Below are 276,615 nucleotides of genomic sequence, written 5' to 3'. Positions count from 1 at the left end.
GACTCCGCTGGAGGGTCCGAGGGGCCCGTGCAGCCTCTTGCCTCGCCGGCTGGGGGTCCAGGAGGACCCAGCCAGCACATTCCAGTGTCTGCTGACGGTTCTGGCGCGGCCATTCAACCACCACCGGCTCCACCTGCAACCTCTACATCCGCACCGCCCGCAGCGTCTACTTCCGCCTCGTCTGGTCCGGCCTCGGCCTCGGCAGCTCCGCCTGGTAACGCGTTACAAGTAACGCGTTACTGCCCATCTCTGATAATAAGGTTACCAAAATGTCAAAGTTCTTTGTGTATGGTTATTTAGTACATTTATGAGAAAACTAACTGATTCAAAAGTTTCTAATTTTTATTTTAACAAACACCTAGTTGATTTTCACAGAAGTGTTTAATGGAATAAATAAATGCAAATGGACCACTTCATGCATAATGGACCTTCCATGACCTTCCAAGCTATATAGTTTATGTCTTCCATATTTCCAACTATATCCATAATCACATACTGTGTATGCTACCATTGTATATAGTGCATTATCTTACCTTTTTCATTGATTGTACTTAGTTGTATTTTTGTATTTCCTTCATATATCTGTACCTGAGCTGAGGTGACGCAAAAATTTCCCCGTTGTGGGATCAATAGTCTTATCTTATCTTATCTCTTAAATGAACTGCCCTTTGGTGCAGCGGGAAGCATCAGACAGTCTTGCTGTAAATCAGACTCATGGTTTGACTTTACACTCCTCCTTAAACATATCTCAGTATTAACAAAATCAGAGTTTTTACTACTTTAACTCTTTATGTGTAGGAGCTTCTGATCGTGCCATGTACTCAGGGGCGGATCTAGAAGGGTGGCATGGGGTCATAAAATAAAATGATCCTTTGCCACCCCAAGTGCTTTGTTAAAATAAGATAGCATTAACACTTTGAGCATAGTTACAGACAACAGTGAATATAAATGCTAAAACTGAATATATTGCATAGCCATTGGCCATTTTTAACTACTTTTGATTGTCCCTCCACATTTTACCTTTAAAAACTATTTACTTTGCCTTGTTTTCATTTGTACATGTATTGTATTAACACAATAGATCTAAAATCAGAAAAAAACCATAAAATCAGAGTAGAAAAAAGTTATATTTTTTACTGTAACAACCACAAACATGTTTAATGAATCATATTTCATAACTTTAAATACAAGTATAAATTGTCAATTTTAAAATCCTATGCACAAGTTTTGCAAACAACAAAGTTATTTGTCACACACACACACACACACACACACACACACACACACACACAGTGCCTTGTCTTAGAACCAAGGGGGGGGGTTTTACGATGGGAGGTGCTTGTGTTGTGTTGTCATGTGTACTGTAAATGTCATGTCAATAAAAAGGCTACGAGGACAGCTGCTCTTTGAAGGATTTGGGCTAGAGAGTGATGAGCATTATGCTCCACCGCCTGATTCAGACCAAAGCTCTCCCTCGTTAGCGAGTTAATAACCGGTTGAAGATGTTCTGCTATGTCTTGTGTTCGTCATGAGGAATAAGTCTCTAAACTAGCGGGGCATGTGGAAACACAGACCCAACATTTAACAAATTTATTACTGCTGGAAATAAACTAAACTGGAGCACACGTTTCCAAACAGCAGAATCAAAGCTGTTAATCACGAATTAACCTCAGCAAGCAAATAATCAAAGATCAAAAGTGATAGGAGAAAACTTATTTTGGTGAAAGTGGATTGCAGCAGTGTTTAAGGGACTGGCTGCACTATACGGACTTCATTGGCATTATTACCTTTTAACAGCAACGTAATAATGAAGACGACAATGAAAATTAACTTTGTTTTTAAATCTCCTTAACAATACTTCTAAGTAAAAAAGAGAAAAACGCTAAAAAATTCAATTGTATTTGTGTTAAACGTCTACATTTCATTGTTGGATGTCCATCGCTGCTCCCTACAACTCTCAGGTAGACGGTGCTGATATGATCAACAGTGCTTTTCCTGCCATTTGTTCCTCTCTGGACCACGTAACACTGAAATGTTCCAGTGTCGTCACTTGTCACGTCCTTCAGAATCAAAGACACGTCTCCGTCCTTCATCTGTCTGTCCTGCAGATCCACCCGGTTCACAAACGATGGAAGCTGGTTCATTGAAATAAACTGCTCATCCCGGTACATGAGGACATGTCCTTCCTGCAGGTCAAGTCTAAACCACTCCACCACAGCTCTGATGGGAACGCTGAGATGTGGAGTTCGACATGGCAGAGTGACGTTCTGTCCAGGCTCAGCTTTGATGATTTTCCCATCTGAAAAAGGAGAAAAGTGTTTGTACACAGTGAGGAGCAAACAGGGAGATAGATGAGCTGAACTAAAGAAACCTAATTTCATCTTTTTGAATTGAAATGTAAATTATTTGGCATGCATTTCAGGATGGAAATCCAATTTATCAAAGCTATTAAAGCTAATGGAAGTAGCTCTAACAAAAGTTACAGTTTTCTTGCAATTGACCACAAAAATAATTACTTTAAGTTTGGACTGACTCAAACTCTATAGGATAACTGTGTGTTAGTAATAGCAAATATGGACACTTCACTGATCAATGGATGCGTATATTTGTCAAAAACTTTTTTTTTTATAATTCAAGTATTTATTAGATTTTCCATTTTATAACAGCAAATACAGAGATGCAACAACGAAAAGCAAGAAGCAAACAAACAAAAACAAACAAACAAAATAAATAACTAAAATAAATAAATAAAAAAAAAAAAAAAAAAACACAACGAAACAAAACAAAACAAGTGAGGTTTTAACATATGTTGTATTAAACTCAAATGTCCAAGTCAGGTAGACATGTAGGTGCAAAAATTGTCCCACTGTTCCAGCGCAGCTTCTGTCACATGATGTATTTTTCCCAGCATCTTTTCGCATGCAACATTCCCAATCATTCTGTCTTTCCACATTTTAAGCGTTGGAATATGAGAGTCCTTCCAGTGTTCCAAAATGACACGGGCACATGTTACCAATGCAGTACTTAACACTCTAAACTGGTGTTTACTTAATTGCGGCACCTCTCCTTTGTCTCCTAGTAAACATAATTTAGGTGATCTGGGTAGGTTACAAAGTGTCCACCCCTGCAAATAATTCAGTACAGTGTTCCAAACTGGAAAAACCAGCGGGCATTCCCAGAGGGCATGTATCAGACTACCTTTGACTTTTTGGCATTTCCAACACAAGTCATCTCTACCAATCCCCATTCTATACAGCCTTGAAGGAGTATAATAGTATCTGTTAAGAATTTTGTATTGAATAAATTTTCCCCTGGCTTCCCTAATGTATAATCCATTGTTCGACAATATAGAATCCCATGTATCTTCATCCATTGTACGCCCTAGATCCCTTTCCCATACTTTTTTTCAGGCTCCTATTTATATTGTTTTTAATCCATGGGCAAATATTATACCATTTCGCAGCTGTGCACAGAAATGGGGGTAGTAGCATGAAATTCTCTATCGAGTTACTTTCACATGTTATTGTAACTCCTCCTTTTAAACAGTTTCTTATTTGCAAATACTTCCAGAAATGACTGTTACCCTCTAAACAAAACTTTTTTTTAATATCCTCATACGACATGAAAACACCCCCTTCAAATAGGTCACTAACAGTTCTGATACCTCTTCTCAGCCATTGTGTCCAGTAAACAGTCTGCTTACCAATTTTAATTTTAGGATTATACCACAAGGGGGCATACTTCTGTACATATGGCACAAGTTTATATTTCTTATGCACCTCCAACCATACCATTTTCGAAAATTTCAAAATAGGGTTTTGCGTCTTACCGTGATTATTCACTTTTTGTGATAAAATATCAATTGGTGTGAATGGAGATGCAAGCTCTTGTTCTATTAAAATCCAGTCTATATTATTTTTCCCTGCCCAATGTTTGCCTAATCTAGCCATTTCAAAAGAGATACTATAATACTCTATATTGGGCAGGGCTAGTCCCCCTTCTTTCTTAGATTGGGACAGTCGATTTATGTTAATACGGGGTTTACCACCCTTCCAAATGTTGCACACTTGAATTAAAATGAATTGAAACCAGTGTGGCTTTGTGAGTTCGCCTTTACTGCATCTGCAAATATATACATGGACATAGCACAGCGTTACACACTTTTGCAGTCTCACATAACGCTTATAGGCGCACTGCCTTATGGGTAGTGGCTGGCTTCTTTACTTCCGCTAGAGCGGCTCATTTTAGGGGATACTCCCTCTTGTGGTGTAACGGAGGAATAACTACGCTTCCTGCACTATGTCATTTTTGGAGACTGGGGCACACATTATTTTACCACAATCAAAGAAAATACAGATGTGAACAATCAGACCATTTAACTAACTACAATATTGTCACTAAAGATTATGGGGGGTGTCTTGTTTTGTCCACAATGTCTTTCTTGTCCTTACAAAGAAAATCTTTTATCATATTATTGTAGCTTTGCAACATCCGTCGCGGGATACACATAGGCAGCATTCCTGTATAATAGTTGATGAGCGGTGCCACAACCATTTTAACTGTGTTTACTTTTCCCCACAATGTCAAATTTAGTTTACTCCATTTACCCAAGTTTTTATTGATCTTATTTAATAATTTTCCCATACTGTTAGCCATAATATCCTCAATATTGGGGTCCAATTCAATTCCAAGATATTTCATTCCCTTGTCCACCCACTTAAAGTTAAAGCCCGATATTAAGTTATGACTGCAAGCCTGGGAAACTGGCATCGCCTCTGATTTATGCCAATTAATTTTGTACCCCGAAAACATTGAGTATGTATCAATCACCTCTAATAGTTTTGTGATAGAATTAGTTGGGTCTTGGTTTAATATCAGCACATCATCTGCATACAGGAATAATTTGTGTTCTCTGCCTCCCCCAAATACACCTTTAATCTCTGCATTTTCTCTGATTTGAATAGCTAATGGCTCTAAAAATATTATAAATAGCAATGGGCTTAAATTGCATCCTTGACGTGTTGATCTGGAAATACTAAAAAAAGGAGAAAGTACCCCATTTGTAAATACAGCTGCTTCTGGACCAGAATACATGGTTCTAATCCATCTGCAAAAATTGTCACCTATTCCAAACTTTTCCAGGGCTGTGAACAGAAAGTTCCACTCCACCCTATCAAAAGCTTTCTGTGCATCTAAAGATATAGCCAATACAGGATTTGTGTTATTTCTATTCAGCCACAGCAGGTGTAGTAATCTCCTCATATTATCAGAAGCAGATCTATTCTTGATAAACCCTACTTGATCTTGATGAATAATTTGTGGTATTACAACCTCCAACCTTGTTGCTAAAACTTTGGATAGAATTTTGCAATCCACATTGATTAAACTTATTGGTCTGTAATTACCTGGATCAGTTAAATCCTTGTCGCCTTTTGGAATTAGTGATATTACTGCCTGATTAAAACTTGCAGGGAGTCGTCCAAATTCAAAGGCTTCATGTAATACTTCAGTTAGAAAAGGACAGCAAATCTATAAATTTATGGTAAAATTCTGCTGGGAATCCATCTATTCCTGGTGACTTCCCAGCTTTCATTGCACGGATAGCTTCTTTTACTTCTACCTCAGTTAGTGGAGTTTCCAATTTGTTCCTACCCTCTTGTGAGATTTTTGGTATTTTCATTTTATCAAAGTATGTACTCAGCAGATCCATACTTACTTTGTTATCGGACGTGTATAAATCTTGATAAAAGATTTTAAAAATTGTGTTAATCTCTGAAGAAGATGTAACTAATTTATCATCCTTTTTAACTGCCGTAATAACATTCTGATTGTCCATTTGCTTAAGTTGTCTGGCTAATAGCCTGCCTGTCTTTTCACCATTCTCATAGAAATTAGTTTTAAGACGAAAGAGGGCATACTCTGCTTTTTTGTTATAAATTTTATGAAGGTGTATTCTCTTTCCATAGGGTGAACAAGCCTCCAAATATCTACCACACTGAGATCTTCTTTTAAAGCATCTATCGCTGTCCCAGTTCTAGTACTTGAAGTTGCATTAATGGCACTTCTATCAATATATTCATCCATCACATTATTAAAGTCTCCACCTAACAAGATTTGGCCCTTCATGTTCCCTAGCATCTTGTTAACCTCATCCATAAAATTAGGTTCATCCCTATTTGGGGCGTAACTATTGCACAGAACAACCTGAACTCCATTAATGAGAGCCTGCAGAACCAACACTCGCCCGTCTTCATCCCGGCTTTCCTTCAATAATACAAAGTTTAGTCTTTTATTAATGAGTATCATGACACCACGACTCTTGCTTGATCTTGAGTTATGAAATACTTTCCCAACCCAATCCCTTTTTAATTTCAATGCTTCATTTTCATTCGCAAAATGCGTCTCCTGGATGTATGCAATATCAGCATTATGAGACTTGAGGTAGCTAAGCACTTTTTTTTTTCTTTTGACTGGTGTGCCACAGCCATTTATATTCCATGACACAATATTAACGTCCACATTCCCCATGACTATGCCATGTTAAGGTATCTATAAGCCTTACATCTTCCAACCCATAACCATTTAACCTGTGCTGATAACCCTGCTTGAACTAGAACATAAGTTTAAACAAGAACAGTACCTCACCTATAGAATCTCTACCAAAAAAATAAAAAATAAAAAAACAACGAACATAAAAAAAGAAATAGCGCCGTCCAAAAAAGGAACATGACAGCGCAAAAGCCCCGTGGGCAAAACTGTCTCTGGTCCGTGATGGTCCCGTGGACAGTGAACTGCTGTCCTCCTTCTGTCCTGTCGACACCCCAGGGAGCCCGCCCCCATCTTATGAAATTATTAACGATGCACTCCCATGCACGTAATTTAGCTTATTAACCCCTTACTCCACCACTTCCTGAAAGTTCTCACGCACGAATTTCTCTGCCTCCTCAACGCTGTCAATGCTCTTCTGCTGGCCTTTCCATGTTAATCGAAGTTTTGCTGGATGTGCCAGAGTGTGCTTTATCTGATGCTGCCATAGCTTCTTCATTACTGGGGAGAAAAGCTTCCTCTGCGCCGCTCGCTCCGCGGTCATATCTTCATAAAATGACAAACGACAGTTCTCCCACAGTATTCCTTTCTTCTGTTTAGCGGTCATGATAACTTTTTGTCGTGCAGTGTAACGGAGAAATCTCACCAGCACGATTCGAGGTGGCTGACCAGGTCCCAGGCGTGGTCTCGTACTTCTGTGGCATCTTTCCAGCTCATATTCCTCCCCTCGTAGACCTAGGCCATCCGCGAGTATTTGTCTAAAACTTGAAATACGTTTCATATTTTCATATTCTAAATAAGACAGATCTAGTGTGTGTTATTCCTTACTCAATCTTGGATCAATAGCTTTACCTGGATGTATGAGTTAATATTATTAACGTCTGAACCAAATGCATTGAGTACAAATGGTCTGGTAAATAGTCTGTATTTGTAGAGTGCTTTACTACTACTACTTTGCTGGCAAGCTACATTGTAGCCACAGCCACCCTGGGGCGCACTGACAGAGGCGAGGCTGCCAGACACTGGTGCCACCGGGCCCTCTGACCACCACCAGTAGGCAACGGGTGAAGTGCCCAAGGACACAACGACCAAGACTGTCCAAGCCGAGGCTCGAACCGGCAACCTTCCGATTACAAGGTGAACTCCCAACTCTTGAGCCACGATCGCCCCACAAGGACCAAGAAGACTTACAATAGCAGCACAGAGTGGAAAACATCCAGGGAGAGTAGAAATATAAATGTGTGTATGATGTGAACACGACGTTTATGGGCCTTAGTCAGGGAGGTCGTCACATTCCCTAGTTTTCTGACTTGCAGTCCATTTGTAAGTCTGAGTTATTCGTTTGTTCCTCTTGAGATCCGATGGAAATCTAAACACTTGTGGTTGCAGATTTTAAAGCCATCCTGATAAACTTATCCCACCAATAATGTGGAGCTCTAAGCTGTCAAACTGTCACATGGGCGCAAGAGTGCAAATTTGCTGATTTTAGTATCGCGGATACGTTTGTGGCTACAGGGCAAAAGCCTTTTGTAAGAGAGAGACAGTATGAAAATGGAACGAAGTGTGGTAAAATTAATGCTGGAATTGGAGATGTGAGTAAAGAAGCTTTGGTAAGCACTCAGAGAAATGGCAAGTCTTTGAGTTCCTGTTTTGCCGCCACTATCGCTTCTGGGCAAAGCGCAACCATTCCCCGTTTTTTACTGCAGGATGGCCTGCTCACGAGGTGGTGGTCCTCAGATTAGTGGAACATTGAACGTCATGCAGGCGGTGGTACCATCCCATCATCGTGATCAGGTGCTAAGCTTAGCACATGATATAGGCATGGCATCTCGGAATAAATAAAAAGTATTACTGAGTGCTGAGCAACTTCTTTTGGCCTGGTTTAAAAAAAAAAAAAAAAACCATGTTGTTGCTTACAGTCGGTCGTGCGCCACATGCACCATGCAACCATCACCTACCTTGGAAAGCAGGTGGGTCAAGGGTGAGTGTGCCCCATGTAGTGATGTGTCGGTCGTGAACGAAACTGCTCTTAGAGCCGTATCTTTGAAGTGACCAGTGTTGGGTAAGTTACTTTAAATTAGTAACTTAGTGGAACAGTGGCGCGGCTGCCCCTCTGTTGGTCTTCCATGGTTTCTTGTGTTCTGGGGGCCTCCGGATGTCTGGAGTTTTGATCTCCTCCATACCTGCTTCACACCCTGGAGGACGGGGCTGTGGCCCCCCCACACTCCCTAGCAGATCGTTACATGGAGAAACCTTTGGAATACAAGCGCGCTGATCCACACAGGTATGCACACGGGTGTTCACTGCTCGTAGACCCAAATTACACCTTTCTTGGCTGCTACTTCGAAGCACATCTGTCCTGCGTGCTGCACAACAACATTGGATATTTAGTATTTACTGCTGTTTACACTTAGCTAGATTAATGCGATGGTGTTGTGTTTAGTATGTTGCTTTGGTTTTTTTTTTGTCTTTTTTTTGCTTGTTTTCTATTCTTCTCTCAACAGGTGATCCAGGAGATTTTTATTTTTTTTCCTCCCCCCCTTTCTCACTGTCCCTCTCCCCTTCTGTTTTTCCTTTCTTTCCTCTTTCTTTCTCCCTTTCCTATCCCTCACTCATGTCTGTCCCATCTGTAACATCTGAAAATAAAATATAATAAATAATAAAAACAAAGATCGACCAAATGGACCAATACGGCAATGCCACGATGATCCATTTGGCAAAGTAAATCCATTGGGTATCCTTGTTGGTCTTCAGACAACAATTCTGATGGCTAAAGAACCAAATGGGACAGGCGGGAAAAAAAAAAAGAAAAATAAATAAATAAATTAGTAACTTAGTTACATTACTAGTTACTTCTATCAAAAGTAACTCAGTTACTTCAAGTTAGTCATTACTTTCAGAGTAACTAGTTACTCAGGAAGGTAACTTTGGTTTTACTCAGAATTCTCTTGTTAATGTGTTGCTTCCGTAACTGGATACCCAGCAAGAGTGCCAGTCTTCTAGCTTGCTTACTTGCCTCAAGTGCACTGTGCCACCTACGATTAGAAAGGAAAAAAATAAAGTCCATATTTCCACAAAACAAATAGTACTGACTTTTTCGTAGTTATGCTACAAAAAAGTCAGCATAACTAAAATAAACTATACCTGAACTGACCCAGATAGACTGCAGGTCATAACTTCTTACCTGGAATTCAGTTCACCTGACACTTGGACAGCGGCCGCCTCACCATTTCCCTCATCCACCTGCTGGCCTCCACCACTTGCTAATGTTACTGAGTCTGTGGAAGCTCCGCAATAGCCACCACACGAAGTAACGAATAACGAGCTGTGTTTCTTTTCCCCTTTCTCTCACCCGCTCTGTCTCACTATAGATTTTTTATGTTTTTATTGCTTGTATTCTCCCCTTAAGTATATTTAATATTTGCCTATAAAAACTGTAAATACAGCAGCATGATTTCTTCATGTGTCCCTTCACAATTGTAGTCTACAGTGAGATTGATAATAATTAATAGTAGTCGCAGTCGCCACCTTTACGTTGTACTTTATTTCTGCATTTCCAGATCAGCAGAGCTCAGCGGGCTGCAAAACTTGCTCCTCACTGTGAAGTCTTTAATTGTATGTTGGACTCTTTAACCTCTCTGCTCTGTGCCGTTTGCTCTTTTAGACCCGATAAGCATCACAGCTGAATCTGGTCAAACTGTCACTCTACTGTGTCGAGCTCAAAGCAGATCTGACATAACAGACGGAAATGTCTTGAAGTACCACGGTCAGCAACTTCTTCTATCATACCAGAATCCATCTTTTAAGAACCAGGTGGATCTCCAGGACAGACAGATGAAGGATGGAGACGTGTCATTGATTCTGAAGGACATGACGATTAATGACGCTGGAGCGTACGAGTGCCGTGTCATGCAGAGAGGAATAAACCAAGAGAAGCTCATCAGCAGCATCACACTGAGTGTTGTTGATCCTCCAGGTGAGTGAGTAGAGTTGAGTGTGTGTGTGATCAGAGGTGAAGCTGCTTCCTGGTTGTTGATGTTTGTTTCTAAAGATGTTGTTGATGAGACTTTGTAGAAAGCAGCTGGTCTGAGTGATGTGATCAGAGTGCAGTAGATAATGTCTGACAGCAGTTTGAAGAGGAAATGGATTCTGTTCTGTTCTTCACTCATCACCTACCTGACAGCTCACACCTCACACCTGTTTCTCACCTGCAGCTCAGCAAGATTTACCTGTTGGAGTGGTAATCGGTGCGTCAGCAGGAGCTGTAGCTCTCCTTGCTTTGAATGGGGGTGGTATTTGGATGCTTTCGCGAGCTAAAGAAAACACAAAGAGCAGTTTTATCAGAATTCAAACCATCTTGCTGTTAATCTGAAAATTAAAACAAATCATTCAATAACTGAACTGTGAGCTTTCTGTGCTTCTTGTCTGAGCAGTTATACGTAGCCATGGATATACAATCATCACACCATGCTCACTCTTATCAGACATGAGGTGTTGTTTCCACATTATCAATAAGGACTACTTTATTAATCAGACAAAATCATATCATCAGGTTTTTGCTGAGAGGAAATAAAATTGTGTTTCAACCATGAATTAATGTTCTGTATGTGACAGTATTAAAATTACTGAATTCAAATGTTTTAGCTTCTATTTGGAATCATGAGAGTGTTTCACAGTGTGAAGATTTAATCACCACAAAAATAACATGTGTTTAAATGAAGAAATTAAACCTTAACTCTGATGGAAACACCTGAAAGTCAACATATAAAGGATGCTAAGAGTCCAAACTAGTGGTTTGTGCCTTTGAGACATTGGCGGAGCGGGGGCGTGGCTTACTGGGCTTAAGCCCGGGTTGTTTTTTCAGAAGCCCGGGGTCTTTTGGAGTGTAATTTGTTTCATAGTTAGATGCCTGACAACTGTATAAACCAAAAACTACACACAATATTCAAAGCAAATAGCGCACACAGGGGGAATTTACCACTGTGCATAAATTCCCCCTAATTTTGGTATGATCCGAGCTCAGGCACTGGGAGACTGAGCACAGCACTTATGCATGTGAGCGAGGGGGGAGAAGCTGCTGCCTGCAAGAAGCGCAGACAGGTAGACAGAGGAAAGTTTAAGTTTGACCAGATACCAAAGCAAATCATTCGTACTGTACAAATAATGTAAATATGACGGTGTAGATTGATATCAAACTGATCACTTGACCCATATTACATTAATCACTCTTCGAGTGAATCAACAAATGGCGAAATGAAAAGCCGAACAACAACAATGCTGTTTCTTTAGAGAGTCTTAGCTTACATGTGTGCTTATTTCATATTTTCAGTTGTTACCCTCCACGGCTAAATAAAGCACGAAATCGGTTTCAGTTATGTACTGATGTACATTGACATTAAAGAGTATTTTAAAGAGAAAAACTCAGGTAAATGTTATTTTATATATTATGCTTTGTATGTTGTTCAGTATATTTCTATGCAAAATAAGATAATTTTCAATTCACAGCACTGTTGAAATCAGATAGTTACATAACTCCTTTAAAGAAATAAAGTGTAAGTTGAACATCGATTTAGATTAAACTTTTTTGTTTTAAATTAATATTGAAATAACTTTTGAATTAGTTAAATGTCAGAACAAAGACAGAGACAGAGCAGTCTATTTTTTTATCACTTTCATCAAATTCAGGAGTACATATACAATAAATGTATTATGTCTTTAATTAATAAGAAAACTGCGATTCCATTCTGAGCATAAAAAGCCTCTGGTTAGTAAAGTCAATTTGAGTAAATTGGTGGCTAGGGCTGCCACGATTCGTCGACTAGTCATGATATCTGCTCAATTTACAAAGACATTGCGTGTTACTCCCCTCGAGTCGTAATGAAGCTCAACTTGTTCTTTGCATTTTAACTGACATTTATTTCGGACAGGAGGATTCTTCGACATGCCTTAACATGTAATGATGTCCAACCACAGCCGATACAATGCCCTCAGAACTAAAAGGAAATACAAACTTAAATGCATATTCTTAATAAAGCCCTCAAGCATTATATATGCATTATATAAGCATTATATAAAATGATTTACGAATAAATTCTTTACAAATCCTACCATGTGAATTCATGGATTTTTTTTTCACATTCTGTCTCTCACAGTTGCAGTGTACCTCTGGTGCAAATTACTGACCTCTGTCATCATTTTAAGTGGGGGAACTTGCACAATCGGTGGCTGACTAAATACTTTTTTGCCCCACTGTAGCTAGCTTTCTTTGCAAGGACACTCAAAAGCCTGCCATCCATGGATTCTGTCAGTGTTTTGATCTGTTCACCATCAACATTGCGTGCAGCAGCAACCACAGCCTCCCAGACACTGTTCAGAGAGGTGTACTGTTTTCCCTCCTTGTAAATCTCCCATTTGATGATGGACCACAGGTTCTCAATGGGGTTCAGATCAGGTGAACAAGGAGGCCATGTCATTGGTTTTTCTTCTTTTATACCCTTTCTTGCCAGCCACGCTGTGGAGTACTTGGACGCGTGTGATGGAGCATTGTCCTGCATGAAAATCATGTTTTTCTTGAAGGATGCAGACTTCTTCCTGTACCACTACTTGAAGAAGGTGTCTTCCAGAAACTGGCAGTAGGACTGGGAGTTGAGCTTGACTCCATCCTCAACCCAAAAAGGCCCCACAAGTTCATCTTTGATGATACCAGCCCAAACCAGTACTCCACCTCCACCTTGCTGGCGTCTGAGTCGGACTGGAGCTCTCTGCCCTTTACCAATCCAGCCACGGGCCCATCCATCTGGCCCATCAAGACTCACTCTCATTTCATCAGTCCATAAAACCTTAGAAAAACCAGTCTTGAGATATTTCTTGGCCCAGTCTTGACGTTTCAGCTTGTGTGTCTTGTTCAGTGGTGGTCGTCTTTCAGCCTTTCTTACCTTGGCCATGTCTCTGAGTATTGCACACCTTGTGCTTTTGGGCACTCCAGTGATGTTGCAGCTCTGAAATATGGCCAAACTGGTGGCAAGTGGCATCTTGGCAGCTGCACGCTTGACTTTTCTCAGTTCATGGGCAGTTATTTTGCGCCTTGGTTTTTCCACACGCTTCTTGCGACCCTGTTGACTATTTTGAATGAAACGCTCGATTGTTCAATGATCACGCTTCAGAAGCTTTGCAATTTTGAGACTGCTGCATCCCTCTGCAAGATATCTCACAATTTTTGACTTTTCTGAGCCTGTCAAGTTCTTCTTTTGACCCATTTTGCCAAAGGAAAGGACATTGCCTAATAATTATGCACACCTGATATAGGGTGTTGATGTCATTAGACCACACCCCTTCTCATTACAGAGATGCACATCACCTAATATGCTTAATTGGTAGTAGGCTTTCGAGCCTATACAGCTTGGAGTAAGACAACATGCATGAAGAGGATGATGTGGACAAAATACTCATTTGCCTAATAATTCTGCACTTCCTGTAGATTAAGTGCTGGAGTTGTTAGGTGTGGATAATTAGATTATAATTTATTGCAATAGCAAGTTGTGCCTTGTTCTCACATAGCAAGTGGAGAGTGATATATGAAATGATGGGATGGAAGGAAGAAGAGAAGCAAAGAGTGATTCACAGGCAGAGCCTAAATTATTTCTCACAGTTTTTTGTTGCCTTATGGTTCCAAGCTCTGTCACCAATCTTTGCATTTTGTTATCATCTCATGACACTTGTTTAATCAGCTACCATCTCTCCTATGGACTTTTTAATATCTACATTCTCAGATCAACACAGCCCTGCCCTTCCTATATTAGATTCTTGATGAATGTGTGTTGTTGTTATTCAGCCTGGTTCAATGTGCCCCTTTTTAACTTTGAGTTCAGTTCGCTTTGTTTCAACTGTTTATCCATCCAAGCACAACAATTCTTTGGAAGGAGAAATGAAAACATTATTCTTTTCTTTTTATGCATAGTTTTGGAGTAATGGTTATTAGTAATTGGATCAATAGTTTATTTTTACTTTTTTTTACTTTTTTTTTTTTGCTATTCGTGCATGAATTAGGTAACATTATAATAAAAACACACACTACGTTTTCTTGGCTATGCAGAGATAATTGTATATTTATGTATGAAGAAAGGCCTATTTAACTGCAAGCGTGCCTTAAACCTATAATGTAATAAACCTGAATGTGCTTAAATTTTTTAAAATTTCCAAATTCAGACAAAATTGAGGTTGCAGTATTTGTCCCTAAAAATCCCAGAAATGTGGGCCGGGTCCTCAGAAGATCGGGTAGGCCGAAGTAAACGGCCGTGAAATTGGATGGTCTAGCCTTCTGATTAGCGTCACCGCTGTCTCGGTGGAGTTTAATAAACTCAGCCGTCTGCTCCTTGCTGTCTAAAATATAACAGGACACTGGAGTAAACTCTCGGCCATCTCACACTTCTGTTTAATCAGTTTTCTGTTTGACGTTTAGTCAGCTGTGTAAAAACCAAGGAGGAACCCACCCGGGGGATTAATAAAGTTTTATTTTATCTAATCTAATAACTTTAATCTCAGCCAAACCGATTTACTCACGAACAAACAAAACACTGAAAAAAGCCCAACAATAACATTTTTAGGTTGTCTAAGTGACTTATATATTACGTTTGTCACGGCCGGGCGGGTTACACACAGTAATTCGGCGTGCCCGTGTGGCGTGCTGGCTAGACCCAAGCGCGGCGAAGGCTAGCGGTGGGTTTGGAGCAGGCACGCAGTTATTCTAGTAACGATCAGTGCACGAAGCGTGGCTTCGGAACGGTCGTTACCGACAGAGAGCGAGCGGAGCCGGGAAGAGAAAAAGGATTGAAGGGATAATCACTCACGGTTGCTGAATCAGGCGGAGACTGACGTCGGCAGAGTTTCGGAGCTCCTGACACGAAGAGAATGATGTCTGAGTGGCGAACAGGTGGGTGGCGTCTCTCTTTTAACCCCGGCCCCGTGATCAGCTGATCACAGCTGATCACCGGCTGACAACGTTTAACCCGAGCAGCGAAAGTCCGCGGTGATCTGAAAATGATGTGCGGGAGTTGTGCCATTCTCGGCCGCATCAGTAACCCTCGAGCTCCCGGCTAGCTATCGAGCTGGTGGGTAGCAGACATCTCCGAAAACGTCGAAGCACTTTAGCAAAGATGCGATATCTTGATAAACCGAGCAGATATTTGATGTTTACACAGCTACTTTCTCGCCTGAAAATATGTTAAAAGTTTATTTTGTGACCCAGAAAGATTAATAAGAGTAATTTTAAAACTTAGTAGCGGCCGCCATTAGCCGGAAACTGGAGCTTGGCTGGGCCGCGCTATGAATTCTGGGATATGGTGGGCCACGAAGGACACACCCGACCCATCCTTCAAATTCGGAAAAAGGAGCACGCATTTGTCGGCTGCATTCGGAGGGGTCTACGAATTTGGACAGCCTTCGGCGCGTCGCTGTGACGTAATCGGTCTACAAATGCGGCCTCAGGAGAATGCAGCCCATGAATTTGGACACGACAATGGTGTCCAACCAGATATTTACAGAACTGAATGGGGTACACCATCCATCTTTTTCTCCCAGCAGTGTCCCCGAGATGTCCTGTGAGGCTCACAGGCCAGATGAGATGATGACATCCCTTCAATTTGTAACATTTTAACGGTTTTAATTTCTGAAACAAAGGCTCAGCATATGGTGAAAATGCCAAAACAATGCACTGTTAATCTGGTGGAATCACTTGTAAGCACCAAGTATTAGCAGTAGATGGCAGCAGTCTTTAAAAATGATTTCTGTCCATTTAAACAAATGAAATATGCTTTGTAACACTGCCACATTCTTATTGAACAGCAAACTGCACAGACAAGTTCAGCATGAACATTTACATTATTTGATCACTTCTGACTTCCAATTATAAAGTATTTCAGTCCAAACATTCACTTCTCTAATTCAGCTGTTTAAAATTTATTTACATTCAAAGCAGTTGTTTCAAGGTCAGAAAAAATCAAATACAACAACTTTCAAATTCAGAGTACACACATTAAATTCCACAAAGACCACATTAAAGACCACTTACTAGCTGATAAATGAAACTGTTATAACACTCTTTAGTGTCTGAGTTGATTCCCTTGGAGATCTTTGATCTCTGCCAGAAATCAAAGGGTCTTAAACTCAAGTATAATTGACACAACTTTGTGTACACTCAGACTTAGGCTGTAATATGCTGTGTTTATCTCGTCACTTGGTTTGGCCCATGTAATTATACTGCAACGTGAGGATCAGTTTGTGTGGTTTAAACAAGTTTGATCTTACAAAGAGTTGCTGAACCAGAAGATAAAACAAACACATTCTCTGTTTGTGATACTGTAATGTACAGGATACGTAATCGCAATACTCAGAATCTGTTAATGACTTCATCAGTATACACAAGTATCACAATACTGTCATCTTCACTGTGATGTTTCCACATTTGTTTTGTCCTTCAAGAAAGAAAAAAATAATTCTGGCTGAATTTTATAATAATGCCATTCAGATAATCTTGCAGTGCTGAATGACAAAACTGAGAAGTGAAAACAGCAGGAGACTCACATTTCAAACCTTCTGCAGTTCAACTGGAAGCTGGTATGAACCATCATTCTGTTGTTTACATTTTCTGTAGATCAAAAAACCACCAACAACAACAAGAAGCACAGCACAAACAGACAGACCAGATATCAGTCCAACAGACCCATCCTTCTTCCCTCCATCCTTCTTCCCTCCAGCCTCCTTCCCTCCAGCCTCCTTCCCTCCATCCTCCTTCCCTCCATCCTCTGTGTCTCCTCCTGTCTGACCTGCAGGTGAGAAACAGGTGTGAGGTGTCAGCTGTCAGGTCAACCCAGCATTCCTGCACGGCGTGTAACATACACACTGATCCACCATGTCCATCTCATGGATTTGCCTCTCCAAAGTGTGAAATGTACATGGATGCAGAACCAGCAGAGGGAGATATATTATTTCAAGCCAACATGAAAACAGAAACAGACATTATTAAAACATTTACCTGCATGTACAAATTAGTTGCCTACCTTCATCATTTGTGGCAAAGAAGGAGCCTGGAATGTATTTTATATCTTCCTCTGTCACTAGCGACTTATTGGCTTTAAATATATTATCTCCTCCTTCCAGTACTACAGCTCCTGCATCCGTGTCAGTTTTATGAAAAGTGTGAAATGGACCCAGTGAAGCGACGTGTCTATTAAATGCTTTGCTGTGATATTGGGTTTGTCAGGTAGGTGATGAGTGAAGAACAGAACAGAATCCATTTCCTCTTCAAACTGCTGTCAGACATTATCTACTGCACTCTGATCACATCACTCAGACCAGCTGCTTTCTACAAAGTCTCATCAACAACATCTTTAGAAACAAACATCAACAACCAGGAAGCAGCTTCACCTCTGATCACACACACACTCAACTCTACTCACTCACCTGGAGAATCAACAACACTCAGGTAAATAATGTTGAGCTCCCACGAGTGTATTTCTCCCCTTAAGACTCGACACTCGTATGTTCCACTATCAGCAGTTGTCACATTGTTCAGAATCAAAGACACGTCTCCGTCCTTCATCTGTCTGTCCTGCAGATCCACCCGGTTCTTAAAAGATGGATGCTGGTCGTCTGGAGCAAACTGACCATCCCGGTACACAACAACATGCTGTGTCCCCAGATCAGCTCTGCTCCACTCAAGAATTATAATGTTCTTGTTCGAAGCTCGACATGGCAGAGTGACGCTCTGTCCAGACTCGGCTGTGATGATTTTTGGGTCTGAAAGAGAAACTAAGAGAGCAGCGAGGTTAAAGGAATCAAATACACAATGCAGCTTTGCATTAGTAATGGTGTAACATAGCAGCCTATGCTGTTTTCTTTCTGCTAAGTACCGTATTTACCGCACTATAAGGCGCACTTAAAATCCTTAAATCTTCACAAAAATCAACAGTGCGCCTTATAATCTGGTGCGCCTTATGTATGAATTTTGGTTTGTGCTTACTGACCTGGAACCGGTTTTATGTGGCACACTATGCTCAAAAATCTGTCAAAAAAAGATTTTTAGTGCCACTTTTTGGAGCATTACGGTTACAGTTGCCAGGAGCCTCGCGGAGTAATACGTACTGTGCTTCAACACAACATTACCATGTTGTGAGTGTGTATAACGACTCCAAAATGGCACCCGCGAAGAGACACGCTTATGAAGCTGATTTTAAACTTCGAGCAATTAGTTATGCAGAAGAGAATGGAAATAGAGCAGCTGCCAGACAATTCGGCATTAATGAGTCCATGGTGCGCAAGTGGAGGAAGCAAAAAGATGACCTAAAACAAGTAAAGAAGACCAAAAGGAGTTTCCGAGGGAACAAGGCGCGATGGCCGCAGTTAGAGGACAAAATTGAACAGTGGGTTATTGAACAGAGAACAGCAGGTAGAAGTGTCTCTACAGTCTCTATTCGACTCAAGGCAACAGTAGTAGCACGTGACATGCAGATCAACGACTTTCGAGGGGGACATTCTTGGTGCTTCCGTTTTATGAAAAGGCATAATCTCTCAATCCGCACAAGAACTACTGTCTCACAGCAACTGCCAAACGATTACAAAGAAAAGTTGGCCATTTTCCGCACGTACTGCCAGAATAAGATCACTGAAAAGAAGATCCGGCCAGAACACATCACTAACATGGACGAGGTCCCCCTCACCTTTGACATCCCCGTGAACCGTACTGTCGACAAAACAGGGACCAGTACGGTATCTATACGCACCACAGGGAACGAGAAGTCATCCTTCACTGTAGTTCTGGGCTGCCAAGCTAATGGCCAGAAACTACCACCCATGGTCATTTTCAAGAGGAAGACTTTGCCAAAAGAAAAGTTTCCGGCCGGCGTCATCGTCAAAGCTAACTCAAAGGGCTGGATGGATGAAGAGAAAATGAGCGAGTGGCTGAGGGAAGTTTATGTCAAGAGACCGGATGGCTTTTTCCACAAATCTCCGTCTCTTTTGATCTACGACTCCATGCGCGCCCATCTCACAGAGGCTGTCAAAACCCAAGTGAAGCAAACTAATTCGGAGCTTGCCGTCATTCCGGGTGGATTAACCAAAGAACTCCAACCGCTAGATATTGGTATCAACAGGTCGTTCAAAGTTAAATTACGAGCTGCGTGGGAGCATTGGATGACAGAAGGCGAACACACATTCACCAAGACAGGGAGGCAACGCCGAGCGAGTTACGCCACTATCTGCCAATGGATCGTGGCTGCTTGGGCTAAGGTATCAGTCTCAAGTGTCGTCCGAGCTTTCACGAAGGCTGGAATAATCACTGAACAGCTAAGTAACAGCAACGAGACTGATTCGGATAATGACGAGAGGGATCCGGGCATGCTTGATGCCGAAATTGCCCAGCTGTTTAACTCAGACACTGAAGGTGAAGAGTTTGATGGATTTGTGGAAGTTGAATGAACTGGAAATGTAAGTGTATTGTTAAATATTTGATGTTTAACAGCTTAACAATGTTAATAGTTACTGTGAATGAGTTGGTTAAATTTTAACTCATCCGATTGTTTTATTCTGCTGAATGCACTTTAAACGCCTTTTAATCCGGTGTGAGAGGGATCCGGGCATGCTTGATGCCGAAATTGCCCAGCTGTTTACCGTAACTCAGACACGGAAGGTGAAGAGTTTGAGGGAATTGTGGAAGTTGAATGTACTGTACTGGAAAAAGTGTATTTTTCAATATTTAATGTGTTACAGCTTAACAGTGTTAAGAGTTACTGTGAATGAGCTTAATAAAGGTCGAGTTATCTTTTGTTTGTCTTAATGCGCCTTATAATATGATGCGCCTTATGTATGAAAACAGAGCCAGTCTTCAACGGTGCGCCTTATAATCTGGTGAGCCTTATAGTGCGGTAAATACGGTATTATTCTTACTTATAATGGTAAAGAATTCAATAATGGTAAAGAATTTGTCTGAACATTTCTTTCCTGCCCTGTTTTTTTTTTCTACTTTGATTATTGGCTGAGTCTTTACCATTCTGGCTATTGTTCGATCCATTTCGAAATCCATTCGAAAAGTGGTAGTCTTCCACTTTCTTCCATGTCTCTCTGGTTTGGCTTTCCATTTTAAAGCATTGGCGATCATTTTAGCTAAGCAGCCTATCATTTTCTGCACTTCTTTACATGTTTTCCCCTCTCCAATTAACGTTTTGATTAAAGCATGCTGTTCTTCTGAACAATGTCTGGCACAACCTGTCTTTCTCAGGTTTTCAGAGAGAATTGCATGTACAACATGTGCTTCATCCTAAAATACCACCTTAAATACCACCACATGGCCACCTGTTTCTTCACATAATGAATGACCTCACTGATTAGACTCTACACTGCTATATTTTGAACATGCCCCTTTCACTTAATTCTTCAATTACCAGTGTTGGGGAGTAACGGAATACATGTACCGCCGTTACGTATTTAGAATACAAAATATGAGTAACTGTATTCCGTTACAGTTACCGTTTAAAAAGGTGGTATTCAGAATACAGTTACTTTGTTGAAATAAATGGATTACACTGCGGTACTTTCCTGTTTCATATTGTCGCGGGTCAGGACTGTTTGGGTTTTGTTTGACAGCTACGTTCTTTCGTTCCAGGCGGCAGCGTTACGGTTGCCATGGTTACAGGGCGACGCTCTCTCTCTCTTTCTGCGCCTGGGTGAGAGAGCGCCTTTTCGTTGTTGTTGTTGTGCTAAGCTAACAGGCAGAATGCTACAAGCATAGCTCTAAAGAATGTAGCATCATGGGCAGTATAGTCCGTGTTGCAGGGAGAATGGACTGCCATACACGTTATGTGTCTGTGAGCGCGAGGAGGGAGAAAAAGGCGAGTGGAAAGGTACGAGTTGTCGTCGAGGAAAAACGGGAGCTGGAAGCATGTAAATATAATAATAACCACTGCAGCCAAGAAGAGTGCCTGACGAGCCCAGTTGTAAGTAAGCTACTGTACACCGTGTTCGTGTTTTCCTCCGAAAACAATAAGTTCCGTTGGAGCAGTCTTTCAACGCCTCTCTCTGTCTCTCGCAAGAAAAATTGACCCACACAACAAAGTAAAGCTATTTTTCGGCTATGAGCCGACAGGGACCCCGCCGTATTAGTCAGAGGTCCCTTTACTACAGTTCGGAGTCGCGGACCTTCAGTAATAGTAATAAATCACACAGCAATAGTACATTCACGTTGTTGTAAAAAGCATGATAATATATTAAGTAATCCAAAGTATTCAGAATACGTTACTGTCATTGAGTAACGTAACGGAATACGTTACAGAATACATTTTGGGGCATGTATTCTGTATTCTGTAATGGAATACATTTTAAAAGTAACCTTCCCAACACTGTCAATTACACACACTATTCATATCATGAATGTTGGGTCTGTTGGTTTCTCTTATTCTGCTACACCAGCAGTCCCCAGCAATTTGCACCAAGGACCGTTTTATGGCTGACAATATTTTCATGGATCGACCTTTAAGGTGTTGCAGATAAACACAACAAAATAAAAACAGTATAGCAGTACCAAAAAAGGAAGATTTATTCATAACACACGGGAAAAGACCCAGGGAAAATGAGTTAACGATAAAAATGATGAAAACCAATAAAAACCCTTAAAACCATAAATTTCACACCCGAGCCTCAACTCTCATGGTACCAAACGACTCCAGTCCGTGGCCTGGGGGTTCGGGACCTCTGCACTACACCTACTGGTGAATTATTTGCCATGTAATAATGTGATTTATACCAAAAACACTGATTCATCAGGTTAGTCATGTTGGACTGCTATTATTTTGAACACAACTCTATCTTTTAAACTACTGTCTGCACAAAGCAAAGAAAACAGAAACAAACAAACCAAAAAAAAGGCCTAAAAACATACAAATGACATTTGTAAATAACTATGAGCACATACTCAGTTTATCTCTTTGTCAGAAAATGGTGTAGTTACTTTTTGAGCCTTTGAAAATAGGGGACTGTGTATAAAAAAACCCTAAAATTCCTGTTAATTGAAGATGAAGGTCAACCCTTTAGCATCTTGATTGTTTGATTTAAATCCAGTGTACTAGTGTACACTGTCAAATAAACTAAATAAATGCAAATATTAATTCACTAATAGAGATTGACAGACCACGTGACTTTCGCGCATTGCATGCCGGGAACTCGTGGCAAAACAATCCAAGTACCGCATCAAACGCAAGCATTTGCAGCACCGCAAAACGTTCATTCTTCGGTTCCAATAAATTCTTGCTTTTTCTTTGCCCCCAAAGAGGAATGTACAAAACGAAGGAGAACAATGCCGGTCCGTACAAAGACAGACTTGATGAAAAGTCAAAGAAAAGATACGAGGAAAAAAATCAAACCAGTGAAAGGGTCAGACCCTTACGAGCACACAGAGGGACAAAATATGTTAGCGTGCTGCCCAACTTTCACCACGCTCATATTTATAATTATACGGTTCTTGGAGTGAGTGCATACACTCGTGAAGTTTAGTAACTTCAGGTCACTGCAACAAGCCCAGGTACAGTTTACTGACGGATGGGTACAGGACCTTGAAATGCACCGTGTAGAAAGTAAAGACCATCGTACATATCATAAGTTTACCAGTCTCACAAATCGTCGTCATAAATACACATTCGTTAACCGTTTATTAATATAACCTTTGAGCTCAATGGTAATTAATTAGTAGTGGAAATAATTTCTGGTTGCATTACAGAAATGTAGCAGTGACAATAATATTGTATGCTGTAATCGTACTGGGCAATTAGTGATACAAAACAACTGTTTTATCCTGTGAATAAAAGTATATGTTTTTTGTCAATGTACCATAATAACAGAAGCGAAACGCAATATTGTGTCAGGACAATTCACTATTTATGCACAATAAACAAAGGAGCATAGCGCGCGACAATTTCTGTTCAGCGCCAGACTTGCTTGTAACCTATATCACCAATTATGTTAAGAAAAATGACGCATTAACTACAACAGCAGACTGACCTTTGTGGGAATGCTTGGAGCAGACTAACCTGTGAGCTGGAGTGTTCTGGGACGTTATATTTTGTCTTTGACTGGCTGCAATCCGTCGCCTCTTTGTTACTTCGGAAACATGGCTCGAACAATTTCTCTTCAACGACGTAATCCGATAACAACCGATCTCTTTACCCGTCGGCTTTCCGTGGCTGTCACGCGACCGGCTATTGCAGTTAATAATACAACAGCTTCTTGCCATTTTTTGTGTTTCTTTTTATCGCTGTACAACTGAATGCAATTGAAAGCCTGCGTGCGCTAGTACCTCTTGCCACGAGTTCCCAGAATTCTTTGCGGTTTTACCCCTGAGTGACGTCACATTTTCAATCTCTATTGCTGCTTTTACACAAAATTTGACTAATGTTGGTGACTTTGCATCGATGTGTGTTAAACAATTATTATAAGGGTTTTTTTTTATAAAGACTGTGTCACGGTCCGCTGTGACAGACCGTGCGGTGGTGTGTATGGTGGACCCAGGTGCGAACACAGGTGAGCAGGCGGGAGTGAACTTTAAACAAAAGCGAGCCTTTATTGTGGCTGATGACAAGGTATACAAATACAGCAGGGATAGCGTGGCTAAACGGAAACCTAAACTGGGAATAACTAAGGTAAAGCTATGACTAAGAATACAATAGACCAGGCGTGGAAACATAGAGGGTGGAAACACAGACGACGCGACACAGACTACATGAAACACAGAGACTAAATACACATGAGGGATGATCAGGGGAAGTGGCCACACATGGGATCACAGCTGACACACATGAACCTAACGACAGGACAGGAGGGTGCAACTGAATACACTGACAATGAATACAGACTTACAAAGTAAAACAGGAAGCATGGAAATTAGACATAACAAGAACTAAACACAACCACGCAGACAGGACTCATGACCCAGGGAAACTTAGTACAGGGGAGATGACATAACTGACAGCAAGAACTTGACAGTACAAGACGCACAGACATAACACACGAAGGGCAAGGGAGACTTAATGCAAGGGTAATAAATACAAATGGCTGGACTACCTTAAAGAACCTAAACAAACAAACATCAAAATAGGCTAAACATAACACACTGGGTCACACGACCCAGGACCATGACACCACCCCCCCACCAAGGGCTGGCTCCAGACAGCCCTAACCCAAAAGAAACAGACCACCGAGCCCGGGCGGGCGGCGGGAGACCAGGACGGAGGGACCAGAACAAGAAAGAAAAAACAGCCAACAAAAAACACTGGAGCACGTGACAACAGTCCAAACATAGCTCAGGGGGTCGGCCCAGAGGGTGGCAACACACCAGCCCATAGTTGATGAGTTCAGGCGGCCGACCCGGGGGTTGGCAACCCAACAGGCCGTGCCATCTCCCATCAGGAGGCCGTCCATGCGGGAGGCAGTGGCGGTGCAGTTCAGGAGGCCGACCCGGAGCCCACGGGCACAAGAGTTCAAGGGTCACACGGTCGGGGGACCGACCAGGCGGGCGCCACAGGTGACAGAGCCGGTCAGGAGGCCAGCCGTGCGGAAGGCAACGGCGGCGGCGAAGGGGACGGCGAAGCAGCTCAGGGAGCCGACCGCGCGGAAGGCAGCGGTGGCTCTCCAGTGTCAGGCACACTGGCCGAGGCCCGGTGGGCACAGGACCAGTCGAGGCAGGACCAGGCGGTGGCGTGGCAGCCACAGGCAACGGAGCCGGACCAGGCAACGGCGAAGCAGGCGCCGAGGCTGGGCCAGGCGAAGCAGGAGCCGAAGCCGGGCCAGGCGAAGCAGGCGCAGGGGCCGGACCAGACGACGGCGGGGCCGGACCAGACGACGGCGGGGCCGGACCAGACGACGGCGGGGCCGGACCAGGTGAAGCACAGGCAGAAGCTGGACCAGGCGACGACAAGGCGGCCACAGGTGGCGGCTGAACGGGCCCCTCGGACCCTCCAGCGGCGACAGGAGGCTGAACGGGCCCCTCGGACCCTCCAGCGGAGACAGGAGGCTGAACGGGCCCCTCGGACCCTCCAGCGGAGACAGGAGGCTGAACGGGCCCCTCGGGCCCTCCAGCTGGAAGAGACGGCTGAAGCAGAAGGCAGTCTGAGGCGGAGAGAAAGCTCACGCCATTCCTAGAAGGCTGAGAAGCAGCCTGTACAGCTGACGTGGAAGGAAGCTGAACGGGCTCCTCGGGCTCTCCAGCTGGAAGAGACGGCTGAAGCAGAAGGCAGTCTGAGGCGGAGAGAAAGCTCACGCCATTCCTAGAAGGCTGAGAAGCAGCCTGTACAGCTGACGTGGAAGGAAGCTGAACGGGCCCCTCGGGCCCTCCAGCGGAGACAGGAGGCTGAACGGGCCCCTCGGGCCCTCCAGCGGAGACAGGTGGCTGAACGGGCCCCTCGGACCCTCCAGCGGAGACAGGTGGCTGAGCGGGCCCCTCGGACCCTCCAGCTGACGAGACATGAGGCTGGACGCATTCACCTGACATCTTACAGTTAACAGTCCAGAAGCAAACAGGTGTCAGATGTCCTGAGGCACAGACCAGCTCATTCACTTCAAGACTCATGTAGGCTGACATAACAGGCTCCAAAACAGAAAGTCCTGCTTCTATATTCCTCCCTTCAGTCTCGAGCAATGACAGGGCTTGACGGCCCAGATAAGCCGGGTCAGCCACAGGGAAAACAAGGACTACAACATTCCCCAGAAAAACACGACTTAAGCCTTCACGGATAAACTCCTGGGAAAACATGAAATGTTCAGGAATGAATCTGGGCGATGAGAACTGACTAGCAAGATGGCGGTAAGGGTTATAGTGACTAGGAACCATGCGTGAGGTGGACTGTAACTCAAGGGTGTTATGTAGTGTGTATGGTGAAATGGGTACGGCTAATGCTGTGCTAGCATTCCTAGCTGAGACGGGTGATGTTACACAGTTCATGTTACCCTGATTTGACTCCATGTCGTCATCTTTAAGTTCCAACGTGAGTTCATGATCCGCGTTCTCAGTTTTCAGTTCATTGGGAATAGGAGCAGCATGCAAAACAGGATTACACATCATCTCACACTCAGTACTTTTACACTTTACGTCATGACCCTCCTTTAAATAATCCTTATGTGCTAAGGAAGCACAGGGGCCTACTTTAAGTAGCTCGTTGGTGAGCGGAGCGGGCTCGGGAAGGGAGGCATTAGCCACAGGTAACTCAGTCCTAGATGGAACCCCAGGCACATTAAATGACACAGAAGAAAACACTTCCACCCCACTCCCCACACAAGCAACATCACGGCCTGTGGAACTCTCTTTCAACCCAAGTGTAGTGTCAGGGGCCCCTACAAGATCACTAGGCCTGTCCAAGATCCTCTCTGAAACAAATGCACTTGGCTGTGATTTGGTTAGCAGAGCGGGTAATTCTGAAACAGTGACTTTATTTTCGCAAACAGAAACACACGAAACAGGGGATTCCCCGGTCAGCTTAGAGGCTGGACAGTTAAACACCTGTTCGGGTGGCGGTGACAAGAACACCGGCTGTGACTCCCCAGTGTTGGAACTCACAGTCTGAGTGGGTCTTACTCCCTGTTCGTGGAAGCCAGACGAACAGACCACACCATTCCCAGTACCAGAGTCAGCCATTTCCACACTATGTGTCTCTGTTAAATTTGACCCGTGGCTCTGTAATTCTGAGTCTAATTCATCTTCTACGGCTTCAATGGAGGCTGGTGATGACAGGTTGCACTCACTCACCTCCGGTCGTCGCGCGATGCGGTGGCGACGCGAACGCCGTTTCCTCTTGGCCGTGAGCCCCGTTAACGTGGAAAGTGGAGCCTCTTGCGGCGTCGCAGAGGCTGAGGAGGCGAGGGTTGGCGGAGCATCAGGCGGGAGCTCCTGGCAACTCCGGGGGCCCCCAAAGGCCAGGCGTGTCCCGCGGAAAATCTCACCGTAGTGAGGAGCGAGCCCTGGCTTCCCCCGTAGCTCCTCCTCCAGTTGCGCGCATGCGGCGCGCTGCCGCTCCTCGAGGTCGAGATCCATCACCTCCACAGCCTCCTCGTGTCGCTCAGTGGAGGGCGAGACATGCCGTAGCGATGAGCGACGGCGACGTGAACGCCGCTTCCGTCTTGAAGTGGACGCAGACGGAACTTGGATTTCTGTGGTGACCGGCTCCTCGTCTTCTGACCACATCCGCGCCAGATACAAAGCGGGAGAAGAGTAGTCCGATCGAGGCGGCGAGGACGGGCGGCCAGTCCGAGGCGGGGCGGCTGGCGGAAGCTCCTCCTCGGAGATAAGCCAGGGCTTCCAGCGTAGCTCGTCCTCCCGATACGCCCGCAACACCTGCTGCCGCTCCTCCTCACCGAAGTCAACAACCTCGGGCATCTCCGTGCAGGCAGGCGGTGGCGAAGATGCGGAAGCTGATGAAGTGTGAGCCAATGGTGTGTCGGTGGTGAGCCTCACCGTTCCGACTCTGACCGCTACTGGCTCATGAGGCAGCGGGGTAACATCGCAACAGCATGGCTCTGGCGAAGGTGCACGCACACCGGGCCGATGCTGCTGCGGACGGAGTCGGAGAGCGGAGACGAGAAGGTCGCTGACGAGGGGGTGCAGCGTCTCCCATAACCAGGGAAACACCGACACGCACACCCCTGCCTGGCGGGCGAACTCCTCCCGTTCCTCCTCACTGGAACAGTGCAGCCACTTGTCGCATAGCGACTCCACTGTCCGGACAATCTCCAGTCTTTGTGTCGCTGGGTCCGGCATGGTCGCGTCGTACTGTCACGGTCCACTGTGACAGACCGTGCGGTGGTGTGTATGGTGGACCCAGGTGCGAACACAGGTGAGCAGGCGGGAGTGAACTTTAAACAAAAGCGAGCCTTTATTGTGGCTGATGACAAGGTATACAAATACAGCAGGGATAGCGTGGCTAAACGGAAACCTAAACTGGGAATAACTAAGGTAAAGCTATGACTAAGAATACAATAGACCAGGCGTGGAAACATAGAGGGTGGAAACACAGACGACGCGACGCAGACTACATGAAACACAGAGACTAAATACACATGAGGGATGATCAGGGGAAGTGGCCACACATGGGATCACAGCTGACACACATGAACCTAACGACAGGACAGGAGGGTGCAACTGAATACACTGACAATGAATACAGACTTACAAAGTAAAACAGGAAGCATGGAAATTAGACATAACAAGAACTAAACACAACCACGCAGACAGGACTCATGACCCAGGGAAACTTAGTACAGGGGAGATGACATAACTGACAGCAAGAACTTGACAGTACAAGACGCACAGACATAACACACGAAGGGCAAGGGAGACTTAATGCAAGGGTAATAAATACAAATGGCTGGACTACCTTAAAGAACCTAAACAAACAAACATCAAAATAGGCTAAACATAACACACTGGGTCACACGACCCAGGACCATGACAGACTGTATATGAACAATGCACATAACCATGCTTGCAGCATTCATCGGTTTGTCCTTTCTTCAAAGGATCAAACCTTTTGCTGAGCATGTTGGTGTCTGGAAACTGAGTGCGACTGAGAATATGAGGCACATTGAATCTTAATTGTTTGTTTGTGATTGACAAGTTGTTTTAGCTATTGATACGTTTGTCTTTTTTCACTCTAATGAGACCATAGAAAAATAAGCAAATAATTAAAAATAATTTGAAAGACCATAGGTTTCTTTTGTATTTCTTAAGACTTGAAAATATTCCCTAAAACTATAAACACATCACAAATAGCTGAACATGAACTACTATGTTTGTGATGCATCAACACAACTAGCCAAGCTAGCTTGCCTTAGCCGACAGCTTCGAATTCAACAATTTTGTATATGGGCAACCACAAACTACCAGGTTCAGTTTGTTGTACGATTTTGTCAGAATGGATATGGAGATTTCTGATATGCAATGTCTATATATTGACCCAACACAGTACAGAAAAGAAAGCATCCCTGCCATTATATCTCAAGTCTCTGCATGCTGCTTTTTCTGTAGCTACAGTACAGCGCTTAACAAAGACCTTTGTAGCTGTATACATACGACTGTATATGTATATGACTCCTAAAACTACATGTTCAGTGTAAGTATTTGCCTCCTCCCTGATTTCTTACTTTTGGCATGTTTGTCAAACCTATCCAACCCTTCTCGGCCTTGTGTAGAAAAGTTATATAAGTTCCACCCTTGTTAAATCCTAATTTAATCTCAATCATCCAGGAAATCCCAAAAGTTGATTTTGTTTAACTGGAAGTAACATTTTCAGTGAAGGAAACTTGATTAGAATGAACTTTTGGAACTGTGATTAACCACCAGGCCTGACCGCTGCCAGACCTGTTGAATCAAGAAATCCATTAAATAGATCCTGTCTGACAAAGTGAAGTTGGCTAAGGTTTTGGGACTCCGTTGAACCACGGGCCATTTTCCACAAATATATATATATAAAATAAAAAAAAATCAGGAAGGGGGCAAATACTTTTTCATTGCACTGTAACACTGACACACAAGTTGACTTGTTGTTTCTGTGCATTCTGGATCACAGTGACAAATGTTAAGTCCACCCAGCCTCGTGTCGCTTTCACATACACGGACATGTCGAGCCCATTCATAATTAACTCCTAAGGGAAATATAGTTAAAATATAAGCCATCTTCTGTAAACATCACGGAAACATCATTTGGTTTTTATCAGCTAAAATCTCACCTGCAGAGACGAACACAAAGAGGGCAACACTGAACAAAATGGACCACGATGATGCTCTCACGGCAGCCATTTTCAATTTCGAGTTCTGATACTGTTGTAACACCTTGAGCACGTCACTTTTATGCAAGTCGCATCAGAGTGACGTTTGGTAGGCTGGACTGTTGGATGAACCGAAGTGCGTTGTAGGAAAAGAGTCACAATGGTAACGGTGAAGGATATTGTGACGAGCTTTGCACGTTCTGGTGGCTTTTATTTTATTTTTTTTACCTTTATGTAACTCGAGCTGGTTTTCAGCTGCTCTGCACACACTGACACACCACCCTCCTCCGGTCCTGGCACCATCCTTAAAGGGGAGGCTGATGGAGATCAGGTGCATATCAGCCTCCCCTGACACCACACCCTGAAACCACTGCTCTACTATATATATCCCTTGTTGCAGTATGTACATGTGTGTATATATGTGTCTGTCAATGACTTAGGCAGAAATAAAAAGCGGGAATTTCTTTGTCTTTCGTTGCAAACAACATCACTCTACAACTCTGATTATCCTACCAGCTAACAACATCCCAGCAGCCAGCTCAACAGCTATTTTATTTCATCTATCAGCCTCCAATTTTTAAGAACTATGTTACGCTTCGAATGACTTCTGCATGTTTTGTATCTCAGTTTGTTCTATTTAAAGATAGAAAACAGTGGAAAACACTTACTGCTGTTCCCTTAAAAACCTAAATCTTAAAAGCTAGAAATCCCATTTATTCCATTTTCCAAGTGTTGTTTCTGTTTTCCAGTCAATAAAGGATGTTGTGGAAGCAGTCAGCATGAGTCCCACATACAGACTGCTGTAGAGGTTTACTATGTAGGTCTGACACCATCCTTCTAACATCCTGGTGAAAGATTTTGAATGTTTGAATACTGACATTTGCTGGAAGCTTTGTGTTACACCCATACTTTGTTAGTCAAAGTACAGGCATATCAGTATGATCCTGTACCTGTCCCTCACTTGTTGTTCTGTTGATGCTGTTTTGACTTTGTACAACTCGGATACTGTAGGCCATTCTGAACTACCTTCATATGGCTGTGGGTTTTGATCAGACGTTTTCTAACTGGAATTATTGGAATTATTTTAAAACAAACAAACCACTGAGCAGGAATGCAGTGCCAGAAACCTGCAGGTAGAAAGGATTTAATGAAAAAAAAAACCTGTTTGACTTTCTCTCAAACCAACACTGTGACAAGAAATATTTTAATCGTCGTTTGATACAAACTTGAATGTGTGCAGAACTTTTATGCTACAAACACAAACACATTTAAAATGAGTGACTCAATGTAGGGTGTTATTAGAGTGTGGCATGATCATCTACAACATTGCTCATGTCTTTAAAAAGAGAAAATGAAAAAAGATAAATAAATGAATAAATGATTTGAGATGAAAATAAATTGTCATTATACCTGTGGAGAAAAGGTTCTACAGTTTTGCTTGATTTTCAAGACGAGATAAAAGTGTTTAAACTCTGAGGCCTCCTACATCCATAATGCTCCATAATGCAGCAGGGCCCACAATGGAGGATGTACAGGTATATCCTGTGTAGCATCCCTGGCTGAATGATGGTCTCTTATACTGATGCTTCACAGAGGTTTTATTGGAAATGTTTTTATTTAAACATTCAGTGAAGACACCGTAAGAGCTAGAAGCAAAACAAAACCAACAATATTAATACCATAAGATCAAAGGAAACAAATTTCTCCTGCTCTCATATAGCATATACATCAAATTTGCATCACTCAATTCATTATATCACTTCACTAACTTACAACTACACATAAAGGTCAAGGTCAAGGTTAACAACATAAACTCTATTAAACGACATTTTGATTGCATGTAACATATTCCGTTAAAGGAAACATTAACAAACCTTGTCAGCCAGGTAGCCTACTAATTGGCAAAGTAAACGTATATATTTTTCACTTTAAGGCACACTATTTACCATATCCTAAAAGAAACGTTACTAACAGCCCTGTAACGGTTTTGCGCCAGTTTCCTGTTTCAAAATAAAAGCCTGGATTTCAAAATAAAACCGAAGTACCTTTCAAACAAACGTAAAAATATTTACCAAATTTAAAGGTCATTTACATCCTGTACAAGAATTTTTACCTCCACTGTGTAAAAAGAAGTGTGTGGGACACAGCTGGAACTATGGAGGGAGGAAGACTACATATATAAAATCTTACACCTAGCATTATAAAATCATAGGCTAATACAGGGCTACACCAACAATTTATGATGCAGTTTCTTTTAGACATTATATATGACATCACTTTAAAATTAGACTCCTTGGCGAGAACACTTCATTTAGTTAAACCCTTGTTGCCTTGCCTCCTATCTCCTCATAAATCTTCCTCACCTGACATGCTTACCCGTCTGGTGTGAGATACTGAGACACGGGAAATGAAAACAGGATGTACAGACCGAGGAAAGAGAAAAAGATAAAAGGCTTTAAGCTGTGAGTCCTTCTCCTGCATTGTTCCAGTGTGAACCAGAAAGTCATTTAAACAAGTCTTTCTCTTTAACTAGATGGAAATTGTTTTTAGCTGCGAGTTTTGTGTATATGTGTGTACTTGTACACATCGCTGTGTTTGAACCAATAGAAAATCTCCTTCTCAGAGGAAGAGGGCGGGCTTTACTTGGTGTCAGTGACAGAAATGAAAAAAAGCTCAAATGAGTGAGAAGGATGATGAAGGAAACATCTGTGCTGTGTCTGCTCTGTAAGTAGAATCTCTGTGTTTGTTTCATCAGCTGTTTTTTAAAGTAATTATTTAATTAATATTTTTCATATTCATTATTTTCTCATCAAAACTTTATTGAAACATGTTGCTGACAACAAATTGAGGTGAAAGAAAACACCCAAAACAAGTTAAGTCTGTTTACTGATCTGAAACATGTAAGTGTGACAAAAACCTAAGAAATTAGGAAGGGACCCACGAGTTCAGATATCTGAAGTTGTCCCAAATGAAGACTAAACAGATTACAAAATAGATTCCTCATATTTTAAAAACAGATAGTCAGGCACAAGTGTTTGGACTTCAGTCCCAATAGCACAAGAAACATTTTGGGCTTTTTAAGTTAAGCTTTCCTGCCCATCAAGGCAAAGTCAGATCGTCCATATTTTCAACCAAAGTTCAGTGTAGCTTCTGTCTGTTGAGAAAACAACAGTATGTGAAACATGAGTGGGTCAATGTATCCAAGAGTAACTTGGATACAGTTACTCTTCAGTAACTGTATCCAAGACATTTTCTCTCTGCAGATCCCTGTCTGAGCAACGTGGCCCTTTGTTTCTTATCATTAATAGAGAACTTGGCAAAGACATAATGAAACACAATCAGAGATGGTGCTTAATCGCACATAGCAAAACTGGCCCACTCAATGTGCTTACACATGGCCCATATACCACAAAGAATGACGGCCCTTTGGTGGCCCAGATCTGGGCCAGCACCAGGCCAGTTGCAGACACACTTCTTTTGATCAGTAGCTGACTTGCTGTACCCCTGAGCTACAGCCACGCAGTGGTAAACATGAGTAAACCGTCACTAAGATTTGGATAATGTGTACATTTAAAAACTTTGGCTACCATAGCAGTATAGTATTGCAACATGGCATTTGGGTTTTCTAACTAAAATAGGAAAATAGGAACATAAATAGTGTCATCATTGCCAGACCTGGCAACAATCTGGTTGATATACACCGAGCCATGACACCAGTCAGCCAGCTTGATGCCGGATCCAGGCCAGACAGTTTTCTATGAGCCTGGGCCACATAAACCAAATCATAATCGGTCCAGATGTGGCATGGCATCACATAAACGTGCCATTTACGTCAGGTCTGGCCCACATCTGAATGACAGACCACTGATCACGCCAGAAGTCAGCCAGCAGTGCTGGCTTGACACCAGATCCAGGCCAGACCTGTCTACAACCTTGCGAATTAGTCACAACACATTGGCTCCCCACTCAATATAAAGACAGGCAAACACAGGCATGATGGACACAAAAGATTTTCACTGTTATTGAAGAAAAGAGTGTTCACAGCTGGCTTTAACATAGACCTTAATTTTCCATTTTTCATATTTTCATTAAGTCTGCAATCATTTCATTTCAAATTATCCATGAAAAATATGACAAAAAAGTAAAATCTGGAGCAATATTCTCAGTTTATAATAAAAAGTACATTTTCTTTTTATCGTATACTGTTTGCTAGAAAATGACAGCATGTTATTGCATCATCTAAGGCTTCTAAACTGGAAATGTGACAGATGATAAAATAAAGCATCCACTCCTACAGTGAGCACCTTCTTTGGTTCTGTTATGCATGGATGGGCTTTTCAAAAAAAAGAATGTTCACCTCAAAGTGTTATTTCTTTAGTTCTGATGTCACTGCTGAGCTACAGAACAAACCAAGGTCAGTAACCTTCCTCTGTCACAGTTTAAACCTGATAAATGCTCACTGATATGACCTGATTGGGTTCATGTTTGCATATTGGATCTTTAAAAATGGATAGTTGCAATGCAGATACAGCAAAACATCCTTTTAACAATGGCAATGTCATTTTCACCCTCACAGCTCGTCTGACTGTGAGTCCCAGCAGCTCTCAGTTCTTTAAAGATGACTTTGTGTCTCTGAGCTGTGAGGAGGACGACAGCTCTGCTGGATGGACTCTGAGGAGAAACACAAGCAGAGAAAACAAGACTCAATGTGGAGCTGAGTGGGGCAAATCTACTGGGAATTCCTGCAGTATCAGCTATATCTTAACAGAGGACATTGGAGTTTACTGGTGTGAGTCCAGAGAGGGTCCCATCAGTAACATGGTTAACCTGACAGTCACTGGTAAGCTGAGTGTGTGGAGTTAGTGTTGATGAAGCTGTGTGTAAATGGATGAAATGCTGTAGTTTGTCTCTGTGTTGAGGTGGATCAGTGATGCTGCAGAGTCCTGTCCTCCCTGTGATGGAGGGAGATGACGTCACTCTGCTCTGTAAAACAAAGACCACTCCCTCCAACCTCCCAGCTGCTTTCTATAAAGATGGCTCCCTCATCAGGAAGCAGCCTACAGGTCACATGACCATCCAGCATGTTTCCAGGTCTGATGAAGGCCTGTACAAGTGTGACATCAGCGGTCATGGAGAGTCTCCATCCAGCTGGATCACTGTCACAGGTGACACACTCACCTGTCTGTGTTTCTGCAGGTTTCAACATTCATAATGTGACGACAACTTAATGACTGTGTTTGCTTTGTTTTAGACAAACACACCACCACACCTCCAGATATATCCATCCCTTCATCACTCTCCCTTCCTGTTCTCTCTGTGTTGTCATCTGTTGGATCAGTCATTGCATTTGCTCTCCTGGTAGTGAGATATATTCATAGGAAAGGTAAAGTTGATATTCGGATGTCTGAGCTTTTTTAGAGTTTGTACTCAATATAAATATGTGTGTGTACGTACCTACTGATTTTATTGACTGTGAATTAACCTGTTAATGAAGCAACAATGTTAGAAAACTGTGTGCCTGCTTAGTGAGGTCTGTTAGGAAAGACGGGATTTTAAATCTTCTGTTGGTTTGTTAGGAAATTGGCAACATGGTTTACAAGACTACACTTTCTAACCTCCAATGATTTAGACTTGGTTTTAAGTTGATAGATATTACTGTGTTTTCACAATAGTTTATACAATATAATAGACGATTAACCTCTTAAGCCCCAACGCCCCCTGATACGGGGGCAAAAAGCAGGAGATCAGGTAGGCTTGGGGCTTAAGAGACTAAAGAGATTATGCATTATAAATAGTTAGATAAACACAAAATGGTGAATGATTAGGAACTAAATGAACATTCTTTATTTCATAATTAGGGCTCAAGTTTAACCCTGAAATCAAAATTGTTATTATTATTTTTGAGTGTGTGTGTGTGTGTGTGTGTGTGTGTGTGTGTGTGTGTGTGTGTGTGTGTGTGTGTGTGTGTGTGTGTGAGAATCACCAAGTGTTGTTCTTTGTGTGCTGAACTGTTTGTCTGTGGTTTGTGGTTAACAGATGTTAACTGGTCTGCAGTCGTCCAGTTTCCTGTTTGTCATCATAAATATAGCAATATATATGTGTTATACATAAGTGCTTTATATTTAGATGATACCAACATTTTAGAAGCATCTAGATATAAATTTTAAATCTGACTGTATTAAACTAAATAATTTAAATGAAAAGATCTGATTCATGTTCACATAATGATTTCTGCAGCAGCCAATAGTCTACAAAGCGCTCTATTATCAGCAGCACAACCAACAGCGATGCTCTTCATATGTGTTTTATTGTGCAGGCATTGATACAGATGCAGTCTACTCAACAGCAAGAACAGAAGACATCAAAGACAAGAAAAACAAATCAAAGATGAGAGGTACAGCTCCAGTTTACAGCTAAAACTGAGGCTGATCTAACAATTTAAAACCTTTGAAATGGTATAGTATAATTCATCATCTTTACCATCTTATTAGCTTGTTAATATTTAGTAATTAGCACTGTGTGCATTGGTGGGAACACCACAGGTTGTGTGTGTGTGTGTGTGTGTGTGTGTGTGTGTGTGTGTGTGTGTGTCAACATCAATACACTGTCTGTGAGGCTTCAAGCAAAGAATCTTGATTTGACTACAGTTATATTTTCAATATTGATGTAGGAACAGATCGGGCGGTTTAATGGTGATCATTACTGTTTTAGAAGGAACAGAATATCTTTTTGTTCAACCTGCAGCTCATTTTCTTAGGGACACATGTAACCTTAAAGGTGCTACTGCATTGATTCACCCTCCTCGTATGTGCTAAATGAAAGGTGTGTTGGGACTTTTGATTCATATCTGTGCTAGTTAATAGTTTATAATCTGTGTTAATGAGACATAATTGCCAAAATCAGCTCACACAGTCCTTTAATACAAGAACTTTTTAAAACCACAGCTGCAGCTTCCTCCTGGTGTGAGAACATGCTTACTTTGTGCTCTGTGGTGAAGCGTGTCAGTCTGCATTAAAAAAAAGTTGCCAGTTTTGCGGCCATCCACCTGCCTTTTCACAGAACTCTCCCCCACTTCTACGTGGTCATTGTGTGTTTCACAGCAGAGGTATTAGGATTAGGAAAAAAAAAGCTCAGCAGATGCTGTGGTTTGTGAAAAACATCACTAACTCTTTTCATGCTGCTGCATAAAACAAATTAATAACAGAGGTTTTGTTTTAGTTCAGTAATGTAACAGGAGTCATTCTGTTGTAGTAACTGAAATCTTTTTATTCTGCAGACACAGAATCAGTCGCTGTTTACTCAGCAATGAGAACTGAAGGCATCAGTCATGGGCTAAAAACCATCAGAACAAGAAGGCCCAGGTACAGCTGCTCTGTATGTCTTAATGCATGTTCAATTAACCATCTGGACATTGTATTTTCAGAGGGAAAAATGAACATTCTGCACAATAAAAGCAGAACCAAACAGAAGCCAACTTTTTTATTCAGATAATGCTCATTTTCTTTTTTTAACTGGACTTCTTTTTATTTGATTTCCTGTCATTTATATCCTGTTCGTGGTACATATTCATATCAAATATGACCAGCATTTGTAATAATTACATTAGTGCATGCACAAGTAATCCCTGTGAACCAGTTATTGTTCTACTCTTTAACTCATATGAGATCAAAGAGGGGGACTTAAAATGTTCACCTCAGGGACAGTAGCTGCACCCAAATCCTCTCTTGGTGAATTTTCATAATCACAAGAAGTGTGTGTGTGTGGGGGGGTAAAACAAGTGAGGGGCTGCACCAAGAGCCAGAATAAACTGTGAATAATGCATCATACCCTGGAGTCCAGCAATACAAATTAATATTTTGAAAGAAGCAAACAAGCTCCTTTAAATTTGGTTACATAACATCTTTTTGTGGTGTCTGATTTAACAAAGAGAAATCCTGTACAATGGAAATAGATTTTGATAACAACCAGTTTCCTATCAAAGAGCCAAATATAAAAGTTGTGAACTTGCTGGACATGATATCTGTAACATGTAGCCATCTACTGGATGAACATTGGTTGGTTCTTTTTCTCTATCTAAGTGGCATACATCTTTAACCATTCAAAAAAATAAGTCACTAACAGTTCAAAAATAAATTCCAACTTTTGCAATTCCAATTATTGTTTTTAAAGTTATTAATAATATATCCTGTGTAGGAGTGTTTAGCTTATTTTAGAGTTTAGAAATGTGTTATCATAGAATGTAGAACTATTGTAGAGACATTGATACTGCCCTTAATATAATAAAGGCTGATTGTATTGTGAACTTAGGAGTAGATTGTAGGAGACCTCTCCCCCACTGAGTGGAAATTCCCCAGAGGATGCTGGGGTGGGGGTCTCAACATTTGTAACTGGATAACTGTGGTCTGGAAGGGAGATGGGTTTTATGACCTAGGGAGTCACCTACACCCACAGTGTTTTAACTGTCACGCACACACATCCACACACACACTCACTCATGTGCACTCACACATACACACAGGTATGCTGTACGCATGTTATTGCTCACTCTCAGGTGTTGCAGACAGGCTGCAGCTATGGTGATGGTCCCCGTTTCAAAATCTCACTTCTCAGCTTGTCAGAGAAATATTCTGTCGAGGTGGAGAGAGTTTGACTTCTTAATGTCATTTAATGCAGGTGATGAGCTAATTGTTTCCAGCTTGTAATCCTGTTTTTTGAACTGTGTGTGTTTGTGTTCAGGCGTTAAACCAGATCCAGACATTGTCTACTCTTCACTGAAGTAGTCCACCAGTCCAACCACTGACGTCCAGCTGCTGGTCTGTAATCCCCCTGCAACACAGATCAGAAGACAGCTGGTTTTTTAGGTTGAAAACTTTTATTATTACGTTGTTATTATGTTTTATGTCCTCAGAAGCTTCTCTGTTATTTAGATATTAGTCATGCTTGTTGGATCTCTCTCTTGTTTCTGTGGCAGAAATATGGTTTCTCTGCAGGATTAATTAAAATTTAATTTCATTTGTTTTTCTCGTGTGGTTTTGTGGGTTTAAAAAAGGTTTTAGATGGAAAATTTGACTTGTTCAGGTTTGGTTGTGGTTATTATTTAGAATAAACCCCTACTCCAAAATAACAACAGCACAGAAAAAATAAGGTACAGCCTCTGTTGTGCTTGACGTTTTCCTTGAAAGTTTCCACTTTTATCGATTAATTAATTTAAACATAAATTTCAGAGATCACATGTGGTTTTCTGTCACATCCAGACATGTAATGGCATCTGGTGCACAGACATTATTAAGTCGTTGCTCCTTTTCCGAGTGTGTGTAGCCACAGCGGTTGATCACATGATCAAATGTTAATGGGATTTTTTTTTTTTTATCAGTCGTCTGTCTCTTAGTCTCATCTTCCTCACATCTTATTGTAGCTTTAAATAAAATACTCTTTTCTCATCCATCCATTCCCTTCCACTTATCCTTTTCGCTGGAGCCTATCCCAGCTGTCATAGGGCGAGAGGCGGGGTACACCCTGGCCAGTCTGTTGCAGTGCCAACACACAGGGACAGACAACCATTCACACTCACATCTATGGGCAATTTGGATTAACCAATTAACCTATCCCCACAAGCTGCATGTCTTTGGACGGTGGGAGGAAGCCGGAGTACCCGGAGAGAACCCACACAAACACAGGGAGAACATGCAAACTCCACACAGAAAGACCTGATGGTGGAATTGAACTCAGGACCTTCTTGCTGTGCGGCAACAGTGCTAACCACCGTGCTGCCCTTTCTTTTCTCATTTCTATGAAAAAGTTTCAAAATAACTGGACAGAAAATTGAGTGTCTGTCTGCTGAAACACTGCAAGGCTGTCAGAGAAGGGAAAAGGAGAAGGAATCAGAGAGTGTTGTTTATGGTCAGTAGTATTTGTATCTTTATTTATTTCAGACATAATAAAAAAAAAACAACAATATATACTCGTCTACATGTATTTTCATTTACGAATACGAATATATGTGTAGATTTACACACACACGTATTTGTACAGACAAACAAGAAAGAAATATAATAAAATAAAACACATTTGTCTAACATGAGATAACAGTTGTTTGGTCTGAAAAGGAGTAGGAAGAAGTATGCACATACTTATTAACTCCTACCCCTGCTCAACATCTTATTAATCCCACATATTTACCTAATTCTCCTCATCACATATTCCACACAATACACAAGAAAACTTATATCAACAAGGCTGGCACGATATTTATAATTTAAATACGAGTTGACATATTTATACATACAATGGGTGATTGTCTTTTTCAATATCGTATCCTTCCAAGAGTAATTTTCGAAGTGTCTTTATGAACTTGCCAATTCCTGAGCATTGCTGTAATTCTGCAGTAAAGCTATTCCACAGTTTTACTCCACAAATAGTTACGCAAAAGGTTTTAACATTTGACCGTGCTTTAAGAATCTTCAGATTCAACTTACCCCTTAGTTCATAGTCTCCTTCTCTGTCATAGAACATCCTCTGTATATTTCCTGGTAACATATTGTATCTAGCTTTATACATAATTTTTGCCGTTTTGTATTTTATAAGATCCATAAACTTCAATATTTTTAATTTCAAAAACATGTTGAGGTGAAGTAAGGTTATAATAATAATACTTCTCACAATAATATACCAATTTTAATAAGGTACAGGGAAATGATTGCTAGAGGGTGCTGTTACTCTCCAGGGCACTAGAGGGTTTTGCATTACTATTTTTAAAGCCTAGTAGAACCATAGCAACCATATTTTCTTTTTTTCTTTTTTTTGCATATGAGGAATTGTACTTACATGTAATGCATTCAGCTTGTCCTAGGTCACGGTTTCCTTCCACATGTGGCTTTGCAAAAACTGCATAAAAAGCAGTTGCAGCAACAAAAACACAATATTCCAGAAACACGCTTTGCCGATCTGATCGGCTGTTGAACTCAAGTTACACTGAAGTAGTTTATTTTGATGCACATGCTCTCTTTTTGCAAATCTGCATTATATTTATTTTCATTTTTCCTGCAGTATATAAAAATTGGTGTATCTCAAAAACCAAATTATGAAGACACTCAAAATAAACTTCCTGTGGTTGGAAACTACTTTATGCATCATTTTTCTATTTACAGTTTTGAGGGATGAACGTTTGAATATAAAAACACAAAAACTATTTTCATGTTTTTTTGTAGCTATTGCACTTTTTATGAATTGATGTAGTTACTATAGACTTAATGCATACATATTATTAAAATTTGGGATGTGATGGTTGTATTGATATATAGCAACTTGAAATACTCCCACAAATGGCACTACAGCATCTAAAAATATAAAGATAAGCTCTGGCGGACTTGGTTCCATGGTAGGTCTTAAAGGGTTAAAAACAAACAAAAAATTTTTTTTGCCAGAAAAACAGCCAGATGGAGAATAAAGTGCTCCTCTCTCCCCTATTCTTGAATAAACATTCTGATTCAGTCCTTCAAATTAAAAGCATCCAATTCTTCAAGTTTAATTCCAGGACTGAGGTTTGTATCTGCAGCTCAGATGGAGATTTTGTTTTAAATTTATTTATATAATATATTTTAAATTTGTATTAAAGCCCAACCCTTTCATTATTAGGGGTGTGTCCTCTTTGATTGACAGCATGGTATCATGGGCATCTGTAGCTGCTTTCCTTTTTAATGCAATTATCTGACCAGTAATATGGCTGCTGTGTGGCTAACTGAACTAAAAGACCGTTCAAGAAGTGCTCCAATTTTGGTGAGTGAAATCCTAGGATTTTATTTGAATGTTACTGAGCTCTAATTAGCAGGTAGCTGTCTGCACCGTCCACCCAGGCAGATTATTGATGTTTGGACACTTAAAAAAAAAAAAACACACAAAAAAAAAAACAACAACAACACAATAGTACTGCAATAGAAAAAACACTATACTGTGAACACAAAAAACCATGACAATTGTGCATAAGTGGGCTCATGGATCCCGCCGTCTGTTGGGGTCTGGCCACAGGACCTCATCAACATCGCAAGCAATGTCCTCTCCCGCTAGGCACCGGGGTAAATATCCTCTTGCTCTCCCTCCATCCATGCTTGCAAAGTTCTTGGAATGGCTACGCTGAGGGCTTTTGTAGTTGGCTAATTGGTGTTCGGTTTTGCAAGTAGGTGCCTTCAGGTGTGTATTTGAGTGGTTGCAATTACCCGATGTGTTTTGTATTTTGGATACATGTGTTTTCCTAATGGCACCCTGAGATTTCATTTTGTGAGCGAAGTGTCTTATGTATGTAATAGAGTGTAGCATGCAGGACCATGTGTGTTGCATGAGGGAGTAGGTGTGTTGCATGATTGGTACTGGGGTGCAAAGCAGCGCTTTTGTTTAAGGTAGGGGTACATGTGTTTGAGGTATGGTAACAACAGCTTCACGTTGTGTTACTTTAGTCTAAGCATGGGTTTATAGTGTTCAAGCAACGGGCAAAAACTGTAAAGAAGTAGCATTAAAGTGTCTTCAATAAAACCAGTGAAATCTCAGAAACAATAAAGACTAAATTAATAAAAATATTATGCAAAACTTTTTTAGCAATGAACAGACAGACTCACATAATGGAGAACTTTTGATGATGAAGCATTTTATTATATTAAAGGAGATGAATCAACAATATGTGAAAAGCTCTTGAAAGTTAAATTAAAATGATATGAGCTCCCTCTGGAGTTAAGTCGAACATACTTCTCTCATTGGGTTCATAATACAGAACACTCCATCTACACTGATGTCATCACAGTGTTTTTGTCTTCACTTGTTTCAGTACGTGTGTGCAATTATACTGTAACAGCTGATCTCTACACAGGATCAGTTTGTGCTGTTCGAACGCCACAGAACAAGTTTGATTTTACAAATAGCTGAGCCTGACTCGCTCATACAGTAACATACAGGACATTAAATACATACATGTAGTGGACTTCCCAACTTATCAGCAAATCCCATGAAATCACTGATGATGACTGAACAGAGTAGTTCATAGAGTCACTATCAAACTTCACAAAGAGACACAATAATGAATAAAATAAATAAAACAGATTGACATCAGTTCGTTCTTATTACACTTCTGCTACTTTTGAAATATTTAAAAATACGCTGTCCTGGTAAACCTTTATATATGAAAGAGAAATACTGCATTATTGTGAAATTTGATTCTCAAGATTAATCAAGTTTATCGTTATCTTAGTTTGAAAAGAGACCTTTATACGCATTGTAGTGTAGTTAGCTTAGAGTTGATTTGCATTTTCAGTCCCTTGGCAGGTTACATGCAAAAGATCAACAAAATGTCACATAAATAGTCATGTTTATTGAAGAGCTTGGACTTAGTGGTGGATTAGCCATCACAGAAACATAAAAATGTATTTCAGTAATTACCAACACTTAGTTTAGGCAGCTGTGCCTTAAAGCGCACATTAAATAAGTGATCAGTGGTGTCGTGAATTTGTTAAACATATTTTCCATCACTAATGTTTCCAGTTATTTTTAATGGATGACATTTTTCCTTGAAATCACCAAACATTTCTACTGAACTGAATATTTAGTGTAATTTCTTGTGATTATGTATACTGCTATGAATTTTGACCTGATTTTTTCACAAGTTTTGTTGTTCATGTTCTCTTAGAACATGAACTACTGGTTTTATGTTTTTCTATTGATCATAAAACCAGTAACACTCCAACAACAACAAACCCAGCACCAAAAGGACCAACTTGCTACCAGACCACTGACTCCATCCTCTGTTCTTCCTCCTGTCTGACCTGCAGGTGAGAAACAGGTGTGAGGTGTCAGCTGTCAGGTAGGTGATGAGTGAAGAACAGAACAGAATCCATTTCCTCTTCAAACTGCTGTCAGACATTATCTACTGCACTCTGATGTTTCTCTCTGGAAGCAGTCCTGCTGTTTCCTGAGGAGTCAGTAAGTGTCAGAGTGACATCAGGGATCCTTCTGGAGTGTCCGTGACAGTTGTTTGCTTCCAGGTCATTTCTGTCATTGTATTCAGCAGCAGGAGATTCAGAGTTTAGAAAACTTTCAGACATTTCAGTTGGTTCAGTGTGAGGATGGTGTGAGTCCTGATTACATTGTTTATGTTTTCTATAGATAAAAAAAAGAACAACAGCAGCAGAAAACACCACAGCAACAACTGAAAGACCAATGACCAGTCCAAAAGATCCAGCCTCCTCCTTTTTTTAGGCTTTCTGTTGTTCAGGTGAAGCAAGTGAGGAATTCTGGTTTTTCAATTTTCCACAGATCGCAAAAGCAGCTATAAGAACACAAATCACCCCAAAAACTGACAGACCAGGACGTCCTCTAGTGATTGCAGCCTCCTTCCCTCCATCCTCCTTCCCTCCATCCTCCTTCCCTCCACCCTCCTTCCCTCCATCCTCTGTGAGTCCTCCTGGCTGACCTGCAGGTGAGAAACAGGTGTGAGGTGTCAGCTGTCAGGTAGGTGATGAGTGAAGAACAGAACAGAATCCATTTCCTCTTCAAACTGCTGTCAGACATTATCTACTGCACTCTGATCACATCACTCAGACCAGCTGCTTTCTACAAAGTCTCATCAACAACATCTTTAGAAACAAACATCAACAACCAGGAAGCAGCTTCACCTCTGATCACACACACACTCAACTCTACTCACTCACCTGGAGGATCAACATGAAGGTAGATGATGCTGATGGGCTCGACACTGCGATTTGCTTTCTTCCTGCAATTTGTTCCACTTGTGAACGCACGACACTCGTATGTTCCAGTGTCATTTATTGTCAGATTCATCACAATCAGAGACACGTCTCCATCCTTCATCTGTCTGCCCTGCAGATCCACCCGGTCCTTAAAAGATGGATGCTGCTCATCTGAAACCAAGTTCCCACCCCGGTACACAAGGACATGTTTTGGCTCGAGGTCAGCTCTGCTCCACTCTACAATGTCATTGTTGTTGTTTGGAGCTCGACATGTCAGAGTGACGTTCTGTCCCGACTCAGCTGTGATGTTTTTCTTGTCTAAAAGAGAGAACAACACAGAGTAGAGAGGTTCAAGGTCAAAGTACAACTGTTCACTTCTACAGCAGCCAGACAAAGATCTGTTATTACATGATAGCCTTTTATTCTGTATGTGTTCTTTAAGCTGCTCCCTTCAGAGGTCACCAAAGAAAATCTTCTGCCTCTTTATCTCCATCTTGTTCTTCATCTTGTGACAAAAGGACAGCAACTCAAATCAAAATATATCCTAAAGCTGGGCATACAGTGTGTGATTTTTTTCAGTCCCATTATTCAGCTCCTGCTAAAAACTGCACGACTGAATCGCAGGGGTTAGAAGTTCATAGGTCACAATGCAGGGTCATGGCACTGCTTCAAAAGTGCGATACCTCCACGAGGGGTGACCAGGATTTCAAACAGGTTTGATTTTCTTGCAATCATACCATTGATGATCGGGAGCCGGTCATGAGGTGTTAATTGCTTCTCATTACCCCATGTATACTACATGATGCATGACACACGATTAAGGGTTCTTTGGGTGGATCCCCAAAGAACAGACAACCAAGCTTCTGGAGAGCCTGCATGACCGCGGGGCAGACGGTCAGCACAGTCTCCCTGAGCCTAACATGGTTAAATACCTTCCCCAGGAACCAAAGGCAGTACTCAGCTATTTCACACCTTAAGGTTCACACTCCCTTGCTACCTCCCAGAGACCTCAAAGAGAAAAAAGACTCTTCCTGTGGAGTGGTCTGCTTCCCCCAACTTCCTTACTAGACCCCCACCATTTGTCTTACTGTATGAGTGTGAGACATGTTAAAATCCAGTGGCACCAAGGCATCATACAATAAAATAATGTGATTAATACATAAGTAAAAGAAATTCCTATACATGGTCGAGTTCATTGAGACTCTGGATGTCCCTGCTTTTTATTGTAATATGTGGACTGATGCTCCTAAATCTTGCCTCTGACACAAAACCTCCAGACAGTAATAATAAAAAAGAATAAAACTATTAAAACCTTTAAAGCAATAAATAATAAAACTTGAACTGAAAGAAGAAAATCATCTGGAAACTAAATTAAACTAAACACAAAAAGTCAAAACAGAATAAAAACTAAGTAGGAAAAAAAACACAATAACTCTGTTCCAAAAACAAAAACATCCTGATAATATGAACATAATGTGTGAGATCTCACAGAGACACTTCTTTGTCTCTGTGGGCTCTGATCACACCGACATGTTAGGTCCACACAGACTCCACCCAGCCTCGTGTCTCCTTCACAAACACGGAAAAACTGAATCAATATGAAAATAAAGGAAATGTTGTTAACATGTAAAGCAGACTGATGCTTTTCCTCTCTGTCCCACAGAGTGAATCTCACCTGCAGAGACAAACACAAAGAGGCCGACAAACAGCAAAGTCGAGCAGAGCGACGCAGTCACAGCAGACATTTCCGTGTTCTTGAGCTCCGACGCTTTGATTGTTCTAAATGTCTCAGGATGGTTTTATTGAAATAACTGAACCTGAGTTTAAATCCTGACTACATGAGATTAAATTTAAGGTTTAAATGATCCTGAAAGTCTCTGACTGAGAACAGATCTGACTTTTTAGCCACTTGTTAAAATCCAAAAGTCAACGTGTCATGTGTACTGTATGTCGCGTTAGAGTGACGTTCAGTAGGTTGGACTGGAGGACGATCTTAAATAAGTGCGTCATAACTAAAGCGATGAAATCTGAAGCAGGTCTCTGTGTTTAACAGGTTCAGTTCTTGAATGATCTCCACAGAACAACACAAACATCTCATCATCAATCATCAGCTACATACTAAAGACCATCATCATCCAAAGGACTTCAAAATGACGTCACTGTATAAACATGTATATTGTACTATGGAGGAGGCAGCATTTAGCTGTAGCCTGTAGATTACATTAAATGATTAAAGCCAGTCGCTGGCTCTTTCCTATTTTGTGGCATTTACTTATAAAAAAGAAGAAGAAGAAGAAGAAGAGGATGACGTGAAATGATAAACCACATGATAATGAAAAAAAAAATGGGTGGTCCATGTTTCGTTAACATAAACACCCCAGTTATAGGGCTATCAAACACAAAGCAAAAGACAAAAGGAAGGTGGACTAAATTTTTCCTTTGTTTTATCTCCTCTAATCTTACCCAGCCAACAGCTATCCTATCCTACCAGCCAACAGCCAGCAAACCACCTGTTTGCCATTCATTATCCACCAGGTTATCCTGTGCCCTCAAAAACCCCCGATGGGTCAGGAGGTGGCTGTTCAGAGGTGAAATAAAAACAACGGGCAACAACACCACCCTTAAAGGACCAACAGCTGTTTACAGCAGGTTTGGCTTCTGTAAATGTGAATAATAATTTAATATTTACATAATAAATGTAAATAATTCAGCCAATATTAGCCAATAAAAAGATTAAACAGGACACAGTAAAAAAAAAAATTAATTCAATAAAATATCAGTTATTACTCACTCACATATCCAATCAGAAATATCCACCCGAAGATGAGAAAAGTTTGAATCTATTTCCGAAACTGCTTCTCTGTTTTCCAATCAAAAGGAATGGCAGCCTTTATAAGAATGACTCTAGGCGGTGTAGCCCTGTGATTGGTTACAGCAAATGTGATAACATCAGCATGCTACCATCTGTCTACCATCTGTTGCTGTTTATAAAGAAAAATGAATGGAAAATAGCTGAAAGTTGCTATTGTAGAAACAACATCCCAAATTACCTTCTATCACCTAACTGTTTTCTACTGATCTTGAAGGCCATGAGGTCAAATAATGATTATAATGTTTAAAGTGCTATGAGCAGAAGATGAACCTCAGCATCGTGCATCACCATAGTGTTTTCTTACCCTGTGGTTTCTGTTTATGCAGAAACCACTGCATAAACAGACTTTAAAAGGTGCTGGATTTACTTAAGAGACACAGTATAAGTTTTATGACTCAACGTTGTAGACAGGGGTATTTTTGTGGCTGCCTATACAACATCTGTGTTTGTACAAGTTTATTTTTCAAAAGGCAGACATTTAAAATAAACATACAAATGGCATTTACAAAGGTTTGCTGCATGTGTTTTATTCCAAATTGCCAGAAAAGTCAAAGAGCATGTGCTGTGCCTAATGTGAATGTGATAATTGCTTCTAGGAGTGTTTATCCTTTCCCTCTCATTTATCGGTTAGATATTATCATAGAATGTGCGTAACAGGACATTTGGGTGGTTGTCTCAAACCTGAGACTCGTAAACAAACTGAGCTGGGTCCGGAGCCATCAAGAGCCAATCTCACCATCACCTTCATCAAGTCAAACTATGTTAGTGTGCTGAATTCATGTCTGAATGTTTCAATATAAAATAAAAGATTTTTAAAACCTGCGCACGTGGCACAGTAACAGTACTAATTAACACACATCTATTTGCAAATAAAATTTTGCAGAGATTTCAGGTTCCTTCCTGTCATCATTTTATTATACAGGGAGTGCAGAATTATTAGGCAAGTTGTATTTCTGAGGAATAATTTTATTATTGAACAACAACCATGTTCTCAATGAACCCAAAAAACTCATTAATATCAAAGCTGAATGTTCTTGGAAGTAGTTTTTAGTTTGTTTTTAGTTTTAGCTATTTTAGGGGGATATCTATGTGTGCAGGTGACTATTACTGTGCATAATTATTAGGCAACTTAACAAAAAACAAATATATACCCATTTCAATCATTTATTTTTACCAGTGAAACCAATATAACATCTCCACATTCACAAATATACATTTCTGACATTCAAAAACAAAACAAAAACAACTCAGCGACCAATATAGCCACCTTTCTTTGCAAGGACACTCAAAAGCCTGCCATCCATGGATTCTGTCAGTGTTTTGATCTGTTCACCATCAACATTGCGTGCAGCAGCAACCACAGCCTCCCAGACACTGTTCAGAGAGGTGTACTGTTTTCCCTCCTTGTAAATCTCACATTTGATGATGGACCACAGGTTCTCAATGGGGTTCAGATCAGGTGAACAAGGAGGCCATGTCATTAGTTTTTCTTCTTTTATACCCTTTCTTGCCAGCCACGCTGTGGAGTACTTGGACGCATGTGATGGAGCATTGTCCTGCATGAAAATCATGTTTTTCTTGAAGGATGCAGACTTCTTCCTGTACCACTGCTTGAAGAAGGTGTCTTCCAGAAACTGGCAGTAGGACTGGGAGTTGAGCTTGACTCCATCCTCAACCCGAAAAGCCCCCACAAGCTCATCTTTGATGATACCAGCCCAAACCAGTACTCCACCTCCACCTTGCTGGCGTCTGAGTCGGACTGGAGCTCTCTGCCCTTTACCAATCCAGCCACGGGCCCATCCATCTGGCCCATCAAGACTCACTCTCATTTCATCAGTCCATAAAACCTTAGAAAAACCAGTCTTGAGATATTTCTTGGCCCAGTCTTGACGTTTCAGCTTGTGTGTCTTGTTCAGTGTTGGTCGTCTTTCAGCCTTTCTTACCTTGGCCATGTCTCTGAGTATTGCACACCTTGTGCTTTTGGGCACTCCAGTGATGTTGCAGCTGTGAAATATGGCCAAACTGGTGGCAAGTGGCATCTTGGCAGCTGCACGCTTGACTTTTCTCAGTTCATGGGCAGTTATTTTGCGCCTTGGTATTTCCACACGCTTCTTGCGACCCTGTTGACTATTTTGAATGAAACGCTTGATTGTTCGATGATCACGCTTCAGCAGCTTTGCAATTTTGAGACTGCTGTATCCCTCTGCAAGATATCTCACTATTTTTGACTTTTCTGAGCCTGTCAAGTCCTTCTTTTGACCCATTTTGCCAAAGGAAAGTACGTTGCCTAATAATTATGCACACCTGATATAGGGTGTTGATGTCATTAGACCACACCCCTTCTCATTACAGAGATGCACATCACCTAATATGCTTAATTGGTAGTAGGCTTTGGAGCCTATACAGCTTGGAGTAAGACAACATGCATGAAGAGGATGATGTGGACAAAATACTCATTTGCCTAATAATTCTGCACTCCCTGTAGAACAGTTTGCAATATTTCAGCTCTCCTCTGGGTAAATCCTGAGCTCCACCTGAAACTCAGTCACCAAGCTCACGGGTACAGACTAATCAGTTTCTATATGAAAAGTTGTCTGTTAACATATCGATTCTTCTTCAGCCTCCTCTCTCTGATCTGAATTGCTTCACTGTTTTTAGGGAGAACTACATGCACATAATCTATGGTTGCCCTGCTTAGCAAATGTGCTCTGCAGCCTGTAATATTTAATATATTTTATTTTATGTTATATTCCTTATATAATTTTATCATATATCATTATATGATTTTATATCATGTTGGATACTAAGAAATCCTTTCCTCCTATAATATATGAATCTGTTTATAAAGAACAACTGGACAAGAATTCATGATGAGAATTAAGTGGCCAGAATATGTCTGGAAAATGTGGTTAGCTGTCCATTTGAAGAGATTTTCCCTTACACAAGTTATCAAGTTATCAAGACTCTCGGATGAGAGGTGAAACGTCTTCAAGCAACTTAAAGAAGTCCAGACATCTCTCAACTTGTGCACATAGTCACCTAATTTTGCCACTTAGATTGATGTAATAGCAGAGGGCTGATTCATATGTTGTCATATGTTCTTTTACAAACTCTAAGTCCTTACACACTCCCCTTAAATACACAATAAGGGTTTTTGAATTAGTACCAGTGTATATAGAGATCCTCCAGAATCCACTAGGGTGTGCTCCAGCATGCTCAACACAACTGCTATCCCTGACTTTGGGACATTTTAGTATAAAAATGTAAAAATTTTTAGTTATTTGAATCAGTACTTTTTCTTTCTTTATATATTGTACATGCTTCCTAGTCAATATTATAGTAAATGACTGCAAACAGTTTAATTTTTATGCTGATGCTCAGTTATATGTATCTATGAAGCCTTCTTAGTGTGAGTGCTAACCACCAGGCCATCATGCTGCTCTCTCCACTAGATGTCCCCATTTAAACTAAATTAATATTTTTATTTAACATAATATAATAGAAATTCTAAAAGAACAAATGTGAGGATATAGGATGAATGCAAGATCTTCTAGTGGTGTTGCTGGTGTTTTTAGTCTGTAGTTCAATGCTTACTGTTTGTTTTCTCCACCAAACTCAGGCATGTATCAGTTAGCTACAACCAAACTGGAACAAGACAATTTCCCATCACACACAATCATTAAAACTGACACAACAACACGAAAAATACAAACAAGAGCAAAGTTTTATTTACCAGATAGCTGCTGTGGGAACAAGAACAGGATCGAATAGAAATAAATAACATATGAATAAAATATACAGTAAGTAACAGTAAATTTATTGAATACATATAAACAACAACAGAGGAGCTTGAATAAAAGGCGTGTGGACTTTAAGTTTAAGTTTTTTTGAAGATGTTTCAGCTTCATCAAAAAAATTGAGCATCCCAGGTTCTTATTACCCTACTGGAGTGGGAGGGTGGGGCTTTTCCCTTAGGAGGTGGTCATTGACCCACTACTATGCGGACCTACAGTGACAGATTGCCTTCCCGGGATTCCTGAAACTCTCAATCTTGTAGTTTTAGAACTGAAGAATCCTCGTGAATGAGAGGTGAAACATCATAAAAAACAAAACTAAAAAATTAAATAAAGCAGTTGCGGTCTGTTTTCAAGCTCCTTAGACTACTATGATATTCATAACTGAGAATTTACACAGACTTTTAAAAATTCCATTAAAAAAGAAGATTGTTTTTTGAGGTGATGGGGAGACCAGTAGGGAATGTCAGTGGTTGGACTGGTGGACTACTTCAGTGAAGCTTCGACAACGTCTGGCTCTGGTTTAAAGTCTGAACACAAACATGCACAGTTCAAACAACAGGAAACATGATTGCAAGCTCAATCAAGACCTCCAATCTCCATTGATATGTCTGTGATACACACAGTGTAGATTCACACTTTATGGGAACCAGCTCAGCTACAAATCACTAAGCTTTCATACTTTTCACTGTTTAACTATTTCTTGAGACGTCCACTAAATTCACAAATTTTAAACCTGGAACTACAATAAATTACATCAAAACATTTGTTCCTTTCTGCTTTTCTTTCTCTCTCTTCTCTCCACCCTGACATACAGGCAGACCAAGCAGCATCATTTGAGGTTTGAATGGAGCTTTGTTAACCTCTTAACATCTGTCTAGGGTTAAAACTCAGTTTTATTTCATGCACCTTTTTTCTTTCAAATAGTCCCTTATTTTATAAGGAGTGATTTGTCACTACACACAGTTCTCTGGACCAGCACTAGGGGTACACTAGCTAGCAGTAAGAGTGATTTTCCAATTCAAAATTTGTAGAGTCTTAGATTAAGACTACATTTGAAGATTATTATTTTAACTGTCATATATGCCAAAGACGATGGTTTGGAGTGAGGTGAATGTGGACCAAAATACAGACACACAGAGATGAAGTGGGTATAAACAAAAGGCGAAAATAAGGCAATAGGGCACTGAGATAAACAAAGAAAACCCTAATCCGGAAAAGCTAAACAAGAAACCTGAAACTACATCGGGAGTAATGGCGGAGGAAACACAGACAACCCAATGAGAAACAAAAGGAAACACACAATATATATATACACAGAGGGTAATGAGGAAAATGGAAACAGGAGGGGAACACAGGTGAGACAAATCGTACATAACGAGATAGCAAGGAGAGCAAAATGTCAAAGTAAAACAGGAAATACATGAACATAGAAACCTGGAACGCTAGACATAACACATGGATCGCAAGGAAGGCACAGTGACAAAACCAAAGGACTAGAAAATAACTAAAGTACTAAGGAATAACTAAGGAAACTAGCAATACAAACACTAAATCACAGAACCTAAAATAATCAAGAGTCCAAGTAGTAGTAGTCTAACTTAATTTGTGCTGAACAAAAACATTTTGCCTTTAAATTCTGAGACTTCAAATGGGTGTAATATTGACTTGGTTGCATTTTTAACAAAGATTAAATTTGTGTTTTTTGAGCTCTGATATGTTTATCTGTTTATCTTCTGTATGTATCAATGTATTAGAAATTGGTACTGATTGGAAAATATTACATTTAGAAATCACCGATGTACTTTAAGGGCGTCTAACTATTATGAAAGTAATAGTTTTTTGCCGAATGAGTAGTGGAGTATGGAGTCAAATCAAATCAAATCAAATCAAATCAAATCACTTTTATTGTCACATCGCATGTGCAGGCACACTGGCACAGCACATGCGAGTGAAATTCTTGTGTGCGAGCCCCACAAGCAACAGAGATGTGCAAACACAACAACACAAACCAGCAAATACAAGAATGGCTACATCTGAAACTAATAAATATATGTACAATATAATAGTGTATGCATTTCTGGATGTGTATACTAAATATTATCCTGTGTGTGTGTGTGTGTGTGTGTGTGTGTGTGTGTGTATACATTTTACAAATTAAATAGTAAAAAAAAAAAAATAATAATAATAATAAATAAAATATATAAAAATATACAGAGTTGAATATGTGCAAAACAAGTGGCATTTATATACAGTGTGGAGTGCATAGTGTTGCAGTATGAGTATGAGTATCTCCATAACATCATCAAGAATGAAATTAAAACGACTCCTAAAATTATATTATATAGGACATAAACTACACAGTTTCTATGTAATAAGAAAAAATATCATACGGAGTTGTGCCCTTAAGTATCATCTCAAAACTGGGGCTTGTTGTCTGGTATCTATCGCTTTGAGTCAATCATTGACTACATTCTGCTGCCCATATAGCTCTAAATAAACTGATGTCTTTCTAAAAGACAGCAGAGAAGTTTGATAAGGACTCAGGACATAGTTAGCTCAGCTTAGCATCATAAAACAGGTTGTGCGGCTAGCTTGGCTTTGTTCAAAGTTTAAAGTAAAGGGCAACTTTACCTCTTGTCCTGTAGTCTGATGATATCCACAAGTGATGTCTTCTATGCTCACTGCTGAGTAGACTGAAGCTGGATCACTCTCTGCTTAATAAAACACATAGAGATTACAGGGGTCTGTGCACAACATATAGTTAATCTGACACTGTGTTGAACATTTTCTTTTCAAAACAGTCTTGACCTGTCGAGTGATGGACTCCACTAGGCCCCTGAATGTGTGCTGGTTTATCTGGCACCAAGATGTTAACAACAGATTTTTTAAACCCCGTAACTTGCAAGGTGGGACTCAGCGTTTTGTGATTTACTTTTCAGTTTGTTGACCAACACCTGGGTTTTGTTTTTTTCTTTCTTTAAAAGATGATAGCAGCTTGTCCATCTCTTTTAGTTTATTTAGTAACAGGGACGTTATCAAAACCCTAACCATTGTGCCTCTCTGTCTGCCTTTTTTGGGGCGACTGTGGCTCAGGGGGTTGGGAAGCACATCTGTAACCGGAAGGTCGCTGGTTCGATTCCTGGCCTCTCTGTCCTGGTCGTTGTGTCCTTGGGCAAGACACTTTACTACCGCCTACTGGTGTTGGCGCGATATGGCAGCCTCGCTTCTGTGAGTCTGCCCCAGGGCAGCTGTGGCTACAACTGTAGCTGCCTCCACCAGTGTGTGAGAGTGACTGAATAGTGGCATTGTAAAGCGCTTTGGGTGCCTTGAAAAGCGCTATATCAATCCAATCCATTATTTTTATTATTATTTTCAACCTGGAGACCTTTTGTTGCTTTCCTTCATCCCCTGGACCCTTTAGGGGAACGTAGCACCAGCCCTTCTTCTTCCATTGGCACGTCTGAGGGTCATATGCCCATTGCACTGCCGGGTACAAAACAAACTGTGATGCTCTCTATATTTTGACACCTTTACACCAAAGGCAGCATTAGATTGTTTGGCACTTTGAGGTAGAGTAGCTTATGTTTTGGATTGGACAACAGAAGCCACACTTTGCTCCCTACATGCATCAGTGAGCCTTGACCACCCACGACCCTGTCACTGGTTCACTATTTTCCTTCCTTGGACCAGATGTGATACAGACCACTGCAGACCTTGAGCACCTGACAATAACTTTAGTTTTGTGAGATCCAGTCATTTAGCAATCACAATGTGGCCTTTGTACAACTCCCTCAAAGTTTTACACTTGGCCACTTTTTTCTGTTCTAACACATCAGCTTTGAGGAGAAAATGTTCACTTGCTCCTTAATATATCCCATCTAATAACTGTTTCCATGATGTGTCATAGTGAGTTATTTCACTCAACAGCTGTCATAATATTATCCTAGTGTATGTTAATACATATAAGGGTTTGACTGATTAGCGGGCTTGATTTATTAGCATTTAATGTTCAAACAAATGAATGACTACTTTAAAATACCTAGGGAAGGCAGATGAGGTTTGCATTTGGCTTATGGGCATGTAAAATACCCTGACCTAAGTGCATGCACCTCTCTGTGGTATACAGACTATTTACATAAATCTATTATTTGATCACTAAATACCAAAAAAGCTATTTTTGTTACCAGTGGCGGTCCTAGCCTGTTTGGTGCCCTGAGCGGACACTCCCTCTCCCCCCCCCCCACACACACACACACAGACAAAGCATATTAAGGACTGAACATTAACATAAAACTGTTGTACACAGGCACACATATGAAGAGAGGGAGAGTGTATGCATTGTATGCAAACAGCTACCAAACAGCCATCATAATTCGTCATACAATGACAACAGGACAAATCAACAATTGACAATGACTAATTAATATTAAAATCTGTAACATAATGTATTGTTTGGAGTTTAGTCTGTTACTGTTGCCATTTTTACCATTTCTTCTTGGAGCAACTGTAACTCACATAATTTCCTTAGGGATTAATAAAGTATTCTGATTCTGATTGTTTCAGGATGACCTGCCATTATCCAGCGACACATCTGCTGTATCTTTTGCTCGTTTCTCCTCCTCTTCTTTTCTCTTTTTTCTAAACTGAGGACCTGATGGCTTTGAACTTTTCTTGTCCATCTTCCATTGGTTTTAATTTTTCACTCCAGTATGAACACAAATCCCTTAACCCAAGGATCACCACAACATGATCTAACACACCTACACCTTAGTTCACAGATTCACTTTGTCTAGGGTGCATTTCTGGGATTTCGCACAACCCAGGATTCAAATCATGAATACATAATGGGTTTGGATTTACAACATTATAAATGAAATGTGCTCTACTTGGAAGCAGCAGCCCCCCCCCCTCCCCTTTCGACAGGTTGTGTGTGAGACTTTAAATCATCAAACTGTAAATTTTAAATTGTTATTGATCCTTTACCCCGAGTCCTAAAGTGTATATTTATTTTCTTACTCTTCTTATATTTATTATTTGTTTACTTGCACTTAACTGGAGCCTCGTCTCTATATACTGGACTGTATTTAGCGGAGATGACAATAAAGTTTACTTTGACTTCAGCAGCGCACCGAGGGCTCTCGCGCTCACTTTTCATGTACAGAATTTCGAAAAAACATCGGTGCAAATTATAAGTCTGTATTATAATGTCTGATGTTTACGTGTTTGTTAGTTTGTTTTTATTTTGTTTTATTTTGCAAGCTGATTATTAGATGCTGCTCCAGCCGTTCAGGGAATCTCCCGCCGTCCCGCCCTCTCCTCCCTGTGCCGCAAGCAGCAGGCGCACCTCGCAAACGGAGGGCGCCCTTACTCGCGATCGGCGATAGAAAACCGATCGGTGCCTATGCCATTCCCAATATGCGCTGGCTGACGTCGGGGCAGCATGAGTACGAGCATTTTCTTTGTTGCCGATGCCCGTGATGCCGCCCCCGGCAACCGCCCATGTCACCCGTATCTAAAACCGCTACTGTTTGTTACCTTGTATTTACATATTCTAGCTGTCTGCTATAAAACTTCTGAAGTATTTCAACTCTACATGAACCACACAGTAACCAAAAATTCTGAAGCCCCTCTGACTTCCAAAAGGTCTCTGCACAGAGCACAATGAAAACATGTTTCAAAACTAGGCCATACTGTGGTAAAAACTCTTATCAGTTTCAGAGTACAGTAAACTGGAGTCAACAACAGGAAATAGCTGCTGTGGTTACATGCCGATGTTTGAAAATGAGTCTGTATTAAAGAACAGGTTTGAGAGGCTGAGAACACACAGTGAAGAATGTTTGGTCTGTTCAGATTTTCTCTGTTCATCCAGCTAAAAACATGTGTTTGTACCAAAATCAGACAGCAGACACATGTGGGGCTAATTTTGATTCGCTTATCTGCATTTACACATATGTGAACTTGAACAGCATTCTTAATCCATAGGATTTAATATGATGTTTGGTCACCCTTTAAAGTTATAACAGCTTTACATCCTCTAGGAAGGTTTCCGGCAGGGCTTAGGAGTGCTTTCATTGGAATTTTTACCATTCTTCCAGAAGTGCATTTCTGACATCAGGCACTGATGTTGGAAGCGAAGGCCTGGCTCGCAGTATTCCCAAAGGTATAACATTGTGTTGAGGTCAGGACTCAGCACAGGCCAGTCAAGTTCTTCCACACCAATCTCACTCATCCATATCTATGTTGACCTTACTTTGCACATTGTATGGAGTCATGATGGAACAAGAAGGGGCCATACCCAAACTGCTCCCACGATTTTGGGAGCATGCAATTGTCCAAAATGTCTCAGGATGCTGAAGCATTGGGAGTTTCTTTCACTAGAACTAAAGGTGCAAGCCCAACTCCTAAAAAACAACCCCCCTCATAATCCCCCCTCTATCAAACTTTACACTTGGCACAATGCAGTCAGGGAAGTACCGTTCTCATAGCAACTGTCAAACCCACACTTGTGTGTGAAGTTAACAGACAGATGAGTGTGAGGCTCGGTTTAGCTCACTATGCTTTCCAGATCACCACATGGTGCATGGCTGAGAGCAGCTGGCTTGGGTTCGAGCCTGACCCATGGCCCAAGTGATTTGGATGGGTGACTGAATCCTTTTGGCAATATAGTGCATGCAATGCAATATAGTGCACTATATTTTGTGGGAATTAGTTTCTATCATGGTTTCCCAAAATAATTCACTTGATAATCATAATTTTGAGGATTCACTTTCTTTAACCATCAAGCACAAAACCTCTCGTTGGAGACTAAAGCTGATGTACCACTTAGGTTATTTTTCCTTGCCATTGATGATGATATAACAATTGATGTCTACTATCCTCATCTCTGAGTAGACTTGTGCCTACAGCAATTGCAATATTTTTATTATGCAGAAAGTGATCCAGCTCAACTGTATAACAGTAATTTATATTTTAACACTAATGGTAATTAAATATTGTTTTATGCAGCATAATGATAATGTTGTTTAATGGCTTTTATGAACAGTTTCAGATTTCTTTTATTAGTTTTTACCTCTGAGGTGACACTGCATCTCCCCCACCCCCGAAACCAAAAAGAGTCGAGGGTATATCCGTGAAAAAGATAATTGAACGACCACAAAGATGCCATCATATTTCCATGCAGGCTGACACACTTCTGCACAGAGTGCAAAGTAAAAACGTTCTACAACGAGGACAGGCCATGGTGAGAGTTTTTATCAGTTTAAAACTACAGTAAGCTGGAGTCAAAAACAGGAAGTAGCTGCTGTGGTTTTACATGCAGAACTTTGAAAATGAGTCATTGTATTAAAGGTCTTTTCCCCCTTACACACATCTCAAGACATCAACAAACTCATCAAGCTAAAAGCTTGTGTTGCGCAATCACACAAGTCAACGTCAAGTCTGGAATATACCAAAGTGATGCACTCTCCCTACTGCTGTTCTGAATGGACCTCAACCCTCTGGACCAGCTCATCAATATGAGCAGACGAAAATGTAGACTTGGGATTGGATCTCCTGTTCAGTACATAGATGACATCAAGCTTTATGTGGTGGTTGACAAGGAGCAGAAGACTGCAGTTGTGATAGATGTGGCAACCCCAGCAGACAGCAACATCAGGAAGAAGGAGCACAAGAAAATAGAGAAATGAAAAATGGAAAGTACATCTTTAGGAAAGACTTGAGCAGGTGTGGAAAGTCAAAATTGGTGTCAGTGATTAAACGATGTAATCCTCAAAATAGAAGTGTGGCTCAAACAGATTCAAAGTACAACACCAGAGAAGTGTCTCCAAACTGGTTGCAGCAGATGGCTGCTCCTCCCTGAGCCTGGTTCTGCTGGAGAGTTCTTGCTATTGAAAGGGTTTTTCCCTTCACACTGCCACCAAGAGCTTGCTCAAAGAAGTTTGTTTAATTGTTGAGGTTTTCTCTGTATTATTGTGCAATGTTTACATTACAGTTTAAAGGGACTTGAGATGGCTGTTGTTGTGGTTTGGTACTATAGAACTAAAACTGAACCAACTGAACGCCCAACAACCCTGAAGTGGATAAGTGGATGCAATATAGAAGAGTGTAGTGCTAGGAAGAGAAGACTCAGTAGAATCACAATTAATGAAAGTTTACTAAGCAGTTAGTTAAATTAGGTGAGCAACAGTTCCTGCATTAATTAACTGCAAGACAAAGGTTCACAGCTCTGGCTCTAGAACTGAACCATGACAAAAAGGAAAGAAGACCAGGTGTACCTCTTATCTGCAAGTTTTTGCTCTTATCTTTGATGATGATTTGTCCATAACTGACATCTTCAGATCTCGTTCCCGAGTAGATTGCAGCTGGGTCATTCTCTGCATATCAAAAGGCATACAGAGGACATCAGTGCAGGTAATATATCTGACCAAAGCTCCAATAGATTTCTATCCAGAATTCTTATTCTCTCATAATATGTCCAGCTCAACTCATTTTTATGTACTTGCTTTCCAAACAGCTACAAATTATACTGTATAGTTCTAAAATTCCTCACAATATTTCCCTAAATATGTCCCAAAATACCTAACCCACTAAGTTCATGTCTTTGGACTGTGGGAGGAAGTCCAACTCCACACAGAAAGACCCCAGCCTAATGGTGGAATTAAACTCAAGACCTTCTTGATGTGAGGCAACAGTGCTAACCACCGTGCTTGGGTAATTGAAAAATCTAATTGCCCAAAGGTGTGAATCCGTGAGTGAATGTGAGCGCGCATGATTGTCTGTCCCTGTGTGTTAGCCCTGTGACAGACTGGCGGCCTGTCCAGGGTGTACCCCGCCTCTCGCCCTAAGATAGCTGGGATAGACTCCAGTGCCCCCCGTGACCCTGAAAGGGATAAGCGGAAGTGAGTGAATGAATGGATGGATGGATGGATGTCCCAAAATATTCCCATTTTATAAAAATTACATGACAGTTGACAGTTTGACACTTTATATAAGCTTTAATCGGTCTGAAACTACATCTCTGTAACTATTATCCGTAAAAATAACACAAACATAGAGATGACAAAATCTGCACAAAATGTAAATACAAAAGTATATAATGACTGGTAGAAATTTTTTGATTATTCTGCAAAATAAAGGCATACATGCAAAATCCAGATGTTTGAGTCTCACCTTCAGGTTTCCAACGAACACATCGTATCACCAGCAGAACCAGAAACACCAGCAAAACCACAAAACAGACTAATCCAGCAAGTACCACTACAGCAAGAACAGGAGAGGAGCCATAAGCAGATGAGGATGTTGGGATCGATCCTGACGTAGGTGGAGGTGTGGATGTAGGTGGAGGTGTGGTGGTGTGTTTGTCTAAAACAAAGCAAACACAGTCATTAAGTTGTCGTCACATTGTGAATGTTGAAACCTGCAGAAACACAGACAGGTGAGTGTGTCACCTGTGACAGTGATCCAGCTGGATGGAGACTCTCCATGACCGCTGATGTCACACTTGTAGAGGCCTTCATCAGACCTGGAAACATGCTGGATGGTCATGTGACCTGTAGGCTGCTTCCTGATGAGGGAGCCATCTTTACAGAAAGCAGCTGGGAGGTTGGAGGGAGTGGTCTTTGTTTTACAGAGCAGAGTGACGTCATCTCCCTCCATCACAGGGAGGACAGGACTCTGCAGGATCACTGATCCACCTCAACACAGAGACAAACTACAGCATTTCATCCATTTACACACAGCTTCATCAACACTAACTCCACACACTCAGCTTACCAGTGACTGTCAGGTTAACCATGTTACTGATGGGACCCTCTCTGGACTCACACCAGTAAACTCCACTGTCGAGTGGGATGATGAAGCTGATGTTACAGGAAGAACCCTCTGATTTTCCAGCTCCACACTGAGTCCTGTGTCGTTTACTTGTGTTTCTCCTCAGAGTCCATCCAGCAGAGCTGTCGTCCTCATCACAGCTCAGAGACACAAAGGCTCCTTTAAAGAACTGAGAGCTGCTGGGACTCACAGTCAGACGAGCTGTGAGGGTTAAAATGAAAATAAATAAATTAATTAATTAAAATCTTTTAATTGCTCAAACTGTTACAACTGTGACAGAAGAAGGTTACTGACCTTGGCTTGTTGTGCAGCTCAGCAGTGAGATCAGAACTAAAGAGAAATTGACACATGAAGAACAACTCCACACAAACAGCTGAAAAACGCACAAACTCGCATTGATGCAACATGCTTCAATAAAGTTTGGCTCTATTGTGAGTATATACAAACTCATAAATACATACATAGATACTTTTAATTAACACAATAAAGTCACATGTCCACCGTCCAGCTGTGTTCATGTAATGAGTTGAATGATTTGAGATTTTCACTGCCTGCTGTTTTTACCTTGAATTCAGCCTGATTTGTTTTTCATGTCTTCTCCTCCATCATCAGTTATCAGGAGAGCAGACAGTCAAAGTACAAGAATGCAAACAAACACAGAGATTCTACTTACAGAGCAGACACAGCACAGATGTTTCCTTCATCGTCCTTCTCACTCATTTGAGCTTTTCTTTTTGTCAGCGATATATAGCAAAGCCCGCCCTCTTCATCTGATTGAGGGTTTGCCCTTTCTTTACAAATACACTGGTAGGTAGCAACCATTTTTAACTATGTAGGGATGTAATGTATAAAATAGTTTCAGAAAATATGCACAAAAACACAGTGTCATAGTTTTTTTTAGTAGCAGTTTGTATAGCAGCTTTCAGTTACACTGTAACCCAAGCAGTCCAGTATGCTCAGTCCAGTATTAGAAAATTCCTTTCTGACTAAAGGGCTTAAAACTATGAGTTCATCAAAACTTCACAAAATTGGAATATGCAACATTCCAATGGAAGGATCGGAATATGGTGTAAACAACACCAAAGTATGAATCCATTCTTCTTAAGGCTGGTGGTGGTGTAATGGTGTGGGGACATTTTTACTGCCGCACTTTGAGCCACTTAGTACCACCTGAGGGTCATTTAAACACTGCAGCATATCTGAGTATTGTTAATGACCATGTCTATCCCTTCATGACTACAGTGTCCATCAGTGTAGTCAGCCATCTTCTGTGAGCCATTTCCAGCAAGATGATACACCATGCCTTAAATCTCAAATCATCTGAAATTAGATGACTGGACCAGATATCAGTCCAACAGACCAGTATGTGGTGGAGCAGGTGAGCCCCCTTATGGACAAATCTACAGAGACTATGTGACGTGTATACCTAATAAAGTGGCCGGTAAGTGTAAATGGATAGAGGCATCAGTCACTGCATGATAACAGCCAGCAGGTGGTAGCAGTGGAGCATTAGTTTTAGCAGTGCCTGACAGTTTTAATGTGACCTTTGACCTTAAATGCTACAGGAGATCAACCAGACATTTCCACCTGAGACCTAAGCTTTTGAGACCTCATCTCCTCCATCGTCCTGTCTGTGACACAGAATTCAGTCTCACTGTTCCATGCTGAAATGTCCTCCAGTTCCTAAAATGTATCTGGAGGATGGATGAAAGGGGAGGCTGTGGGAAGAGCTGATGGAGGATGCACAGGTTAAAGCAGGTGTGGCCACAGCTGGAATATAGAGACCATGGAGGTAGGAGGACTCCTTTAACAGCTTGTCCTCTTTTTAAAATTATTTCAGTTCTCTAAGATGATCAGAGTTTCTGCCCCTCACTTTTTCTGTGTGATTGAAGAAAAAAAAGAGATGTGATATCTGTCACACGACTCCAAGTTGCAAATTTAATCAAAAGTGTCTCTAAATAAAAACATGTTTTATTTGATAATAATATGATGTGTGCAGTTAATAAAAGGACAGGTAATGTTTGTCGCGCTGTTGCACACACAGCAGGCTCGTTTGTTTCAACTCGCCAGTTGCCACAAGACAACTTACCAACGTGTCCATAATAAGCTAATACTCCTAACCAGTAAGTACACTTACTTACTGGTTTTGTCGCATCAGTCTGCGTCTCTGAGTTAACTTGTGTTTCTCCTACAGCCCCAGACCGCAAAAAATGCGCGTGCTCTTTGTGAGCTCGTTCCCGGATCGTAACCAGCGCGTTCTGCCGTCAAGGGCGATCATTGGTTAATGGCGATCATGTGACTGAAGCAAGCCAGATCCTTTTATTTAGTAAAAATGTGATTAATTGTTAAATGGTATTGTTGAGGGGCACAGACAGGACTCGCACACATACATTTAAAAAAAAATAAAAAATTAAAACAAAGTTGCCTCAACAGAAGGGCACTTTGGGCACCATCAGGAAAGGGTCGGGTGCTCAAGCCCCCCCCCCCCCCCCGCACGTGCCTGCAGACAATCCAGATATAACTCAAGCAAAAGTTGCTCAGTCTCTGCGCATTACCGAGATATGACATTTCAGCTCTATTGTCGGAGGTATAATAATAACAATAATAATATTAACGATACAATATGACTGACCCACCATGATTCCTTTTCTTAAAACAAAAATGTTTTACCGCCTGTTCTGGCTTATATGACGTGCTAATACCCCCCTCCCCACCCCCTCCAAGAAACGTGTTTAATAACTTTGTTATGACTGGTCAGTGGTATGTTGTTTGTGTGCATCTCTTTCTCGGAGATGAAAGCGTGCGTCAGAGTGCGTCAGGGATCGCAGCAATCAAGCTGTAAGGGTAAAGATAGGCATCTGTGACTTTTAGTTCAACCCAAACAAAAATGATAAAAGCTTAGAATTTAGATGATCGTGTAAGGTTTCACAGATCAAACTCTTTGGAAATGCACTGTCGGACATTAAGAGCAGTAGTTGTGGAACAGCCCAAATACTCGGTGCGGTGAATGTCTGCTGGAGGATCAGCGCCACTTTGGCGCAATTTACTGTTTGTCTTCTTCCTGCTGGTCTCTTCAGGTGAGGTTTATCTGATTAATTAAAACAAGCAGTTTTTCGCTCTGTGAAATAGAGGAGGCGAGCATAACCTCTCGACTAGGTTTGAATGTTTAAATAAAAGAGCATGCTGACGTTTAACTGACGTGGTTAAAATTCGGCTGAACTTCGTAGTCTTACACATTGGTGCTCTTGGAGCTCATGAAGCAAGTTTAAACCTTTTCTTCACACACGCGCACACATCCGCTGTTTTTTTTAAGAGTTTTATTCGTAAAATCACCCGCTGTGCTTCAGTTTCTGATGGTTACGTTACCGTATCCACCAAGGACGGCCACAGCAAGAAAAATTTTTGTTATTATTATTATTATTATTATTATTATTATTATTATTATTATTCATTTTGAGGGAAAAAATAGTCACCGTGTTAAAGTATATGGACATTGAAGAAAAAGTGCAGAAAGTTGCATCTGGTCAGAAGAAAGAAAAACACAAACGTGAAGGAGTTTGTAGGATTTCTCTTCAGATTTATTCTTCGGTTTCAAATTCAAATTCAAATTCAAATTCAAATTTTATTTGTCACGTACACAGTCATACACAGTACGATATGTAGTGAAATGCTTGGACAACTGCTCGTGACCTAAAGAGAACAAAAAAGGAAAAGGCTATGAATAAGATAGGAAATAAATATGAAAAATTAAAAAGGGTAAATTTAACTAGGAAGGAATAAAATATAAATTAAGGTTAAAAATGAAATAACTGTACAACACAAATTAGAATGAAGGGTAAATTTAACTGGGAAGAATAAGATAAAGATAAATATATAAATTAAAGTTGAAAATAAAATAACTGTACAACAAAATACACAATACACAATATAGAACTATATAAGAATGTATGAAGAAATCTAAATATAAATAAATATATACACAATAACAGCAGCTGTACAAGTATTAACCGGAAATGAAGAATATAGTGACCAGTGTTGTGCAAAACCAAAGTCCAGAATGTCCAGCGTGTGTGTAAGAACTGTATGTGTGGGTCAGTACTGTGTGGTGGTGTGATTGAGAGACCGTATCGCCTGCGGGAAGAAGCTCCTCCTCAGTCTCTCTGTGTTGGTCTTCAGGGAGCGGAATCGCTTTCCTGACCTCAACAGAGAGAACAGTCTGTTGTTGGGATGGCTGAGGTCCTTCACCATCTTCCTGGCCTTGGTCCAGCACCGCCTGCTGTAGATTGAGTGCAGGTCAGGGAGCTCGGAGCGGATGGTTTTCTTCTGCTCTTTTTCATGTGTTTGTATAAATTAGACTGTTGCCACAGTTTCTCTCCTACAAACTCTGCAGTATTGTCAGTATTTTCATTCACAGTTATCACGGACATCTCATAGTTCTCTCTGTCACCACCTCAGTGGGTGGAGTTTGTCTGCGCAGTCAAAACACAAAACACAGCAGAGCAAGGTAGCAGGACCAAAGTGGTCACACGGGTTGTGAGCGGAGTGCTGTTTGCACAGACATGTCTATTTTGTGATGTAACAAGAAACATTAACCTTGATAATCAGTCCTGTCACACTGGTACTGATCATATACCAGTATCAGTGCTGTTATCTTACCAACATTTTTACAGCAAAGCTTTTGTTCCTCATTTACTTCTTTCTCATGGTTACAGAAAGGGCAGCAAAATATGTTTGCTCACAAAAATGATGAAATAAAAACACACAGTTAACTTTTTGCGCATCATTTGTTAGAAAAGTCATTCTTACATATCCACCGAATTTAAATTCCTCATGTTGCAGTTCAGCAGAGCTTAGTAGTCACACTGATGGAATGCTGTACAGGTGAACAGTTGTACTTTCGTCCCTTTAACCTCTCTGCTCTGTGTTGTTTCCAGTTTCAGACCAAAAACACATCACAGCTGAGTCTGGACACAGCGTGACACTGCCATGTCGAGCTCCAAATGACGACATAACCATCACAGCTGTAGAGTGGACTAGAACTGATCTGAAGAACGAATATGTTTTTTTTTACCGCAACAAGGGTTTTGATCCTGCCAACCAGCATCCATCTTTTAAGAACCGGGTGGATCTGCAGGACAGACAGATGAAGGATGGAGACGTGTCTTTGATCCTGAAGGATGTGACAACTGCTGATAGTGGAACATACGAGTGTCGAGTTGCCCAGAGAAAAACAAACGAAGAAATAGCAACTTTGAACCTCATCAGCAGCATAAACCTGAGTGCTGTTGATCCTCCAGGTGAGTGAGTAGAGTTGAGTGTGTGTGTGATCAGAGGTGAAGCTGCTTCCTGGTTGTTGATGTTTGTTTCTAAAGATGTTGTTGATGAGACTTTGTAGAAAGCAGCTGGTCTGAGTGATGTGATCAGAGTGCAGTAGATAATGTCTGACAGCAGTTTGAAGAGGAAATGGATTCTGTTCTGTTCTTCACTCATCACCTACCTGACAGCTGACACCTCACACCTGTTTCTCACCTGCAGGTCAGCCAGGAGGAGACACAGAGGATGGATCTGCTGGGCTGATTGTTGGTCTGTCAGTTTTGGGGGTGATTTTAGCTTCTGCAGCTCTTATATCTGTTTATGTTTATTATAACAAAAATCAAAATGAAAGCTTCATATCTATGTTCAAGCATTTGAAACAATGTAAGGGAAGGTGAGATGTCTTTAAGCATCAGGAAAGGCAGATGATGTGACACAGACAGAAAGAAAGATGCTAAACACCAGCAGATACACATCAGCTGTAGATAATCAAACACATCCTGAATTTGGTGTCCAGCATCTTTGTGAAAAATCTCTTTAATTATTTGGTGAAAAAGGGAACATATACATAAAAACTGTTTTTATGTTTGCACATTAAGGGGACATGTTACTTTTCATTAAACACATTTAAGCTATAACAGTACAGTTACAGCTGCTGTTTTTGTCTTTGTGTTTGTAGGAGGTTTAGATTCATGTGTGTAGCAAATGAAATTAGTTGGTTTCAGGAACACATTTTATTTCAGTACTGTGGAAATTATATTACTGTAAACATATTGTTATATCTTATATATATCTGGACAGATGACAAGTTTCTTTTTCTCTAACAAAATCTTGTTGGGAATCTTAAATCTTGCTTTACGTGGAGATATCATCTGAATTTCAGGAGCGGGACCTCATTCACGCCCCTTCCAGCCGTCATTCACTTCTTGCTAGTACATGGGGATCTGCCTGACCCGGGAGTCGCTTCCAGTCCCCTTCGAGGCCTTCCCCAAACCGCAGCACCAGTTCATAGTTTCATAGATGTGGTCCCAGCTAGTGAATTTTTACTATATGACAATGGATTGATTGTGTGACTATTTGTATGTTGCGGCTTGATTCAGCGTTGCATGCTAGGTTTAAAAAGACAAAGACTCTGACACACCATTGAATTCTTTATGATTTGGTGGGTTGGCCATCACTGACCACTCACAGAAAACAGATTTGGGATATTTTTCTCAATAAAGTGACACCAGGTAAACTTCCAGTTCACCTTTGTACCCTTCTGCGCACTACTGCCAATAGTTAAAGTTAATCAGCCACTCTGAATGAGGGACCTACAGTAAATCTGTCAAAAATAGCATTTTCTTACTATGTATGTTGGATATGGAATCAGTTACAGAGAGACTCTGATTTATGGAGACTTTACGTGCAGCACAAGTAATGCAGTAAAGAAGATCTGTGGGTGGTGTACTTGGGGTCACATGTTTTTGTATATTATGCTGTAAACCTGTTATATTTTATTGCTGTTATATTTTTTGTTGTATTTGTTGCATTTCCTTTCTTTATGACTTTTATTAACTTTGTGTGGGTTCTGCTTTGATCAGGTAATCTTGATCTCAGTGGTACTTTCTGGTCAATGACAATAATGATGTGAGTACTCATCTGTGAGGATGCTGTTGTGTCCATGTCTTCTAATGTGCTGCAACATTTGGCAATTCATTCTGTACCAGTGTGTACTTCGTGTATGACGGGATATCTGCACTTGATCAGCAGCGTGTGTGTTCTACACAGCTGCATGTATCAGCAGCAGGGAAAGTTTTGAAATTAAGAAAATTTCCACTCCTCCCTGATGTGTTTAAAACATAATGTCCATCAAATGATTTAAAACTGTTTTGAATGCATTTTTTAGTGATGGGGAGAAATAAGCAGGGTTCAATAGCTCCATAATGTTTGTGTAAGACATGAAGGATCACTAGTTCAATACTGGGATGAGACACAAGTCCCTGGAAGGGTTGCATCAAGAAGGGAATCGGGTATAAGATTTGTGCCGAATTAAATGTTGTGACTTCTTGTAAATAAGTAAGCAGCTAAAAATAAAGTCACAATAAGCCGGGGGTTTCTGTTTGCGCTTGTAAAAGCTATTTTTATCACAAATATTCTGATCTGGTAAACAAGTTGATTCAGGTATGTAGTGTGAACACCCTCTTTCATGAGAAACAGATGCAAACAATAACAGTTCAAACAGCTTTCCGAACATGTCGAGACAAGTTTCTGAAGGAGGAATGTTCGCTGTGTGTAGATCAACAAGAAGGTGGTTATAGATCACGTGACAGTAAGTCACACGAAAAGTTACGTTTTCCCACATGAGTCATCACTTCTAAGTAATCTAACAATGAGCAAATTTCCAAATATTTGACTTTTATTTAATTTTTTTGTCATTGGTTGTTATTTATTTACATTTTTGTGCATGTTGTAAAACACTGCTTAAAATAAAAAAAATGTTTTAATGATTAAACATGTTTCTGATAAAATTCTGTCATCATTTATATAGTGTTTAGATGAATCTCGAGGCTGTATTAACCCTGGAGGCTGAGTGTTTCTGGGCTGAGAAGATCACCTGTAACCATAACTGTACAGAAGCTTTACTAAAAGATCAGTTATTAGCATAAATATGTGTTAACAGCATGATCCTAAAATTCACTCAGAATACTCATATCACTCTCACACACACACACCCACAAACGTATAAAGCCAGCATGCTAAATAATTAGTCAAATAGAGAGTGAGGATAGAGCGAGCTCAAACTTTCTTTTTATTTTTTTGTCTGCTTATTTAGTTGTTTCTTGTTTTTTTGCCCTTTATCCCCGTCCCTCTTCTCCGCTGTCTTTCCCCCTCTCTTCCTTTCTCCCTTTTCTTTTCCTCATTCAAGTCTGTCCCGTATCTAGCAAGTTAAAATAAAAAACAAATTAAAAAAACAATAAAAGGTGAATCAAATAGACCATTACGGCAAGGCTTTAAATCATTAAAAATACCAACCATGTGATCTATTTTTCTACATCACATGATTAACAAAAGAAAAACACTTTATCTCATGACTCTAGCTTCCTTAAATGTGCACGTTTACTTGCTTCTTCCTGGTTGATGTCACCAGGTTTCATCTTTTCTTTCTCTCTGCTTCAGTTTCTGTCTCTCCTCTCGTCTATCTGTGATCACTTGCTGTTGTTTGTTCCCTTGGATTCCCGCCCATGGCTTTATGCACCTGAGGAAATCCCCGACCGGTCATTGATGATCTCATCAGCACTGAAGAAATTCACCTCGTGTTTCCCTGTGTACAGATGTTCACCGAGTCACCTCCCTGGAGTGTTTTGAGCCTACCTGAGCTGAATAGAGTTGCCTGTTCCCTTTTCCTCTTCCACTTTGTACGTAGCACGTTTTTGGTGACCACTATAAATAAACACACTGAACTCTGATTCCTCTGAGTCCTGCTCTCGAGTCAACTGCAGTGTTTGTGACAGTTTTTCTCTTTACTTTTTTTCCAATGAGGTAAAATGAGACTCAAAATGACTTAAAAGATAACAGTGCAATTGTGATAAATCTAGAAGACTAGTGGAGCTTTGGTGAAGGAAACTCTCTGTTTGGTTTTGCTTTCTTTTTCTGTGCTGACAGTGACTGAACACAGGAAAATAAATTGTTTACAGTGAGGTCAGTTGAATTCAATTTTATTTATAGAGGACCAAAACATGATAACAATCACCTCAAGACCCTACAATAATACAGAGAAAACCCCAACAAACAGACGCCCCACTGTGAGCAAGCATTCAGTGACAGTGGGAAGGACAGATTTCTCTTTAACAGGAAGAAAGCTTAAACGCATTTAAGCCTATACAGCAGCATTATGACAGAGATACGAAGCTGCCACCATGAAGACAAACTGGAACACTAGCATAACTTAAAAATGTCACTTATTACAGACCTCCACACACTTTCTGAACCTTCTTGAGAAAAGAAAAGCTTTGAATCATTTTGACTACAGAACATTGTTAAAGATTAAGCAGCATCTTCAAACAAAACACATGAACACACACTGAAGTTCACAGAGCCACTGACAAACAGAACAAAACAGGAGGTTTGACAGAGATGAAACAGATTTTACATGTTTGAAGTCTGCAGCTCATTCTCTACTGTGTGTCCAGACTGGTATGGCCCTGTTTGTCTTTTGTAGATCAAAAACCCAACAACAACAGCAGCAGCAACAAGGAGCACAACTGACACTGGCAGACCAACTATCAGTCCAACAGATCCATCCTCCTTCCCTCCATCCTCTGTGTGTCCTTCTGTCTGACCTGCAGGTGAGAAACAGGTGTGAGGTGTCAGCTGTCAGGTAGGTGATGAGTGAAGAACAGAACAGAATCAAACTGCTGTCAGACATTATCTACTGCACTCTGATCACATCACTCAGACCAGCTGCTTTCTACAAAGTCTCATCAACAACATCTTTAGAAACAAACATCAACAACCAGGAAGCAGCTTCACCTCTGATCACACACACACTCAACTCTACTCACTCACCTGGAGGATCAACAACACTCAAGTTTACTGTGCTCAAGAGCTTCACATCATTGTTGTATCCAGCATGACATTCATATGTTCCCGCGTCATTCATGGTGATGTTTTTGAGAATCACTGAAAGATTTCCTGTCTTCTTCCACTCCGGAACTTTCAGTGTCACTCGACCTTTAAGAAATCCATGCTGGTAGTCATCATGAATGTGGTCATGTCTAAGGTAAAATACATGGTGCAACTGCAGGCCGGGCTTTTTCCACTTTAACATTATGATGGCTGCAGAGTGGCATCTTCTCCAAGTGTGACTGATACTTTTCTTTGATCTGAAAAAAAAAGAAAAGAAACGACTACAGTTTTCAATAATCACACAGCTAAATCAGTAAAGTTGATATATCACAGAGCACAGACACTGACAGAAAACAAAAGGTCTGTGTGAATTCAAAAAGGTTAGCTATTTAAATCCAGGCAATTTCAAACATCCAGGGTATCAAATCATTAACTTCAAAGTGCTTTAAATGAAGCCAGATGAATCCTGACTTTATAGACTTTTTTTAAAGTCTGTAACCAAGGATGATGCATTTTGTAGGTGGAGCTGAACGGGTTAAAAATCCTTCATATACCTTGTGGAAAAACCAAGCATCGACAAACATACCTCTGTGTGTACTTCACAGGACTTTTATATATTTCCTGTATGAGTGTTGATTGATTTTTTTTTTTATATAGCAGTCTGATGTACTCACTACCTGTTGCTTGAGGTGATGTTATAACCTGCAGCAGTCAAAGACATGGTCTGTGACAAACATGTCAAAATATAAACCGACTCTCTGCAGTGAATTGTGCAATATGTATGCCAGCTCCTGATTCATTCATTTCTACGCCTCCACTAACTCCCCAATGATCCACTAGATGGCATAAATGTGAACCTAACTATAACTGTTAACAGGTCACACACGACCACAGGCCTGTACTACAAAGCAGGATTTTGTCTCATGCAGGGTGAATCCTTGGTTTTCTTAACTATGAAGACAGGGTGACTGGGGTAAATCACCATGGTAACTTATTTACTTGATTAACTCAATTGTATTTTTTAAATAGCATCTGGTGTCCTTGTGTTATGAGCTTCAGTAAGCTAGATTCTTAGACACAATTTCCTGTTTGTTTGTTTGTTTGTTTGTTTGTTTGTTTGTTTGTTTGTTTGTTTGTTTGTTTGTTTGTTTGTGTTTAATTTCATTGTATTGCTCTATAATTGTAGTGGGGTGTGGTTAGTTGCTCTGCTGCAGGGGACGGGTGGAGCACTAATCATGCCTCACTGCAGGCATGTCATGTGCCTGCCTGCTTCAAGTCCTCTACCATAATCCCTGTCCCCAAGAAACCTAGGATCACTGGACTAAATGACTACAGACCCGTGGCTCTGACATCTGTGGTCATGAAGTCATTTGAGCGCCTAGTTCTCTCCCATCTCAAGACCCTCACGGCCCCCCTCCTGGACCCCCTGCAGTTTGCATATAGAGCCAACAGGTCTGTAGACGACGCCATCAACATGGCCCTACACTTCATCCTGCAGCATCTGGACTCCCCAGGAACCTACGCCAGGATCCTGTTTGTGGACTTCAGCTCTGCCTTCAACACCATCCTTCCAGACCATCTCCGAGGCAAGCTTTCCCAGATGAATGTGCCTGATCCCATCTGCCGGTGGATCACTGACTTCCTGACGGACAGGAAGCAGCATGTGAGGCTGGGAAAGAATGTCTCGGACTCCCGGACCATCAGCACCGGCTCCCCTCAGGGCTGTGTTCTTTCTCCCCTGCTCTTCTCCCTGTACACCAACTGCTGCACCTCCACCCACCAGTCTGTCAAGCTAATCAAGTTCGCAGATGACACCACCGTTATTGGACTCATCTCGGACGGGGACGAGTCTGCCTACAGGAGGGAGGTTGAACGTCTGGTGTCCTGGTGCAGCCACAACAACCTGGTGCTGAATGCCCAGAAGACAGTGGAGATTATTGTGGACTTCAGGAAGCACACAGCCCCACTCCCCCCCATCATCCTGACTGACACCCCCATCACCTCTGTGGACTCATTCCGCTTCCTGGGTACCACCATCACCCAGGACCTGAAGTGGGAGCCCACCATCACCTCCGTCATCAAGAAAGCCCAGCAGAGGATGTACTTCCTGAGGCAGCTGAAGAAATTCAACCTGCCAACACGGACGATGATGCAATTCTACACTGCAATCATCGAGTCCATCCTCACCTCCTCCATCACCGTGTGGTACGCTGGAGCCACTATCAGGGACAAACAGAGACTGCAGCGTGTTGTGCGCTCTGCTGAGAAGGTGATTGGCTGCAGACTCCCATCTCTGCAGGACCTGTACACCTCCAGGACACTGCGGTGTGCAGCCCGGATCTCAGCTGACCCTTCTCACCCTGGACACAGTCTGTTTGACCTGCTCCCCTCAGGCAGGAGGCTCCGGTCCATTCGCACCAGAACCTCTCGCCACAAGAACAGTTTCTTCCCCTCTGCTGTTGGACACATGAACAATAACCACATGACTGTCCCCGCCACTCACACATGACCCTACGCTGTGTCACTGCATCATTTCATGTCTGGCACTGATCACCACCTGCACTCATGTATATATCCTTCTACGTAGCACTCTTAATTCTTATTCTCATGTATATATCTCATGTATATCTCATGCACATATCTTTCTTTCTACATAGCACTTTAATTCTTATTGTTTGCACTGAAGCACCGCAGCAAATTCCTAATGTTGTAAACCTCAACATCTGGCAATAAACCCATTCTGATTCTGATTCTGAGTAGCCACCGAAAGCATAGAGAAGCAGGAGCAGCAGTAGGAAGGCACTGCTAAGAGATGAGGAGCTGAAAAGCTGCTCCTGAAAAGCACAAACTTGTTGAAAAAGCACACTGAAAGTAAAGAGTTTGCAATCACACTGCAGCGTGTGGGTCATTTATATATAAAACTAAAATAGTTTTATGGTATTTTAATATTAAACTAATAGAATACTATTATACTTTATTATAACTCTGACTCTCCTATGTCTTAATGATAAAGTTTTGATATTGATAAGTGCTGCACTGCTTTTCCTCTCACACCACAGGCTTATCCACAGCAGTTGTGTTACTTGTATTTTGTATTTGTAACCTCTTCATGTTTTCCTATATTATTATTTACTCTGCCTTGGTAAAATCAGTCACTAGGCTGCTGGTACATTAGTTGGCCAGAGATTTCCAAATTCATTCCTTACGTGAATGAGTAAACCCTGGGTTAACTTAGAGAGCTGATAATCAGCTTTGTGTGATCATTTATCCCGATCACCACTGTTAGGGTAAGAGAATCCAGATAAGGCAAAGATGCCCTGGGTGTGCTGAACTTTCTTTCCAATTCAAGTGTATAATCGCAGCTACAGTGGCTCCTATAAGACATGTTTTAGGCAACTAAGAACAGAAGTAATCTGGACTGCAGCATATGTTGCTCTAAAAGCTTTATAAACCTTTCAGCATTCATAGTTCCTTCTAAAACATGCAAGCTGCCCTTACTGCGCTTACGCACCTTCATACCATAAGAGATGCTGGCTTTTAAACTAAGCGCTGATAACACACTGGAAAGTCATCCTCCGTTTTAGCACCGGGAAAGCAGCGTCCATGATTACCAAAAATAATGTATATTTGGACCATTATGAGCAAAGAACACTTGCCCACTATGAAACAGTTCATTTCAAATGAGTCTTTACCCACAAGACATGACGGCACTTCTGGACTATGTTTAAATATGCATCATAGAGCTTTAGTTGGCATCTGCAGGTGGCACAGTGGATTGTGTTAACCTACAGAGATTTCTGGAAGTATTCCTGGGCCATTTAGTAATGTTAGAGATACAATCAGATGAGTGATGCAGTTTGTTCTCAGGGCTCGAAGACCATGGAAATCTAATGAATGTCTTCACCCTAGTCGCTTACACACAAAGACATCTTCAGTTTCTCTGACTCTTTTGTTGATGATGTACAGTAGGTGACATGAATGAGTTGAAGGGAAGTTATGAACTGTTTCTGACAAATAACACCAGGAACCTTTTCTATGTAGCTGACAGCTGGTAACTGTGCAGGGGCAGGTCTAGCAAAGTTTTGCCAGGGGGCCAGGTAGGGCATTAACAGGGACCAAAGTTTTTATCTGATGTAAAATGTATAGAAATCATACATATACCAACAAGACAGTGTACATCACTGTCACAACAGCGTGTGTTTTCATTCAAACTGACAGACAGAAGCGAGGCTGCCATATCGCGCCATCGGCCCCTCTGGCCAACACCAGTAGGCGGTAGGTGAAGTGTCTTGCCCAAGGATATTAACAGAATATTAACGATATTAACGATATTAACAGAATTAAATTTTAAAAAGAAAACAGCTTTATTGACTAAATGCTGGGAAAAAAAGATCAATACAGATCAAATCATCTAAGAGGAAAACTGACAGACAGAAACTGTAAATACAGTGAGGGGGATGTAGACAGTATATACACACAACACCCACACTCATACTAATTTGTGAGCTTAAATACATGAATATCTCTATGTCAACACAATGTATATGCTAGAAAAGAAATAGCATGAAGTTCACACTGCTTTGGTTGCTGTGTGTTTTGTAACACTGGCATGATGTTTATGGTGAGGTTGGAGTTTAGGCTACAGTGAAACTGCATTACTCCTGTTGTTTTTGAGGTATTAACAAATGGAGCATCAGTGAGAAAAGAAAAAAAACATTTGTCATAAAAAATGTTAAGAAATACATCCCCTGTAATTGATAAATGTGTTTGTTTAGCATTTTTTTAAATTTATAAATATATTCTTTATGTGTGTAGAACATCAGAAAGTAGAAAAAACTAGAGCTGCTCTGCTGATGGGAGGGGATGAAGCCCACCCACCAGTCTCTGTCTCTAGCTTTCTCTCATCTATGTGCCAGTAATCATTAAAGTAAAATGTTTATATATTATTTCTATCTATTTAAATAATGTTTGTTTAATTACACTTTGAATTCCAGTGTTTCAGTGAGTGGATAGTCTATTTTGGTCTTTACAGTCCACAGCAAAAATAATAATGAGAGAGTGCAACATTTTGTTTCATGCATTCACAGTTGTATCATAAGCATTAATTCAATAAATACAAGTCCTAAAGACTCTGGTTAATAGAAAAATGTGAATCCTTGTGACTGGCTATGCTTCGAAGCAGCAGGTAAAACACCTGCCGAAACTGCAGTACCAACACTTCATTTAGTTGCAGTCATGTGCCCTGTGTGCTTTGAACCAGGCTTTGGAGCAGTGTTTCAAAACATCTGTGCTCCAGAAGCTTAACACAGTGTTGAAATGTCTGTTTCGTAGGCATGACAAAGACACCGAGGAAAAGACAGAGAGATGAGCCTGGGAACAGGAAGGGAGAAAATACAGGGATAAGGTACAACAAAGGTATTCACGTAGACAGAGCATTAAGGCCAGACACAGACAGGGCGCTCAGGAATCAGAGGTAGACAAATGGACACTGACTGGTAAATGGACTAGTTCTTCAAGTCTGAGCATTTAAAATGATTTTGCACAATTTACTTCATCCATACACTTGTTAAAAATGCTTTTCCTATGTAAGTGTATTCTATCTTACATGTACATGCTTTCACATTCATATACAAGCAACTTGGGGTTACTATCTTGCCCCAGGATATTTGGCATGCAGGACTGCAGCAGATGAGGATTAAACCAAAAACCTGATTAGTTGGTGACCTGGTTAACCTCCTGAGCCACAGCCACCCAAAAGACAGACTGAAGAGAAACAAACATAAACCAGAAATCAAGTACTTATAAAGTTAGGGCCTGAAAGGTTAAGGTCAGGAATTTCATTTTCTTTCTTGAACATGGCTAAGATTTCTTTAGAAATTGTAAGTTCTGTCTCAGCGCTGTCACTGTCATCGCTTTTTTGATATACAAATGTGACATTTTCTCCTTGGGAATCGTCATGGTGACCACCCTCCTGGATCTGCATGTCATGCAGGGTTTCTTCTTCTTCCAATTTGACCTCATGAAGGTCAATTTTTCCATCCAAGTCCTTGTTGTAGCAAAAAGCAGCCGCAGCTTTGCAGTCACTTTGAAAAGTGTTTTCCTGCAGAAAAAAAAGACAAAGTGTTGACAGTATTAATACTATTACATGTAAAATACAAAACAATGCTCGTACATCACAGACTTTGCCTTCCTCTTTTTTTAACTTGCAAGTTGAAACTCACACACAAGGACACTCGAGTGTAGATTTTTATACAAAGTGTTTTGCTATGTAATTTTTAGTGTGTCTGTGTGTGTTTTCTCTTACATCTTCTATTTGTCCAGAATCACCAGCTGTTGTCTCTCTTGTACTGATTAAGAAAAAACAAAAATACAAACGTGAGTAATTATCCTTTGCCACACTCAGTCAGCAAAATCAGATTAAACTGTGAGTAAACCTACAATGTAAACAATGGAACTTACATTTCCATGCCTTTGTAAGATGTGCCCTCCAGAAGTATAGATTCAGCTTGGTATCTGCACATTTTCCCGCTGCTTTGCAACCATCGAATCAAAACCTTAACAACAATAAAGTTAAAGTTACCACCTTTAAGCTGTATTTCTTGTATAGATGTTCACTTGAAGTTCTGCAGTTTTCATTCTCCGTTCAAGAAATTAATTATAGTAAAAACCACATGTCCTAAATTATGCTTGTCTGTTTCTGACACATATAATTCGTTCAGAATATCTACAACATTTTTTCAATCTTTGATCTTTTTTGTTCTCGGCTCACCTCTGGCAAAATGACCTCTCTAAGGTATAGCTGCTCCTCCACTGGCGTTGACAGAATTCTTTCAAGTCTTTGGATCATTTCTTCTGTCTGGAATACCAAAAAGGACAGAAGACATGGGGTAAAAGCATAGGACACAGGTTGCATGTCTGGTGCACTGTCACTGTCTGCTCGAATATGCTCCCACTCCCACAGAGCTAAATGTATTATTGGTCATGTTTCTTGCCTGCCTGATTAATGTTGTCAAGTTTGTGTCATGCCTCCGTCTTGTCATGTTTTCTTGTTTATTGTAAAAGTCCAGTTTTCATGTCTTTTTGTTTTTGGTTTACATTTCCTGTGCATCATTATGTTCATCCTCGTCAGCTGTTTCCTCACGTGTCTCCACTCCCCCTGATCACCTTATGTGCATGTTTAAGTCCTTTGTCTCTTACTGTTCTTTGTCAGGTTGTCTGACATAGTTTTCCCTCATTTCACTGTGTTTCATAGCATTCCTAGATACTCTGTGTTCATAGTTTTTCATAGTTGTTTTCACAGAGTGTCATAGTCTTTTAATTTACACAGTGTTCTTAGTCCCCTTAGTTTTCCCAGTTTCGGTGTGTCTCTAGTGTTATTCTCATGCCATCAGCCACAATAAAGGCTCACTTTATTTTTGGAAACTTAGTTGTGTCTCCACCGTGTCTGCTTTTGGGTCTACCTCATCTACACACCCCGCCGTGACACAATTTACTGGTTAAGAAAATGTCCAACAAAGTTTTTCTTGCCACCATCACCAAGTAAAAGTAAAATTTGCTTGTATAGTGCAATGTATAGAACTAATGAAATAAATGTAAAAAACAATAAACAATTGTCACAAAGTGTCTTAAAGTCATTTAAAATACATGGTAGTAAAATGAATATAAAACTATATATTTTTGTAGTATTACCATCCCATTACTAAGCCTTAGAATGGCTTATTTCAGTGTTATTATGCAGATGTTGCCACGCAGTTAGAGTTTTGGCTTATTAGTTATGTTAATCCTGATATGGGATACATTCATCCATCCACTTATTTAACTACATATTCTGTTTACTGTCACAGCAGGGCTAGAGGCCCCAGCTGAGGGGGGGCAAATGTTGGGTAGACTTTTTGCAGATTAATAGTTGAAGGGCATGATATAAAATCTGTTTTTTTGAATTTGTTTCTGTTCAGTCCACTGCAATTCAGTTTTTATGCACATAGAACCAAATCACAACAACAGTTGCTTCAAGACACTTTATATTTTTTAATGTAAAGATCCTGAAATTTTTAGGTTATGTAAACATACTTGAGTGAAAAACTACAGATTACTATGGATGCTAAACTCAAGTTGTAAGTGTGAATAAGATCATAAACACTGAATATACATACCTTTATGTCACTGAATAAAGTAAAATGTTCACTGTAATGTTTGCGAAGTTCAGGATCAAATTCTCTGTGATTCCACAGATACATCCGATTGGAGAGAACAAGTCCACTCTGCAGTTTTCTTTCCAAATCCTGTAATATTAGAATATAAAATGTGATTTAAATGTATGGTAGCTGATAACATGACATACAGGTTAGTGAAGAAACGTTAGAATGCATTAAATCACCTTAATTTCTTCATCTGAAAGGATTTCTGTAACTGTAACAGCCTCCAGCATGTCACCTCTGTTTGAGACAAAAGCATTGCCCATGAGCCTTAAATTAACCACAATCTGCAACATTTGTATTTAAATCTTTATACTGTACAGGTCAGATGTTTACCTACACTTATGGTTGTCATGGTAATTTGTGGATTCTAAAGATTTTTTTTTTAACTGTTCTGCTTCCAGGGTAAAATAATCATACAAAATAATCTTAATGATAATACTTTATTGATCCTTAAGGAAATTATGTGGGTTACAGTTGTTTCAACAAATACAAAAATTGGGTGCACTAGTTTTAATTTATTTTGGTATTTTCTTTTAGCCGCACAGAATCAAAATTCTGACTTGATATTTGAGTATTGGAAAAATTAGTAGAGTTCTTAAGCCTAATGACTTTGCTTGGAGCTCTTTACCCAGCTCTTTAGCATAGTCCAAAAAATTTAAGTTTGAGGATTTAGGGAGGCCATTCCAAAAGCTTAATATTAGACTGTTTTATGTATTCCAAAATGAGTTGTGATGTGTTTTTGGCCACAATGCTTGACCTTTGGCATAATGTTCTTGGTTTTTGGCTTTTTAGTCCTCCAAACACATTTTTTCCTAAATAGCTCAGTGTTACGGCCCTAGCAGGGACTCCATTTTAAAAGACCTTCGCAAGTTGTGTAAATTTACAATTCTCCTTCTTATATCTTCACTTAGACTTTCTCATTATTCGGAGTATTGGTCAGTCCAATAAGTGCTGTCAAATAAATTACTTTTGGGTGATCAGAAATGAGAAGGTAATAGGCCTTAGCCTTGACAAGGTAAATAGCATCATAGAACCTTGACAACCACTTGTTTAGACACTTTAGTATATGTCTATATTTGAGCCCTTATGTACAATTTTGACTCTGTGGACCAGAGAAAATCTAAAATAAAAATTGTGCACTACAAGTCATTCAAGATATTTGTGATGCAATCATTCCACCCTGGAAAAAGAATAGTTTAAAGAAATCATTACCGAACCACAAAATTAAATGTTAATGCTTATGATGATCATATGTAAACTTACAACAACAGTATGACAGTAACTGATATTCAAATCAAGAGTTTCTTACACATTAGTTGTAAGGTTGCATCCGCAAACAAAACCCTTTGATTCCCAGTCTTTCGAGTCTCCCTCCACACCAGCACACTCAAAATGCAGACATTTTTTGCAGACAGTGCACAGTAGCCACATACATTGATTTCTGTGGTCATGAAAAACACTGTAGAAAATCAAAGTGAATTTTAAATTTCTACCATGTTTTAAAAAAAAGAATAACTTTCATTCTGAAATGTTTGATACATAAATAATGTTTAGTTGTCAGTGTTGTTATGCACACCTGGTTTTCCCAGTCACTCTCTGGAACAAGCATGCCTTTATTTGCATGGCCATGCAATGAATCCCTGAGTCGGTCTGTTCAACTCCAGCTTCTTGTATTTCCATTTCTTTCTGTCGAATCTTCAACATGTCTTCCATAGTCGGTGGGAAATCCTAAATAACAAAACCCTTAATATTATCACACAATATTTCATATACTACCAGTAAAGATTTTGTTATACTCAGATATCTATTTCTCTAACCTCAGCTTTCACATTTTTCAGCATTTGTGTAGCGTGGTGCAGACGAAGAATCCTGCACTCACTAAGGGTCAGAGCATCATCAGTGACCTTGTGATGTAGGACTTCATTTTCTGCAGCCTAGTTTGAAATAAAATTAACAATGATGACCCAACACGTGAGCAACCAATAAATCATGCAAAAGTAGCAGCTCCCAGGACAGCAAACTCACCGAACACACAAAAACACCACAATTAACGGAGTCCTCCTGCTTCCACTGTGGAGGATATTTGACTGTCCAACCTTGAAGCCCACCAGAAAACCTGAAGACGTTTCTAAAAAAGAGAGTGGCAGCAGTTCAGCTCCATCAGTATCGCATTCATTTACCTGCAAACTAAAACTGTAGCACAAAATCTCCTTTTACCTGAGCAGGTCCATGTCATCATCACTGATGCTGCTGGAAGTCATCAGTGAGTCGTATATTCTAATCTGTTTGGCTTTGAAGTCAAACACCTACAAACATATATAATCTTAAATGCTCAGAAAAATATAAAAAGAGTAAATGTTATAGGCTGAAATCTCTTTCCTAAAATGTTTTGGCTCACCCAAAGGATGAAATGGTTGCCTGTCTCTGGTGAAGAATGACCCACAATTCTGGGAAGGAATATCTTTTCTGAGTCCTGTAGCACAAACGTAACAGTTGTAGGTGCACACGGGTCATGTAGCATGTAAAAAGCAATATTGTTTTTGTAAATTTATGTTTGGGATTTTTTATTTATTTATTGTTTTTATGTTTTTAATTATGCAAAAAGGACCTACCGGAATGCATTTGGCAACTTCATCACTGACTGCTCCAGATTCGGTCCATTCCCGGTGCCACAAAGTGAAATCAAAGGTGCCTAAAGCACCACACTGTCAAATAGAACATCTCATTAAGCATTTCATAAATACTCATTGACCAATGAAAATATCATAAAGGAAACAAATGAAAATGAGTCACCTTGTTTTCTTGAGCGAGCTGCCCCACCCGATAGTTAACAGCCTGGAATGTTTACGAAAACAAGATTTGTGGCTGGCAGATGATTTCTTAACAAACAAAGCTCTTAATTGTGGTAAAAAACAAAAACAATTTTATTTTTCAGCACTTACATCATCTGTCAACCACGGCGATGACAATGATGACTGAAGCAACAAGTCTAGTGGGCAAACGCTGCTAATGTCTTTTATTGAGACTGGAAATATTCGTGAAACATAAGCCAGGGCTTGAGTTTCATCACGGGATCCAGAGAGTAGCTGATTGAGTTTCTCCTTTATGCGCACAGAAAGATAGCATACTAACTCTTAAGAACTTTAATAATGTTCTGTATGTCAACATCAAAGTGCAATACGAGGGTTTTTTTTACCTTCTCATCATCACTTGTGGCATATAATTGTGATATGGATGAGGATTTCAACACACTGTGTTCCTCCCCTTCTAAAAAACAAAACAAAACTGAGCAATGATCTATCGTCTAAACAACGCATTTCATGTTTTTCAAGCACTCAAACTGTTTGCTTACTACAAGGCTCGAACTCAAAAATTCATACAATTTTTTTCCCCAAACACACTAACACAAAAAACCAACACCATTGACTGAGGGAGCCGGGGAATAACACAATAGCCTTCTCACTAGTAGATGACATCCTCTACCTTCCCAGCCAAAGACACCTGTGCTTACAAAACTGTGATATTTTTACGAGTTATTATTATATCATATATCAGTCAAACCTACCAGCAGTATGAAATCCCAACATCCCATGCAGTCCAACAGACAATTGTGTGTTGCCCAAAGCCTCCATCTCAGCCTTAAATGTCCTGTTAATTTTTTCATTGTGTAGTTCAATCAACACTCTCACAGTCTGTTTGAAGTGGGATTCATTCATTTGGCACAAAGATTGCCAAATGGATTCAAGCTCTTGATTGAACTGTTTTGCTACTGCAGAGTTGACCTCTCGTCGAAGTGTTGGGCAGATGACAAGGCTTCTTAAATTATCTTCTGGATGTCTTGGATTTATTTGGTGGAATTGATCATACAGTGAATACCTGTCAGATGTCCTTGTGATTGGATGTACTGCTGGTGTTCCATTTATATTTTGCTGTAACTTCACTGGTAATGGAAATCTGAGGTTCTTCACCCATTGCATTTCAACCTTTAGTTCATTTTTGGTTGCTAGTTTTAGATTATCTGTGGTTGGTGCACAAAGTCTTCCATCGTGTGGCTTAAAAAACATCTGATTAGTTTGGTCATTAGTGTGGCTGGCAACCTCACCAGCCATGTCAGAAATGTAACAGGTTGGAACGTGCTTAAAACTTAGCAAGCCATCTGCATGGTCCCTTGCTGACTCCATCCAGAAAAGAAAATTGATATAATAAACAACACCATGGACACAGGAGAAATGAAGTACACCACCTAAAAAATATATAAATTACAAAAAATTATATGTCAAAAGTACTTTTTTAAAAATTTGAGGATGTTCAAAGAGAAAAAAAAACTCATCACCTGTTTTTTGAAGTTTCTTGGAAAGTTTTGGGTGTAGTTCCTTGAATCCATTAATCATACCCAGTGCATTCTGGGATTCTTTTTTCTGGTTCTATAAAAAGAAAGATCCACAGTAACAATGACAAAAGTAAATGTTAAAAAAAACCAACAAATATAAATTTGATTAGTTTTACCTTCTCTGAGTCAGTGGTTTGAAGCATTATGTCTTCAATTATTTGTTCTGGTGAATGTTTGTTCTGATTATTTTTTTCTTTCAGTGCCTTTTTAATCTCAGTTTTTGGAAGGATATCCCTCAATCTAGTGTGCTTTCCCATCCATGGTGCCATAGTAGACTGGTGAACAGATTTGCAGTATGGGTTTGCAACAGATGTTCCTATTTGGAAGACACAGTCTTTTGATTTGTACAAATATTCATAATAGAGACAGTGTTGTGCTTTATAATTCTAGACGGTCCTAAAACTATTGTTGTGTAAAGTTCTCACACTATAACAAACCTGCTATAAGGCCTTCTGCTATGAGTGATTTGTCCAGATCTGTCCATGCCTTGACGATATCCACTTCAAGATCCTTGTCAGATATGGTATCTGGATCTGGCCTTTCAAATGATCCAACTTCAAATGAAATTAAACACAGTTAACAATGCAGTTTTATCTAATTCTTCACCGAAATTTAGTAGTTTACACATTTCCAAGAGAAAAGACATTGTCCTTACGAGGTACATCAAAGCCTAGTTTCCAGTTGCCATCTGCCACAACCACAGCTGGGTGGTGTCCACACTGGTAGCAAAAGAAGTTGAAGTCAAAGTCTGATAATGACAAAAAGTGGTGGAATGCCTTCTTCACCATTTGGTGGTGGTAGCGATTGTCATTAAGTACTGACAGAGTGTCCAGCATACGTCCACTAGTTGTCTTGTTCTGCAATTAAACAACATATAGAATTGGCTTTCAATGTCCAAACATGTTGAGATTAATTTTCTCAAAATATGGATATGTTTTGTTATTGTTGTTATTTGTAATAAACTTCCTTAATGCACTTTCCAAATAGTGGTTCCACAATTCATTGTTAGTTGGCTTACCTCCAAACCTGACAGCAGGAGTTCACATAGAGGTAGTGTTAATAAGATGTGGTTGTTAAAATTGTGGAAACCAGAGGAATACTCCTGAAATCTCACAGTGTTAGCACACCGTGGGCACTCTTTCATAGCAACGGAGACACCTGATAATTAAAGAAAAGTACTTTGTAATAGGTTGAAGATAGTTGTATGCCAAAGGCATACACATAACACTGTTTGCATGTTTTGTTGTTGTTGTGACTTACCTTTGTGGAAATTGCTAAGACCATATATCACAGCTTGGTTGGTGATAACTTTTGGGGCGTTAAGCTGAGGAGGGGTCGGCCCTGGACAGTAGGGACAGGTGTTTTCCCAAGGAACAAAAGATGGCGGTGGTTTTTCCTCTTGAGTGCCTAACTTCAGGTCCTTCGGACGTGGAATACGCTTTTTGGTGTAAATATATTCTGTCATCCTACATATTTTTGCTGTGGATATATTTTTTGATGTCTCACTAATAATGCTGTTCTCTGATGTCTCCTGGAAAATCCACCACATTCCCATCATTACGTGGATACATTGCTGAGATCGTTCTGTTCCCTGACACTGGCAATTCCATTTTCTAGTTACTGAATCAAATGTCACCCTTGTCCTCTGGAACTGACACCAGTGGTCAGTTTCATTTGTAAAAACTGAGAAAAAATACCACTGTTGTGAGGGCCCCTGATCTTCATAACACACAGGAAATACGCTATCAACACCACATTGTTTGGCAGCACTGTCGAGTGCCTCACATTTTGCGCCCCACTCAGATGACATTAGCCCTCTGCTCAACATGTCCTGAAGTGATTTTGATGTAAGGACTGCTGGCTTAACATATGGCTTGGCATTTTTTGTTCTTTCTAAATGAACACATTCTTTTCCCGGATTTCCCGAAAATCGAGCCATCTGCATGAACCTGCGACACTTCTCAACCTCACAGTCTATTTGTGGTGGATTAGCAGACTTCATGACGTGAATTGGAAAAGCTGGACTGTGTTGTGTTTCTGTGTGTTCTGGTGTGACATAAATGCCATTTATAACATCAATACATGTCATCGGTGCAGAGTCCAGGTGATGTACTTCTCTGATGGGTCTTTTTATGTGTGGCTGTTTACTCATCATAGCTGTGCAGGGGGTGCATAAAAATTGTTCAGGCTTTGAATCTGAGTCCTCTGGGGAATCATCACTAATGTTTTCAGCCTTTCTTTTTAAAGAGCTTGGGGTTTCTATGGAAAAAAAAAAAAAAAAACAGCTGTTAATCACATCATTCTAAAATCTAATAAAGATGCTTTTGTTTCATTCTGAAAATAAATTATTGCCATGAACTGATGTTGCTTTTTTAAAGGTATAGGCACAAGAGTGGGTTCAAAGATGGGGAACAACTATGACAGTGAGGTAATTGCATCACTGTTATCTATCTATCTGTATATCAAAGTATAACAGTATAATCATAAAATAAAATAGTGTTAAATTACCTTGTTTTTTGCTTGATTTGATACCTGCAGAATAAAGAAATTGAAAAAATAAGGCACAAAGTATGTTATATATTGGTATAATAATATGGATGTCTTTTCATTTAAATTTAACTTTAAAGACCTCTATAAAAAAGAACATGCTTTAATGATGTCGTGCATCTTCACTAAAAGATAGCTATTCTCCCCCTTCTTGGTAGTTATATGCTGAGAAGATCTGTGAATATTTGCGGATGCCATAGCAGAGCTCTTACCATGTCTGTCTTTTAAATGTTTCGTGAAGATAGAAGATCGTGTTAAAATTGCAAAGTTACACAACGGACAATGATAATGGCTTCTCTTTGCTCCTTTGACATCCTTGCAATAGCAGGCCACCACAAATTTCTCTGAAAAACAAGCGAGTAAATGCTTTTCAGTACATGAAATGGTTAATACAAAGTCACCTAGTCAGTGACACCTTGGGGAGAAAGGCATACTGGCAATCCAGGGACCAAAAAAGCCAGTTGAAAAGAAAAAGTATTCATACTGGATATTTGCACTGATATGGACTAGGCCAGGGGTGGGCAATCTCAGTCCACGAGGGCCGGTGTCCCTGCAGGTTTTAGATCTCACCTTGGGTCAACACACCTGAATCACATGATTAGTTCGTTACCAGGCCTCTAGAGAACTTCAGGACCTGTTGAGAAGCTGATTTAGCCATTTCAATCAACTGTGTTGGTTCGAGGACACATCTAAAACCTGCAGGGACACCGGCCCTCGTGGACTGAGATTGCCCACCCCTGGACTAGGCAATATGTTAGGAATGAAAGGCTGGCACAACATTTTAATGGCACTGAAAATAATCAACTAAGGGCTCTACTCTGATACATATTTCTTTAATTATTTTGAGCAACGCACATAAACTAATACACATATTTTATCACACACAGCATGACAAACATCCAAATTGGCCAAAAGATTTTTTTTCTGGAGACACACATACACACACTAGACTAGACTTCGAAAAGAGACATACAAATAATAAGAGCAGAATGAGATTACGTGGGTTTATCCACGTAGAGCAGACCTACAAATAATTAAACTAGACTAAACACACATCATTGGACTCTGTAACTTTTTATACACCACAATTCATATTTACACAGCTGTGCACCTATAATACCTGCCATATGATTTAGAAATAGCACTGTTAATACTCGTGTCCCTTTTTTCTTAAGAGAAGACTAAAAAGGAACACAAGCAGATTACTAACAGCAAACAAATTAAGCCAAATAAACAAATATGCCTCGAGAAAATCAGGGGAATTATAAACTGATTTAAATAATGACAAACTAATAACCAAGACAAACATTTAAATACTAAATTGAAGAATAGTGTAGTGTGTAGTAATCCCCAAGTCCACTTTGTTTACACATACATCTAGTCCTTACCTTGTTTTTTTTCCAAAAAATAAATTCCATCTTTGAGATGCTTTTTGTGAAGGTGATCCTTGTTTGCACGTTCTTTCTTTTGACAAAACACACATTTATCACCAGCAAGGGCCATCAGTGATGCAACATCACTGAATACCTGATGTGCACCTGTGAAGAACAGAAACGACAAAATTTATACAGAAAGTAAACGCTCTGAAACATTTTAGGTTTTCAAATACCGGAAATTTTTTTTTTCAGGTTTGATGCAAATGACTCAATATTGCACTTTAAAAATGTGAATTTGTGTTCTGTGTGAATTATTATGTGTTGAGCTTCTCACCTTCCTTTTTGTCCATGTTTTAAGAAGATGCAAACACACCCAGGAATCAAGAGAAGAGCCTGGAGACACATTAAACTAATTTAGAGAACAATGTTAGACAATTGGACTTAAGAATAAAAAGCTTGGTGTAGATGTAGATCAGCAGGCAATGCACCACTTATTCTATGTATACTCAGTGTTTGTGTATTTGGTTACATTCAAATTTCAGTATAAAATTCTGAACTGGTTAAAGCAATTGTAATTGTCACTTTAGAAAAAAAAGGTAAGTATACTAAGGTGCATGTTTTACGACATCTTCAAAATTAACCTTTAATGTTTTCTAATATTTTTCTAACTGGGTCAGTATTTAAGGCACTTACCGTTGTTCTGAAGAGATCTCATAAAACACAAGCACTCTTCTAAGCATCAGGATGAAAAAAAATTGTCCACTAAAAGATAAGAAAGTTTAAATTACACCAGCTGTTTCCCTTTTTTAAATAAATAAATAAAAGATGTCAGTCTACCTGTCCCACTCAGCTGGGACAGGTACAGTCAGCTGTTTTGCTATAGAATACCTGTCCAAACCTGCCAACAGTTTAAGCACCATTCAAGCAACCACTGGGTGTGTCTATAAGGAGTGGCAACCTCTTTCATAGCAATACACGCACATTGATTGTGAACCAGGAAGAGGTTTATTAAACAAAGAACAAAATTCTTCCTCTCTGACTGTGGGTTGTAGATGAAGCTTCTCTTTCGCTTTATTTCTGTGCCTGTATTTTTTATGTATTTATTTATTGTCCATGGACCAGCAGATGGAGCAGAAGCGAGACGATCCGAGTAGGTACTAAAGGAAAAGGACTCAACGCTCTGTTTGTGATCTATTGTACTGCTATGTCAACACATTGTGGCTTTGTGCTTTGTATGTATGGCATATGTGACATTGAGACAAGGGTGTTACATTACCCTTTACATTACCTTTACATTACCTGTCAGATTTTCAATGTGGTTTCATAACATGTGTTTTAAAAACTGACTTAAGATATGCTAATTATTTAAATATTTATATATTATTTACTTATTTCTTTGCACATTTATAAAACTAAAGAAGATCTTATTTCTTGGAAGTTGTGTTTATAATTTGCTCTCCTTCCACTAAATGGGACTGTAACATTTGCCTCTCAATAGTACTCCATAAAGCTCCATGGCGTTTTTGGGTTTTTTCTGTGTTTTAACCCTCTCCAGGCAGACATTGCAGATTTGCAACAGTTAAAAACTAACAACCTGATTACTCCACATACATATTTTTTGAGTTTCTTTTACTCACAAGTACCACTGCAGGACTTGGTTGTGCATTAGCAACAGAAAACTTAATTTGGGCCTGAGAGGGTTAACTTCAAAATATATGGTCGTGAAATTTATCAAGCACCAAAACTACAACTTGTCAAAATGTCCTACAGTTCCTACCGTTCAGTTCTCTGAAGTCTTATTTTCCTAATATCATGGAGCAAGGTTAATTCTAAAATTGAGTGCCCCTGGGTGCTTACTTTTGCTAAAATTCCCTGTTAGTGTTGGCATAAAAGAGCAGATATTAAAATAACAACTGTAATAATTGTTGGAATTCTGTAGTTTGGTTTATTGATACATATTGTCATATCATCATTACGAAACAAAACTGGAAAGACATTAAGACATTATTCTTGTCCAACTGAATTTAATATATCATTTCGTGTCATAGCTAGTGTTCCTCTTTTCATTCGTTTATTTACTTTCAGAATATTAAACAGGAAAGATAAAAGGAATACGTGTGAATAACTTACACTAAAACAAGGTGATGCGATATATCTGTGAAGGTTCTCAATCATCCAGGTCATCGTAGTCTAAGAAGCTTGGAAAGAAAAGTGTCTGGACTTCTTTAAGTTGCTTGAAGACGTTTCACCTCTCATCCGAGAAGCTTCTTCAGTTCTAGGGTCAAATGGTGGAGAGTCCCAGATTATCTTTGAGATCCCTTCGCAGACGCCTCAACGCCCACTCACATCCTGGGCCATCTGACCTCAGGAAATAACATGATAGGGTGGGACTAGGTTCCACAATGAGCTCACCCAAAACCTTGGCTGATTGTGACCCACACCCGCTTTCACACCTTGGCTCATGTGATTAATTAGAGGATCATTTAGGGGATCATTGTCCCTCTCGGTGGGTCACTCCCACAGGGCTTATAACTGGGACTCTCCACCATTTGACCTTAGAACTGAAGAAGCTTCTCGGATGAGAGGTGAAACATCTTCAAGCAACTTAAAGAAGTCCAGACTTTTCTTTCCAAGCTACTTGGACAAGGCGGATGCGATCAATTCCTAAAGGTTATGTCATATGACACACAAGCACTGATGCACACTGAGAAGCACCGAGAAATCTTTCAATTCATGCTGTGAACATGAACTCAAGACCCCTGACCTCTGAATTGTCATTCACTGCCCTGACAACAACTAGACATAACACAGAAGAGGAAGCACTTTCTGCACTCACTCGAAAGAGCACCATCAGCAGTATTAGTTTGTTTTCTAACAACAAAATCTCAACTCAAGAGGAAAAACTTCAAGGCCAATATCAAAACAAGGCTTACTTGTTTTTACATTGAAAGTAGATTTGTGTGTGTTAGAAGAAGCTTTGTTGGAATTTCTTTGATGTGTTGGTCACAATCCTAAATAACAGTGCTTTGATGTCACTTGTTTCAAGTATGTCTGTTTTACACTATAATTTACGCCAATAAACATAAACAGCTTCTGAGTGTATGTCGGGAAACGGGGAGAATCCCAGAGATGGTGGAGTCTGTTGTTTGTCTTTGAAGATGGGGAAGAGGCAAAATGCTTTCTCTGCAATTAGAACAACACATATTTTTAGCCTATCATTTAGAGCAATGCCTTTATTTCTCTTATGTCCTGCATGAAGAAAGACAGTGAAGGTGGCACTGAGAGCGGTCTCTGAAAATGAACAGTCCAGGTACCTTTTAAATACAGTCAACAGAATAATTCCGCAGTTGTTGTTTGATTTTTTGTTCTTTGATCTCCTCCTTCAAAATCCCATATTACCTTCTATATGTTGAAAATATGCATGACACTTTTGAGAACCATACTTTCCAAGCTATAATACTTTTCAACCAATTAAGTTGACCTTGAACACCTTTGTGAGTAGGGCAGATTTTAATGAACTGCTAACACGACCCTGCTCTGAAACGCTACAGTTTTATCAGAATTCATTGAAAACTTTTGTAGTTATTGTATTTACACACAATGCAAACTCTATCAAAAACATAACCTTCTTGATGAAGGTAATAAAGCTGAAAGCCACTGAGTGTGAGAACAGGGAGAAATAAAGCAGGTCTAAGTCACTTCTGAGGCTGTTTTGAACCACTTACTGTTGTTCTGAAGAGATCTCTTAAAACGTCCAAGACTCTTCAGAAAAAGAAATGTCCACTGAAAAGGTTTGAATCCATTCCCGGAGTTGTCATCCCTCTTTGCATTAAATATGTCAGTCTGTTTGCGTAGGACTCAGCAGGATGCCGGTATACTATCTGCTGTGCAGGTTCATTGAGTAAGTTTCCCTTTAGTTCGAACCATTCTGATCAGACTTTGTAAATGACTGCTTCCGGAAATGTTGTGTATCCTTCTGATTGGGTGTGGAAGATATGAAAACATCCCTACGATAGTGTCATACTCTCCATACCTGTCTACCACCAGGCATGTCTTTATTTTTATGTTTCTTGCTTTCATTTTGTCCACGTTAGATACTGTCAACCGTTCTGCACCATATCTCTGATGTTTTGTCTAACCGGTTGAGCCAGTTGATGCAGGTTTTATCCGAGCTGGAATCAGTCCAAACAAACAGCTGAATATGTGATTCTACTGGCACGTACAACAAATTGAATCACTTGAACATAACGAGCAAAAGAATAAAACCTGAGAAATCATCATTGCTGTCTTTCTCAAATTGTAACTTTCTAGCAAGAGACAAGAGATGATTTAATTATCATTATTTCAGAACAAGTATGACTGCAGGACCTAAACATGTTTAAATTGTGACTCCAGAACCATTTGTGTGAACCAGGACGATGTTTTAACAAAGAACAGAGTTCAGAGTCCTTCCTCTTTAACTGAAGGATCAGATATATAACAGGTGACTGCTTTTTGCTTTAACTGTGTTTTTTTCTTTTATATGTAAACCAACAAACAAAACCATTTTTAACTCAGTTTATTATGTTTATGTCTCCTAAATGTCCTTGTGGTTATGCCAGATAGGTGAGAATTCCAAGGAATTTTCTATATATATGTATGTGCCCTTATCTTAAACACGTCACTTGCAGCCCAGTGGATGTTAAAAACCCAAGTTCCTGATAGCCTCTGCTGTTGTTTTAAAAAGTGCAAGGCATGGTATTCGATTCAAAATTCAAGAAGATAAAAAGAACAAAAACATAGGCAGCGATTCCTTATAAATAATCACCCAGTAGGAAAAAAATATCTAGGTATATAACATAAGTTAATTAGTAAAACAAAAATTAACAATAGAGTATAACGTGTGATTGTAACAGTAGCAGAGTGCAAACAAAGTGTTGTAGTTTTAAGAGTCCATTTTGGCAGAAGCTGCTTATCAGCTTTTTTGGTGTGTCAGTGGAAAATCCTGAAACGCCTTCCTGAGTGGAGTCATCAGTAATAATACCGGCGCTACCACCTAGACCACTGTTGTCTTCAACAGGACGCATTTATGGGTCAATGATGACTGTTTTCTGCAGTCCTTTCGACATCTGTTTGCCTTGTGTTGCTGTTTACTTCAGCTGTCATACCATACCAAAGCTGTGATGCAAGTGAGAACACGGTCTGCAGTATATCGGTAAAAGCTGAGGATGTGTTGTAACAGTCCGATTCTCCCCAGGGTAAATAAAAGTAGAGGTGTTGTGCTTTGCAGATGTCAGCAGAGGTGTGATTAGACCAGGGGAGGGCCTCTGTGATGTTGGAGCTCTCACCAGAGTTATGAAGCTGAGGGTTTGCTGCCCGTCGTCGCTCAGGTCGCCGCTTCTTTCTGAAATACGCCACAATCTCCTTTATTTTCTGGGTGTTGAGGATAAGATAATTCAGAGCTGCCAGATTTAGCAGTGATCCCAGTATGGCATCTCATTATTATAGATGATCAAACCACTGACTGTTGTGTCATCTGCAAATTTGCTAATGGTGTTTTCTGCATGGAGAGCGTGGTAGTCATGGGTAGAAATCATACAGGGAAAGGCTCAATGCATACTCCCAAGGTAGGCCAGTTTAACCTGAAATTCAGTGGACTCTTCGTCAGGAAGTTATGAATGGAAGATGCTATGTAAAAATGTCAGTGTTTGTTATCCTTGAAGACTTCAGGTCACAGAGTGTTTGTCTCATTATAAGAGACAAAGGAAAATGTATACATTTCTGTTCTTCTGTTAAAACATTGATAAAAAACGAAAATGTAACTTTAAGACAGTGAAATTAAAACAATGCACAAACATAAAGTACTAAAAAAGGAAGTTTAAAGATCTTGTTTTTATGAAATATAAACAAGACAATGTTTAGTGTCGGTGAATGTCTCTTTTCCTGTTTCATTCCTGTCAAGAGTTCACAATTGAAGTCTACTTCAAATTTGAACTTGAAGTAGACTGGATGAATGTTTACTGATGGATGAATATTTACTGATGAGACGGATAACAAAGGTCATAGGTGTGTACTTCTTCCCACTTCTTTTCAAAACTTAAACAAAAGCAATAGGTGAAGCGTTACTGGTCTTAAACACTGTTGTTCTGAAGAGATCTTGCAAAACTGGAACTGATTTTCTGAGCTGCATTCCTGTTTTTCAGTTAAGCCTGTTTGAGCACCACTCAGCATCAGTTTGGTTTCTGGTCAGACAACTTAAGCAGTGACGGTTTATAGATAAAGGCGCCTAATTTGTTAGTCAAACATCATTATGGTGCATATGTCATACTTCCTGTTCCTGTATCTCGGAGCCAGCTGGGATGTGACATAGATGTAAAGTGTTACCTAAGGCTTGCCCAGCTTAGTCGCCTTTATCGAATTCACAGTATGATCACTTTTGACCTACGTACAAGAATTGCCTCCGAATTCATGCTATTTAAGATAAGATACGATAAGTCTTTATTGTCATTGCACAGTTATACATAGTACAATAGTACAATGGAATTGGAAAACCACATCGGCACTGCGTACAACACAACACAGTAAACTAATTTCAGTTATGAAAAGAAGAAGAGTGTATTTATTGCACCTTGTTATTAATATTATTATTGTTACTAGGAAGCAGTCTCGACGTTATAATTTCCATTATAGCTTTAGGAAACAGACTGTTCTATTCTATTAAAGTGCAAGACTTCACAGCTTTAAATGTTCATTTGAAATATGACCTATTGCAAGTTCCTGTTTTATAGTTTAGTGAGATGCTCGTTTCTGCTCTTTCAGCATACCTCTTACACCTGTTAAGTTCACGTTGTTTGGTGCAACTGGAAAGGTTGATAAGGAAGTATGTCTATGTATGGTATGGCTGAAAACACACACGCATGCATCCACACACACACACTGAATACAGATAACGCTGTTGCTCAGATATGCCTGCTTAAGACTGTCATGTGTATTTGTAATTGCATATTCATGTATGACCGCTTGTTGACAATAACAGGGAGTCAGTTGAAGTTGGCTAAGGACAGGTGAAGAAAGGAAGGTGAACTTGGCCTTGACTGACTTCCCACGCGGCCCACGAGACAAAGAGCTCTGACTTGTGTCTTGTTTTTGCCGTGCAGTTGGTGGTCTTGTGTTCCAGTGGGGTTTTGTACTTTAACCCTTTAAAACCGATCGGAGCGGGCACGCTCTGTTTTGCATAACTATTTTAAAATCCCGGTAGCACTGCAACGGCGTAAGCTAGCACAAAAATTTTTTTTGCATATGAAACCGGAGGAGTTGTACTTACATCTTATGCCATCAGCTTGTCCTAGGTCACGGTTTCCTTCCACATATAGCTTTGCAAAAACTGCATAAAAAGCGCTTGCAGCAACAAAAACATAATATTCCAGAAACACTCTTTGCCGATCCGATCAGCTGTTCGTAACACTTCCTACATTGGAATAGACGTCAGCGCGAACTTTCACATGTCCGCTATGACCTGCCCAAAACCGGAAGTGACGTCATTTTCGCGGAAATGTATTTTTTACCATCAGGGCCTCATGAGCCTATACTGGTGTTTTTAAAAGTTATGTTTGACTTTATGACTTTCTGTGTCGTTTCTGGGATGCTTAGGACTCATATTGCACTGCTGGAAATAGTTTATTTTGATGCATATGCTGCTTTTTTGCAAATTTGCACTATAATATTTATTTTCGTTTTTCCTGCAGTATATAAAAATTGGTGTATTTCAAAAATAAAACTATGAAGACACTCAAAATAAATTTTCTGTGGTGGGAAACTATTTTGTGCAACTTTTTTGTATTTACAGTTTTGAGGGATAAGCCTCTTAAATTTCTCTAACTACAAATATATGTTAAAAAACAAAACGATTTTCAATTTTTTTGTAGTTTATTGCACTTTTTGCAATTTATGTAATTACGATACACTTAATGCAGACATATTAAAATCTGGGTTATAATGGTTGTATTGATGTATAGCAACTTGAAATGCTCCCAAAAATGGCTCCACAGCATGTAAAAATATAATATAAGCTCTGGCGGACTTGGTTCTATGGTAGGTCTTAAAGGGTTAATAAACCCAACAATGTGATTTCCTGAGGTCAGATGGCCCAGGAGGTTAGTGGGCATTAAGGCGTCTGGGAAGGGATCTCAGAACTGGATTATAGATAGCAGAGAGTCTGTTCTGTCTCTTTGTCTGTGAAGGTTCTCAGTCATCCAGGTCATCGTAGTCAAAAGAGCTTGCAAAGAAAAGTGTCTGGACTTCTTCAAGTTACTTGAAGACGTTTCACCTCTCATCCAAGAAGCTTCTTCAGTTCTAAGGTCAAATGGTGGGGAGTCCCAGATTTAAACCTACACATCATTTTAACAACTGTGGTCCGTGTGTTGGGACAAAACTTGGCCCGCAGATCTGTGTGTACACTGTCACACACACTTTCTATGTTTTCTAATGTCTATGTACCTTGCACTGGCCTTCACACTTGCATCCTCTTACTGAGCCCTCTTGTGACAATTTTACATCTAATTTACATTCAAGTTTGCAAGTTTAAATCAAATCCTTCTTCCTGTAAATGCAACAAAATTTTGCAGCCAATCAGGAAACAGCAACTTAGCTTGTAGCTAAAACAGAGAATACCAACTAAAAACAAAATCCACGAACAAAGAATTTGTAACAGTTTCTGTTTATAAGACTGTGACTGGCTCACTGATGGCTAATAATTTCTTTCTTTTTTTTTTTAATAAATTGCTGGTTGTTTTCCAGTGTGATGTTTTCCATATACATATGTCTATTTTTAAGTGAACACAATATTTTAACATATAGATATTTAGAAGTAATCTTTGAAAATTGCATGAAGTTCTCACTAACAGTGAATACTGTTAGTGAGTATTTTAACATGCTGCCAATAAAAGACTCAATGAAAATCTGTCCCATCCAGGCAGTTTTAAACCAAAACTCTAGACCTGGTCAGGAACAAGTTATATTAAGTGTTCAGCGTAACTTACAATGATGATTTATCCAGGTAAACAGAGATATACGTTGTACCTTGCTAAGCCATTGATCTGAGTTCGTTGTACACCCCTCCGCTCTAATTACACTCCCTGCAATTAAAAAACGAAACACTCAAAATAACAAAAAATCTTCTTGATAGTTTGTGTTTTTGTTTATTACATGTCAGCACGACTCCAGTCCAGCTCGAGCTTGTACTAACAGAATATACATAGTTAAGATCAATTAAAAGGTGACAGAGTGATGCTTAAAAATGCCATTATAAAAAGAACATTAAACATGACAAGTACACTCGAAACTTTACATGTTGCTGAAAAATAAAGTGATTAGATATATACATATATATATTACACTGTGATTAATGATGTGTCCGTGCTAATGATTTTGAAAACATACAAAAATACAAAATATTTGCATAGAAAAATAACACAGATTAAGGCTTCACAGGTTTAAACATACAGCGCTGGTCCTTTTTACTCTTGATATCAGCAACATGTCCTCTGATAATGAACCTGTGCTGACCTTTATTTCACTAAAATAAACTTATTTTGGTAGTGATTGATTAAAAAAAATGTGGTATGTGGGTTTAAACACTTTAGAAGAAGTAAACCACTGCCCCGTGCAGACGAGCTACAACAGTGACCTCTGTAATAAACTGAGATGTAGCAGCTTTGACAGCAGACTCTGAGGCTTTAGCCTTTTTGGCAGAACTGGACTGATGTCAGGGAAGGGGGCAGGCTGACTGGCTGTAGAGGTAATAAAAGTGAAGATCTTCAAATACTTAATAATGTGCGTAACAACCTGTATAATTTACAGGTCACAACCCATAACGACAGTTTGCCCACACTACTTCCTTTCCTCACTTGACAAGAGAATCTGATTCCTGAGAGTAACCTGTGCAGATATTTATTATTGTGGTTAAACTGAGCATTTTGAACCATCATAAATGGACAAAAACAAGACTAATGCAGCATGGATCTCTAGTAGTCTTACAAAGATGTTTTCATTGCTGTGCAACAGCAGGACCCACAGTCATTCAGGAGGAAAGAGGTAAGGATTCAGATCTGTTATTTAGTGCTTTTTCAGGACTTTTCATACATTTTTTTAGTCTTTTGTAGATAATTACAACAGCAGGTATAGCAAAAATAAAAAAAGTGATTGGCACACCAGTTATCAGTGAAAGATACCAATTACTCTTTCCTCCATCCTTCTCTACTCTGACCTTCTCTTCTCGAACCTTTTCTCCTCCATTCTCGGTGTCTTCATCCGTGAAACCTGCAGAGCAGAAAGAGTGTGCAGACAGAGTTAGCAGACACTCTAAAATATATCTTCAGGTCATTCAGAGGCTCTGGCAGCACATGGGTTAGCCTGCCTTTATTCATAATAACTCTGAGTACAGCCAACCTCACTCCTACTGAAAAAGCTATGATATATTTTGGTCATTGCTGGATAATGTGCTTTGGTAGTTTTGAAATAGTTTTTGAAACATCAGGCTTTCATTAAAAGATTAATTACTTTGGGATTCTCCTTCTTCCAAAAAGCTTTCTTAGTCATCAAGCTGAAGTAAACCAGAACCATCCTAGGAGGAAAAGATTTTGGTAGATCCAAAATTTACTTGATCTTTTAATTTGTTTTCATTTTTGTTGGAAGCCTAACATGTAGAATAATCTGAAAATCTGATAAGAAATAAATGAATGTGCAGCTGCACCAGTAATAACTGCTGAACAACACAGGAGCGTGATCACAACGTCTTTTAGAATAAGAGCAACACAAAAACATAAATTATACAAACTCACAGTTAATTAAGCTGTGTTAAAAATCAAGTGACCACAGAGAGGAAGACCAGGGCTTAATCGCCAAATACTGAATTTTGGGAATGTGTGGGTTAGAAAAAAAAGAAAAAAGAAAAATATGATACCAAAAACTGCCAAGGACATCATTTTGCCTCTACAGATGTGAATGTAAAACCACTACTGCTGCACACCAGGTTGCCTAGCAGCACAACTGTTTGCACACATTTTAAAGTGAACCAGAGCTAGCTAGATGTGGTTGATAAATAAATATATAGAGTACTGTATTTAGATAACAGCTGAATAATTACTGCCGGGCTGGCAATGGGATGTTGAGCCAGGGGAGAGTGTGAGAAATGTGTGAGAACCGAACAGGTTGCTGGCTGTGCTGCACAGCACAGACAGACCAGCATGTGGAGAACTTATCTGAGCAAATACAGAATGAAATCCAGAGCAGAGCATCGAAACAGCTTTCAGACCTGAGCAGGAGAGCTGAGGTGGTGAAGGTGCAGACTTAGGCAGAACAGTGTGGACTGCTCTACTTTACTATTATCACTTAGAATGTGTTTCTAATGTTTTTTTAAGCCACCTGTGACGTCACAGCCCCCAAAACAACCCTTAAATACTCATTTGTCCAATCTTACTTAAAATTGGATAAAAATTAACAATTGACTTTATTTCAGAAATAACATCTTTGCCATTACTTCTGTTACTGCTGCACTGCTATTAGGGCTGGGCTATATCACGGTAATACCGGTGTAATGTTGGGCAACGATAGGAAAATGACATATCGTGATAGAATATGGGTAAAACGCGCATGCGCAGTGCCTATGTTTACATACGCACATGGCGGCGACGCAGAATGAGAAGCGCGAAAGCGGATCGTTGAATGAAACGGATGAACCAGAATTGGTTTGTAAAAATGCTGCAACTTCAGTGGTGTGGAACTGCTTTAGCTTTCATCTGTCAGATACACAACAAAGCACTATTTTTGGTAGCGTATGCTAGCGGGCTGTCGTTATTACCGTGTTTTTTGGAAAACACGGCACACTTAAAATCAATCCCTTGATTTTTCTGAAAATCGACAGTGCCCCTTATAATCCTGTGTGCCTTATGTATGAATTCTGGTTGTGTTTACTGACCTCGAAACGATTTTATGTCGTACACGGTGCTCGAAAATCTGTCAAATGTTTAGCACGACTTTGCTAAACTATGAAGCTGCACCGCTTGATGGATTGTCGGAGCATTACGGCTTTCGTAGGCAGGAGCCTCGCGGAGTGATACAAACTGTGCTTCAACATAATATTAGCATATTGTGTGTGTATAAGCTTTTTTTAAGTTTTGTGGATATTATACATGGTTATGCTGAGGATATGTCGGCCAATTTCCACTGGAAATGCCTTTTGGTTAAACTGTCAGCAAGGATTTTGCATTTGCACTGTTAAATTTTTATATAACTTTAATGCAGATAAAAAACAGCTGCTTGTTTAAGTGAAAATACATTGATGTTTTTCTTTTTGCACTAATAAAGTTATGGAGTTGTAAAGTGTTTTGTCTAGTGTCAATTATATCGTCAGTTATATCGTTATCGCAAATTTTTAAATGTATATCGTGATAAATATTTTTGGTCATATCGCCCTGCTCTAATTGCTATCATTTGCCACCAGGAGGGGTCATGTTATTATCTGTAGACTGTCTGATCTCACCACAGCATCAATTATGGAATGTGCACAGGAACTGTAAAGGCTCTTTTAAAATGTATTCTGTTAATGTCTAATCTGGCCTTGCTGGTCTTGAGTGTAATCTTCATTTGCACCTTGTTGTAAACACTTCTATTTCCAACCATAAAGGCTTGCCTTCATTGCAGAACTTGACATTGAGATTGCTGTCTCTCCTTGAGAGACGGGCCAAGGCTTTTTTTTTCTTTTTTAAAAACAATTGAAATAATTCTGTCATCATCTACTTTAGTCGTGCCTCAAGACACTTCACCCGTTGCCTACTGGTGGTGGTCAGAGGGCCCGGTGGCGCCAGTGTCCGGCAGCCTCGCCTCTGTCAGTGCGCCCCAGGGTGGCTGTGGCTGCAATGTAGCTTGCCATCGCCAGTGTGTGAATGTGTGTGTGAATGGGTGGATGACTGGATGTGTAAAACGCTTTGGGGTCCTTAGGGACTAGTAAAGCGCTATACAAATACAGGCCGTTTACCATTTTACCATAGTTGTTTTCTGTGGTCTTTCAGGCCCTTTGGTGTTGCTGAACTGGTCAGTATAGGGCTGCGCGATATGACAATATATATCAGATGATTAAATTAAAATGTCTATCGCCTCATATCATTGGCTATCACTTGTTTAGTGGTGTCGCATAATATTGTTTACGGCAATATTTTTTCATTGTTTCGATGGTCACCATGTGGATGCAGGCACAGAGAATACCAGCATTACCAGTTAAGATGAGGCAGAACAAGGTAGCTCCAAACAGAAGGACCAGTCAAAACAAATGGAGGACTTATTCCTAAAGGCAAGAGGCTACCTCTGTAGCATGGACATGGTTTGGTTATGCAACATCTGACAGAAAACTGTACTATGAAATCTGTACTAAATTTTACCGCAAAACGGTCCGCACTACAGACTCAAAGACCACAAACCTCTTCTATCACCAGAATCACGTGAAAGAGTATGGAGAGAGTTTACCGATGAGAAGCAAAAAAGAGCCGTCAAGTGCTCAAAATAAACCTTAGACTCAAACGTTAGAACAGGCTTTTCCCCGCAGCACGCCGTGTAATAAATACAAAGAAAATGGCAGCCGTTACAACTTATGTCTAAAAATGTATCGTTTCATGCATCGGTCAAAACACTCGACTCCAGGTAAACAACGCCCAGCTGTGTTCAATGAATTTTCAGAAAAAGCACTATTTTGTGATATATATCGTTATTGGGATGAGAACTGTTTGTATTGAGATGAGACTTTGGTCATATCTCACAGCCCGAGGTCAGTACATTCATTCTTTGTAACAATGCACCAGATTTTCATTTATGTCACTCCTAAAGTTTATGCTCTCTCTCTCCGATTGGTTTACGTGAACTTTTAAGCCCAGTTATTGGCTCCCTCACATCTTTGTAGCATCTTTCGGGCTTCCTATTTAAGGTCAAAGTGAAAAACTATAAAATACACATCGAACACTTTGAATCAAGTTTAGGAATCATGTATGAATAACAGCACTTTCTGAATTTAAAGCTGAAGTTAAATGCAATGTGTTGGTGTACAGATAAAAAAACAAAAAAAATCTGTTGAAACTTTAGATCCCCATCATGCAAAAACAAACAATGGAAGTGGGAAATAACTTAATAGCACCAACCACAACAATAACATCACATCTGCAAAATGTAAAACTTCCTATGGAAGAAACTGTAACACTTCCACAAACTCACCTGAGGATTTGACTGTGAGCTTGATGGAGTGCTTGAACTCACTTTGGACGCCCTTACTTCTTCTGGTTGTAATGCGACACTCATATGTTCCTGCATCCCTGATGCTGACATTCCTTAGAATCACTGAACAGTCTCCATCTTTCATTGATGGATCTCTCAGCTTCACTCGGCCTTTATAGAACGAGTGCTGGTAGTTTTCATATAGACGCTGGTTTCTGTAGAAGAATACATAGACATCGGACTTAAGCTCAGGTTTGCTCCACTGCAACAGGGTGATCTCCACATCTCCGGGACCCTGACACTGAAGAATGGCATCTTCTCCAGGACTCGCAGTTACCTCTGAGTGACATAAACACAAAATTCACTGTTTACTATGAGTAACAAACGGAGAATACAGATGAAAAAAAATAACCATACAAGTAAAATTAGTATTGTAATTATTATTATTTATTTTCCGGCTCCTTTTTAAAATGACCTTCAACGAACTTTTGTGTATCCTTTATTTATCCATCCAGGTAAAAAGTCTCCCTGTGATTACATATGCATTTCAAGAGAGATGTGTTTGAGAGGGCAGCAGAAACTGCAACAAAAACATTTCTATCAAGATATTTGACGTGTCAAATAAGACTGTATCTACTCTCTGAGTCATAAAGGCTCTTGCAAATCAGGTAATTTCTATATTTTATGTATAACAAGACTGCTGGCTGTTCTGAGCAGCAGGGGAGCTGTAGCTAAACTGAACTGAGTCCAGAGTGAAATCCGACAGTCTTCAGGCCTGAGGAGCGGAGCTGGGCAGTGCGGACACTGGATGAGAGGCTGCGGGCTTGGTGATCAGAAGCAGAAGTGGACGTGATGATAAACTTTGATTACTCGGATGTTTTACAGTAAAAGATGTATAATCTGTTTCTTATATTTTTGTAGCCAGGGTCATAAATCACATATTGTTATTACACAAAATGTATTGTAAACCCCAAACTGTTCCTGGTATAGCTGACTTTTAGGACCTGCAAGCCTGTAGTTATCTTCATTATTAGTTAGAGCCCCTCTTCATCCTTTTCTTCTTCTTTGGTACAACCCTATAAATTTGGGGTACCCCTACGGCCTCTCCCCTTTTCTATAATTCCCCTGTAGGAGAGGTCTATGTCATTTCTTTTCCGAGATTAATTATATCTTTATCCACTCTGATGTTTCTGATTGTGCGTTGTTAATTATTGTAGTAATCGTGTGTGTGTTAATGCTAGCATGAGTAGATAATTCCTGGTAGCTTTGAAGGTGTAGTGGGTTGAGCTAACTCTCATCCCAAGTGTTTGTATTGGGTATAGGAGCTGGAGCGGGCAAGTTGTTTCCGTGGAAGTCTTTCTTTTTGCCTTTCATTGTCAGGCACAGTGCAGGAACACACGGTTACATCAGCTGAGCAGTCTGTTTTAAAATGTAAGCAATAAACTGTTGCTAACGCGGGCTTGGTGGGGCTTCTTCGACTTTCCAAGTTTGAGAGTTCATTAAAGATGATAAATCCGACTTATGATTTTATCTGGAGTTTGCCCAACACTGTCGGAGAAACCCTGCAGTCATATATGTTAAATGTAGACAGGGCTGAGATATCGGCTGGGTTTAAAGGCACCGTTATGGCGTAGAGAGAAAGTTAGATACGTGCAATATGAGACCTGTGAGGATCCTTTAAAACAACCCATCCCCTGCTGTAACTCACCTTGATCCAGAGGAGCCGCAAAGGGCACAAAATAAAAGAAAAAAAGTGCAATGTTAGCAACAACAATCCTCATAGCAAAGAGGCGGAAGCGGAGCTCGTTGACGGCGACGACGTAGGCGTGGCTGTGGGGTTGGGAGGACCCCAAAAAGACAATGAACTCCAGTCCACATTTAAAATGGCATTTATCAATTTACAAAACTAAATAAAATCAAAAACTTAAGAAAAAAATGGCACCACTTTAGCGGGAGGCAATTCACACTGCATACGACCGATCCCACGCAAAAAAGTTGATAAATTGTTCGGAAAATCACACACAGCTTAACAGGCGGTCCGAACCTAGACCCGGAAGCTGTCCCATAAGGACCCAGCTACAAAAAGAAAAACAAACAAACAATAAAACAAAGGCAGAAGTATGATTTAAACATTGCGTTTCTTTCATTTAAACAAGCTATCTTCTATACGGTAGTTGTTTAATTGCAGATGCCAACTGGATGTGAGTTCAGGAGTTAAGCTATCCCACGTGATACCTAGCGCATTTTTCTGGCACTGATCCAATACTAAATAAAAACAGGGCCATTATTTCCAGTAACAATAGTGACACATACAGTTTGAACCTTTACATGCAGCTTATGTAGGGGTCAACAAAGCAATAACTACGGTAATGTTATTAAATAAAATAGACTGGGCAGTGAACGTCTGACGTTTTTGTTGTTGTTGATTTTCAAATAAAATAATTAAACATGTTTCAGTGGGTTGAATGAATTATTTGAATGTCTAAACTGATAGTAGTCATATCAGTAATATATTAACATGATGCTGAAAATCCAACATGACTGAAACATTACTTTCACCAGTGACCACGTGCACTACCTGATTATTCTGTCCTTCTCTGAAAAGGATTGTGACAGTGACCACTGTGCTCAGGATCTGGGTTTGTCTCGCGATTTCTTTCCTCCTCTCTTTGTTTCTTTTGCTGCTTGTTTTGGGACAACGTTTTTTTTTTCATCGACTTTTATGTCTTCAAATAAGCTAGTAATGTCACAGAAGAGAATTTTACAGCAGTGCATCTGAATTACAGGGGCAGCATTCATACCAGCATGATATCAATATTTGGATTGGCCAGAGGATCCCTAGTAAACACTGCAACTCCAGAGTGCAGACAGATGAGAGTTGGAGGCAAGTTGCAGTACACATGCAAAGATACAAACAACTGCATCAGAGAAAGCTGAGAAAAGACAGAGGTGAAAAATAATGAAGAAAGGGTATTCTGCAAAAAGGAAAGCGAAAAGCAAAAATAGAGGATTTCATGGGTAAATGATGACACCGCAGATGCAACTGGCTGGTGTCCAAGCAGATACAACTATTTCAAAGCAATTTTAATACCCGACACGGTTTCCCAGGTCTGACCTCCACACGCAACAGTGAAACAGTTTTCTCAGTAATGGAAATACTAAAAATTAAATATTGTTTCAAGCTCAACAATAACCACCTTCACATGTGTATGAGAATGGTCCTGACTCCATGCAAGCACAGGTTTAAAATGCTGGCAGAACAAGCTGGTGTTTAATTCTCTGTCCGAGGAATAAAAAATAGGGGGAGTTGAATAAAAGAGGGGAAGAAAGTGAGCCTGTAAAACTCTAAAACAAATTATCAAGATGTGTTGAGATGTATTATCTGTAAAATTGTTCAGTCAAGATGTGAAACAGAAAAGGGGGAAATGGGAGCTTCTCCTCATTTTATTTTTTTTCTTGACTTGTGCTTCAAGAAATTTCTTCTAAGTGGAACTGTTTAAATTTTACCCTTGATGTGTTTTGGCTATTGCCTTTATGTATAAACCAAAAGGCAACTTTAACAAATCTTATTAAAATATTGTAATAAGTTTTTAGAATAAGGACATCGACCAGTGTGGAAAAATATCACATTTATTAAACAAGATTTATAAAGTCTTTAATGTTGAACATTTTTTTAAGGAGAATTTGTACAGTAAAGCAACCACAATTAGAAATAAAAAAGCAGTTAGAATGAAATACATTGTTGATTAATATCATGTGTACAAACAACCCTGTACATGATTGTCTTTTCTCAGTTAGTTTGTATATTGTGTTTTGTATATCAGTCTTGGGTAAATGTGGGAAAGGAGGGTCTAGTCTGGGACTCTTACTGGACGCGTGGATGAGGATTCCGACCCTGACCATGGCATAATCTCCAACACCCTGAGCCTCTATGATCAAGAGGGAGGATGAGAATTAGTAAGTGTCAGGGGGGGGGGGGGGGGGGGGGTTCTGTGAAGGTTCTCAGTCATCCAGGTCATCGTAGAAGAAGTCCAGACGGTTTTCTTTCCAAGCTCCTTAGACAATTGGCCCATAATTCTGCAGTGGAAGAAAAAATAGTACATAGAGTTCAGTTGTTGTTTTTTTACATATAAGAATCTGAAAAATGTTTCTGCATTTGTATTCAGACCACCTGAGTCAATAATTTGTAGGCAGCATTTTGCAAGGTCAAGACGTTAAATCTGACCAGAGAACCTTCTTTGACATGTTTGCTGTCTCCACTATGTGGCTTGTCAAAAGCGGCAAATAGGAAATATGGATTTCAGTTTGTAGAATATTCAAATGTGCACTCATATATGCAACGTGTGTGGACTTGTGTGCATGCATGTGCGTCTTAAATGTCCTGCAGTGAGACATCAGCCGTGTTGGTTAAAGCCTTTTTACCAGAAAACAGGAAACTGGGCTACAGACCTGTTAGTTTCTTTTACTGTCAGGCTGAAAAAAAACCCAGTAAAGAATAAACAGAACACCCACTGCTAACTGTCATTAAAAAAGCCAAATACAGGAACAAAACTGTATAAACTGTATATACTTAAAAAAACAGGTGCATTTTGCAATGACCGACAACAGTCATAATCTTAATCAAGTTCTCTGCTAGTGGTAAAAATCACTGTAGATGCTGACAACAAGTTTCTTTGTGTCATCAGATAAAGGGGCTTTGGCTCTGCACTTTACTGGAGTCCATTCATGAGCTGAAAGTGTGGCTCCAGACAGAGCTACACTATTTGTGAAGTGAAACCCTTAAAATAAAAAACAAAAACAAATAAATACTGTTATTTTATTGAGCAAATATCTGTTGCTGTTTTTTTATTGACAGCAAAGCAAGGAAATGTGTGGGAAGCAAAATGCAACATCTGCACCAGTGAAGAACTTCTTCTGAACTTAGCATAAGACATTTGACTGAAGAGTAGGAAACAGTGCATACTGCTTTTAAATCACTTGGCAGCGCTGATAAAACAAACAAAATGTTTGCATTAGTAAACAGTGTATTGCAGATTTCATTGGTTAACCACGGTGATGTGACATCCACCTTCTGACTGAATGAACAGGAACTCTTACTGTGCAACTCAGAAGTGATGCTCAGTGGTCACCTCCACGATGTTATCAAAGTCCTCAGTCTGTCTCTGCTCAGCTTGGGTCGGCAGGGATGCTAGCATAGAGAGGAGGTAAGATGAGCCATTTCTAATAGAAACAAAAGAAACTGATGAAAAAAATCAGAGGAGACTCGGAGTGTTACCTTTGGCTCTGTGTCGATATAAAGACACCATGAGCAGAGTGGAGATGAAGTATGGACAAATTACCACCAGGTGAGAGACAACGCTGAACACAAGGTTGAGGGAGGTGGGGTCAGGAGGTGGTGCTGAGGATGGGTGTAGGATTGTGTTTGCAGGCCTATCTGCAGAGAGAATCCCACCTGTTCAGGTGAATTTGTAGGTGAAATGGTAAAATGTGAGTGAAGCTCCTCACCTGTGACAGTGATCCAGCTGGATGGAGACTCTCCATGACCGCTGATGTCACACATATAGAGACCTTCATCAGACCTGGAAACATGCTGGATGGTCATGTGACCTGTCATCTCGTTGCCGATAAGGGAGCCATCTTTAAAAAAAGCAGCTGGGAGGCTGAAGGAATTCTTTTCTTCGCAGAGCAGAGTGACGTCATCTCCCTCCATCACAGGGAGGACAGGACTCTGCAGGATCACTGATCCACCTCAACACAGAGACAAACTACAGCATTTCATCCATTTACACACAGCTTCATCAACACTAACTCCACACACTCAGCTTACCAGTGACTGTCAGGTTAACCATGTTACTGATGCGACCCTCTCTGGACTCACACCAGTAAACTCCACTGTCCCACGGGAGGACACTGCTAATGTTACAGGAAGAATCAGCTGCTGCTCCCCACTCCTCACACTCAGCTCTGATTTCTCTGCTTGTGTTTCTCCTCAGAGTCCATCCAGCAGAGCTGTCGTCCTCCTCACAGCTCAGAGACACATAGTCGCCGTCAAACATCTGAGAGCTGCTGGGACTCACAGTCAGAAGAGCTGTGATGAAAATCTATATTAGTATATTTATATTATATTTTTCATAAACACTTAGGGCTGAAATAACATTCCTGGTGATCATCATTAACTATGTCAAACAACAGCACCTTCATCGTGATCAAACTTTAACAGAACTTTTGGGTTGAAAATATTCATTCATATTCACGAGAGTCAATAAATTTTAATCTTTAAAATGTGTCGTTTATTTCTGGTTTAAAATAGGACAAGAGAAGGTTACCGACCTTGGTTTGTGGTGTAGCTCAGCAGTGAGATCAGAACTAAAGAGAAATGAAACAGAGGTTGGTTTAGAGGTTTTACACAGTTTGATCGAGCTACAGACTCATGCAGAATTAGCAGAAAAAACAGGAAGTGATTCTCTCTTTGTTGTCTTCTACACAAACTCGATATTTATGTGGAGAAACAAAAGAAGTGGCATCTTTAGGCCTTTTCAAAGATGAAACCCATTACAGTATACTTACAAAGCAGAAGAAATGATTTCTCCATTCTGTCTTTTGTTGATACTGAATTAATTCTTCTTGCATCAGTTCACTCACATAAATCTAGAACCTCCTCCTCCTTCCTCTGTTACAGGGTGTTAGTTCATGTGGTTTCCCCCCTCATCATTATTATGAGAAAAGATTCTTTGGTTGCAATACATGAGGAAATACACTTTTAATATGAGGCAGTGATCAAAAAGATGAAAAAAGGAGAGAAAAATACACGGAAATGGTCAACAAAGCAAACCTTTGTGGAGAGAAAGACATCTACTCCAAATTTTACAACCAACGACGCTTTAGAAAGCACTGCAGCACTCAAGATGCAGGCTTGTGGGGAACAGAAACGAGGTAGGAACAGGCAGCAGAAGCAGATTTAAGATGAAAAATGAATTTAGTGCTGACGTTTGGGGAGCTGCATCTACCATCATCAGTTAATATTACATATTTAAATAAATATGGGGCCATCTGCTGCGACCAGTTGGGGTGAGAAAAGGAAGACAGGATAAAGACGTGTTGTGGAAGAGAGACAGAGATTAATATGCACCCATGCATGTGTACACACACACACACACACACACACACACACACACACACACACACACACACCTTGGGTTCCCTGGCAACCGTTACGGGAACTTAAGAACTAACCCCACCTGAGAATTAAGTTAGACTTTCAGCAGAAAATATCATCCTGGATGACCACGGGATCTTCAAACTGTGCTGTATCCAGGACTGATGACATCAAATCCTACTTTCAACAGTTCTTGAGTCCATCAAAACCATAGTGTTAAACTTGACCAATTTCGAGGGGACACAAACTTACAAAGACGATTGGAAAGAGGTAACCCAGAAAAGACACCAAAGCATACATGAGTCTTTGGATGCTGAGTGCTGAGTATACATCCAGAAATGAATTTAATAGCAGTTTATGGGATGCAGATTTTAGTCAGACAATTTTTCAATGCAGAATGTCACTCGAGAAATTTTGCCTCCCTTTTTTGAACCATGATACAAGACCAGTCTGCCCTCAACAAGACAAGTGTGCGGGGTGACAGCAACTCATCTACAACCTCCAAATGTCACTGTAGATGAGCATCTGGTGGCTTTTAGAGGAGACTGCCCTTTCAAACAGTATACAACAAGCAAGCAGTCTAACTATGACATAAAGATATGGGCATCATGTGATGCCCTCACAAGACAAGCTTGGAAAATACACGTTTATACCTGCAGACAGAGTTCCTGAAAATAACCAAGTGATGTTTGTGGTTCTGGAGATGATTGCAGACATCAGGGGACATGAGATAATAATTTCTTCATCTCCTCAAGTTAGGAGCTGTGTCAAAACTAGAAGTCTTAATGTTCACAAAAATCGCTGAACACAAAATGAACACAATATGAGGATTAATAAAATTCAAAGGCAGCAAAATGTAAATGGAATTGAAGAAACAGAATAAGCTTAAATTGTAAATATTTTTTTTAATTTAAACATCAAGTGAAAAACTAGGTGTCATGTAGATCTGTTTCAAAAGACACAGTTTTCATGCTTCATGGTTCTTTAAATATCAGATAAAACAAATAACAAGTACACAAAAAACTGAGACTTGGTCCCAGGCCAGTGTTTCCTCTACTGACTGGATCCTCCTTCCCTCCATCCTCCTTCCCTCCATCCTCTGTGTCTCCTCCTGTCTGATCTGCAGGTGAGAAACAGGTGTGAGGTGTCAGCTGTCAGGTAGGTGATGAGTGAAGAACAGAACAGAATCCATTTCCTCTTCAAACTGCTGTCAGACACTTGCTATGTCCCAATTCAGAGGCTGCATTTTAATCCCGATTACGTCACAGCCAGGTGATGAAGGCTGTCCCAATTCAAAGACTCCTCGAAATGCGTCCTTCTTTTCCGTGGATTTGAAGGATGGGTCAGATGTGTCCTTCGTGGTCCAGTTTCCAGCAATGGTGGCAGCTACTTAGTTGTATTACTCTTATCAATACTTTACTAGTTAAATTATTATTTATAATATTTTATAATAATATAAAAAAACTTTTCAATTGTGGCAATGTGGGAGGAGTGGGCTGGTGAGTTTGAAATATTATTCTTTCTGGGTCACAAAATAAACTTTTAACATATTTTCCGGCTAGAATGTAGCTGTGTAAACTTCAAATATCTGCTTGGTTTATCAAGACATCACGTATTTGCAACAGTGCTCCGACACTTTCGGAGACGTCTGTTACCCACCCGCTCGATAGCTCACTGGGAGCTCAAGGCTAACTAGAGCCGGCAAGGACAGCGACTTCCCGGAATATTGTATTCAAACCCCCCCCCCACGTTCTTTCGATACTCAGGTCAAACATGATACATAAGCAGTGTTGGGGAGTAACGGAATACATGTACCGCCGTTACGTATTTAAAATACAAAATATGAGTAACTGTATTCCGTTACAGTTACCGTTTAAAAAGGTGGTATTCAGAATACAGTTACTTTGTTGAAATAAATGGATTACACTGCGGTACTTTCCTGTTTCATTTTGTCGCGGGTCAGGACTGTTTGGGTTTTGTTTGACAGCTACGTGCTGTTGTTCCAGGCGGCAGCGTTACGGTTGCCATGTTTACAGGGCGACGCTCTCTCTCTCTCTGCGACTGTGTGTTTCCTGGGTGAGAGAGCGCCTTTTCGTTGTTGTTGTTGTTGTGCTAAGCTAACAGGCAGAATGCTACAGGCATAGCTCTAAAGAATGTAGCATCATGGGCAGTGTAGTCCGTGTTGCAGGGAGAATGGACTGCCATACACGTTATGGGTCTGTGAGCACGAGGAGGGAGAAAAAGGGGAGTGGAAAGGTACGAGTTGTCATCGAGGAAAAACGGGAGCTGGAAGCATGTAAATATAATAATAACCACTTCAGCCAAGAAGAGTGCCTGACGAGCCCAGTTGTAAGTAAGCTATTAAGACTCGACTGTACACCGTGTTCGTGTTTTCCTCCGAAAACAATAAGTTCCGTTGGAGCAGTCTTTCAACGCCTCTCTCTGTCTCTCGCAAGAAAAGTTGACCCACACAACAAAGTAAAGCTATTTTTCAGCTAAGAGCCGACAGGGACCCCGCCATATTAGTCAGAGGTCCCTTTACTACAGTACGGAGTCGCGGACCTTCAGTAATAGTAATAAATCACCCAGCAATAGTACATTCACGTTGTTGTAAAAAGCATGATAATATATTAAGTAACCCAAAGTATTCAGAATACGTTACTGTCATTGAGTAACGTAACGGAATACGTTACAGAATACATTTTGGGGCATGTATTCTGTATTCTGTAATGGAATACATTTTAAAAGTAACCTTCCCAACACTGTACATAAGTGACTTAGATAACTTAAAAATGTTATTGCTTGGCTTTCTGTGTTTTATTTGTTCCTGACTAAATCGGTTTGGCTGAGATTAAAGTTTTCACTCAGCTGATTAAAAAGAAGTGTGAGGTGGTTGAGAATTTACTCCAATGTCCTGTTATATTTTAGATAAGGAGCAGACAGCTGAGTTTATTAAAGTCCAACTATGACGCAAATGTTAAGGCTTGGCCGTCCAGCCTCCTCGGTCTTTGGAGGACCTGGCCCACGTAGGCATTATATTACATTACATAAATCATTATCTACTGCACTCTGATCACATCACTCAGACCAGCTGCTTTCTACAAAGTCTCATCAACAACATCTTTAGAAACAAACATCAACAACCAGGAAGCAGCTTCACCTCTGATCACACTAACACTCAACTCTACTCACTCACCTGGAGGATCAACAACACTCAGGTAGATGATTTTGAGCTCCCACGAGTGTATTTCTCCCATTAAGACTCGACACTCATATGTTCCACTATCAGCAGTTGTCACATTGTTCAGAATCAAAGACACGTCTCCGTCCTTCATCTGTCTGTCCTGCAGATCCACCCTGTTCTTAAAAGATGGATGCTGGTTGTCTGGAGCAAACTGCCCATCCCGGTACACAACAACATGTTGTGTCCCCAGATCAGCTCTGCTCCACTCAAGAATTAAATTGTTGTTGTTCGAAGCTCGACATGGCAGAGTGACGTTCTGTCCAGACTTGGCTGTGATGATGTTTGGGTCTAAAAGAGAAACCAAGAGAGCAGCGAGGTTAAAGGAATCAAACACACAATGCAGCCTTGCATTAGTAAGGTATAACCTAATAATAGCAGCCTATACTGTTTTCTTTGGTTAACTATAATTTTTATTTATAATGGTGAAGAACAGTTAAAACTGTCCTTCTGTCTGGACGTTTCTTTCCTGTCCTGTTTGTTTTCTACACCTGTTGCTGCCTGCCAATGAAGCCTGTGTAAGCCATAAAGACCTGCTCGCTGTCCCTGCTGACGATTTGTTCGAGACTGTCGAGTCTTTGCGTCCCAAGGACGATGCATATGTAGCAAAGAAATATGATTCTATTTACCAAAAAGAACAAGTAGCATGGACGGAGAAATGTTTTAAAAACAGTAAAGGCACAGTGGTGGTTTTATCATTGTGAAGAAGAGTCTATAACAGATGAACTGAATGAAATCCTGGCAGGGAATACAGCAAAGACGAGCCATGTGACGCTGTCTGATCATTTTATTCCTGTCTTCAGAACAGAAATGCACTTCAGTCTACAAGTGGGGCAGAGCTAGCTCAGCAGGTAGGGTGTTCCCCCGTAATCACAAGGCTGGGGGTTCAAATCCACCAAACAGCTACCCTGAGGTATCCCTGAGAAAGGTACCGTGTCTACACACTGCTCCCCAGAGGACTAATTTCCTACGGGATTAATAAAGTATGCATAATTACGCAAGTTGTGGAACCGAGTTACATAAATACTCTTCCTATCTTGAGGAAGAGCATCAGAAGGAAACAGTGTAGTTTCTAATAGCTAAATCTCACCTCCAGAGACAAACACGACGAAGCCGACAAACAGCAAAGCCGAGCAGAGCAATGACATTTCCATGTTATCAACTCCTGCTGATCTTTCGGATGTTGTTTTTCATAAATAACAGAGCCTCAGTTCAAAAAAGTGTAGATTATTTTATTTAAAGTTTAAATGAACCCATCAGGTCATCAACGATTACAAGGGCCTTGAGCGACAGTGTCGCGTTAGAGTGACGTTCGGTGGGATGGGTTATGCAAAATAAATTAATCGTCATCGAAAGCAGGTCTGAAAGCTTAGCAGGTTCTATTCTTAAAAGATCTCCAGAGAAAAACGCAACATAATCTCACCTATCGACAATCAGCTACAAACTAAAGACCACCAAAGTACTTCAAAATTATGTCACTATATAAAAATGTATATTCCACTATGGAGGAGACAGCATTTAGCTCTAGCCTCCAGAAAACCTCAGATATTCTGGAGAACTTTGTAAACCTTTGCTTTATAGAGAGAGACAAAGAAGAAGGAGAAACAACTACTCAACATGTTAAAGATCAGCAGCTGCAAATGGTTTGCAGGGAAGAGAACACATGTCTCCTAATGTGGCTATCAGCCATTTCCGTGTTTCTGTCTGCTAAGATTGTTTTAAATGTCTGAGGATATTTTAAGTAAACGACAGAACCCAAATTTAAAACCTGTATACATGAGATTACATTTAAGGTTTAATAAAGCTGAAAGTCACTGAGAGAATAGATCTCGGCCTTCAGCCTTTTGCTGTAATGCAACCCTTTACTCAAGGGGAAGTACCTCAGACTGATCAAAAGTAAGGGCACACTACAAAAAGATGTGATATATAAAGTAGGCCAAAGTTTTTAACAGGCTGTGTTCTTAAATAATCAAAAAGAAGATATTTAAAGTAACTTAACTCAATTTCTGTCATCCTGGATGGACTTTTAATTTTTAATTTTTTTTCCCAAAGACTATTAAAATGGGGCTGTCATGAGTCCTATGGAGATAGATTTTGCAGGACTTATGGGCCTAGTTGACTCCTCCGCTCCACTGACATGTGCAAACCTTAATGTTGAGGTTGACACATGTACATAGTTAGAATGATTGATGATTTTCTTTCTTTCTTTCTTTCTTTTTTCTTTAAACTTACCCAAACACCACCACTCTATAACTTTGATTGTCCAACCAGCCAACACCAAGCAACACCGAGCTTAACGCCTGTTTAGCATTGGTGGATGTTTACAGGTTGTATAAAACTGAATATAAAACATCTTTCACCTCAAAGTCTGAAAGTGACTTTAGGAAAAGCAGAAGGTCATTTGGAAACACCTACCATTGTTTTGAAGAATGTCTTAATTCCTCCAAAACTATTTGAAACATGAAGAAGTTTCCACTGTTCTTTTCCAACCGGTAAAAGGTAAGAAGCAGCTCCAGCACCACTCAGCAGACTGCTACAGCCTGCAGTTCAGAATGTTCTGATCAAACTGATATGTAAATGCATATCTATAAAGGTTTTGTGTCAGCTTTGTGTGGTGAGTCTCTCTGACTGGTTGAAAATAACTGATAACATCAGTATAACTGCCAGACTTCCTGCACTAGTTTATAGCTTAGTAAGCTGGTGCTCATGATGCTGACTTTCAGTTTTAACATTTTTGGTACCGTCTGAGTCACATTCATGTGACTGTTTGCTCGAGTGCAAATTGTATTTGAGCTGGAATTGGTCTAAACACAAACAAAAAAACAAAAAACAAAACAAACAAACAAACACTGAGCTAGTGTGCACTAAACTCCTACACATAGAACCCTTCCATCTTATCTGAAAGACCTCAAAGTCAGTCACCGCATTAGAGCACTTCGCTCTCGCTCTGCAGGCCTACTTGTTGTTCCTAGAGTATTTAAAAGTAGAATGGGAGGGAGAGCCTTCAGTTTTCAGGCCCCTCTTCTGTGGAACCAGCTTCTAGTTTGGATTTGGGAGACAGACACTATCTCTACTCTTAAGATTAGGCTTCAAACCTCCTTTTTTGATAAAGCATATAGTTAGGGCTGGACCAGGTGACCCTGAATCCTCTTTTAGTTGCGATAGGTGTAGGCTGCTGGGGGATTTCCATGATGCACTTCATTACTCAATGTTTTTCAGCCACTGTGTGTTTATACACCTCTCTGGATTAATTATTATTAATCTCTCCTACAACGTGTCTTTTGTCCTGTCTTCCTCTCCCCACTCCCACCATTCACAGCAGGTAACCGCCCCTCTCTGAGCCTGGTTTTGCTGGAAGTTTCTTCATGCTAAAAAGGGAGGTTTTTTTCCTTTTCCTTTTTATTCTCAACAAATTCTTGCTCATAGAGTGTTATCTTATTGTTGGGGTTTTCTCTGTATTAATGTAGAGTATTTCAGTATCAGGAGCCTTGAGGCAACTATTGAACTGGTGCTGTATAAATAAAATAAAATTGAACCAAATTGAATAAAACTGACAATACAAGAGCTTTAAAGAGAGAGAGAAACGTGCCACTACGGGGTCAAACTGGAACACTCCCCTCCATAACTTAAAAACTTCTTTTATTGCTTTGATCACATATTACTTATTCCACATAATTTCTGAACCAAATGTTACAAAACAGAAGATTTAATCATTTTTGACATTTTGACTAATAAACACTGTTACAGAGAAAAAGTCTGAGGAGCAACAGAGAGATGCGAAGAATAATAATTGAATGAATACATGATGGTAACAGACAAACAAAAGCAGACAAATTTACCTTTCATTTGAGATTATGTTCCTAAGGTACAGGTTCACTATATGTCTCTTTCTTTCACACACTGAAAGAAAGAGACATATAGTAATAAAAATCGGGTGGGGAACATAATTAAATGGAACGTAAAGGAATAGATAAGAGCAGCACAGAACAGAGAGAGGTGTGTTTCACTTTCAACTAAGATTGAGTCTGTAGATTGTAATCAGTTGGCTGAAAGAAGACCTGCACAATAAAAGACTTGTAAAACCATTAAGAAGTTTGGCTAAAGTTATCATTTCCCCACTGTACATATAGGTACATTTATAACAGGAAGATTAGAATTCAGAAAAAGCCTCAAACATAATTACCAAGTCAGAGAAACATTACCACACAATATTAAAATTCCAAACAGTAGTAAAACTGTAAAACTTTGAACCAGCACAGCCACTTTTGCATATTTGTGACTCACTAAGAAAGCCATACATCGAGCACTGGCTAGGCTGCATCCATGAGTGTGCTGTAGCAGAATGTGTAAGTGCAAACAAGGAAGTGTTGTGCTTTACTGCTAAGAATGAATGAATGTCTGTATGTTGCTGAGAAGGAAAACAAGGTTTCCATCTTTTTCTGACGGCTATGTCGTGGTCACTAGTTTTCTGAATTATTATTTACTATTCATATTATACATGTATTCTACTTTTTATTATTAGAAAATGACACACTACATGATGTCATTTAATGCAAGAACTTAATTGAAGAATTTAATACATTATATTCTACAGTTAACATCACGAGGTTGATTATTAAATGTTTTTTGCTTTAAAAACTTGTTTTAGATGTCATGTACAAGAAACAGGAAGTATAGTGTTTCCAAGGATACAGTGAAACACAGTCAAGCCTCATTTTGTTATGCCCGTTTTTCATTCTGAAAAATTGTATCTGCTTAATTAACCAATAATTCAATTCAACTTAAATTTATTTCTACAGCGCCAAATAAAAACAACAGTCGTCTCAAGGCGCTTCATATTGTAAGGTAGATCCTACAATAGTTTCCGTATTGTTATTATTGAACATAATCACAATTATCACTAGATAACATTGATAAAAAAGAATAAGCAGATTCTCGAGTACTATTTCTGTCTGTTGTTACTTCTTGTATCAAAGTAATCCACTGATAGTTGTCAGTACACCTAGAATAAAATAAATAGAATTTTTTTTAATTATTTGATTTCTAGAATAAACAGAATCAAAGTTCATTTCATGAGCTGGCAAAACAGGTCTGAAAATGTCCATGGAGGCAACTCAGTTTTGAAATGTAGATGTTGTCCTAAAACCACCTTTGTACAAATCACCTGTGAGTGATTTTTATTTGTCTTTGCTTTTATAAGGCACAGAGTCTCAAATATCTTGATGCATGCTCAACCAGCTAAGAAAATCCCCAAAGGTTGATTCTGTTCATCTGGACACATTTTCAGCGGGAGAAATATTTCATCACCCATCCAAGTGACTTCTTCTTCTCCTATAGTAATTATTAACTGAGAATGCCTACTCATTTTATGAATCATAAACCACCAGACAGTTAAACCGGGCAGATAACCGTATCAACATATGAGGTAAAAGTACATAAAAAAAAGCTGAGTTAAAGCGAAGTGTTAAGAAAGGTGAAGCACTAGAGCGACATGAGGAAAAAGCTCTCGATTGTGATCAATCTCCTCTGTTTGGGGAGTCTGCTGACCACTCTTACCTGGTACGCGTTCGAGGACAGGTGAGTAATTACCTTTGTATCTTACAGATAAAAGCCAGAGGTCACGAAATAAAGTATTCTGATCAAAAGTAGCTTATGGCACTGTGATAAACGCTTCCCAACAGTTGGGACGCTGTGTAAAATGCTAATATAAGCCTGAGGTTGCAGAAATACAAACATGCTTAATTTAAGTAGAAATACACATTTCATATTTGTTAAAAATACTCTAGTAAAAGCTGAAGTACATGTCTTCATGTCTTTGTCATTCATTCTTTCACACGTAACCACAAACCTCAGCTCTCACTCTGTATTTCCTTCTAAGGGAATAACAGTATTTGGTATGTTTGTTTTGTTTGCATTGTTCTTTTTATACGAGTTTTGTTGTGCAGTGAAAATAAAGTTAGAGTCACATGACCGGTTTACTCTGACTACACAACATTATTGGTACTGATTTGTAAATAACTGGACATGAATAACTTGTATATTACGTAGTATTACACAAAAGTATATTTCTAATTAACTTGGCTGCACTTAATTTCTTTTGACAATACTTTTTTTTTTTTAGTTAGGATTCATTTTGAAAGAAAGGCAGACGTAAAATGTAAAGTGAAATACAAACTCATATATAGTATGGTGTTGTAAAGAGCTGAGAAACCACAAAGTGGGGAATCTACAAAGAGGTACTGAACCTTCAGATGTTGCTGTAGCCCAAGAGTGTGCAGTCATATTCGTTGTGTTCCCACTAGTGCTGTCAGCATTAATCTGAAATGATGTTAATGCCACAACGCGGCAAATCGCCCCATGCGTGGGGCTGGACGGCCAACACGTTAACGAGCAAACTCTGTTAACGCGGTAGCTCGTTAACGGAGATTTGCCATGTTGTGTTAACGTCATAACGCTGACAGCATTAGTGGGAACAAAATGAATATGACTGCACATTTACGCTGACAGCATCCTAGAGCAAAGACAAGTGGAAGCAGACAAAAACAACAAGCACGCATGCTACAAACTTTAGTCATTTAGACAGCCGTTAGCACATGATTCTCCTTATGGGGACCTGATATATTTAATATGCTGCTGAGAATATAGCCCTGAAGAAGGGTATAGTATAGCTTTTACTTTGGAAAGAGACATTTCTCTGTAATAAACTCTCTTTTCCAAAGATGAGTGGTTTCTCGATCAGATAGATTTATTTTTTTATTACTTTGTTGTTTCAGCAACATTAAATTTAAAAACTGTACTTTTCAGTTAAAATATATATTTTAATAAATGAAAAATTAAAAAAGCATGAACATTTTTTTTGTATTGAAAAAATATCGAACCGTGACACCAAAGTATCGAACCGAACCATGAATTTTGTGTATCGTTGCACCCCTATATATACAGTATATATAGGGGTGCAACGATACACAAAATTCATGATATTCAATATTTTTTCCCCATTTAGCATTCCTATATGGCTATATATAATCAATATCAACAGTGACAGTAAGAAATACAATTTTAAATAGCTCAACATCAACAACAGCAATACTGCAGACTAACTAAATTTCCCCTTGTGGAGACAGTTAAAGGATTATTCTATTCTATTCTGCTTAGCCTGCACCAAACTGTCTGTGTTTATAGCACAGCAGCTGCCAATTAGTGGGCCTAAGGGTACATCTGTCACCATCTTACAATGCTGTGATTGCAGCCATTCCCCAACTCTCTGTGACTGGGACTCATGGCCATTGATCAGTGTCCTTTTGATACAGACTAAAATATCAACGTGCTGGGATCTTGTTCTGATTCGGAACAATGACAGAGACAAAGGAGAGAAGCCGTACCTGTTGACTTTGATTTCTTTCTCTTGTCTTTCACGATTTGTGAATAAGTGGTGTTTTTTTTCCTCACTGTTGAGTAGAGTGCATACCGATTTATCCCTGCGGAACAAAACACACAGAGAACATCAATGCAAGTTATACAGCCTGAAAGCTACCTCTGCGGCTGATTTGAATAAGATACAAAAATCATCCACGTCCTTTATCTATATCTATGTGTTCTTTTTAGTATCAGTCAATTTACATCTGTATATAAAAAGCTGGAGAGGCTGAGGACGATGGACTAAATTCTGGAGGCTCGTGTCTATTAATAAAAAAGCACTGGAGTGTTTTCATCAGAAACTGGAATCCACAGAGCTGTTAGTTTCCTGTTAATCATAGGCTAAAAACAATAGATGCTCCCTGTTATGGTTCATCAACAAACACACAACAACTACTTTCGACCTGTTTAAAAAAAATACTTAGCACTTTATGCTCAAGTGGGGTCTGGAGACTGTCCCAGGCTTAGTGTGAAAGATGCGATACAAAACAGACTGTAGCAAGACAAACTATCCACACTCAATCACAATCTCTCGAGAATCACCAAATAACTTCACTCGTATGTCTTAGGCAGTGGGACTAAGCTGGAGCGCCCAGAGAGAACCCACATAGACAGGAGGAGAATGATGTAAACAGAAAGGTCAAAGGTCAATTGGCGGTCAAAAGGTAGCTGAAGGATGAGCTATTTGTTTATTTGAGTGATTTATTTATTCGATTCAGTAAAAGGACTAGATGTTGTAGTCCCTGATAATGCATTGCTTTAAATGGCGAGAATCTTGAGGGATGGCTGTTTTGAGGAAAGGCAGCCCAGAGACATCGTTGTGTGCCTCAACTTTCTGTCTTTAAGGCTAATCTGCCATTTTTAGGGGGATTAGATTTCTGATCTAGATTATCATATTAAGATTTGGGACACATCGCCAGTACTGGACCTTGGATTCATCGGGTGTTTCGGCCATTATCACTAGACACCCTCATCAAGAAAGCCCTGCCAGGGTTGATCAGGCCCTGGAGTGTGTCTGTGGTTTATGTTAAATTGTTATTTCTCTTCTTCTTTCTTCTGTTTAGTTTCCTACAGTTCATCTATTCACTGCAACTGAGAAATAATACCTGACTCTTTAGCATTTATGGAGCCTCACTTCTTTAAAGGGATAGAAAAGGTGATAGAGAGAAGTAAGACAAAAGGGACAAGATAGGAGAGAGCAGAGAGGAGAGCTAGAAGGGGGGCGCCTGATCTGGCTTCCCACTCCTCCCCGCTGGATCGGGCTGTGCGCTCTACCTCCCCACTGCCTCCCAGAAAAGGGAAGAAGAGCAGATAATCATTTTCATTCATTTATTTGTTCATTAGTAGAAACAAAGAACATGAACACCACCTCTGCTCTGTCCGATGTCACATAAGACGTCACTGATTGGATTGTCTTCTATAGCTTCCACTTGATTAGCTGAAGCAAACCAAAAGGAACAGCAGTATGACGCTGTGCAAGTTTTGATGACACGTTTAAAGTCATTGATATACTTGTACATAGTTCTGAAAAAACCAAACCTGAGTCAAATCCAGAGGTCCGAGTGTCACCTTCAGGTTTTCTAACATCACAAAGTTTTATCAACAGAATTATTGAAATGAGTAGAGCTGCAACACAGACTGTTAAAAAGAATGACAACACAGAGACAACAGGCGGGGAGAGTGATGTATCACAAGAGGTGCAACCAGGAGGAGGTGTGGATGTAGGTGGAGGTGTGGTGGTGTTTCTCTCTACAACAAAGCAAACACAGTCATTAAGTTGTCGTCACATTGTGAATGTTGAAACCTGCAGAAACACAGACAGGTGAGTGTGTCACCTGTGACAGTGATCCAGCTGGATGGAGACTCTCCATGACCGCTGATGTCACACTTGTAGAGGCCTTCATCAGACCTGGAAACATGCTGGATGGTCATGTGACCTGTAGGCTGCTTCCTGATGAGGGAGCCATCTTTATAGAAAGCAGCTGGGAGGTTGGAGGGAGTGGTCTTTGTTTTACAGAGCAGAGTGACGTCATCTCCCTCCATCACAGGGAGGACAGGACTCTGCAGGATCACTGATCCACCTCAACACAGAGACAAACTACAGCATTTCATCCATTTACACACAGCTTCATCAACACTAACTCCACACACTCAGCTTACCAGTGACTGTCAGCTTAACCATGTTACTGATGGTACTCTGATTGGACTCACACCAGTAAACTCCACTGTCCCATTTAAAGACATCAGTGATTTTACAGGAAGAACTATGCTTTTTTCCCCAGTCAGCCCCACACTGAGTCCTGTTTTCCTTGCTTGTGTTTCTCCTCAGAGTCCATCCAGCAGAGCTGTCGTCCTCCTCACAGCTCAGAGACACAAAGTCTCCTTCAAAGAACTGAGAGCTGCTGGGACTCACAGTCAGACGAGCTGTGAGGGTTAAAATAAAAATTATGTTGATCTTTTTTAAAAATAATGCCACAAAATTATTTCTACTTTCAGTAGTTTTACATTAGTGATCCCCACTGAAAGAAGGAGTAACAGACTTGATCATTTAACATAATTGGAATAAATAAATGAAAAAAGGTTACTGACCTTGATTTGCTGCGCAGCTCAGCACTAAGATCAGAACTGAAGAGAAATAAAACAGTTCACTGAATCACCGAGAGGAAAACAATTTAGTTTTCTAAAGGTAACCAAGGAACATTAAACTCTGGTGTCTCCTCTTAATATGTGGTTGCCACATATTAAGAGGACACGCTAGATGGAAGAAAAAGAAGATAGAGATGGATACGATGCACTGTAGAATCAAGGCAACAACATCACCAGAGAAGTGAGGAGAAACAGGACTACACAGTAAAGAGACCTCCAAAAGTACAGCGAGAAGTTTGGATGGACCTGCAATGAGATCAAGATGCAGAGCTCCATGCCATTCGTATATAGGTGTGTTTTTTTTTAATGTGCAGGGTAAAGAGGGCGTACCATAAACAAATACAGAGGGGTATGTTGCATCTGGGTTATAAAGTATTGAATCTGGGATAGCATTGTATAGGGCAGACACCTCCAAGAACTACAAAGTAATGTCTTGATTTTTTTTCTTTTTTATGCTGCTACTGTGCAAGAAAACTCTGCAGTCCTAAAAATAAAACCTGAGCAGTTAAAGTGTTTTCATCAGAAACAGGAAACTAGATCACCGCACAGCTGCTAGTTTCCTGTTAATCACAGACTGAAAAAATAGATGCTCCACACAGATTAATGCATCATCTTAGTGTTAAACGCAAACGCAGAACAACTGCGTTTGCGTTTAACACTCATAGTGCTACCTGCTCTACTTCCTGAAATAAGGCTTTTAGTTTTATTCACTAAAGCTGAAAGTGACTTTTATGCTTTACTTGTATTGAGAATGACTTAATAATCTTGAATTAGAATATTGATTGTTAATTTAAGCTGGCAGCTGTTTAACAGACAGTCTGAGCCACAGCTTGCCTCATTGGTGAGACTGGTCTAACCCATTTACCGTAACATCAGAGGAAAGGACACCACACTGCTGCTGCATTACCAAACAAGTTGTCTGCAGGCACTGGCGACATCATACTGCTCAATTCACTCACTGAGACCACAGCCTCACTTCAGGTTTGACAGCATTTCTAGCAGGTAGCGGCAGACAGCTTGAAAGTGAATTGAGGCTGCAGTTTGGGGGAGGTCTCAGAGGGGACTGGCAGCAGGGTGGGTATATCCACAAATACTATCATATGTAGATAAAGAAACAGAAGGGATGAAACTGGTCTCCATAAATGATCTCCAATTCTAAATGAATACTTTATATAACATTTCTTGCTAGTACTGGTTTCAACCATCTTTTGCCTTCTTCATGGCATAAATTTATTCACCTCAGAGAATTTAGTCTATATTGACAAGATATCATCACACAGTTGCTGAAGATTTGTCAGCTACTTGTCCACAATTCAAAGCTCTCCTTTCACCAAATCCAAAAGGTTCTCTAATGCATGTGGTGCTGTGGCACATCAGCTTTAACTTTCCACACGTTGGGTTGTCAGAAATGTTCTTCTGCACAACTTGGATGCAATAGGTGGTCAATTATACTGAGTTACAGCAATATGACTGGCCATTTGTTGTCGATTCAGTTTTGTTTATATAGCACCAATTTACAATGACATTCACCTCAAGATTTTGCCTAATATGGTTGGGCAGCAAGGTAATATACATCAACACTGGCAAGAACTCATTCTTCACTCATTTAGCCTACTTTTTATTTTATTGCTTATTTATTACTGTATATCTCAAAAATCTAAAAAAGTTGATTCTGTTCATCTGGACGAAGCGTTTTCAGTGGGAGAAACCTTTCGTCGCTCATCCAAGTGACTTCTTCAGTCTCAGCTGACTGCAGGTTTTCCCAGTCTTATAAGGTATGACTGAAACTAGCACCACTGACGAACATTGGGCTGTGAAGTCAGTTCAGTGATCATTAATATGCAAATTGTCACGACCATTGATCACTCACAATATTGATCATGTTCGTCCTCAAGATGTTCTTAAGATGAATTCAGTCTGACGTAAATTTCGTGCCTTCTCCATAATAACTCATCAACAGCAGATGGTTAAAGTACAGAAATGTAAACAGAGAGAATCTACTCACAGAGATAAAGTAGAAATGTTTCCTCCATTGTTGCTCTTAGTAATCTGCTGTTTCCTCATCAGCAGTGACAACATATAGTGACCCAGTCCTTCCTCTTCATATATGTCTGTTTCCATATATAAAAGCATGTGTCATAGTCCCTGTTGGGTTATTTTAGGGCTCGCCGTTCTGGTCAGATTGTTGACACCTATGGTGGTTATCAGGATGTTAAATCAACTGTTTGCTCGCACTTCACCATGCTTAGTTTTCTCTCTCTTTCTCCTTCCTTCTACCAAGTAAGAGTTCGAAATCACGTTCAGATTTCTCTGGCATTAAATTATTGTTTTTCAGAGAGAGAGAAAAACACTAAACTAACTTATGTTTGGGAGCTCGGCGGTCCCTGCTTCTATATCAATCAATAGATCCCCCAAATACACAGACACGAGAGAAATTGATTTGGTTCCACCCATAAAAAGCTCATTTCCTTTGAGATAGTACATGTTTATGCTAGTGCGTGTCCTAATCCCACAACAAATGTACAAACCTTAGGAAATCACAGACAAGTATTTCTTGTCGTTGAAAAAGGTTGCAAATTGTCGTATGTGCCACCAGCCTCAGGTTGAGACATAAACCATTTTGTATTCTTCTAATATATAGTTATCCCCCCCCCCCCCCTTTTTTTTTTTCACTCTCCCTGGGTTAAGTGTTTGGCAGAAACAACAACAGGCAATCATCAGAGCCTGAAAACCACCACACACTTAGGGTAATGGGAACCAATACAAGCCCAGATACCCCAAGTGGCTGCAGCCTAGAGTGAAGCCCAAGCCACAATGGAAACCAGTGTGTCGGACCAGAAGCACTCCAGTCAAGACCGAGTGAGAGCCAGACAGCACAACACGATCCCACCCATGTAGCACAGATGACCAGGAAGGGGAGTCCAAACTAATCTCCCTTTTTTAGTAAAGTAACTAGTGTACATGTAGTGATAAGCTGGGTTAGCTGCTGCTGATCATTTTCAGAGGTGTTGCTGAGTTCCTGCAGTGACCTGTAAGTCTGTGTTTATTGCAGTGCTGCCTGAGGGCTTCAACACCTTCAGCATTCACAGTCTGCAGCCTGGTCCTTTGTGCACTGGGACGTCTCTGGATTCTCTGAAGATGAATGGGTTAACTTAAAACCTCCCTGAGGTACTTTTTACGTCCAGTAGAGGGAGATGTTGGTTCTGCATGAATGTGAGCAGAAGCTACTCTTCCAAAGTGTCCTGCAAACTCAAGTTTTTAAAGATTTGTTGATTTGTGTATTTATACATCTGCATTTACTTCATGTTCTTTTGTTGCCGTCTCAGTCTATTGTTAGTACAGAATACATACATGTTATGTCCTGAGAACTGCCAACAGCAGGACTCAGTAAACTGTTGTCAGATAATGTTAGTCGTGGCAAATGTTAACTGGGTGTCAGGTTCATATTGTTGGATTGTCATTTATGCTTAGAAATATATATTTATATATATTTAGAAATGTATAATCATTTAGAAATGTATAATCATTTGTAGATTGAAAGAATGTCTCATCCTAGGGGGTCTGTAACAAGTCTGTGTAGTGTGAAGAGGGGAGTGCGTTCACTCCTCTTCAGAGTATTCTGGCATAGATCACCCACCTCCTAGGATCATGAGAGAGGTCGGAACTTCTTTTGCTGATATACGGTATATCAGTCCCACACACACACACATACCTACACTATGCACAGACTGGTACTCTTTGGTCACATGTATATCTATGTAAGACATCATATGTTAATGAACTCATGCATATTCATGTAACCTCAATAAAGTGTTACGAGGAAGCAGACGAAATAACTGTGGTCAAGCGAAGGATTGGCGCTCATCCAGTTCTCTCCCTTGTGCGCGAGTGACACAAGAACTTGTTTCTTGCGTTGCTGTGCAGTAGAAATATCTTGAACGTTCCAGCAAATAGGTTTATGCTAGACAAACCCATCACTGGGTATAAGGATAAGCTATAGTTGTGGCTGGGAATTCATACAACTACAGAGACACGTGTTGGGAATATGGAGTGCTGACCTCTATAAAACTAAAAACTATAAATGTGCACAGGAGGTGAAATGCCATGAAGTGGTTTTGAGTGGAGCTGAGTATAAAGGCCTGTACTATTAAACAAGCACTGTAAGTACTGTACAGTAGTTTATTGCAGTCAGGGCTCTGTGTGCGGGCAGGCGGAGATGAGGATCCAAACGCAGGACCCGGAGACTGAATTGCAACTTAATACTTCAACTTTATTGCTGGTGACGAAACAAAACATGAACTGAGAAAGAGCACAGTGAACAGAAACACACAAGCAAATCTGAGGGTACAACACAACCCTGACACAAAGAAACACGGGGCTTAAATACACTGAGGAAGTCAGGAATGAGAAACAGGAGGGAGACACAGCTGGGAGACATCAGGGTTAACGAGACAGGGGGAGCAAAGGGGGAGACCTTCCCAATAAAACAGGAGACAAGAAACAGAGACGCAGACTTGACACTGAACTAAACTTTTACTAAACACCAGACACAACCTAAGAACTAATCTCTCACCAAGAATACCTGAAACATAGATTAATAATAATGATCAGCAAAACACCAGAGAATCACAAAATAATCCATAATGCAAAAACAAGCCAAAACATAAGAAACTGAAAATGCTTGGTCAAAATCACCCAGAACCGTGACAATTGTAAAAGCACTTATGTGGATGGAAGTTCCAGGTAATCTCTAGTGAATATGACCCTTTGCTCAGTCTGTGGTTTAGGTTAATGTTATTCTAATTGAAGTGTTTCTAAATTGCATGCAGGGAACAGGAAATGCAATGAGAAAGACAGAGGGGAAGGAAACCTTAACCGAAAATGGCCTGCAATTGCATAGCGCTTTTCTAGTCCCTAAGGACCCCTTCACACTACATTCAGTCATTCACCCACACACTGGCTACATTGTAGCCGCAGCTGCCCTGGGGCGCACTGAGGCGAGGCTGCCAGACACTGGGCCCTCTGACCACCACCAGTAGGTAAACATGGGGTTAGTATCTTGCCCAAGGATATCTGGCATGTAGCCAGGGTGCAGCCTGGGATCGAACCACCGACCTTCTGATTAGTGGCTGACCCGCTCTGCCACCTGAGCTACAGCCACACTGAATGAATACACTGCTGCAGAGCTGGCCCTCCCTAATAGTGAGAGTTAATTCTTAAATGGAAAAATAAATAAATAAAGGCTTCATTTTATTATCAGAAAAAAATGCTGTGTAATGGCTCTCAGAGCACTGGTGTAGTTTTATTGGCATGATTTTCCTCACTGTAAGAAACACACAGGCAGAGCTGCCACACTGAGACCTGATGACCAACGGCATCAGCTTTCACACTGGCACAAGTCATTTCGCTCTCAGTGCCTGGATTTTTGTTTTCTTACATGGATTCAACAGAGCAGGACCAGGATTGTCTCCTAGCAACACGCCACTGAACAGTCATGTATTAAAACGACTGTAAAATTATATATGAGCATAATTAAAATGTTTTAAAATGACATAACAAAATACTGTAAGCAGTGTAGTTCTGCCATCAGTGTTTTATTAGTCTATTCATTTATTGACTCAACACAGCCTTTCACCCACGCCCACTGCATTGTTCCCACTTAACTCCTCCCACTCCTCACAGTCAGAATTTTTAGCTTTCTCAGCACTTTAGTTTTCATTCATCATTTCATTTATCGGAGGGTGAGAATGGTTGTGTTTCTTGGCTGGACTCTGCTCTCTGTGCGCCTGCTGGTTTGTGCCTCTCAAGGTGAGCTGTGGTCTCTACCAAAGTATCAAATATTGAGGGGGAATTTGGGATGTGGATTTTTAACCCTTAGTTGGTGTTCGTGTTTACTTCAAATGTGTTTAAAGATGTTTTCCATTAAGACTTTAAGAGTTACAGAGATTTCTATTCACAGTCCCTCATTTTCAGATGGGGGACTGTCTGTACATGTAGTTTTATGGGCAGGTGAGGTCTGGTTCCCTGTTATTTCATCACAAATGAAGTAGACATATGAGCTGAGGTTGATTCATAGTGTTGAGTATGGACTTCATAGGGAGCTCAGCAGAACTAAAAGGGAGAAGAGAGAGAAAGGAGGAGTATTATGCTCAAAGTCTAGAACAAAGATATGCCTTTAATAATGTTAGTGCAGTCTACGGGGCCATACTTGGCTGAGCTTTAGCCAAATGCTCTGAAACAAATGATTTTTAAAAACTATTTTTAAACTATGCAACGTAAGAGTTTCTCACGGTGAAGAAGATGAAGAAATGGGACAGTCATCAGCAGCAAAATTAATCATCTAATTTCTGCCCCACAGGGCAGCTTTTTGGGTGATTACAGACAGACACACAAACAAGCAGCAGTTGAATGTGGTCGTCATGATCTCCAGGTCTTGGAACCAGAGTTTTTAACTTTAGGTTGTTTAGGGTTTGTCTGCGTTTATAGTTTTAAATTAAATTCAGTAAAGCTGTGTCTTGCTCTCAGATGGATTTATGACTGTACATGGATAATATCTGATATTTAGCTTTCAGTGTGGCGTGTATTCCCATACACTCGAAATGTGAGGGCTAAGTTGCTGGGTCTTTTGGGTAAGCCATCATAGATAATTTAGCTCTCAGAAGACAAATTGTTGACTAATTTGTTAATTAATCTAAGGTGTGGCAAATCACTGAAATAAAGTTCAGTGCATAGTTGATATAAATTGTCATGTTCATGTCAACGCCTTGATAAATAATGCTCAAAAAATATACATTTCTTGTGCTGTGATATTATGTCACAGGAGTGTAAATCTGTAAACCCTCAGAGTCACATGATCAGTAACACATGTGAATGGCAGCCACACATGATTCCCACTTTTCTGTTTTAAATTCATGATGGTACACGTGCATTGTAGCCTCTGACAACGTCACTTCACTTTACTTTACAATTACTTATTTTCAAAAGTAATTAGTTTCTTAGTTACTTTTTAAAAACATGATTTACAACCTGAATAGGTGATAAAGCGATAGATCTTCTACTCTTCTACTTTCTGCCTAATCCATCATATAAAATGTAATCAAATGGAAAAGTTTCTTTTTAACATTCATTTTATTAGTTTTAGTCTTTTAACTTCATGCATCAAGCAAAAATTTAATTATATGCAACATTCTCTGACTGGAAGAAATTAGTTTAACATTTAAACCTATTTTCTGCACATTCCAGCACATAAAATTTACACTCAGTCTTTCAAATAGATGCAAGTAAAACACAGTAGAAAATAAATAAAATCAAAAACTAGCGGTCCTGTTGCTCTATTTTCACCTGTATAGCAGGAGTGGCGTAGGCGGAGGTGTGCTCTGGTGCAGGTGTGCCGCGGTCAGTTGAAGAATCCGCGAGTTTCTCTGTGAATTTCCCATTATGTCATAGCGCACTCGGTGCTTGCTTGGAAGTTTAGGGGTTTTTTTTCGCTGTAAAAAGAAGTTTTCTTCCCACGCACAACGGACGCTAATGTTTTTGTCACTTTTTATGGAATCAAACTCAAAGTAAGGTCAGTACTTCTACGCTTTAAACGCTGCACGCTCATACTCTCTCCGCATTCGATATGTGATCCATTGTTGATCTGCACACAGCTGTTGTCACGAACGTCGCACTCGCTTACGTCACTGTCATGAGACCCTCTCGCAAAAAAATATCACGGTTTTAGTAACGCAGTAGCGCAGCGTTCCTACGGGAAAATAACGGTAATCTGTCTATGAATAACTTTTGTGAGACTCTAAGATCTGAAATTTAAATGAGCTTCTCTGCCTTAAGAAACTCTTCACACTCTTCCTCAGCATAAAAGAAAATTTTAAGGGCTATGGAAAACAAAATTCACCAGTTAAACTAGTAAACCTTTCTGGAATTCACCTTTGAAGTTAAAGGGAAATTCTCAGCAGAAGAGTTCTGGTGTCTGCTGTAGAAGTGAACATTTGTACTTTAACCTCTCTGCTCTATATAGTTTCTCTTTCAGGCCAGAAAAACGTCACAGCTGAGTCTGGACAGAACGTCACGCTGCCATGTCGAGCTCCAAACAACATCCAGACTGTGGAGTGGAGCAGAGCTGACCTGGGAGATGACTATGTTTTTTTGTATCGGGATGAGAGGAAAACTTTAGTGCACCAGCATCCATCTTTTAAGGACCGGGTGGATCTACAGGAGAAACAGATGAAGGATGGAGACGTGTCTTTGATTCTGAACAATGTGACGATTAATGACACTGGAACATACGAGTGTCGTGTGAAGGCAAACAAAAAAAAACGCAGGAAGAGAGCTAATCTGAAGACTGACCCCATCAGCATCATCTACCTTCATGTTGTTGATCCTCCAGGTGAGTGAGTAGAGTTGAGTGTGTGTGTGATCAGAGGTGAAGCTGCTTCCTGGTTGTTGATGTGTTTATAGCACAGCAGCTGCCAATAACACAGTTGGTATATTCGAGTTGACATTTAAGACTATTAAAAAACAAAACAAAACAAAACAAACAAACAAACAAACAAACAAACAAACAAACAAACAAACAAAAACCTCATTGTGTATAGATACAATATCTGATACAAACATCTCTCAGGTGAATTAAGGCATTACTTGTAATCTTTAAATTTCCAACAACTCATAGACCCCTCTAATAATATCTTAAATATTTAACATACATAAGAACAGGGATCAGATTTAATAAATGAGTTAAAATCACAAATTACCTCCCGTGAGATGTAAACAAAACAAGAACAACAGAAAAAAAAACAAGACCTAAGAAGGGTTCAAGAACGAGTCATAATTTTATCTCTTATTTGTTTCTCACAGTTTTGTCGAGCTTCACCGACCAAATCCTCAAAGAAGTGCCCCAAAGCCCTCTGAACTTTGTAAAGGCTGCAAGTAAGAGCAAACATTGCCATGACTTGTTCATTAAGAAATTATTTTTTTTTTCTCAAGATTAAGTCATGTAAGCCCCCTGCAGGAAGGAGTAGGTCTAAGGAGCTTGGAAAGAAAAGTGTCAGAACTTCTTTATTTTTCTTGAAGACGTCAACATGGTCAACATGACCCCCCTTGGGGGACACTGCCACCACATCCACCATTTGCTCTTTGAACTGAAGAAGCTTCTCGGGTGAGAGGTGAAACGTCTTAAAGAAAAATTTTAAAAGTCCAGACGCTTTTCTTTTCAAGCTCCTTAGACTACGATGACCTGGATGACTGAGAACCTTCACAGACACCCAGTGCAGGAAGGTTACTAAATGTACTGGAATGCTTGTGCATTACAGGGAAGTCATTGATGAAGTGAAAAAGCTCTACAATCAAACGTGGGAAAAGCATGAGGAGAATTACCAAAGATTCAGGTGAGACTTAACATCCTGATATTATTGATTGATGATTCCTTCCACCATTCATGGAGGAGAGGAAGGCGGTCGTGTCGCTTAGTGAGGACAACATAATCGTCATCTGACAGACAAGAGCAGGCCCAAGGTTTTACAAAATTGTTGGGTTTCTGAGGAAGAAGACAAATATGCTCAAAGTACATTTTATTTTATTAAGCAGTTCAAGGTTAAAACGGCTGACTTGTCTGTGCTCACTCAGGAGACCCAAATGAACAAAGAGCACCACACCCAGGCAGTGTACGCCTTTAAACAGAATCTTAACATGCTTGGTTGAAACAACTGAGGGTGGCCTTAGGTCTGATATCTGCTCAGGTTTCTTGTACCTCTCTCTATACGTCTCCTTATATAGACATGAGCCTTTTTCAGGAAAAAAAATCCCATTACCATAGCAACCACCTCTTGCACTCTGGTCAGGCCTGCATACAAAGATAGGGAGGGGGGGAAGAGAGCTTCTTTATGGGCCTCTTTCTTCTAACAGAGTCAGTCTTAAAGTTTTGAACCTTCTGGTGCCATCAGCAGTCCAGGCAGACCATCCCCCTCAAATTCCTCAGAGAAGGAGCTTCTGTCTGTGCCTGTTGTTGTCAGTGTTATAGACTACTTCCAACACTTCTTACTAGTCTACAATACATAACTGTGTGTGGTAAAGGATAAAACAAACGTGTGATGTTAATTTTGACATAATAGCCTTAAGCATAAAAATAAATTCCAGCTGGATCTAAGGGTAACTCTTTGAGACTTTTATAATGGTGTGATTTCAGCCATTCCAGAGCTCCGTGTGAATGATTCTAATGCCTTTGGTCTATTGGATCATAACAATCATTAAAGTGTTTTGATATTTATGCAAAGGTACTGATAGGTTTGTAGCTTGAACCCATCCGCTGGAACGTTGAAGACAATATAATTACACTGCAAAGCAAGACACGAAGTAGGCAAAGTTCTTCATGTTACTCGTGCACGGGAGAAAACCGGACAAAGCGCCGTCCCTTCGCTTGACCCCAGTTGCTCTCGTCCGTTCTCCCGTACCACTGTCCTTTTATTGAGGTTACATGAATATGCATAGTTTCATTAACATATGACGTCTACATTCACACAAAGAGTACCTTGCCTGCACTCAGAAAAATTATGGTTCTTAAATGGTTCTTCAGATGGCTTCATGGTTCTTTAAAGAACCATCATACGTCAAAGAACCTTTTTATTTTGTGGATGGTTCTTCAGCTATTACAAATGGTTCTTTAAAGAACAAAAGGTTCTTCATCCTTAGCAATCTAAGTTTGATGGTGTAAATGGCATAAATATTTATTCACTATAATGAGGCTGTGAATTATACTGTGTGTTTTCTTTGTGTGCATGTGTGTGCGAAGGGGGAGGGCAGGTTACCTGGCAATTACCCTTTAAGAGAAGATGGTAGGAAACTGAATATTCAAATAAAAGTTAGAAATATTTGCTTAAAAATATACTGGTGGCAGGGTGGGGGCCAAAGCCTAAAGACCCTAACCCCCCCCACACACACACACACCCCTAACCCCACAAACACATTATGAATATGGTGAGTTAACAAACAGTAGACACAATGCACACATTCAAATACTGTACTTTAGTTTTAAATTTTAATAAAGCATTACCATTTTCTACTCCAAGGCATTACTTTTGAGATTATTATATATTTTTGAAAATACAGCATAATGATAATACTAATTATTGTAAACTTTACAAACCACCCAGCAGTATGTAAAGTCAAATTATAAGATACAAGTAAATAACAATTGCAGAACAGAATGTCAGTGTAATAAACACACACTTCGTTTTGACAAATCACAACTTAGGTAAATGATCTGAGTAGTTGTTCATCACTGAGCAATTTGTTAATATGTGTTTCGAGCCAAATAAATGACAGGGAGAGAGAGTGACGTCAGAACACGTCATACTATAACCTCCCGGGAGCGGACTTAGGGGGTCAGTCGTTGGGATGCGCATGCGCAGACAGAGTGTGCGAGCGGCGGGCCTTGACCTTTCGGGAAAAAAAACTCACGGACGGTGACAGCGAGGCGGATAACAGTCTTCAGTACCTGCTGGACTTTGAAGCTGTGGATTCTGGGACTGTTAGAAAAGGTAAAACATTTCCATTAAAACCTTATTACTGTTTTGTTTTTGTTACTCGTCATTGTAGCTTGCTGTTAATGTTGTGCTAACAGTAGCGATTAGCTAGATACGTTAGCCGTTGAGGTCAGCGCAATTTAGTATCCGGTATACAGAAACAGTTTTCCTAACAAAACCACTGTTATAATTAAGTGAAGCTGCTCCCAGCTAATTTGAACCTTTAGCTTCTAAAATATGTGGTTCAATTGCGTGCTGCGTACATAACCTAATGTCAGCTAGACCGAAATTAAAATTTAATATATTGTTAAAGTCACTAAAATGGCGCCTGAAGCCTGTTATGACGTGAGCTCTGTGTCTGCTCTAGAAACTCTGAAAGTCTGTAGATCTGAGCCGTACATTAAATACTCACATGAACCTGTACTTTGAATTCTGTATGAGCTGTATAAAATACAGCTATGCATAAGAGTTTTGAATGAATAATTAGATTAGATAACTCTTTATTGTCTAATAGAATTATATAGAAATGAATAGAAAGTGGTTCTTTAGACTGATGCCATAGAAGAACCTTTTTTGGTGCCACAAAGAACCTTTCAAACAATGGTTTCAAACATGAGAAGGTGTGTCTTTGACTGTTCCTGCATAACTTAGTTTCGGACTAGTTGACAAGTTATGCTCCGGTCATTTGATGTTTCCAAGATAGATGTTCTTTTGTAATATAGTTAAATTTTTTTGTATATTTCATTTATCCACCATCATACATCATACATACAAGCTAAGAAGAGGTCGTTATACTAACAAGAGGTATCAACGCTGGGCCAAAGTTCAGCACATGGTTAAAGTTTGTAATCCAGCCAGGGTGTAAATATCACTCAGCAGCCAGAGCTGAAGCAGGTAGCATCAACACATAAATCTACTCTACCCGGCTTAAATCACAAGAGCACCTCTGACCAAAAAGCTGTAGATTTTTCTTGTTTGCACAAATTAATCCAGATTCACATTAACTGTGTTCACAGCTCCAACAAAATGAGGAAGAGGAGGGGCAGAAACACAATTAGATTGAATTACAATTGGATGGAAGGCGAGGACAAGAAGAAGGAAGCTTAGGATGAGGAGGAAGAGAAGCAGCAGGAGCATCTTTAGGGATCCCTATGATGTCATTGAGGTTTGTTTCATTAATATGGTCCTCTCACAAAGACCGATGACATGTTTTAGTTCACGTACTTCCTGTATTAAATAGTGATATGCAAAATGTTGTGAAAAACCATGGAGCAGGTACGTATAGTGCATCTGCAGGTAAATGAAAATCAAATCTCTAAGACAGACTGAAATCTGTATATTTATCACCCTTATGATAAAACCCATGTCAGCCATTGGTTTATGGACTTTGTATTTTGAAGCCTCAGCATTTGCATTATTGCTGTTGCTATGTTGGGACCATATTAGGATGAGGGATCAGAATCTGGAGTCATGCACACTATTATTTCATTTAGTGTGTATCCATAAGATTCGTACAGCAGATCCAAGTTGTGCCTTGAAAACAGGAAAGTCGTCTGCATAGAGGAGAACTGTAATAGCAGGCTTGTACAAAGTGAGGCTTTGTGCACTCGTTTTACTTCTGTCACCCTGTTTTGATGCAGATTTCACTTGAAATCAGGCAAGAACTGGACTTATTTTTTACAATGTGTTCTTGTGAATTGATTGTGTATCGCATATGTTTGATTGATTTGACTTTCTGCAAGACAACAGTCGTCCACTGGCCAAAACAATTTTCCAAATACCTCCACGTGATCAAGCCTGGATTTAGAAAAGAATAGCTAAAAAAATCTGCACCTCCTGCTTCACATGCAATTTGTGTTTGTGTGTTCAGAGGCAGCGGCGAGAGGGGAGACCTCGGGTCATCCAGCTGGAGAGCCTGACCAGGAGGAGTCGAACATTAACTCAGCTCTTCCAGGGCACCCTGCAGACTCTGCTGCTGGCATCGGCGAGGGATGACGTGAACGCCAAACTGGAGTCCATCACAGGTCAACTGCAGGTATGCGAGTCAGACCTTCTGAGGAGGGTTTCACTTTTCTCTCTTCTTTATAATTGACTCTTTTCTCTCTCTTTCAGCTCCTTGTCTCAGAGTGGGAGGGATTTGAAGCACAAAGGGAGGAACTTGTCGTTTGGTTGGCTGATATGGATGTCCGCCTGAGTGAGGTTGACCAGCTGACAGGAAACACCAGTGAAAAACTGAAACAACTGCAGGTGTGGGCTTGTTTTGATATGACATATATTTGATATGAAACATACGTCAGAGACATTGTCCTAAACTGGACTAACAAAGGGCCATGAGTACAACATGAAAAGTACATTACAGAGCGTAAGGCTGAAGTTCATTGATCATCTTAATCATAAACTTGTTGTTGAAATGTTTTTACTGAACATGCAAACATCTGCTGATGAAAATGTGTTGATTTATTGGTCTGTTATGAAGCTATTTCTAACGTGTTTTATCACTTTCTGATGTTTTATTAATTAAACAATACATGTATTATTTGTTGTGTTATCTGTAGATATATATATATATATATATATATATATATATATATATATATATATATTTATAGTATAGCCAATATATTTAATTATTACTGTTTAAAACACTAATATGTGACATGTATTAGTAGTGATGTTGTGCTGAGGGTTAAAATGCCTTTTTGTCTTTTGGTAACTACAAAATGACAATAAACCATTAATATAAGTCTATGCTGTGCTCGTATTTATTTTACCCTGCTCAAATTCAATTTATGATGCATTTTATTTTGAAAGATTTAAAATGGTTTTTTAAAGAACCACTCAAAAAAGGTTCTTTAAAATGGTTCTTTTAAAGAACCATTTGAAGAACCTTTTTAAAAATGGTTCTTTGAAAAACCATTAAAGGTGCCCCAAAGAACCATTTCTTGATGGTTCTTTGGGGCACCTTTAATGGTTCTTCAATGAACCACTGAAAGAAATGGTTCTTCAAAGAACCATTGTTTGAAAGGTTCTTTGTGGCACCAAAAAAGGTTCTTCTATGGCATCAGTCTAAAGAACCACTTTTGGTTCCAGTTGGCACCTTTATTTTTCTGAGTGTGTGTGTGTGTGGTGGATGTGTGTGTGTGTGTGTGTGTGGGGTACTGCTGATCAAAGGGTCATAAAAGCACACAAGCAAACATCCTTGGTCAGGAAGAGGGTAGACCCCCCCTCATCCTAGATAACACAGTAAGGAAGTCCAGCAGTTCATTTATACACAAAAAGCACTTAGACTAGAACAGACGTAACTACGTTAATCCTACCATAACACAATTAAACAAGGTACGAACTTTCCCATGCTCCCAGGATGTAGGTGTGCATTCTAGTGTGGAATGCACACCAAGCCTCTGTAGCCTGTTAAAGATCACACAACTTATCACTACACAATTGATTATACACCTCTAAGCATCTATGGTTAAATATTTCTAAGCATAAATGACAATCAACAATACAAACTCTAACAGGTACTGTTTACGTTTGAGGAAACCTGCAGTCAGCTGAGAATGAAGAAGTCACTTGGATGAGTGGTAAAATGTTTCACCAACTGAAAAGCAAATATTCAGATGAACCCAATTATCATCCTGGGACTTTTGAGTTCACACACACATCCTGTTCCCACATCACCATTGCACTAACAATGATCATGCATTTTTTGACAGATGGCTGAGTGAGGCATAGAGAATTTAAGCCCCATGGGAGTGTCCCCTAAGAAACCTTGGCTAATCGTGGCCTACACCTGTTTTCACACCTTGACTCGTGTGATTAAGTAGAGAATCAATAGGGGGTCCATTGTCCCTTTTGGGGGGTCACTACCATAGGGCTTAAATCTGGGACTCTCCACCATTTGAACTTGAATTAAATAAGCTTCTCGGATGAGAGGTGAAACGTCTTCAAGCAACTTAAAGAAGTCCAGACGCTTTCCTTTCCAAGCTCCTCAGAGCACCTCATAAAATATGTCTCTTAAAGTACCACCCTTATGACCGATATTAAAGTACACTTGTATAGGCCTATTTAACACCACATACAGTTTACACAAGACAATTTTATCTCTTATATGAATGTTATTTATTTTAACTGTCATAAACAGGATGTAACAAGCGATGTTAATAATAACTGTACTGCATTAAAACATTCACAGCAGGTGGGATACCCAACCTTTAATTGATGATGTATGAACTCTGCTTCCAGGTCCAAACTACTATGCGTGTTTTTAACATATTTTAATGTTTTGGTTTCTTGTTCTATTTAATCTGAACAAGCCCTCTTTAGAGGAAGCAGAGATGAGTTTGAGGAGGGCCAGAAAGTAGAGCAGGAACGTGAATGCTCAGAGGAGGACAAACCAGCTTCTGGGATGCTTGAGCAAGGGCAAAATGAGAACACACAACATTCATTAAAGATAAGAAGTGATATGTAATATGTCTTGATGCATGCTCAGTCATCCAGGTAAGTAATTCTGTTCACGTAGTGTTTTCATTGGAAGAAATGTTTTGTCACTCATCCAAGTGACTCCTTGAGTCTCAGCTGACTGCAGGTTTCTTATAATTCTTATAAACAGCACATTTGCACAATGACTGAAACTAGCACCACTGAATGAACAATGAAAACGGGACAACCTGCAATCAGCTGAGACAGAAGAAGCCACTTGTATGAATGAAGAAGCATTTCTCCCACTGAAAGCGCTACGTCCAGATGAACAGACCACTCAGAAGTTGTGATTTGGTACAGATGTATGAAGACAGTCATTCCTCCATGGTCTCGGCAGATTGAGTCCGTCTTGTCACATTTAAGAGAGCTCTCACTTTCCAGAGGGCATCATTTGTTTACCCTGATCAGAGACATTAGGATCATTTGCTACTTTGAAGGACTGCCTAAATTTAAAGAATCTGTCTTGACTTCTTGAATTGGCTGGAACTATTATATCCAGATCCTAGAATATCTGAGTCGTGCTGTTAGCAAAGATAAGTTGAAAAATATTTTCAGCTTCATTTCCTCCTGTGTTCCTCCAGTGACTACCTCCTCGTGTTTTCTTCCTCTGATTTTTCCACGCCTTAAGTTTTTACTGTCTTGCAAATCTTTCATCTCAACACCAAAACTAATTTTACACTTTTTTATGCTTAGTTTTATTTTTTTTCTCATTTGTTTTTAATTTATCAAGATTACAGCTGAGCATCAATTGCAATGGATCCAACAATGGCATTGTCACTCAGGAAAACACTCCAGTGGGATCTAAGATTGTTTGTGACAAGGACAGGAGTGTCATCTCTGTGACCCCGGAGCTTTTCAAAATCTTTATAAAAGTATGTTATTCCTAAACACAGGAACCGGTCTTGTAATTTGTTGTTTATGAATGAACTAGTATGAAGACAAAATTTGCTGCATGTTTCATGCCTCTGTTGTTCTTCAAATTTTCAAACATGATATGACTACGTTTTGTCATCATCCTTAAAGGATTAAATCACATCAGTTCCTGAATACAATGAGTAGTTGTCTTTCACACACTGTATGTTACAAGCACTGTAAATGTTGCTCTTTGTTATTTATAATCTGCTGATGTCACTTCCAGGAGAATCCTTTCTCAAAAAAGAGATGGGACACTTGTTCAATTGTTGGGAGCGGTGGGATTCTAACAAACAGCGGCTGTGGAAAAATGATTGATTCAGCTGATTTTGTTATTAGGTGAGAAAGATGTTCACTGTAAGGAATGGAAATCGTGATGAGGACTCTTCTCTCTGTAAGTAATATTTCATGTTATTTCAGGTGCAACCTTCCTCCTCTGGAAAATGAATTTCACAATGATGTCGGCAGGAAGACTAACCTTGTGACAGCAAACCCAAGCATCTTCATGCAAAAGTGAGCAATTAATGAACCCGACATTGAACCGACTTGTTAGTTTATGTCTTGTTGCTTTAAGTCATGCATTAATTTGCAGGTATGGGTCACTGACGGGACGTCGCCGGGCGTTTGCAGACAGTCTCCAACAGTATGGCAACTCCCTGCTTCTCTTTCCTTGCTTCTCCTATGGTGGTACTCGTCCAGCGTGTCAGCGGGCTGTGTATGCCATTGAGGACATGGATATCCCTATCCAACCAATTTTCATAAACCCTAGGTATCTCGAAAGACTGGTCAAATTCTGGCAATCTCTGGGGTTAAAGGAACATCGACCTAGCACTGGATTATATATGACTACCCTGGCACTGGAATTTTGTGAAACGGTGCATTTGTATGGATTCTGGCCATTTAGTAATCACCCAGATAAACTCTTTCCCCTGACTAACCACTACTATGATAATGTACCCTATGATAGGAAAGTCCATGCAATGCCAAAAGAGTTTTCCCACTGGGTGGAGCTGCATAATAAGGGCGTGCTCAAGCTTCACCTTGGAGACTGTAAATCAGATCAGGTCTAGTTTGAATTTTGCAATAACAAAAGAATATGTTCAAGTATCCAACTGAGAGGCCAAGACATTTGCACTCAAATCCAAATGTATTAGAGAGATGTACACTACTTATTATTTCAACAGTCTTTCTTTTAATTATTGTTCCATTTCATGTGTTAGAAATAAGTTTTTTTTGCTAAAGTTTCTTTTTAACAACATTTGCAGTGCATGGTCATGATAAAGTTGATACACTCCTCGTTAGAAGGAGGGTACAATACGCTACAAGAAAATAAAATAGAGACTTTAAATAGAAATTGAGAAATCACCATTTGCTTTTAAGCCACTACTTCTGTTACAACCTTTATATTACTCTGCTAGTGGTCACTTTTGGTTCTGCCGGAGGTTTCTTCCTGTTAAAAGGGAGTTTTTCCTTCCCACTGTTGCCAAAGTGCTGCTCATAGGGGGTCATATGATTGTTGGGTTTTTCACCATATGTATTATTATAGGATATACTGTACAATATAAAGCGCCTTGAGGTGGCTGTTGTTGTGATTTGGCGCTATATAAATAGAATAGAATAGAATAGAATAGAATAGAATAGAATAGAATAGAATAGAATAGAATAGAATAGAAGAGCATTCATAACTTATGGGGATTTAAGTTCAGTTCATGTCTTCAAACAAGGTAAAAAAAAAATGGACACCCCCGTTATATTTTTTGTGCTTATTATATCTTATTATATTTGCTGAATCACGGTTTTCCACTACACTTTACATGTTCTATGGCATTACTTAAAGATACCACTAGATGGCGCATAATGCTCAGGAGGAGTAAACCCCCTTTGGAGGCAAATCTGCAGAATAAATCCTGCAGTTGAAACTGTAAACAAGCTCATGATCTGTGCCTCTTTATTTTAATACACAGCTGCAGGATCTAGGATTGCACACCTCCCAGCCACCTGTCAGAGCAGGGGGCACAACACAGTCAACTTATCAATTCTAAATCCACATAAGATTTACAGTTTTAAGACTTTGAAAGTACTGATAGAATTGTTTACCTGTGAGCCTGCAGTACATTGCATTTGTTACGATGCAGCTAAAGAGTCAACTGTCAGAGCAAGCTAGCTTTCACTAGATTGTTCTTTAAAACATACAGATGTGGCTCTGATCCATTTGTTGTCAGTTTTTATGACAGGCACAGATTCATCATTGTCTTAATGGAAACTATGTACAAAAATGCAGTTTAAAATTTGTCTGAAGAACTAATATATATGATAAAACCTGAGTTATATCTATTAAAGTAGTACTTTACCCTGAACAATGAATTTGTTTTGTATTTGTATCCATGAAATTAAGTCAGTGAAAAAAACACTTTATATTTGAATTTATTAACGTTGCTGCTTTACATGAATTTTGTTAATAATACGCATTACATTTGTTTTTTCATTGTCATTTAATCATACACAGCAACATAATGACTCACAATTGTGCAACTTACAGGCAAATATCACGATCAAACACGGCACTTACAACTGCATCAAAAACATGACCTGTTTGAACATTTATCCTCACAATATATGTAATATTTACTTCTTTTTCTTTGATCAAACTGACATAATAGCAATAAACTGAAGAACAATGTAGGAGCAAAGCAATCAGCCATAGAAGTTTAAAAGAAAATCTATACCCTGTGTCCACAGACACTGAAAAACACGCTAAGATGAATGTGTGCAGCTGCATAAGTCGAAAGATATAATACTATGGAGGCATGCTTAGTTTGAAAAACAACTGAAGTAAAGTCTCTTAAATTCAATTTCCTTGAATCAAAATGTACAAATAGACACGTCCAGTTTGTTCTAAATATATTCTGTGCACTGTCGACCTTCTGAATGATGTTCATGTTGTTTACAGTCTGGTTAAAGTGAAGAGAAGTGCGCACGGGTTTGCCACAACGCCTCAAATTTTGATCAGAAATCTTTGTAAAACCCACAGAACCACACAAATAAGAACAAAGAAATGAGACCAAAGCTAACCGATCCTGCAGAGAAACCAGATAATTGCTGTGGTGATAAAGACAATTATTATTATTGCTTTTTGTTTTAGTCTTTTTTTTAATAAGAAATCTTTTTCACTGTTGAATTGATTTTCTTGTCTCACAAAAGTTGTGTGACTGTAACTCCATGTAAAGAACAGAAGATATAATAATAATGGATTGGATCTATATAGCGCTTTTCAAGGCACCCAAAGCGCTTTACAATGCCACTATTCATTCACTCTCACATTCACACACTGGTGGAGGTAGCCACACCTGCCCGGGGGCAGACTGACAGAAGCGAGGCTGCCATATCGCGCCATCGGCTCCTCTGGCCAACACCAGTAGGCAAGTAGGGTAAAGTGTCTTGCCCAAGGACACAACGACCAGGACAGAGAGCCCAGGGATCGAACCGGCGACCTTCTGGTTACAGATACGCTTCCCAATCCCCTGAGCTACGGTCGCCCCCGTCTACTATCTACTAATCGGTTATACAAGTAATTGTTATCTGAGGTGTTGGGTGGACGGATTCGAGACCCTCAGCTGGACTGCAGTGGTTGGACTGGTGGACTACATCTTTTAGGGGGGAGATGGCATCTGGCTCTGATGGAAACTCTGAAAAGACAAACATCATTATGTCAATTTAACAGGTCTAAACACAGTTCTTGGTGTTTTCTTTTTCCTGCTCCACTAATTAAAGAAAGTGCATCTCAGCTTTTTCAATACTGACGCAAAACCCCAAAATATGCTGCGCCAAAAACTGGTCTGCCCCAAGAATCGAGCGCCCCGGCACAAATGCCAAAACGTCACAGTCTATATATGGCTACAGGCCAGTGGACACTCTTTCAATGGTGAGGATGTACACATGAAAGCTGGTTTGAGCAGAAAGTCATGGAGACCCTTTATGTGAAAAGGGCCTAAGGGTACATCTGTCACCATCTTACAATGCTGTGATTGCAGCCATTCCCCAACTCTCTGTGACTGGGACTCATGGCCATTGATCAGTGTCCTTTTGATACAGACTAAAATATCAACGTGCTGGGATCTTGTTCTGATTCGGAACAATGACAGAGACAAAGGAGAGAAGCCGTACCTGTTGACTTTGATTTCTTTCTCTTGTCTTTCACGATTTGTGAATAAGTGGTGTTTTTTTTCCTCACTGTTGAGTAGAGTGCATACCGATTTATCCCTGCGGAACAAAACACACAGAGAACATCAATGCAAGTTATACAGCCTGAAAGCTACCTCTGCGGCTGATTTGAATAAGATACAAAAATCATCCACGTCCTTTATCTATATCTATGTGTTCTTTTTAGTATCAGTCAATTTACATCTGTATATAAAAAGCTGGAGAGGCTGAGGACGATGGACTAAATTCTGGAGGCTCGTGTCTATTAATAAAAAAGCACTGGAGTGTTTTCATCAGAAACTGGAATCCACAGAGCTGTTAGTTTCCTGTTAATCATAGGCTAAAAACAATAGATGCTCCCTGTTATGGTTCATCAACAAACACACAACAACTACTTTCGACCTGTTTAAAAAAAATACTTAGCACTTTATGCTCAAGTGGGGTCTGGAGACTGTCCCAGGCTTAGTGTGAAAGATGCGATACAAAACAGACTGTAGCAAGACAAACTATCCACACTCAATCACAATCTCTCGAGAATCACCAAATAACTTCACTCGTATGTCTTAGGCAGTGGGACTAAGCTGGAGCGCCCAGAGAGAACCCACATAGACAGGAGGAGAATGATGTAAACAGAAAGGTCAAAGGTCAATTGGCGGTCAAAAGGTAGCTGAAGGATGAGCTATTTGTTTATTTGAGTGATTTATTTATTCGATTCAGTAAAAGGACTAGATGTTGTAGTCCCTGATAATGCATTGCTTTAAATGGCGAGAATCTTGAGGGATGGCTGTTTTGAGGAAAGGCAGCCCAGAGACATCGTTGTGTGCCTCAACTTTCTGTCTTTAAGGCTAATCTGCCATTTTTAGGGGGATTAGATTTCTGATCTAGATTATCATATTAAGATTTGGGACACATCGCCAGTACTGGACCTTGGATTCATCGGGTGTTTCGGCCATTATCACTAGACACCCTCATCAAGAAAGCCCTGCCAGGGTTGATCAGGCCCTGGAGTGTGTCTGTGGTTTATGTTAAATTGTTATTTCTCTTCTTCTTTCTTCTGTTTAGTTTCCTACAGTTCATCTATTCACTGCAACTGAGAAATAATACCTGACTCTTTAGCATTTATGGAGCCTCACTTCTTTAAAGGGATAGAAAAGGTGATAGAGAGAAGTAAGACAAAAGGGACAAGATAGGAGAGAGCAGAGAGGAGAGCTAGAAGGGGGGCGCCTGATCTGGCTTCCCACTCCTCCCCGCTGGATCGGGCTGTGCGCTCTACCTCCCCACTGCCTCCCAGAAAAGGGAAGAAGAGCAGATAATCATTTTCATTCATTTATTTGTTCATTAGTAGAAACAAAGAACATGAACACCACCTCTGCTCTGTCCGATGTCACATAAGACGTCACTGATTGGATTGTCTTCTATAGCTTCCACTTGATTAGCTGAAGCAAACCAAAAGGAACAGCAGTATGACGCTGTGCAAGTTTTGATGACACGTTTAAAGTCATTGATATACTTGTACATAGTTCTGAAAAAACCAAACCTGAGTCAAATCCAGAGGTCCGAGTGTCACCTTCAGGTTTTCTAACATCACAAAGTTTTATCAACAGAATTATTGAAATGAGTAGAGCTGCAACACAGACTGTTAAAAAGAATGACAACACAGAGACAACAGGCGGGGAGAGTGATGTATCACAAGAGGTGCAACCAGGAGGAGGTGTGGATGTAGGTGGAGGTGTGGTGGTGTTTCTCTCTACAACAAAGCAAACACAGTCATTAAGTTGTCGTCACATTGTGAATGTTGAAACCTGCAGAAACACAGACAGGTGAGTGTGTCACCTGTGACAGTGATCCAGCTGGATGGAGACTCTCCATGACCGCTGATGTCACACTTGTAGAGGCCTTCATCAGACCTGGAAACATGCTGGATGGTCATGTGACCTGTAGGCTGCTTCCTGATGAGGGAGCCATCTTTATAGAAAGCAGCTGGGAGGTTGGAGGGAGTGGTCTTTGTTTTACAGAGCAGAGTGACGTCATCTCCCTCCATCACAGGGAGGACAGGACTCTGCAGGATCACTGATCCACCTCAACACAGAGACAAACTACAGCATTTCATCCATTTACACACAGCTTCATCAACACTAACTCCACACACTCAGCTTACCAGTGACTGTCAGCTTAACCATGTTACTGATGGTACTCTGATTGGACTCACACCAGTAAACTCCACTGTCCCATTTAAAGACATCAGTGATTTTACAGGAAGAACTATGCTTTTTTCCCCAGTCAGCCCCACACTGAGTCCTGTTTTCCTTGCTTGTGTTTCTCCTCAGAGTCCATCCAGCAGAGCTGTCGTCCTCCTCACAGCTCAGAGACACAAAGTCTCCTTCAAAGAACTGAGAGCTGCTGGGACTCACAGTCAGACGAGCTGTGAGGGTTAAAATAAAAATTATGTTGATCTTTTTTAAAAATAATGCCACAAAATTATTTCTACTTTCAGTAGTTTTACATTAGTGATCCCCACTGAAAGAAGGAGTAACAGACTTGATCATTTAACATAATTGGAATAAATAAATGAAAAAAGGTTACTGACCTTGATTTGCTGCGCAGCTCAGCACTAAGATCAGAACTGAAGAGAAATAAAACAGTTCACTGAATCACCGAGAGGAAAACAATTTAGTTTTCTAAAGGTAACCAAGGAACATTAAACTCTGGTGTCTCCTCTTAATATGTGGTTGCCACATATTAAGAGGACACGCTAGATGGAAGAAAAAGAAGATAGAGATGGATACGATGCACTGTAGAATCAAGGCAACAACATCACCAGAGAAGTGAGGAGAAACAGGACTACACAGTAAAGAGACCTCCAAAAGTACAGCGAGAAGTTTGGATGGACCTGCAATGAGATCAAGATGCAGAGCTCCATGCCATTCGTATATAGGTGTGTTTTTTTTTAATGTGCAGGGTAAAGAGGGCGTACCATAAACAAATACAGAGGGGTATGTTGCATCTGGGTTATAAAGTATTGAATCTGGGATAGCATTGTATAGGGCAGACACCTCCAAGAACTACAAAGTAATGTCTTGATTTTTTTTCTTTTTTATGCTGCTACTGTGCAAGAAAACTCTGCAGTCCTAAAAATAAAACCTGAGCAGTTAAAGTGTTTTCATCAGAAACAGGAAACTAGATCACCGCACAGCTGCTAGTTTCCTGTTAATCACAGACTGAAAAAATAGATGCTCCACACAGATTAATGCATCATCTTAGTGTTAAACGCAAACGCAGAACAACTGCGTTTGCGTTTAACACTCATAGTGCTACCTGCTCTACTTCCTGAAATAAGGCTTTTAGTTTTATTCACTAAAGCTGAAAGTGACTTTTATGCTTTACTTGTATTGAGAATGACTTAATAATCTTGAATTAGAATATTGATTGTTAATTTAAGCTGGCAGCTGTTTAACAGACAGTCTGAGCCACAGCTTGCCTCATTGGTGAGACTGGTCTAACCCATTTACCGTAACATCAGAGGAAAGGACACCACACTGCTGCTGCATTACCAAACAAGTTGTCTGCAGGCACTGGCGACATCATACTGCTCAATTCACTCACTGAGACCACAGCCTCACTTCAGGTTTGACAGCATTTCTAGCAGGTAGCGGCAGACAGCTTGAAAGTGAATTGAGGCTGCAGTTTGGGGGAGGTCTCAGAGGGGACTGGCAGCAGGGTGGGTATATCCACAAATACTATCATATGTAGATAAAGAAACAGAAGGGATGAAACTGGTCTCCATAAATGATCTCCAATTCTAAATGAATACTTTATATAACATTTCTTGCTAGTACTGGTTTCAACCATCTTTTGCCTTCTTCATGGCATAAATTTATTCACCTCAGAGAATTTAGTCTATATTGACAAGATATCATCACACAGTTGCTGAAGATTTGTCAGCTACTTGTCCACAATTCAAAGCTCTCCTTTCACCAAATCCAAAAGGTTCTCTAATGCATGTGGTGCTGTGGCACATCAGCTTTAACTTTCCACACGTTGGGTTGTCAGAAATGTTCTTCTGCACAACTTGGATGCAATAGGTGGTCAATTATACTGAGTTACAGCAATATGACTGGCCATTTGTTGTCGATTCAGTTTTGTTTATATAGCACCAATTTACAATGACATTCACCTCAAGATTTTGCCTAATATGGTTGGGCAGCAAGGTAATATACATCAACACTGGCAAGAACTCATTCTTCACTCATTTAGCCTACTTTTTATTTTATTGCTTATTTATTACTGTATATCTCAAAAATCTAAAAAAGTTGATTCTGTTCATCTGGACGAAGCGTTTTCAGTGGGAGAAACCTTTCGTCGCTCATCCAAGTGACTTCTTCAGTCTCAGCTGACTGCAGGTTTTCCCAGTCTTATAAGGTATGACTGAAACTAGCACCACTGACGAACATTGGGCTGTGAAGTCAGTTCAGTGATCATTAATATGCAAATTGTCACGACCATTGATCACTCACAATATTGATCATGTTCGTCCTCAAGATGTTCTTAAGATGAATTCAGTCTGACGTAAATTTCGTGCCTTCTCCATAATAACTCATCAACAGCAGATGGTTAAAGTACAGAAATGTAAACAGAGAGAATCTACTCACAGAGATAAAGTAGAAATGTTTCCTCCATTGTTGCTCTTAGTAATCTGCTGTTTCCTCATCAGCAGTGACAACATATAGTGACCCAGTCCTTCCTCTTCATATATGTCTGTTTCCATATATAAAAGCATGTGTCATAGTCCCTGTTGGGTTATTTTAGGGCTCGCCGTTCTGGTCAGATTGTTGACACCTATGGTGGTTATCAGGATGTTAAATCAACTGTTTGCTCGCACTTCACCATGCTTAGTTTTCTCTCTCTTTCTCCTTCCTTCTACCAAGTAAGAGTTCGAAATCACGTTCAGATTTCTCTGGCATTAAATTATTGTTTTTCAGAGAGAGAGAAAAACACTAAACTAACTTATGTTTGGGAGCTCGGCGGTCCCTGCTTCTATATCAATCAATAGATCCCCCAAATACACAGACACGAGAGAAATTGATTTGGTTCCACCCATAAAAAGCTCATTTCCTTTGAGATAGTACATGTTTATGCTAGTGCGTGTCCTAATCCCACAACAAATGTACAAACCTTAGGAAATCACAGACAAGTATTTCTTGTCGTTGAAAAAGGTTGCAAATTGTCGTATGTGCCACCAGCCTCAGGTTGAGACATAAACCATTTTGTATTCTTCTAATATATAGTTATCCCCCCCCCCCCCCTTTTTTTTTTTCACTCTCCCTGGGTTAAGTGTTTGGCAGAAACAACAACAGGCAATCATCAGAGCCTGAAAACCACCACACACTTAGGGTAATGGGAACCAATACAAGCCCAGATACCCCAAGTGGCTGCAGCCTAGAGTGAAGCCCAAGCCACAATGGAAACCAGTGTGTCGGACCAGAAGCACTCCAGTCAAGACCGAGTGAGAGCCAGACAGCACAACACGATCCCACCCATGTAGCACAGATGACCAGGAAGGGGAGTCCAAACTAATCTCCCTTTTTTAGTAAAGTAACTAGTGTACATGTAGTGATAAGCTGGGTTAGCTGCTGCTGATCATTTTCAGAGGTGTTGCTGAGTTCCTGCAGTGACCTGTAAGTCTGTGTTTATTGCAGTGCTGCCTGAGGGCTTCAACACCTTCAGCATTCACAGTCTGCAGCCTGGTCCTTTGTGCACTGGGACGTCTCTGGATTCTCTGAAGATGAATGGGTTAACTTAAAACCTCCCTGAGGTACTTTTTACGTCCAGTAGAGGGAGATGTTGGTTCTGCATGAATGTGAGCAGAAGCTACTCTTCCAAAGTGTCCTGCAAACTCAAGTTTTTAAAGATTTGTTGATTTGTGTATTTATACATCTGCATTTACTTCATGTTCTTTTGTTGCCGTCTCAGTCTATTGTTAGTACAGAATACATACATGTTATGTCCTGAGAACTGCCAACAGCAGGACTCAGTAAACTGTTGTCAGATAATGTTAGTCGTGGCAAATGTTAACTGGGTGTCAGGTTCATATTGTTGGATTGTCATTTATGCTTAGAAATATATATTTATATATATTTAGAAATGTATAATCATTTAGAAATGTATAATCATTTGTAGATTGAAAGAATGTCTCATCCTAGGGGGTCTGTAACAAGTCTGTGTAGTGTGAAGAGGGGAGTGCGTTCACTCCTCTTCAGAGTATTCTGGCATAGATCACCCACCTCCTAGGATCATGAGAGAGGTCGGAACTTCTTTTGCTGATATACGGTATATCAGTCCCACACACACACACATACCTACACTATGCACAGACTGGTACTCTTTGGTCACATGTATATCTATGTAAGACATCATATGTTAATGAACTCATGCATATTCATGTAACCTCAATAAAGTGTTACGAGGAAGCAGACGAAATAACTGTGGTCAAGCGAAGGATTGGCGCTCATCCAGTTCTCTCCCTTGTGCGCGAGTGACACAAGAACTTGTTTCTTGCGTTGCTGTGCAGTAGAAATATCTTGAACGTTCCAGCAAATAGGTTTATGCTAGACAAACCCATCACTGGGTATAAGGATAAGCTATAGTTGTGGCTGGGAATTCATACAACTACAGAGACACGTGTTGGGAATATGGAGTGCTGACCTCTATAAAACTAAAAACTATAAATGTGCACAGGAGGTGAAATGCCATGAAGTGGTTTTGAGTGGAGCTGAGTATAAAGGCCTGTACTATTAAACAAGCACTGTAAGTACTGTACAGTAGTTTATTGCAGTCAGGGCTCTGTGTGCGGGCAGGCGGAGATGAGGATCCAAACGCAGGACCCGGAGACTGAATTGCAACTTAATACTTCAACTTTATTGCTGGTGACGAAACAAAACATGAACTGAGAAAGAGCACAGTGAACAGAAACACACAAGCAAATCTGAGGGTACAACACAACCCTGACACAAAGAAACACGGGGCTTAAATACACTGAGGAAGTCAGGAATGAGAAACAGGAGGGAGACACAGCTGGGAGACATCAGGGTTAACGAGACAGGGGGAGCAAAGGGGGAGACCTTCCCAATAAAACAGGAGACAAGAAACAGAGACGCAGACTTGACACTGAACTAAACTTTTACTAAACACCAGACACAACCTAAGAACTAATCTCTCACCAAGAATACCTGAAACATAGATTAATAATAATGATCAGCAAAACACCAGAGAATCACAAAATAATCCATAATGCAAAAACAAGCCAAAACATAAGAAACTGAAAATGCTTGGTCAAAATCACCCAGAACCGTGACAATTGTAAAAGCACTTATGTGGATGGAAGTTCCAGGTAATCTCTAGTGAATATGACCCTTTGCTCAGTCTGTGGTTTAGGTTAATGTTATTCTAATTGAAGTGTTTCTAAATTGCATGCAGGGAACAGGAAATGCAATGAGAAAGACAGAGGGGAAGGAAACCTTAACCGAAAATGGCCTGCAATTGCATAGCGCTTTTCTAGTCCCTAAGGACCCCTTCACACTACATTCAGTCATTCACCCACACACTGGCTACATTGTAGCCGCAGCTGCCCTGGGGCGCACTGAGGCGAGGCTGCCAGACACTGGGCCCTCTGACCACCACCAGTAGGTAAACATGGGGTTAGTATCTTGCCCAAGGATATCTGGCATGTAGCCAGGGTGCAGCCTGGGATCGAACCACCGACCTTCTGATTAGTGGCTGACCCGCTCTGCCACCTGAGCTACAGCCACACTGAATGAATACACTGCTGCAGAGCTGGCCCTCCCTAATAGTGAGAGTTAATTCTTAAATGGAAAAATAAATAAATAAAGGCTTCATTTTATTATCAGAAAAAAATGCTGTGTAATGGCTCTCAGAGCACTGGTGTAGTTTTATTGGCATGATTTTCCTCACTGTAAGAAACACACAGGCAGAGCTGCCACACTGAGACCTGATGACCAACGGCATCAGCTTTCACACTGGCACAAGTCATTTCGCTCTCAGTGCCTGGATTTTTGTTTTCTTACATGGATTCAACAGAGCAGGACCAGGATTGTCTCCTAGCAACACGCCACTGAACAGTCATGTATTAAAACGACTGTAAAATTATATATGAGCATAATTAAAATGTTTTAAAATGACATAACAAAATACTGTAAGCAGTGTAGTTCTGCCATCAGTGTTTTATTAGTCTATTCATTTATTGACTCAACACAGCCTTTCACCCACGCCCACTGCATTGTTCCCACTTAACTCCTCCCACTCCTCACAGTCAGAATTTTTAGCTTTCTCAGCACTTTAGTTTTCATTCATCATTTCATTTATCGGAGGGTGAGAATGGTTGTGTTTCTTGGCTGGACTCTGCTCTCTGTGCGCCTGCTGGTTTGTGCCTCTCAAGGTGAGCTGTGGTCTCTACCAAAGTATCAAATATTGAGGGGGAATTTGGGATGTGGATTTTTAACCCTTAGTTGGTGTTCGTGTTTACTTCAAATGTGTTTAAAGATGTTTTCCATTAAGACTTTAAGAGTTACAGAGATTTCTATTCACAGTCCCTCATTTTCAGATGGGGGACTGTCTGTACATGTAGTTTTATGGGCAGGTGAGGTCTGGTTCCCTGTTATTTCATCACAAATGAAGTAGACATATGAGCTGAGGTTGATTCATAGTGTTGAGTATGGACTTCATAGGGAGCTCAGCAGAACTAAAAGGGAGAAGAGAGAGAAAGGAGGAGTATTATGCTCAAAGTCTAGAACAAAGATATGCCTTTAATAATGTTAGTGCAGTCTACGGGGCCATACTTGGCTGAGCTTTAGCCAAATGCTCTGAAACAAATGATTTTTAAAAACTATTTTTAAACTATGCAACGTAAGAGTTTCTCACGGTGAAGAAGATGAAGAAATGGGACAGTCATCAGCAGCAAAATTAATCATCTAATTTCTGCCCCACAGGGCAGCTTTTTGGGTGATTACAGACAGACACACAAACAAGCAGCAGTTGAATGTGGTCGTCATGATCTCCAGGTCTTGGAACCAGAGTTTTTAACTTTAGGTTGTTTAGGGTTTGTCTGCGTTTATAGTTTTAAATTAAATTCAGTAAAGCTGTGTCTTGCTCTCAGATGGATTTATGACTGTACATGGATAATATCTGATATTTAGCTTTCAGTGTGGCGTGTATTCCCATACACTCGAAATGTGAGGGCTAAGTTGCTGGGTCTTTTGGGTAAGCCATCATAGATAATTTAGCTCTCAGAAGACAAATTGTTGACTAATTTGTTAATTAATCTAAGGTGTGGCAAATCACTGAAATAAAGTTCAGTGCATAGTTGATATAAATTGTCATGTTCATGTCAACGCCTTGATAAATAATGCTCAAAAAATATACATTTCTTGTGCTGTGATATTATGTCACAGGAGTGTAAATCTGTAAACCCTCAGAGTCACATGATCAGTAACACATGTGAATGGCAGCCACACATGATTCCCACTTTTCTGTTTTAAATTCATGATGGTACACGTGCATTGTAGCCTCTGACAACGTCACTTCACTTTACTTTACAATTACTTATTTTCAAAAGTAATTAGTTTCTTAGTTACTTTTTAAAAACATGATTTACAACCTGAATAGGTGATAAAGCGATAGATCTTCTACTCTTCTACTTTCTGCCTAATCCATCATATAAAATGTAATCAAATGGAAAAGTTTCTTTTTAACATTCATTTTATTAGTTTTAGTCTTTTAACTTCATGCATCAAGCAAAAATTTAATTATATGCAACATTCTCTGACTGGAAGAAATTAGTTTAACATTTAAACCTATTTTCTGCACATTCCAGCACATAAAATTTACACTCAGTCTTTCAAATAGATGCAAGTAAAACACAGTAGAAAATAAATAAAATCAAAAACTAGCGGTCCTGTTGCTCTATTTTCACCTGTATAGCAGGAGTGGCGTAGGCGGAGGTGTGCTCTGGTGCAGGTGTGCCGCGGTCAGTTGAAGAATCCGCGAGTTTCTCTGTGAATTTCCCATTATGTCATAGCGCACTCGGTGCTTGCTTGGAAGTTTAGGGGTTTTTTTTCGCTGTAAAAAGAAGTTTTCTTCCCACGCACAACGGACGCTAATGTTTTTGTCACTTTTTATGGAATCAAACTCAAAGTAAGGTCAGTACTTCTACGCTTTAAACGCTGCACGCTCATACTCTCTCCGCATTCGATATGTGATCCATTGTTGATCTGCACACAGCTGTTGTCACGAACGTCGCACTCGCTTACGTCACTGTCATGAGACCCTCTCGCAAAAAAATATCACGGTTTTAGTAACGCAGTAGCGCAGCGTTCCTACGGGAAAATAACGGTAATCTGTCTATGAATAACTTTTGTGAGACTCTAAGATCTGAAATTTAAATGAGCTTCTCTGCCTTAAGAAACTCTTCACACTCTTCCTCAGCATAAAAGAAAATTTTAAGGGCTATGGAAAACAAAATTCACCAGTTAAACTAGTAAACCTTTCTGGAATTCACCTTTGAAGTTAAAGGGAAATTCTCAGCAGAAGAGTTCTGGTGTCTGCTGTAGAAGTGAACATTTGTACTTTAACCTCTCTGCTCTATATAGTTTCTCTTTCAGGCCAGAAAAACGTCACAGCTGAGTCTGGACAGAACGTCACGCTGCCATGTCGAGCTCCAAACAACATCCAGACTGTGGAGTGGAGCAGAGCTGACCTGGGAGATGACTATGTTTTTTTGTATCGGGATGAGAGGAAAACTTTAGTGCACCAGCATCCATCTTTTAAGGACCGGGTGGATCTACAGGAGAAACAGATGAAGGATGGAGACGTGTCTTTGATTCTGAACAATGTGACGATTAATGACACTGGAACATACGAGTGTCGTGTGAAGGCAAACAAAAAAAAACGCAGGAAGAGAGCTAATCTGAAGACTGACCCCATCAGCATCATCTACCTTCATGTTGTTGATCCTCCAGGTGAGTGAGTAGAGTTGAGTGTGTGTGTGATCAGAGGTGAAGCTGCTTCCTGGTTGTTGATGTTTGTTTCTAAAGATGTTGTTGATGAGACTTTGTAGAAAGCAGCTGGTCTGAGTGATGTGATCAGAGTGCAGTAGATAATGTCTGACAGCAGTTTGATTCTGTTCTGTTCTTCACTCATCACCTACCTGACAGCTGACACCTCACACCTGTTTCTCACCTGCAGGTCAGACAGGAGGACCAGAGAAGGATGAACCTGTTGGACTGATAGTTGGCCTGTTAGTTTCCTGTGTCCTCATTGTTGCTGCTGTTGTTGGCTTTGTGATCTACAGAAAGTATAAAGGATAAAAGAGTCAGGCTTCACACTAACTTACTGATGATCTGCAGCACATCCAAATATCTCAGACCTCTGAACAGCTAAACTTTGAGTCTCCTGCTGCTGTCTCGACTTCCAAGTGATGTCAGTGAACAGGGGGACAGACACCAGGGACTTCACAAAGAAATTAATTATGAAGTGTCACCATAAAATGTTATTCTGTCTTATCTCTGGGTATGGAGATGATGGAAAGTCTTTGTGAGGAATTCAGAGTAAAGAAAATCTTAAAGAAAACAGAGAATTCTGCTGATTCAACAGTTATTGTCTGATTTTGCTGCATCCAGCTTACACAGTAAAATTAGACTTGCCGTTGTTCATAAGTTCCAATTTTAACAAAAACAGGGTGCTTCTATTTATTACTAATGTTATGGCTGCAGATTAGTGTCTCACACTTGAACTCAGCACTTTATCAGGAAATTGCTTTAGTTTGTCAGTAGATCAAGTGTGAAGTGAAATTAATTTGACTGATTCAACGGTCATTCTTGGAGGTTGTTCAGCAGAGACCAGAATCAAATGTAAAAACATTTATACATACATGCACATATACATGCGCACTCATGTCAAAATGTGATGCTCAGTTTTCATGTTAGTGATGCTGTAACCTTCGAGCTGGGCTCGATTTATGCTTGCACGTGTGAAACGTATTCCCACATGAATCTATGTTGGCCTTCAGCAAATGTTACCATGTTGAGTAAAATGAAATAAGAGCTGCTTTCCTGATACTTTAAACTGTGACTGTAAGAGTGACACAACTTGCTAAACTATTAATCCCACTTTTAAACTTCATAGCAAGACCACAATGGTGCAAAAAAAAAACAAAACCCCAATATCCAAACATAATATAATAAATAAGGGTGGAAGGGCTTTAGTCATTATCCTTATAATCTTTATTTATGGTGCACTACTCATCTGAAACACTCGTCATCACAGCGTTTCTGGTTTTCAGCTTTGTTTTTTCTTAAGAGGATCTTTGTGTATTTACCTTTAGTTTATATTTTAAAACATTTTGTGTATTTTTTTGAATGTCAAGCAGTCGTTTCATTGTGACACTTTTATTTATCTCTGCTATAAAAATCAAGTATACAATCAGGCTTCATGTCCGTTTTCACACAGAATAAAGTCCTGAAGTATTTCTGTTGTTTGCCAGTCTTTTTCTTTCAGGCGGACTTTAACTCATCACCCTGTGACTCATCCAGCATCTGTGTGGCAGGGTGACAAATCAGCTCTAGCACAGACTGGACTGCCGGCTCTGTCCGCAGTTAATGACTAAATCCCTGTCATAAACTGCACACAGTGCAAAAAATGTTTTATTATAATTTGGCTCAGTGTAAAGAGGGGGAATTACATCCCTTTTAAATTCAAAATAGCTTTTTCTTAACATTGGGGGGAAGAAACCTCTCCTGGGCCTTTCTGGATGGAGATTGCGTGTTCTTCCTGTCTAGGCTCTCAGTTGTTGTTAGTGTGGTTTGAATATGAGTGTGTGGTTGTCTGTTTCTCTGCATCAGCCCTGTGTCAAGCTGGTGACCTGTCTAGACTGTATCCTGACTCTCGCTCTGTGGCATCTGGGTTAAGGTATATCTGCTGTAATGGTTGCTTTGTTCACCACCGCAACCAGTCTGACAGTCCCTGATATTTATACCTGCAGGAGGCGGGTATAAGGCGCAGGAAGGTGTCGCCACACAGACAACATCTCCCTCTGTGTGACTGTATGTGTCTGAGCTCCTGATCTAAAGTATCATTTAGCTGTAGGTCAAAACCAACACAATCATATATTCGATGCAATGCACCTTGGAGGTGCCACAAACATCGTTTTACATGACATGATATCAAAATTGGCACGCAACACCCATGACACAGGCAACATCGCATAATGGGGTCTTAGGCTCCAGCACTTTACCACGAAGGAAGGAAGATGGATGTAAGATGACTCATCTGGGTCAGAGGACATCAGAGCTTACGTGACATTAAAACTGTAGCTGCCGGTGTTATTATGAGGTTTTTCCGGTGACGTCATCCCAACGCATGGCAGTCTAATGAGTAGCTCTCTCATAATTAATTCGTTCACCCCGTGAAGTGTCATAATTATTACCAATTTTTAATAGATAGTAGAGATATAAGCGGGGTGAACATGGGGAAAAGAGATAAACAGAAAGGATCGGCAGAAGAACGCGTAAACGAAGGGTTTTCGGCAGCGGCATCGCCACCTCGACATGAAGCCAATGCTAGGGCTAACATGGACGAAGGCTTGGCTTTGACCACGATACTGGAAGAACTACGGGACTTTCGAAGAGAGTTCCAGACTTGGTCAGAGCCAATAATAGGATAACCGAAGCAGAAACCCATATCGCGAAGATGGAAGATGTCCCCAAAGGAGCGGAGGGGTCTTCAATGCCAGTTTTTGTGGAAAAAGTATTGACGGAATGCCTCGACCTCCCCCAGGGCACAGAGCTTGGTATCGAGAGAGCAGTGAGGAGTGAGGAGTGAGCAGTGAGGAACTGAGAGGGAACCCCGCGTTCCCTCTGGAGATATACTGTTCTGTCGAAGTGGGTGAGATAACAAATACTTTCCCCTTACTAGATGATTAAGATTGCTTTAGAGACTGTGGAGAAATGCATCTTAAAGGAGTTATCAGGGGCCCTTGCCCTTCAGCCAGGGGAGGTTTCCCCCTGTTTATGGGATTTATGTGCCAGGGTCTGATAGGACTGACCCCAACCTTGGAATCACGTTGGTTTTTTTTGTTTTTTTTTTAATTTGTCTGGTTTTGGACAGTTGTTGTTGTTCATTGCTCGGGTTTTTAGAGTTTTTAGAGTCGATAAGTTACTTAAGTTTGGATACTTTATTTTGGAAAAATGAGCGCTAAGGGAATTAAGGTTATATCCTTTAATGTGAACGGGCTCACGAATCCTATTAAGCAAAGTAGAATTTTGACTAAAATGAAGAAAGATTGAGCACAGATAGTATACTTACAAGAAACACACTTGAATAATAATGAACATGAAAAATTTAGGAGGATGGGCTTTACAAACATGTTCTCTGCAGCGTATGAATCCGGTGTTCCAGATCTACTGGCGTTTAGATCAACTGGCATTGGTCGAACAGATGTGTGGCAGACTTGCGTTTCAGGAGCCGCTACCGACAAACCAGCAAAAAAACGCCAAATGTGTCATCTGTGACACTTGTGAGGTTGTCTCAAACACACTCCGTCAGTCTTGATGCTGTTGAACAACAAAATGTTTAAAAATGTGGCGACCTGGTGATATCCTCATGCGCGACGCGATCGCGAAAACAGCAAACCAGTAATACCACGCCGATGTTGTTCACAAGACAGCAAGAGTAAACGATCGGGAGACTCTTGTCGTCATTATCGTTCCCCTCGCACGTTTTATTTCTCCGGTTTCAGCGTTTTTGCTTCACAACTAAAGCGAGCAGTTTACTTTGTGCACTAACATGGAGTCGAGTCAACCAGCGCCACCTCTGGCCAAGTGCACAACACATTTGTACCTTTCAATTGTGTCTGTTTGTGCGTCATGCAAATAAACCTTTGAAATGAATGAAATGATATCATATATTCCTTATTGGCCTACATTTGTAAAAAATTCCAAATTATATACACAAAGTCATAGAAATCACCACTCCAATTGGTCATCATGATTTTGATATTCTCTTTTTCCATAACAATAAAATACGCCTTTCGTCAATATTTCATTAGTGTTGTCACATCACATCCTGTAAGCATCGTCTGTCTGTGTCTTTTCCCTGGAAATGAATATTTCCAGCCAATATAGGCAATCCATCAACATGGCTGGAGAGTTGGTAGTTATATACAGTCTGTATTAGTGTGGTTAATCCAATGAAGATTTGTAAGGAGATGGCAGTTACTGTGAATTCACAGCAGTTACACAGTGATTAGCAATAAACAGTCAGACAATGACTCTGACAATCTCATTCAATCTTGCAGATTGCACCTTCTGTGGAAAGTGGTACCACACAGTGTGTGTGGACTTCCCCTGTGCAGAAGGCGACTACAAATGTTGTGCATGCTAAATAAACAGAAACAAGTGATCCCTGTTGTTATGCAAAAACCTCAACCCACCAGGCTGAGGGAGGGGCGGCCATCAGCCAGTCAGAGATCTGCCTTGACACGTCGTAGATGAGCTGTGGCTGTTCCTCGGGATTTTACTCTTAAAAAAATAAATAGCTGGAAAGTTTTCCAAACTCCAAGAGAGCAAATTGGAATCAGGCTCCATAGCATGCATCTGTGAACAAGAGAGGGAGCTCTGCTTTATAAGAGACCGTGATGGATGGATGGACAAGCTTCATATCAGTAAATCAGTGTTGACATATAAAATAGGAAATAAAATATTCTGTGTCTGTCTGCGTCGGCCAGAAGACAAAAGACAGAGTTTTAAAGTGATCCCTTTAGAGCCTGAACCATGGCTGAGATCGTGTTCATTGAACCTTATAACAAGTTAAAAATAATAGTAATAAAATTTCCAGATATGAGTTTCAAATAGGATCATCTGCAATCTTTTGTGCATGTTATTGCTCAGTTCATCTTAGACAAACAAAAACATATACAGGCAGGGCTGGTGTTAATAAACAACACTGATGATGTACAAGTCTAAGAAATAAACTCGCCCATCAAATATTATGTGTCTGGTGTCACATTTGGCATCCTTGAACAACTGAAACAGTTGTTTTTAGGAATGTGTAGTCCTCCTCCCTGTGCGATTCACTCATTTCAGCTGTGTTTCAGTCCTCTTTCCTGTGTCACAACCAAAAACATCATTTGTGGGAACACAAAGGAATGTTTGATGAGAAAGAGAAAGAATTATGATAATTTTGTCACGGTTCGCCGTTTTATTACAGTCCCACCAGGTGTATATACGAGTTGTGCAGGGGAAGTGATATATACAGAGCGGTGATAGGGAAAAGGCTCTGGGGAATCCAGGGCGGGGAAAAAAAACCACTTGCTCTTCTTCAGGCACTCTCACGATCAGTGTCTCTCCAAACACTCTCAAAACAGGAATGCCCCTCGGGGAACGCAAGAAGAAGGAATGCGCTGAGATGCCTGAGTAGACTTGCTCAGAAGTGGGCTGCAGTGATGCGAGTCACACAAAACGATCCAGCGATGTATAGTAGTTACTCCCTGCACTAATGAGGCCCAGGTGGGCCGAGGTCGTGAACCTGCCGTGAGAGAGAGAAAACTACTGATCAGTGACCTGCTGATCCTCTGGGCCGTGACATATTTATATGTTTGAAGCTTTGAAAATACACAGGAAGAATGAATACTGCACTGCCTGGGGAATTTCACCCAGCAAATATATCAAAAGGTACTAATTACCAACAAGGTCCATTAACCCTTTAGAGCCGGTCGGAGCGGGCACGCTCTGTTTTGCGTAACTATTTTTAAATCCCGGTAGCTCTGCAACCACGTAAGCTAGCACAATAATTTTTTTTGCATATGAAACCGGAGGAGTTGTACTTACATCTTATGCCATCAGCTTGTGCTAGGTCACGGTTTCCTTCCACATATAGCTTTGCAAAAACTGCATAAAAAGCACTTGCAGCAACAAAAACATAATGTTCCAGAAACACGCTTTGCCGATCCGATCAGCTGTTTGTAACACTTCCTACGTTGGAATAGACGTCAGCGCGAACTTTTGCATGTCCGCCATTACCTGCCCGAAGCCGGAAGTGACGTCATTTTCGCGGAAATGTAGTTTTTTACCATCAGGGCCTCAGGGCCTATACTGGTGTTTTTAAAAGTTATCTTTGACTTTATGACTTTCTGTGTCGTTTCTGGGATGCTTAGGACTCATGTTGCACTGCTGGAAATAGTTTATTTTGATGCATATGCTGCTTTTTTGCAAATTTGCAGTATAATATTTGTTTTTGTTTTTCCTGCAGTATATAAAAATTGGTGTATTTCAAAAATAAAACTATGAAGACACTCAAAATAAATTTCCTGTGGTGGGAAACTATTTTGTGCAACTTTTTTGTATTTACAGTTTTGAGGGATAAGCCTCCTAAATTTCTCTAACTAGAAATATATGTTAAAAAAGCAAAAACGATTTTCAATTTTTTTGTAGTTTATTGCACTTTTTTGCAATTTATGTAATTACTATGCACTTAATGAATACATATTATTAAAATCTGGGCTATAATGGTTGTATTGATGTATAGCAACTTGAAATGCTCCCAAAAATGGCTCCACAGCATGTAAAAATATAATATAAGCTCTGGCGGACTTGGTTCTATGGTAGGTCTTAAAGGGTTAAACTTCAGAGATGTTGTTCAGGTCATACAAATGGTTTCCTGACAATGATTGCAAGCGTTAAATTGCATCGTGAGCCACACACAGCCAGCTTTAATGACTGCCAGATAAGGGAAATTCCTTTTTTCTGTCACTGTACAGAAGTTTCACTGCACTTTTAAACCTAATATGAGAAGAAAAGAAGTTAAAACTTAAGTTTGACACCTCTGTTTTAGAGCTGTCGAGGTCCTGGGTCGCTGGAAAAGAGTTTTGAGTTTGTTGTTATTATTTTTTTTCCATTTTGTATTAGTTCTTAGGGTTCAAGTCTTGTGTTTAGTTTTTCTGTTATCCCTACCTGTGTCCTCTCCCGGTATTCTGTTCGTGTCCCCGTTTGTGTCGTTTGTGTTTTCTGTTTGACTTTGAAGGTTTGTGTCTCGTCTTGTGACTGATGACACAAAGTTTGAAACTTTCTGGGTCACCAGAGATTGAAGTCAGTTATGTCTGTTTCATTTCTAAAACTGATATACTTTCTACTTAAGACTCAGCAAGTTACATTTTAAAGGTCAAAGTCAGCAACAGAAAAAGGAAAACAAAGACAAAAAGGAGAAGCAGCAACACCTTTGTAGTGTGGCTCAGAGAAGCAGTAGTAGTGGTGCAGTAGAGCTATGAGCAACGCACCGAGGCCCAAACGTCTGAATCATTAGCTGATTCGGAGAAGAGTCAGGAAACACAGGGCTGGGTCAGAACAGTAAAGTTCACATAGTATTCCTCAAGTATTTTTCCTGGAAACAAATGGGCATGTTCATCATTTTGGGGGGAAAGGGGGAAAAAACTAACAAAAACTTGCAGTGACACACATGTTACAGGTTGCTCCAGTGGTGTGATGTTGAACCATACTGAGCAAGTTCCAGGATGACTCTGTTACTTCATTGACAACATGCAGCATTCAGCCACTTTTGGACGTTAAATATTCTTCTGGTGCCAAATGTATTGCGCCCAGTAATAAAAGCAAGCTCCTCAGCAAATATAACTCCGCAAGGAGCACTGAGATCATTGAGCCAGATGATCTTATTACAACTCAGGTCTGGTTTAAAGCAGAGAGGAATTTGGGCCTTCGCAGGATCATTTATTATGGCAGTTTCATATCGCAGCTGCAGTGCTTAGACTCTGGAATAACTTAATATTGGTAATTCAGAATCTATCCAGCCTTTCAAATTCTGTCTTAAAACTCACTTTTTTATGTCGGCTTTAATCTGAGTTCAGTCTGAGAACCATCGGGTTTGTTTTATGTTTGTTTTTATGTTAAATACATTGTATTTGTGTCATCTCACGTCTTGTTTTCTGTATTTGTTTTCTCTTGTTCATTAGCTAACTAGTTTGGTCAACTTTGTTGCTTTTAAATGTGCTATAGAAATATAATTGACATTGACTGATACAACACTGGTCTGCCCAGCTATTGGTTGGTAAATTTATTTATGTAGTGTTCTCTTTGCCCGACTCTCCCCCAGTTCAGTCCATGGTAAATGGATTGTGAACTGACAGAATGCAGGCTGCATAAACCATATTTTACTCTCACCTAACACTCAAAGCACTTTGCACTCCAAGCTGTAACAGCAGACACTTTTAACATCTACGTTATTTGATACACGGCCCTGCTTTAAAATTATTCAGAAAAAACAAAGAAAAACAAAAACTTCTAGATAATCTTGGTGTAAAGTCGACTTCCACATGGCTGGAAAACAAAGGCCTCCAAAAAGCAACTCTTGTTTACTTAATCCCAAAGAAGACAAGAATGGCATTTTGTCCTTGTTTATAGCCAGATGTTGTCCATCTTGCGTTCTGGTTCTTGTTTGTGCTGTGATTTTTTTTCATTATCATCTACTAAACTAAAACATGTACTTTTTACTTTGATTTAACAGCATGAATGGCTGTTTGCTTCTCTGTAGTGAGCCTGCGATAGACTGATGAAACACATCTGAACTACATGTGAGAGAAATGATTGTGAAATTTTCCATCTGTTCCCTCTCTCAGAGAAACATTATTCTGTTACAGTGTTTCCCTTCCTGTAACTAAAGGTCAAAGGTCAAGTGAAGGCCTGCATGTGCTTTGCAAATAGAAGCTCCTCTGCTGCCACCTACTGGTCGTTACTAAGCAGTGAATGATGTCTGTTCATAGCGCTTACACTCACCGGCCACTTTATTATGTACAATTTCTTCACAGCAGTGACTTCTACTTCCTCTTCTTGCCTGGAAGTTGAGGATCACAGTTATTTATGTGATAACCTGGCTGATTGTGGCTCAAGAGTTGGCAGTTCGTCTTGTAATCGGAAGGTTGCTGGTTCGAGCCCCGGTCTCGGTTGTTGTGTCCTTGGGCAAGACACTTCACCCGTTGCCTACTGGTGGCGCCAGTGTCCAGAAGCCTCGCCTCTGTCAGTGCGCCCCAGGGCAGCTGTGGCTACAATGTAGCTTGCCATCACCAGTGTGTGAATGGGTGTGTAAAATGCTTTGGGGTCCATAGGGACTAAGTAAAACACTATACAAATACAGGCAATTATCATTTAATCAACCTCAATAACCCTGTGGGAAGGATGAGACGCTGGAGGTCTCCATATTTTCTCAGATTAGATGATGACAGATGGTGTAGATATCCTCAATATTGAGAGATCCTCAGATTAAACCTTATTTGTTTCATTGGTTTCATTTTGATTGAGAATAATTTGACCTATCAGAGACCAGCAGCTTGATTCTGGTGGTTGGATATAATAATGTCTAAAAAAACAAACCCACAAACTTACAATAAACAGACAAAATGGGGAACCGGTAACAGATAAGATAATGTTTGAAACTTATCCGAAACATTTCCATATCTAAACTCTTCCAGGCCTATTTACTGCAAGACAATTGATCATAAGAGCAGCTTCAGCTGTTCCACTGGAACAATGTCTAACTGGCATCTGTGAAGCCCCACACTTACTTCAGTCCTTACTCTGTACTTCTAAATATCAGCTTTAAACTGAATTTATCATGTGAATTGTTGCATCATTTAACCCCATCTGTGATTCTTTTACCTCACCTTCTTCTGAATATCAGATTTTCCCCTGAGTAATTACAGTATTTTAGTAATAAATAAATAAAATTTGCCAGATCTGTGTCATGGTTGACCCAGGGAGCAGACTGAGACAGCACATACTGAATTTAAGATCTTTATTTTACAAAAGCAAAATTGTAAGTCATCATTTTCCTTACTAAGTACTGGAGCTAAATCGTGACATTAAGGCGACATCAGGGAAACATCAGACATGATGGGCTTGGAGTACTGAGTGTAGGGAGACAAAGGAGTGATGGCTCAAAATGACTCCTCCTGGCAGTTCTAAGTGATTAGCTCTAATGTTTGTACGGACTTTCAGTGAGTGATCAAAAACATCTGCAGGTACATTCAGTGTTGATATTTGACACATCTGAACCACAAGGTACAAAATAAACTGATTAATATAAACTGTGTGGAGTCGCAAATTTTGAAGCCAGCATGATAACCTTATCTAACGGATGATGTGGAGATCCAGCTTATTTAGATCTGATTAACATCAGTTCACTAAAGAAAAAGACCCCCTGAAAAGATTAGAATTGTTGAGACAGAGTTTAATACACTGAATCATCTGAACAGCAAGAAAGTACATAGCAAAGCAAGCAAAGCAATCTCGGGGGTGTAGAGTAGCACAAACAGCAAAGCCCGTTAACTGCCCCTGCTGGGTAACGTTCCACCTGTCCTCCAGTCAGAAACAGCAGGTGCAGGGTCAGGTACAGGCCACGGTCCTGCCAGGGGTGGTCAGGACTCTCAATAAGGGCCATCTGCAGAGGGGCAACCTTTGAATAACCCTTTGCTTAGCCTTATCTCAAAACGCGGTCAGACATGGCACATTAATGAAAATGATTAAATCTTACAACAAGCAGTATGCATCAACAGGTGCTCATACAGGAAGTGGCATAATCATATGATATACGTGTGAATAATACTTAACTGAACTACATCACTAAGTTACATGCAATTTAAATTTATTGGGTAAATGTTTAACATGCTGATTCTGATACAGTGGACCCTCGTTTATCGTGGGAGTTATGTTCTAAAAATAAAAATAGGTGAAATCTGCAGGACCAGTGCCTGGATTGATTACAAGAACGCCTATGACTCAATGCCCCACACCTGGATCCTGGAATGCCTAGAACTATATATACATGTACATGTATATATATACATGTACATGTATATATATACGTGTACATATACGTGTATATATATATGTATATATGTGTACATATATATACATATATGTATATATATATGTATATATATATGTATTAATTATGCTGCAATAGGTGTAGGCTGCTGGGGAATTCCCATGATGTATTGAGTGTTTTTTATTCAGTCACCTTTCTCACCCACTATGTATTAATAGACCTCGCTGCATTGAATCGTACTTGTTATCTCTGTCTCTCTTTCACAGCATGACTTTATCCTGTTTTCCTTCTCTCACCCAAACTGCTCACCGCTGATGGCCGCCCCTCTCTGCGCCTGGTTCTGCTGGAACTTTCTTCCTATTGATTTTTATTATATTTATGTTATTATTTTATTCTAATTTTTGAGTTCAAAAATCATATTTGTATGCATAAACTGAATAAGTAACTGAAGTAATTTGGACACAACCCTCCACACCTAGCCCTGGAAAAAGAGCCATGTGTCAGGTCAAACACAAATGCAAGAACAATCATGCCACTGTGCGATGCATTCACTGCTACAGATACACATGTGGTAAATGCAGACTACAGATACCATGGCAGTGCCAGGATTGTGAGTGATTGCTGAAAATGTTGAAATGTACTCACTCACTTTTTATTATTATTTGTAAATATGTGTACAAATGGTTGGTTTTTTGTACTGTATTTATCAATAAATCTCAGCAACAAAGGACATACACCCATGTGTGTTGATTTCTCCCTAAGATGGCAAACTGAAACACTCCAAGTTGGTGACTTTTGGAGATTTATTTCCCTGGATGATTGAGAATGCATCAAGACGAACACAAAAGGAAGTTCACAGCTTTTAGCAGCTCCCCCACCCCCTCATTCACACACCCCCACTCCCCTCCCTCCAGAATTCCCAGGTAACAACCTAATATACATATGAATGACTAGCCAATTTAGCTTCCACTTGGCTGAAGCTAAAGCCTAGCTAAAAGCCTACCAGCCATTTGGCTGGAAGGCGGGTTTTAAAGGTAGAAAGGTAGAAGGCTGGGCACTGCTGCTCTCGGGGGACTCTAAATGACTGTGCTTGCTTTGTTTTAGACAAACCCACCACCACACCTCCACCTACATCCACACCTCCTCCTGATGATAAACACGTGTCACATGTCCATATCATCCTCCCTGTGTTGACTGCTGCATCAGTCTGTGTTGTGGTTCTGCTGATTAGACGACTTGTTCACAGGAAACCTGAAGGTGAGACTCAGACTTGTAGACTATACGTGTCCAGGTTTGTTTTGTAGAACAAAGTAAAGTATACACTCATTATGATCACAGATGACATCATGTACAGTAACATCAAAATATCAACTCACCAATTACAGTCAGCCAAACAAAGAGGTAATATTGTATTTTGTTGGGTTGGGGGGTTGCATGTTTGTGGTATTTATAAAGTGTTCCTACAACACTTTTATTTATTTACTTACTCAGGTTACTTAAAACTATGAATACATAACTAAAAAAACTTGTTAAAACAGTTTAATCGGTGCCTGTTTCTTTTTGTTTTAGTTTCAGCGCAACTCAGTTGTTCATTATATGTTCATCAAAGGGAGGAAGAGCAAAATGTCAAGAACATAAAAGACTGGAAAAAAACATTTTTTGTATTTCAGGTGTTTGTAAAAGAAAAACTGGTAGATGTAAAGTTTTAAGGTGTGAAAAGGAAGGTTTTCTGTCTGTTCTCTTTCCATTGCATACATCCAGTCTGCTGCTTGCTGCTTCATCTGCTCAGCCTGCTAAAAGATCATCATGAAAACATCACTGCACATCTGGGGTCTGTTCTTTGTACCTCGCTTACTACATCCAAGACCAAATCATCGCGCTAACTTTGAGCTCGCTATTCCGGTTCTCCGAACACACCTGTTGTTGACGATTAGTACAGCTGGATGAAGTAATGTGACATCACTGGGTGTCGTAAAAGGGGCTACGCATCGAGAGTAGAAACATTGATCGGCAACCCTTTGATTGGTCGGCGAAAATGTCGAAGGAGCGCGCTCGGTATTTTTCGGCAGCAGAGGAAGAACTCTTGATTGAGGGATTTCAGGAGTTTCAGAGTTTAATTAAAACGCAAGGGAACACTGCAAAGGCTGCAAAAGCAAGGAGAGAGGGGCTGGCAGAAAGTTGCTGACAAATTAAACTCGTAAGTAATTTAATAATAATAATAATAATAGATTGGATTTATATAGCGCTTTTCAAGGCACCCAAAGCGCTTTACAATGCCACTATTCATTCACTCTCACATTCACACACTGGTGGAGGCAGCTACGGTTGTAGCCACAGCTGCCCTGGGACAGACTGACAGAAGCCAGGCTGCCATATCGCGCCATCGGCCCCTCTGGCCAACACCAGTAGGCGGTAGGGTAAATTTATTATATCATATTACATTATATCCTCTTTCACATTAGAGCCACGACAGGACCCACTAGAACATGGGAACAAGTAAAAGTGAAATATAAGAATATTCTACAGAATGGTAATATTTATCACTTATATTGCTTTTAGTCTCTTGGAAAGAGACCCTGAAATAATCTGTTTGTTTATAACAGCAACCAAGAAAATGGCAGAGCAACAAAAGACAGGTGGTGGTCCTGCACCCCCTCGTCAACAAGTTGGTTAAGTAAATAATACCCTCACGGGAATATCGATATCTCTCTATGAGCACACTGTCGCGCTGAGCTAAAGGATCCTGTCTGTCCCGCAATATACGCTGAATTCTGAGGACTCTCCTTATCAATCTTGGACCTTCCGCAATGGGCTGCTCGTGTATACGGACAGGACATGGCTGCGACAGACTTCCCTAATCCACCTTCGCTTTTATAGCCGTGGTCTCTCATCTTGATTACACGAAGTGATTTACAATTACTACTCTGAAATATGAATTACATCTGAAATAATCAAGTACATGAAATAGAATGATTAATAGTACATTTCCCTTTTTTTAGGAAATGACCTGTATGTATCTGTGTGACATCAATACAAGGATCAAATACTGCATTATCTTTAGTTACATTGATAATATTTATTTATGGTGAAACAGTGGTTAAATATTGCTGTTGCTTTCGTATAGATGAAGCGGACATACTTGAGTGGCCGCGATCTAATCCTGTTTACATAAAGTAAACCTGCTCCCGAGCAGCTTTACGCTTACGGCTCTGTTGCTATGACAGCAAGTCCCGGATGAGCTTTGGAGAACCGAACGATCCAAGATCACGCGAAATCGTCAACAATCAAATCCAGCTAACTTACTTAGCGAGGTACGAAGAACGGGCCCCTGGAGTCTTTTTTTGGTGTGAGACCAATATTAGCATTCAGTGTGAGCACAGGAAGTCGTGTGAACTTTGTGAAGGGTTTGAAGTGAAGGCATGTGAAAGTATAAAACCGCAGGCTCTCAAAAAGGAGGCCAGAGTTCATGGCCTACTAGTTCTTCACTCTTAACCAATTCTGCTTACTTCTCTTTAATCTCTTTTATTCAACGATCCACTTTCCCCCTCCTCATTCTCTGTTGCCTCTATGTGTGAATGAAAACAAAAACACTGCTCATGCACCTTTTACCCATATTCTTTCATTTTCTTATTATCGCCAAACATTGTACCAGTATTACCGTGACCGGTATAACATGTCTCAGCCCTACTGCAAAGCTTAGTGCAGAACTTACAATTTGGAAATATCCATGAGAGCAGGCTCAACAAACCTGCACACACATCTAAAGAACTGCTCAGCTGTCCCTGCAGCTGGAGGAGAGCTTGCCCTCACTCCTCCAGCTCCCATCCACTGACTCTGGCAAAGTGTCCTGTTCTGTACATTAGCAGCAGCATTACTGCAACCCAAACCAAACTCTCTTTCACACTAAAACCTTATTTGTGACAGTTTGGCTGTAAAACCTTTAATAAGAGTTTGTTGTTTCCTCGCTGAAGATCTGTTCTAAAAATGACCTTTACTGATCTTAACTGTGAATGTTCTCTTATTGTTTGAACTGTGTGTGTTTGTGTTTTCAGAGGTCCCGTCTGACCAAAATGGCATCTACTCATGAAGTAATCCACCAGTCCAACCACTGGAATCCTGTTGCTGGTCCACACAAGCGCTCAGACTAGATTTTTATATATTATGTTTGATCTTCTCATTAAACATACACATCTAACACATATTATAACTAATATTTGAATGTAATGTAATGCAGTGTATGGAAAACAATCAGTAACTGGCAGGACAGTGCTGCCCTCCCCACAGCAGTGATCTCTGCAGATCTCTGTAAGAAACTTTGGTCTCACTTGTTCTTCTTGAGGAGTTCTTTGGGTTTCACAAATATTACTGAAGGAAAATGTGAGTCATTGTGGCTGATTAAGATCTAAATAAAACCTTAACTGCAGATTAAAAGAAGCATGAGCATCATTGGAAACTTTTAAAACTTAAAGAGTTTTAAAAGATGAAGAGAAAAATCTCAGTTCATATGGTCCAGCCGAGCTTTAAAAGAAAAGTTAAAAACATAATACAAGTTAAAAACAATAAATAATTAAAAACTAAACGGCATAGAATTAAGACATGTAGGATAGGGTGAACAAGTGGGTTTTCAACTTAGCTTTAAAAACCTCCACAGAGCATGCCTGCCTAATATCTGTTAGGATGCCTGGGTCGTCGACCCAGGGTTTTTGAGTTTATGATATTATTTATACTTTCTAGTTTTTGGTTTCTTTGAGTTCTGTCTCATGGCTTATGTCTCTGTCTTCTTTAGTTGCTCTGTCTCCCCTATCACCTGCATCCCCTTGTCTAGTTCGCGTCTATGTGTATCCTAAGTTCCTATATCCCCGTGTTCAGTCAATGTTTGTGTCTGCCCTGTTCCCACGACTCTGTTCCCTTTGTTATAGTGCCTGCCCGTGATTCTGTGTTATGTTTCCTGTTTTACTTTGAAAATCCATGTCTGATGTTAATGTGTCTGGTTTTGCTTCCCCTTGTCTCGTTAGGCCTGATTTGCCCCAGCTGTGTTTCCCTCCTGTTACCCATTCCCTGATTGCTGCCTCTGTGTATTTAAGCCCTGTGTTTCTTAGTGTCTGTGTCGCGATCTACCAGTTTCCTAGCTGTGTGTTCTGTCATTCCTCCAGGTTAAGTTTGTTTTGAGTTTTTTTCAGTTATGTTATATTTTGAGTATCACATTAAAGCCATTTTGAGTTTACGACTGTCTCCCGAGTCTGCACCTTGGGTCCTATTCCTGTCTGCACACAGCCACACATAACAATATCTTGAGGGATGTTGTTCCTAGTGATGGGCAGATGAAGCCTCATGAAGCACTGAAGCTTTTCATCCAATTGGTTCACCCCAACGCGAAGCTTCTTGAAGCTTCATTTGCTCTAGCAGGACACCTACTGGACGTAAAAATATTAGTTGGCATGAATTTGAAGAGTGTGGCATTTTGCACACCGCCTGTAAATGTCAACAACAAAAGGAGTGTGTAAAACATCTATATTGTAGTGATGGCAGCATACTGTGTATATTTATGCTGGCAGTATGGAAAATGATTATTTGCGGCAAAGTTCGAACCGCTTCCTGAACCAGTCACGTGGTACAGCCGGGCAGCGAGGCTTCGGACGTCATCATTTTCAGCTCCTCCCATAAATGAAGCAAGCCTCGATACGCGCTTCGCAGAAACGCCCCCTCCATTACTCGACACACGCTTCGAAGCCTCGATACAGAACGTCACATCACTAGTTGTTCCACAAAAATGAGGCACGAAAAGAAAAAGCACTTTATCCAATAGTCTTTTTCTGACTTTAGAAACACTGTGTTGAATAAAAGCCTTGAGTTATGATTATGATGAGATTTGAGAAATAATTTGCTTTGTCTGTAGGGGCCACTGTAGGGTCCATTAAATCAGATTAAATATGTACACACACTCAGGTTGATGTCAGTGTACCATCAAAAGTATAAAATATAAACGTGCATTTCTGAAACAAACTCTGTCCTGAATTTTCTCATGTTAAAGAATGACTCAAACAAACATGTATCTTTATACGTTTGTTTGAGTATAAATAGTGTAAAGGATGACGTATATTTGTGAAACTTCATGTATTATTAGCCTTCATCTATGTGACCAAACTAATTCAGACCCTGTAACAGAACAGATCAGACAGGAGGCTGCAGACGGAGCTGCATATACAAAAATACCTGCATATACAGTACCATGAAAAAGTATTCATACCCCTGAACTTTTACACATTTTGTCGCCTTACAAACACAAACTTAAATGTTTTTAATTGGGATTTTCTGTTATGGAGCAACACAATTGTGAAGTGGTGTGAAAGTGATGCGTGTTTTTCAAATTTTAAGCAAATAAAAATCTGAGAAGAACTGAGAATCAATGAGTCTATAATATTCAGAGATGGGCAGTAACGCGTTACGCGTCACTATAATCTGATTACTTTTTTCAAGTAATGAGTAAAGTAAGGGATTACTATTGCAAAAATGGTAATTAGATTACTGTTATTTTCCCGTAGGAACGCTGCATTACTGCGTTACTAAAACCGTGATTTTTTGCGAGAATGTCTTATGACAGTGACGTAAGCGAGTGCGACGTTTGTGACAACAGCTGTGTGCAGATCAACAATGGATAATATATCGAGTGCACGAGAGAGTATGAGCGTGCAGCGTTTAAAGCGTGGAAGTACTGACCTTACTTTGAGTTTGATTCTATAAAAAGTGAAAAAAACATTAGTGTCTGCTGAAGAAAACTTCTTTTTACAGCGAAAAAACCCCTAAACTTCCAAGCAAGCACCGAGTGCGCTACGACGTAATGGGAAACTCACAGAGAAACTCGCGGATTCTTCCACTGACCGCTGCGGCACACCTGCACCAGGGTAAACCTTCGCCTACCCCAGTCCTGCTTTACAGGTGAAATTAGAGCAACAGCACCGCTGAGTCTTTGACTTTATTTATTTTCTGCTGTGTTTTACTTGCATCTATTTGAAAGAGTGAGTGTAAACACAAAAAATGTTTCATTTTATGTGCTGGAATGTGCAGAAAATAGGTTTAAATGGTAACCAATTTCTTCAAGTCAGAGAATGTTGCATATAATTATTATTTTTTTTTGATGCATAAAGTTAAAAGATTAAAACTAATAAAACAAGTTTTAAAAAAAGACTCTTTCATTTGATTACGTTTTGTATGATGGATTATGCAGAAAAAGTAGAATTGGGCTGAAAGATCTATCGCTTTATCACCTCTTCAGGTTGTAAATCGTGTTTTTAAAAAGTAACTAAGTAATTAACTACTTTTTGAAAATAAGTAATCAGTAATGTAACGGGCTTGGGGAAGTAATCTGTAATTAGTTACCGATTACTTTTTTCAAGTAACTTGACCGACACTGATAATAATAAACCTTTACAGCGGTATTTCCATGTTTTTTCCGACACTGCTTTAAAGTGAATGACAGCACTAACTGCTGCCTCTGCAGGACAGGATGAGTAATGCAGTTATAAACTGTTTCTTTTAACAGCAGACTCTTCTCTTCACAACTTCATTATACAAACTCTTATGTAAATATGTGTTAGTACATCTAAAAACTAACACTTTCTCACATGACAGAAGAGGTTTGTATTTCCTCCGTTTGAACAATACAGTGGGGCAAAAAAGTATTTAGTCAGCCACCGATTGTGCAAGTTCCCCCACTTAAAATGATGACAGAGGTCAGTAATTTGCACCAGAGGTACACTTCAACTGTGAGAGACAGAATGTGGAAAAAAAAATCCATGAATCCACATGGTAGGATTTGTAAAGAATTTATTCATAAATCAGGGTGGAAAATAAGTATTTGGTCACCTCAAACAAGGAAAATCTCTGGCTCTCACAGACCTGTAACGTCTTCTGTAAGAAGCTTTTCTGTCCCCCACTCGTTACCTGTATGAATGGCACCTGTTTGAACCCATCATCTGTATAAAAGACACCTGTCCACAGCCTCAAACAGTCAGACTCCAAACTCCGCCATGGCCAAGACCAAAGAACTTTCGAAGGACACCAGGAAAAGTATTGTAGACCTGCACCAGACTGGGAAGAGTGAATCTACAATAGGCAAGCAGCTTGGTGTGAAAAAATCAACTGTGGGAGCAATCATCAGAAAATGGAAGACATACAAGACCGCTGATAATCTCCCTCGATCTGGGGCTCCACGCAAGATCTCATCCCGTGGGGTCAAAATGATCATGAGAACGGTGAGCAAAGATCCCAGAACCACACGGGGGGACCTGGTGAATGACCTGCAGAGAGCTGGGACCAAAGTAACAAAGGTCACCATCAGTAACACACTACAACGGCAGGGAATCAAATCCCGCAGTGCCAGACGTGTTCCGCTGCTGAAGCCAGTGCATGTCCAGGCCCGTCTGAAGTTTGCCAGAGAGCACATGGATGATACAGCAGAGGATTGGGAGAATGTCATGTGGTCAGATGAAACCAAAGTAGAACTTTTTGGTATAAACTCAACTCGTCGTGTTTGGAGGAAGAAGAATACTGAGTTGCATCCCAAGAACACCATACCTACTGTGAAGCATGGGGGTGGAAACATCATGCTATGGGGCTGTTTTTCTGCCAAGGGGACAGGACAACTGATCCGTGTTAAGGACAGAATGAATGGGGCCATGTATCGTGAGATTTTGAGCCAAAACCTCCTTCCATCAGTGAGAACTTTGAAGATGAAACGAGGCTGGGTCTTCCAACATGACAATGATCCAAAACACACCGCCCGGGCAACAAAGGAGTGGCTCCGTAAGAAGCATTTGAAAGTCCTGGAGTGGCCTAGCCAGTCTCCAGACCTCAACCCCATAGAAAATCTGTGGCGGGAGTTGAAAGTCCGTGTTGCTGGGCGACAGCCCCAAAACATCACTGCTCTCGAGAAGATCTGCATGGAGGAATGGGCCAAAATACCAGCTACTGTGTGTGCAAACCTGGTAAAGACCTATAGTAAACGTTTGACCTCTGTTATTGCCAACAAAGGTTATGTTACAAAGTATTGAGTTGTATTTTTGTTATTGACCAAATACTTATTTTCCACCCTGATTTATGAATAAATTCTTTACAAATCCTACCATGTGGATTCATGGATTTTTTTTTCACATTCTGTCTCTCACAGTTGAAGTGTACCTCTGGTGCAAATTACTGACCTCTGTCATCATTTTAAGTGGGGGAACTTGCACAATCGGTGGCTGACTAAATACTTTTTTGCCCCACTGTATGTGTCGCTAACTGGTGATTCTAGGTGGGTCATGTGTGTGAGGTAGGTGAGGTGCTTGAAGTGCACAGAATAAGCTGCTGTATGAGTGTGTGGTTAGTCAACAGCACTTTGAGCTGTCAGTGAGACAGAAAAGAACTTTATATATATGCAAGTTCATTATGTGTCTGTTTAATGGTGCAGACTGATGGTAGTTTGTACCTGTGAGCAGAAACACCAACAATGAAGGCTAATAATCCAACATTTGAATCTATTTATTCTGAGCTGACTGAGAGCCAGGCTAAAAATAAAAAATCATCACTGCTGTCTACATCGGACCCTGTGCTGATTAAAGTGAGAGAAGGTCAGTGAGCAGGTTTTCCATCAGGTTTTCCTGCAGTTTGATTCTTGGTTCAGTTTAAAGATTTGACTTTAGTTCAGATTACACTTTTGCTCAGTGTGTTTGTTCACTGTGGACTGATTCCAGATCAGATTATTCAGAAAACAACACTTTATTTACTAGATGTAAGCCCTAACAGTCCTTAAAAAAAGTACGTAACAGTAACCTAAGTAACAATCCTTAAAAAAAGAAAAGCAAAAGGACTGTAGAGGCATAAATCAGTATAATAAAAACTTGTTATTACAAGAAATAAATGGAGTTGCTAACATCTGTTTTTAAATATTTTACCCACGCCCACTCCATCCTTCCCAGTAACTCCTCCTAAGGAAACATTAAAACAAAGGAGCTCTTCTCAGAGTCAACGTTTGTCATTGTCTTTCCACGGCATCAGCTCCTCAGCTGCAGGCAATTATTCTGGCAGTGCACACAATGAGTCTTTGCCAGATCGTCTGCTAACCTCAGTTATTTCACAGCCTCATGTTCCTGTGTATTTATCAGTGTGCATTACTTAGTCTCCTAGTCGGTACCTGGACTCGTCATTCCAAACCCTGCCATAGCCTTGCTTCTGGATTCAGCTGCTGCTTAATCCTTTTCAAACAAACTGCCATTCTCACCTGCCTGCCTCCCTGCACACCTATATTGGACTCAGCACTCGCCTGGACCTCACCTCGCCTCCACCTCCAGCTAATCCCCGCCTGCAAACACGTAAGCCATCCCAGCTTGTCAAATGGGAAAACACTCACAACTCCTTGGACTGTTCTGATTTTCCTCTCCTATGTTTCAGTGCCCTCACCAGCCCCACTCCAGTCTCAGCAGTTTTTGTTTTCGCAAATCACTTGGAGCTTCCGGTCTTTGGTTCTGCGCCCGAGTCCATTCCACGCCACGGACCTCTGAGTCCTGACAACGGTCTAAACATCTGGAAAGTCCTGGAGGAAGAGAATGGCTGGACTCATCTGGATTCTGCTTTCTGCGTGCCTGCTGGGTTGTACCTCTCAAGGTAAGCTGTGGTCTGTGTACCAACTTTAATCAGTCTGCGTGAAGTTATAGGCTGTAATCAGTAATAAAAGTTTTAGGTGGAGTTTGTGTACAATTAGAATTTAACCACACAAACCTGGAGTAAATCAAAGTTAACTAAATAAGGAATTTAGGACTTTCGGAGTTACTGACATTTTTATACACAGTCCCTTATAGTCAAAGCAGACATTGATTCAAAGTGTTGAAAATCACAATCAGCTCAGCTGCACCAAAAACCCCGAAAGAAGATAACTAAAGTGCACAGCTGCAGACTTTTTCCATGGTTGAGACAAACGACTTCACAAAGTCTAACAAAGTCAAAAACGCTCACGAGGAAGGAGGAGTATTAATTATTAAGTCTAAAACCAAAAGATGCTGTTTATAATGGTAATACAGTCAAATTAAACTCCGTTTTAAATCCTCGAGGGTGTTTCTTGGTTGCGAACCTCTTTAGTTGTTCTGATCATAGAAATAATTCTCAAATAATCAGGCATTTTACATGTCTTCTTTGATTTGTCAGGCCTTCTGTCGAACTGGTCAGTGGATTTTCTTTTTTTTTAAATAATCAATCAAATTCTGAATGTTTTGCTCGATTTACTAATAATCTTGTTTTTCCTTTTTTCCAGAAAAAACACTTTTTAACAGTTAAATTTAAAGGAAAATTCCCTGGATTGTCATTGAAACACATTATATTGTCCCAAATGCTGCTACCCAAGTGTTAACTGTACAGTCCATGTCCAGTGACCCTGATGCTTTCTGTTGAAGTAAACAGCTGTTTGAAACCTTTACCTCTCTGCTCTGTATAGTTTCTCTTTCAGGCCAGAAAAACGTCACAGCTGAGTCTGGAAGGAACGTCACTTTGACATGTCAAGCTCGAAAAAACATCCAGACTGTGGAGTGGAGAAGAGCTGACCTGGGAGATGAATATGTTTTTTTGTATCGGGATGAGAGGAAAACTTTAGTGCACCAGCATCCATGTTTTAAGGACCGGGTGGATCTAAAGGACAAACAGATGAAGGATGGAGACGTGTCTTTGATTCTGAACAATGTGACGATTATTGACACTGGAACATACGAGTGTCGTGTCGTTGAGAAAGGAACAATTGGTTTGAAGCTCATCAGCATCATCACCCTGAGTGTTGATCCTCCAGGTGAGTGAGTAGAGTTGAGTGTGTGTGTGATCAGAGGTGAAGCTGCTTCCTGGTTGTTGATGTTTGTTTCTAAAGATGTTGTTGATGAGACTTTGTAGAAAGCAGCTGGTCTGAGTGATGTGATCAGAGTGCAGTAGATAATGTCTGACAGCAGTTTGAAGAGGAAATGGATTCTGTTCTGTTCTTCACAGCTGACACCTCACACCTGTTTCTCACCTGCAGGATCTGTTGGACTAATCGTTGGTGTGGTAGTTGCTGCTGCTGCCCTCGTTGTTGCTGCTGTTGCTGGATTTGTGATCTACAGAAACCATAAAAAGGCAAAAGAAGTTCGTCTCAGACCTCTTGTCATTAAACAGTCTCCTGCTGCTGTTCCCACTTCCCAGTGTTGTCAGTGAACAGACACAGCTGGAACTTCACAATGAAACTGATTTGTGAAATGTCACCGACAGTTATAGGTTTTTGTTTAACTGTTGACCTAGTGTGTGAGAGCAAAGAAAACAGAGAATTTTGCTGTTTTATCATTTATTATCCAGTTATTGCTTCATCCAGATCACACAATATAATTCTGACTATGAATCACTTTGAATAATCTCAGCATTATTACAATGTTCTGCTCTTTACACTGGATGTCTTTGCTGCAGTGTTCAAATATTCAACTTGAACAAAAACTCAGTGCTTCTGTTTTAATAGCTGCTCTGAAACTTGAACTTGATACACTTGAAGCTTTGCTGTCACACAGCCTGACGGAGACAATGTGGAAATCGCTTCAGCTTGTTAACAGATTAAAGTGAAATTAATTAACTTGACCGACTCAACCATCACTCTTGGTTTGTGTTCAGCAGCAGAAATGTGAATTTCAGAGATCAGAAGATTAGAATCAACAATAAGAACTTTTATACATTTTAATAATGTAATGTAAAATTGATCTCACCAGTGTTCACCAGCTTTGTTTTGATACCGAGATTGTTTACATTCCTTTTGGGTTTGTCATTTTCAAAGAGCAAGCTCAGGCAGCCTCGTTGGGGCTTAACAGGATAAACTTTAATCACTGAACTTTTGGAATAGGGGTTGGGGGGAAATTCCATTAATTATATATGTACCTTGTGCATTTTGGCAGTGCCAGGAGCTTTGCCATCTACTGCCATCTACAAGTACTGTATTGTACACAGGTATGAATAGACTCACGAGCCACAAAAGATCGAAGATTATTAATTTAAGGAAAATATGAATCTAATGAGGACTTATGAGCAACTGCTGTGACGTGTCTCTTTCATTGCTTGTTATTTAGTAAAAAAAAATGCTTGCATGTAAAACTCGTAATCACAATAAAAGAATAAAAGCAGAAATGTGAAAATCATCTTCATCACTGCTGTTTCTGTTTTGGTTTCTTTCTTTCTGAAGAAGAAAGTATTTGTGCCTTTTTGAACATCAAACATTCATTTCATTGTGACACATCTTTACCCTGCTATAAAAAATCTGGTATATAATCAGGCTTCATGTCAGTCATCCACAGAATAAAGTCCTGATGCATTTTTGTTTGTCTGTTTCTTTCAGGTTGAATTTAGCTCATCACCCTGTAACTTTTAATGCTATGTGGGTGCACTCTGCAGCTCTGGCTGTTGCTGAGTGCAGTTTGTGACTGAGTGTGCAACAGAAAAAGAAGTGTTTAATTTTCAGTTAGGATCTAATGCACAGCTTTCTTATGTGTCAGGAACTGGCATCACCCTACGAAGCAGTATTGCTGCCATGCAGAGTGTGCACAAGTCATTGTTAGTCAAATGAAATTTGCACATTATATTTACACTGGTCACTTTAAATCAGAGCTAGAGGAAAGTTTGAAACTCAGCAGTACACACTTTTCCTGTGTGTGTGATGTTTGGAGAATCATGTGAATGTTCGCAATTTGTGAAACAATTCGAAAGTCACACCAATGACCACCTTAACTCAAAAACAAACTGGAATTCCCAGGCAACACTCGCTGACTTTATCAGACATCATCTGCGGTCCATCCAGATCCCTCGTGGGCGGCTCAGAGTCTCGCTCTGCACGTCACTAAGCTGGAGCTTGGTATGCTCTTGTTGGAGGAGGGCACTTTTTCACCCCTCACTCTCTTCTACCAGCGCAGCTGCAGGATGAGAGAGCAGAGCACAGTTCACACTAATGTTTACTGCCAGATGCTTACTAAACACCTCATTCTAACTATTTATCCCTGGAATGTGAGTTTCTTCCCACGTCTGTACTGTTGCACTCACTTTAGTCACAGACCCAATCGTGATATTTAGCTTTTAAAATAAAACTGTGTGAGATGCTGTCATGTATTTGACAAGGCAAGTTTGTTCCCATGCAATCTTTAACCAGACCCACATCATATTCAGATGAGGCCATTAGGCTCCTCTGCGAGCAGTGGGTGAGAGGAGCCTGCGCGAGATGTGGCCTGCAATAAATAGCAACAAACAGAGGGATCCAACAGTTCAACTCAGCAAACACAGTGAATAGTATAGTAATAAACAGCATAACTGTTTTATAAGCATTTAATTTTTAGGGAGGACAACATTTTTGAGTGCTCCCTGACTTGCTGCCCAGGTCTTCTCACCTGCAGTCAGCAGATCTAGCAAGGGAAATGTGTGGGGTGGATGCATCCATTATGAAAACTGTTTTTTTTTTTTTCCTTTAGTGAGCGAAATTGCAAGTGCAGCAAATGTAAAGCTCTAAAATATACAATTCACTGGTAGTTTATCATTTTCAACCCTGCTCTCCCCCTCATGTCTCTCATCAGGAGCCTGCGAAGCACTGTGAAAAGTGCAGTGCAGGCTGTCAGCAGCCAAAACAGCCATCTAGAGACATTTGAAACACTGGCTCTTCCTCGTGGAGCTCATAGCTCACTAAAATACCTGACCTGTATTTAGAAACACGTTTATAGTCTCTGATCTATCACTTCTTTCAGCAGTCATATGAAATAACTGCAAGTTACAATTTTCATTTTTTTTATTTATTTATTTTTTTAGAAAGAGGGGCAATACATATTAATGAACATTTTAACAAATGTAAATATGCCAGATTATAGCCTTGGGCTAATTTCCATCTGCAGACCCTCTGGCAGGTTGGTGTTAACCACAAGTTAGTAAAAACATACAGAGACACTATTTACAGGTCATGTGACAAGGACAAAAACAGTGATCACATTATACTAGAACAAACAATGACAAGGAGAGTGGACACAGAGGACAGTATAGATAACAATAACGGAAACACATCAATTATATTGCACAAACCCCAGTATTGTACATGCCCTGACTGTCGTGACATTGCGTTCACCCATTGCACTAACAGTTGTTTCCCTTTTTGTAATACACTAACTCTTTTTCCCGTCCAATATTAAACATGATTATTAAACATGATTACATGTTTGTGTGTCCCTCAGCCGCCCTTTTAAGTGACTCTTAAAGATGGGTAGACTTGTACTTTCCCTCACTGACAGTGGAAGACTATTCCAGAAGCTCACTCCCTGATATGACAGAGCATTCTGTGAAAAGGTGGTCCGTCTAAATGCCAGTTCACAATCACCTCTAACAGTGGCTCGAGTCAGTCGAGACCCGGCAACACTGCTAGACTTTTGTTTAATAAAATCACTCATTGGTGGAGGCGCCAGACCATGTATAACTTTGTATATTAGACAGGCAGATTTAAATAATTTGAAATTAGTAAAATTTAAAAACTTGTATTTTTCTAAAATTTGACAATGGTGATATGAAAAAGGTTTTTTATCTAATAATTTCAATGCTCTTTTGTAGCATACTTCAATTGGCCCAATAGCAGCAGAGCTCGTATAGGACCAACTTGTAATACAATATTCAATATGAGCCAGTATCATAGAGTGCAGGAATGTAATCGCTGCTGTGTCTGTTAATGATGTGCGGATATGTCTAAAGTTCTGTATATTAACATTTACAGTTTTCACTACTTTTTTAATGTGTTTTTTAAAGGATAATTTAGAGTCTAGTAGCACTCCCAAATACTTAAATACCTCAACATTAATTAATTCTTGTGCACCCAAGCAGACTTTTACTGCAGCCACGGTTGTTTTAGGTTTACTAAAAAACATTGATTACGTACATCCTGCCAAAGTGTGATACTCTTCAGTTAAGAGAATAGGTTTTCTCAAATGGGTAGGACACTCTCACAATGTTAACACACAACAAGCTCCTGCTAGGCACAGCAGGAAGTGTGTAAATAAAACATTTGTTTTCACAGCATCACTTCTTGTGACAGAAAAACAAAAAACAAATAAAAGAATGATTCTATAACTAAACTAATACCATATAAAGGTATTGATCCCATATTAACCAGTTTCTCCAGCTGGGTTACATAAAGTAAAAAATACACATGTGCACATAAGCATACACATAAACAAAGAAAGCAGAGGAAACTCCAGTAATCAGATGATTCCCAGCAAGAACTCTGACATTAGTGAAACCCTAAAAACTCCCTCATAAGTAAAAACACATCCAGAACCACCCAGGCTTTGGCCTCCATCTGCCATGAGCGGTTTGGGACTGAGGGGAGGGAGACAAGCCAAAAGACATGCTGGAGCCAGAGACCATTTCCTGCTAAACAAATGTTTCTGAAGTAGTGCAGATTGGATTCCAATATGTTTGTCATTGATTTATTTTACCGCGTGAAAAGAAACTGTGAGAAGGGCTCCAGCCTTTCCCCATGAAGGACAGAGTGTGGGTGGATGAAAAGCAGGCTCATTTAGGTTAGAGAACATTAGAGCTGATGTGAGAGGCTCAAAGGCCTCTCACCCAAACTTTGCAATCCAAAGTTGTGCAGGCCTGGTTCATATCAATCATAAAAAAAACACGAATAAGATATTTGGAGGGGTCATAGGTCAGTACCAGGTAACCCATGAAGAACATATATTAAAAAGACAAAGCAAATTTATTTTAAAAATTTAGTTATAAAACAAAACAAAAAACCAACCTTAAATAATCTCGGTCTAAAGTCGTCATCTCCATGGTAGTATGGACATGGTTTGAGAACAACTCTCGTTTAATTCAAACAGTTTCTTGCCTTTGTTGATAGCTATTATAAAATAGCTCTTGTGTTTTTGAACAGGTGATGGATGAGCTTGTGCTTTCATTAATAAAAGAAATAAATCTTGTCTCATGTCTCCTGTATGTGGTGTTAAACAGGCTAATACTGCTGCACTTTAATGTCGGTAGTTCAAAAGCCATTATAGTTTATGATGTGGGACTCACTGTGGAAAGTTTGAGAACTGCTGATTTAGAGCTTTAAAGCTTTAAGAGTAAAGACTTGTAACTAAGGGTCAAAGGTCAAGTGAAAGCAGGCATGTGCTGAGTAGAACCACCTCTGCTGCCACCTACTGGCCTTTATTAAGCAGTGACTGATGCCTATACACAGTGCTTCCAGTCACTGGCCACTTTATTGGGTACATCTGATAGTAATAAGCTGAAACCCTTTTCCTTTACAAACTGCCTTCTTTATTCTAGTATAGCTTTAACAAGCTGGTGGAAACATTCCTCAGAGGATTTAGTCCATACTAATATAAAAGCATCACACGACTGCAACGCATTTGTTGGCTGCACATCCATGTCTGCTGGAAGAGGAGAGGGAGGTCTGGGCTTCTCTCTTTAAAGAGAGACTGATGGATGGATGAACAAGCTTCATATGAGTATATCAGCACTGGCACAATAGACTGCCTCTAATTAGTTTACATTTTCGAAATGTCTTCAAAGTTTCTTCAACCAACAAAAGAATGAAGGAAAATGTGTAGCTTTAATGTAGTTCTTCCGCTGGTCTTATCAACAATTCTACTTTTGATAGTTTCTTTACCCTCTTTAAATCTGTTGATATCAAACTACTAAGTGACTAAATCTGTCGTTCCATGACGATCCCAAAGGTGCTCTGTTGGATTGAGGCAACTGGTTTGGAATGATTTCAGCTTTGTGACATGGTGTGTTGTCATAAAAAGATGGATATGCTCAGCAACAAGACTCAGGCAGAGTGTGCAAAAATGGAAAATGTGTCACACCACTACACCACCAGCCCGAACTGATGCAGGTCAGGGTGGAGCCATGACCTATCCAAATTTTGCAGAAAACTGGAAACTCATTAAAACCAGACAATATTTTTTCCAATCTTCTAGTGTCCCATTTTAGTGAGCCTGTGTGAATTATAGCCTCCACTTCCTGACAGTAGTGAGTCCTGCTCTTCATCTTCTTGCCTTGAGGCTGATAGTCACAGTCATTTGATGAACCTCAATAACCCTGTGAAAAGGATGAGATGCTGGAGATCTCCAAATTCACTCAGATTAGATGAAGACGGATGTCATAGATATCCTCATTATGCAGAGATCCTCAGTTTAAATCTGGGTTCTTTAATTTTTATTCAAAATAATCTTTTTTATCCAAAAGAAATGTTTCCATATCTAAAATCTTCCAGGCCTATTTCCTGCAAGACTAATTGATTAGAAGAACCACACCAGCTGGTCCACTGGACCTTTTCAGTGCTTACTCAGTAGTTCTAAATAATAGCATTAAACTGGATTTATCATGTGAACTTCTGCATCATTTAACCCCATCTGTGATTGTTTTACCTTCTCTACAAATACTGCAGCCTGGTATATAAACCATGCCAACATTCCCTTTCTATCAGGGGTGGGGAACTCCGTCGAGAGCCGATGTCCTGCAGGTTTTACATCTCACCCTGGGCCAACACACCTGAATCGATGATTAGTTCATTACCAGGCCTCTGGAGAACTTCAAGACATGTTGAGGGGGTAATTTAGCCATTTAAATCAGCTGTGCTGGATCAAGGACACAGCTGCAGGAAACCAGTTCTTGTGGCCTGAAATTCCCTAAGCCTGGTTTATATCAAAACCAGCTCTTATATCCTGCTGTAAAATGACCTTTAGTCTTGTGTCTGTGAAGTATCTCTATTCATCTACATGCATCTGAAGTAAGGGTTTTTTTTTTGTTTTGTTTTTTTAAAATCAGACTGCACCCAACACTTTAATGACCTAAATTCCAAGTACTGTGTGTGTGAAAAGACTCCTGACTCTGGTTGAGTCTTGCTTTAATTTGTAATTTTTCTGCAAATCTATGTAGAGTCTATTACGCGAGTGGCCAATGTCATTGCCAGCATTTATAGCTGTGTGGCAGTACCATTGTTGACATTCATTCAAATTCGGAGCATGTGAGGTTAAGTTGTAGATTGTGGCTTCAAATGTTCAGAAAATCCAATATTTTGCATGACAGTGAAATTTCAATGTTGCAACGGACAGTTCCAGCAACTGCACAACTTCCAGCGTTGAGGCAACACTACCCTGTTAAAATTTATGGGTACATGGAAGTATGCAGAGTACATTGTGTATCAAAGGAAGTGTCCTTATTGAGACAGTGATTTGCTTTTTATTTGGTTTATTTGGCTCGTTTTCAGCACCAGGTCAAATAGGATGCAGGTAGTGGTTTGCCAATTTCATGCTTCACTGCTATTACACTATTATTTTAAACCTACAGCACAACCTGGACGACGGGTTTTTACCTCACCACGGGCAGTTGTCAGATAGTTGCAGACCAGTCTCTTGGCTTGGATGATTGGAGCCTAACAGGAAAGTCAAAATAGCGTTACTGGGCTTTGATGTAAATTAAAAGAAAGAAGAAAACACATCAAAAACATGAATTTAGTTGAACTTATTGACATCAGAGCAGACAAAATTACCCAGACTAGCTCTTCCTTTGTGGAAGCTGCAGCAAAAATGCTGCACACATAGATGAATGCCCCAAAATGGCCTATTCAATGCACATATTTCATTGTTGTGTCATTAAGTTTTGACACTCAGAAGCAGTTTACTTTGATTTCCCCTCACACCAACTCACACCCTTACTCAACCTCCAGTTTCTCAATGGGAAGAGTGTAGATGTAGTAAACCGTCATGTTCCCTCAGTCGGTGACTTTCCAGCTTTGCTTAATCTGACTTGCTTAGGATAAGATATTAGAAGCAGGTTCTGATTTTTTGTTTGTTTCTTCTTAATTCTGTGTGAGATCAGAAGATCTACAGAAGGTGGAAAATGCCCACTGTAACATCTGTGTTACACTACTGGATTTGGATGTCTGCCTGCCTTCTCGTGCCTGTGTCTACATGTGAGTTGCATATCGGTTCGCGATTTGTGTGTCTGCATCAGCGGCATTTGCTTAAGTCATACTAGGACATAGATATATAGATATAAATGTAGCATTTAGACTTGTGAAAAGGATCTCTGCTGTAGCCATCTGGCTCAGGGGGTCTCTGTGTGGGCTATGACATGTTCTGAAATAATAAGAAAGACACTTTTGGCAGCCTAAACACTAACGTTTCGTCGTAAGTGATCATATTTGAACTACAAGGTGGAGTGCTAAATTATCAGGTAATTACATTTGGCTTGGTTAGCACTCTGCATTTATAGGTCATATGGTTGTAATCCCGAGACACTCATATCTAATTAAATCAAGTAAGAGATTGAATTAAGAAAAACAAAAAAAAAAAAAAACAATTTCACTGGACAAAACTAAAGCACACTTTCTTGGATGGTCTGAACCAGACCGCAGGTCATACCATCGATAATCCATAAATGCTCTAAACACCCTAATAAACATGGGTCAGTGGCGGTGAAGTCCACTACACTGTTCTCACGGGAACGCAATGTTTCCTACCTACAAGTGTGCAAATAACTGTAAACCTCGGCCACAACAACCAGAGCTCAAGTGGTACATTGTTGTGTAACCTACCGTTCTAACAGAAGATTAGGGGGACCCGCATCAAGCTTTCATGGAAAGAAATTAAAAACACCAACTTGGACCAAGCACTGGCAGCTTCAGGTTTGCTGAGGAATACCTAATTGCCCACACCTGAGCTTATGAAAAAAGCAAAGACCAGCTCCGCCCACCAGGGGCGGTTCCCAGACTCAGGTCTCACCTGTTACACATGCCTCTTACTGCATTATCCAAGTTTGTTTTTATTGAGACATATATATAGAAACTAATAAAAAATTGTAGTCAGCTGCACACCAGTTTATTTCAGCTGTAAAGCTAGACATTTTAACATGATGGGCATTGACTCTCTTGGTCAGGAGATGACCTGTGGGTTCTTGTGCTTATTTTCATGTCGGCCAGTCAAGCATTTTTGCAATCTGGTGCGTTGCACCATGCATGAGTGATCGTGTTGTTGATTTTTACTGCCAGTGTAATTATCTTCCATTACAGAAGCTCTGAGACATACAGATATACAGAGGGAGACTCCAGAGACTTCCCTTTTTGGAAAGTTATATAACATATTGAAAGCTTGAAACCTTCGAAGAGCTTCTGAAAGCGTGGCCTCTAATTTATACACATTTTGGTCAGAGATAACTTCCATGGTCTCGTGGCCTAACTTGTTTAATCCCCTTGATAAGGTCAGGCGGGTGGTCATTAACAGCAACATGGCATTCATTATGAAGTCCCCAAGTATTGCAAATTATTGCTAAAAGTACATGTGGTGGGACGTCCCCACACCGGCCTCTGTGGAAGTTGGAGTGAGAGTTGCACTTTGACCTGATTTAACTTATGTGGTCTGTGTTTGCTCTCTTTCAGTCTCATTAAGCACAACAGTTGAATCTGGAATCAATGTCAATCTGTCATGTTTTGCTTCTGTCTATGACAACAACAACATCACCGCTGTACAGTGGAGCAGAAGTGACTTGGAGCCAGAATATGTCCTTTTGTATCAGGATGAGCAGTTTGTTACAGACAACCAGCATCCATCCTTTGTGAACCGGGTGGATCTGAAGGACAGACAGATGGAGGATGGAGACGTGTCTTTGGTTCTGACGGATGTGACAACTGCTGATAATGGAACATATGAGTGTCGTGTCCTGTTGACGGGAACAAACCATGAAAAGAGAGCCTTTTTCAAGGGTAACCCCATCTGCAGTGTAAACCTGAGAGTTGTTCCTCCAGGTGAGTGAGTAGAGTTGAGTGTGTGTGTGATCAGAGGTGAAGCTGCTTCCTGGTTGTTGATGTTTGTTTCTAAAGATGTTGTTGATGAGACTTTGTAGAAAGCAGCTGGTCTGAGTGATGTGATCAGAGTGCAGTAGATAATGTCTGACAGCAGTTTGAAGAGGAAATGGATTCTGTTCTGTTCTTCACTCATCACCTACCTGACAGCTGACACCTCACACCTGTTTCTCACCTGCAGGTCAGCCGGACATTCACAAAAAGGATGGAGGGTTCAAAATTAGAGTTGTTATCCATCCAGCTAGTTTGACAGTTTTTATTTTGCTTGTTGTTGGTGCAATTGTTGGCTGTGTGAGCTACAGAAAATATAGACAACGGCAGAGTCAAAGTTCTTAGTCTCAGAGCTTTAAACAGCTGAAGTGTGAGTCAACACATCCTGAATTCGGTGATCAGAACATTTTCTTGTTTGGGCATGTTAAGAACTTGTAACAGAACTTCATCATGATGAAAAATAAGAATAATAAAGATTTCTTCATCTCAAAATATGATATAATGAGTTTTTGATTTTGAACATCAAGTATAAAACATTTTGGATTGATTGACTGATTATACTTTATTCATCCCGAGGGAAATTGGGTTAAGGCTGCCAGCCGTGCCAGCGCCGTTGACTGACGTTATTTTTGGTGTGTCAGCCTTTCAGTCTTCCTACCATTTCAACCCTCCTACACTATATACACAAGCTCTTGAACTCCTGTTGGTATCACAATTGTGTTTCTGCTTTTTATGCTCCGCACTGGAGGTGCCATATATCTGATGTTAGCAACTATGCAGGTTGGCCCTGGTTAGTGTGACTGAGTATTTACAGAAGACATTTTGAGGCTCTCCTATTGGTTGCTGTAGAGTTTCTTTCATATCAGATGCAAAACAGCTCCTGCACCTTTACATTGTTAGGTTAGTCACCTTTCACTGGTGCAGACACAGAGTTGTACAGCTAGTTGGTGCACTTTAGTGTCAGTAGATGGCAGCACTAGTTGTTGGTTTATTGTTGAGATGGTGGTCAGAGCGGCCAGAGCTGGTGCCACATCCAAGAATCACCTTTGCTGCTAAATCAGCTCATTAAACTCTTCTTTAAAACCACGACTTCACATCTGTTACCTAAATGCTAAATGGTGATATTACAAATACTGCTTTTCTTATTGCAACAAAGAAAACCCTGCATGTGCGTTCTGCACACTGCTGTCACATCTGCCCGCCACTCACACTGCTATGACAGAAACACTTTAACGGGTGTTTACTTTATTATTTCACAAATGCATGACTAGTGCAAGAGAGCAGTTGTTATTTTAATGAGAGCTGACAATAAGAAGGAACTTGAAGAAACTACACTAACTTGTAATCACATCTGTGCACGACAGCTGCAGGAGCACTGAGCTGTTGATGTGCTGCTGTGAAGGTAAGACATTAAAAAACGAGTTGGAATCTGCTCATTATGTATCTATTAGACTTGTAACTAGCTGATCATTTGAAAAAGACACTCAGCTCTATTTGTTTGAAACATCAGATGTAACCGATTTCTTTTTTTGGGACCTTGGAGAATGTAACAGACTTTGAACCACAGACAGCAAACTGCACGCCAGCTAAGATGCGGTGTACAGCTTCTTAAGTTAAACGTCATCTCCCAGTGCAGCCATCCATAGCCCAACAGACTTCATTTCCTATCACGAACACGTACGCACTTTGTTCTGACTTTTTTTTTCTCTGAAGTTTCCAGCCACTGAATAATGCTCCTGCTGTTTATAGTGTGCAGCTGTGGCGTGTATCAGTTAGCATCAGACATCTTTCTGAAACCCACAGAACCACACGAGAACAAAAGTGAGACCAAAGTTTATTGATTCTGCAGAAAAACTAGATCACTGCTGTGGAGCAGACAACACGGTCTCCCACTTAGAAATTAAATAGATCGATAGAAAGATCAATAGGGGATCATATACAGTGCATTCCATTACTGCATTAATGCATTACATACTATACATACTCTTGATAAGGCAAGCGTGCTGGCTGTGTAAGGTGATGAGAAAAACACAGGTCTTATGGGTCGGTTGGACCAGTAGCTGGAAGTCATCGGCTGGACTGGTGGGAATCTTCAGTACAGAGCTCTGGCTTCACAATCTGAACACACAGTTTAAAACATCATGAGAAACAATAAGCACCTGTGCACAAACCTGGCCTGTCTGTTATATTCATATACAGAGAGTGAGGAACACGTCAAAGCAGTTACAGTTAAGACGTATCTTAACGAAAGGTTTCAATGTCTAAAGTCTCTCAGGCACAAACTTTGCATTTTAAGTATTAATCACCCTAACACACTGAATTATGAATACTATAAACAGTATATGTGAAACTTCAGATCACACAGCATCTGCAGGTGCACCCCCTGCTCTTTGATACATTTCAACCACAAGATACCGAAGGTCTCACGCAGTTTACAGGAACAACATATAACAGGTGGAGACTGTTGCTGTGGGTTTTTACTCTGACAAAAGGTCAATATTCTGTATCTAGGTCTCCTTTGTTTGCTACGTGTCTTTCTATATGTTTTTATAGAGCAACATCCATCCCAGAAAACAATTGAAACATGAACATTGTAACATGTCGTGCATTTGTTTGTCTGAGTTTGTATTTAAATCATTTTTAAACCTACTAAGGGGCGGATCTGCTAATGATGTCAGTATTAATTTAAACCGATGAGCTCACCGTGCTTGGATCACGTGACTTACATTTTTCTTTTTTAACATTTTTTTAACTGGAAGATGCAAAATAAGCTCATCAAAATAAACTGTCTGAGAAGTATGAACCAATCTTCCCACACAGGACAAAAAATGAAAAACAGGCGGATGCTGCTGCTGTGGTTTTACAGTGAGAAAACGTCATTTTCACACCTTGCACATCCTATCTCACTTTTACCTTTAGATCATTTTGGATTTTTCTATTCTATTGTTTTTTCTTTTCTGCACATGTGCAGAGCCAAACAAGTGTGATGTTGACAAGTGTGATGTGATGCAGAGCCGTGCTGTTAGAATAGAACCAGGAAAATCCAAAAGAAGAGCGTGAAAATCAAAGGAGTACATAAGAGAGTGTAAATGTTGGCCTCATGACAATCTGAGGTGCTTAATTTTCTTCTGCATTTCCTTCCAGGTTTACTCTGAGTCTACATCACTTCCTGTACTTAACATTGTTCTTTGACTTAAACTTTACAGCTTTTATGAGCAAGTCTCAAAGTCTGACTTGACCAGAGAGCCGCAGACAGCTCACTTAGTCTCTTTGGTGAATGGTAATTAAACTGGTTCTTATACACTTGAGTACTCAGAGCACTTTATACAAAATACATCATTCATCCATTCATACAAGCACTTGTTTTCTATTGATTTAAAATTGATTTTATCCCTTAGCTGTATTATATAAAAGGAAGTGTGAAATCAATAGTTTAATTAATTAGTGTAAATTGACACGGGAGGTCTTTATGAGAAGGAAAATCTGAAATGCTTATGCCAACACAGTCGTCCAACATTTCTGCTCTCCTTCAAATGTTTCAAAGTCATCCAATGAGTCAGATTAGAGTCTTTACATATTCTGGCCTCTGAGGCTTATGTTTGACACCACTGGTTTAAACTGGAATGCCAGGAATAGCTGGAATTGTTCTGAGCGTTAAGACAAAGAGGAGCAGCTGTACCTGGTCTTTGTTTATATGGGTTTCTCTTTAATCTTGATTTCTACATAACAGATGTCTTCTGTCCTCACTGCTGAGTAGACGGCAGCTAAGGCACTCTCTGCACAATGAAACACACAGAGAGGACATCAGTGCACATGGTCATAGAGACACTACTGCCATTACATTAATCATTCAGATTATTTATTGTGGGGAAAGTAATTATGATTTTCCTGCTGAATTTGTAAGTATTATTGTAGCTTCCACAGATTGACCCATGAAAGCGTCGAATGAATGAATGAATCAACAAATCCACGAACTAATCAATCAGTTTGTTCTATGTATAAAGCACATAAAGATGTTATAAAGTTTACATATTTGCTGTAATTATTCATTCAATTTATGTTATTTTATTCTATTTAATTTCTATGATTTATATCTTGCTGCTTTATTTTATATATTGCGTTTATATCTTACACTCTTGCCATTATAGTGCACTAATTGAATTTTATATATTCCTTTAACTTTTCTTAAGTCTTTTTTTTACACTGAGGTGAGTAAGAAACAGTATTTGAGTTATCCTGTGTGTCCAAGCAGAGAACTGACAATAAAACATTTTTGAATCATGAATTTTTGAAAAGCCATCAAAGTCGGAGTCTCACCTTGAAGCTTCCTGTCAACATATCGTTCCACCAAAACAATCAGTAAGACCACTAGAGCTATGACACAGAGTGTTCCAGCAGTCAGCAACACCGGGAGAAGAGGAGAGGAAGCGGCAGGAAAGGTCGAGGTGGTCGAGGTGGTTTTAGGTGGAGGTGTGGCTGTAGATGGAGGTGTGGATGTAGGTGGAGGTGTGGATGTAGGTGGAGGTGTGGTGGTGTGTTTGTCTAAAACAAAGCAAACAGAGTCATTAAGTTGTCGTCACATTGTGAATGTTGAAAGCTGCAGAAACACAGACAGCTGAGTGTGTCACCTGTGACAGTGATCCAGCTGGATGGAGACTCTCCATGACCGCTGATGTCACACTTGTAGAGGCCTTCATCAGACCTGGAAACATGCTGGATGGTCATGTGACCTGTAGGCTGCTTCCTGATGAGGGAGCCATCTTTATAGAAAGCAGCTGTGAGGTTGGAGGGAGTGGTCTTTGTTTTACAGAGCAGAGTGACGTCATCTCCCTCCATCACAGGGAGGACAGGACTCTGCAGGATCACTGATCCACCTCAACACAGAGACAAACTACAGCATTTCATCCATTTACACACAGCTTCATCAACACTAACTCCACACACTCAGCTTACCAGTGACTGTCAGGTTAACCATGTTACTGATGGGACCCTCTCTGGACTCACACCAGTAAACTCCACTGTCCAACAGGACGATACTGCTTGTGGTACAGGAAGAACCAGCTGGTTGTCCCCACTCCTCACACTCAGCTCTGGTGTCTGTGCTTGTGTTTCTCCTCAGAGTCCATCCAGCAGAGCTGTCGTCCTCCTCACAGCTCAGAGTCACAGAGTCTCCGTCAAAGAACTGAGTGCTGCTGGGACTCACAGTCAGACGAGCTGTGAGGGTTAAAAATAAGCTTTTCATTAATTTCAAAAGTAATATAAATTATTGTTTTGATGAAATCAGCCTATAGAATGAAAATAAGATTTAAATGTGCTATAGACAAGCATCTACACACCAGATATTTCTGATTCTGATCACCATTTTAGCACTTTATATTTATAAAAAGACGTTTACTGACCTTGGTTTGTTGTCCAGTAAAACACCGATGTCAGAACTAAGGAGAAATTACAATTAGGTTAGTATAGAATAAAGACTAAAGAATAAAGGACTGTAGATAATTATTATGTTATAGATAACTATGAAACTCTGGGAAAATGCTGGTTTTGCTACAAGAGATGTCACGTATGGAGTGGGATGATTAAAGCAGGATGATTATGTTAGTTTAAATGAATCAACACTTCTGAGTCACACTAAATGTCAGAATCCTCGAAGCAGAGGTCGAGGAGGGGGTGTGAGAACAATTTAAGGAACGTTGTGCAAAAACTCTTCTTCGTCTTTCATGTAAATTCATAGTTAGATTTAGAAGTCGATAATAATGAATATATAGTAAGAAATCTTTGCAGTATCATTTCCCCTGTAAATGTCACACAAAACTGTCTTTTTGCACTATTAGGGTTTTTTTTCTCACTGTACTGGTGGCATAAAGAGCACTACCATAACTTGGTGCTTTTATTCTTCTTTTTCCTTCATCACTTTTGATTAACAGAACAGAAAGTAAAAGTTCAACATTTAAAACAAAGAAAAACCAAAAAATTCATGCTTTACTCACAGAGCAGACATAGTACAGACGCTTCCTTCATCGTCCTCTTAACTGACGTGACCTTTTGTTCCTTTTTGTTATAGAGACAAGGTAAACCCCACCCTCTTCACCAACTTGTCTTTTTTCTGTATGTGTAAGATGTGTGACAAATATAAATTAAAACAAAAAATCATTCAATTCAAATTGTAGTTTAAAAGTTATTTGACAGAAAAGAGTACAAAGCTGCACTTTCAATAATTTAACCGCTTTTAGTGTTTGAAAATGTGTTGTGTTGTTTGGCAGCTTCTCTTTTAGCAACACTTTAACAATGAAGAGCTGGGAGAATAGGGATGCAGTGGTGAAATTTTCCCAGTCTTCCCAGATATGCAGTTTTAGCTGTTGAGCACAGCGGGGTTCTTGGAGACTGTTGCCCACAAAAACACTTGCGCAGGCTGTCACCGCACCAGCAGCAGAATCATTGATAGGAAACAGGATGGGTCTGTGCTTTACCTTGTTTACATCAAATTCTGACCCTACCGTCTAAATCTCTCAGTATATATTGAAACTAACCAGACCAGGCAGTGTTTTTAGAATCTTTTATTTACATTTGGTTAGTGAATGTGTGAATTGCAGCCTCGGTTTCCTGTTGTTAGCTGACAGGAGTTTCAGCTGGTGTGGTTTTTCTGCTGCTACAGAATCTCCTTCACATGCGGTGCATTCAGAGAACAGCAAGTATCATTTTGTTGTAACGAGTGGTTGTTCGAGTCACTTTTGCCTTCCTTTCATCTCAAAATATAAAAAAGGGGTGTTGCACATTCATTATGCAAGTTAGTGACCTTTCACTTGTGCAGACTCAGTGTTGGAGGGCTTGTTGGTGCACTTTAGGGTCAGCAGATGGCAGCACCAGACTATGGTTCCTTGGGACCCGTCACTCAGGAGGACGTGGCTGATTTTTCTTTTTTTTTTCCCCCCCATTGACTCATCACACGCAAGAAAACTTGCACACACAGACACACACGCCTGGTGCTAAAACTCATCCATCCTGCTATATCAGCTTCTTGTTAAAGATTAGACTTGCTCCAAATTACAACTTAAATCATTTATCTGCTTTTAGATCAGTAATAGTTACCACATGCCATACGGTAATATTACAGGTACCAGTGGTAAATTTTGGTATTGCAACAACAACAACAACAAAATCCCCCGCTGCATTGACTGTTGACAGAAAATCTTCTAATGTGACAAATCCAAATGATCTCTGTGTTTTAAGATTTTACAAGGTTTTATATTTGAAAAACTTCCTCATAGCCAAATAGGTTTCTTTTTATATGAGTGACATCCTGAGCTAAAGTCTGTTGGCCACTGAAGAGAAAAAAGAGAGAAAAATTAACACAGAAATAAACCCTGAAGCAAAAAACCAACCAATCATCTTTGAGCCCACTGACTCATTTTTGAATTTTCTTCAGATGAACATTTCACCAACATGCTCTAAAGAAAATTCATCACTGGGGCTGATCTATTTAATCTATTTAATCTATTGAAAATGGAGTTTCACTTTATCATAATTGTCATGTTGTGTTTAATGACATATGTCTGAATACAGACAGTGGAAAAATGTCAGTCTTAGTTTTACTGGATCTCAGTGCAGCATTTGATACAGTTGACCACAACATATTACTCAAACGACTGGAGAACTGGGCAGGCCTTTCGGGAACTGTACTAAACTGGTTCAAACATACTTAGAAAACAGGAAATACTTTGTATCAATAGGTAACTTCACATCTGAGCAGACAAGTATCACATGTGGAGTTCCCCAAGGTTGCATCTTGGGACCCCTTCTGTTTAACATTTACATGCTTCCACTGCCACAGATTATAAAGAACAACAAAATAAACTATCATAGCTATGCAGATGACACACAAATATATATCACAATGTCACCAGGAGACCGAGGCCCTGTACAGGCTCTTGGTAAATGCATTGAGGAAATCAATGACTGGTTGTGTCACAATTTTCTCCAGCTAAACAAAAACAAAACTGAAGTAATAGTCTTTGGCGCCAAAGAAAAACGATTACAGGTCACCAGAGAACTTCAATCTATACATCTAAAAACCACAAACCAGGCGAGAAATTTGGGTGTAGTGATGGATGCAGACCTAAACTTAGAAAAACACATTAAGACAATAACAAAGTCAGCTTACTATCACCTCAAGAATATTTCAAGGATAAAGTATCGCCAGCAATTTCCAGGCAAATGGCTGAGGAAGTTGGCTGTCATGGACCTTCTGAACAATGTTTCCGCCCTCCACTTGGCCAACCATCTGAACTGCTCCGTCGCTGCCTCTGGCTTTGCGACCGGCCTCCTGAACTGTTTCCACACTGCCACTGATTTCTGCATGGTCAGCCCTCAGATCTGCCTTACCTATGCTGCCGCTGCTTTCTGCCACACTGGTGCTGAAAATCAGGAGGCAGAACGGCGGGTATTACTGGAGCCAGGGAAGGGAGGAGCTGGCCCAGATGCTCGCCGTAATGGCGGCCACCCAGTGAGAGCAGGTGGTGGAGGCGAGCTGCGGGTCCAGGCTGAGTGCCACCTGTGGGGGGTCGTGGAGCTGGGGACGCTGCTCCAGGTGTAAGTCACCGCTGCTGCCAACCCCAACGGTGGAACCTGGTAATGGGGAAGCGATGGAGGAGCCGTGTGGGGCGCCTGGCCAGCCGGAGGTGGCGGACAAGGTGCGCGGGGGGTCCTCACCTGCCGGAAGAGGGGGAACAGCCGGGTGAAGGGCTGCTCCTGCTGGAAGTGGTGGAGGAGCGGCTCCAACCAGATGAGGCATGTGGGGGGTCTGCGCCGGCTGAAGGAAGAGAGGCCACTGTCCAAAGGGCTGCTCCAGTCATGGGAGCGGTGGAGGAGCCGCTTCAGCCAGTGTGTGGATGAGGTGCAAGAGGGTCCATGCCAGCTGGAGGTGGAGAAGCCGATCCAGGCAGAGATGGAGGAGGTGTATAAGAGTCCGCTCCAGCCGGGACCTTTGGATAAAACCTGTGGGGGGCTCACGACCGTACCTGCAGGGTCGTGCCGGCTCGCCAGGTGGCCAGCGTCCGGACTAGCGTTGCTGCTGCTGGAGGCATGGGCAACCTCTAGAACAGAGATGACCCTATCGCCGGGTCGGAAGCTGGTTGGGAGGAATAGGTTCGGACGGATGGCTCCCTGACCTCAATCAGCCGATGGAGGTGTGTGGTGAGGCATGTTCGGACGCACCTGCATGGCATCCACAATCAAACCCATCAGGTTTAAAAAAACCAAGGAACCATGGTTTGTGGGGTATTGTGGTGTGTTGCATGTGCAGCCGGCAGCTTGTGAGCTGGAGCTGTGGCAAATAAAAATGGCTCAAAACAACAATCTGTGATCCCGCTGTGCCTTAAAAGATTATACTGACTACTAAGTACAATTTCCCTTAACAGTTTATGCTCCTCCTTTTTTCTTCACTACTTACATGGGACATAATGGAAAGCTGAAAAGTTCCTGGGGTAAATTAAAAAAATTAATGGATTTGTGCAGCAGCTCCTTTTGTAGTGAAAACTGAGAAGTGGGGAGACTAAGTGATGCGGTTTTGATGAAACATTCTACCATTCTTTCTTTAAATTGATGTTTTAGTTGCCCAACACATTGGGGCCCCTTTTTAGGAGACCGTTCTCTGTCCACTAAAGGTCCATGAGTTACTTTTTGCAAGCTGTTACTGCACCAGCAGCCTAAACCACTGATCCAAGGTGGGGTGGATCCATGCTTTCATGTCGTTTACACTAAATTCTGCCCCTAACATTTGAATTTCTCAGCACACTTTGAGACTCATAAGACCAGGACGTGATTTTAGAATCTTTTTTGTATTTGGTGAGCCTGAGAGAATTTTAGCCTCGGTTTCCTGTTCTTAGCTGACAGCCGTTTCAGCCAGTGTGGTCTTCCGCTGCTGTAGCACATCTGCCTCAAGGTTTTACATCCTGTGTGCTCAGAGATGCTCTTTTACCTACTTGTGGCACAAGAGAGAGCGGTTAATGGATTTACTGGTGCCTTCAGTGGTGCTCACTGTTGATCTTTGCTCTAGTCTTTGTCTGTATGACAAAAAAGAAACTCAGTGTGGGTAATCTGCATTTTTAGTTTGTTGTTCTTCTGTGAAGTGATATGTAAATTGTCATTTTTCATTTATTACTATAGTTGACTGTGCTCTGTGACCACTAGAGGAAAACCCATTTTAATGTTTCATTGTGCAAGCTAAGAAAGTTAAAGTGTGTTTTAGAAAGCAGAGTCCTTGAACTTTTTGGACCTTCTTTACCTGAGCGTGCCTGAGCCTAGAAGCAATGCAGATTGGGCCTGTTTGTACTTTGATGGGAAACAATCTGGGAATACCAGGTGTGTAAAAGTGCTGTTTAAAATCATATCAGGCCACCTTCCACTAGAGGGCAGTTTTACATAAACAGAAGTGAATTTGAGGCATCTGCTGTCAGTTTCACCAAAATGCTTAGAAGAAAACTTTGGGCATAAATGCAGTTAACTGGCAGCCTAAACAAGTTCCCATGTCTGAAAAACATTTAAATCTATTTTTTAAAGAGTTTCACTTTATCATCTTATGTATTTTGTTTTACACTGAAACAGAAAGACACAGTTGTATAAAGCTTACAGTCAAATATCATATTCATGAACTGCATTTCACTCCTCCCAGAACCTTAAATGACTACTTTAAAGAGCATTTTTCTACAAATACATGAGTCCTGCAAGTGAGCAATAAGTAGTTTAAAAGAACTAAAGACAGATGTGAAGAAGGATTTTTCTTTTTTTCCACGCTCAATCAGTTTTACCCCCTCACAGCCATCGGGTCTTTGGCAACTCATTAAGGGTTAGGATTGTTCTGCCTGTTTGGAAACCCCAATTTGAAAACCTTTGGACTGAAAAAGTGCATGTTTAGTAGGTTACAGTAAAAACAACAACAACAACAACAAGCGAGGACTCTCTACAAGTTGCAAATGGCCTGAAAATAAAGTCTCACAAATTTAATTTCTTCCAATCAAAGCTATTCAAACTCACACATACACACTTTGTTCTCAGTCTTTATTTTCCAGCTTTGAATGATTCATGCTTTAGTCTGGAGTTGAGGTGAAGTTTTAATTATTTCTTTCTTTGCCATCTGCTCCAAACCGAGCCGAGGAATTGGACCCAAACGCAAACTCACTGGAAACAGGACTGAACTTTTATTGCTGAACACAAAACCTAAACTGGGAAGCCCCGACCGACTGACCGACCGACCGAGAGAGAGAGAGAGAGAGAGAGAGAGAGAGCATGAGGGCAATCACCACACTGACACAGAGAAACACAGGGCTTACATCTGTGTTTCTCTGTGTCAGTCTCTATGTCCATTCCCTGGGACATAATCAGGAAAGGAAAACAGGAGGGAGACACAGCTGGGAGAAATGGGGGCTAACGAGACAGGTTGAGCTAAGCTGGACACACAAAAATGAGGCACAGACCTTCACAATAAAACAGGAAACAATACACAAGGACGCAGACTAAGAAACACTGACTTTACATGGGCAGAACTTAACCTAAACCAGAAGAAGCTTGAACATAGAACACCATCATCATCATCATCATCATCATCAAAAAGATCAAGAAAATAACCACAAATATGAAAACTCAAAATACTGGGTCAAAACTGACCCAGAACCATGACACGTGTATCTGCTGGCCGTAACTATTCACAGTTTCCTGTCAGACGTCTTTATGAAACTCACAAAACCACATGAGAAGAACAACAAGGGAGACGAAAGTTTACTGATCCTGCAGAGAAACCAGATCAGTGCTGTGGAGACACCAGCAGGGCCCCACATTTAGAAATAATATATGGCATTAAATGCACAGCATTACATTGATATATTAGTTATATTCTCTCTTAACTACATGTTGCTGAAGGCACATTTGTTTGTTTTTTCTTTGTTTTTGCAGGTTCTTCACATAAAAATCTTCATGAGGTGCTTTGAGGACTCGGCGAGACCTGCAGCTGCATCGCAGTGGCTGGACTGGTGAAATGCTTCACTTCGGAGTAGATGACGTCTGGCTCTCTTGGAAACTCTGGACATACAAACACAGACAGATCAAACAACATGAGGATAAGCACCTGTGTACAAAACCAGGCCTGCTTCTTATGTTTATAGATAGTAAACTGACAGAATGGGGAAATGTCAGTGAACACGTCTGGTCAATACCCGAAAGGCCTTTTCTCCAGACTTAAAGTAAAGTTTTTTTTTAATCTAATATCCAACTTCAGAAATTTACATTAAAAGTCTTACTACATTCTGTCATGAATGAGCTTTTAATCTGAAAGAACCCCACCAGGAAATGTTTAGTTTGGTAGCAGAGAGTCTGAGCAGAGAGGGGACTCTGAAGCTGTCACTATTAGCATTAACCTGAACTCATCATGTGAGCTGTTGAAGCATTAAATGCTCTCCGTGATTATTTTGCCCAGCAGCCTTTAAGTGATTATCACCTTTACTGTGACTATCTACAGTAACTTGGTTGGTTTCATTGGTCATTGATCTCTAATCCAGTTTAATTTAACCTGTTCTGAAGCTTTTAGGACCTCAAATGACTTTCAGTGTTAAACATTAAGTAAGTTTTATGCAAACATATACCGGTAATAGAATATGTTGTACATAACACACACAGCTCCTACATATAGACTCAAGATGAAAACTGAATAGTTTCTGGGGCCTTGTGTCTATTAAAAAACAAACACAATGCAGCATGCTAAAGTGTTACTTAGCCAGCAGTAAAAATGTGTCTTTGTAGGAAAAACAGCTGTGACAGAAAAAAATGACCCACTTTTGGCGGTTACACCAGTGCTGAGTCAGCGTGCTACTTTTACTTTGGTGCTTGGAGCACATTTTGCTAAATTTATACTCTTATAGCTTCACTTATGTTGAAGCTTCTTTCAGTCGTTTCCTTATTCACAAGGGGTCGCCATAGCAGATACACCTGTTTCCTTGGACCCACACTTTGTCACACTGCAGAGACATTATCTTTGGCACTGTGGCGTGAAATCATTCTTAGTAACCACACACGAGTTCAGTGTAAACTACGGGGCGAAGCTGCAGATGTTGTTGTTTCACATGCAGAGTTTAAAACATGCAAAACTGTTAATGTTAGTGTAGGACACTTGGAGATGTAGAAAACACATGGTTCATTTATTCATTTAAATTTATGATATACTATTGTTTTGCATGTTATTTGATCAAAAGTGCAATAAAGAGTTATATTTTTTTGTTGCTCAGATCAGGGTGGATTTTTCTGCCACTTGGCTCTACCCACAAGTTCTGACCACAAAAATTATGAACAGAATCTGTGACAAAAGGCAAAGGCCCTTTCAGAATCCAACACTCATCAGAAATGTGGACTAAGCTCTAGCAGTGGGTGTGCAGGGACTGAATGGCTCACAGCAACACCTCATAGTCCCAAAGCACCCCTGACAGAATACCCTGAGGGAGACAGTTGAACAAAACACATGAAGACCGGTTGAGGAAACTCTGACACGTGCATGTAAAAATCCTCGAGAGGATAAAAAGGTCTACATTGTGCCTCCTGCATCTGACGTTTTACTAATAAACTGACTCTTCTTTCCCTGGAATGGACTTTCCCAGGGAGGCTGATTAAAGTGATCTCCTATACCGAGCATGCTCAATATCAGCATCTCTCCACCTGCACTGTGCATTGTGTGACCAGAATACCATCGTCCTGTACGCTTTGAGACAGACCAAAAGTCTTTTTCCATGAAATATTAATGATCAGTAAGACATTTGCTCTTAGATCTATTGTTTGTGCAGAAAACAGTGAGTATGTGTGTTTAACAGCTCTGCAGTAAAGCTGCAGAAACTGGAAACTGGACGACCACAGAGCTGCTAGTTTCTGTTAAACACAGGCTGAAAAACACTGTTCAGCATGTGAAGAACAACACTTACATTGAAAGGCTGCGACTAAGTTTTGAAAAATACATCACTAAAACAAGTTAGCTACGCTAGTGTGAAAGGTGGGCTGCACACCAGACATGTCTCCAGTCCTTCAGAAATAGAGACAGACAACTAAACTCTATGTGGGAAGTAAAGTTAGTTTTAAAATATATCATCCATGAAAACAGCTCTGTGATGATTTCTGCCACTCAGAAGATTAAAATCCTTCAACCAGAATGCTAAATTTATACATATTCCACCTGCCATTCTCTCTCAAGAAACACCATCAGATCTAATTGTGGATGTGGTCTCTGCTGGTGAATAAGGAATTTAATTTATTAGTTGTACTACAAGAAGTCATTCTGTGAGCTTTTGAAAGCCTGAAAGAGAAAAAAAAAAACTGAGTGTGAATCTCACCTTCAAGTTGACTGTGACTGGTTTGTTCCATCAAAAGAAACATTAACACCACTACAACCACGAGACAGACCGACGCAGCAGTCACCACCATGGGGAGAAGAGAGTAACAATCCAGAGAGGTCAATGTAGAGGTGGCTGAAGGTGGAGCTGTGGCTGCAGGTGGAGGTGTAGCTGCAGACAGAGGTGTAGATGCAGGTAGAGGTGAAGATGCAGGTGGAGGTGAGGATGTAGGTGCAGATGTATTTTTCTCATTCAGCTCCTGTTATGTCTATCTCCACCTCATCACGCCCTGTCCTTTTGGATACTTTCTCTCCTGTTTCACTACCTGAGCTGGTAAAACTAGTGAATTCAGTGAAAGCATCCTCTTGTCCACTTGACATTGTACCTGCATCATTATTCAAAAATGTCTTTCAGGTTATTGGTCCATCTGTGCTCACTCTAATCAACCCTTCACTGGCGTCTGGTATAGTTCTGATCTATTTTAAAAATGCTGCTATTCTCCCACTTTTAAAAAAACCTCAGCTAGACCCCTCTCTTTGGAGCAGCTACAGACCAATCTCTAAATTACCGTTAATCGCTAAGCTTCTAGAAAAGGTTGTGGCTAGGCAACTTATAGCAGCTCTGGACAAACATAACATTTGCGATAAGTTTCAGTCCTGCTTTCGCAGAGCTCACTCCACAGAAACAGCCCTTCTTACGGTCTCAAGTGACATCCATCCATCCATCCATTCGCTTCCACTTCTCCTTTTCAGGGTCGTGGGGGGTGCTGGAGCCTATCCCAGCTGTCATAGGGCAAGAGGCGGGGTACACCCTGGACAGGTCGCCAGTCTGTCGCAGGGCCAACACACAGGGACAGACAACCATTCACACTCACATTCACTCGCACATTCACACCTAGTGGCAATTTGGATTTTCCAATTAACCTATCCCCACAAGCTGCATGTCTTTGGATGGTGGGAGGAAGCCGGAGTACCCGGAGGGAACCCACACAAACACGGGGAGAACATGCAAGTGACATTTTGATGAATAATGATGCAGGAAGATGCTCGGTCCTACTTATGTTGGACCTAACATCGGCTTCTGACACTGTTGACCACCACATCCTCCTCGAAAGGCTTAAGCATTAGGTTGTTGTATCGGGTACTGCCTTGAAGTGGTTCTCCTCATATCTACATAACCGATCTTTTTTCTGTGGTGGTCTCCGATTTTAGGTCATCCTCTACCTCCCTTACTTGTGGTGTCCCTCAGGGTTCGGTTTTGGGGCCTTTATTGTTCTTAATATATCTTCTCCCCCTCCAGCATATAATGGGCTCTTTTGAGGACATTTCTTATCACTGTTATGCTGATGATATTCAGTTGTACATCTCTTTTAAGCCCCAGGAGTTATCTAAGCTTCAGCTTTTAAATGACTGCTTAGATTCCATCAAACGTGGCTGTAAATTTTCTCCAACTGAACGAGGGGAAAACTGAAGTCCTCATATGTGCTCCGGACAGATTTTTATCCCAGATAATGAAAGCCCTTGGTCCTCTCTCACTCTATGTTAAAATCCTCTATTAGAAATTTAGGTGTCACTTTTGACTCGACTCTCACATTGGATGGGCATGTGAAATCTCTGGTTCGGTCTTGTTTTCATTTAAGAAATGTGGCTAAGTTAAGCCCTATTTTATCTCGCCCTGAACTGGAGATAGCTATACATGCATTTATTTCCTCACGCTTGGACTATTGTAACTCTGTTTATGTGTCTAAGCAAAGGTTCTCTGGATCGTCTGCAGGTTATGCAAAATGCTGCAGCTGGGCTGTTGACAAAATCCTCCAAGTATTCACATGTGACACCACTGCTATTTCAGCTACACTGGCTTCGTGTTGAATTTAGAGTATATTTTAAGATCCTGGTTTTGACATTTAGAGCCTTGCATGGACTGGCACCAGCCTACATCTCCGATCTGCTACAGCCCTATGTCCCTAGCAGGTCCCTGAGGTCATCTGATCAGGGCTTACTTGCTATAAAACAGACTAAGATGAGAACTAAGGATTACAGAGCTTTTGCCACTGTGGCCCCGAGACTGTGGAACTCTCTCCCTCATACATTAAGAACTGTGGACTCGGTAGTTGTTTTTAAAAAACAACTCAAAACTCATCTTTTTTAAACTGCTTTTGGTTAAATTTCTGCCTGTTTTATATTGTCTGTTTTACCCTTTTATTGTTTGTTATCTTATGTGCAGCACTTTGTGACTCTGTCTGGAAGTGCTATATAAATAAAATTGTATTTATTTATTTCTGTAGATGTAGGCGGTGCTGTGGCTGCAGGTGGAACTCATGATATATTATACTCATATAAATCAACCTAAAATGGGAAATAAATTAAAAATAAATTCAATGTAGTCAGAGCTGCCATCCTAATCATCCAAGAACAAAGAAGATTGGAAGCATAGATTTGAAATGTTTTAAAAAAGGTTCATTTGGTTACCTTGGTTTGTTTTGCAGAAAAGCACTGAAGTCAGAACTAAAGAGAAATGACACCTGTATTAGTTTAGAGTACCTCCCACCAAGAAAAGGAACTTCAAATGTAACTGAGAAGAGTTCATGTCCACTTTAGTCACTCCTTTATATGAAAAATGAAAGACTAATTTGTAGCTGCCATGTCTAAAATAATGTAGCAGTTTTGTAAAAAAAAACAAAAAAAAACAAACCGCTGTGTGTCTGTGGGTTGTCTCTGAGTACTCCACAGTGCAAAGACCTGCCTGTTAAGTTAATATACCTCCAAAATAGGTAATTTCTTTATTTTAGATGTAATCCCTGTGTAAATCATGTTGACTGCAGACTATTTATCAAGATAAGCAAAGTTGTTTGAGGTAAACTCAGATACAAATACTGTAAATCAATTTATGGCATCAGAGTGATCAGGGTAAACCCACAGTCTGTTAGGTTTTCACATCACGGCATGAAGCGATATTGACCGAGGACCGACTTACAAAGTCTGCCATTAATTTGCATCATTTTACTAAGTAAAATTAAACATACAGATATAAATCTGTCTTTGAAATATTTGCCTTTTTAAATGTGAACCAGATCAGCCTATCAGTCTGTTTACACTGTGCATTTCTGCTCCCACACCTCTAACACCAAGTCTGTAAAGCTGTTCTTTTAGTGATTACTTCATGTTTTCTGTAGTGGATGCATAAGTAACAGAACCACAACTTTTAACTCGTGTGTCCACTTTTAACGTAAGTTGACATAATAACTAATTCAGTGAAGTCAACTGGAAAGATGCAAAAACTCCTTTTAACCCGCTGCCTGGATCCAGCCTGACTTCTTCTTTATGTCTTCTCCTCCATCATCAGCTATTAGTAGACAGTAAAAGTTCCGAACTATAAAAACAAAGAAATTGTCCACTTACAGAGCAGAGCTGTTTCCTTCATTGTCGCCTTGACTGATGTGACCTTTTTCTTTCTTTTTTGTTAGATACACAAAGTAGGCCCCGCCCTCTGACCCCAAATGTTTGTTTTTTCTCCACATGTGTGTGAAATATAGATTCAAACATTGTGAAACTGCTACATGTCTCACAGCACTGAGCTGCTGCGATGTGATTGGCTCATTAAATACTTGCATTAACAACCAATGCAAAATGTGTAATAAAGTGGTCAATCAGGACAGACTGTGATCAGAATAGTTACTCTTCATAAATGTGCATTTATCTTTGCTTTGAATATTCCTTAAAACTGATAAAGGTACTATCATAAACACTCAAACATGCTGTGCCCTTAAACAGGGGAAATAGTGAGGAGAAGTGAAAGAATGGCACGAACACGCAGCTCTCACTCGTCTGTATTGAGTGAAGGAGAAGACGCGCGAATCCACCTACTGGAGCCCCGAGGCATTACCAATGGATTGACGCACAATCAACCCAGGCAAAACTTTCACTGCTTATCTTCCTCTACCTTCCCACTGCATAATCTATAGAGCACAACAGTCAAAACAACAAATAAAGCAATAATAAAAGCATGACATGAAATATAAGGAACAGAGATGTGCAACTCAAAAACTAATCAAATTTATGATCCACCACAAACATATTGAATAGAAACTCTGCTCATTGAAAGAAGCCTGAAAGAAAAACCTAGGAGTGTGAGTCTCACCTTTGAGTTTCCTTTGAATGTTTCATTCCAGCAAAAGAACCAGTAACTCCAGTACAACTACAACACAGGCTGATTGAGCTGTCAGCAACACAGGGAGACGAGATGAACAGCAGAAGATGTAGGTGGAGGTGTGGATGTAGGTGGAGGTGTGGTGGTGTCTTCCCCTAAAATAAAGCAAACACAGTCATTAAGTTGTCGTCACATTGTGAATGTTGAAACCTGCAGAAACACAGACAGGTGAGTGTGTCACCTGTGACAGTGATCCAGCTGGATGGAGACTCTCCATGACCGCTGATGTCACACTTGTAGAGGCCTTCATCAGACCTGGAAACATGCTGGATGGTCATGTGACCTGTAGGCTGCTTCCTGATGAGGGAGCCATCTTTATAGAAAGCAGCCGGGAGCCTGACATCTTGTTCGTGTCTACATCACTTCAGGGCCGTGCAGAGAGGTTTAAAGGGGCGGGTGCTCAAAGTTAAAAAGGGGCACATTGAACCAGGCTGAATAACAACAACACACATTCATCAAGAATCTAATATGAGCAACAAGGCAAAGCAAACATCGCCGATGTTTTACCTGATGGGTACATGGTAAATGGCCTGCATTTGTATAGCGCTTTTCTAGTCCTTAAGGACCCCAAAGCGCTTTACACTACATTCAGTCATTCACTCACAGGCAATAGCAAGCTACATTGTAGCCACAGCCACCCTGGGGCGCACTGACAGAGGCGAGGCTGCCGGACACTGGCGCCACCGGGGTTAGTATCTTGCCCAAGGATATTTGGCATGCAGCCAGGAGGCAGCCTGGGATTGAACCACCGACCTTCTGATTAGTGGCTGACCTGCTCTGCCACCTGAGCTACAGCCACAGTACAGTGTTGCTGTTGAGGGGTTTCTGCTGCTCCTGCTGCTGATAGTGCTGGAGGGCGGGGCTGTGTTGATCTGAGACTGTAGACATTAGGAGAGATGGTAGCTGATTAAACAAGTGTCATGAGATAATAACAAAATGCAAAGATTGGTGACAGCGCATGGAACCATAAGGCAATAAAAAACTGTGAGAAATAATTTAGGCTCTGCCTGTGAATCACTCTTTGCTTCTCTTCTTCCTTCCATCCCATCATTTCATATATCACTCTCCACTTGCTGTCCATCTGAGAACAAGACACAACTTGCTATTGCAATAAACTATAATTTAATTATCCACACCTAACAACTCCAGCACTTAATCTAAATGATGACAGAAAAATGTTATAGCCCTGCCTTTAGTAGCCTCACACAGCTCCTGCTGTTTCCTCCTCATGTGCTTACCAGGCATGTCTGGACAATGTTATATCATGAGTAATATTTTTTTAAAAAATCCATCTAAATAAAACACACACATGCACGCACACACAGTGACATTTTAGACCTTCTTCAGAATACTGCATATACTATGGGCATCATGGTGCTGATCCAGAATCCTTACATTATTATTTATTACTAGAGCTACAATAATAAAGCAATGAGGAGGGGGGAGTAATAAATATGAAATAATGTATTTATGATGATTCCATTTGTTTCACTATCCACTCTGTGCAGGGGCAAAGCTTATTACATTTTTAAACTGTAGAGATACAATCATTTTACTGCTGTAAAATCCAAATTTTGTCTTATTTAAAATATAAATCTAATATAATCTGCTTCTTAATGTATGTTCTTTAAAATACAGCTTGTGTTTTTTAAAATATTATTATAATGCATAATTATGTGGACATGCATATTAGATCGTTTTTTAGTGAAATATAATCCCCCCAGAAAGGCAGGAAAAGCTCTGTAACTTACTTTAAAACTAAATATGTTCCCTAAAACGGTGACAGAGCTACAGACCCATGACAGCCTTACACAGGTAGCCAGCAGCTATGACCAGCACTACTTGTGCAGTTAATAAAAGGACAGGTAATGTTTGTCGCGCTGTTGCACACACAGCACGCTCGTTTGTTTCAGTTCGTCAGTTGCAACAAGACAACTTACCAACGTGTACGTAATAAGCTAATACTCCTGTGTGCTACACACTACAGTGCGCGCTGTACACCTACTTACTGGTTTTGTCGCATCAGTCTGTGTCTCTGAGTTAACTTGTGTTTCTCCTACAGCTCCGGACCGCAACAAATGCGCGTGCTCTTTGTGAGCTCGTTCCCGGCTCGTAACCAGCGCGTTCTGCCGTCAAGGGCGATCATTGGTTAAATGTGATCATGTGACTGATGCAAGCCAGATCCTTTTATTTAGCAAAACTGTGATTAATAGTTAAATATTATTGTTGAGGGGCACAGACAGGACTCCGCACACACACATTAAAAAAATAATAATAATAATTAAAAAAAAAAAAAAGTTGCCTCAACAAAAGGGCACTTTGGGAACCCATCAGGAAAGGGGCGGGTGCTCAAGCCCCTCTAGCCCCCCCCCCCTGCACGTGCCTGCATCACTTATTAGCAAACTGTAAACATTCAACATTTAAAACAAAGAAATTTACTGCTTACAGATTAGACGTAGTAGAGATGCTTCCTCCATCGAAGAATAAAGAAAAAGCAGCAACACTTTTTGTAGCTCAGACAAGCAGCAATAGGAGGCTTCTGCAGCTACAACCTTATGGACGGAGGGGAGGCTTATGTTAAGATAAGATAAGATAAGATAAGATAAGATAGAACTTTATTAATCCCTCGGGTGGGTTCCTCTGGGAAATTCGACTTCCAAAAAGCACAGCAACGACCGAAGTTACAGTTACAGAATTGTTATATATATATATATATATATATATACACACACACACACACACACACACACATATAAATACAGAGACAAATATAAATAAAATATACAAAGGGGATAAATAGAATAAATAGGAATAAAAAATAAAAATACAAGTGAATTGTACATTTCAAGTATTGAGTCTATTGCACCGTTGACTATTTACAAAAGTATTGCACAAGGTATTGTACAGTGAGGTGAAGAGGCACTACAGCTTAGTTGTTCCCCCCTCCTTTGTCCTCCTGTTTCCCCTCCCTCTCCCCTCCAGAGAGGAGTTAAACAGTTTGATGGCGTGTGGGACAAAGGAGTTTTTAAGTCTGTTAGTTCTTGTCTTGGGGAGAAGCAACCTGTCACTGAACAGACTCTTCTGATTGTTTATGGCCGTGTGCAGAGGATGCCCAGCATTGTTCATAATGTCCATCAGTTTCTTTAATGTCCTTATGTTACAGCTAGAGAAGTCAGGTCACCGATGACCGCAACATGCTCAGACAGCAGCTGCTACTTATACATGACCACCTAATGTGATTGGCCAGTAATTAGCAGTGAAATATTAAATAAATTATTCATTCTCTTAGAGTCAGAAATGTATGTACATTTATCTAACCCTCGGTGTCTCCACCTTGTGTGGGGGACACAGATGAGGTCGTAACATCGTTATATCGTTACGTAAAGCATCACAATTAAAAAGTATGCAGAAAATGACATTTATGGTCAGTGATAATATTTATGTAAACCACATTTTAACAATAGGGATATAAGTATTTTATTAAAAGTTAGTTTGTACTAACTATGTGATCTAAAAGTACCAGATGCTTTCATGATCTTTCAGTGTTGGAGGGCTTGTTGTTGCCATTGAGTGTCAGTAGATGGCAGCACCAGGCTGCGGTTTAATCTTGATCATCAGATCATCAGAGGGACATAGCTGATCTGTGTGTGTGTTTAAACACAATACAAGTAAACTCCCACCGACAAACACCTTTATGTTTCCACACACCATACCAGCGGTCACTTTTAGTCTTGCTACATGTGCTACAAGGGCTGACATCTAACTGAATTTTAAATCCATGGAGGGTTTCTTTCTATTTCTCTTTTGTAAAACCTCCTCAAAGCCAAAAAGGTTTCATCTCCTAGTCCACTGCTCAGGCCTCACACATGCGCATTAGTTTAAAGCAATAGTGAGCACTTTAACATACACAGATGTGGCTCTGATCTGTCATCAGTTTTCTTGGAAACACTTTTACCAGTATAAGTAAATCCATTATATTGTACATAAAGGTGGGCCAAGCATGTGTCCAATGTGTGATAATCAAAGAAAAACCTTTAAGTGTGTAGAAAGAAGAGTTTCATTTCATCATGATAATCATTTTATTTCACAATGAAATAGAAGGACAGCTGTGCATGTACATGACTCCTGTAAGTGAGCATTTGTTATGGTAGCATAAACCGATTAAACAGTTTTCTTTACTGAAGGAATATTTCAAAACTGAGATTTGTGGCCTCCTCCTCTAAACTAGAGAAACTTGTGCGTGCATTTGTGTTCAAAGATTACTGTCCTGTTTTATAGGCTTCAATAAATAATCTCTTTCACACCTGCTAATGCAGAAAAAAATAGCTAAATAGATGGAAAATTTATGAAAAGTGTTATAACATAACATAAAACCTGCAGATACAGTCTGTTTTTTGTTTGTTTTTAAGACAGTTTAATCACAAGATATTAAAAGAATATCAATTAGCTGTAGAGCACAGAGACGTCTGCTCACACACCCCTATTTGGAAAAAAAAAAGGTCATCCTGAACCATGATGGAGACAAAGAAGAGCAGCTGTACATTTTATATTTGCTTCTTCTTGTTTCTCTTTGATGTTGATTTCTCCATGAGTGACATCTTCTGTTCTCACTGCTGAGTCGACTGCAGCTGCATCACTCTCTGCATAAGAAAACACATAAAGTGAGCATCAGTGCAGGCAGTACAGTCCTATAGATACTGCTGCTGTTACATTAACGATGACATAAAAATCATTCAGATTAATTATGCACCAATATTTTGTGCAGGATTCAAATGCGACATGATGGAAAACTGATTAGATTCAGCAGCAAACATCAGCACACTACTGCAGGTAAAAATCATTACAACTAATAAATGTCTTGTTTATGTTTCTTAAATTTATGCGCTTTTTAAATGATAAAAACGTGTTATTGTCGTTATTATTTATTTAGTATTTTCTTAAAAGGTCATGCTATGAACAGTAAACACAGCCAAACATCAGAAAACAGAAAAATGTAAAAAGTAGTAAAAGTCAGTGGCACCAAAGAATAGAAAGGAGAGAAACAACTAAACCTGTCCTGTGGGTTTCTTTTAAACCACCATATCCTAGATTTAAGCACAACATGTCATTTTTCCCCCCCCACTCTCAGTTTTATTTTCACAGCGCCAAATTATAACAGCTGTTGCCTTGAGGTTCTTTCTGTTAGCTGGCGCTAAATAAGCTAAATTAGCGTTTTTAGCTTAGCTTGCCCTGGATTCAGCTTTAAAAAATATGATCGACTGTTTCCAGTAGAGTTCCATCATCTTGTCATCTTTTACCCTCTCAGAGCACCGTGTGTTTGAGTGTCCAGACCATTGCATTTTAGATTTATTCATGTCTTACACATCATCCCAACTCTTTGGGTAACTGAACAACTTTAACTAAAGTGAATAGTTAGTCTAATTCATTACTGTGCCCTGTTTGAAATTAAATGTTTAGCACACAAGGAACAACAACTCACCATTAACAGACTTCTACAAACACAGAGCAACCAGCATGTGATCTACAGTATGATTGTAGGCTTTGACTAAGCTTTTAAAATATGTATCACTAAAATGATCTATACATTCTCTTAACCACTGATCAGGAAGCAGGAGGGCTGGAGCTTCTCCCTGCTGGGATAGTATGAAAGGCGGGCTGCGCATCAGACAGGTTTCCAGTACATCACAGGGCTAAGAAAGACAACTTAGCAATCTTACACGCCTACATCTAATTTGAAATCACTAGTTAACACCTATCATGTCTAGACTGTGGGAGGAAGAACTCAACACTGTGAACTGTTTTAAGCCGCACCACGTTTTAGTTTGTAACCATGAAAACAGGTCTGTGATGGTTACTGCCACTCAGAAGAACAACCAGAATGCTTTGCAGTTTGTTACTTCCTAATGCAGGCCTTCATCTCCTCCTGAGCCAAAAGAAAAATAACTATCAGAACATTTGATATCTGCACATTAAAGCCCATGACCTTTGTTCTCATTTTGTCTGAATGTCTATATTTAATAGTACAAAAGACACAAATTATATGTGTTACGACCCGACTCGAAATGACCGTAACAAGAGCGGAGTGTCCCGCGACTTCCCACGCCCAAACAGACACAGCCACAGCATCGGACTTTTAACAACAATTTATTCACAACAATGACACTCACAGTAGTGGAAGTGTATGATTTCAGGGTGAGCTAAGGCCAACACAACAAACAAAACTCAACCTAGGCTTTGGTTCCCCTCTGACCTGTTCAGGGAAAAGAAAACAAAGAAATGACACAAATAACACAGTCTGACCTCCCTGGTCTAAGAACACAGGAGAAAAGAAGGCTTCCCAAAATAATCGGCAGCTCACCCCTACTTGCTCCGCACTTCACACACATGTCTGACTTTAACTAAGTAGCTATGGCTGCGGATGCGGATGCGGCTGCCAGAGGTGGGACCAAGTCATTGTTTTGCAAGTCTCAAGTAAGTCTCAAGTCTTTATCCTCAAGTCTCAAGTCAAGTCTCAAGTAATGTCAGGCAAGTCAGAGTCGAGTCTCAAGTCACTGGTGTAAAAGTCCGAGTCAAGTCACAAGTCTGAAACTTTGAATTTCAAGTCCTTTCGAGTCTTTAAAAAAAAAGACGAAAAAATAATGTTGCAGTTATGCTAAATGTAAATATTAGACCATGTAATTTTTTAATCTGTGTTTTTCTCAACACATGACAAAATAGTGAACTTAGAAAATATACACAAATTGTGAAATTGCACCTCTTTAAAATGCAGCTCAATTAAACTTAGCTCCAAGAATAATTTTCACCGACAGTTCTGAGATAAGCTGCATGTTATTCTTGGATGCGGTTGTAGGACCGGCTTTAAAATCGCATGACAAAAATATCATACACATTAAAAAAAACTGTATCACCAACGTAGCCTGGACAACATTTGCTAGTTAGATGAAGTCAGCTATCTCATCGTAGCATATTTATATGCATATTTATAATTATACGGTTCTTGGAGTGAGTGCACACACTCATGAAGTTTAGTAACTTCCGGTCACTGCAACAAGCCCAGGTACAGTTTACCGACGGATGGGTGCAGGACCTTGAAATGCACCGTGTAGAAAGTAAAGACCATCGTACGTATCATAAGTTAACCAGTCTCACAAATCGTCGTCATAAATATACATTCCTTAACCGTTTATTAATAGGACCTTTGAGCTCAACGGTAATTAATTAGTAGTGGAAATAATTTCTGGTACCCATCACAGAAATGCAGCAGTGACAATAATATTGTATGCTGTAATCGTACTGGACAATTAGTGATACAAAACAACTGTTTTATCCTGTGAATAAAAGTATATGTTTTTGTCAATGTACCATAATAACAGAAGCGAAACGCAATATTGTGTCAGGACAATTCACTATTTATGCGCAATAAACACAATAAATAAAGGAGCATAGCGCCACAATTTCTGTTCAGCGCCAGACTTGCTTGTAACCTATATCACCAATTATGTTAAGAAAAATGACGCATTAACTACAACAGCAGACTGACCTTCGTGTAAATGCTTGGAGCAGACTAACCTGTGAGCTGGAGTGTTCTGGGACGTTATATTTGATCTTTGAATGGCTGCAATCCAGGCCATCCGTCGCGTCTTTGTTACTTTGGAAACATGGCTCGAACAATTTCTCTTCAACGACATAATCCGATAACAACCGATCTCTTTACCCGTCGGCTTCCCGTGGCTGTCATGCGACCGGCTATTGCAGTTAATAATACAACAGCTTCTTGACATTTTTGTGTTTCTTTTTATCGCTGTGTGACTGATTTCAATTGAAAGCCTGCGTGCGCTAGTACCGCTTGCCACGAGTTCCCAGAATCCTTTGCGGTTCTACCCGTGAATGACGTCACATTTTCAATCTCTATATGCATGTTAAATTTTATATTTGGGGTAAAATATCAAGTCTTTTCAAGTAAACCGGTTCAAGTCCAATTCAAGTCCCAAGTCATTGGTGTAAAAGTCCAAGTCAAGTCACAAGTCTTAGAACATTTTTTCAAGTCAAGTCTAAAGTCATAAAATTAATGACTCGAGTCTGACTCGAGTCCAAGTCATGTGACTCGAGTCCACACCTCTGGCGGCTGCGGCTGCTCCGTCTGGACCTGAGGCAAGTGCATGGGAAGTCTGCCAAACCCCACACCGCAGCGCTTCAGTCGTCCGTTTATAGTTCACGTCCACAGCAGGAACCAGTTACATCAGGCCGTTCCTTAGGTCCACCAATCACAGCCGAGCCCCTGCACAGGTGAATTTGCATACACACATTAAGAAACAAACAAACCAACAACACATACACGTAACAATATGTTTGATACCTTAAATTACGATTTGATTTAAAGAGCACCTTATGGGCAGTATATGACATGGTGGTTAGCACTGTTGCCTTACAGTAAGAAGGCCCTATATTCAAATCCACCTTTTGTGTGGAATTAGCATGTTCTCTCTCTTTTATACTCTCCAGGTCCCTCTTCAAAAACAAGCATTAATAGAGTTAGGCTAACTGATGATTAACTGTGAATGGTTATCTGTCTCTGTGGCCTGTCCAGAATGTACCTCACCTATCTGGGACAGCCTCCAGGATATTTATAATGAAGAGAACTCCACAGAGCTGCTTTTAACCAAGCTTCAGCTTTCCTTTGGATATTGTTTAAAATTGAAAAACATACTAACGTAAAACATTCATGGAACACATAAAGAGTGAAAGTCTCACCTTTTAGTTTCCTGTCAACATGTCGTTCCACCAAAACAACCAGTAACATCACTAGTAACACAACACAGACTGTTGCAGCTGTCAGCAACACGGGGAGAAGTGGAGAGGAACCAGCAGAAGAGGCAGGTGGAGGTGTGGATGTAGGTGGAGGTGTGGATGTAGGTGGAGGTGTGGTGGTGTGTTCGTCTAAAATAAAGCAAACAAAGTCATTAAGTTGTCGTCACATTGTGAATGTTGAAACCTGCAGAAACACAGACAGGTGAGTGTGTCACCTGTGACAGTGATCCAGCTGGATGGAGACTCTCCATGACCGCTGATGTCACACTTGTAGAGGCCTTCATCAGACCTGGAAACATGCTGGATGGTCATGTGACCTGTAGAGTCTTTCCCAATGAAGACGCCATCTTTGAAGAAAATGGCTGTGAGGTTGGAGGGAGTGGTCTTTGTTTTACAGAGCAGAGTGACGTCATCTCCCTCCATCACAGGGAGGAGAGGACTCTGCAGGATCACTGATCCACCTCAACACAGAGACAAACTACAGCATTTCATCCATTTACACACAGCTTCATCAACACTAACTCCACACACTCAGCTTACCAGTGACTGTCAGGTTAACCATGTTACTGATGGGACCCTCTCTGGACTCACACCAGTAAACTCCACTGTCCAGCGGGTCGATGTAGCTGATATTACATGAAGAACCATCTGCTACTCCCCACTCCTCACACTCAGCTCTGGTGTCTCTGCTTGTGTTTCTCCTCAGAGTCCATCCAGCAGAGCTGTCGTCCTCCTCACAGCTCAGAGACACAAAGTCTCCTTCAAAGAACTGAGAGCTGCTGGGACTCACAGTCAGACGAGCTGTGATGTTACAATTAAATATTTAATTGTTTAGCAAAGTAATAATTAAACTATTTTTTCTGTGGTTAGGGCTTCCACCTTAAAGATGTTAGATTAAGCCAAGAAACAAATATTTGAAATATTTAAAAGAAATCACTGACCTTGGTTTGCTGTCCAGTAAAGCATTGAAGCCATAACTAAAGATAAATGACACTTAGGTTAGTATTTAAAATAATAGAGGACTGAGGTTTATTTAGCTCATTTTCAAAAGCTAGAACTGGAAAAAAACAAGGCAGAGATGATAATAACTCTTTTTTGAAAGGAAATTTTAGCTTTATTCATAGATCTCGGGTCCACTCACATTATTGTGCAGTCACGGAAATGTGCAACATGTGTTACACGTCCTCTCTGAATACTCCACAGTCAAAAAATGCTTTTTATTAATAGTTAGTCTGATTATAATTAGAAATGGGAAACATTGTAACTCTGAGCATGAAGTCGTGTGTTCACTTTAAAGTTAAGCTGATATAATAACTAACTAAACTCTGTCAAGTTCACTGGTTCACAGGGTAAAATTTCCCCTTTAACCTGCTGCTCAGTCCATTCAGCCTTTTTTCTTCTCCTCCATTATTGTTTATTAACAGAACGGACAGTAAAAATTCAACATTTAAAAGAAAGATATTCTTCACTTACAGAGCAGAAATAGTAGAGATGCGTCATCCATTGTCCTCTTGACTGATGTGACCTGTTTTCTCTTTTTATCACAGAGCAAACCCTGCCCTCCTCCCCATATGCTTTTTTTGTCTATATGTAAGATGTGTGTAACAAGTAGATTAAACTAGAAAATCAAAAATGTTGTTGAACAGAAAATAGTAAAACAGCAGAATCTCCAATGTTTAGAATATTTTTGCTCTTTGAAAAACATCGACTCGTTTTGAATTTGAAGCACTGCACAAACTGAGAACTGTGGAGACTAAGTGACAGTTTTTCCCACATATATATCTTTAGATGCTCAAAATATACGAGCCTCCTTTTTAGAAACTGGTCTGTGCCCATAATCATGTTTGCAGTCTGCATTCATGCTGTTTTACACCAGTTTTGACCCCACCATCTAAATGCTGAAGCATTAGACCAGACTATGTTTTTACAATCTTCTCTGATGTTGGTGAGCCTGTGTGAATTGTGACCTCAGTTTCCTGTTCTTAGCTGTTATTACGTCCTTTGTGCTGTGCATACTGTGCTCTTCTGCATACCTTGGCTGTAATGAGTGGCTATTTATGTTCCCTTACTATTAGCTTGAAGCAGTCTGACCTCTCTCATCAACACTTTTCAGACAATTCTCTGTAAACCGTAGAGATGGTTTTGTGGGAAAATTCCAGTAAGTTTCTGAACTACTCGGACCAGCCGGTCATTCTGATGTTCACTTGGGACCAAGCATGGAAATATCTGTACTTCTAATGCTGGTGTGCGCTTTAATAGCATGTTCATTTGAGTGTTCATTTCTTTATATATGTTCGCGTGCCTACCTCTGAGTGTCTCAGCCTTTTGTGGGGACAGAAATGAGCTGTTGTGAGTTGCAGGTGAAGCTATATTAGCAATGGGCTGTGGTTTGAGACTGATATGAATATAAATGTGAGAGTAACAGATACCACACGGTGGCTCATCAGTGTGAACCGGGGGCACAAAAAGTACCAGTATATTTAAAAGGTTAACATTAAAAGTTAAAGATGTATATCATTTAATGTGACATTATAAGGAAAAATAACTGATGTTTGTGTAAAAGAAAATATTTGGCCTAATATCATTTTTGTTCACTAAACAGGCGGATACATGCCACAACATTAGAACAACCGACAAGTACAGTTAATGACATTAAGAGCACTCCCCCAGCAGGAGAGTTTACCCCATTACACCAGAAAACACTCACTACACAGGCTCCAATCTTCTATGGCCTCATTACTGCAATACTCTAACACTACATAAAAAAAGATTAACAATAATTGCATTAAAACACATCTTATTGTTTGAGATAATTATAATTTCAAATATATATTTTTTTAAATATAAAAACCTGTTTTGCACTGTGTGATCTGAAAGATGTATTACTTTTACTGAAGGCTACTCATGATACCAACACCAACTAGATGTTTAAATCTTAATATAAAATGAGCAACAGTAGGGTGGACATTAGGTAAAGCTGCACTTGTTGCAGCGATCTTGTATAGAAAACTATTTGGCGCGTATATAAAACAGGTCCGCGGCTCTGAACCGTAGTAAAGGGACCTCTGGCTAATACGTCGGGTTCGTGTCGGCTCGTAGCCGAAAAATAGCTTTACTTTGTTGTGTGGGTCAACTTTTCTTGCGAGAGACAGAGAGAGGCGTTGAAAAACTGCTCCAACGGGACTTATTGCTTCGGAGGAAAACACGAACACAGTGTACAGTCGAGTCTTAATAGCTTACTTACAACTGGGCTCGTCAGGCACTCTCTTTGGCTGCAGTGGTTATTATTATATTTACATGCTCCGGTTTTTGCTCGGTGACAACTCGTACTTTTTGGCTCTCCTTTTTCTCCCTCCTCGCGCTCACAGACACATAACGGGTATGTCAGCACGGACTACACCGCCCATGAGGCTACATTCTTTAGGGCTATGCTTGTAACACTCTGCCTGTTGCCTTCATCCATCCATCCATTCACTTCTGCTTATCATTTTCAAGGTCGCGGGGGGTGCTGGAGCCTATCCTAGCTGTCATAGGGCGAGAGACGGGGTACACCCTGGACAGGTCGCCGGTCTGTCCCATGAAACCCATGAATAACCAATGATCAGGAAATAGAACTTAAACATAAAACACTGGAAAACACCCAGGACCATGACAGTTCGTGAGCTGGTAAAACACAGTTTCATGTCAGGTGTAGTTCCTACAGATTTTAAACATGCTGTAATCAAACCCATAGTTAAAAAACCTGCTCTTGATCCTACAATTCTTCCAAACTACCTTTTCTTTCCAAATTTCTTGAAAAGATGGTTCACAGCCAATTAATGACATTCCTGGAAAAACTTAAATGTTTTAGAGGTTCCAGTCCGTTTAAACAATTTCATAGCACTGAATCAGCCCTTTTAAAGGTTTTTAATTACATACTGACTCTGAGGACTGTGTTGTTCTTGTGTCTTTAGATTTGACAGATGTGTTTGATACAGTGCATCATGCCATTTCACTCACTTGTTTTGAGCAATGGGTGGGCATTAGGGGCACAGCACTGGCGTACAGAAGCGCGCAGATCAGTTTAATGCTGGGTTGTGCTGTAATAGTTATCCTCGGTCAGAAGGAGAAGCTGACATCCAGGGAGTAGATTGTAACAGGTGGAATTTATTTGCATTCAGATTGGTGGTACAAGGAGATGTGGCATAATGTGGGAGGATGTAGAGGGGGGATGCGGGGTGGTTTCTGCGATCAAGAACAGGAAAAGCATTAGAACATGAATACAGATTAAAGGGTAAGAGAGCTAGCCATGAATTTCTCTACAACAACTATGCTACGGTTGAGCATCAGTTTGACAGTGTATACATTTATTAAAGCACCACCTAAATTGAGCCACAAGATGGCACTCCAATACAAGGGACAAATATTCATATTGAGGCAGTTAGAAGTCAGCCCTCTAGTTAACCACTACGTAATACAATAATATTACAGCACACAAAGTTATGTGAATTGGTAAAGGGAACAAATAAAGCTGGAACAAGGCCAGAAACTATCAAATAACTGAGCCACCATAGCTATCATTAACTAGCACATATGCCAAAGGTAGCTAAAACCAATGCGCACAAGTAATAGGCTAGAGCATCTTAAACATGGACTGCTAACTCACACACCATTCACAACAACCACGGGGTGGGCTATTCGTTTTTCCTCCCAGCAGCTCTCTTCTCCTCTCTCATCAGCCCAGGAACAAGTCAGGCTATCTCATGAATCCCACAGAGGCTGCTGGGTAATGTAGTTGATGCTTACACTGACTTTTCTACCACCGCATTGGTTCAGGTCCTACTTTGCCAGGCAAACTTTTTGTGTTAGTCTCTGTGACCATGTGTCGTCCTCCGCTCGTCTCTTGTGTGGTGCCCCACAGGGCTCAGTTCTCGGCCCCCCTTCTCTTTTCTTTGTATCTGCTCCCTCTTGGTTATATACTGAGAAAACACTGCATTGCATTTCACTTCTGTGCTGGTGATTGTCAGATTTATGTCCCTCTAAAGAAAAAACACACAGCCTTTACTTCAGTGTCTTGATGACATTAAGGTTTGGATGTCTTTTAACTTTTTAAAATTCAGTGACAAAAACCCCCCATGTGTATTTAGATTCCTTGGCCCAGTATAATAAGCCAACTGTCACAAACCTGGGGGTCAAATGGACTGTGATCAGTAACTTCACAGTCAGATTAAGATAGTGGTAAACTCAAGCTTCTTTCAGCTCAGGCAGCTGGCTAAAATAAAGCCAATTCTTTCACGGCAGCACTTTCAGACAGTTATCCCTGCCTTTGTTAGCACTCGGCTGGATTACTGTAATGCACTTCATTGGATTGGATAATACTTGTGTTTTAACAGTGGAGATATAAGTATTTTATTTATTTTTATAAATAATTTATTTAAAAAAATAAGTATAAAAAGTAAGTTTGTACTATGTGGTCTGCAGTGTGGGGAAGGTTACTTTTAAAATGTATTCCATTACAGAATACAGAATACATGCCCCAAAATGTATTCTGTAACGTATTCCGTTACGTTACTCAATGACAGTAACGTATTCTGAATACTTTGGGTTACTCAATATATTATCATGCTTTTTATAACAACGTGAATGTACTATTGCTGTGTGATTTATTACTATTACTGAAGGTCCGCGACTCCGAACTGTAGTAAAGGGACCTCTGACTAATACGGCGGGGTCCCTGTCGGCTCGTAGCCGAAAACTAGCTTTACTTTGTTGTGTGGGTCAACTTTTCTTGCGAGAGACAGAGAGAGGCGTTGAAAGACTGCTCCAACGGAACTTATTGTTTTCGGAGGAAAACACGAACACAGTGTACAGTCGAGTCTTAATAGCTGACTTACAACTGGGCTCGTCAGGCACTCTTCTTGGCTGAAGTGGTTATTATTATATTTACATGCTTCCAGCTCCCGTTTAAAAACTCGTACCTTTCCACTCGCCTTTTTCTCCCTCCTCGCGCTCACAGACCCATAACGTGTATGGCAGTCCATTCTCCCTGCAGCACGGACTACACTGCCCATGATGCTACATTCTTTAGAGCTATGCTTGTAGCATTCTGCCTGTTAGCTTAGCACAACAACAACAACGAAAAGGCGCTCTCTCACCCAGGAAACACACAGTCGCGGAGAGAGAGAGAGAGAGCGTCGCCCTGTAACAAAACCCAAACAGTCCTGACCCGCTACAAAATGAAACAGGAAAGTACCGCAGTGTAATCCATTTATTTCAACAAAGTAACTGTATTCTGAATACCACCTTTTTAAACGGTAACTGTAACGGAATACAGTTACTCATATTTTGTATTTTAAATACGTAACGGCGGTACATGTATTCCGTTACTCCCCAACACTGGTGGTCTGAAAGTACCAGATGCTTTCAGATTATCTTTCGGTGTTGGAGAGCTTGTTGGTGCAATTTAGTGTCAGTAGATGGCAGCAATGTCCCTGTAGAGGCTAAGCCTATGCTTGAAGCCACTGAGGTGGTCGTTAACGGGGGTGATGCGATGTCACTGGTATGGATGAATTAGGTAAAAAGTCCAATAACTCCAGCAGTACTTAACTTGTCCCTTTTGGTCTTTATTCCCATATCATCTTAACATAACAGCGCAACGGTCACAAACTGTTTGCCTTCTTACAATTAATGACACACCTGACGCCGATTACGTGCGTCTACCTTAAATACCTTTACATGAACAAAACAGAAAAAGGTGACCTCTAGCGACCACATAAGGTATTAACCCAAGAATGGCTCCTACAATCCCTCTTGATCATCAGAGGGACATTGCTGATGTTTGTGTGTGTGTGTGTGTGTGTGTGTACACACACATACACACACACGTAAACTCCCACCCACAAATACCTTAATGTGTCCACATGCCATACCCGCGGTCATTTTTGGTGTTGCTACATTTGCTGCAAGAAAAATCCATGGAAGAGAAAGCGTAATGGGTACAGAAAAAAAAATCAAAAGCAACAAAACCAAGTTTCATCTCTGAGTCCACTGCCCAGGCCTCACACATGTGCTAAAGCCATACCAGCTACCATCCATTACTTTAGCATACACAGATGTGGCTCTGAGGCATCTGTCATCAGTTTTCTTGGAAACACTTTTACCAGTATAAGTAAATCCATTATACTGTGCATAAAGGTGGGCCAAGCATGTGTCCCGTGTGTGATAAACAAAGAAAAAGCTTTAAGTGTGTAGAAAGAAGAGTTTCATTTGATCATGATAATCATTTTATTTCACAGTGAAACAGAAGGACAGTTGTGCATGTACATGACTCCTGTGTATGATAGCATAAACCGATTAAACGGTTTTTTTCATTTAAGGAATATTTCTTAACCGAGAATGTAGTCTCCTCATCCAAACTAGAGAAACTTGTGAGTGCATTTGTGTCATCGTTCAAAGATTACTGACCTGGTTACTGGCTTTCACACCTCCAAGCAACCCAAAATGCTGCAGACAGACTCCTAACACGTTACAGCAAGTGAGCTCACATTATTGCATTTATTCCAAGACTAAAGACTAGGATAAGGGGAAGGCCCACTCCAGCTCCTTTTAGCTGGCTCCTTAAAAAGTTAGAGAAACTGCTGTGAAATATAAGTGCCTATAAACATTTAACTGTTATTTGGTGAGGTGGGGTTTTGTGTATTGTGTATAGCCAGAGCCCACTGCCATATTTTTGAGTTCCCTTCAGGTAGTCTGGCTTCCTCCACCAATCCAAAGACATACAGTTAGTGGGTTAAATGATGATTGTAAAAGGAGTGTGTAAATGCGAGTGCGAATGGTTTTCTGTCTCTCTGTTTTAGGCCTCGGGCCACCCACATGACCCTGAATTGCACAAATGGAATAAAAATGGATGGTAAGATGGATAATATATGAAACGTTTCAGATCACATAAGATCTGCAGATACAGTTGTTTTTCTTTTTTAAGACAGTTTAACCACAAGATATAAAAAAAATCACAATCTTATGGTCCGTTTGGCCTCTCAGGGCCACCGTACAATCTCAATAAAATATAGAAGACTGCTCACACACCCCTATTAAAAGTCATCTTGAACCATGATGGAGACAAAGAAGAGCAGCTGTACATTTTTGCCTCTTCTTGCTTCTCTTTGATGTCGATTTGTCCATGAGTGACATCTTTTGTTCTCACTGCTGAGTCGACTGCAGCTGCATCACTCTCTGCACAAGAAAACACATAAAGCGAGCATCAGTGCAGGCAGTACAGTCCTATAGATACTGCTGCTGTTACATTAACGATGACATAAAAATCATTCAGATTAATCATGCTCCACCTTTTTGTGCAGGACTCAAATGGCAATAGATGCAAAACTGATGTCAAACTGCTGCAGGTAAAAATCATTACAACTAATAAATGTCTTGTTTATATTTCTTAACTTTATGTGCATTTAAAATCATAAAATCTTGTTATTATGGTTATTATTTAAGTAAGTATTTTCTTAAAAGGTCAGACTATGAATAGTAAACACAGCCAAACATCAGGATAGAGAAAACGAAGTAAAAAATCAGTGGCACCAAAGAATAGAAGGGAGAGAAACAACTAAACCTGGTATGTGGGGTTCTTTTAAACCACCCTGTCCTAGATTCCAGGATTCAAGGTCACCTGATCCAGCCCTAACTATGTGCTTTAGCAAAAAGCAAAGCAAAGTTTTAAGCCTCATCTTTTAAGATTAGAATCCAAACTGGAAGCTGGTTCCACAGAAGAGGGGCCTGAAAACTGAAGGCTCTCCCTCCCATTCTACTTTTAAATACTCTAGGAACAACAAGTAGGCCTGCAGAGCGAGAGCGGAGTGCTCTAATAGGGTGATATGGTACTACAAGGTCATTAAGATGGGGCCTGTGTGTCTCTTGTTTTATTACAAGAAACACACAGACCTGCCACAGCTATAAATGAACGTAAAACACATATTTCCTAATGTGTTCTCAGCCTCCTATAGTTGTAGATGAGGGGAGGTAGCAATTTTAATACATAAAAATATTAATTTCACAGTACTTAACACAGTTATAGATCCAGAGGGTAGATTCCTAATCATTAAATGATGTATACTTAACAAAAAGCTATGTATTGTTGATATATATGGCCCAAATGTTAATGACACCTTATGTGGTTCTGGAGGTGCTCTGCCTCCGCGCTGAGGCTCTGGCTTGGGTCTGTGGGGGCTTGGTTACTGGTTGGTGTGTTGTCGGGGTTGTGGGTGTGTGCACGCGGGGCCAGCGTACAGGACCTCTGGTGTCCTGTACGCCAGAAATGGGGTCCTCTTTAACTGGTGGGGAAGTTGTAACATCCTTGCAGGAGCTCCAGCAGGTGGGGGAAAGCTATAGTAGAGGTGGAGAATGAACTCAACCTGGGTGTCTGGTGTCTCATGTAGTCTGGGAGATGATTGGATAACGGGGTGGGTGCAGTTTCCTCTGTGGTGGGGTCGGGGGGGCCGCCTCGGGCTCTGTGGGGCTTGGTGGTGCTGGTACTGTTTTCCCCGATCCGAATGGGTCTTAGACTCCATCTCTCTGGGAATACCTCCCCAGGTTTGGGAGGTTATTTCTCCCCCACCACACTCCCTGCCGGTGGCTGATGCCCCTCAGCCATCGGTGCATCAGTAGTTCTCAGTGTCTGGGGCTTGGCGTTCAGGTATGTACCTCCTTACTTCTGGTGGCTGCTTGGCGGGGCCTGGTGCCCGTGGCTCAGTCGGACCCTTTCCGGGGGGTGGGGGGCCCTCAGACCCTGGGCATCTGGGCTCAGTTTGCTCTGGCACAGCAGGCCTAGCCGCTGCCGGCAGATCCTGTAGCCTTGTCACCACAGCCCCCTGTGACGACGAGCTCTCATTGTCACTTACTGGGTCTGTTGACCCAGCGTTTTAAGTTTTAGTTTATTTGGATGTTGATGTTTATTTTTAAGTTCTTTAGGCTAGCTAAGTTAATTTGTTCATTAGATTCCCCTTTTGTTTTCTACCCCTGTGTTTAAGTTTCCCTCACCCTTTATGTGTTTCATGCTGCATGTCTTATGTTATCCAGTTCCTGTTGTCATGTCTGCTTTCCATTCTGCTTCCTGTTTTATTGTGAAAGTCCTTATCCTATGTGCAGTGTGTCTAGTTTTGCTTCACCCGGTTTCGTTAGGTCTGATTTGTCCCACCTGTTCCCCATCCCCTCATTATCCTCCTGTGTGCATTTAGTTTGTGTTTTCTCATTCAGTTTTTGTCAGGTCGTCTGTTGTTCCTTTTCATGTTTTCCTGTTGCCAGGATTTCAACATTCAAGGTTTTGTTCTTTGTTGTTTGTGTTCAGCATTCAATTTTGCCAGTTTATTTCTATGTACTTTCTCCCCAGTGTGCATGTGCCTTTTTGTTTTTGTACCTTTTTATCAGCCATATTCAGTGTTGGGAAGGTTACTTTTAAAATGTATTCCATTACAGAATACAGAATACATGCCCCAAAATGTATTCTGTAACGTATCCCGTTACGTTACTCAATGACAGTAACGTATTCTGAATACTTTGGGTTACTTAATATATTATCATGCTTTTTACAACAACGTGAATATACTATTGCTGTGTGATTTATTACTATTACTGAAGGTCCGCGACTCCGAACTGTAGTAAAGGGACCTCTGACTAATACGGCGGGGTCCCTGTCGGCTCGTAGCCGAAAAATAGCTTTACTTTGTTGTGTGGGTCAACTTTTCTTGCGAGAGACAGAGAGAGGCGTTGAAAGACTGCTCCAACGGAAATTATTGTTTTCGGAGGAAAACACGAACACAGTGTACAGTCGAGTCTTAATAGCTTACTTACAACTGGGCTCGTCAGGCACTCTTCTTGGCTGCAGTGGTTATTATTATATTTACATGCTTCCAGCGCCCGTTTTTGCTTGATGACAACTCTACTTTTCCACTCGCCTTTTTCTCCCTCCTCGCGCTCACAGACCCATAACGTGTATGGCAGTCCATTCTCCCTGCAACACGGACTACACTGCCCATGATGCTACATTCTTTAGAGCTATGCTTGTAGCATTCTGCCTGTTAGCTTAGCACAACAACAACGAAAAGGCGCTCTCTCACCCAGGAAACACACAGTCGCAGAGAGAGAGAGAGAGCGTCGCCCTGTAACCATGGCAACCGTAACACTGCCGCCTGGAACAACAGAACGTAGCTGTCAAACAAAACCCAAACAGTCCTGACCCGCGACAATATGAAACAGGAAAGTACCGCAGTGTAATCCATTTATTTCAACAAAGTAACTGTATTCTGAATACCACCTTTTTAAACGGTAACTGTAACGGAATACAGTTACTCGTATTTTGTATTTTAAATACGTAACGGCGGTACATGTATTCCGTTACTCCCCAACACTGGCCATATTAAACAGCTCACCTTTTGTTAATATTCAAGGTTAGTCTCACGTCCATTCGTGTTTTAAATAAATACTTAAATAACAGCAAATACTTAGTATTTACTGCACACTGCAGCCTACAGTGTGAGAGCGAAGTGCTCTAATAGGGTGATATGGTACTACAAGGTCATTAAGATAAGATGGGGCCTGATTATTTAAGACCTTGTATGTGAGGAGCAGGATTTTAAATTCAATTCTGGATTTAACAGGAAGCCAATGAAGGGAAGCCCAAACAGGAGAAATATGCTCTCTCTTTCTAGTCCCTGTCAGGACTCTTGCTGCAGCATTTTGGATTAGCTGAAGGCTTTTCAGTGAGTTTTTAGGACATCCTGATAATAATGAATTACAGTCGTCCAGCCTGGAAGTAATAAATGCATGAACTAGTTTTTCAGTGTCACTCTGAGACAGGATATAATTTTAGAGATACCAGAACTAAAGTAGAGATTGTATACTGAGTATATACTTTCACAAGAGTACTGCTGTGAAACATGAAGATGGGGCTGAAACACAAGGCTGTATTTGAACTGACTGACCACAGACCTGCTTTCATGAAACCCCCGTAACCATAGAAAAATGCGGCAGGATGTCAGAGAAACTCAAAAAATCATTACATTTCCTTAAGTGAAGTCCACAATTGAAGGATTTGTGACTAATAAAATTGTGCAGAACTGATTAATAATTTAATGTTTGCCTTAATTGTTTGCGTGTGTATGTGTGGCCTGCAGTAAAATTTGAGCAGCTTATGAGTTTTCATCTGAAACAGGAAACTGGATGAGCACAGAGCTATTAGTTCTGAAAATACTGTTTGCACACAAGGAACAGGACTCACCGCTACAGACTTCTACAAACACAGAACAGCTACTGTGATCTATGGCATGATTGTAGGCTTTAAATAAGCTTTTAAAAATATGTATCACTAAAATTATCCATACATTTTCTTAACAACTGTAGCGGGAGAACTGGAGCTTATCTCCACTGGGATAGTGTGAAAGGTGGGTTGCACACCAGACAGGTTTCCAGTCTGTCACAGGACTAGGAAACACAACTTAACAATCTATCCAATTTGAAATCACTAGTTAACACCTATCATGTCTTTAGACTGTGGGAGGAAGAACTCACTCAGCACAGTGAACTGTTTAAACTGCACGTTAGTGTGAGGTGAAGAGTAAAGATAGTCTTCTTTGCAGTGGAAAGTTTTAAACCTTGTGGTCTGTAACCATGAAAGCAGGTCTGTGATGGTTATTGCCACTTAGAAGAACAACCAGAATGCTTTGCAGTCTGTTACTTCCTCATACAGACCTTTATTTTGTCTCATTGCTGTTTTGGGCCTCCTCTTGAGCCAGAAAACAATCAGAACATTTGATATTGGCACATTCAAGCCCAAGACCTTTGTTCTAATTTCTTCTGAATGCCTATATTGAATATGATAGAAGACATAAAATATATGTTTGATAGCTAAGATTACTTTTGTATTATTATTATTAGTTTAAATATAAAAAGTACCTTTTGGGCAGCATTTGACATGGTGGTTAGCACTGTTGTCTTGGAGCAAGAAGACCCTGTATTTGAATCTACTATCTGTCTGGAGTTTACATGTTCCCTCTGTTTTTGTGTGAGTGCTCCTCCAAAACCATGCACTTAATAGAGTTAGGTTAACTGATGATGTCGAGGATGTAGCCCACCTACCCCCTGCTACAAGTGAATGGATGGATATTAAATAATAAGGAAAACTCCACAGAGCTGCTTTTATCCAAGCTTCATCTTTCCTTTGAATATTGTTTAAAATTGAAAAACATACTAATGTGAGACGTTCATGCAACAAAAAGAGTGAAAGTCTCACCTTTTAGTTTCCTGTCAACATGTCGTTCCACCAAAACAACCAGTAACATCACTACTAACACAACACAGACTGTTCCAGCTGTCAGCAACACGGGGAGAAGTGGAGAGGAACCAGCAGAAGAGGCAGGTGGAGGTGTGGATGTAGGTGGAGGTGTGGTGGTGTGTTTGTCTAAAATAAAGCAAACACAGTCATTAAGTTGTCGTCACATTGTGAATGTTGAAACCTGCAGAAACACAGACAGGTGAGTGAGTCACCTGTGACAGTGATCCAGCTGGATGGAGACTCTCCATGACCGCTGATGTCACACTTGTAGAGGCCTTCATCAGACCTGGAAACATGCTGGATGGTCATGTGACCTGTAGAGTCTTTCCCAATGAAGACGCCATCTTTGAAGAAAATGGCTGTGAGGTTGGAGGGAGTGGTCTTTGTTTTACAGAGCAGAGTGACGTCATCTCCCTCCATGACAGGGAGGAGAGGACTCTGCAGGATCACTGATCCACCTCAACACAGAGACAAACTACAGCATTTCATCCATTTACACACAGCTTCATCAACACTAACTCCACACACTCAGCTTACCAGTGACTGTCAGGTTAACCATGTTACTGATGGTACTCTGATTGGACTCACACCAGTAAACTCCAGTTTCCAATAAGTAGATGTGACTGATGTTACAGGAAGAACCATCTGCTACTCCCCACTCTTCACACTCAGCTCTGGTGTCTATGCTTGTGTTTCTCCTCAGAGTCCATCCAGCAGAGCTGTCATCCTCCTCACAGCTCAGAGACACAAAGTCTCCTTTAAAGAACTGAGAGCTGCTGGGACTCACAGTCAGACGAGCTGTGATGTTACAATTAAACATTTCATTGTTTTGCAAAGTAGAACTTCGAAAAAAATTTTAAAATGAGAATTAAACTATTTTTTCTGTGGTTAGGGCTGCCACACTAAACATGCCAGAATAAGAAGCCAACAAACAAATATTTTAAATATTTAAAAGAAAATCACTGACCTTGGTTTGTTGTCCAGCAAAGCATTGAAGTCAGAACTAAAGATAAATGACACTTAGGTTGGTCTGGAAAATAATAAAGGGCTGTGGTTTATTTAGCTCATTTTCAGCCCCCGAAAAGTATAACAATCATTAAAAGGTGGAACTGGATGCAGCAAGTTTAGAAAAAAGCCAGAGATAATAATAACTCTGTTTTGAAAGTGAAAGGAAAAGTTTATTTCAGCTTTATTTATAGATCTCTGGTCCACTCACATTATTGTGCAGTCACGTAAATGTAAAAGGATTAAAGAATGTGTGTTTGAACTGCTGTAGAAAAAAAGACGTCTTCATAGTTTACACGTCCTCTCTGAATACTCCACAGTCAAAACATTTTTTATCAATAGTTAGTCTGATTATAATTAGAAATCAGAAACATTGTAACTCTGAGCATGAAGTCATGTGTCCTCTTTAAAGGTAAGTTCATATAATAACTAACTAAACTCTGTCAAGTTCACTGGTTAAAACGGTAAAATGTCCCCTTTAACATGCTGTTTTTAACAGCAGGTTTTTATCTTCTCCTCCATCATTGTTTATCTACAGAACAGAGAGTAAAAGTTCAACATTCAAAAGAGAGAATTTATCCACTCACAGAGCAGACATAGTAGAGATGCGTCATCCATTGTCCTCTTGACTGATGTGACCTGTTTTCTCTTCTTGTCATAGAGACACAGTAAACTCCGCCCCCTTCCCCCACATGTTTTTTTTTTGCCTATATGAATGATGTGTGTAACAAGTAGATTAAAAAAGAAATTCAAAAATGTTGTTTAACAGAAAATAGTAACAATGTTTAGAATGTTTTTGCTCTTTGAAAAACATCGACTCGTTTTGAATTTGAAGCACTGCACAAACTGAGAACTGTGGAGACCAAGTGACAGTTTTTCCCACATATATATCTTTAGATGCTCAAAATATACGAGCCTCCTTTTTAGAAACTGGTCTGTGCCCATAAACCATGTGTGCAGGCTGCTTTCATGTTGTTTTACACCAGTTTTGACCCCACCATCTAAATGCTGAAACATTCGACCAGACTATGTTGTTACAATCTTTTGCTCTCTGATGTTAGTGAGTCTGTGTGAATTGTGACCTCAGTTTCCTGTTCTTAGCCGTTGTTACGTCCTGTGAAGTGTGCATACCGTGCTCTTCTGCATACCTTAGTTGTAATGAGTAGCTATTTGTGTTGCTATCAACTTATCAACTTAAAGCAGTCTGACCTCTGACCTCTGCCATCAAGATGGCAGAGAGCTCCTTCTCTCCTTTTCAGACCATTCTCTGTAAACCGTACAGATGGTTTTGTGGGAAAATCCCAGTAAATCAGAAGTTTTTGAAATACTCAGACCAGCCCGTTTGGCATCAACAACAATATCTGACCAAATATCATTTTTGTTCAATAAACAAGTGGATACATGCAGCATTACATGAATTGTTATAGATGTAACAACTGTATACAACAATGATAATAAAAAATAAACTGTACATTGTTACATTACAGCATTCCGTTGGATTGATGTGGATGTCACTCTGAGATGTAACACTGGCTGAATGTTGTTTCAGACCCAACATACTCATCCCGGATAGCAGCACTCCCCCAGCAGGACAGTTTACCCCATTACACCAGAAAACATCACTCATCGTGACACAGGCTCCAATATGCATGGGGCCTCATTACTGCAATACTCTAATACTACATTAAAAAACCCCAATGATTAGCGATAATTATATTGACAAACACATTTTATTGTCCCCTCCACGAATCACTACCTTAACGTGGTGGAGGGGTTTGTGTGTCCCAGGGATCCCAGGAGCTATGTTTTCTGGGGGCTTTGCTCCCTGGTAGGGTCTCCCATGGCAAATTGGTCTTGGGTGAGGGACCAGACAAAGAGCGATTCAGAAGACCCTTATGAAAAGACCATCGAGGGAACAGTTCACCCTGCCCAGGATAGGGTTACCCGCCCTGGAGCCAGGCCCGGGGAGGGTGCCCGAGGGCAGGCATCTGGTGGCCGGGTCTTAGTCCATGGGGCCCAGCCAGGCACAGCCGGAAAAAGGGACATGGGCCCATCTTCCTGAAGGCCCACCACCCGCAGGAGGCACCGTAGGGGTCAGGTGCAATGTGAGCCGGGCAGCAGCCAGGAGTGGCTCGGGGGGACTCAGAGTAGAGTCGCCACTCTTCCACATCGAAAGAAGCCAGTTGAGTTGAGGTGCTTCCTGGGTAAGGTTTTCCAGGCACGTCCCACCGGGAGGAGGCCCCAGGGCAGACCCAGGACACTGGAGAGGCTATATCTCTTGGTTGGCCTGGGAACGCCTTGGTGTTCCCCCAGATAAGCTGGAGGAGGTGGCTAGGGAGAGGGACGCCTGGGCTTCTCTGCTTGGGCTGCTGCCCTCGCGACCCGGCCCTGGATAAAGTGGAAGAAAATGGATTGATGGACATTTTATTGTTTGAGATGATTACAGTTTTTTCTGAATGCTTAAACCCTAACTGTGATTCCTGTAGCACAATCTCCAAAACTATTCAGACTTATAGCAAAACCACTCACTGAGTTTGCAAAACTAAAAGCACAAAAACTGCTTTGCACTCAGTTTGCAATTTTGTAACACACACTTTGCAAAACTGTAGGCACAATTCACTGCACAACACTCAATTACCAAATTTCCAACACACTCCTAGCAAAAGTATACACATGTATGGCTATCATTAACACTAATTTGCCAACTGTCTGGCACACTTTCACATGTCAAAACTTTCTTAGATAATTAGTTCACTTTGCAATCAGCCTAAGCACTATAATACAGGTAAGCTGTGTGTGCGGAGTACAATGGAGGGAGCAGAAAGAGTGAGAAGTAGAGGAGGCCGAGGAAGAGGACGTGGAGGTGAAGAAGTAGGATGAAGAGGACGACAAGGACAAGGAGGAGCAAGAGGAAGATGAGGAGGGAGGAGAGGAAGATGAGGAGGGGGGAGAGGAAGGGTAGGAAGAGTAAGAAATAGAATTGCTGATGACATCAGAGCTACAATAGTGGACCATGTAATCAACCGTGGAATGACCCTGAGGGTAGCTGGCCAACAGGTCCACCCTAACTCGAGCCGCTACACTGTAGCAAGTACCATAAGGACATCTTGAAATGAGAATCGGTTAGTACAGTCACTTCGCACAAAGATTTGTAGCACTGCCATATGCCAATGAGAAACACACCAATACCATTGATGTAAAAATACTGAAATTGTTACTTTACAGAATTGCTAGATGACCAGATGCTGGGGGCAGAGGAAGCATGTTCACTGCAGACCAAGTAACCCATATAGTCATTATGGCGATTGCAAATAATCCTATACTTGGAAATAAACACTTGTGTTTGTTTTGATGTGTTTGAATAAACAGCAGTACTTGAAGTTTGGATCCCTCTATGCTTATGGATCTATGACAGAAGTATGAGCTCAAACTGACATAGCCTACCTTGTGCACAGAGAAAGCAAAAGCCAGATGTGTTTTGTATTCATACCATCAGTGTGCAGTTGGCGCATTGTGTGCTTAGTAGATGATGGCTTGTGTGTACTGTTTGATACGGAAACACCGTATCAAACACAGCAGTATTTATTTTTTTATTTAAAAAAGAAACCCAACAATCTTCACCCTCCAGGGCCAGTTTAGTATCACCAATTAATCAAACTCCATGCAGGTCTTTGGTCTGTTTGAAGAAACCCTGAGAAACTACCCAGTGAGAACCCCCACAGACACGGAGAGAACATGCAGACTCATCAGAGAAAGGGTCCAAACAGCAGGTGGATTCAAATCCTGGAACCAGAATAAACCAGGAAATAAATGAATGTGTGTTCTTCGTCTTTCAGAGGTGAATTGTTTTTGATTTCCTGATTTTGAACCTGTACGATGGTGGTAGGTGGTAGAGCCCGTCACCTACTAACCTGGAGGTTGGTGGTTTGATCCCCGTCCGCTCCATCAGAGTATGAATGTTAGATAGGAATCTCTTACATGGAGAAAGAACCTAGAGAAAATATGCTTGGGTGAAAGAGGCAAATTCGAGTACTCAGAGTACAATAAGAACTGGTCCATTTACCATTTACACACCAAACTGTATCCCAGGTTACAATCAGAGCAGCCCCTTCCTCCAGAGGATGTTTTGATGGCCAACCCTCATTTGTGAAGTCCATCAGTATGTTTCTGCCTGTTCAGTCTGTGCCCAGACCAAGTCATTGAGCTCACCACCTGCTGGTTTACTGGTCCAGACAGCTGCGGTCCTACATCATGGTAGATTTCCTCACTAGCCTCCAGGTAAAGTCACCATACTAACTATTGCAAACTGTTTTTCCAAGGCTGTGTATTTTGTTTCTCTCCCTAAGCTTCCTTCAGCCTTAGAGACCTCTCAGCTTTTGTCAGATCATGTCTTCATGTTACACATGACAGAATCTCCGCAAAAAGTTTCCTTCGCTTCCCGCGAACTCACAAGAAGTAAAGAAAGCAGCAGCACTTCTGTAAAGTAGCTCAGACAAGCAGCATCAGGAGATTCTCCAGCTATAACCTAATGCACGGAGGGGAGGCTTATGTGACAGCTAGGGAAGTCAGGTGACCGGAGGCTGCAACATGCTCAGACAGCACCTACTACTTATATATGACCAACTAATGTGATTGGCCAGTAATTAGCAGTGAAATATTAAATAAAATATTAATTCTGTTAGAGTCTGACACACAAAATAACTGTAACGTGTGTGTGTGTGTGTGTATGTGTGTGTGCGTGTGCGTGTGTGTGTGTGTGTGTGTGTGCGTGTGTGTGTGTGTGTGTGTGTGTGTGTGTGGAATATAGATTGAGACATTGTTACACTGTTACATGTTTAAATGCACTGAGCTGCTGTGATGTGATTGGCTCCTCACATATTTGCATTAACAAACAGTGGGACATGTGTACATAATAAAATGGCCAGTAGGTTTGTACTGTGATTAGAACAGTTACTCTTTTATCACATGTTGCATGTTGATTCTTCATAAATGTGCATTTATTTAAATCTCACTGTCTCCGCTTTCTGTGGAGGGCACCGATGAGGTCATAACATCATTACATTGTTACTGAAAGCATCACAATTAAAAGTATGCAGAAAATGAAATTTGAAGTTAATGATAATAATTGTGTAAACTACACTTTAAAAGTGGAGATATAAGTATTTCATTTATAAAAATAAATATATAAAGTTAGTTTGTACTATGTGATCTGAAAGTACCAGATGCTTTCAGATGATCTTTCAGTGTTGGAGGGCTTGTTGTTGCCATTAAGTGTCAGTAGATGGCAGCACCAGGCTGCAGTTTAATCTTGATCATCAGAGGGACATAGCTGATCTGTGTGTGTGTAGTCCCCTCATCCAAACTAGAGAAGATTGTGCATGAATATTAGTCATCATGCAAAAATTACTCTCCTGTTTACCGGCTTAAATAAATCACCTCTTTCACCTCCAAGCGATCCTAAATGCTCCTGACACGCTCTAGCAAGAAAACTCACATTATTGCATTTTTATTCCCCAACCCTGAATTGCACAACTGGAATAAAAACGGATGGTAAGATGGATAATATGTAAAAAGTTTCAGATCACATAACATCTGCAGGTGTTTTTATTTTTTCTCTTTTTTAAACACAGTTTAGCCACAGCAGTGATTCTTGATATAAGGGACAAAACATGTCCGGCAGATAAAACCCAATTTTGTGGTTAAAAATATGCATACAAGTGTTAACCCAACTGCCTAAAAGACAAACCAAGGCAATGTTTATACAACAAAACTATGATTTTGCATTTTTTATAAATATATATTTATTTTAAATGGTACAATACATTACCAGTACCTTAAAAGTCCATTGTCCAGAAGCAGGTGTGATAATATTAAAATACAGAAAAAAAATTAAAAGTAATGTAAAATTAAACATCATGGCTCTCGTCACTAAGTATTTAAGTCAATACCTTATATAATATCAAAATATGCAATTGAAAATTTATTTTTAAATATTTTTTAAGTGATTAAAATCGTGTCCAGAGTTTTTGTCAACACCGTCAGATTTTTTCAAAAGTACAAAAAATCAGGAATTATTGTGGGCAGCTTACACTCTGAGGACCCCTTTACCACTTCCTGTTTGATACACATGCCATGAAGTCACTGCTGTGATAATTTGTTTGTTTTTATTTCATTTATTGCACACCTTTCTGATAAAACTCTGTGTCACAACCATAGTGCATCAACACCAAAGTCGATGTAAACCAAGATTTAATTATTTTTTTTGTAATAAGAGCTTAATTTAGGTAGATTGTAGAGGCCATAAGCAAATGATGAAAAACAAGATGGCTTCTGTCAGAAAAACATGTGTTATGAGAGAAAGTCGGGTATTTTGTCAACACCATCAGGATTTTTGTCTGAAGGTGTTCACCCTTTTTCTAATGGTGTTGACAAATCTCACAAAAGTGTGCTATTCACCATTTATGTTAAGTCATTTTTTATTAATATTTCAGACATATTACTTCCTGTGTATTTTACTGATATTTCTGCTTCACAGATGTGTCAAATATTATCAAATTTGCCTTATCTTGAATCTCATTGTTTATGTATACATTATTAATCCTGTAGGAAAATGCTTAGTCCTCTGCATTTAACCCATTCACTCAGTGATGCAGTGGGCAGCTACCAACCCAGGTTAGCCTCTGTTCGTTGGATTTGGATTAAGCCTGTTGTGCTGTTAAAATGTTTTAATGCTTTTTATCTTGTTCTATTACATCTGAATTTAGACAGGTTGTAACTCTCAGTGATGCCGCAGAGTTCCTTTGACTTTGGGATCTGCAGCCCAGGTTGGACCTGGAAATGGCTAATGACATCAGACTTAAAGACCAGATAGCATTTCTATTGCTGAATGCATAATTGTGTTGTGAATATTCATCCTTAATCTGTGAAAAAGCACAAGGTTCAGAAAAAATATAGTAATTAAAAAAATGGTACATTTCAGGCTAGAATAGCAAAGGGAAACCTGTCAGTAGAGGAACGAAAGAGAGGGAACAGGGATGATCAAAAAAGGAGAGAAAAAATTAACAGCCAGCCTGAGTTGAAGAAAGAGTTTCTCATAAAGGAAAGATGGAGAAATAGAGTGAAAGAGGGAAAAATAAAGAACACCAGTGATCTGAAAGAAAGAGAAAAAAGTCAGAAGAGAAGGTTTTGGAAACAAGCACAGAGACAAAAGGAGAGAAAGTCCAGCAGGGTCTAAACACACAACCACAGAGAACTTTAGGAATCAAGGAGTAGTAGGCTGGTGAACTATTAAGATGTAGAACTTGACATGTGCAAAAACAGAATTGTTATTATGTGTCTTGTGATATTACAAAGGTTGCTAAGGTTTAATTTTCATTTTGAAAGAAATAATATCTTGTTTTCTACTAGAGTGTCACCACCGTCAGCACCTTGTCAACTCCATAATATGGAGTTTTTGTTTATTTTTCTCTTTTGGAGAACCATATAGTTTCCTCCCTCATGATCTTCCAATAAAAATACGTAATTTTCTCAATAAATGTGTAATTTGCATGCTGCTTAATATGACTGTTTCTTATACAGATTAAATACAAGCTTCTGAAAATATGTATGACTGTAACTCTAATAATAAAAAGCCAAAACAATCTTACTTTTAAATGTGGTATAATTACTTTGAAAACATATGTGCATAAACAATAGAATAGAGAAGCTGCTAATAGTCAAAAGAGCTGAAACAACTTAATTTAAAATATATATTTTTGCATTTCTTTGTGTCTGACGGTGTTGACAAAAACCTTGCACTTCTCCAGCAAAAACATAAATTATTAAAAAATGTTACACCTGGGAGATTGTACCAAGACATGGTGAGACTTTGTGTAACAATTATATGTAAATATGTTTTTGAAATATCAAAAAATATATTTTAGAAAATGAAAACCTGTTTTGTCCCTAATCTCAGGAATCACTGACAGTATACATAAAAAATCTCAGTAAAATATAGAAGTCTGCTCACACACCCTTATTTTTTTTTTAAATTCATCTTGAACCATGATGGAGACAAAGGACAGCAGCTGTACATTTTTGCCTCTTCTTGCTTCTCTTTGATGTCGATTTGTCCATGAGTGACATCTTCTGTTCTCACTGCTGAGTCGACTGCAGCTGCATCACTCTCTGCACAAGAAAACACATAAAGCGAGCATCAGTGCAGGCAGTACAGTCCTATAGATACTGCTGCTGTTACATTAACGATGACATAAAAATCATTCAGATTAATTATGCTCCACCTTTTTGTGCAGGACTCAAATGGGACATGATAGAAAACTGATCAGGTCCAGCTGTCAGGTTGTTGTGTGCGGGCGAGGAAGAGATGACCCAAACGCAGGACTCATGGTGCAGAATGATGAGGATTTATTGGAGCGAGTGAAAGAACAGAGCAGGAACGACAGGACTGACTAACTGACTGGAAGACTGAATGGCTGGCTGAACAGCTGAACAACTGAACACAGGCGGAAACGACAACAGTGACAACATCAATGACACGACGGTGAAGGAGTGGAAACAGAAGACTGATGAGGATGATAATGAGAGACCGGTGAGCACACAGCTGAAAATAATGTGGCTAACGACACATTAGACGAGCTTACACAGGAAACAGGAAGTGAAAAAACATGGATGTGGCAAAATCTGTGCTCTCCTCCTGTCTCATTCCCTCATTATCCCTCAGTGTATTTAAGGCCTGTGTTTCTCTCTGTCACTGTTGTGTCGTACCTGCATTACGCTGAGTGGTTTTCCCTCTGAATTGCTGAAGGTTAGTTTTGCTCTAAGTGTGGTTAGTTTCTCTCATTCATGCCACCACGTTTCTTGTTTTCATTATACAGTTTACTTTCTATTTGACATTTTTAAGGTTTTGGTTTGTTTGTGAAGTTATTTCTGATGATGCAATAAAGCTGTCGCTTTCAGTTCATCCCTCTGCGTTCAGTGAGTCCTGCATTTGCCTGCCACACAGCACACCATGACAAGGTCAGGCTTTGAACAGTAAACACAGCCACACATCAGAAGACAGAAAAATGAAAAAGCAGTAAAAAGCCAGTGGCATGGAAAAATAGGAGGGAGAGAAACAGCTAAACCTGGCATGTGGGGTTCTTTTAAACCATTGTTTCCTAGATTCAAGCATGGAGTGTGAAGGGTTATTTTTGTCATTATAATTTAGTTTTATTTTCATATCAATCATAACAGCTGTTGCCTAAAGGTTCTTTCTATTGTAAAACCCTATAAAATGACCCCTGTACAAGCAAACACTAGGCAACAGTGGGAATGAAAAACTCCCTTTTTAACAGGAAGAAATCAGCTAGAACCAGGCTCAGGTGGGAGCAACCATCTGCTGTGACTGGTTAGGGATGTGTGGATGAAGACAGGACAAAAGACACATGGAAGAGAGCCAGAGGTTAATAATAATTAAATCCAGAGAGGTGTATGAACACATAGTGAGTGAGAAAGGTGACTGAAGAAGTAATACTGATTGCGTCATGGTAATCCCCCAGCAGCCTACACCTATTGCAGCAAAACTAAGGCAGGATTTAGGGTCACCTGGTCCAGCCCTAACTATATGCTTTAGCAAAACGGAAAGTTTTAAGCCTGATATTAAAAGTAGAGATACTGTCTGTCTCCCGAATCCAAACTGGAAGCTGGTTCCACAAAAGAGGGGCCTGAAAGATGGAGAAATATGCTCTCTTTCTAGTCCCTGTCAGGACTCTTGCTGCAGCATTTTGGATTAACTGAAGGCTTTTCAGGGAGTTTTTAGGACTGATTGTATACTGAGCATATACTTTCACAAGATTACTGCTACGAAACATGAAGATGGAGCTGAATCACAAGGCTGTATTTGAACTGATGACTACAGACCTGCTTTCATGAAACCCCCTGAAACCACAGAAAAATGCAACAGGATGTCAGAAACTCAAGAAATTATTACATCTCCTCAAGTGAACTCGTAATGAAGTATTTTTGAGTAATAAAAAGAGCAGATGCAGTTTTTGTCCAGAACTTTTAAATAATTTAATACAGTCTTAATACTGTGTGTGTGTGTGTGTGTGTGTGTGTGTGTGTGTGTGTGTGTGTGTGTGTGTGTGTGTGTGTGTGTGTATTAACATCCCTGAGGAGCTGACGAGTTTTCATCAATAAAAGGAAAGTGGACGACCACAGAGCTGTTAGTCTTTGTTATACACAGGGTGAAATACATGTTTGGAGCACAAAGAACAGCACTCACTGCTAACAGATACTGCAAACACAGAACAACTACTTAGTGATCTATATATACTGTAGGTCTTTGACTAAGCTTTTAAAAATGGTTTAAAAAAGCAGGAGGGCTGGAGCTTATCCTCTCTGGGATAGCGTGAAAGGCAGTTTGCACACCAGACAGGTTTCCAGTCTGTCACAGGACTAGGAAACACAACTTAACAATCTATCCAATTTGAAATCATTAGTTAACACCTATCATGTCTTTAGACTGTGGGAGGAAGAACTCACTCAGCACAGTGAACTGTTTAAACTGCACGTTAGTGTGAGGTGAAGTAAAGATAGTCTTCTTTGCAGTGGAAAGTTTTAAACCTTGTGGTCTGAAACCATGAAAGCAGGTCTGTGATGGTTATTGCCACTTAGAAGAACAACCAGAATGCTTTGCAGTCTGTTACTTCCTCATACAGACCTTTATTTTGTCTCATTGCTGTTTTGGGCCTCCTCTTGAGCCAGAAAACAATCAGAACATTTGATATCAGCACATTAAAACCCATGAACGTTGTTCTAATTATTTATTTAATACCTGAAATTTTGTAATCTAAAGAGTACTTTGTGGGCAGCACTTGCCATGGTGGTTAGCACTGTTGTCTTACAGCAAGAAGGTCCTGAGTTCAATCCTTTTGAATGGTCTCTCTGTTTTTGTGTGGATTCACTCCGAGTACTCCTCCAAAAACATGCAGTTAATAAGATAAGGTTAACTGATTATTCTAACTTGCCACATAGGTGTGACTGGTTGTCTGTCCATGGTGTACCCCACCTACCTGGGATAACCTGCAGACACCCTGCTTCCTTAAATTGGACACGCAGAAGAGAATGGATGGACAGACTACATTCAGGATGTTCAACATTATTAATAAAGGACAAATTTCTCTTGCTTGAGAAATACTTGATGCAAGTGGAAACTTTGGTTTGTTTGTGAGAAACTCCAAAGAGCTGCTTTTATCCAAGCTTCATCTTTCCTTTGAATATTGTTTAAAATTGAAAAACATACTAACGTGAGACGTTCATGCAACAAAAAGAGAATAAGTCTCACCTTTTAGTTTCCTGTCAACATGTCGTTCCACCAAAACAACCAGTAACATCACTACTAACACAACACAGACTGTTCCAGCTGTCAGCAACACGGGGACAAGTGGAGAGGAACCAGCAGAAGAGGCAGGTGGAGGTGTGGTGGTGTGTTTGTCTAAAACAAAGCAAACACAGTCATTAAGTTGTCGTCACATTGTGAATGTTGAAACCTGCAGAAACACAGACAGGTGAGTGTGTCACCTGTGACAGTGATCCAGCTGGATGGAGACTCTCCATGACCGCTGATGTCACACTTGTAGAGGCCTTCATCAGACCTGGAAACATGCTGGATGGTCATGTGACCTGTAGGCTGCTTCCTGATGAGGGAGCCATCTTTATAGAAAGCAGCTGGGAGGTTGGAGGGAGTGGTCTTTGTTTTACAGAGCAGAGTGACGTCATCTCCCTCCATCACAGGGAGGACAGGACTCTGCAAGATCACTGATCCACCTCAACACAGAGACAAACTACAGCATTTCATCCATTTACACACAGCTTCATCAACACTAACTCCACACACTCAGCTTACCAGTGACTGTCAGGTTAACCATGTTACTGATGGTACTCTGATTGAACTCACACCAATATATTCCACTGTCATGAGGCACCATCATACTTATATTACAGGAAGAACCAGCTGGTTTTCCCCACCCATCTCCACACTGAGTCCTCTGTTTGCTTGTGTTTCTCCTCAGAGTCCATCCAGCAGAGCTGTCGTCCTCCTCACAGCTCAGAGACACAAAGTCTCCTTCAAAGAACTGAGAGCTGCTGGGACTCACAGCCAGACGAGCTGTGAGGGTTAAAAATAAAAATAAAAATGTCATGGTTGTGCAAAGCAATGATGATACAACATTCTTTAAATTAGAATTAAAATACTTCTTATGTGGTTCGGGCTGCCAACCCTAAACATTAAAGAAGAAGAATTTAACACATATTTGACATATTTAAAAGAAAATCACTGACCTTGGTTTGTTATCCTGCAAGGCATTGAAGTCAAAACTAAAGATAAGTAAAACTTAGGTTAGCATGTAAAATAATAAAGACTGTAATTAATTTGGCTCGTCCCATCTCGTCTATCTCTGATCTCTTGTCCACTTATAATTATGTGAGTAAGTAATCCTTGTGGGAGGCATACATCAATGTAAAAGAATAACAGACTGTGTTTTTGAACTCTTTAAGAAAAAGATCTATTCATATTCATTATTTTTAGCTTGTTGCTATGTTTATATTTATAGTTCTAGTCTTAAGGTTTGTTACTGTTACGTTCCTCATTTCATCTCAAGTCTCCTTTTTCTTTATGTTTGTGCGTCTCCTGTGTCTAGACTGGGTTCTCTCTCTGTCTCCCTAGTCCGCTGTGTCCTCCTGTCTGTTCTTCTCTGGTTCCAGTGTTAAGACTGTGTTTCTGTGCCTTTGTGTTAGTTATTGCTAAGTTCACAAGAACTCAATAAAATTAAATATTGGAAATCAGAAATCCATCAGTTTATTAGCACTGTGCACATTTCTGCTCCCACATCTCTAACACCAAATCTGTAACGCTGTTCCTTTAGTGATTATTGGATGTTTTCGAATTCACTGTACCCGATGCATAAGAAACATTTGGAAACATGACCGGTAACAGTAAGCATGAAGTCGCGTGTCCACTTTAAAGATAAGCTGATATAATAACTAACTAACCTCTGTCAAGTTCACATTAACAGAGCAGACAGAAAAAGTTCAACATTTAAAAGGAAGACATTCTTCACTTACAGAGCAGAAATAGTAGAGACGCGTCATCCATTGTCCTCTTGACTCATGAGACTCATTTTCTCTTTTTGTCATAGAGACACAGTAAACTCCGCCCCCTTCCCCACATACTTTTCTTGCGTATATGTAAGATGTTTGTAAAAAGTAGATTAAAAAAATCAGGACAGAAAATCAAAAATATTGTTTAACAAAAGATAGTAAAAGAGCAGGCTCTCTAATGTTGCTTTTTGAAAAACATCCACTCTTTTTGAATTTGAAGCACCGCATGAACTGAGATCTGGGGAGGACCAACTGATGCAGTTTTGAAAGTACAGTTTTTCCCAGACATACGATTTTAGCAGCTCATTGAGCCTCCACTCTGGAAACTTTCTCTGCCAACAAATGGCTCATAAATCGCTTGTGCAGGCTGCTTTCATGCTGTTTTACACCAGTTCTGATCGAAATGCTGAAGCATTAGACCAGACTATGTTTTTACAATCTTCTGTTCTCTGATGTTGGTGAGCCTGTGTGAACTGTGGCCTCAGTTTCCTGTTATTAGCTCTACACTCTTGCTGTTGTTACGTCCTATGTGCTGTGCATACCGTGCTCTTCTGCATACCTTGGTTGTAATCAGTGGCTATTTGTGTTGCCTTACTATCAGCTTAAAGCAGACTGGACTCTGACCTCTGTCATCAACAGATGTTTTTTTGGGAAATCCTAGAAAATCAGAAGTTTCCATCTGGCATCAACAACAATGCCACATTCCCCTTTACTTAAATCACCTAAATCAAATGAGAATATCTGTAACTGTAATGCTGTTGCCATGTGATTGGCTCATTACATATTTGCATAAAAAACAGTGACATTTGTACCTAATAAAATGGTCAGTAAGTTTGTACTGTGATCTGAACAGTTCCTCTTTAATAGCATGTTGATTTCAGTGTTTGTTTCTTTATACTGTTACACCCCGGCCTAGGCAACCGGGGTGCAACGTAGAAAAACAAAGATAAGAAAAATAAAACCACGAAGGCTCACCACCAAAATCCCAAAACAAAAGTATCGACAAATCTATTTACAGCTATTTACAACAAACTATTTATTTACAACAAAACACCAAACTATTTACAACACGGGGGAGATCGCGACCATGACACACTGAAACACAAGGCTTAAATACATAGAAGGGGCAATCAGGGAATGGACCACAGGAGGGAAACACAGCTGGGGCAAATTAGACCTGACGAGACAGGGAAACGTAAACTGAAAACACTAAGCTAACACAGACTTTCAAAGTAAAACAGGAAACACATAACAGTCACGCCAAAAGCAACACACCGACAACACCAAAACGTAACAGTTCCCCCCACCCAAAAATCAAACATGTAACCCCAAGTGAAAAGTTTGATTCAGACAAACGAAGGCTGAAGTGAAGGCAGACGAAGCTGATGGAGGCTGGAGCGGTCCCACGGACCCCCCAGCGAAGGCAGACGAAGCTGATGGAGGCTGGAGCGGTCCCACGGACCCTCCAGCAGACGACGAAGGCTGGAGCAGTCCCACGGACCCTCCAGCGAAGGCGGATGAGGGCTGGAGCGGTCCCACGGACCCTCCAGCGAAGGCAGACGAGCAGCTCACTAGCTGCACACATGGACACGCAGCCCACCAGCTGCACACACGGACACGCAGCCCACCAGCTGCACACACGGACACGCAGCCCACCAGCTGCAGAAGGCTGGAGCGGTCCCTCGGATCCTCCAGCGAAGGCGGATGAAGGCTGGAGCGGTCCCACGGACCCTCCAGCAGACGACGAAGGCTGAGGCGGTCCCTCGGACCCCCCAGCGAAGGCAAATGAAGACTGAAGCGGTCCCACGGACCCTCCAGCGGAGGCAGATGAAACTGATGGAGGCTGGAGCGGTCCCCCTGACCCTCCAGCAGACGACGAAGGCTGGAGTGGTCCCACGGACCCTCCAACGAAGGCGGATGAAGGCTGGAGCGGTCCCCGGGCCCTCCAGCGAAGACAGACGGAGGCTGAAGCGGTCCCTCCCTCGGACCCTCCAGCAACGGCGAACGGCTGAAGCGGCCCCCGGGCCCTCCAGCGAAGACAGACGGAGGCTGAAGCGGTCCCCGGACCCTCCAGCGAAAACAGAAGGCCGAGGCTGTCCCTCCAGCGATCCCGGATGAGCCCCCATATGTTACACCCCGGCCTAGGCAACCGGGGTGCAACGTAGAAAAACAAAGATAAGAAAAATAAAACCACGAAGGCTCACCACCAAAATCCCAAAACAAAAGTATCGACAAATCTATTTACAGCTATTTACAACAAACTATTTATTTACAACAAAACACCAAACTATTTACAACACGGGGGAGATCACGACCATGACACACTGAAACACAAGGCTTAAATACATAGAAGGGGCAATCAGGGAATGGACCACAGGAGGGAAACACAGCTGGGGCAAATTAGACCTGACGAGACAGGGAAACGTAAACTGAAAACACTAAGCTAACACAGACTTTCAAAGTAAAACAGGAAACACATAACAGTCACGCCAAAAGCAACACACCGACAACACCAAAACGTAACAATACATATTGTGTGTTTCTCGGCCTTATGTGGGGACAGAAATGAGCTGTTGTGAGTTCCAAGTAAAGCAGTGAAGCTTTACTAGTAAAGCACTGCTATATTAGCAATGGGCTGTGGTTTCAGACTGATATGAGTACAAATGTGAGAGTAACAGATACCACAGAGTGGCTCATCTGTGTGAAACTGGGGCACAAAAAGTACCAGTATATTCAAAAGGTTCAGTTTGCAGGCCTGCATTAACACTAAAAGGTTAAAGATGTATATCATTTAGTGTGAGGTAATATAGAACATTATAAGGAAAAATAACTGATGTTTGTGAAATGTGGATGTTACTCTGAAATGTGCCATCAGCTAAATGCCATTTCAAACCCAACAGCACTCCCCCAACAGGACAAGGATGGAAACAGCATCTGGTGATGTGCATGGGTGGTAGACTTCAGGTGCTCATTGTAGGCAAAGGACTTTAGACCGAGTAAAACCTGTGCTTATATTTAAAACAATGTTAATTTGTCTAATTGTCTTTGAGCCTCTGAAAATGGAGGACTGTTTATAAAAAATGTGTCTTAATTCATTGAATGCAACACACTTAAATTACAGCTGGAAGTTTGCACATCAGTCACATCTTGATTATAGTGTCAAATATTTTGTGGTGGTGCACAGAGGCAAACTATGAACAAACGTGTTTTTTGCCACCAAATGATGTCCATAACTCTAACACCCATTACTGATGATAATACAACTCTGTTACTGTTACAACTTAATTTAATAAAGTGCATGAGATCAGAAACACAACACATAAAGTATCAGAACATGGCTCATCAAATTTGATTACAATACAACTAGTATGTAAGTTGACAAAATACATATAAATACTTCAGAGACACAATCCTTCCCTGAGATTAATGAGCACATATTTTCACATTTATAAAACCTCATTAGAGCCCAAAAACTGAAATCGTTTATTTTTATGTGAATGACATCATGATTTAAAGACTGTGGGTCAGTGAAGAGAAACAGCAACGTGCTCTGTTCTGTTCATCTGGATGTAGCGTTTTCAGTGGACATTTCGTCACTGATCCAAGTGACTTCTTCAGTCAGTCGATAAATTATGATGTAAATTTATAATATGAATTCTTGTCGCATACTTGATTTTGTAATAATATCTTATGATTTGACAAATTGGAGTTGATTCATTATCACTTGCCTCACTTAATAGACCAGAGAACGCTACCACAACTAGAAACCAGGGTTACACTACTTTCCACTGGAGAAAAGCTGGAAAAGGGTAGATATATATTCTTGGGAATATAGTTTGATTCAAAGGTTAGAGCACATTAATAAAGTTGAGAAAAATGTAAATGAGATTTTAAATATAATTAGATAGAGGGCAGCTTTAAAAATGTATATATAGCATTAGTAAGATTAGATGTGGATAAAGTGGATAGGATGCAGGCCAAGGCACTGCATCTCTGCTGTGGGATAATGAGATCTTTGGCTGCTGTTGATGTGGACATGGGAGGCAACAGCAGCTAAAATTTACTGGGCTTCACTTACAGGTTACAGAGATTTCCATCCAGACAAAAAGCATCTTAACTGGGAGAGAGAAAGGGCAAGGAGGAGTTGTTTTGAGTGGAACGATGAGATCACCAACCGTGTTTATACCTCCTACTCATCTCTGCAGATATTGAGGACGGACATTCAGCAAAATACAGCCTTGCAACAATAACATAAAGACAACTGTAATGTCTGCGAGCATGGGGCAAAACAGAACCACAGGTCCTCACTGGCTGGACAAGCACACACACTCATTTATATCATTTCTCAGTAACTGTTTCCAGTTGGACCAGCTTCTACATATATCACACAGACACATGTTACAGCATGAGTGCATGTTTTTAACATATAAGTGTAACAATATTTGAATCCTTTAATCACCCATCAGATCTTCATTTCTGGATCATCCATTCAACCAAGTCATTGACAGCACTGCTCTGATACAAAGTCATAGTAGTATATGCACCCTGCTCTCTGCCTTCCTTCCTATTTTAAAACAGTTTGTTTTCTTGTCCACCGTTAAAGCGTTTCAGAAAATTGCATCTATTTTAATCAGTGATGTGTAAAATAGCTGAGCAAATATTTTTAGTGTTAAAATTCAGTTAATGAAAAATGTAAACTTGATAAATAAGATTTGATTCATCAGATAAAAGCACGACAAGTTAAACTTTGTGCACTCAACGCCTCATAGTATCGTGCACCACCACTCCAGAGGAGTAGATGGTGATAATACACTGTGGTCTACAGGAACCAGGGAAGAAAAGATCAAATCCATGGTTTACAGTTTTTTCCGAATGCCTAAACCCAAACTGTGATTCCTGTAGCACAATTTCTAAAACTATTCAGACTTATAGCAAAACCACTCACTGAGTTTGCAAAACTAAAAGCACTGCTTTGCACTCAGTTTGCAATTTTGTAACACACACTTTGCAAAACTCTAGGCACAATTCACTGCACAACACTCACTTGAAGTTTGGATCCCTCTATGCTTATGGATCTATGACAGAAGTATGAGCTCAAACTGACATAGCCTACCTTGTGCACAGGGAAAGCAAACGCCAGATGTGTTTTGTATTCATACCATCAGTGTGCAGTTGGCGCATTGTGTGCTTAGGAGATGATGGCTTGTGTGTACTGTTTGATACGGAAACACCATTTTTACGAAGGTGTGAAGAGTTAATCTAGCTGTGTTTGCTTTTGCAAGAGAACTACGATGTTTTGATGATTGGGTGACAGGTTTTCTTATTTGTGTGAAGAGTTTTGCAAAATTAGCCAATAGTTGCAAAAAAAGGGCTTAAGCAATCAGAAAAAACTGTAACACTAATTTGCCAACTGTCTGGCACACTTCCACATGTGAAAACTGTTTTAGATAAGTAGTCCACTTTGCAGTCAGCCTAAGCACTATAAACAGGCCACAGGTAAGCTGTCCATGTGGAGTACAATGGAAGGAGCAGTAAGAGCGAGAAGAGTGAGAATCAGAGGAGGCCGAGGGAGAGGACATGGAGGTGAAGAGGTTGGAGGAAGAGGACGTGGAGGTGAAGAAGTTGGAGGAAGAGGACGTGGAGGAGCAAGAAGAGGACGAGGAGGGGAAAGAGGAAGGGTAAGAAGAGTACGAAACAGAATAAGTGATGACACCAGAGCTACAATAGTGGACCATGTCATCAACCATGGGATGACCCTGAGGGAAGCTGGCCAACGTGTTCAGCCTAAACTGAGCCGCTACACTGTGGCAAGCATCATTAGGACATTTCGAAATGAGAATCGGTAAGTACTTTGTAGCACTGCCATACTCTAATGAGAAACACAACAGTACCATACATGCAAAAATACTGAAATTGTTACTTTACAGAATTGCTAGACGTCCAGATGTTGGGGGCAGAGGCAGAATGTTCACTCCAGAGCAAGAGACCCATATAGTGAACATGGTGATTGCCAATAATGCAATAAGACTGCGTGAAATACAGCAGCGCATAATGGATGATGACACCATCTTTCAAAATATACACAGTGCAAGCATTTCTACACTAAGTCGTGTACTTGCGCGCCACAGAATAAGAATGAAGCAAATTTACAGAGTTCCTTCGAGAGGAACACAGAACGTGTAAAGCAACTGCGATATGACTATGTGCAGGTAAGCTAGTGTCATTGGTTCTGGATTTGGAAATGCATACTGTAGTGTTGTGCATGGGCCTGATGTGTTGCATTTGTTTTGTCTTGTCCAGAGAGTGATGGAACTAGAAGCAGATGCAATGGGACATGAGCTACTTTTGTAGATGAGGCCGATTTTAACCTCAGTAAAGCCAGGAGACGTGGCAGGACCATTATTGGACACCGTGCCATCATCAATGTCCCAGGACAACGTGGTGGTAACATAACCATGTGTGCAGCTATAAGCCAAAATGGTGTTGTTCACCATCATGCAACCATAGGCCCATACAACACTGCACACATTATTGCATTCCTGGACACCTTGCATGACATGCTCACTGTTCAGAGACCAGAGCAGACCCGATATGTCATCATATGGGACAATGTTAGTTTCCATAGGGCTGCTTTGGTCCGCAACTGGTTTACAGACCATCCATCCTTCATGGCACTCAACCTCCCTCCATACTCTCCATTCTTGAATCCCATCGAGGAGTTCTTCTCTGCCTGGCGCTGGAAAGTGTATGACCGTCATCCTCATCAACAGGTAGCCCTTTTACAGGCAATGGAGGAGGCATGTGGAGATATTGACCAGGCATCATGTCAGGCCTGGATACGGCATTCAAGGAGATATTTTCCCCGGTGCCTTGGACTGGAGGATATCGCATGCAATGTGGACGAAATTTTGTGGCCGGACCCAGAAAGACGACATGATGTAGGCTGATTGTCTTTTTTTTTTCTTTTATTTGTGGAATTCCTATTTTGTGTTCTGACTTTGTCTTGGTTTTGATGAGTGTGAATGAACACCAATACTTGACGTTTGGATCCTTGTATGTTTACATGACACTATGACAAAGGTGTGACCTCAAATTGACATCTGTACACAGAGAAAGCAAAAGCCAGATGTGTTTTGTATTCATACCATTCAAGGTTCAAGGTTCAAGGTTCTTTATTTGTCACATGCATAGTTATACAAGTATAACACACAGTGAAATGTGGCCTGACACGCTCCTCGACATGTGCAAAAATTTGGGGGGGGGGGGGGGGGGGGTGTAGAGGAAGAACATTATATATATATATATATATATATATATAGTATATACACTGGGTGAATGTGCAGTAGTAGCAGCAAGCAGGTGAATTCTGTACATTAATATGAATAGACATCTGACTATTTTACAGGATAGACATACCATCAGTGTGCAGTTGGCGCATTGTGTGCTTAGTAGATGATGGCTTGTGTGTACTGTTTGATACGGAAACACCATTTTTACAAAGGTGTGAAGAGTTAATCTAGCTGTGTTCGCTTTTGCAAGAGAACTAAAATGTTTTGATAATTGGGTGACAGGTTTTTTTATTTGTGTGTAGAGTTTTGCAAAATTAGCCAATAGTTACAAAAAATGTGCTTAAGCAATCAGAAAAAACTGTAACTAATGAGTAGTGATGGGCAAATGAAGCTTTCTGAAGCACTGACGCTTGTATTGAAAAACGGTTCATTACTCGATGCTTTTCAGCACAGTCTCTCTGGTGACATCTGGTGGCCACGAATATGAAGAGCAGCTTGAATCTACAAAATAAAACCAATTGCTTCATAATGATTGAGAGTGGAATTCTGTCTGATATTGGGCCACCGTTGTGTTGCTTTAAACATGTAATTTTTGGTCTGAAAAAATTGTTGTTTATTTATTTAATAAATAATTTTGATCAATAAATGTTCCTTGTTTAAACGAGCGACATGGTGTGGTCTTTCTTTGCTTGTGACTTCTTGATACAACACATTATGGAGTATGCTTCTGCTGTGAGGTCCTGCCTTCATGTACTTATGCATTTAATTAATCACTGGACAGGTGGACAGGTATGTTCATAAATAATATTATATTATATTTTTCCTTATGCATATTTTTTGACCTGGGGGTAGAATTGATTGTGAACTGAAAGGGAAAATGCTTATGAACTTGCAAAGTAAAATCACGATAGGTAACCCTTTTTCATTTTTATTTAAAAAGAGAATTTGTCCCACTGTGCGATGGCCGAGGCTGTTTCTTTTCGTGGACATATTTTCTCCTGCTTTAAAAAAAAATCCTCTCACATGGTACAGAAGAGGCTGGAGTGCACGGAAACTGGTAGAGAACCAGGTGAATAAACAAATTAAATTGCAGCACATTTTGTAGAATAACTTCTAAAGTTATTTAATAATATTTATATTATACAAAGCAGATTTTTGACATTCTAAGTTTTTCACCTTTTCAGATAAATAAACACGCACAAAACAGAAGCAAACAACAGGAACACAAAGCTGGCAAACCCAACCAAAACTGACCATAATCAACTCAAAATACCTCCACACTACAGAACCTCCTCTTCCTCGCTGGCTCCTTATCTCTCAGTAGAATGATCAGTGGTTTGCTCTCTCGCCATCAAAACACTCCACAAATCCGTCGAAATCACTTCCTGATAAAGAACTGAATCAGTTACGTTCTAAATGAAGCTTCGGACGTCACTGATCACGTGACTCTGGCCAAACGAAGCAAGCCTCGACACAGCGCTTCTGAAGCATGTTGGTGGTTTGTTTTTTTTGACACACGCACCGGAGTGTCAGCTTCAAGCCGGTGTTCGGCGTTGGTGTTGTGCGCATGCGCCGCGTCTGCGCAGGGTAGGATGTTTTTTCAGGTAGGATGGATTCCCAGAACATGTGTCATCACTACTTTTGAAGTCGCGTTTACAGCAACCGTACCGTGCACCATACCAGACAGTTTCACGAAAGGCCGGAAAGCAAATTCAAAGTCTTTGTTTGTCTGTTACATTCGGACTGCACCACTGACTGGATACATTATTTTGAAACACCTGCATTATTATCATTATTAGGCCATATTTAAATAACAAAATAACTTAAAGCAAAATTGGGAAACATAAAGTCTGAAACAAGTCTTTATATTAAGGGCCATCAGTCAAACAATACTGTTTGCTCTGGGTCTAAACAGCGCGTTTTGTGTGAAGTCTGCTTTTGCGCATGCGGCCGCTTTGAGGGTTCACACAGGAGCGCGTTTGCTGTCACATTTTATTTGTAGTGTGAACAAGCAGACAAAAAAAAAAAATCGGATTTGATCAAAAAATCGGAATTGAGCATTAAGATCTGCAGTGTGAACGTAGCCTTAGTCATCGACTGTTCCGTCCTGCCGTGTACTATATAGTCATACATGCTGTAGATGTGTGACTGTCACAGACGTCATTTTTAGACAGTTCTAAAAGTAAAGTCAGAAAATAATCTTTTCTTTTTTTTAATGGAGTGGCTCAACAGCTGCAGTAATCATTGCCATGTTGCTATCCTGGAAGTCTCATTTTGGATTTCAAAGTAAAAACAATTAAATAGCAAACTTCTAAATAAAGACCTGGATCTTTTTCTCCCTCACACGAAGCTCCTTTTAAGCATGTCTTTGTAAAATCCTGTGCATGGTTTGGTTTCTGTTCCTTTATGTTATTGATATGTTATGTCTTAATTTGCATTGCTTTTGACCTCTTGGGGCCACCATAGAAAGCCCTATATGAACTTTTTAGTTTATGTATTTTTTTTTTATTTAAAAAAAAAACAATCTTCACCCTCCAGGGCCAGTTTAGGATCACAGTTAATCCAACGCCATGCATGTCTTTGGACTGTTTGAGGAAACCCTGCAAAACTACCCAGTGAACACACCTACAAACATGGAAAGAACATGCAGACTCCACATAGAAGGGCTCCAAACAGCAGGTGGATTAAAATCCTGGAACCTGAATAAACCAGGAAATAAATGAATATTTTCCTATTTTGTCTTTAAACATTTCTGTTTCTGTTGTTTCTTTGTTGAATATGACTGTGAAAAGGACCAGGACCCGACACACTGTTCCGTGTGGCAGATTTGATTGTTTCTGGATTCAGCACTCACACATCTGACAGCTTTCCAGCAGTCTCACACTCCTGTGATCTCCTGTGAAATAACACTATAGGTGACAGTGCTAATGTCTGTTTTGTATTTAAGTTAATAAACTGTTCTTGTAGCCATTTGATTTCAGGATTATCAACTAAATATTATACTATATACCCTCAGAGTGGATATAGTGGATGTAGCTCAGTTGGTAGAGCAGGTCGCCTATTAATTGGAAGGTTGGTGGTTCAAAGACTATGTATGCTGAATGTTTGATAGACAACACATACATAGAAAGAGCATTGAAAAAATGTTCTTGGGTGAAAGAGGCAAATTTGAGTACTCAGATTAGAATAAGAAATGGTCCATTTACCATTTACACACCAAACTGCCACCCAGGTCAGTGTGTCCCAGGGCAGCTGTGGCTACAATGTAGCTTGCCATTGCCAGTGTGTGAGTGTGTGAATGACTGAATGTAGTGTAAAGCGCTTTGGGGTCCTTAGGGACTGAGTAAAAGCGCTATACAAGGCCATTTACCATTTTTACAATCAGAGCAGCCCCTTCCTCCAGAGGATGTTTTGATGGCGATCCCTCATTTGTGAAGTCCATCAGTATGTTTCTGCCTGTTCAGTCTGCACCCAGACCAAGTCATTGAGCTCACCACCTGCTGGTTTACTGTTCCCCACAGCTGTGATCCTACATCATGGTAGATTTCCTCACTAGCCTCCAGGTAAAGTCACCATACTAACTATTGCAAACTGTTTTTCCAAGGCTGTGTATTTTGTTTCTCTACCTAAGCTTCCTTCAGCCTTAGAGACCTCTCAGCTTTTCACAGATCACATCTTCATGTTACACAGAATCTCTGGTGACATTGCCTTGAACTGAGGACCCCAGTTCACTTCTCGTGACTGACTAATGGTCAAACAAAGAGGACCAACCAGGAATTGGAGGCCACCCTCACTGTGTGTTCTAATCAAACCCATCAACTTAGAGCTTGCACCTGGCCTGTGCCAAATACCTCCAACATTTGATGACCTTCTCTGCGACTGGATTATTCCTGTTTGAGGCTTTACTGGAGTATCATTTTTTCCAGGCCAACAAAGTGAGTTCTCTGTTCTTTCTGTCCAGCATCACCTTTGACATTGCCACCAAGGTGGACCTGCATAAAACTATGGAGCAGAACAAGCTTACGGTGATTGGATCTCGGCCCTCATCTACACTCCAGGTCAGAAAGTTACTTCCAAAACTATCCCATTGAGGACCAAATCCCCCAAAACGTCTCACAATTACATTAGTCCATTTGGGATCAAGTCACTCATCAACCCATCACTGTCCACCTTAAGCTCTCCAGAAATGTGACAATTCACAATATGTTCCACATCTCCAGTTCAGTCCAGTCCACTGTTCACTCTTGGTGATATGCTTCTGTCAAAATAAATATGTGGGAGCACAATTAGCTGAGCTTTCTCTCTGACCCCAGTATTTGTCTCGAAATTCAGGTATTCATCTGGAAAGTTCTGCAAATTCAAACTCAATCTCTCACCACTGTATTGCTGTGTTTGCAATATGTCACCAGCACCGAAGAATATTTAGTAGGTGAATCATTTCTTTGCAATGTGTCCTTTATATTGAGGCTAATTCTGCTAACTTTTATGTAGTTTTCATTCATCTAGAAATTACAGATCACATTTCTCCAATATTGCATTTCATACTTCTCTTACACAACTTCTCTAAGATCGTGGATCATGCTTGCTAGATGGAAAAAAAGCTTTTCCATAATAAAACTTGAACTCTACAAGTGAGAGATTGAGGAAGATTAAAATCCGAAGACTGGGAAGATGATTGGACTTTCGATTTTGATTTTTCTTTTCTTAAAAAAGCAGCATAAATAGTAAGAGTTTTGCATTTCTGAAGCAGGGAAGGAGAGAAGAAGTCTCAGGTCCAGTACCAAAGAAATGTGGTAAGAAGAAATATATATGGTCACAAAACTGACATCATTAACAGATGAATTTCTTTTGTACTAACCCAAGCTTCTAGCTGACACTTTAATTCAGCTGTGTTGGAGTAGGGATGCATCTAAAAGCTGCAGGACAGTAGCTCTCGAAGAGTGGAGTTGGACACCCCTGCATTATGCCATACAATTTTCTTTGTGAAGGTCACTGTTATTCATTTATTTATTTAAACTGTGGAAATTTTGTTTGAACAACAAAATGTAATCATAGCCATGCTAAATGAATAAACGTGTTCTGTGTAAAATAAGATGGACTTCAAAATTCATACGCGTTGGGGAAAAACCTTTAAGACTTTACACAGGTTGGTGGTTAAGCCCTTGCTGCTCCTTAGTGAACCCCAAGTTGTTCTCTGATGTTGGAGTGTGAATGTGTTTGAAGGCTAGAAAAACTTCCTTCCATACATATAAGTGAGTGAGGCGCTGTATGAAGCCCTTTGAGTGCTCTAGTAGAGTAGAAGAGCACGATATTATATCCAAACACAGAGTGCAGAATACTTGCATAATATTAAACCGGGGCAGATGCTCGAAGCTTACTATGTTGATTATTTGTGCTCAGATCATTTCGTGATAGAAATGGAGCTTTTAAAATGATAAGGCATTATTAGAGAACTAAAGTATCTGTTAGTGATATCATGTGACAATCCAGTGTTTGAAAATATTTATTATAAAAAATGTAGATGACTTTAAACCCTCCAGTGCTGGTTTTGGTATAGCTGAGGTGTTAGCATAGCTTAAAAAACATACTGATTAATTAATGATCATAGACCAAAAAACGCATGTACTCCTCACACGTCAGGTTTTCAAACTGAAATAAATCAAAGTAGTTATACTCTTGAAATACTGCTGTAGACGGGAGTCTTGAAACTATAACTGGCTTAATGTGTTTAAATGTTCTAACATACTGTATATGCTTTTATGTAGAATCCAAATAAAAAAGGATTACAGTGAATAAATAAAAGCTTAATGTAAAATTATTTAATTTTCTTTGTGAGTGACGGTGTTGGCAGCAGGTGATCATGTCCGTGCGTTTGTTTGTCCGTGCAGATCTTTAAATGTCCAAACCAGAATGTTAAAGCAGACCCTGAAGTTAATGGGGAGTTTGTACAGCCTATCTAATATAAAACATATTAAGTTAAAACACTTAGACACGAGAAATGAGAAGAAAATACAGAGCGGTTATTGTTACAGATAAAGCTCCTGAGGTCTGAGGGCCTACGTGCACCAGCAGCAGAACGTATCAGACCAGTCACAGTTAAAATAACACAAAGGTTACAGAAAGGTTTTTATTTCTAAATTATTTGAGCTTTGAGCCATTGATGAACTGCAGCACTTTCTCCAGAATTTACACATTAAACATCTTAGCCTACTTTTAGTTGCTTTACTTGGTCCTTGTGTGTTGATCGCGACTGTGCACAAGCTTTTTCCTTATTGCTGCCTCCCTAAAGCACTCTGTGACTGGTTTCTTGTCTTGAAAAGTGCAACATTAATAAATTTGGCTTACTTTAAACCCCCTCAAAACAAACAACCTAAAGAAATCAAACCTTCAACACTAATTATGAACCATGAAAACCAAAAACAGCTGCCACAGTAATGTTGGTTTTATGGACCCATGTTGGTGGATTTTAATTTATTTATTTATTAACACAGTTCAGAGGCTACAGAGATGCACTTGTGTGAAGTCGTCTAAAGATCTTTTCATGGTACGCAGAGCTTTGCAGACCCGGTTTAGTTAAATCAAAGATGGTGGCAGCGTGTGTGTGTGTGTGTGTAGGACACAGTCAGCAGGAGTTCAGGTGGAAGATATTTACTCTTATTATTTATTTAAGATATTTACTGAGCTGCTGTAACTCTCTGTCTGGTCTCAGCCATGATGATGGAGCTCGTTTTCCAAACCTTGTATCTACATTTTTTTTCCTGTGACATCAAAGGTCAAAGGTCAGATGAAAGGCATCACAGTTAGGCAACTGAAGCTCCTCTGCTGCCACCTACTGGCTGTTTTATTCTGTTACTGATGCCTTTACACAGTGCATGTACTCCCTGGCCACTTTATTAGGTACACATTGCTAATACTGGGCCATGTTTTTCCTTCAGAACACATTTTTACTGTATTTATTTTCATACCAAAATTGTTTGTTATGTTTACAGGAACATTTATAATGAGAAAGAAAAAGTTCTTTCGTTTCACATTCAGAGGGAGGACGGCTGAGCTCCGACATTTTTCAGTAATTTCACTCATTTTAAACCTCATCTGACAAAATGTAACCTTTGAAGGTCAAAGGTCAGACTTAAACAGACTGCTCCTATGAACACAAAAAAAGAGAAGAGGGGGAGGACACTTGTGTATTTCACCCTCCCATTAAGTCGTATTTCCTTTGGTATTTATTGCGTTGTTGTAACCGCTGCTCATTTTGTAATTTGTCTTTCCTCAGTGCTTCTACGCCAGCAGAGATGTGAGCAGAGGAGGGGGGAGGAAAATGAGACGTCTTTCAAATCTTCCTTTAAAAGTGAAGTCAGTGAAATGATGTTTGACTCAACTGCATCATGTACAGTTTTGAGACTGACTGCAGCTGGGTTTTATCATCTCAGGTGTTCATGACATGTTTTATTTAGAGACGCTTTTGGTTAAATTCATAATTTAGATCATGTGACAGACATCACATCTTTTTAAGAAATCACACACAGAAACAGTGGAGGGCAGAAGGTTTGATCCTCTTAAAGAACTGAAATAATCCGAATAAAGAGGACGAGCTGTTAAAGGAGTCCTCGTTCTGTGGTTTCTATATTCCAGGTGTGACCACAGCTGTTTAACCTCTGCATCCTCCATCTGCTGTCCTCCAGACGCCTTTTAGGACCTGGGACATGTTTCCAGCTTCCAGATGTGTAAAAATACATCCCAAACGAAAGCTCAGGTCTCAGGAGGAAACATAGTTTGTTTGTTCTCCTGTAACATTCAAGGTCAAAGGTCACATAAAACTGTCAGGCGTTGGGAAAACTAATGATCTTCTACTGCTGCCACCTGCTGGCTGTTATCATGCAGTGACTGATGCCGCTATCTATTTACACACAGTGCATACATTTGGCGGCCACTTTATTAGGTATACCTGGCTAGTCCCATGTTGAGATTCCTTTTTTCTTCTGAGATATTTAAATTCTTCATGGCACTGATTCAACAAGCTACTGGAAACATTCCTCACAGATTCTGGTCCATATTAAAATGACTGCATCACACAGCTGCTGCAGATTTGTCCATGATGTGGATCTCCTGTTAAAACCACCTCCTAAGATGATCTGTTGGACTGAGATCTGGTGACTGTGGAGGCCATTGGAGTATTTCTGTGAACTCATTGTTATGTTCAAGAAATTAGTTTGAGATGATTTGATTTTTTGACATGGTGCTTTATCCAGCTGGGAGCAGCCACCAGACGACACTGTGGTTATAAAATGATGCACGCAATCAGTTAGAATACTTCAGCAGGCTGTGGGCTTTGAACAGTCCTCAGTATGGGGTCCAAAATGTGCCATTAAAATATCCCCTGACCAATACACCACCAACGAACTGTTACTTCTCCCTTCTGCAGAAGCAACAGGATCATGCTTCTGCAAAACTCATCAGACCTGTGCTGTAACGCCGCAGTTACCCTCAGTTTAAATCTCTAAAAAGTTAATTTTTCAGCAGATTCTGGTTTATGTGAGTCATCTTCTTCCTTTTCAGAGCAGAATGGCAGGAATATAAAAAGGTTCTCAATTTGAACTTCACTGGATCCACTTCATCATGTCTATATGCCAAAGGGTTGAGTTCTGCCGTGTGATTGGCTGTTTAGATATCTCTGCACCTACTCAGTGGTTTAACCAGCAGTTTAATAGGTGTGCCGAATAAAGTGGCACACCTATTTAGGAGGACTCACAGAGGATGGATTTGTTGTGTCAGTTTGTGTCAGTTTATGTTGTTTTTTTTTTTTTTTATCTATATAAAACAACAACAGACTCGGGGTTCCTACCAGCTGAACAGCTGAACAGCAGCTGGAGGCAGCGTTGAGCAGATGAACCTGCTCGCTGACTTTCTCTCGCTTTGACTTTGAAACTGTAACGAGAGACACGATTTACAGATTAATTTTCATTACTGTAAAGATCATTACTGATTACTGTTACACTTTAGTGCCAGTAGAGGGCAGCACCGCACCATGGTTTATTCTTGGGCAGCTGTGCGAGAGTTGCTGACTTTCCCTACAAACTGCACCAGGTCTGTTAAATCAACTTATCATTAAAAACCAGAGTTCATTCATATGACCACAACCTTCCACCGGGGGGCGCTTTAACATAAACACACATGTCAGTTTTTATTAAAGACAATATCACCAGCATGCTCAGAAGAACTCAACACATTTTACTTAAAGACAGTTGTGAAAGTTGGGAAAGTGAAATTGTTCCTCCTGCTTTTAGTTTGTGGCTGAAGTTAACCTGTGTGTTGTCTTTGTTATCTGCTCTGAAGGTGACTGAAGTGTGTTTGGGTTCAACACAACAACTCACGTTTTCCATCAGACATCTTTGTGAAACCCACAGAAGCAGGGCCGGCCCGTGGCATAGGCCGTATAGGCAAATGCTAAGGGCGCCGTCCATCAGGGGGCGCCACGCCAGTGCCACAAATGTTGAAAAAAAAAAAAAAAGTTGGTACTATTATTTCTAAATACAAAAAATAATCCCACGTTAATTAAAATGCAAAGTAAAGCTTATTTAATAGAAACATTATTTGTTACAACATTATGCCCCCCCTCCCCGCACGGTGCGCCCCCTCCCTTCCCGTATCATGGTTCCTTTTGGACGTCACCACATCAAAAAGTCAACACAAGATGTCAAAACGGCCAAAACTGTCAGGTGCCCAGGGAAGAAAAAAGAGAAAAGAAGAGGAGGAGAAACGAGAAAAAGACAGAGGTAGGTAACGTTAGCCTACATGAAATTATTTGTCTGAATGTGATAGTAACCTAAATTTTTAGCATTAAGCTAATGTTACATGATTCGCTAATTGCTAATCAATAAATAGCTAGTTAACTGTTTTAACGTCAGTTAATATTGTGGAGGGGGCTAAATTGTTATGGAAAATAATAATGTAACGTTAGGTAATTACAGTACTCCCACCTTTCCTCATTTGTATTCATCTTTTAAGCAGGTGTTTTTTGTTTACATTGTTATTGCCTTCTGGTTAGCTAACGTTTACCCTGCAGGTAATAGTCACTTTTCCACCCCTGTATATATTATAGTTGTAAGCCTAGTTGTTAAAGTGCACATCATTAATGTTAATTAAGCAATATCACATGAGAGGGAATGCTGTTTTTTAATATGAGCACTGCTGTGATTCGGTCAAAGATAATCATAACATAACATTCTCATATGATATTATACTGTTACTTTGCATTCTGCTATTCAGCATTTCACTGTAATGATGACAATGAATTGAATCTAATCTAATTTGCATATCAGTTAACATCATACATATATCTCTTTGGTTTTTCATTTATATTATATCATTTCATTTTATTCCTGGAATCATATGTTTTTATTATTAGACTTTAATACTCAGTGGTGTCACATACTCCTCTCTTCAGATGCACTGTTGAAGTTTCTAAATCCCACCCCTGGGCCATCTACCACATCTACCGCTGCTGCCTCCACTTCAGCAGCACAACCCACCAGTGATGCAGCTTTAGCAGCACAACCCAGCCATGATGCAGCAGCATCATGCGGTCTTCCTGTTGCCTCCACCTCAGCAGCACAACCCACCAGTTTTGCAGCAGCATCAAGCGGTGTTATTGTATTTCATATATTCATTTTTTAATTTTTTGTATTCATTTATTTATTCATATATTTTTTTTATCTTGTTAATTATTCTGATTGTGAATTTGCTTTCTTTAAGTAAAAAAAAAAGGTCAAAGACAAAGCTATTCGGTTTCTTGTGAGTACATACACTACACTGCCGATGTAGGGGGGCGCCACCTGAAATCTTGCCTAGGGCGCCAGATTGGTTAGGGCCGGGCCTGCACAGAAGCACACGAGAAGATCAAGTGAGACCCAAGTTTATTGAACCTGCAGAGAAACCAGATCACTGCTGTGGAGACGACAGCACACTTAGAAATAACAGGAAAGTTACTGAAGACATGAAACTTGGATTACACCTACATTTTAGTTACATAACATTTATTATTGTTTATGTATAAATGATGTCTTGGTCATGCTTTTATTCTGAAAGACCTGGTGAAGAAAATATTCTTTTTTAATATAAAAAATCTAAAAACTAGTTTAAGAAAGTTAAAATTTTCCAGCTTCTTTATAAAAGAAAGAATAATAATAACTCTCCATTTAACTTTCTGCCCTCAGAGGTTGTGTGAGGTTTCCTTCATGAGGAGAAGAAACAGAATATAAACCAGTGTGTTTACAGTGAGTGTGTCAGGTCTGAGCTGCTGTGGGGACCAGTTAGAGAGCAGCAGCTGGATCCCAGTGGTTGGACTGGTGGACGACTTCAGTGAGGAGTAGATGACATTTGGCTCTGGTAGAAACTCTGCACACACAAACACACAGGAGGAGAATATAAGCACAAAGCAGAGCCTCTCTGTTCTCTTTATATACAGCAAAGCATCAGGACACGTCAGTGAACGCATCACAGTTACAATAATATAACTTGGATCACATAACATATTGAACTTTGGACACATTTTCTGCTGATATATGACGAGTATATGAACAGTATCAGATCACACAGCATCTGCAACTTCGCTCAGAACCTTAATACTGCTGCTATCACTCTGAGCCCTGATGGAGAAAGAGTAGCAGCTGTACAAAAACAAAACTGAGGTAATAGTCTTTGGCGCCAAAGAAAAACGATTACAGGTCACCAGAGAACTTCAATCTATACATCTAAAAAACACAAACCAGGCGAGAAATTTGGGTGTAGTGATGGATGCAGACCTAAACTTAGAAAAACACATTAAGATAATAACAAAATCAGCTTACTATCACCTCAAGAATATTTCAAGGATAAAAGATCTGATGTCTCAACAGGACCTGGAAAAACTAGTCCATGCATTCATCTTTAGTAGGCTTGATTACTGTAACAGCATCTTTACAGGTCTACCTAAAAAATCAGTCAGACAACTACAGCTCATTCAGAACTCTGCTGCTCGAGTCCTCACTAAGACCAAAAAAGTGGACCACATCAGTCCAGCTCTGAGGTCTTTACACTGGCTGCCTGTCCGTCAGAGGATAGACTTTAAAGTTCTGATGCTGGTCTATAAAGCTCTGAATGGTTTAGGACCAAAATACATCAGTGACCTCCTGACCCAGTATGAACCATCCAGATCCCTCAGGTCATCTGGATCCGGTCTTTTATCAGTTCCCAGAGTCAGAACCAGACACGGAGAAGCTGCATTCAGCTTTTATGCTCCTTATATCTGGAACAAACTCCCAGAAAGCCTCAGATCAGCTGAAACACTCAGTTTATTTAAATCCAGGTTGAAGACTCACCTGTTCTCAGCTGCATTTGAATAAAGCACCAAATCCACACTTTTAAGCTTAAATTTCAAAACTTACATTTAACTACTGATTTTATCTACTGTTCTGATTTTATCTGTTTTGATTTTATATACTGTTGTTTGTTTGTTTGTTTGTTTGTTTGTTTGTTAATTAGTTAGTTAGTTTATTTGCTTGTTTTATTCAATTTTAAATCATGCTTTTTATTTGTTCTTGTTTCTAATGTCTCTGTAAAGCACTTTGAATCACCTTGTTGTTGAATTGTGCTATACAAATAAACTTGCCTTGCCTTGCCTTGCCTCTGAGCTCTCGTCTCTCTGATGATGAACGTCCATAACTGATGTGTTCACTTCTCCCTGCTGAGCAGACTCCAGCTCCATTACTGTCTGAAACACACATGGAGGACGTCAGTGCAGGCAGCACAGTCTCTGAAATAACCTCAGTAGTATCTATAACACAAAAAGGTTTGTTGAACATTTTTTCTCTACAGTGCAAAAACTGTGAGATGACTCGTGACTCGTGGCAGGTCTGACTCATAGAAACACGATTACAGATCAGGAACGTGTTTCTCATCAAAGCCGTCAATCATCAAAAACTTGTAAAACCATCTGACCGATCCTGTCAGGAGGCTACATCTGCAAAACTACAAAATGAGCCACATAAAGAAAGTCAAATCCAAAAGACCAACACAGCTGAATAGATCAGGTTGATATTTACTGTTTGTATAGAAATTATAAACCACTCAGAGTGTTTTTTATTGTCTCTTTATCTCTGCGGTAGAACCTGGCAGTGAGCCTGAGTTAATCAGAAACCAGAAGCTGGATGATCACAGAGTCATTTCTGATAAGTGCAGGTGGACAAACACTAAACACAGCATTTACTGTAAAGGTCACCCAACAAAACATAATAACAGCAAAGCGACTTGTGATCATTTGTCAAAGTTGTCAGAGTTTAAAGGACAGTCTGGATTCTGCAAACCTCCTTAAAGTTAGAAAATAAACACACACCAGCACAGCCGACAGGAAGGACGACTTTCAATGAAAACTACATGTAAAAATTTTAATATGATAAAAAAGCTGCTGAACTGGAAGCTCAGCTTCCTGTTCATGAACTTTAAGACTTCAGGCATGTCGTCTCGTTGCATTTTTGGACGTTGCCCGATGTCCTGCTGGCATAAAATAAACACACTCTGAGAGTTTCCAACTTGACCAAACAGATGTTTCCATACAATGATTATTATGGATATATTATTTCTGACTTTCTCTGTCTGCTGTGTTTCCTGGATTTGTGAGCAAACACAAGAAAAAAGTGCGGTCTGTCCTTGTTGAGTTTCTTAGTTTGATTCAGTGAGAAGAGTCTGGAAGAGGAGCTCAGGAGGAGCAGGAAGGAGGAGGGAGGAGCAGGAAATAGCAGTAGTTTCACTTTGTCAAAAGGAGGACTGCAGCTCACCTGTGGACTCCACCATGATTGTTTGAGTGAGTGAAAATTCATTTACTTCTTTCTTTAACCAGGTTTGTCACACAGTTCTCTTATTCAGCCTTTAAACAGACAGATCTGAGTCTACAGTTTAAAACACAGCGAATACAACGTGATGATGGGAAATGTGGAGCACTGCTTTCATGATTTAAATCTGGGGTCAAGCAGGGCCCGAAACTGGTGCTTTATAATAAATATGATGATAATAAGAACTGAATTACACATTCAAACGCAGAGCTCCTGCTGTAACCTTCACTCTCTAGGTTTCTCCTTTTCTTCACTCATCTCAGATTTCTGGCACAAACACGTCGCAAACAACATGAGTGATACTGGTGTTGGTATGTGATTCATATCAGCATGATGGGATTGATGCTTTAGTTTGTTTCTAAAGGAAACATGTCTGCACATGTTCCCTGTTCTGATCTTTACCTGTCCTGTGATCATGTGACAAAAGGCCTGAGCAAATACATTTAAGCTGCAGCGAGTGAGAAAGAGGAACACGAGGAGGTGCATTGAGGTACCTCCACACCATGGAGCTGAGTGGAAAACAGAGCAAACAGCGATGTGTTTGCTTCAAATTCTCTGCTGTGGCAAAACCACCGACCTCAGACATGAAGCCTGAAAGCAAAGCTCCAGTTTGATTTGAAAAGCCTGTTTAAAAACAAGCTAGCCCTCTTTAGCACGCTGTTGCACTCAAGCAACAAATGTTTGGTGATTATGCTGTGCTTTAAAGTTTTTTTTCTTTATGTTGTGACACCAACACCTCAGTGTTGAGTAAAATGATGCGTAGCAGAGAGTTTGACCTTTGACCCGAGGATGGAGCACTCCTTCCAGGTGCCAGATCTGCATGCGGCCGTGTTAGCTACAGCTAAGCTAAGGCTGATATCATTTTTATAAATGTTTACATTAAAATAATCAGTTTTCTTAATATGTGCATCCACATGTTGTTTACAGACAGATTCTGGTTTAGTTGTTTAGACAGCAGGTTTTGGTTTGTTGCCTCAGAGCAACATTGTGCAGTTAGGCCACTTTTCTTACAATAATGGTAGCAGTGGTTCCAAACTCTGGTCCTTCGTTCAAATATAAACCAGGAGCCCCAAACTCTCAGAACGTAGGGTAATATAACACTAACATTAATGCCATGGAGGGCTAGTCTCACCCAAAGTGCTTTAGAGACGGGCACATTTACACTCCAGGTGTCTAAAAACAAACAGTTTCAAAATGCATGAAAAGCTCAAAGGTGTGATTTTTCCATTATTTCTAATAAAAAACAAATCTCACAGTGATTTAATGATCATTCAAATGTGATCAGAAACTGATGTTTGATCTCATGAATCCTGGCACACTGCTCTCCACCTTTAAAACTTGATATCGTGGTACCAGTATTTACTCAGTACTGGAAGATAATCCAGTTCTGCATTGTCACACACTGCTAGAAAGAAAGGAGGGAGCTTTGATAACCAAGCTCACCACAGCCAGGTGTAGCTCATGAAATAAAGCACAGCAGAGAAACCAGAACAGACACAAGCAGGCAGAGTGTGGGAGTTTTTTAAGGTGGACTTGGACACAATACGAACAGGCTGTGTGGGCGTTGTCTGTCTTGCCTGGAGGAGTGAAAGGAGGAAGCCTCGGCTGAATCCAAAGACGTCATGTTTGAAAATGTGTTTCTGTGCAGTTTCCATGGTGACGGTATTGACATTTATATCCCTGAGTACTGTCTGTCAGCAAGCTGTCAGTTTGTTTCTGACATGAAGGTGTGCAGTAAGGCCGGGCTGGTTCCTCTCATGCAGCAGTTTCTCTGCAAACGTCTCCAGTTTAACAGAACGATATCTCTTTACATTAAAAGTTCTTAAACTCATAGTTTCATAAATATTGATCACATGTTAGCAGTTAATCTTCTCTCTACTGCTGTGAAACACAAAGAGAGAATCTAACCTTTTATCAAGATTCAAGAGACAAGATTCAAACAGGCCGTCTGAACTTATTTTATTAAGTTTTGGAATTAAATCACAAAATTCTCAGCTTTCAGGAGCCATTTGAATTTTCTCACTGGTCTACAATGTCTGATGAGTTACAGTAACGTGAAGCACACATGCTAAAATCTTGGCAGAGCTGATTTATCTGCCTTGTTAAACTGTCTGAGCACAGAAAAGCAAAGGACAGATGCACCAACAGGTCAGAACGTCACTTTATTTAAACAAACAGGCTCCTGGTCGGAGAGCGTGTCCTATTCTCAGTCTCCTGATGACGACTGGACCCCCGACTCTCACCTCTCCTACTTTCCTTTGTTCAGTCATCCTCCTCCTGGATTTCCTTCCACCTCATCAGCAGTAATGACTGATGCTAACCTCATCAGTCTCATCACCACCCTCTTCTCCAACTGTAGTCTCATAAAAAGTCCACTAGTTTTCACAAACCTCAGAAGTTACTTTCCTGCCAAGTCCACACATGAATTCAGAATAAAAAAAACAACAACAGAGTTTTCAAAATCTCCTTAAAGTCATTTAAAGGAGAAATAAGTAAACTACTTAATGTTTATGCTTCCTTGTTTACTTCCCTGCTGAGTCATTTAACAGGGAGTGTCCTTTTTCCAGCTGTAAAAAGAGAAACTGTGTCTCTGCTGCTCCGATAAGGAGCTCTGTGACTGGTTTTGTGAGACTGCTATTCACACTTGAATGAGAATGAAGCGACACTGCTTTGGATCTTCCCTCATCCTTACGTGCAGCTGTGGATAATCTGCTGAAGGTAACCACTAACACTACTAATGCTATCATCACTGCACTTTAGAGCTAATGTGAAAGAAGCAGCTCAGGCTGTTAGCAGCAGCACGGAGCCCTGATCTGTTTATACAGCGTTCGAACGACGACCAACTGTCATCAATCGAGACTGGAGATAGCATGAATGACTGTAATTCTTCTGCTCTCATTACATGAGTGCACACACTCATTCTGAATGTAAAGTACATGTGTAATTTTACTTTTTACATGCCTGTGTAATTTTATGTAATTAATATAAGAAGTAAAGCTCACAGGGCGCACACGTCAGCCACAAGCTCAGGTGAGCAAACTCAGTATGAATCCATTAAAAGTTTGCCAGGCTGCACAGCAGTGATGATGTGGCCTGTTAGCGGAGTTAACCGGAACAGATCCAAACATGGATAACATTTTAAAAGCCAACAGTAAACATTATGCAACGTAGTTAAAGAGGTTTGTGCAACAAAGGCAGGGCTGTGAAATTACTTTTAATGTGTAGCTGATAATAAGCCAAAGCATCTCCATCAGCTGGATGCAGGTTATGATACTGCAGATGTGACTTCACTGACCTGATTCACACATTTTTGGTAAAAATATATAAAATAAAATAAAAAAATTCTTCATGGATCGTGTTAAAGCGTTCAGACACTTTTATCTGTTTATCTATTTTTGCATTTGGTAGCGATGCTGTGATGCTTTCATGCTGCAGCTCCTCTTTACTTCCCACGGCCATGAACTCAAGCTAATCCTCGTTTCTTCTGTCTGCTCACTTAAAATGAGCGGTGTAGATTAGATTAGATTAGATGAAACTTTATTAATCCCTCGGGTGGGTTCCTCTGGGAAATTCGGTTTCCAATAGCAGTTACAGAATGTGAGCAGAAATATACCACATATACACATATATAAATACAGAGACATATATAAATACAGAGTATACAAAGGAATAAATAGAATAAATAGGAATAAGAATACAAAGGAAGTGCACATTTTAAGTATTGTCTAGTAGAGTCTAATTGTAAGTAGCAAATAACTAATCTGAAAGGGGCGTTTCACCGATCAAATGACTCTTCAACAAACATCCTTTGCCATTAGTAACAGCCACTCCAGAGATGTTTGCTGCAGGAAACTACTGATCTGCTGATTTAGCACACAAAAGAAAACAATCCTTTGAATTCCAGTAATGATTTTATCACTGAGTGCGCTCTGTCTGCTGGTTTGTTTGTGCAGAAACAAGAAATATATATGAAATATGTATAAAGCAAGAAAAAAGTTACAGAAAATCATAAGAGATAATATAAACTATCAGTGGAAAAACCAAATGAATGCACTGATATTCTCGTCACAGCACAGTCAGAGGTTTCAGTAACGACGGCTCAATAAGATGCACATATAAAATGTTTAAGTCGCCTGTGAGGAAAACAAACATAATCTGAGCAAATAATTTCATTTCACACGCGCAGGTGTTCATCACCACTCGTCCAATTAGACTCTTTGTGCGTAAATTCCACTAAGAAGCCATCGTCCACGCCGCCTTCATAGTACAGAAAACCCGGGTTAAGCGTGACGTCACCTCTGTGGAGAAGATGAAGATTAAATTAAATCCTGCTTCGTAGTACAACAAAGCAGGATTTGATCTTGTCCACAGAGGCCTTTGTATTACGAAGTAGCATTTCAACTTATCCGGCTAACTTCGTGGTTAACTCTGGGATTTTTGTACTATCGGGGTAAATATCCCATGGTTACTTATCCAGATGAGAGATCAACAGGTACAAACTAACTAACCGATCAATTTTATGGAAAATGACGTATCCATTCCTGGAAGATCCCTCAGTTGTGTGTGGATAGTAGCATTGCCTTAAATCAGGGGTGGGCAATTCCAGGCCCCGAGGGCCGGTGTCCTTCAGGTTTTAGATCTCACCTTGGGTCAACACACCTGAATCACATGATTAGTTCGTTACCAGGCCTCTGGAGAACTTCAGGACATTTTGAGGAGCTAATTTAGCCATTTAAATCAGCTGTGTTGGTTTAAGGACACACTAAAACCTGCAGGGACACCGGCCCTCGAGGCCTGGAGTTGCCCAACCCTGCCTTAAATATTTCATTAGTGAATAATGTCTGTGTGCATTTAGAGGCAAGTCTACATACGTTCATGCAGCACTTTTAGCACTGAAATACTGCAGTGTAGCTTTTCCTGCTGATTTACTTTAACCTCCTAGGACCCTGCATCCACATATGCAGTGGACATCATATTTTGGGTTATTTAGACCAAAATACTCAATTCTGCTCTACAAGGGCCTGATATCCACTTACGAGGACATTATACTGCTACGGTTCTATCAAAATTTTAAACTAATATCCTCATATGTGGCTCTTATTTTTCATAAAAACAAAAATAAGGTAAAAAACATTTGATAATTCTTTGTTTTTACATTCATCGGGCCCCAATATGCCCAAATATCAAAGAGAAATAAAAATGCATGCCGTGGAAGAGTTCGGGTCTTAGGAGGTTAATTCTGTTGTGAATGACCATGACAGACCCGGTGACACATTTGTGCTTTGCAGCATTCTTTATTAACACTCAGGGTTGCTGTGCATACACACACAGAGCTGCAGCTCTCCCGCTGCCGGCTCAACATAACCAACAACAATCACAATGAAGGACCCAGTGCCATATTAAGTTAGCAGGGCATGATTGCGAATGCCGTGCAGGGGTGTCTGCCTTCCCTCCACGGCCCACCACATCTGTATTTGTCATGGTTGCTGTGTGGCAGGCAGGCAGGAGTGGTGGACCCAAAATGCAGAACTCAAACACGGAAGTGAAACTAAAAGCGCAGCTTTATTGCTGGAGAAAAACATCGTACAAACTAAACTCACCAAAAGGAAACCAAAAGTCAGAACAGAGGAACCAAGGACTGAAACACTGGAAAAGAAAAACTAAACTGGAGCAGGAGACTAAACACTAGGAACATAGAAGCAGAACACACAGCTAGCAGAGGGTACGACACAACACTGACTCAGAGAAACACAGGGACTAAATACACTGGGAAGTAACGAGGAGAATGAGACACAGAAGGAGGGCACAGCTGGGGGAAATTAGAACTGATGAGACAAGCAAAGCAGGACACATTCACATAAGACACGGACCTACAAAGTAAAACAGGAAGGATCACACAGAGACGCGAACTTGACACAGTGGAGACAGCAACTAAGAAAAACAGAGACATAAACCATAAGGCAGAGGACTCTAAGAACCGAGAGACACAGAGGGGAACCCAAACATGCAGACACAGACTTACACAGAACAGAGGGGACACAGAGAAACATGAAGGGCAAGGGATAGAAACTAGAAACCATAGAATAACTCACACCAAGTACAATAATACAAAAATCACAATGAACTAAAACGCTGGGTCAGGAGACCCAGGACCCTGACAGTATTATGTGTTTAACCTATTCCTGTTTTTATAATCTTATAAAATAAAATACTATAATATATAGCATAAGCTTCCTCCAGGCAGGTGTCAGTATACTTATCCATGTTTGTGAATGGTTGTTGCCAATGGAAACCCATCCATACTTAAACTGGAAAACCTGGAGTTAACTTAGTGACGTGAACCCAGACATCACACAGCTATTCTGGGTATGTTGAGCCAGTAGTACAACTTGAGGTACTTTAAATAGATTTTAATATAATGTAATGTAATAATGTAATCACTGCTAAGATACTTTGGTAGGATTATAACTTCTCCTTGAGTTAAACACCTGGTAAGATTATAATCTTTAAAACACACAGGATAATCCTTCCTGCTATTGCCAATTACATTTTATTTACATAGCTCCAAATCACAATAACAGTCGCCTCAAGGCACTCATGAGGATCATTGTTGGTGTTTCTCATAGTGATGAACACTTTGACTTGCCAAGCAGAAGGTTGCTGGTTTGATTCCAACGGGAAACATAAATGCTCTTGTGGCAGTAAGGCTTTTAAACTGTGCCAAATGAAACACGGCGGTGTGTGAATGATGTGGTGAACCTTTGTGACAAAGGTCTTTTTTGTGTATCTGTGGGGATGTTCCTGCTGATTACATTCTTAGTAAATCACTAAGAATACACCACTACTCAGCTAGTCTAAACTATGGAGTAGTCATCCAGGTATCACTTTAAATTTAATGTTCAATGTCAGACTGTGTGAAGTGAAACCACCGATTACATTTTTCTACCATAAATCCTCAAATGTCACTTCACTGTGCAGACATGTACATTATGAACACATTAGGTTATAGTTTGAAGTGAAGGGGAAAAAGCCTTTTAAATAACTAATCTTCTTACAAAAGATGTTCATCTAATGTTAAAATATCAGATTTGATCTAATATTAAGTTAGCCGTTTTAACATCTAAAAAGAAACATGGGACTGCAGCATGTCTACAGTTCATGACAAACATCTCTATAAGTGACCACAGCTAAATGTATTCACAGCCAATTGAACAGAGCTAATAATGAGGGGCTACAGCGTCATCTAGTGGCCGATGGCTGAAGATGCAGTGGGAACAAAAATGCATATGTCATAAGTTTACTTTTAAAAAAGCAAATGTATTTACTTTACACATAACCCATCCATAAATCCTGTTGACTACAAAATATTTAAACACATTTACTATTATAAGCAAATATATTAGACATTAAATTCAATGATGCGTTAAAGGAGAAAAATAAAATGAGGAGAGATTCTCAGCTCTAACTGAAAATCAAACTCCTGTATTTTCTATTGTTTTGCAGAACCCACATATTTCATGTCATCCTGTGGAGCTTTATCAAAGATGTGCCGGCTTCAGTGTGAAATATGATGTCGTTGACTAAATCACAAGAAACCCAAGACCCAGCCTGATTGTTTGAGGGATAATTGGATGCCAACTGAATCAGAGTAAACTCAGCTTCTCTGGGATCTTTAGAAAATGAGCTCATTATGAGACTCTGATGTTGAAACCCACAGAAAACAGAAGATGGATGCTGTGAAGATATTCTGCTGGACTCTGGGGTGTGTCTGCCTCCTGCTTCCTGTAACTGCAGGTGAGATTTAAGTGTCTTTGTAAAGTCAGGAGCACCTGCATCACCTGTGTGATAGAAGGAATGTTGGCCAATCACAAGCTACACTGAACAAAAATATAAACGCAACACTTTTGTTTTTGCTCCCATTCCCCATGGGATGGACGTAGAGACCTAGAATTCATTCCAGATACACAATATAACCATCCCTCCCAAACAGTGGTCACAAATCAGTCCAAATGTGTGGTAGTGGGCACATCTGCTATATTGAGATAATCCATCCCACCTCACAGGTGCCACATCAGGATGCTGATCTGACATCATGAGTAGTGCACAGGTGTACCTCAGACTGCCCACAACAAAAGGCCACCCTGGAATGTGCAGTTTTGTCTCACAGCAAAATGCCACAGATGCCACAAGCAATGAGGGAGCGTGCAATTGGCATGCTGACAGCAGGAATGTCAACCAGATCTGTCGCCCGTGCATTGAATGTTCATTTCTCAACCATAAGCCGTCTCCACAGGTGTTTCAGAGAATATGGCAGCACATCCAACCGGCCTCACAACCGCAGACCTCGTGTAACCACACCAGCCCAGGACCTCCACATCCAGCAGGTTCACCTCCAAGATCGTCTGAGACCAGCCACCCAGACAGCTGCTGGAACAATTGGTTTGCACAACCAAACAATTTCTGCACAAACTGTCAGAAACCGTCTCAGGGATGCTCAACTGCATGCCCGTCGTCCTCATCGGGGTCTTGACCTGACTCCAGCTCGTCGCCGTAACAGACTTGTGTGGGCAAATGCTCACATTCGATGGCGTCTGGCACGTTGGAGAGGTGTGCGCTTCACGGATGAATCATGGTTCACATTGTTCAGGGCAGATGGCAGCTGAGAATGTCCCAGTTCTTGCATGGCCAGCATACTCACCGGACATGTCACCCATTGAGCATGTTCGGGATGTGCTTGACCGGCGTATACGACAGCGTGTACCAGTTCCCACGAATATCCAACAACCTCGCACAGCCATTGAAGTGGAGTGGACCAACATTCCACAGGCCACAATTGACAATCTGATAGACTCCATGCGACGATGTGTTGCACTGCATGAGGCAAATGGTGGTCACACCAGATACTGACCGGTTCTGGGTCCCCAGACCCCCAATAGCGCAAAAAACTGCACATTCCAGGGTGGCCTTCTGTTGTGGGCAGTCTGAGGTACACCTGTGCACTACTCATGATGTCAGATCAGCATCCTGATGTGGCACACCTGTGAGGTGGGATGGATTATCTCAATATAGCAGATGTGCCCACTACCACACATTTGGACTGATTTGTGACCACTGTTTGGGAGGGATGGTTATATTGTGTATCTGGAATGAATTCTAGGTCTCTACGTCCATCCCATGGGGAATGGGAGCAAAAACAAAAGTGTTGCGTTTATATTTTTGTTCAGTGTAGATATAGTCTGATGTCAGAAAAGGAGTTTAAGGGGAAAAAGTGAAACTTTGATTTAATGTGTGACATTTATTTATTAATCTGGTTTCAGGTTAGCCAATCAGAGGACGGTGACCTCTTATCCTCTCTCTGATTGGCTGCTGTAGCGGCGAACAGTTCAAACTTTGACTTCTAACCTCTCTGTTTTGTGTTGTTACCTCTTTCAGATCAGAAAATCATCGCAGCCGAGTCTGGACAGAACGTCACATTGCCGTCTCGAGCTCCAAATGAGAACAAAACCATCACAGTAGTAGAGTGGAGCAGAACTGATCTGGAGTCAGAACATGTGCTTTTGTACCGAGATGAGCAGTTTGAACCAGAAGAGCAGCATCCATCTTTTAAGAACCGAGTGGATCTGCAGGACAGACAGATGAAGGATGGAGACGTGTCTTTGATTCTGAAGGATGTGATGATTGCTGATAGTGGAACATACGAGTGTCGAGTCTTCATGGGAGGGAAAGAACGCAGGAAAAGAGCTCATCTGAAGACTGACCCCATCAGCAGCATCTACCTGAGTGTTGTTGATCCTCCAGGTGAGTGAGTAGAGTTGAGTGTGTGTGTGATCAGAGGTGAAGCTGCTTCCTGGTTGTTGATGTTTGTTTCTAAAGATGTTGTTGATGAGACTTTGTAGAAAGCAGCTGGTCTGAGTGATGTGATCAGAGTGCAGTAGATAATGTCTGACAGCAGTTTGAAGAGGAAATGGATTCTGTTCTGTTCTTCACTCATCACCTACCTGACAGCTGACACCTCACACCTGTTTCTCACCTGCAGGTCAGACAGGAGGACCAGAGAAGGATGAACCTGTTGGACTGATAGTTGGCCTGTTAGTTTCCTGTGTCCTCATTGTTGCTGCTGTCATTGGTTTTCTGATCTACAGACAAGGATCACCAACCTGTCTCAGAGTTTTCCAGCTGATTCGTGAGTCTCCTGCTGCTGTTCCAGCTTCTCAGAGGTGACTCAGATCATCCAGTGGAGAGACACACGAGGACATCCTGAATTTGTTGTTCAGCATCTTTGTGAAAGTCTTGGACATTTTCCTCTGGACATGTTGAAACACTTTAACTAAAGTTTAAGTCCAAAAGTCTTTTTCTTCCTGTTGTTTGGTGCAAAGCGTCGACGATCATCCAGAAAACATTTTCAGCTTTAATCCTGGTTTCAGGTGAAAGTTTGTCTTTAGCTCCTCACTGTCCTGATGAGCTGCATGAACACCAGCTGGAAGTCAGTTTGTCCATGAGAAATGTGGACTCTTTTTCTTTTATAAAACATATAAAACATGTAAATTACAGACGTGTCCTGTTTCTGCTGTGAGTGTAGCTGTTAGCTCGTGACCTCCTGCTGAGCTAAAGCCTCAGACTGTAACTGTAGTTTAAATAGACGACACATATACTGACAAGAAACTGTGCCACCATCCTGGAGCATCGGGCTCTTGTCAGTAAATGTTACCAATCCGTACAATAGTTTATGTAAATAGCAATTTAAAAGCAACACATGGCTGACCAAAGTGCTTTACAGCAGAATGATCAAAAACACAATAAATACATGATGATAAAATAACAGTCTCAGATACCCACTGAGTCAAAAGCCAGCAAATAAAAATGAAATTTTAACCTGGATTTAAAAACCACCACTAAAGTGCCTAATGTGGAGAGGAAGATCATTCCAAAGCTTCAGGCCCACAACGCTTGGTCTCCTCTGAGCTTCAGCTCTGATTTAGGGTCTGAGAGCAACAGCTGCTCAGCTGACCGGAGTGAATGAGGGGGGGCATAGGGCTTCAGCAGATCAGACAAATATACAGACCATTTCAGGATTTAAAAATCAGTAAAAAGGTTTTAAAATAGATTCACATTTTAATTGGAAGCCAGTGTAAGCAGGCCAGAACCGGAGTAATATGCTTAAATTTTATTTTACCAGTTAAAAACTGTGGCGCAGCATTTTGCACCAGTTGCAGGTGTGCTTTGGCCAACCCCTATTATAAGGGAGTTGCAGTAATCCAAGCGAGAGGTTATAAAATCATGGATGAGAGTTTCCAAATAACGCCTGGAAAGAAAAGGCTTAACCTTCGACAGAGTCTGAGATGATAGAATTTATGTTGCCATCAAAACCAAGTGCAGAGTCAATTTTTACCCCAAGATTAGCAATCGAGCTCTTCAGGTAAGGCTCTGAGTCTACTTTAGTGCAATCGACACAGCTGATCAGCAGAGGGAGGTGTTTGCTCTTATAGTGCAGTGTGACTGTGAGCAGACCTGCACACACTCAGTGATTATGCATTCATACACTATTATTGCTGATATCTTTATCTCTAAAGCATTTTTCTGAGTGCAAGTTCTCATGGGTGAGTGTTTCCACTAATCACCGAATGTGGAAAAGACACCATGTAGACGTCTGTTCACAACCATATTCATTGTTATTGTTTAAATAATAATAATAATAAAGGCAAATGAATGATCTGATCTTCATTTCTCACTTTGTAAGAGACGGTCAGACCTGACCTCTGTTGTGTGTGGAAGAACCGTCAACATGTTAACTTACTGTCGTGATGCAAACAGCTTCAACCATTGAGATGACGTCATCGTTTCAACCATGTTTGGCGGCTGGACGCTCTCTTCATGTTGCACTTTAATGTGAGATAAATAAGGCAAATACTTCATTTGAAGCCTTCCATAGAATGATGGCTTTTTAATTATGGTTATTAAATACAAACATTTGTGATTCATTTTTGATGCATGCAAAGCAAATATTTTGTCCCATCTGGGCCACTGGATTGTTGTTTTTCTGACTTTGTCTGACTGGACCCACAGTGTATGTGGAAACATGCTGGTCTTCAAATGCTGTCACATGATGGTTTTATTACTTTTAGACTTTAAGTTTAGGTCATTCAATTTATAATCCTCTTGAGGTGCAGTCTATAAGCTCCACCTCCTTCTTGATGCTCCCAGTAGACACATGCTGTAAAGCGTGCCTCCAGCTTAAGAAGTGTGGGCATTTCCTCTCAGCAGTGGGTTCTCTGTGTTTTGTGGCTCGCAAGGTCGAGGAAAAGATCCCTTCACCTGTCCTTAGCCAACTTCGACTGATTCCTTCGCTACAGCCCTTTTTATTGTCAGCTAGCAATTATTCATGAATATGCAATTACAAACACACGTGACAGTCTTCAGCAGGCATATCTGAACAACATCAGCGTCTGAATTCTGCGTGTGTATTTTCAGCCATTCCATACATAGACATATGACCTTTCAATGAACTTAACGTGTGTGTATGAGGTATGCAGAAAAGCAGAAGTAAGCGTCTTGCTAAACTATAAAAACTTACTTGCAATAGGTAACATTTAAAGGTGTGAAGTCTTGCACTTTATAGCTTTAAAGCTATAATGGAAATTATATCGAGGCTGCTTCCTCTCATCTCATGGTGCACAGAGCGTGCACAGAATCCTTATGGGACCTGATAAGCATAAGATATTTTATCAGCATACAAATGATAATATATTTCTAAGCATAAATGACCATCTTAAATTATTCATTCTGACAGCTCTCATGAAAAAACCAACTGGAGAGTGTGAGCAGTACAAGGTAGGCTGGGCAGCTCAGCATCACTCATGGCCTTTATCATATTTCATGCGTTGTCCCGGAGCACTACGTGGACGGACGTCTTCAGTAAGCTATCGAAAGCAGCTGCATCGGTTTGGCTGGTGTACGAGCCCCTGAACGACTTTGCATGTAGTGTCACTTGATGACGAACAAACTCCTCATCAATCCACTGCACCGTTAAACTGAGGAGTGACATCGGGGACACACTGCTTGTCCAAATGTCTGTAGCGCAACTTAAGGCTGAA

At 40.4% G+C, this 276,615-nt stretch overlaps 18 protein-coding genes and 2 long non-coding RNA genes across 21 annotated transcripts; 7 read left to right on the top strand and 13 right to left on the bottom strand.

Annotated features, from left to right (window-relative positions):
* Positions 1-17,127: 17,127 nt before the first annotated feature.
* Positions 17,128-46,914, bottom strand: LOC146578871 (coxsackievirus and adenovirus receptor-like). Its single transcript, XM_085268943.1, has 4 exons — positions 46,741-46,914; positions 45,027-45,383; positions 18,004-18,339; positions 17,128-17,291 (listed from the first exon to the last, which is right to left on the bottom strand). Exons 1-4 carry the CDS (start codon positions 46,808-46,810, stop codon positions 17,128-17,130), a joined length of 927 nt encoding a protein of 308 aa, XP_085125069.1. The 5' UTR covers positions 46,811-46,914.
* LOC146578872 (low affinity immunoglobulin gamma Fc region receptor II-like) lies at positions 33,030-39,116 on the top strand. The gene is made up of 7 exons (XM_085250288.1): positions 33,030-33,060; positions 34,715-34,750; positions 34,913-35,176; positions 35,256-35,501; positions 35,588-35,719; positions 36,653-36,730; positions 39,073-39,116. Exons 1-7 carry the CDS (start codon positions 33,030-33,032, stop codon positions 39,114-39,116), a joined length of 831 nt encoding a protein of 276 aa, XP_085106414.1.
* Positions 46,915-51,794: 4,880 nt separating the features above from the next.
* LOC146578870 (Fc receptor-like protein 1) lies at positions 51,795-62,297 on the bottom strand. Its single transcript, XM_085268913.1, has 8 exons — positions 62,236-62,297; positions 61,857-61,892; positions 61,506-61,763; positions 61,181-61,426; positions 60,903-61,094; positions 60,008-60,106; positions 54,366-54,445; positions 51,795-52,261 (listed from the first exon to the last, which is right to left on the bottom strand). Exons 1-8 carry the CDS (start codon positions 62,264-62,266, stop codon positions 52,223-52,225), a joined length of 981 nt encoding a protein of 326 aa, XP_085125039.1. The 5' UTR covers positions 62,267-62,297; the 3' UTR covers positions 51,795-52,222.
* A 2,125-nt stretch (positions 62,298-64,422) lies between these two features.
* Positions 64,423-69,277, top strand: LOC146578869 (ICOS ligand-like). The gene is made up of 3 exons (XM_085269060.1): positions 64,423-64,639; positions 66,497-66,859; positions 67,098-69,277. Exons 1-3 carry the CDS (start codon positions 64,570-64,572, stop codon positions 67,271-67,273), a joined length of 609 nt encoding a protein of 202 aa, XP_085125186.1. The 5' UTR covers positions 64,423-64,569; the 3' UTR covers positions 67,274-69,277.
* A 6,477-nt stretch (positions 69,278-75,754) lies between these two features.
* Positions 75,755-91,816, bottom strand: LOC146578868 (uncharacterized). Its single transcript, XM_085269156.1, has 28 exons — positions 91,720-91,816; positions 88,688-88,756; positions 88,329-88,387; positions 88,007-88,156; positions 86,795-86,962; positions 85,332-86,318; positions 85,090-85,229; positions 84,727-84,928; positions 84,509-84,625; positions 84,188-84,387; positions 84,015-84,105; positions 83,247-83,924; positions 82,878-82,948; positions 82,624-82,782; positions 82,475-82,516; positions 82,294-82,386; positions 82,080-82,154; positions 81,899-81,987; positions 81,707-81,809; positions 81,499-81,615; positions 81,258-81,409; positions 80,991-81,140; positions 79,861-79,918; positions 79,637-79,765; positions 78,253-78,339; positions 77,943-78,037; positions 77,788-77,830; positions 75,755-77,583 (listed from the first exon to the last, which is right to left on the bottom strand). Exons 3-28 carry the CDS (start codon positions 88,342-88,344, stop codon positions 77,275-77,277), a joined length of 4,521 nt encoding a protein of 1,506 aa, XP_085125282.1. The 5' UTR covers positions 88,345-88,387; positions 88,688-88,756; positions 91,720-91,816; the 3' UTR covers positions 75,755-77,274.
* Positions 91,817-96,006: 4,190 nt separating this feature from the next.
* On the bottom strand, positions 96,007-104,267 carry LOC146578867 (coxsackievirus and adenovirus receptor homolog). The gene is made up of 3 exons (XM_085269023.1): positions 103,938-104,267; positions 102,230-102,568; positions 96,007-98,290 (listed from the first exon to the last, which is right to left on the bottom strand). Exons 1-3 carry the CDS (start codon positions 104,008-104,010, stop codon positions 98,052-98,054), a joined length of 651 nt encoding a protein of 216 aa, XP_085125149.1. The 5' UTR covers positions 104,011-104,267; the 3' UTR covers positions 96,007-98,051.
* Positions 104,268-105,871: 1,604 nt separating this feature from the next.
* LOC146578866 (low affinity immunoglobulin gamma Fc region receptor III-A-like) lies at positions 105,872-109,324 on the bottom strand. The gene is made up of 7 exons (XM_085268922.1): positions 108,797-109,324; positions 108,560-108,595; positions 108,057-108,317; positions 107,735-107,977; positions 107,505-107,663; positions 107,327-107,417; positions 105,872-106,306 (listed from the first exon to the last, which is right to left on the bottom strand). The coding sequence occupies exons 1-6, from the start codon at positions 108,819-108,821 to the stop codon at positions 107,335-107,337; spliced, it is 807 nt and encodes a 268-aa protein (XP_085125048.1). The 5' UTR covers positions 108,822-109,324; the 3' UTR covers positions 105,872-106,306; positions 107,327-107,334.
* Positions 109,325-118,014: 8,690 nt separating this feature from the next.
* LOC146578863 (alpha-2,8-sialyltransferase 8E-like) lies at positions 118,015-141,912 on the top strand. The gene is made up of 7 exons (XM_085269161.1): positions 118,015-118,203; positions 131,545-131,616; positions 132,000-132,074; positions 139,417-139,558; positions 139,825-139,937; positions 140,019-140,111; positions 140,191-141,912. The coding sequence occupies exons 1-7, from the start codon at positions 118,118-118,120 to the stop codon at positions 140,666-140,668; spliced, it is 1,059 nt and encodes a 352-aa protein (XP_085125287.1). The 5' UTR covers positions 118,015-118,117; the 3' UTR covers positions 140,669-141,912.
* Positions 121,675-122,324, bottom strand: LOC146578865 (B-cell receptor CD22-like). The gene is made up of 3 exons (XM_085269153.1): positions 122,203-122,324; positions 121,878-122,123; positions 121,675-121,789 (listed from the first exon to the last, which is right to left on the bottom strand). Exons 1-3 carry the CDS (start codon positions 122,222-122,224, stop codon positions 121,731-121,733), a joined length of 327 nt encoding a protein of 108 aa, XP_085125279.1. The 5' UTR covers positions 122,225-122,324; the 3' UTR covers positions 121,675-121,730.
* Positions 133,840-136,711, top strand: LOC146578864 (uncharacterized). Of its 2 annotated transcripts, XM_085269150.1 has the most exons (4): positions 133,840-134,222; positions 135,224-135,372; positions 136,078-136,242; positions 136,320-136,710. In XM_085269150.1, the coding sequence occupies exons 2-4, from the start codon at positions 135,316-135,318 to the stop codon at positions 136,485-136,487; spliced, it is 390 nt and encodes a 129-aa protein (XP_085125276.1). In that variant the 5' UTR covers positions 133,840-134,222; positions 135,224-135,315; the 3' UTR covers positions 136,488-136,710. The 2 variants fall into 2 exon arrangements, with proteins under 2 accessions (XP_085125276.1, XP_085125275.1); XM_085269149.1 differs by lacking the exon at positions 133,840-134,222 and having other exon boundaries at positions 134,806-135,372; positions 136,320-136,711.
* A 3,448-nt stretch (positions 141,913-145,360) lies between the features above and the next one.
* LOC146578862 (Fc receptor-like protein 5) lies at positions 145,361-147,380 on the bottom strand. The gene is made up of 4 exons (XM_085267853.1): positions 147,350-147,380; positions 145,957-146,220; positions 145,632-145,877; positions 145,361-145,543 (listed from the first exon to the last, which is right to left on the bottom strand). The coding sequence occupies exons 1-4, from the start codon at positions 147,378-147,380 to the stop codon at positions 145,485-145,487; spliced, it is 600 nt and encodes a 199-aa protein (XP_085123979.1). The 3' UTR covers positions 145,361-145,484.
* Positions 147,381-152,109: 4,729 nt separating this feature from the next.
* LOC146578861 (V-set domain-containing T-cell activation inhibitor 1-like) lies at positions 152,110-156,336 on the top strand. Its single transcript, XM_085269112.1, has 3 exons — positions 152,110-152,250; positions 154,460-154,828; positions 155,055-156,336. The coding sequence occupies exons 1-3, from the start codon at positions 152,190-152,192 to the stop codon at positions 155,174-155,176; spliced, it is 552 nt and encodes a 183-aa protein (XP_085125238.1). The 5' UTR covers positions 152,110-152,189; the 3' UTR covers positions 155,177-156,336.
* A 19,379-nt stretch (positions 156,337-175,715) lies between these two features.
* On the top strand, positions 175,716-179,027 carry LOC146578860 (butyrophilin subfamily 2 member A1-like). The gene is made up of 4 exons (XM_085269088.1): positions 175,716-176,044; positions 176,124-176,336; positions 177,160-177,504; positions 177,727-179,027. Exons 2-4 carry the CDS (start codon positions 176,279-176,281, stop codon positions 177,897-177,899), a joined length of 576 nt encoding a protein of 191 aa, XP_085125214.1. The 5' UTR covers positions 175,716-176,044; positions 176,124-176,278; the 3' UTR covers positions 177,900-179,027.
* Positions 179,028-179,507: 480 nt separating this feature from the next.
* LOC146578859 (uncharacterized) lies at positions 179,508-186,359 on the bottom strand. The gene is made up of 3 exons (XR_014891580.1): positions 186,292-186,359; positions 185,068-185,127; positions 179,508-179,629 (listed from the first exon to the last, which is right to left on the bottom strand). It is a non-coding gene; the product is annotated as an uncharacterized LOC146578859 (long non-coding RNA).
* A 3,005-nt stretch (positions 186,360-189,364) lies between these two features.
* Positions 189,365-193,566, bottom strand: LOC146578858 (high affinity immunoglobulin gamma Fc receptor I-like). The gene is made up of 7 exons (XM_085267852.1): positions 193,536-193,566; positions 192,945-192,980; positions 192,499-192,759; positions 192,174-192,419; positions 191,863-192,087; positions 191,225-191,321; positions 189,365-189,663 (listed from the first exon to the last, which is right to left on the bottom strand). Exons 1-6 carry the CDS (start codon positions 193,564-193,566, stop codon positions 191,236-191,238), a joined length of 885 nt encoding a protein of 294 aa, XP_085123978.1. The 3' UTR covers positions 189,365-189,663; positions 191,225-191,235.
* Positions 193,567-198,933: 5,367 nt separating this feature from the next.
* On the bottom strand, positions 198,934-206,488 carry LOC146578857 (uncharacterized). The gene is made up of 4 exons (XR_014891573.1): positions 206,293-206,488; positions 206,043-206,206; positions 201,906-202,076; positions 198,934-199,617 (listed from the first exon to the last, which is right to left on the bottom strand). It is a non-coding gene; the product is annotated as an uncharacterized LOC146578857 (long non-coding RNA).
* A 7,809-nt stretch (positions 206,489-214,297) lies between these two features.
* On the bottom strand, positions 214,298-216,423 carry LOC146578856 (Fc receptor-like protein 5). Its single transcript, XM_085268995.1, has 6 exons — positions 216,393-216,423; positions 215,861-215,896; positions 215,460-215,720; positions 215,135-215,380; positions 214,863-215,048; positions 214,298-214,389 (listed from the first exon to the last, which is right to left on the bottom strand). The coding sequence occupies exons 1-6, from the start codon at positions 216,421-216,423 to the stop codon at positions 214,376-214,378; spliced, it is 774 nt and encodes a 257-aa protein (XP_085125121.1). The 3' UTR covers positions 214,298-214,375.
* Positions 216,424-222,959: 6,536 nt separating this feature from the next.
* Positions 222,960-229,852, bottom strand: LOC146578855 (high affinity immunoglobulin epsilon receptor subunit alpha-like). The gene is made up of 6 exons (XM_085268939.1): positions 229,821-229,852; positions 229,196-229,231; positions 228,766-229,026; positions 228,441-228,686; positions 228,187-228,354; positions 222,960-223,130 (listed from the first exon to the last, which is right to left on the bottom strand). Exons 1-6 carry the CDS (start codon positions 229,849-229,851, stop codon positions 222,976-222,978), a joined length of 897 nt encoding a protein of 298 aa, XP_085125065.1. The 5' UTR covers position 229,852; the 3' UTR covers positions 222,960-222,975.
* Positions 229,853-237,239: 7,387 nt separating this feature from the next.
* Positions 237,240-242,442, bottom strand: LOC146578854 (high affinity immunoglobulin epsilon receptor subunit alpha-like). Its single transcript, XM_085268947.1, has 6 exons — positions 242,335-242,442; positions 241,552-241,587; positions 241,118-241,378; positions 240,793-241,038; positions 240,557-240,706; positions 237,240-237,399 (listed from the first exon to the last, which is right to left on the bottom strand). Exons 1-6 carry the CDS (start codon positions 242,363-242,365, stop codon positions 237,248-237,250), a joined length of 876 nt encoding a protein of 291 aa, XP_085125073.1. The 5' UTR covers positions 242,366-242,442; the 3' UTR covers positions 237,240-237,247.
* Positions 242,443-266,116: 23,674 nt separating this feature from the next.
* On the top strand, positions 266,117-274,541 carry LOC146578853 (programmed cell death 1 ligand 1-like). The gene is made up of 4 exons (XM_085269051.1): positions 266,117-266,242; positions 271,028-271,318; positions 272,957-273,322; positions 273,561-274,541. The coding sequence occupies exons 2-4, from the start codon at positions 271,252-271,254 to the stop codon at positions 273,743-273,745; spliced, it is 618 nt and encodes a 205-aa protein (XP_085125177.1). The 5' UTR covers positions 266,117-266,242; positions 271,028-271,251; the 3' UTR covers positions 273,746-274,541.
* Positions 274,542-276,615: the final 2,074 nt, after the last annotated feature.

The sequence above is a fragment of the Mchenga conophoros genome, linkage group LG3, assembly GCF_057382185.1.
Source record: "Mchenga conophoros isolate Kocher_MC1m ecotype Shallow Benthic linkage group LG3, M_conophoros_male_GT1.1, whole genome shotgun sequence".
NCBI lineage: Eukaryota > Metazoa > Chordata > Actinopteri > Cichliformes > Cichlidae > Mchenga > Mchenga conophoros.
Note: the sequence above shows the minus strand (reverse complement) of the source record. Positions and strands in the feature narration are given on the sequence as shown.

Excerpts from the sequence above, each read along its gene's own strand:
- LOC146578872 (XM_085250288.1), top strand. The coding sequence starts at position 33,030 with ATGAAGGAAACATCTGTGCTGTGTCTGCTCT. Across the intron at positions 34,751-34,912 it reads GAGCTACAGAACAAACCAAG|CTCGTCTGACTGTGAGTCCC; the intron begins GTCAGTAACCTT and ends TCACCCTCACAG. Across the intron at positions 35,177-35,255 it reads GGTTAACCTGACAGTCACTG|GTGGATCAGTGATGCTGCAG; the intron begins GTAAGCTGAGTG and ends CTCTGTGTTGAG.
- LOC146578871 (XM_085268943.1), bottom strand. The coding sequence starts at position 46,810 with ATGTCTGCTGTGACTGCGTCGCTCTGCTCGACTTTGCTGTTTGTCGGC. Across the intron at positions 18,340-45,026 it reads CCTTCATGTTGATCCTCCAG|ACCCAAAAATCATCACAGCC; the intron begins GTGAGTGAGTAG and ends TTTCTCTTTCAG. Across the intron at positions 17,292-18,003 it reads GAGTGTTGTTGATTCTCCAG|GGAAGAAGGATGGAGGGAAG; the intron begins GTGAGTGAGTAG and ends AGGAGGCTGGAG.
- LOC146578870 (XM_085268913.1), bottom strand. The coding sequence starts at position 62,266 with ATGAAGGAAACATCTGTGCTGTGTCTGCTCT. Across the intron at positions 61,893-62,235 it reads ATCTGTGCTGTGTCTGCTCT|TTCTGATCTCACTGCTGAGC; the intron begins GTAAGTAGAATC and ends ATTTCTCTTTAG. Across the intron at positions 61,427-61,505 it reads GGTTAACCTGACAGTCACTG|GTGGATCAGTGATCCTGCAG; the intron begins GTAAGCTGAGTG and ends CTCTGTGTTGAG.
- LOC146578869 (XM_085269060.1), top strand. The coding sequence starts at position 64,570 with ATGTCTGCTGGAGGATCAGCGCCACTTTGGCGCAATTTACTGTTTGTC. Across the intron at positions 64,640-66,496 it reads CTTCCTGCTGGTCTCTTCAG|TTTCAGACCAAAAACACATC; the intron begins GTGAGGTTTATC and ends TGTTGTTTCCAG. Across the intron at positions 66,860-67,097 it reads GAGTGCTGTTGATCCTCCAG|GTCAGCCAGGAGGAGACACA; the intron begins GTGAGTGAGTAG and ends TCTCACCTGCAG.
- LOC146578868 (XM_085269156.1), bottom strand. Across the intron at positions 86,319-86,794 it reads GGCATCCGCAAATATTCACA|CTTTAAAAAGAAAGGCTGAA; the intron begins GATCTTCTCAGC and ends AAACCCCAAGCT. Across the intron at positions 84,388-84,508 it reads AGCAGAAGGCCTTATAGCAG|GAACATCTGTTGCAAACCCA; the intron begins GTTTGTTATAGT and ends TCTTCCAAATAG.
- LOC146578867 (XM_085269023.1), bottom strand. The coding sequence starts at position 104,010 with ATGAGGATTGTTGTTGCTAACATTGCACTTTTTTTCTTTTATTTTGTG. Across the intron at positions 102,569-103,937 it reads TGCGGCTCCTCTGGATCAAG|AGGTAACTGCGAGTCCTGGA; the intron begins GTGAGTTACAGC and ends TATGTCACTCAG. Across the intron at positions 98,291-102,229 it reads GCTCACAGTCAAATCCTCAG|GTTTCACGGATGAAGACACC; the intron begins GTGAGTTTGTGG and ends TCTGCTCTGCAG.
- LOC146578866 (XM_085268922.1), bottom strand. The coding sequence starts at position 108,821 with ATGGAGAAATCATTTCTTCTGCTTT. Across the intron at positions 107,978-108,056 it reads GGTTAACCTGACAGTCACTG|GTGGATCAGTGATCCTGCAG; the intron begins GTAAGCTGAGTG and ends CTCTGTGTTGAG. Across the intron at positions 107,418-107,504 it reads ATATCGACACAGAGCCAAAG|CATCCCTGCCGACCCAAGCT; the intron begins GTAACACTCCGA and ends TCTCTATGCTAG.
- LOC146578863 (XM_085269161.1), top strand. The coding sequence starts at position 118,118 with ATGAGGAAAAAGCTCTCGATTGTGATCAATCTCCTCTGTTTGGGGAGT. Across the intron at positions 132,075-139,416 it reads GAGAATTACCAAAGATTCAG|ATTACAGCTGAGCATCAATT; the intron begins GTGAGACTTAAC and ends TAATTTATCAAG. Across the intron at positions 140,112-140,190 it reads CCAAGCATCTTCATGCAAAA|GTATGGGTCACTGACGGGAC; the intron begins GTGAGCAATTAA and ends ATTAATTTGCAG.
- LOC146578865 (XM_085269153.1), bottom strand. The coding sequence starts at position 122,224 with ATGGTTAAGCTGACAGTCACTG. Across the intron at positions 122,124-122,202 it reads GGTTAAGCTGACAGTCACTG|GTGGATCAGTGATCCTGCAG; the intron begins GTAAGCTGAGTG and ends CTCTGTGTTGAG. Across the intron at positions 121,790-121,877 it reads CAGCTGGATCACTGTCACAG|AGAAACACCACCACACCTCC; the intron begins GTGACACACTCA and ends TTTGTTGTAGAG.
- LOC146578864 (XM_085269149.1), top strand. The coding sequence starts at position 135,316 with ATGAGGAGGAAGAGAAGCAGCAGGAGCATCTTTAGGGATCCCTATGAT. Across the intron at positions 135,373-136,077 it reads ATCCCTATGATGTCATTGAG|AGGCAGCGGCGAGAGGGGAG; the intron begins GTTTGTTTCATT and ends TTGTGTGTTCAG. Across the intron at positions 136,243-136,319 it reads CCATCACAGGTCAACTGCAG|CTCCTTGTCTCAGAGTGGGA; the intron begins GTATGCGAGTCA and ends TCTCTCTTTCAG.
- LOC146578862 (XM_085267853.1), bottom strand. The coding sequence starts at position 147,380 with ATGTCGCCAGTGCCTGCAGACAACTTGTTTG. Across the intron at positions 146,221-147,349 it reads GCCTGCAGACAACTTGTTTG|CTCGTCTGACTGTGAGTCCC; the intron begins GTAATGCAGCAG and ends TAACCCTCACAG. Across the intron at positions 145,878-145,956 it reads GGTTAAGCTGACAGTCACTG|GTGGATCAGTGATCCTGCAG; the intron begins GTAAGCTGAGTG and ends CTCTGTGTTGAG.
- LOC146578861 (XM_085269112.1), top strand. The coding sequence starts at position 152,190 with ATGGTTGTGTTTCTTGGCTGGACTCTGCTCTCTGTGCGCCTGCTGGTT. Across the intron at positions 152,251-154,459 it reads GCTGGTTTGTGCCTCTCAAG|TTTCTCTTTCAGGCCAGAAA; the intron begins GTGAGCTGTGGT and ends TGCTCTATATAG. Across the intron at positions 154,829-155,054 it reads TCATGTTGTTGATCCTCCAG|GTCAGACAGGAGGACCAGAG; the intron begins GTGAGTGAGTAG and ends TCTCACCTGCAG.
- LOC146578860 (XM_085269088.1), top strand. The coding sequence starts at position 176,279 with ATGGCTGGACTCATCTGGATTCTGCTTTCTGCGTGCCTGCTGGGTTGT. Across the intron at positions 176,337-177,159 it reads GCTGGGTTGTACCTCTCAAG|TTTCTCTTTCAGGCCAGAAA; the intron begins GTAAGCTGTGGT and ends TGCTCTGTATAG. Across the intron at positions 177,505-177,726 it reads CCTGAGTGTTGATCCTCCAG|GATCTGTTGGACTAATCGTT; the intron begins GTGAGTGAGTAG and ends TCTCACCTGCAG.
- LOC146578858 (XM_085267852.1), bottom strand. The coding sequence starts at position 193,566 with ATGAAGGAAGCGTCTGTACTATGTCTGCTCT. Across the intron at positions 192,760-192,944 it reads TTACTGGACAACAAACCAAG|CTCGTCTGACTGTGAGTCCC; the intron begins GTCAGTAAACGT and ends TAACCCTCACAG. Across the intron at positions 192,420-192,498 it reads GGTTAACCTGACAGTCACTG|GTGGATCAGTGATCCTGCAG; the intron begins GTAAGCTGAGTG and ends CTCTGTGTTGAG.
- LOC146578856 (XM_085268995.1), bottom strand. The coding sequence starts at position 216,423 with ATGGATGACGCATCTCTACTATTTCTGCTCT. Across the intron at positions 215,721-215,860 it reads TTACTGGACAGCAAACCAAG|CTCGTCTGACTGTGAGTCCC; the intron begins GTCAGTGATTTC and ends GTAACATCACAG. Across the intron at positions 215,049-215,134 it reads CAGCTGGATCACTGTCACAG|ACGAACACACCACCACACCT; the intron begins GTGACACACTCA and ends GCTTTATTTTAG.
- LOC146578855 (XM_085268939.1), bottom strand. The coding sequence starts at position 229,851 with ATGGATGACGCATCTCTACTATGTCTGCTCT. Across the intron at positions 229,232-229,820 it reads ATCTCTACTATGTCTGCTCT|TTCTGACTTCAATGCTTTGC; the intron begins GTGAGTGGATAA and ends ATTTATCTTTAG. Across the intron at positions 223,131-228,186 it reads TGTTGACAGGAAACTAAAAG|AGAGTGATGCAGCTGCAGTC; the intron begins GTGAGACTTTCA and ends TTTCTTGTGCAG.
- LOC146578854 (XM_085268947.1), bottom strand. The coding sequence starts at position 242,365 with ATGGATGACGCGTCTCTACTATTTCTGCTCT. Across the intron at positions 241,039-241,117 it reads GGTTAACCTGACAGTCACTG|GTGGATCAGTGATCTTGCAG; the intron begins GTAAGCTGAGTG and ends CTCTGTGTTGAG. Across the intron at positions 240,707-240,792 it reads CAGCTGGATCACTGTCACAG|ACAAACACACCACCACACCT; the intron begins GTGACACACTCA and ends GCTTTGTTTTAG.
- LOC146578853 (XM_085269051.1), top strand. The coding sequence starts at position 271,252 with ATGGATGCTGTGAAGATATTCTGCTGGACTCTGGGGTGTGTCTGCCTC. Across the intron at positions 271,319-272,956 it reads CCTGCTTCCTGTAACTGCAG|ATCAGAAAATCATCGCAGCC; the intron begins GTGAGATTTAAG and ends TACCTCTTTCAG. Across the intron at positions 273,323-273,560 it reads GAGTGTTGTTGATCCTCCAG|GTCAGACAGGAGGACCAGAG; the intron begins GTGAGTGAGTAG and ends TCTCACCTGCAG.